The sequence below is a fragment of the Acartia tonsa genome, chromosome 4, assembly GCF_053477335.1.
Source record: "Acartia tonsa isolate MP-2025a chromosome 4, ASM5347733v1, whole genome shotgun sequence".
Lineage (NCBI taxonomy): Eukaryota > Metazoa > Arthropoda > Copepoda > Calanoida > Acartiidae > Acartia > Acartia tonsa.
Genome location: NC_137263.1, coordinates 5,076,276 through 5,323,812, shown reverse-complemented (window position 1 = coordinate 5,323,812; position 247,537 = coordinate 5,076,276). Strand labels below are relative to the sequence as shown.

Here is a 247,537-nt window from a genome sequence, read left to right as displayed (position 1 = left end):
AGCGCAAAGAATGCCGCTAAAACAATTATTCCAAAGCAGATGACTCTTACTGAACTAACCAATACAAATAATAGCAGACAATTTGAAGGGAAAAAAAATTCAAAACAAGTTTATTTGGATTTTAAACAAAATAGCTTTTTCTTCTGAGAATGGGTCAGATAAACCAGAAATTCTACTGTGATACTTCTGTAACTATCCATTCTAATCAACCCCTTGTCAAATATGAGAACAACCCTAGGGAGGAAGGGAGGGGACAATGGGCAATTAATTCAATTTTAGAGTTTTAACTCAATCTCTTTAAAATCAGATGTATCATTGGGGGTTGGATCTAAAATTCATATTTCTGACAGTCTTGTATAAAGGTTAACTGTCAACCTTTTTTGAGATTGTAACAGGCGTCAGACAAGGATACCTTCTCTCTCCCTTCCTTTTCCTCCTTGCCATTGACTGGATTATGAAGAACTGTGAAAGCAATGATGGCATTCGCTGGCAGTTATTTGGCAATCTCAAATATTTGGGAGATCTGGACTTTACTGATGATTTTGCTTTGTTAACAAGCAATAGAAGTCAAATGTAAAGAAGGACTAACAGGATAGCTGAAACTTCCAGGAAAGTTGGGCGTAAAAAAAATGTTCCAAAAACTAAAATACTATCTATAATACAAAGAATTACTGTCCGTCTGTCTGTCCGTCTGAAGCTTAAGATCTCAGTAACCACTGAACCGATTGGGCTCTACTCTTCAGGGAATATACCTACTGGTCCTGTGATGGTTTTAAGCTATTTTCTTTGGGGGTAGGACACCCCCAACCCCCCAAAAAAATGACAATACCCCCCCCCCAAAAAAAAATTTTATTTACTTTTTCTTTTTAAATCTAAAATACGAAAAATTAAGTTGATGAAACCTCTTGGGGCAAAGCCCCTAGAGGCTAGGGGCGAAGCCGCTAGTTATACTATAAAATATTAAATTCAAACTCCCAAGAACCAATAACTATTGGAAACCAAATTCTTGAGGATGTTAACTGCTTTGAGTATCTTGAAAGTAAAATTGATGAAGCTGGGCACTTTGACAGATGTTAAAGCTAGAATTAACAAATCTAGAACAGTTTTTGCCAGCTTGAACAAGATTTGAAATTCCAACAACATCTCCAGAAAGACCAAGTTAAGACTTTTCAAGTCAAATGTTCTCTCTGTTTTGCTGTATGGGGCCAAAACTTGGTTCCTAAATACAGCAGTGGTCTTTAAGCTACAGACATATGTCAACAAATGTCTTAGAAGAATCCACAAGATCTTTAGGCCAAACAGCTGAGCTTTTAGAGCGCAGTGATACGTCAGACATCAAACAGACAATAAAACAGAGAAACTGGAGATGGTTGGGGCACACTCTAAGGAAAGGGCATTATGATTTAACCAATCAAGCATTCACGGGTAAGAGGAAACCAGGTTGACCAAAAACAACCCGAAGGAGGGAATTCCTGGATGAACTGAGAGATGAGAATCTATCATCTTTCAGTGATGCCTCTACTGAGGCCCAATTCAAAGATAAATGGAGAACCATTGTGCGTGGCCTATGCTCTGGAAAGAAGAGATAAATGGCGATGATGATGATGAAGCAGCATTGAGCATATCTATTCTAACGGCAAATCTAGCAAGTTTTCGAAAATCGGTAAAAAATAGCCCAAACTCACGTCATACAGATAGACTATCATTTAAATTAATCCAGCAATGCGAATTAATGCCGAGTGTGGAAGCTACAAAAAACAAGATTAGTTATCTTGAAAACTAAATGAAAAAAAAAAATTTGTTCAAAGTTTATTTTGTACCTAACAAACCATTCTATTAATATGGTCCCACAATAGATTCAAGACGATGACTTTATGTAACAATGATTTTATTAAAGGGGGAGGCGGAAGTGCCATTATTTAAATTTAAGAATTACAGACCTATGATTAGGATGTTGCTGCTTTAATGTGGAGCTATTGAGAAATAACTACCACAAATTTTTTTCGCCTTTTTTTAAATTTGCCACATACATATACTTGCTTAATTCTTTTCTTGAGTTGTGATATGTATGAATAACAGGTGTCAATTGCAAATAAGAAGGTAATAGGTATAAATTTTAATGAGTTAGTCATAAGCATAATGGATTTCAAATGGTTTAATTCAGCAAATGGAAATTAAAGGCGTTTATCAGCGGTCGCGTTGGTTTAACCGCCGCTTATTTACGGTTCCACGTTAATAGTACTGCCATTTTAAATGTAGGCACCGTCACACTTATCTAATTTTGCGAGTTCATTTGTGTTAGAGGGTATTTATTAAAAGTGGCACTTCCAACTCTATTAAAACTTGATGCAGGGTTATATGATGTGTGAAGTTTATTGTAATAAAGACAATTCCACATTTTAAAAAAAATTTAAACAAAGGGGGGGGGGGGGGGGGAAATGTGGTGACTCGTGCTTCGACATACCGGGACCGCCATTTTCCGTCGCCGCCAAAAAAAAATTAGTGCATTTCTCGCTGAATTAGGCAATTTGAAATCATTTGAGACCATGTTATTTTTTTCAAAAAATTTTCCCCTTGCAAGCAATCCTGCGGGGGAAAAGCGGTCAACGGTGGTACCCCCGCCGTTTTTTAATTAAATATTTTTTAATAACCAACCTAAAAAGATTTTATTTCAATATCTTTAAAAGCACAGGCGATGTACTGAATTTAAGATATACCTTGATAAATATCTTGCTTGTAAGGGGAAAAATTTTCGAAAACAAATAACATGGTCTCAAATGATTCCAAATTGCCTAATTCGGCGAGAAAGGCAATTTTTTTGAGGGGGCGGGAGTGGCGGTACAGCTGCCGTTTTTTATTCAAATTTTTTTACTGACATACCTAAAAAGATTTTGTTTCAATATCTTTAAAGGCACACGAGAAGCACTTCATAAACGAGAATTTAAGAAGAAAAAAAGTCCCCCGGCAGGGTTGCTTGTAAGGCGAAAAAATTTGAAAAATTAACATGGTCTCAAATGATTCCACAATGCCTAATTCGGCGAAAATGCAATAAAAAAATTATTTTTGGGCGACCGCCGTTTTTTTTTATTGAAAGATACCAAAACTTTGGGTAATTAGTGACACAGCCAAAAGATTTCACTCAATTATCTCTAAAAACTAAGCGAGTAGCGCCCAAAATAAAATTGCTGGTATGTTGTGGCACGAGTCACCACATTTTACCCCCCCTCCCCTTTACCTCCGATATTTGATTTAGTAAAATTTATTATTAATATGACACATGTGTAAATTATTGTACAGTAAAAATGTTTAACATGCTGAAATATTTTTTTGTTGACTCAAATGGCGAATCTTCCTTCCATTAGCCAATCTATTGTTATTTGCTGATCATCCATAACTTTATTTTATAATACATTAAGTGATTAAAGGGGGGGTTTTTAATGCAACCATCTCGTAATCAATGATTAAATGGCACTTAGAATTCGAATTTCGATCAGAAATTTTGCATGAATAATCCTTGGTAGGTCTATTTTCCCTAAATCGAACAAAAAGTTGGAAAAGTAACGGCTAACGGCTCAGCTGTTTTGCCATTTTATTACTATCTTAAGAGCAAAAAAGTCACGAAACCTATTTTCACATAATACTTTTTCTCACTCAAAAACCTTATCAAACGGTTCTAGCCGGTATCTGTTGGTACTAGAAATTTAAAAATTGGTTATTGCTATCATTTAACATGAATTAAACCAAAAATATGTTTTAAAAAGTTGATTCCTACGTAATTAATGATAAATTTGCCCTGAAAATAGGCAAAAAACAGCTAAACGGCTAAGCCGCCAGCCGTTACTTTTCCAACTTTTTGTTCGATTTAGGGAAAATAGACCTACCAAGGATTATTCATGCAAAATTTCTGATCGAAATTCGAATTCTAAGTGCCATTTAATCACTGATTACGAGATGGTTGCATTAACCCCCCCCCCCCCCTTAGTAAACTTAGATTTAACGTCCAAATATGAATCATTTGAGACAAATTAAACTTGAGACTTGGCATTTTATAAAAGGAAAATTTCTATTTTAAAACAAATTTTTGGAAATCATATGTGAATTGGTTCAGAAGCGTTTAACAGAGCAAACAAATGACATAGGAACCAGGTATAGGTATAACCAAAAACTGAATTAATTCGCGAAAAAAAATATGTCGTAATTTTAGCTGTTTATTTTTTTTGGAGGGGGGGGGGCTACTATAGCATTTACTACGTCATGTCTCTCAAAATCAGCTGAAATTAGAAAATATTCTTTCGAATTAATTCAGTTGTTGGGTATAGCAGCTAGCTGCAAAGGAACAGGTTTATGAAGGCTGCATGGCAGGTGTTATAACTAGATTTATTACTAGCGGCTACGCCCCTAGATGCCTCTAGGGGCACTTGAGGAGGAGATAGTCGAATTTAATAATTCAATTTCTTATTTTAGATTTTAAAAGAAAAAGAAAAAAAAATTTTGGGGAGGCGAAATTTTTTTTTTTTTTTGGGGTGGGGGGTGCCCCCCCCCTTATTTTAAATTTTAGTTTAAAAAATAAAAAAAAAATTTTGGGTGGGGGGGGATTTTTCCTTTTTTGGGGGGGTTAGGGGTGTCCCACCCCCCAAGAAAATAGTTATAAACCTTCCCGGGACATATGAGAAGCTACCCTGTTAAGGAGAATCCGATCGGTTCAGCGGTTAGCGAGATCCTTCGGTACAAACATACAAACATACAAACATACAAACACACAAACACACAGACAAACATCCTGTTACTTTATTATAATTATTAAATTACAATATTAAATATCTTCTAGATGACTAGCATTGCTACTTAGTAGCAGATTTTCTAAACAGTTGATTGGATAAACTTGTTCCCCGTAATAATCCTGAAAAAAAAAACACAGAGCATCAGACAAGCATTTTATTACAACAGCACAAAGTCTTCTCCCATTTGCTAACTCTTTTCATTAAACACTGCCTCTTATTTCCTATTGTGTCTAATACTAAACTTGTTGTTGCGCCCAGAGCCTATGCATGAGGGGCAGGAAGGTAATGAAAATAGCTTAAAACCATCCCAGGATGTATATGAGACTTCTCTGAAAAGAACAACCTTAACCGACCAAAATTTTCTGAGATCTTCAGCGTCATACAAAAAAAAAACTTTGTTTATAATAATAGGATAGGGATATGAAACAGTATGCGGAAGTGAACGCATGCATGCACAACATACCTTGATATATAGCCTTGGATTCCATTCTAATAAGTCGAGTATCTGATGAACATCTATATTTGGAACTTGTTCTAAATTTAATGATTGTAGGCCGATCATCTTACTTGGTATATCCTCCAGAAAATCGCCAGTAAGTCTAAATTAATTCATATAAAAATGTTAAATATCATTTTAGTAATTTGACATTTTTACCTTACCCATTAACAAATAAAACACGTGTACATTGCAAATTGCATATTCGTAAGGGGCATTTGTACGTAGTGATACTGAAAGGGGTAGTGTCAGTGTACTAAAAGGCGTCTGATCACTACTTTAAATAGGATTGCTAAAAGACTAAAATTCAATTCAACCTGGTATAATAAAGTCATCATATTGTCTATTTCATGTGTATGAAAGTCCAGAGAGAGGCTCGATTTAATACCTTATATTTTTTCAAGCTAACATTGGCAGAATTCCACAAATCAAAATTGTAGCAAATACTATTTTTTCGTACGCAGTCCTATTACTGCTAAAAGCCCAAGAAAGAGAACTAATTTGTAACCTGACAACTCCACATAGGTTGACCTCCATGAGAAGTCGACAATTTTCGACAACACAGCATAAACTACGGTCAGTTAATTCCCAGCACCAACACAATATCAGGTGACCTAGCCTGAAATTTTGGTAGTAGTTATTTAGAATTAAGGGGGGGGGGGGGGAGTTCTGACACTTTTGCGTAAACAGTGATTATAGGCTTTGTCTTTGGACTGAGAGGATAGGTTATTAGGGATAAAATCATTCTTATATGATGAATTTCCCCCAGATTTAAGATTTTTTGGATAGGCCTCCAGGTTCCGGAGCTCCAGGCCTCCAGGTGGTCTCTGTACAGGTAAAAAGTAAAAATAAGATTTTTTTTTGAAGAGTTAGAAGTTAACTTATAAAACAATATATACTTCTTTTTGATTGTTATTCACATATTTGAAGAAAAAAACATACATATTTTGTCTCATAAGCTGACATCTAACTCTTAAAATTTTTTTTTTTTCATTTTTACCTGTAGAGAGACTACCTGGAGGCCTGGAGCTCCGGAACCTGGAGGCCTATCCAAAAATCTTAAATCTGGGGGAAATTCATCATATAAGAATGATTTTATCCCTAATAACCTATCCTCTCAGTCCAAAGACAAAGCCTATAATCACTGTTTACGCAAAAGTGTCAGAACTCCCCCCCCCCCTTAGAACAAGTGAAAAGTCGAAATATGTGCATTATTTTATATCGTTTTTATGCTCTATAATTCATTTCGTTTGTCCGACCATCCATTGAATAGAATATATTGTAATTCTACTGACTGCTCTTTAAGATTGGACTCTTTTAAATCTTGATACTATTCCTCTGATAAATGAGCATTTTTTCTAGAACTTACAATGTACGTTCAATTGGGATTTTTATGACTTTCTGAATTTTCTTGTGACGATTTCCCTAACCATGAGCTAATAACTAAGCTTTTCAAATTAAGGATATTTGTTATCCTTGTTAATAAAAGCATCACTTTATAATATTTCTACCTTTTTACATACCAAAACAACTTTTTGTATAGGTAAATAAGGTTCCACGCTAAGGATTCCCAAACGCAGGAGTGGAAAAACATCGGAGTGGACAAACACAGGAGTCCCAATTTTTTTTTCAATTTTGAATTTTTTTTTCAATTTTTCTTAGTTAGGTTAGGTTAGGTTATAGGCCAGGGGGCCGAGCGCTGCGGCTAGGCAGGTTAGGGTGCAGGGCGATGCGGCCATAGTCATTATTTTGTAGACAGGGGTATAAAAAATTTCAAAATTGTCATTTTATTAAAATAGCGGAAACTCCTGAGTTTTACTTAAGCAATGTCCACTCCGGTGTTTGTCCACTCCGACGTTTGTCCCACTCCGACGTTTTGACTCCTGCGTTTGTCCACTCCGACGTTTAGGACTCCTACGTTTGGGGTAGGACCGTAAATAAAATATCAACATCTTACCTCGGGCAGTTTTTAGAAATAGATATGAGACCATCATCGGATAAAGTGGCACATTCTGATAAATCAAGATGAAGTAAATTTTTCAACTTATGATCAGAGAAAGCCAGGGTAAAGTCCTATTTTGGGAATACACACAGTCAATAAACTATTAACTCATGGTCAAATATTTTAATAATAGTGTAGGTAACTATAAAACTATGTGTGACTTTCCTTTAAAAAAAAATATGGACCATTTGATCCATTTTGAGGAAGAAATGAAGCCTTAAAGTTACTGGATTACAAGTTGTGCTTTTAAGGAAAGCTTAGTATAGGCCTTGGGGGTGGTAATAGGTTAATGAAAAAGCACCCATTGAACCACCAAAAAAACTGCTAGGGGCACAGCTGCTAGCATGCAATAATATTTGTGTGCATTCCTGTGGTAATAGATTTCCAGCTCGTCGAAGCTTCAGCCATTCAAGATTTGATAACTCCGAAATGGCTAGAAATCCTTTTGATTCCATATTATCACAGAAGGATATTCGTAAATCTATAAGTGCTTTAAGATCTCCAAAGCTGACGAAGCTTTCATCAGTCAGTGTTTCACCGTCAATCACAAAATGTTTCAGTGTGTTCTTGAGTCGGCTGATAAAGTACTTGACACTTTCATCCGACAAATATTGAACTTCATCAATGTTTATGTATGTCAACTTTGGACAAAATTCGGCTATCTGCTCTAGTCCTCTGTTGTTTAGATTCCTGAAAATAGAAGTCTATTACTTGACGAAAAGCTTTAACTTATTTAGGGTATGACTAATGCAATGATCATCTGTATCAGATAATAATATAATAGACGTAAAGATTTATTACATTTTAACAACAGTTAACAGATTTTGTAAACAGTGACTTTAATAAGTATTTTTGTTCTTATAAATATTGATCTGTAATCAATCTATAATTTTGTATCTAATCAATTTATAAAAGTTGTGTAATGTATTCAAAATATAAACGCTTTCCTAAAATGGAGAACTCAATCAGTTTAGTGGTAAGTGAGATCATAACAGACAAACAAAAATATGCTATTACTTTATATACTAGAATGTACTTAACGTAAAACAAATTACCTACAGTGAAATAAATCAAGGAAAGACAATTTATTGAAATTTGCTAATAGATTTGTAAATGATCCAGAAGGTGGACAGGTGCAGGGTGTGCACCCCTCCATCCAATGAGCATCTGCGTTCAAATTCAGGCAACCTAATATAAAAAATATATTAAAACATTATTTCAGTAGACCAGTTCATATCACCCTTTCTCCACATAATTCTTAAGACATATTTTTCTAATGTGGGTACAATGTAGTTTAACATTTTTGGCTTTATTAAAAGAAAGGTAAGCGCAATGTTCTAAATCATTCTTATCAGAGCTGAGCTTGACAATTAGATTGGTTAGGTAGGTATTATACAAACCTGTCGAGTCTAAATTCAAGCATTCAATTTCCGTACAATTGGTTGAGAGTAGCTCCAGGTCAGTGTAATTCAAAGGAGGACATCTCTGAACTCGAAGAATCTTCAATTTTTTACAACTTTGGGCCACTAAATCAAAGAAGTCTGTTAAAATAGCGAAATATAAATTAACTGTAAAAACTTATACATAAAAAAACATAGGTAGGTATTCATCTCAAGTGAACATTTTATCACTTAGAAGTAGCATGAACTGCTTTTACTAAAAAAAATAATAGAAATTTAAATAGGACTATACAAGAACGAAAGGAAGTGATTTTTAGTTGTAATTTTTTGTTAATTTACTAAGTAGGTTTTTGTTAAATATAGATGAATTAACCTCAGTTTTCAGGGGTGTATATTCTGCATGGGATCAGGGGGGGGGGGGAAATAAAAAATAAGTGGTTGGAGGGGAAAAAAATGTAAAAATTAAGAAAACTGAAAACATTTTTTCCATTTCGCCCCCCTCCTTGGTTAACAAAAAAAACTAAAAAAATGTGTGGTAGGAGGGATAAAATAAATAAAATATAGAGTTCTTTAAATATTTTTCTATTTTCCCCCCTACTTTTTAAGAAAAATCTAGGGGGGGGAAAAAAAAAAAATTTTGTAGCAGGGGAAAAAAATAAATCTTGTGCAGAATATACACCCCTGTCAGTTTTTCAAATCACAATTATAGACTTAGTTTTGTTGAAAAATCACTAATGTAAGGTGCTATGTTCACTAGCTCTCGTTTGTGGATAGCCCCCCCATTCATAAATAAAGAGTTGGTTTTCTTTCCGAGAAAGAAAATAAATCAACATTGAAGATATATCTACATCGTACTATACTATACTTGACATATTATAAATAAACCTGTGTGAAGTAGTTGAATAACATCATCTCTGCACACAATTGACAGCTCGGATAACAAGGAACATCGTTCCAGCAGACTTATCATACAAAAAAAGATTTTAGGATTTTTGATAGAACGAGTTTTAGCTGTTTAGGAAAAATCAAATTGTTCAAACACTGTATTTTAAGAGTGCTTTGAGTACTAAATTACACCCATTGTGCAATTTTGGCATTAAAACTCTAAAATCTTAAGCCTTGCCTTACAACGGTCTCAGTTTCACTGATAGCATCTCCGAGTAATTTTATAGTTTGCCACAGAATTGGATCTCTAGATATTCTCAAAAATCTTCTACTGACCAAGGATAAACTACAGACAAAGTAAGGTAATGTGGTTTCATTATTTATTATCACATATCTTTCAACTAATATCTTTTGACATTTTTTTTGGACCCCCCACCCGCATAAATAGAGTCTGTACCCCTCGCCGCTAGCGGAGGGACGGTAGTAAATAAATTAACCTAAGCCGACATGACTTAAATTCAATTATAAGATAGCCTGTAAAGATTCACTAAACTGGAGAACTTAATAGTACAGTGACTATTAAAACAAATCGGATCATGGAAAGAAAACGAAGCAGCGGGTATCGTCGTATTTCAACAATAAATCTTCTCCTATTTCTAGCTCCTGCAGGGCCAATTTCCTAACACTGCGGGGCCATAATTAACATTTACCTAACCTAATCTAATATAACCTATCAAAAGCTACTGTGTGAAGCTACTGTGTGAAATCGACGAAACCCGTATACTTTAAATTTTCTTTCCATGATTTAAAAATCTTATGAATTTATGCACCGAACTTCGAAAAGTATTAATTTTCTTTTGTGAAGATCTTGATAATGAAACAACTTGTAACTTTCCTGCAAAGTTCTTGTTGACTTAAATGTGAAGCAATTTTTATCCAAATTTCTTCGGGTATAAAAACAGTGTAATCCATTTTAGATGGTAAATTTGCCTTTAAAGAATAAGTTCTATTCATAGTTATAGGTTATCGAAAGTTCTTTAATTCAATTATCACTAATGATTTGAACTAATAACATTTTGTTATAAATCTGAAAAAGAATCCTAGTTTTTCAAACAAAAATAAATACAGTTTTTAAACAAAATAAATACTGTAGAACAAAAAAAACAAAGATTGGGGGCTAATTACCTAGTAAAAGATCAAATCTTGCATAAAACAGATTACAAACATTTAGAAATTCAACTTTTTATTTATAATTTAAGTCATATTCTATTTTACTAAGGCTGGGAGAAAAGAACAATTACAATTTACAATAATAAACAAGGGTGAACGCAAACTTATTTTTAAATAATAATTTTTTTCCATAAACCAATTTAAAACAAAATCCTAATGGTTAAAATAATATTGATCTAGCTTTATTAAGAAAGTTTAGAACAAGTGTATTTTCATGTTATATTGTAAATAATCTCAAAAATTGAAAAGAAAAAACTGATATAAAATGTTGTTAGCCCTGTTGCGCTGTTGCCGCGTATTTACAATTTTTGTAAACAAACAATTATTTCAATTTAAAATTTATTTTTCATTTGTCGGTTTTCTAGGATTGCTCAAAGATGGTTATTCAATCTTGTTGTTTTATTAATATAATTAGGGTTTCGTCCCTATCCTTTGATGACAATTTGAAGTATCCTCCACACCACTTCTTTAATTCTAATTTGATTTAATCTTATTATAGTATTTTATATTGTTTGTTTCCGCGGTAATAAATATCTCGCTATATAACGTGTACCTATTAGGTTTTCCAAGTCCAAATGTGTTTTAAACAATTTTTAAAAATATATCACTTGGGCACGATTTGGCTATTTTTTTTTCAATTGATGCGTTTATGGATATGATCACTGCAGTTTTGTTGTTTGTAATATCTGCAAACTCCGACGTACCCGACAGAGAATTTTTTTTTTAAATAGAGCTCTTTGAATCTTATTTTTAAGCGATTTATTGAATAATTTTAGTACTTATTTGTGAAATAGATATTTAGAACTAATTGTCTTGAATAGTGTGACGAAAGGAAAATCTGATAATCACAGATGTGTAGTTTAATATGTATATACACAGTGGCCCTAGCGTATCTTTGGCTTAAAAATCTTTACCTTAACAGTTGAAACTGTCATAACTTTTTTATTTTTAGGAGTTATGACTTAATTTTTTCCTATTGCGAAATGGGATTGCATGTATTTTAATAGGAAAATTAAAAAATATAATTATTTATCAATTCTACTGTTGTTTTACCAAGATATGCAAATTTTTGATAAAAAAAATCGTTTTGTTTTACTCAACGCAGGGAGGGAGAAATTCAAACACATTGCTCAAAAATTTGAAGTGCAAGTAATACTTAAGTTACAAGAAATCTAAAATATGTTTTGGAAAGGTCTTAAAAATGTCTTAAACATTTGGTTTAAATTTTAAAAATATTGCCCACCCCCAAGCCGCCAGGGGGGGAAAACCGAAACGGTAAGAAAAAGTATGCCTCATACGGGGTGAGATGGGGTGAACTTCCCACGGATAAAATCTAATGAAATTTTGCACACTCATTATTAAGCATGTCTTGTTGCCGCGTTTTGCTGCGTGTAATGGTAGCACTATTTTTGGGCTAATAGTAACCGCTCAAAAATACCTTATATTTAAGGACTTCCAATTGCCCTAAAAAAAATTAAATATTAATTTTTTTTAATAAAAAACAATAAATGAGGCCATGATTAAATTATTTATGTAAAAAAATTATTAATTTATCTTAAATAAGACCAAAGATATGATGTTTTTAACACCTACTAAAAGGATAAATTTTGTCGGGATTTGGCCAAAATATCGCATTGACTAAAGTTGTTTACAAAAGATACACTACACTACGCTGCAGGGCCGCAGTGAAGATCTCAGTAACCACTGAACCGATCGGATTCTACTCTTCAGGGTATATACCTATTGGTCCTGCGGTGGTTTTAAGCTATTTTCTTGGGGGGTGAGATACCCCCAACCCCCCAAAAAACAAAAAAATCCCCCCCCCATTTTTTTTTTTTTTTTTTTACAAATTTTACGAATTTTGCGAATTTAATCGCAAAATGTTTTCCTGTTGGGTAGGTGCGAAAATTTGTGATTCGTTCTGCTGGGTAAGTAATAGAAGAGAAGATGTAATTATACCTCTTGGGGCAAAGCCCCTAGAGGCTAGGGGCGAAGCCACTAGTATGTATATAAAGGATAGAGATCATTAGACACTTATATAAGTTATTTTTTTTTACCTTTCAGAAGAAATGACTGAAACAAAACCTGAATTTAAATTGAAAAATCCTCCAGAGGATGGAATTTCTAGAGTCACTTTTGGTCCTCATTCCTCACAATTTCTTCTTGTATCATCATGGGATAAAAAGGTTTAAATTTTCTGTAATAATCATCTCCAAATTTACATATAATATTTAACAAAATAGTAAAAATAATATTAAGGGCAATTATGCCTATAAGTAGGTACGTAGCGTAGCTAAAACAAAATCTGAACAATCTAAAGAATTTGTACTTTTTGTAAGAGTAACTTACTAACATACCCTAATTTTGCGTAGCTGCTCTTCTAATATATTTATAATACAGACAATAATAGTATTTTTTTAGGTGAGATTATATGATATTGCGGCTAATACTGTTAGATGTACGTATGCTCACTCAGAACCAGTTCTCGATTGTGTTTTCCAGGATCCTATCCATGTTTGGTCAGGGGGCCTGGATCAAATACTCAAATGTTACGATATCAATTCAGGTTTGCTTTTATCTATCATTTAGAAGCAGAATTAAGGACGGAAGTTTAGGCGTTTTCCAAACGTCTTGTAGGTACAGAGATCAAGCCTCAGATATATTAATTATGCTACGAAATAATATTAAGATAGCGCTATGAGTTATAGTTCATCTCTTAGTTACATATACAATCGATCAAACAATTTTAAAGTACAAAAATCTTTCAAGTTTAAATTTTAGGAACTGAGACAGCGATCGGAAGCCATGAGAGTGCAATAAAATGTGTCTGCTATTCTAATGAACACAATATTATATGTACTGGAAGCTGGGATTCAACAGTCAAAATCTGGGATCCGAGAGTTAATAATTGTACAGGTACTTTTAATCCTGCTAGTACACCTTTAAGGGTAAACTGTAAGGGTCTACAATCATTTATCAAAAATAAAAAAATAAAGCCTGGAAGGAAAATTATTTCAATCCATTATAATATAGGTACTTACTTCATATATTCAACTATTATCTATTCCAATATTGAGATATTTTAGGATTTATATTTTCCAATGAAATTCAACTCGGGTGGAAAACATACAAAACTGAGATATTGATTTTAACAAAAATTTTATTATTAGGAAGCTACGCCCAACCTGATAAAGTATACACAATGTCCTTGGCTGGAGACAAGCTTGTGGTTGGTACGGCAGGAAGACATGTCTGGATTTGGGATATCAGGTAGATTCAAAATAAATAAACAATGTATTGACAGAGAGTTCTCGATTGATATGACTTTTTTCATGTCATGTGTAGGGAGTACCTTTTAATGTTCTTTACATTTAAACCTGGAGACAAGCAACCTGGTGATCTACGGTCTTTGTGTGGATTACTTAGAAAAAAAATTCTGCCTGACATAGTAGCTTTGGTCATATTTGTATCTTCTCTACCTAATAAGTTTAATATAATGTTGGTTTTGATTTTTAATCAATGTTATTTTTATATTATTTCACTAATTAAGAATGATGACAGTTGCTCCACAGAAGCGTGAATCAAGTCTAAAATACCAAACCCGGTGTATCTCATGCTTTCCAAACAAGAGTGGATATGTGCTAAGCTCCATAGAGGGAAGAGTGGCAGTTGAATACCTTGACTCAAGTCCAGAAGCACACAAGAAGAAATACGCCTTCAAATGTCACAGGATTAAGGAGGGCGGAGTAGAAAATATTTATCCTGTGAACGCCATATCATTCCATAAGAAATACAATACTTTTGCTACTGGTGGCTCCGATGGATTTGTTAATATTTGGGATGGTTACAATAAAAAGAGACTATGCCAATTTCACAGGTAATTAGTAGTTATTTTTATTACATGAAAATTTTTTATAATAAAATGTGTATCTCTATATTGAAAATTGAAAAGTTAGTGATCCTAATATTTTATTCTATTTGCTTTTAGAACTATGTTTTAATGATGTTTTTAAAATATAACGAATGGATAATGAAACTCTTGTGTCAAATAGAGAACTATTTTACTGGTGGTCTTTGAGTTTGCTTTATATGTCGGAAATAGTTAATTTTGGAAAAAGAAATAAGACAGAATTTTGTTTTACTCAAATATTTCTACTTTTTAAAGCCTTAATGTTTAAATCATAGTCCTCCTCATTACAAATGACTATCTTATTATTCGTAAACAATTTTGAATCCCTATTCTACCAGCTTAGTAACTAGTCCTTAAACATTTAAAACAGGGTCAAGTATCTTATTTTTATTTAGATATCCAACAAGTATTGCCAGCCTGTCCTTTGCTGCGGATGGAAGCGTCCTTGCCATTGCATCCAGCTACATGTATGAAGATGAAGAAATAACGCGAGACTTGCCAGAGGACGCTGTGTATATCAGACAAGTCTCAGATCAAGAAACAAAACCAAAATAAGTGACAAATTAAATCATTTATATAGTCATTTCTTAATCTTTGATCTCAGATTGAAGTATGGTTTTCAATTTTTAACAATTAAATTAGTTTCTTATTGTAAAACAAATATAGTTTTGTGTGTAAATACTAAATATTGACATTGAAAACTATAAAAAGATTTATAAGTTTATAAACTTTGCCTACAATTGACAAATATGTACTGAATGAATATAATTTTTCCATTTTTCAACATGTAAACAGTTTCAATATAAATTGAATAAACATTTAACATTTTCTTTGTTTTTTACTTAAAAGTATTTTATTTTAGTTTTATTTCTTTTCAGTAGGTATTGAATAAAAATGGATAAAAAATGTGTAGAATATAGCTCCTCACAACCAACAAAGCGGTTAAAAATAGAGAATGTTAAAGATCCGACTGACTTAAAATGGAAATATATCAAGCGTAATAACTTAGACTTAAGTCTTGTTATTTTATTTGATAAAGTTGCAAGTAGGTAGGTATATGGAATCATATAATGTTTTGTTACAATTAGAGGCATAAATGAAACAGTAAATTTAATGAGAGGATTTAAGTCGTGATGTTATTTTTTTTTATATTTTTTTTAAAAGCGAAGCTTTTCTATAATTAGAGTCGGTCCGTACGTCCGTCCGAGCTAGATAGCTTTTATTCGTTAATTTAGGCATGTTAGAATTGTCCTATCGATTTCAAACTTTGCATGATGATTCCTGTAGTGGTTAGGTACGATTTAGAAAGCGTAGCAACTCTATAATCATTCCCAGAATGTCAGTACGTCCATTTTAAACATGTTGATTTTTCTACTTTTTTAACAATAAATTTTTAGGTGATCTAATTATCCGTTTGATCTGATTTTTGGTATATTGATTCCTGGGACCACAATGAACAATATTTAAGCGAAGCAACTCTATAATCAAGTCCTAAAAATGTAAGTATGTCCATAAACATTATCCTGTATCAAGCAGTTTTCCAACTTCGACTCTTTCGATACTTTTATATTCTGATTATTCAGTTCAGACACTATACAAGCGTTAATGTCCGTTTGTCCTACCGTTTCAGTGCTTCGCTTTTATGGATGTTGTCATCCTTGTTTCATTTACAAATTTTGTTTGAGCCGTGTGATAGTGAGCGAGTGATATTATAGTCACATAGAAGCTGCTCTTCAATAGATATAGGTATTTGATTGGTGAAATCTCTCGTTAACACCCACCTGGTTTTTTTTAGGAATACTGTCGATTCCTTGTCAATCTTATTATATAAAGTAGAAACCTTTATATAAACTAGTGGAGGGATAAGACATAGCTTTTTAAAGAATAATACAGCTGAAGCTAATCCTGAAAAGGATAAAAAATACTATTATTTTATAACATGAAATGTAATTTCAGGGATATTTTTAGCAACCTTGAGAAAGAAATTGAATATTTAACCGGAGAGTTGGCTCAAGTTAAAGTTTTTGGCAAAGTTTATCCAATTCCACGTAAACAAGCAGGTTAGGAATAATGGTATATTATATCTGTTGAGGAATATAGAGTTATTTAGGGTAACTTAGAAGTTAGAATAATGCTCGTCGATTAATGCCATAGAAGGACATGATAGTTATACATAGGAGAGACATGTCAGGAAATAAATACAGATCTTTCAGGGCCATCTCTAATTGTAATGATTGTTCGCGTCTGAACTTACCTAGAATAACTCATACAAAATAGAGGTTATGGAGTTAATACATTCCATGATTTCCGTATGTTGTATCCAGCTGTAACCAAGAACTAAATTATATAAAAAAGTATTATATTATTTTCAATATGATTTATTTTGGTTGCTGGTCATTCCTTAATGCACATGAGTAGTCAACTCAACTGAAATCTGAGTTTTCATTAATACTTAAAACACACAGGATATATAAGAGTAAAGGGGAAAAGAAGAGGTACCCCAATCAAGCAAAGACTTATTGACAAAGAGCTATAGACTGACACAAATGTTACCTTCAGTAATAGTTATTTCTCGCAACGTATTAATAACAGCTTTCCGCGGATATAAAGTGTATACATAAAATATTAAAACCAGTTTTTAGCCTCGAAATGCACAGTCTAAAAGGACAGGTTTTAATTTTGTGATTGTACATTTTTATATTCGTAGAAAACTGGATATAATACGATGCTAGACATAATTTTTCAGTATGTCTGAGTACCGGTTCTAATCCCCGGATATTAATCGGTTTCGGGAAAATGTTCTACAAAGTTATCTTTTTTATTTTTCTGATTAAATTAAAACTTTGTTGCTATTAGATGTATACATAATCTTCTTTGTTTATTTAGCATATGGTGAGAAAGGATTGACATACAAGTATAGTGGAACAACTATAGTGGCTAAAGAATGGACACAAACCTTACAATACCTCGTGGACAGGGTGCATGCTGTCACAGGTTTCAGATACAACTTTGCTCTAATAAACAGGTTCCATTCTATAAGAACATAAATAAGGTAGGATGTATGAATGTCTGTTCACTAGTGATGGCAATCCGTCGAATTTTTGGGCCGGATTCGGATTCTTAAAGAATCCGTCAAAAAAGTGGCGGATTCCTTGCGGATTCGGATTCCGGATTCTAGCAATATTTTAAAAGGATTTTTTAAATTTTTTTAAAAATTAAGTGCTACATATGTCCTAGAAATCAATGTTCTTGGTGTTCTCTATATTTCACTTTCGAGAATCGAACCAGATTTTAAAAGATATTATATATAATGATGAAAATCTTTGCCTTCAAAGAGGAGGAGTTGAAAGAAAAAACTCAAGACGCTAATTTTAGCCTACCAAATAAGAATCCGGAATCCGCTATTAAAAAACGGATTCCGGATCCGGATTGCCAACCCTACTGTTCACTCTTCTTCCTAACCTTTAAACTGACCAGGAAAGGTTTTAATAGGTTCTAGGTTTGTTTATATATTTTGGGAAAGGTTAGATCGATAGTTATAAAAATGGTCCTGGTAAAATACCCCTTGTAAAACTCCTAGAACATACTCTAAATAAAATACCCCCTTAATTTTTATGAGATGCCTATTAGATGTTGATAGATTGTTTATTATTTGAAATTTACCTAAAGAGTTTTTTTCCTAACCAAAATAATTTTCCTAAATGACATTGTTCTTTTTGTAGTTCAATTTTTAATTTTACAAGAAATTCTGTGAAGAATAACAGTAAAACACTATGGAGAAAGGGTTAAATAACTGAATTTCCCTATCACAATGACCTTGTGCCGACTCTCAATTGGGTTGTTAAAAATCAACCAATGTTGTCGGGAATATTAACACAGCCAAGTAGCAGAAAACAATTTACTAGAAGACGAAAAAGGTCATTGAAAAAGGGGAGGAGGTAGTTATCTGTATATACATCTATACCATAGATTTGTTTGTGAAGATAACACTTAGAAAAATATTGAAATTGATTTTTCAAAAAGAATACATAACCATGACAAGTTTGTCTAGATATAAGGATGGTTCTGACAAAATGGGTTACCATAAAGATGATGAGAAAGAGTTGGACAAAGAAACGCCAATTGCAAGTCTTACATTCGGAGCAGAAAGAGATTTTATTTTCAGGCATCAGGTAAATTGAATACGGCTTTCTAATTATTCTAGATTGGTGGGTTGGTTAGCCTCGAGAGGACGGTCACATGTATCTGGTAACGCACATGTATTGCACAGTTCTAGATAAGTTTAATTGGTGTAGTATAAAAAACTTTTAATTTTGCGACTGAATCATTGTTTTGTATTTTATTTTCCAATTCTAATGATAATGGATATATTTTACTTTGTTTCCTTTTTATTCTTTCGGCTGTGCCACAATTCTTTATGTCCCTCATCTGGTCAAGGGGTGCATGGTCAATGTTGGTCATTAGCTTCCAACCACCCAAAGTTATAAAGTAAGCTTTCTGAAAAGAAAAAACTTACCCCCATAGTAATTTCAGAGATCATTTGCATCAATTTAATTTTAAGATTTTGAGTCTTGGGATGATTTTAAGCTATTTTTCTCCTTTCTCTGCCCCTTGGAATTTAGAGACCCTAGAGAGTGCAGTAGCTAGTTTGCTTATAAAGAAGATAAATTTAAAAATAAGGATGACAACATCCATAAGTAGCGAAGCTCAAAAATTATGAATGGATATCATGAAAAAATTACTATAAAGCAGTGTCATATGATAAACATTAATCTTGGTAAAATAGAGAAATCATCAAACCTTTAAAATCACGCAACCTTATAATCATGAAAACTTATAAATCTAGGAATCGATCTAGCACCGCAATAAATAGACAAATCTTAATGAAACTTAATGGAAATATGTAGAACATGAGCATATTCAATCCCTGATAATTTCAGCTGTCAATCCTGAATGAGAACCGAGTAAAACATGAAAACCTAAAAAATCTAGGAATTGATCTAGCTCCACAATAAAAAAATCTTAATGAAATTTGGGGATAATATGTAGAATATAAAATTATTTATACCGTGAAAATTTCAGCCCTGTATCTTGAAAAGGAGTTGAGAAAATCACGAAAACTTAAAAATTTAGGAATCGATCTATCACCCCAAATAACAAACAGATGGACCAAACAATGTTTATATTAGATGGGCATATGTCATGAGAATATTTACTAAAAATTCCAGCTGTCTATCTTGAATAGAAGCCGAGTAAATCACGTTTCAGACATACAGACAGACATACATACAGATGGACATTTCAAATTATAGAGTAGCTTCGCTACTAAAAATAGAGGGGACAATGAAGCTCAAATTTATCTATACCTATTTATTATTTTAGGATAAAAAGGCAGAGAAAATAGAAGATGAAAAGTTTGTGCTTACAGATGGTTTATTACTACTGATGAATCTTCCAACAAATAACTATTGGTATCACAGTTTACCTCCAAGAAAATCTTGTAAAGAAACAAGGTATAATTTTGACTATCTTTTCTAATGGGTTAGTTTAAGAAGTGTATAATTTTAAAGTTATAATATTCCTTTTAATAAATTCAGTTTTTTTTTTATCAAAAAGTGAAAGTTTATCCCATTTATAGAGATCATAATTTTATGATTACTTTAAAATTGTCTATAGTACGAAACAATACATGTTTTCTTTCATTATAGCTAAAATACGATTTTTATCTAGCCCATGTCTAGACCAAATGAATAATTACAGGATAAATTCCTGTCCGTCCTCGGTCGACCTTTAAAAAATAATGTTCTAAATTAAAGTTTTTATGTGTTTGAGTTTCAAGAACAGCTTTTCTTTAAGTAGTAAAGTTAGGAAATTTCATGTAATAATCGAAATTCTTTATCTACTTTATCTTCTAAATAGGTACATTTTCTATAAAAAAAGAGAACATTTTAATTACATTACTTACAGGGGCGTCCAAGCTTTTTATTTTGGGGGGGGTAATTCGTTTTTGGGCGGGGTAAAATAGCGCGCTAAGCGCGCCGCAAATTTTTTTTACCCCCCCCAAAATTTTTACCCCGGGGGTAAAATTTGCTTGGGGGGGTAATTACCCCCCCTGAAATCTGTTGGCAGGGGTAAATTTAGTTTACCCCCCCCAAAGCTTACCCCCGGGGTAAAATTTTTTGGGGGGGTAATTTAAATTTTATTAAATACATAGTATTAAAAATGCGCGCAAAGCGCGCAAAAATTTATTTTATTAGAGATTTTTATATTGGGGGGGGTATTTACCCCCGCAAAATTGTTTGGGGGGGTAAATACCCCCTCCTAAATGGTTGGGGGTGCCTACGGCACCCCAAGGGTAAAGGTAAATTTTAAATGGGGGGGTAAAATGAAAAAAAATTTGGGGGTGCCTACGGCACCCCCAAAGTCGTTTGGGAGGGGGTAATCGCCCCATTACCCCCCCCCTTGGACGCCTATGATTACTTATACTAGTTTTATTTTTTAGGATCAACATAACATTCAGAAAAGTCATAAGCAGATAGAAATAAGTGGAAAAATTTTATAAGTAACTATGATATATGTATATTTTATTAATTTTTTTATATTGCCAATTTTACTAAAAATGAAGCATTAAAACTGTTAATATTTTTTATGTGAAAATTTTTATGCTCTTTAGGAATTTTACCCTCATTATTGAGTGACTTATTTGATGAAAATTATTGCAGATAAAAAATGTTCTTATGTAAAAACTTTGAAAAGGAAACATGAATGTATTTGCAATAAAGATGCCTAATTATTAGGAAGCTATACATTTACCTAAGAATTGTGATAATATTGCATAATACAGTAACTGCGCTGCTTATTACAATGAATGAACAACCTGAAGAGAACATCCAAGAGGTTGGCCAGTTCAGTTTTGAGAAACTACCTGACCTGGCTCTACTCAAAATATTGGAATTTCTTCAAGTTAGTGATATGAAAATTTTGAGACTCGTAAACAGATGGTAAGATATTAAAGTATTGCAACGATGTCCGACATATGGGGACATAGGCTAGAGGTAGACCTAAGGAATTAGAGTAATTCTGTAAAGCTCATGTGCTATGTTTTAAAATTTTTACCTCTATTCAAACCACCTTTTAATTCTCTTCGTCTTCCCTCCCTTCCTCCCCAGATCGAATATTTTTGGGGAGATGGGGGAAAGTTTTAAATTTTTTTTAGTATAAGACTTGTATAAATTTAAAACAAACATTAATGATTCTTTTTTTGTAAGTATTGATAGACGGGTGACTGGTTGTGATAAGCGGCTGCGCCACTGGCACGTTCCTGTGTTTGAGTTCCTCAACAATTCAGCAAAGTATAAAAAGCTGTGCGAAGAAATTGAAAACGTCAAACGTTCATTTCCCTCCAGGTTTTGCATTTTTTTTCAAATTAAATGCACATAAAAGAAATAGGTATTAATTTTAAACAAGTTTTTAAAAAGAGTTAAAACACCTTCTAGGTATATTTTGATTTTAATAAAATTTTTCTTATTTTTTTAATGCTAATATTGTTTTCTTTTTATAGTTCTTAAATTGCCTTCATGTTTTCCATAAAAAAAAAATGTTTTAACTTTTAGATATGAGAACATTACCATAGGATTGGATCTTGATATGCGCGGTGAAGTTGGATATAAACACCTGGAGGGCACCGGACAAACTATTCTAATTTTGTGCGCTGATAAACTTACATTTCTCAAAGTTAGTATTTTTCATGTTGATCTTATTACCTATTTTAGTTAATTTTTAAAACCCTGCAGAACTTTGCTGGACTTTGCAGCATTATAAGGATTGGATGGGGGAGGGAGGGTCACGATTGTTCAAGTAGTAGAATACAAGGAGGCAGAGAACATTTGGCTGTTTATTTCTAACTGGTTGACTTAACAACCTTGAGGACTTTTATTGAATTTTGAGTAGTTGGTTCATATAGTTGAGTGTCCATACGTTTCATCCACTAATTGTAATCTACAGAATTTTGAATATCATCAGTGAGGATGTACAAAAATTTATCGACCATTGTCTTATTCTTTTAGATCCCTGAGTAGAATAAGCAATTTAGACAAAAAATCTAACATTATAGTATTAGAAAATAGTTGTTTATATTTTGGATAATATATTTTACCTTAATTTTTTAGATGTGTTCGTTTAGCTGCAAATTACTCTCGCAACCTGACCTTAAGGACATAAAGTTTCCTAACCTGGAAATCTTAAATCTGTATGAAATATATGACACAGACAAAGAAGAAATTGATCTGTTGTCACAAAAGGTTGTTGCCTTGACAGAGCTAAAACTAGAAGTGTGCAGTTTCTACGCAAATCCTCTTTTAGATTGTTGTAATAAATTAACAAAACTTTGTTTATTAGGAAAAGATATTTTAATTATTATGGAATGTTTGATAATTGAGATTTTATTTTTTAAGGCAGGGTGTCGGAGCCGTATAATTTTGATGCGGCTCCGGCTCCAGCTCCGGCTCCGGCTCCTACCTTAAAATTAATATATCAACTTTTGTTCATTATTGAAATTGATAAAATAAATAAATAATATAAAATATTTTGCTTTTATTTGATTAAAGCTATATAAAAGTAGAAGGATGTGTGTCTATTTGTTAAGTAACAATAGTTTTTCAGTTTATTATATGGAAATAGACCGTTGCCATATTATATTATTACTTTAAAAATCACTTTTGGCTAATCTGGAGCCGGAGCCGTTTTTAACGAAAAATACGGCTCCGGATCCGGCTCCACCAAAAATGTTGCTGCTCCCGGCTCCGGCTCCGGAACCCTGTTTTAAAGGATAATTGAATTGTGATTTTTAATCCTTTTATGGAATCTTCATAAAGGTCCTGGAATGGTTTTAGGTTATTATTTTATAATTAAAGTCTCCATATGGTTTTACGCTATTTTTCTGCCTTAGATGATGGGTGCACAGCCGCTAGTTAGAAATATCTTGAATTTACACATTAGATTAAGATCGCCATATGAATTATTTTGCAAAAATATATACATAGTTGGTTTTATAGACTTTGACGATCCAGTGGTCCCACCTACTATGGGTGGAGCCACTTGTTTTATCAAATAAATAAATATAAAGTAAACTAATACTTTATGCAAGAAAGACCATTGAAAATATCTTCTTTTCTTTCTGGTTAGACGTCGAGCAAAAAATGATTTCTCCTTTCGTGAGTAAGTGTGCCTCGTCGCTAGAAACATTGGAAGTAGTTTGTCAAGAGGAATGGATCGAACCAGAAATATTTAGCCAATGCAAATCATTGAAGGAAAGAACTTTGTTTAAAATTGTTATTATTATTATTTGATTCTTTATTTGTCTTAACTATATACATAAAAAGTTAACATATGAATTATAAGAGTTATTATAACAATATTAAATAAGGACTAATCCAAGATATTCTCTTATAAAAAGTGTAAGTTCATTGTAAAGCAGAAGTAAGCAATACAAAGAAAGAAATTTTGCCGTTTAACATAAAAAGTGTACATTTAAATTAGGTCAATACTAATTCAACATAATATCTTCTCAAAATATGTCCAATTTATACAAAAAAAAAATAAAACTTAAGTAAGTTCCAGAAAGAAAAATAATCGTCATCGAGAAGTAAAATATAATATTCATGATAAAAATATTAGGTCAATAGGTACTAATCCTTAATATAAAAATGTGTATAATGGATACACAGCTGAACTTAAAATTGTTAAGGAGGGATAAATAAGTGTGGCCTGTTAAATGAAAACTGCAGAATGCTTTAATGGGCAGATCACCAAAAGCTCCACCTCAAGATTATTGTTAAGGTTATATACTGACCCTCTATTGGATGAGGTAATTTTTCTTGAAGGTCTAAACGTCACCATATGAAAAACAGGCTTAAATTCATATGGTTAAAGTTAAGAATCACAAGAAATAATTATCCTCGGGATCATTCTTTTTTACTACACTTTATTTATCAATACCCACCTGTAGATTTTACAGGTGAGATGAAGTTGAGGTGAAATACTTAAGTGTGTCTAAAGATTTGGTGTGTTTGTTGTAAGTGTAGAGTATAGTATATATATATTACATACGAATTTAAATAAACAAACACTTTTTAAAAATGCCCTCATTTGCAGGTAGTTTTCTTTCTATACTCGAAACATGACATTTATCCCGGGTCAAATTGAAATGTTGTTAATTTTTCATATCCTAATTTATAATTTTTGTTTTTAAACAAAAATTTTCTTTGAAAGGAAATAAATTCAAGTAGATTTGAATTTAATGGAAGCTTTTTTTTCAGTCTTGACTGAAAGATAAAAAATAACACAGTGTAATTTCAATATTAACTACATTAATAATATTACTGGTGAGCGTTTTTGGGACGCCTACTAACAGCCAGCTTGAGTCGAAATTAAATTCCATGTTCTGTAGAAATTCTGTGAAGTAGTTTGTTGTAAAGTTTGTGGTGACGGGACAGTCCAGAAAAAAGTGTTGTGTTGTTTCTCTCGGTGCGGGTAGATTCCGGTCCAGCTTACAAAGTGTACATTCTGGAGATTCTAGCCTAAAATTTGAGATATTAGCGTTAAAATAGTTATAATTGTTTATGGACCTCAATGCGAATTCTCGTATATTTATTGGTAAGAAGGAAAAAGTCCATACTTTTTGCCATTTACAAAAAGTATTGTATTTTACATTGTAATTGAGAATTTAGTAGGGCAATCGTAAATTTTATTTGGATTCAGGATAAACTAATCTTTAAAGTATAGTTCAATCTATTTTAAAAATCTTAGATAAATATGTATCATAGTGTAAAAGTGTTTGTGGTTGCTTGTAATTAAGTTTGTACTGATAATTAGTTTTTAAAACTAGAATTAAAAGTGGAGGGTCGAATTACCCCTTCACTCAAGTGCCTCCAGGGTCGTAGCCACTAATAAATAAAAAATTATTAACATTGTTCTATGAAACAGAAGCTACAACTAGAGTTTGAATCTGAAATATCAACACAGAACATTGAGAAACTGTACACCATGTTAAATAAAATCTGCACAACTCTGGAAGACCTGGACCTTTCATGTGTTTCTGTTCACAATTTTAATTTAGATGGATTTTCAAAATTACGAACATTACGTCTCTATTGCAAAGCTGATGTTGATTTAAATTTGAATATTCCTACTCTTCAAGAATTCTCATACAGGTTTATTTTTATTTGGTATTATTCTCTTAGGATTTCCAAAATTGAACAAAAATTCCTAACGCCTTTTAATTCATTTTATTAATCTGCTAATAATAAACTCAAAAGTGTTTTTTTCTTAAGTTCAGAAAAATTAACTTTTCATAGCTAAGTTACTCCATAATTCACTTTTTCTGTTCGTCAGTCAGTTCGTAACGCTAGAGGAGAAATTTTCTCAGCTGCTATTCATGATAGCTGGGTGATTTTTTGACGATTTCCCCAGCACTCCACTAATCTTAAGTAACATCGAACAACTTAAGAATTTTTTTATTTAGAATGGGAGCTAGCGATGTGGTTCCATTTACCCTGAATCTAACTCACACAATTCTGCCAAAGTTAAAGAAACTCTCCATAGAAAATACAAACATCTCATGCAACAGGAATATTAGACTTTTCATGTGGGGGCTTGGTGGATACATATAAAAAATGTAAGTCACATCAGTAATTGCCCAAATTATGTAGTGTTTTTGAAAAGGTTAATTAAGATACCAACGATTCCAGAAGTTTTCTTAAATTAACTTTTAATTTGTTGAAATAAGAAAAAAAAAGATAGGCATTTTGTTTTGTCAACTTTCTTAAAAGAGGGGGGGAAGTTTTGACACATTTGCGTAAACAGTAAGTATAGGCTTTATCTTTGGACTAAAAGGATAAGTTATTAGGGATAAAATCATTCTTATATGATAAATTTTCCCACGTTTTAAATTTTTTTGGATAGGCCTCCAGGTTTAGGAGCTGCAGGCCTCCAGGTTTAGGAGCTGTAGGCCTCCAGTTGGTCTCTGGACAGGTAAAAAAAAATTATTTTTATTTTAAGAGATAGAGGTCAACTTATTAAACAAAATATGCATCTTTTTTTGTTCAAATATGTAAATAACATTTTAAAATATGCATATTTTGTTATATAAAATGACCTCTAACTTTTCAAAAAAAATTTGATTTTGGTTTTTTACCTGTCCAGAGACCACCTGGAGGCCTGCAACTCCTCAACCTGGAGGCCTATCCAAAAAATCTTAAAACTTGGGAAAATTTATCAAATAAGAATGGTTTTATCCCCAATAACCTATCCTCTCAGTCCAAAGTCACTGTTTACGCAAATGTTCCCCCCCTCTTGTTTAAAACGTTTAGAAATCTACTTTAAGAAGTAAAAGTCTTATTTCCTAACAGGAAGGCAAAGATTCTTGGTGCGGAACATTGTCTTAGAAATTGTAGAGAAACTTTGCAATCTTTAGGTAAATTAACTTTAGAATTTTATTCAAGAAGGGGGGGGGGGTAAGGCAACCATCTCGTAATCAATGTATAAATTGCACTTAGAATTCAAATTTCGATCTGAAATTTTGCATGAGTAATCCTTGGTAGGTCTATTTTCCCTAAATTGAACAAAAAGTTGGAAAAATAACGGATAACAGCTGGCGGCTCAGCAGTTTAGGCATTTTTTTTGGCTATTTTCAATGCAAATCATCACTAAACCTATCCACATAATACTATTTTCTGCTCCAAAATGTTTTCAAACGGTTCTAGCCGGTAGTTGCTGGTACTAGAAATTTGAAAATGTTGTTTTTGTATCATTTCACATGATTTAAAGCAAAAATATGTTTCAAAAAGTTGATTCCTACGTAATTTATGACAGATTTGCCCTAAAAATAGCCAAAAAACGGCTAAACGGCTGAGCCGTTAGCCGTTACTTTTTCAACTTTTTTGTTCGATTTAGGGAAAATAGGCCTACCAAGGATTACTCATGCAGAATTTTAGATCGAAATTCGAATTCTAAGTGCCATTTATACATTGATTACGTGATGGTTGCATTAACCCCCCCCCCTTAGATAAGAAAGTGGGACTGTAAATGAAGAATATTGCATCTTAATACATTGAATCTTAACCTATGGCAATTCTGGCTTTAAACACATTTCATAAGAATATTAACACAATAGACATACTATATCTAGATTACGCTTCTGACCCGATTTTTCGTCAAATCTTAAGCAGATGATAGTATTGTTTACTTTCGACTCAAGCTGAGGTGGATTCTTAAAAAAAAATAGACTCGTTACTCGATGGTGAGGCAAAATTATTTTTGTGAAAAATAATCCAAAAGCTTATTAAAAATCTACAAAAATTAAATAAAATCATATGTTAATAACCATTTTATGATTTTATTTAATTTTTGTAGATTTTTATGCGATTTTTGAGGATTTTTCACAAAAAAAATCTGGTCTGATCTGGTAATCTAGGTATAGTATGTCTATTGCTTTGTACTAAGAAATTATATTGTTTACAGCTGACTTTTATCTATGTATGAAATGAAAAAAAAACATGCGTTCGTAATGAAATGTGTACACAATTTCAACCAATGAGATTTAATGTAGGTTCCGATGCGATTCTCCTATTGGCTCAATCAGACATTACCTCTCTTGTCTTACTACCTTTATTATTAACACTTAAATGAAAGCATACAGAACTATCTTGTAGAAAAGTCTTCTGTTATGGTCAGCTAATTTGAACAAAAAAAGACATAAGTTTTGTAATTCGTCTTTGCTTCATTATTTTGAATTATAGAATTTGAATTGATATAGAATAAGATTATATTATACACGTATAATTTTGTTATTTAGACGCCATACGTATTTTCAGAATTGAAACGGTTGTATTTTGAGCTAAGTGATCCTATTGAAGAAATGATAAACATGACAAGACTGTCAATTAGAAATGTTACGATGACTGCTGAAGTTACAAAAAGTCTTTTTTGTTCACAATTGATAAAAGTGTTAAAGCTAACAGACGTAAACCCACCAGTGTCCAGTATTACATCAAATCTTCACCTTTTACAAGAGCTTAATCTTTCTCTAGAAAAGCAAGTCGACTTGGAGCAATTAAACCAGCTGCTACTCAAGTGTCAACAGAGTCAACAACTTAGAGTGGTCAAAATACGTTACCATGGATATGGATCACCACTTTGTATTGATGGTTTGTCTCATTTACTTTGGAGCCAGCATAAACATATCCAAGTTCTGAAATTGGATAAGATTAAATTTGATATTGACAAGCTTCCACATGCTTTTGATAATCTTACAGAACTTGAAATAGAAGATGTTGAACATTCTAATGAATCCCTGATAGAGTTACTAAAGAAATGTAATGAAACCTTGCAATATTTGCATCTGGATTTACGTGGTGTCAATATTTCATCTAACTTTGATTTGCTAATGCTTTCTCTGAAATATATTTATATTTCTGAAGCTTCTTTCAGCAAGGGAGGTCTTGTATCTCTTCTTAAATCTTGCTTTCAAACAGTAGAGGTCATTATTCTATTAAATGTTTACTTACAAAGTGACCTTGATCCTATTGATTGTTGTCCACCTCATCTAGAAATTATAGATTTGGATTCGAATGCCTGCAGAAGATTTAATCAAATTTGTGCCAATTCAAATCTAAAACAAATATTTCTTGACAACAATAGTAATAAATTTTAGCAGGTCTTAATATTTATTTATTCCCTCTGCATTGATTTCAGAAATCTTGATACACCATGTTAGCATCTAAGAAGAGATCACTCGAGCAGGTAATTGTTTATGAAATGGAATATATATATAAAAATAGATAGGTATAGAAGTTCTTTAGCTTTTTTATTGTTTCTTTGTTTAAATGAGTGAAATGTATCAACTGAACTAAAAAACTTTCAATCATTCAACACGAATCGAATGAATTCTTGTTTCTCATTAATTATTCTTTTTTACTAGCGGAATAGATTAAGCAAAAAAAATGTATAATGTGTCACATGAATCTGCGTATATATTCTGAGACATAATATAGAAATCTGAAAAAATTTAGGAATTCAGATTTCTACTTATTAAAATTTTGGGGTATAGTCCCTTTCGTTGCAACGCCTCTTAAAGGGAATTTCTTCGTATTTTCACAGTAGCTTTTCTCCTATTTCTAGCCCCTCTAACCCTGCGGCGCAATCACCTAACTTAAAAAATCTACTGTGAAAATCAGTGTTGTGGATCCGGATCCGCAAGGATCCGCATATTTTTGAGTCCAAGGATCCGATTCCTGGGGTATAAAGGGAGAGGTCATTTTCTAGTAAATCCCGTAAAGGTGTGTGTTATAAGGCCTAAAAATAGTAGTAGAACGATAAGGTGCTCTAGATATATGTATTCCCTATTGAATAGAACAATAGGGAAATTTTTTTTTTTTTTTTGATAACCGTACCTGGATTATCTAAAAAAAATACGAAATTTCTATCAAACGCTTTGTTTGGCTCAAACTGACAAAAATTAAAAAAAAATATAATTATAATAATAATGTTTTCTATAGGTACAAGGTAAAAGTTAAGAACAATCTATACCATTAAACAAAGGAAGAAGTCATTCTTTACAGGTTGATTTATTATAATTATATTTTTTTTATTTGTGTCAGTTTGAGCCAAACAAAGCGTTTGATAGAAATTTCAGATATTCCAGGTACGGTTATCAAAAAAAAAAAAAAAAAATTTCTTCCCTATTGTTCTATTCAATAGGAAATACAAATATATAGAGCACCTTATCGTTCTACTACTATTTTTAGGCCTTATAACACACACCTTTACGGGATTTACTAGAAAATGACCTCTCCCTTTATGGAAAAATCTTCCTAAAGGGAGGGGGCGAAAGTGACACTTTTTGAAACCAAAACTAAAAGTCAAAGGAACTCAACTAAAAAAAGAGTTACAGGTCTGACATTTTGCATGGCAGTTGCTTTTTAGGGGTACAATATGGAACTGTGAAGAAACGGCGTCGCAACCGCCGAAAACCGCCGAGAAAAGGCAAAAAAAAATTCGGCGGGAAACGGCGGTTTTTGGCGGTTGCGCCGCCGTTTCTTCGCAGTTCCATATTTTACCCCTATAAAGCAACTGCCATGCAAAATCTCAGACCTGTAACTCTTTTTTTAGTTGAGTTCCTTTGTTTACTTTTAGTTTTGGTTTCAAAAAGTGACACTTTCGCCTCCCCCCTTTATATAAAATAGTCACTTACAAATTTTAAAAATCAGACATTCTCGTGATGGGAGCCAATCTTTAAGGTTTAGGTTTAGACTTGAAAATTAAAAGTATTTTTGACTTCGAGATTAAAGAATAAATATTTTTTGAAAAATTTGGTGATTTTATTTTTATTGTCAAGGATCCGGATCCGCATACAATCAATGCGGATCCGCAACACTGGTGAAAATACAACGAAACGCCCCTTAAGAGGCGTTGCCACGAAAGGAGCTATACTCGAATTTTGTTTTATCTTTTTCCAAACCATGAACATAGGTGTCAGAGAGGTCGCATTTTTAGAGAATTTATATTATATATTTAACGTACGTTTTTAAAACATGTAAAAGCTTTTTAAAAAGATATCAATGGTGATACTTTTTAGGATAGCGATGGAAACGAGGAAATTATGTCAAAATATTTTAGATCTAAAAGATTAAGGTTAGATTATCTTTAATATAAAGTAGTAAGATTTGTTAAGTTAAAATTCTCTGAAATTGTTGGTCTTAATTTGTTGTTAAGGAAGTTTTATATAAATGTCCTGGGTTGTTTTTGGGCTATTTTCTAGACCTCCCACTAGAGGCTAATGGAGAAGCAACTTTTTTCATATACTACAAAAGAAGCTGCGCCACTAGATATTTCTAGTGTCATCTTAATAATGCGAAAAGGGTGATCCTATCAGACTTATTTTTTGCTTCAAATAAAATAGAAAATGAGGGGAAAATTTATAGAGACCACTTTCAGGGGAATTTCTTATAAAAAGTTTTTAAAGGGTGGAGGCGGATGTGCCGTTTTTTGAAACCAAAAGTAAAACGTGCATGATCTCAGCCCATAAAAGAGTTACAGCTCTAAAATTCTGCACAGCAGTTGCTTTTGTGGTGAACAATATGGAACTGAGAAGAAACGGCGGCGGAACCGCCGCTCCCACCGAAAACCGCCGTTTCCCGCCGAATTTTTTTGCCTTTTCTCGCCATAATAGACAATTTTCACCCATCTAATATAAACTTTTTTTTTCATAAAAATTTCGCCTATATTTTCACTTGACACTTGTAAGATTTTACACTTGCAATTTTTTTAAATATTGACATGTTTGAAAAGTATCACGTGAAAATATAAGGTAAATTTTTTTGAGAAAAAAAGTTTATCTCAGATGATTGAGAACTGTCTAATTTGGCGAAAAAAGGCAAAACAAATTCGGCGGGAGCGGCAGTTCAGCCGCCGTTTCTTGTTCTATATTGTTCTCCACAAAAGCAACTGTTGTGCAGAATTTTAGAGTTATAACTCTTTTATGGGCTGAGATCATGCAAGTTTTACTTTTGGTTTCAAAAAGTGGCACATCCGCCTACCCCCTATTTTTATTATTTTGAAATGAACATGTATAATTATATGTTTAGGAAATCTTTTTATGAGAAAGACTGTATTGATTTAGCCAAGTCGTTGCTTGGAAAGACTTTGTGTAGATGTGTTGGTAATAATATCCTGCAAGGTAACGAAACATATTTTTGAAATGCACAATCAGTGCAAGATTGCAAAACATTCAAAACTTGAATCAATCTAATCTTCAATGGAGTCCTTGATCTCACTAAATCTTTCTAATGTCAATCTGTCCACTTCTGTAATAAAACATTGATAAAGTTTGCCATTGGGTTTGGCATTATCAATAAATAATGATAGGAGTGGAAGGATTATCGGGTGATTTCACATTTAGCGTTTGTTGAGCACTGATAAATCCTCTTTATTGAATTTAATCTGCAAAAAAACTTCTAATTTCATTAATCAATGTTTTTTTTAAAAACTAGTTGGTATACAGGCAGAAAAAAGGTATTGGATTTCTACTGCTACAAAGTGCAATAATCATCATCTCTCGTCAGTCCACATTTCCAGGGATCAAAAGGGATAAGTCAATGGCCGATGAATTGATGTACATCTCCAATGATACACAAAATTACCCCTTTTGTAGATTACAATTACTAATTGAATCGTTTGGACATTCTATATAATGAACCAACCAATTAAAATACACTACCTAAAAGTCCCCAAAGTTGGTTAGCCGTTAGCCAACAAACAAGAAAAGGTTATTCCAAAACTTTGGGGGACCAGTATAATAAGCAGTCCAATGTCCCCTCCCTCCCTAGCTTACTTCCCTATACTGACTCATCATATGATTGATACAGGTATGATTGTTGAAACAGAAAGTTATTTGGGAGAGGATCAGGATGGAGCCAGTCATTCTTTTCAGGGCAAAAGGTAACATTTTATACTGGATATGTGTGGCTTGGTGCGTACAGTACGAACTCAGAAACTGCAGGACCTATAGTTACATCGTGTTAAATTTTATATTGAGGATGGGCAGGTTTTAGAATGATGGGTATGTCATCCCTCGTCTCTAAAAACAACTGCAAAGATTGCTCCCAATCTCAGTCAAGAAGCAAGAATAATTTTCTATTGAGACCAAAATATATTTTGCTTTTAATAAATGAATAATCTCAAGAAAATATCAAAAACGATTAATATACATTGGATTATCATCGATTCTCAGCCATACTCAAAAATCAAGTATAGCATCGTATTCAGATAATTTTCCACCAATTTAAAAATAATAATCATAAAAGTAGCACCAGTTTTGTTAGACCCGGCCTTCGGCCCCTCGGGGCTATCAAAACTGTTTTAATAATACAATATTTCATTTTAATATCCGTAAATTTAGCGATGCGACGATTAAATTTTTTTCTTTTAGAACAGATCGTAATGCTGCAATGTATGAGAATGCTGGTACTTGTTATGTTTACAAAATTTATGGAAACTATCATTGCTTCAACATCACTAGTAAAGGTATTAATTATTATTCAGTTGAAGAGTTAAGTGAAGAAGGTGTAGAAATATGATTACAATGCTTCTTAATTCTTTTTCTTATCTACATACATACAACCTTTCAATTTACTAATGAAAGCACATTTCAAGGTCTGATTTTGTTCAGTAAATAATCTGTACGTATCAGTTTTTCTCGAGTAAGTTTTTTTTACTAAAATGTACAAAGAAGTTTAACAACTATTTATTACTTCAACTTTTAGAACAGTACTTGAGTGGTTATCTGTACTTTTATTCTTGTTGAGTTCATTCTTGGACTACTGGGTGTCTGTCATCCAATGACTTTCATATTAAGTCATTAATAGTTTACATTTAACTTTCATTTATTTTATATTAAGGTGAGGGATCTGCGGTTCTCATAAGGAATACTTGATTTTTGATATGTTTTAAAGAGAAGGATTTTTATTTTTGTATTTTTAAATAATGTAAAACTCACCTTTCGTCCATTTCGCTTATATATAAAAAAAAGTTTTTCTTTCTCTTTGAAAGATATAGTTGAGCATCATCTCCCATACAACTAACTTTGTCCGCGAATAAAACAATAAGAATTAAAAAATTTCTTTTCGCTAGGTACCCTTTCAAGAGACATGGCTCCTAATTTTGTTTCGTGAATATTCCCATGGCATTTAAGCTTCCATGCTATTCATATCTTTCAGTATTTTTGTTTCATCGATTAAAAATCATATTAACTCTTTGACTTACTCAATTATAGGACGGAGAGTGTGAATTACCAATAACAGATTTGTTTTGTAATTGATAAAATTTGAAACTTGTTTAATAATTAAACCTAATGAGGCAATTGGGAATTCCAATCTTTAGGTATAGAATATTTAAGAGATTACTTTTCCACCGATTGTACTAAAATTTGAAGAAAAACAAGGATGACAACATCCATAAAAGCGAAGCACTGAAACGGTAGGACAAACGGACACTAACACTTGTATAGTGTCAGAACTGAATAATCAGAAGATATGTATAAATGTCGAAGCAAAATTGTAAGTAAAATTGTTGAAAAACTGCTTGATACAGAATAATGTTTATGGACATACTTACATTTTTAGGACTTGATTATAGAATTGCTTCGCTTATAATATTGTACTTTGTTGTCCCAGGAATCAGTATTCCAAAAATCAGATCAATCGGATTATTAGATCACATAAAAATTTGTTGTTAAAAAAGTAAAAAAATTAACATGTTTAAAATGAACGTACGGACATTCTGGTAATGATTATAGAGTTGCTACGCTTTCTTAATCGTACCTAACTACTACATGAATCACCATGCAAAGTTTGAAATCAATAGGACAATTTTAACATGCCTAAATTAGCGAAAAAAGCTATCCGTTACGGACGGACGGACGTACGGACCGACCCTAATTATAGAAAAGCTTCGCATTTAAAAATTATATTTAAAATATACATGTAAAATACTTAGAATTTGCAAAGGCATTTTGTACTAAAAAACTGCGATGAATATGTTAAAAATATTTTAAATGTTTAATCGTAATTTGATCATGAATTTGACTTAGGCTCCTTAATGCCTTAGACATTAGAGTAAAACACTAGAGGGAGAAAGGGTTAAATAACTGTATCTCCCCATCGCAATCACCTTGTGCAACCTTTCTATTGGGTCATTGAAAATCAACCAATAGTGTCTCTTATATTAACACAGCCGAGTAGCAGAAAATAATTTAGAAGCAGACGAAAAGGGTCGTTGAAATAGGAAGGGAGGTAGTTGTCTGTATATACATCTATACTATAAATCTGTTCCTTAGACTGATGAAAATTAAGTATTAAAACTAGAGCTATTGATGCTTTGGTCGGTCACCAGACAATGATGGAAAATCGTTCAAAACGCCGCAAAGATGGCGGAAATAAATTGAAGATGAAGGTAAATTCATTTTAAGTGTATGTAATTACATGAGCATGATCTAAATATGGTAACTCTTATTTATATTTATTAAATTTTTCCTTTTTTTATATTTAAAAGTTAAACTTCTAATCTGCTTATTTTTTCTATATTTTAGTAATATATTAATTTGAATATTTTTAAGGATTTAAGCAATGGACCTTCGAAGCTTTGTGATGCTTTTAATATAACCAAAGAAGAAATTAATTTTGCCAGTTTGATAGAAAGTAATGTTATTTGGCTGGAAGGTGACATTTTCAATCAAATTTTGCATATCTTTTTGAAGTTCTTACCTTTTTCACCAATAAAAGAAATAATGATTTCCCGTCTTTTGTAAGGACCAAGGGCCTCTAAAACAATGTTCCCAAAAAGGATTTCTATATATCTGTATGGTTACACCTTTTTTTAATTTCGCGTATTCGGACAATTTTTCCTAGATTTTTGCTTTTTAGAATAACTTTTTCATCATCTCGACTATTAAAAGAATGTAAAAGACCAGAGGATTTTTTGCCTCTAAAAGATAGAAAATAAGACAATTTATAGAACTTGATAAGCGTGCACTGTTTGTCTACCTAAATTAAAAATCTATTACGCCATTCATTTTTAAAATTTAATAACTTAACAATAGCTTTTAATGACATTTCATAAAGTATTAATTAATTAATCATATTTGTTAATAGAAAATGAAAATTCAGATGAAATTGAAATAGTTACAACAACAAGAATAGGTATAGAAGGTGCAGGAGAGCCATGGTCACGGCTACCACTCAGGTGAGTTGATACATTTGTAGTGCTTGTCTTCTTTTCAGCGTTGCGGAGCCGTTTGATTTTGGTGCGGCTCCGGTTCCGGCTCCGCGGAGCTGTCTGAAGATGTCGGCTCTGGATTTGGCTCCGGCTCCGACCTAAAATCAAGAACAACTCGACATATTTTTTTTCCCAAGTCTATTTTTGACTTTTTAAGGTTTTAAGTTCAATTTTTGATAAAAATGTACTTGAAAAACTTGAAAATCACACAAAAAAAAACATGACTAACCGAGGTCAGGGGTGTGGTTTTTGTATGTCTACGAATTGATGATCCTTTTTGATGAAGCTCTATGTTGGTCTCGGGAATATTTTTTTTTTTTAATTTATTCAATTTAGGTTTTATGTCCACGGAAACAAGTCTGTAAGTGTTAGGGATAAAAAAGCAGAGGCAGATTTAAACAAGAACAAGGACTTGCACAGCTGATATCAACATGAGCATCCGCAAGAAATTTCGTACATTAACCAGCTGAATTTGAAGGATTTTTCAGAACCGTAGAAAGATGAAGCATATAAAAAGAAGAATCATATTTACAGCAAACAATACAGAATGTATGTATCAGTTTGAAATTATTAAGTTTTATATTGTAAAATATTATTAAATAGATATTTTTGTGATCAATTTTTTTGCAAAACAATTGTAACCTTTATTAGTGATGTGAATACATGGCTTATCAATAACAACTGCATTCAAAAGTTATTTATTTTTTATTTTATCTAAATGTTTAAAACTTGTTACCTACCTGTTTTATTACTTTAAAAATGTTCTGACTAATATATTGATCAAATGAGTAATTTACCAATCTTGTTCAATCCTAGATTTATATTTTACTTAATTAATCATAAATTTAACCTGATTTGGTTTAGTAACGAGACATCGTCCTGCATAACAGCAAGAATTGTTTTCTTTTAATTTATTCGTTCTTTAAGTGTTCCATAAAAATGAGTCAACTTAAAGTGATATGGATGCATATATATTTAATTAATTTAAAAAACTTTATTTTAAAATGTAATAAAAAGCGAAAAGTATGAAATCACATGTTAATAATATAGCAATGAAAAGTACATAAATATATAAATTATTAAAAGTATATAAAATTTGGTTAATTAAAATATTTGTTTAAAATAATGATTAAAATAACGGTGTAGTTTTAGAAGGTAGGCTCTTGAAGGGCGATTTTGAGGCCTTCAATGTCCTCCTCTTCCATGGCTGTTGATGCAATGCTGTTAATGCCCTGCTCGACTAGATAGTCGCTGAACAGCAGGTTTGTCAGCTTCGGAGGAGTGGAGTTCCTCCTGGAGTCAAGAAGAGACAATAAAAATTCTGCCAGAATAGTGTTGGCAGCGCTGTTAAGGTGGACTCCATCCGTTAGGTAGCTGGCAGGAAAGTTACCTTTGAACATTTCCTGGAAGTGAACCAGGAAAACACGGCTCTGGACAACGCCAGGACTTGCCTGTATGTAGTGTGAGAAAGCCTTAGTGTAGGCAACCATATCCACAGGAGAGCCATCAGGACTGTTGATTGCATGTTCAGGTTCACTGCAGCAAGGTGTAACATGTCTTGGGGTAGGCCCCAACAGAAAGATTCTACCAGGGAAGCAGTCAAGAAGAGATCTGATGACTCGTCCTAGATCAAGGATGAGTAGGCCCATATCCTCATCAGACGGTAGAGTAGGACTGTCAAGATGGACAACGCCGCCTGCAGCTTTGTGACTGGCCTTGTATAACATCAAGTTTCCCATGAAGCTAAGAATGCAAATATCATTCTTGTCGGCCGTCTTAAATAATGATTTATCCAATCTCCTTAGAAAATTGAGGAAGTCATTGCTCTTAAAAGCAGTAAACACTTCCACACCTTTGTTTTTGGTTAGGTTGATAAGCGGCGGGGCAACATCTCTGAGGATGGAAGATCCTGCCAGGAAGATTTTCTTCCCGTGGTGGGGGCTGCCCGACAGCCCTGCCAGGATATCATCTTTAGAAGGTGTAGAATGTCTGTCGATTAGATCCATGTTGACAAGTGTTTCTGTGAGGTTACAGAAGAATTTAGCTTGTATGTTCTTTTAGCTTGTATGTTATTATATATATTATGAGATTTTATTCGGATAACTGTGAATTAAGTGAATATCAAATATGAATAAAAGCCTAACTTATTATTAACAGCGTCTTGTGTACAAGGACGTCCAAGCTTTTTCATTTGGGGATGGGGGGGGGGGTAAAAATTCATAATTTTTAATTTTTTGGGGGAGTTCGGTTCCCACCCCCCAAGAAAATAGTTATAAACCTTTCCGGGACCTATGAGAAGCTACCCTGTAAAGGAGAACCCGATCGGTTCAGCGGTTAGCGAGATCCTTCGCTACAAACAAACAGACAGACATCGTTCTACTTTGTATTATAGATAGGCAAGGACGTCCAAGCTTTTTATTTTTTAGGGGGAGGGGGTAAAATTCAAACTTAAAATTTTTTTTTTGGGGGGGGGGCCTACGGCACCCCCAAATTCATTTGCGGGGGGGGGTGGGGGGTGGGTAAGCATTCCTTTACCACCCACCCCCCGATTTTACATCCTTGCTTGTGTACTTTTAAAAAGTTGTTTTGTGACGTTAAATTACGTTTATAAAATATCATTTAAGCCAAGCTTTTCTATTCTTATGGTAGTCCCGAACGTCCGTAATGGATAGCTCTTATCATTAACTTGCGCATTTTATTGTTAGAATTGTCCTATTTAAACTTACCATGATGATGATTCCTGGAGCAGGTAGGTATAATTAAGATAGCGTAACACCTATAATCTTTATCAGAAAGTTCGTAGATTCAAATCATCTGATTTTTTTATTGATTCTTAAAGCAACAAGGTACAATTTTTAAGTAAAGCATAAATTTTAATTAAGTCCTAAAATTTAATTATATGCAATTATCCAAAATTTTTACTTTCAATTAAGTTTAGACTAAGTCAATATTCTGCTTTTTTAGTACTGACACTCTACAAGTTTTAATGTTTGTTTTTCATACCGTCATTTGAAATCAGAGCTTCGCTTTTATGGATATTATCATCTTTGTTTTTATTATATGTATCTAAATACTTTTATTGGTTACGAAATGAAAAGTGAAACAGCAATAATGTTCTAAAGATAAACATAATGTCTGTAAAAAAAAAAACAGGATCTAATACCAGATAAGTCAAGAAACTATATTTTTTATATCCGACTCTCTAAGACACATAACCTTGCAGGGCTTTGTATACCACCCTTAACCTAACCTGCCATATCGAAAAGAAAATGAACAAAAATCGTTTTCTTGTTTGTACAATATTGAAACTAAGCTATTAAAGAATAAATCGAGACAGCACAAGTCTTACAAAATACTCCAAAACGAAGCTAAATAAATTGACAAAATCGTAGTTTTTTCTTTTTCAACAATTACAATTTCTTTAGGTCATGCCATCCGGAACGGATGGCTTTTATGATTGTTTTAGATATGTTAGAATTGTCTTATCGATTTCCAACTTCTTGATAATTAATTTAAGGAGATATAAATGCGTTGTTACCCTATATTTGTTTATATTCAGTTATCTAACTATTTGATTTGTATATAGCGTTCTCTTTTATTATTATTGTCATCCTTTGTAAGTTTGAAAAAAAACATACAAGATATGTAAACATTGCTTTTTAGCTTAGGTTGAGTTAATTTCAGTAGGGTTCAACCTCTCCTGAAGATATAATAGAAATTAGTTTATGATTAAAGTTTAAAATTTATGCAAGAAGATGGGGGGGGGGGGTGTTATAGTTGTCTTTTAACCCTTAACGGTCGGGGGGGGGGGGGGGGGGGGGTGTTGAACGCCCCCCCATCCGGTTTTTTCTATCTCATTTTCTGTGTGTGAAAGATGAAGAGCCCAAACTGCGTGACTTTTTAAGTTTGGGTATGACACATAACCGAGAGTTGGAATTTTTTGAATATCTCCATCCTGGCGGGCACTGGATGCCAGCAAACCTGGCAGGGTCATCAAGGTAAAGAGCAAAAATATTTTTTTGACTTAAAAAAAAGCATTTTATCTTACCAAAATACTAAAATATCCTCTAGTAGTACATCCTCATATTAAATACAGGTGTTCAAGTCAATTTCAGGTTCCAGGTATGATCCTCCAGGTCTCCAGAAATCTTTAAATGGCTCCTGTGGCCGCAATTTTTGACTTAGAGACTTCAAATTTTAAACTTAAGCTTTTCTTACATGTCTACACAACGTATTAAAATTTTATAAAGATCCGCCGCCGTTTTCCCGCCGACTGCGGCGGCTGGCAGCTGCCAAGTACAGCTGCGGCCGCTGAAATTCATATTTTGATATTTGAAAAAGAAAATGTACATAAAGATTAACATTTTCTGCAAAATAAATTTTATTCTAGCTTCAAAAAAAAAAATTACAGCCGTTTGAAATTTTTAAGTAAAAAAGGACCTAAAAACAAAGGTTGTTAAATAAAAGGGTGAAGGAAGCGAAAATTGACCTTGACTTACTTAAGGTCGGAAATTCATCATAACGCAGGGGACTTACACAAAAAATTTTAGCCCTCTAGCTCTAATAGGAACTGAGATAACATGGGGGGGCGTTGAACGCCCCCCCGCCCCCGACTGATTAAGGTGCGGCAAGGGGCCCGACTGTAAGGGGTTAAGTAGAATGTACCGAAAAAATGTTTGTTACAAGAAGATAACTCTATACTTGTTTAGTGTTTAAGGCACATTCAACATATTAAAAAGTTACTATGTAGACAGATAATGACGACATGTATCATCATCAGAAATGATCAACAGTAAGTCAAATGTTTTTGTCATTCCAAGTTATTTTGGAAAGCGTAAAAGTTGAAGGCACAAAAGTTTTTCTTCATGTAACAATCGTTCTGTATGCACTTTACGCAGATTGCTAATTTTAAGATAAAAATCGCAAAAAAAACCTCTAATGATCATCCATTTAGCTGAACCTTAAATATTGGCCTCAGGCTATAGTGTTATATTTTTATTTATGGCATTATGGCTTTTTAGATGTTTTCTATTACGGGTTATACAATATACAAGTTATGAAGACAAATACTTGTACAACTTTACACACTATGAAACTTAAATTTTATATAACATTTTTTAGCTTTATATTTGAATAGTGGCTTCGCCCCATGAGGAGAGATAAACCGCTATTTTACTTCAAATTTGTATCAAGTGGTTGGGTACTTGTTTGAGGGTGACATATTCCAGAGAAAACATTCTAAACCCTATAAAGCACATCTAAATCTAAGTCGTGTCAGAGAATCTTTGATTAAGGTGCATCTTACTTTTATGTAATACAAGTAAATATATGCGACTTTAACGAAAGGTTTATCCTTGCGTATAAAATTTTAAAGACATATTGCCATTTAGGAAAATTAATGAGTTATTGTGTTATTTGACTTTAGATTAAAACCAGTTTCTATAGTATAGTCTTTTTATAAGACTTCAAAGGGAAATATTTTCTCGACATTCTAGAATTCGACCCAATTTTCACCGAGAGAGTAATTTCTCGCCAGTTCTTTTTGTGCGTCTCGTTTGCACAGTTCTTTAGGCGCACGTGCTCCTCATATTTTTTTATGGTTACTTTTAAATAATTAAGCCTCTACTAAATTGGTGCTACTCTTATATAATATATCTAAAAAAAAATCCATCAAAATTCCCTTTTCAACAATTTATAATCTAGAAAGCGTTGTAACTGTTATTCCAATTATTTTTATAGAAAACATTTAAAATTTTATAAATACTTTTTACCTATTTAATTTGAGGGGGAAAATATCATTAATCTCTTTAAAATTTCCATGATGATCATCAAACTTTTTATTTTAAGCCAATTTTAATTTGTTTTAAATGCTGATTTCTGTATATCTTTCTTAATGAATTAAAAGGTTTTTTTTTAGATGGAGGGGCGGTAGGACTTTTTTCTGTTCATTAATCAATCAGCCCAGAACCAGAGGATAAGATAAAGGACTTCATATAATTGATCTTCCCAAAACTTTTAATCTAAAATTTTGAGGGGGAAATGGTTGAAAATTACTAAAGCGAGACAATGAATGCCATGAGTTTGTTCGTGATCTTTAAGCCAGGAGTTTGTGGATGATGTCGTCCTAGTTTTCAAGTTATAGTAATTAAGTATCTAATTTTATTACAATCTGACTTTATGATCAAATAAAGGGGGGGGGGGGGGAAATGTGGTGACTCGTCACACGACATACCAGCAATTTTATTTTGGATGCTACTCCCTTAGTTTTAGAGATAATTGGATGAAATCTTATGGGCTGGGCCACTAATTACCCCAACTAGTGGTATCTTTAAAAAAAACGGCGGCGGGACCGCCGCTCCCGCCGTCCGCCGCCGTTTTCCGCCGCCACCAAAAAATTTTTTTTTATTGCATTTCTCGCCGAATTAGGCAATTTGGAATCATTTGAGACCATGTTATTTTTTTCAAAAAATTTTCCCCTTACAAGCAACCCTGTGATTTTGAAGATATTGAAACAAAATCTTTTTAGGTTGGTAAGTTTAAAATATTTGAATTAAGAAAACGGCGGCGGGACCGCCGCTTCCGCCGTCCGCCGCCGTTTTCCTGCGCCACCGCCGTTTTCCGCCGCCACCAAAAAATTTTTTTTAATGCATTTCTCGCCGAATTAGGCAATTTGAAATCATTTGGGACCATGTTATTTTTTTCAAAAATTTTTCCCCCTACAAGCAACCCTGCGGGGGGACTTCGTCATTTTTTTCAAGGTATATCTTAAATACAGTGCTACTTCTGTGCTTTTAAAGATATTGAAACAAAGTCTTTTTAGGTAGGTCAGTAAAAATATTTAAATAAAAAAAGGCAGAGGTACCACCGCGGAAAATGGCGGCGGGACCGCCGCTTCCGCCGTTTTCCGCCGCTACCAAAAAAAAAAATTTTTAATGCATTTCTCGCCGAATTAGGCAATTTAAAATCATTTGGGACCATGTTATTTTTTTCAAAAATTTTTCTCCTTACAAGCAACCCTGCGGGGGGACTTTTTTCCAAGGTATATCTTAAAATCAGTGGTACTCCTGTGCTTTAAAAGATATTTAAAAAAAATATTTTTAGGTAGGTTAGTAACAAATGGCAGAGGTACGGCCGCGGAAAACGGCGGCGGGACCGCCGCTCCCGCCGTTCGCCGCCGTTTTCCGCCGCCACCCAAATTTTTTTTATTGTATTTCTCGCCGAATTAGGCGATTTAGAATCATTTGAGACCATGTTTTTTTTCAAAATTTTTATGTTTATATTTTTCTATTGATCCATAAAAAAATTTTCTTCCAATATCTTTAAAAGCAAAGGAGAAGCCTTGAATTTAAGATATTTATAATATGATAAAGAATTTGAAAAAAAATGACTTGTAGGGGGAAAAATTTTTGAAAAAAATAACATGGTCTCAAATGATTCCAAATTGCCTAATTCGGCGAGAAATGGAAAAAAAAATTGGCGGCGGAAAACGGCGGGAGCGGTGGTACCGCCGCCGTTTTTTATTCAAATATTTATTACTGACCCATCAAAAAAGATTTTGTTCCAATATCTTCAAAAGCACAGGAGAAGTACTGAATTTAAGATATACTTTGATATACGAGAATTTGAAAAAAATATTTTGTTTAAATATCTTTTAAAGCACAGGAGTACCACTGATTTTAAGATATACCTTGAAAAAATGACTAAGTACCCCCGTAGGGCTGCTTGTGGGGGGAAAATTTTTTGAAAAAATAACATGGTCTCAAATGATTCTAAATTGCCTAATTCGGCGAGAAATGCAAAAAAAAAAAATTTTTGTTGGCGGCGGAAATCGGCGGCGGACAGCGGGAGCGGCGGTTCCGCCGGTCCCGCCGCCGTTTTCCTTATTCAAATATTTTTTACTTACCAACCTAAAAAGATTTTGTTTCAATATCTCCAAATCACAGGAGAATTACTGTATTTAAGATCTTGATAAACGATAATTTGAAAAAAATGATAAAGTCCCCCCGCAGGGTTGCTTGTAAGGGGAAAAATTTTTGAAAAAAAATAATTCGGCGAGAAATGCAATAAAAAAATTTTTTTTGGTGGCGGCGGAAAACGAATTTGAAAAAAATATTTTGTTTAAATATCTTTTAAAGCACAGGAGTACCACTGATTTTAAGATATACCTTGAAAAAATGACTAAGTCCCCCCGCAGGGTTGCTTGTAAGGGGAAAAATTTTTGAAAAAAATAACATGGTCTCAAATGATTCTAAATTGCCTAATTCGGCGAGAAATGCAATAAAAAAAATTTTTTTAGTGGCGGCGGAAAACGGTGGCGGACGGCGGGAGCGGCGGTCCCGCCGCCGTTTTCTTAATTCAAATATTTTAAACTTACCAACCTAAAAAGATTTTGTTTCAATATCTTCAAAATCACAAAAAAATGATTCCAAAGGGGAAAAATTTTTGAAAAAAATAACATGGTCTCAAATGATTCCAAATTGCCTAATTCGGCGAGAAATGCAATAAAAAAATTTTTTTTGGTGGCGGCGGAAAACGACGGCGGGAGCGGCGGTCCCGCCGCCGTTTTTTTTTTAAAGATACCACTAGTTGGGGTAATTAGTGACCCAGCCCAAAAGATTTCATCCAATTATCTCTAAAACTAAGGGAGTAGCATCCAAAATAAAATTGCTGGTATGTCGTGTGACGAGTCACCACATTTCCCCCCCCCCCCCTTTACTAATACGAACAAATGAAGTAATTAACGTTTTTTTAGAGCTTTATTTCAATGCTTTCAAACCCAAAGTAATTTAATAATATATCCATCTCTGCCTCTCCTTATAATTATGTTTCTGTACTGTAGAGTAATTGGTTTGTAGATGGTTGAACTCCATCACTTTAAAAAGCAATTTAAAAAGTATTTGAAATTAAAGGTTTTTTATAAGGGTTGATTATAGTGAGAAAAGCTTTTTTGGGGCAATAGGGGGAGAATTTACTAGTTGCGAGTTTCTTCTCCCCCTCCCCCCCTTAATTTTCTGCCCTAGAAATAAGGTAAATAGTTCCAAAGATCTTTTTTCTAATCGTAACATTGTTTTCCTCTTCCGTATTAAGCGTTTGAAAACTTAAAGTTAGAAAATTATATTATTTCAGAAGCATAGTGAAATTTTTACACTTCTGTGCTATGGTGCAATGATGATCTGAAGTTGCTCCGTATCTAAAGTACGTTTTCAACATTTAATTATAAAGATGTGAAGAATAAATGTAACAAAGTGAATACTAATTTTTTGTTTATATAAAAGACTATGAGTTACAGCGACTAGAAAGACTGAAAAACCATAAAGTATGTCCGTGAATGGAACGTCATCTGACGTTGCGGCTAAAAAAGAAGTTTGCGCCGAGTGTTCAGTTGATCACATAAAACCCTGTCGCCACAAATCGGACCCCAAAACTCCGAATCAATTCTTTAACAAGGTGAGATGAAGCAGTTTGGTGGACCTTTCAAAGATCAGTTAGGTACACTTTTGGATTACACTGTTTTGGAATTATGTTTATGGGCACACTTTAAGGTTTATTACTGAAATTAAAATTTTCTATTGAATTAATAAATTTCCCATCACAAATGTTGTTTTATATTAGTAAAAAGCATTAATCTTTATTAAAAATCGTAGCAATGTGTTTCATATAGCTACCAATACACTGTGAATCAATGGTGTACCTAACTGATAACTTGTCTAACAACTTTCCAAGTTTAACAATGACAACAATGGTACTAAAAAATCACTGGAATGGTCAGGGCTTTGGTTGCATGAATTTAAGGGAATCATTAATTGTTGCAAGAATATTTTCATATACTGTACAAAATAATTAGAGAATCACGTAATGCATGATCAGATGTTCTACAATTTAGAAAAAGAAGATTTTCTATAGTTGGTCTGTCTGTCCGTAACGGCTAGTTTTTTAAGTGGAACGGTTAGCTCATTTCGTTAATTTTGTTATGTTAGAGTTTACCTATCGATTTAAAACTTTGCATGGGGATTCCTTTAGTAATTAGGTACGATTTAGAAAGCGTAGCAACTCTATAATCGTTACCAGAATGTAGATACGCCAATTTAAACTGATTTTTGTAATATTGATTCCTAGGACAACAAAGTACAATGTTATAGCGAAGCATCCCTATGATAAAGTCCTATAAATGTAAGTAGGTATGTCCTTAACATTATCCTGTATTAAAGCAGTTTTTCAACACTTACTTACAATTTTGTTTCGACTTTTATACATAATAATTTGGATTATTCAGTTCTGACACTCCACAAGTGTTAATATTCGTTTGTCCTACAGTTTTAGAGCTTCGCTTTTTTGGATGTTGTCGTCCTTATTTAATTTGCTTTACTTTGGTAGATTTTATTTTCATAATATAAAGAGAAAATTAATCAATAGATGAGAATATTTTTTTTATATTATTTCCATGTTGTAATCTGTAATTCAATTTCTTCATGGCTCAGAATTTATAGAATTGTCTGCAGAAACGTAGGTATATTTTTTAACATTTACTTATTAAAGAAACAGAACAGAAGAAAGAATCTGCATTTAATTTTAAAAAAAATAAGTTCAATGTCCTTTCCCTGACAGGGATGAATATTGCTTGCAACTTTTTCAAAGTCATTGCATTATTTAAAAACTTAGATACCATAAAAAAAAAACAATGAATATCTCTTCTGCTTCATATAAGAAGTAATATTATATTTACCTCTAAATGACACACTTTTTCTTAGAAATTTCATAGTAATTAAAATTGCAAAAAAAATTCCTAAAACTTTTCCAGAAGCCATAAGTCGACCTGTACCTAGCCTAATAATGGCACGGCTTCTCAACAAGTCACTCCTATCGGTTTGTCTGTAAACGCCTTAATTTTTGCTTAAGAAAGATCTTGAAGATGTAATATAAATCGAACGCAAAATGACCAAAATCAAAAAAAGATTTCAAGAAATATTGAAAAGCTAGGCTATATAGAACTTGAAGTAAAAAATTCCAATTTCTTTTAAATTTTCCACATTTACCCCTGAAAAATGTGCAAATGATTACATGTTCTTTAAAATTATTCATCCTCACAGTTTTTTTTTAAATTCAAAAGAACAAAACACAATCTAAGTTTTTTTTACATATGCCAGTCTAATGTTTGACTGCGTAGTGGTAAAAAGGTCCACCTTACATAACACAAGATGTGTTATATCATGAGGTCAATATACATATTAGAAAAAATGTTTGGTGGTGAAATTGAGTTTACATAATTAAATTTTTAGATAACCAAATTAAAGTCTATTTTAATGTAGTAAACTTGTATGAGGTTGGATGTTTCTTGGTCTGTCCATTTCCCTGGATGCTTTTTTTTAAGGAAGCCTATTATAGGTACTGGGCAGGTTTTTTGCCATTTTTAGGAAGGATAAGATAACAATTTGAAAATTTTATGTCTCTAAGGGAAAATGTCACCAGTTTGTATTTTAAGAGTCACTGGATAAAAATGATTCCAATTCATTTGAAATAATCTTTGTCTCTGTGCTTTTTACAAGAACATTTAAAAGTATAAATCAGTTTTTATTATACTAAACAAGAATTACAACATCTATAGAAGCGAAGTTTTAAAAAGTATATTTCAAAATTAGGAACGGATCATTATGTATCAACTAGTGTTTTAGTTTTTACCAAATTTCGATCATCGTTATACAAATTGATTTCATCAAGATTTCCAAAAAATCAAATATCAAAGCTTCTCTTTAATGTAACCTTAAGGGGCGATTCGTCGTATTTTTAAAATGGCTTTTTATAGGTTATTTTAGGTTAGGTAAGGTTATATTGGGTTAGATGATTGCCCCACAGGGTTAGGCAATTAACCCCGCAGGATTAAACCCCCCGCAGGGTCTAAAAATAGGAGAAAAGCTACTGTGAAAAAACGAAGAATCGCCCCTTAAGGTGCGTTGCCACGAAAGTGACTATACCCGAAAGTTGTATTTTATTGTCTTTAATATGTTTGGTCAAACAATTTGTTAACAAGGTAAGACATGCCCCTTTTAAAAAAAAGTATATTTTTGCTATGATTGAGACATAGTTTTACTATGGCGATGTAATAAAGAACTTAATGTAGAAAAGCTTCGATACGAAAGAAATAAATCTTTTCTATTTATAATCTGAAATGCATTCTATATCGATAAGAAAGACTCAACATGAAATCTTTACATAACCAAGATTTATAAAACATACATTACATATAACCAGAGAGAGAGGGGACAATGGGCTCTTTTATACACTAGTCCCCAAAGTTGTATAATAACGTTTTCTTATTGGTTGGCTCAACAACTTTGGAGACTTTCATCGAATTTTTATTGGTTGGTTCATAAAGTTGAGTGTTCAAAGATTTTAACCACAACTAATTTAAATCTACTGAAGGTGTAATTTTGTGTATTAGTTTATCGACCATTGTCTTATCCCTTTAGATCCCTGCATATAACATACTGGTTTTAAATCATCCACAACCATTTTAGACTTTAGTCTGGGTGTATGTTTAGTTATTTCTCGTATCGTATTATAAACGGCTTTCCGCGGATATAGAATGTACAATTATAAGATTAAAACTAGTTCTTTTAGCCCCGTGGTGCCGGAGGCACCGGCTAAAAAACTAGTTTTATTCTTATGATTGTATGTACATTTCTATATTCGTAGAAAACTGGATATAATACGATGCTAGACATAGTTTTTCGTATGGATGAGAACCGGTTCCTATCCACCGGATTCGAATGAATACGAGAAAATAGATTATTTTACAGCCCCCCACGATGCGCTGGAAATTTAGGGGTTGTCTCTGTACTTTCACATTTCTTTAAATACCAAACTTTTAGGCAACACGTCTCAATATTGAAAAGAAAGCATTTAATTTCTATATTTGTAACTAGCGGCTTCGCCCCTTAGTCTCTAAGGGCTTTGCCCCAAGAGGTTCAATTAACCTATTTTTGTGTTATAAGGAAAAAGAAAAAATAAAATTCTTTTTTTTTGGGGGGGGGGATGGGTGAATTTTTTTATATTTTTTTTTTTTTGGGGGGGGGGGTGGTAGTCGACCTCTCAAGGGGGTTTGGGGGTGTCCCACCCCCCAAGAAAATAGCTTAAAACCATCCCAGGACCAGTAGGTATATTCCCTGAAGAGTAGAGCCCAATTGGTTCAGTGGTTACTGAGATCTTAAGCTTCAGACAGACAGACATCGTACTACTTTGTATTATAGACTTGCGGCTTCGCCCCTAGCCTCTAGGGGCTTTGCCCCAAGAGGTTTGATCAACCTAATTTTTCGTATTTTAGATTTAAAAAGAAAAAGTAAAAAAAATTTTTTTTGGGGGGGGGGGTATTTTTCATTTTTTTGGGGGGTTGGGGGTGTCCCACCCCCCAAGAAAATAGCTTAAAACCATCACAGGACCAGTAGGTATATTCCCTGAAGAGTAGAGCCCAATCGGTTCAGTGGTTACTGAGATCTTAAGCTTCAGACGGACAGACAGACGGACAGACATCGTTCTACTTTGTATTATAGATGGATCGTAAAATTTACAAAAAGATTTCAGCAGAAATAAAAAAAATATTGAAGCGTAGCATTTTAAAAGGAAGTCTGTACTTTCACACTTTAAACTTGTTTTTATGCAAAAAATAATATACAAAGAAATTGTTTCATAAACTCAGAGATATGAAGGGATAAGACAATAACCGATAAATTTACATACATTCGTAATGAAGTTAAACAAAATTACCCCTTCTGTAGATTTAAATTAGTGGTTGAAACGATTATACATTCAACTTAATTATAACCAACCAATAAAATAAAGTCCTAAAGTTGTTAAGCCTAAAAATAAGAAAACGTTTTCATGAAACTTTTTTGACTACTAGTGTGATTAACAACCCATAGTCCCCTCTCTCTCTCTCTAAATAAACTTAACTTAAACTTAAAAATTTATAATATTAAAAGCGTAGACTCTCTATAATTGCGCCTTAAAATGTAAGTATGTATGATTGTTCTAAATTATGATTTTACAACTCCTGTTCATTAGGCAAATTTATTATTACTAGCGGCTAAGCCCCTAGAGGCCTCTACAAGCATATAAGGATTATTTCCACTATTTAAAAGAAGAAATATGTTTTTTGTACTTATGTATTATTTATACCTAAATTTTATGTGATTCCACTTATCATTAAGTTGTATTTAAAATGTGTTGGTTTAATGTATTAATAGTTTTTTCTCGCATCGTATTATAAACGGCTTTCCGCGGATATAGAATGTACAATTATAAGATTAAAACTAGTTTTTTTTAGCCTCGAGGTGCCGAAGGCACAGGCTAAAATAACTGGTTTTAATCTTATGATTGTAAATTTTTATATTCGTAGAAAGCTGGATATAATACGATGCTAGACATAGTTTTTTCGTATGGATTAGAACCGGTTCTTATCCACCGGATTTGAATGAATACGAGAATAGTTATTTCTCGTATCGTATTATAAACGGCTTTCCGCGGATATAGAATGTACAATTATAAGATTAAAACTAGTTTTTTTAGCCCCGAGGTGCCGGAGGCACCGGCTAAAAAAACTGGTTTTAATCTTATGATTGTACATTTCTATATTCGTAGAAAGCTGGATATAATACGATGCTAGACATAGTTTTTTCGTATGGATGAGAACCGGTTCCTATCCACCGGATTCGAATGAATACGAGAAAGTTTATTATAATAGTCCGGAGTCTTTAGGGACTTCCTCTCAAAACGTTGGGTAAATTTATTTTAAAGGAAAAAAAAATTTTTGTAGGGGAGAAGTTAAATTTTTGAAAAGACTAATTCCCCTTAGCTTATAAGAAAATTGGGAATCAAGCGTTTGTGAGATCTTACTGGACAACCTTATTTCTTTATAATATAGAAAATTAAGTGTTCTATAATAATAAGTTGTAAAAAAACCTCTGAAAGTATTTAGTGAAAGCTTGCGGAGAAAGTCATGTCAGCAAAACAGAGAGTTTAGTGTCTGCTCTTTTTTTACTCTCTCTACATAGCATTCAAAACTATTGCATAATATTGTCACAAATAATAACATTTCTTGTATAAGTAAGGTATAGCCATAGTTCTCATCAAATTATATAAGTACCACTGTGTTTTTTTAAGAACAAATCATAAAAAAAAAATTTTCTTCAATATTTTGTGATAATTTTAAAATTTTCAGTACCTGTATGATGTAAAAAATGATTTTATGTAATATTATATGAAAAAGATGAATACTGGTATCTGAAACAAAAACTTCACTATGAATAAGGTAACTTTTTAATTCTTAAGTAAGTTTATTCTTTTTTATCAGACGATATGATAAATTAAATAAATTGCCATACTTTTTAATGCAAACTTTGTACTTTTGCCGGTTGTGAAAATGTCAAGGTATAACACATAGTAATAGAATGTCTGTCCGTCTTTCTAAAGTGACGTTACGTGTTGAGCTATTTTTAACCTTTATTGGGTTTAATTTTTCTTTATTAGAATCCTAAAAATCAAAAAACTAATGAAATAATAAAAATCTTATCAACTTTACTTTGCATTTAATAAAAACATCTAAAGTAATTTTAATTTACAAGCCGTTGGACGGAGACTCTTTTTTTCATAATTAAATCTTTTGTTAAAGTCACAATAGAAACTGTTGCCAAACCACTTTAAAAACAATATATATAATAGGATTTATTAAGACAATTCTAACACTTTAAAAATAAAGAATTTAATAATCCAAATGTCGTTCATAATGTTATTAATGGAATAGTTTGAAGTAATGAATATTCCAATAATAATCTTATTAATAAAGATATTGCATGCATTCATTTTTTATAATAGACACAGATATAATAATATATGAAAACCTTTGATTAACATTGAGGTTGATAACAACGTAAAGCTATAAGATATTTGTGATAGGTTTAAAGTCACTAACTTCTCAACTAGGGTTGGGCCGGATATCCGGTGTGGTCGGATATCCGGGCGGATAGTTTCAATATCCGGTATCCGGATATCCTGTGTGGCCGGATATCCGGCCGGATAGTTTTAATATCCGGTATTTGGATATCCGGCCACACCGGATATCCGGCCCAACCCTATTCTCAACTCTTGCAGACAACCAGCCCTTTGTTTGTATGATCCTTTGGTGAAAGTTCTAACTGTGCATGCATGGTTTATGTCAGGCTTTCCCTCATATCTTATATTTAATATCGTACATCTGACATAGCAGCAGTAGGTTTAATGTTTATCGTCTTTAGTCATGTTTTGGCCGAGATTCGAACTCAAAGCTGATGCACTACAGACGTTACAGTTACGGGTTAATATATGAAATAGATACGCTACCAAAGGCATGAACAAGAGCTGTATTAGAAATTTATTAATGTATTTCATGTTTGTATTATATTTATTGATATAAAACAGAGATCAAGTTACAAATGTAAATCTTTTTTGAAGCGAGCCTTTTAATAAAAAAATGTATGTACGTCATATGATAGAAAATCTAGATCTATTTTATTCATGAAAGATTAATTTGATCATCATAAATATTGGTTATTTTGCTATAAACTTTTGTCAGTCTACGAAAGTTCAAACACTTTTTGTGCGTTTTAAGTTGGCTAAACGCGAATTTATAACCAATAAAAGATTATCATCACCAGAAATACTGACACATAGCAAAAAAAACAAAGCCAAAAGTTTTTAATTTATCCGCGAATGAAGTTACATACGCTTGAAATACCCCAGCTTATACCAATAACAAAATTATTTCGGGAAAAAATCTAGAAACCTGTACGTGTATTTTAGCTGTCGTTGGGGGGGGGGGGGGGGGGGGCACAATAGTATAATTGACGACCTTTCCATCTGCTTCCCAAATATTATTTAGATTTATTTCGCTTGTTGGCCATACCTTAATAATTTTTTTGGGAATCTAATTTCTTTAAATAATTCTAAAAACGTTTTGTTTAAAAATTTATCGACACATTATCAGTGAAATATGAGAATGCTTGTGATAAATTTTGCTGGTGATTTTATTATTTAAACTAGAGTTGGCTCGATATAATTATCTCCCTATTGGCTAGTTTTCTATATGCATATCTATTTCTCAATAAATCTATTTTCCTCACCCGGCATTACTATCTGAAAGAAAGTAAATATTTAATAATTTAAATGATTTTTAAAAGATTTTTTTAAATTATATTTTTTTCTTTACATTACCATCACCAAAGGGTTAATGATGATGATTACAATTTTAGTTTAATATTTGAACACACAAAATGTCGCCACAATCGAATTCTTTTAAAACATAGTTTTCTTAAATTTATCATATTATAAATTTAGATTTTCTTTTTTATGATTAGAAATTAAATACATCAATATAAGGTAAATAGCAACATGAAATGAAAAAAATGAATTTATTTTTAATAAAGTAAAATAATGGGTCTTATCGTTCTGGGCAATGAGAGTTTATTAGGGATTATTGGAGCACTATGAGTTTTAATCATATATTCCTTGGAAAACTTGAGCTCGTTTATAGACATTTATTTCCAATATAGATCTGACATGGATCTTGAAGCAATTAAGCAGGCCGTTTTGTACATGTTAAAAATTGGAAGATTTCATTAAATAAAAGTAATCGCAAATATACTTAGTAAATAAGTTAAGTACATGTTAAGTAAAACTAATGTACGGGCATGTCTCGCTCATTGTCTTGGATTTATTTAATATTATGTATACAATAACAGTTTGCATGTCTTTATTAAAGTACTTTAATGTACATTAATTTTTATACATATGTTAGAGGTTACCCTCATATAGGGAGGGGGGTCAGTATCACCTAAAGTTTTGGGCGTAAATGTAAAAATATTTTAAGAACTTCCATCTTTTAGTTTTTAAATCAAAGAAAAAATAATATAACTTTTTTGAGGGGGGTTATTTTTCTCTTAGGGTTATTCCTTTTGGAGGTGGTGGCACCCTCCCACAAAATAGTTTTAAACCTTTCCATTACATATGAAAAGTTATACCGTAACAGAGAATCATGTCGGTTCAGCGGTTAGCGAGATTCTTCGATACACACAGACATTTAGACACACAGACAGATATCCAGTTACTTTTATATAAGAATATTGATCAACCGTCTACGTAGAGAATAAATTTTCTAGGACCTACACGACAGATGGACATACTTACTTACTCAATTTTATCATAACATTTTTAATGGGATAAATTTTAAACTTTTTAAAAGCGTAACTTCTGTATAATTACTACCTACACCCTGATAAAAATAAATTTCATGATTAATTTTCAGGAAAGTTTTGTTGACCAGCCCCCAAATCCAAGAGAAAATGCAAATATCTTCTCAATTGCTTTCTTTTGGTAAGTTTTACTAATAAGTTTATCGCCTTAGATGGCCAAGCAGCGAAAATAATCAATCGACCATTAAAAGGAATTTATAGCGGACAAAGATGTTTTTCATATTTACATATAGCCACACATAATTCAATCGCATAATACGAAATTTTTTAAAGATGAAATTTGTCCATGTAAAGATTTATCATCAGAATTTAAACTTTTTATAGTTTATTTATTAATTGAATGGAATGAAAAACCTAGCCTCCTTTGTTTCCACACTGTGTCCTTATTGGTCCAATTAAGGCCTAGATCATCTTGACTTTCAATATTCGTTTTTTACTGGTGTTCAATCACTTATGCAAAAATTTTAGATATTTTCAACAGAACCAAGAGTGTTTTACTTTGATTCACTCCCTCATAAGATAACAACTTATCTTTATAATTCTATATAATTATTTTAATTATTAGGTGGTTTAATCCGTTGCTTGGTAAGGGTTACAACAAAGATCTTGAAATTGAAGATATTTATGAATCTTTAAAGTGTGATAAATCTAAATCTCTTGGAGAAGAACTAGAAAGGTAAATTATCAAAATAAAATAATTATAAACTTAGTTTCTTTGAAAACTTATTACAACATTATATTGTTAATTTTGTCTTAATAATCAAATATCATTTCAATATATTAACATTATTCTTTGTCTATGGTTTTAAAGTTATTAATATTACACATAAAAAATAAATTTGTTATCAGGGAATGGGTTAAGGAGCTGGAGAAGAGCAAGAAATGCAAGTCTTCTGGCAAAGAGTACACTCCTAGCTTGCTGAAAGCTCTCATCAGACAGTTTGGACCATATTTCTGCTTCCTTGGTATTTTCACTGTGCTGGAAGAATGTATACTCAGAATTTTTCAACCTCTTTTTATGGGTAAGCATTGTTTTGTATTTGAAAAAAGATTGAAAATGATGAGGGGGAGGGGGAGTTCTGACACATTTGCGTAAACCTGGTATATAGGCTTTATAGTTAGATGTCAGCTTATGAAACAAAATATGTATGTTTTTTTCTTCAAATATGTGAATAACATTCAAAAAGATGCATATTTTGTTTTATAAGTTGACCTCTAACTCTTCAAAAAAAAATTACAGAGAGCACCTGGAGGCCTGGAGTTCCGGAACCTGGAGGCCTATCCAAAAAATCTTAAAACTTGGGAAAATTCATCATATAAGAATGATTTTATCTTTAATAACCTATCCTCTCAGTCCAAAGATATAGCCTATATACCAGGTTTACGTAAATGTGTCACCCCCCCCCCCCCTTGTCTAACATCTAAAAGATTTGCTTGTTAGATTTAGTAAAATTTAATCGACTTCAAATATGACACTTGCATAGTTTTATTTTTATTTAATTTTTAGGTTGGATGATGCAATACTTCCAGGAGGACAGCCAGGTCACCAAGGAGGAAGCGTACCTGTACGGGCTGGGCATCGTACTCATGTCCGCCTTCTACACATTCACTCATCATCCATACTTCTTTGGTGTGATGCATACTGGCTCTAGAATTAGAATTGCCTGCTGTGCCTTGCTGTATAGAAAGGTTTGTGTATCAAGTTTATCTATTATAATGTTGAATTCTAAATCTATAATACCTAATAACACAAGGATGACAACATCCATAAAAGCGAAGCACTGAAACAGTAGGACAAACGGACATTAATACTTATATAGTGTCAGAACTGAATAATCAGAATATAAATGTATAAGAGTTGAAGCAAAGTTGTAAGTAAATTTGTTGAAAAATTGCTTTATACAGGATTATGTTTATGGACATACTTACATTTTAGGACTTGATTATAGAGTTGCTTCGCTAGTAATATTATACTTTGTTGTTCCAGGAATCAATATACCAAAACTCAGATCAATCGGATGATTAAATCACATAAAAATTTGTTGTTAAAAAAGTAAAAAAATCAACATGTTTCAAATGGACGTACGGACATTTTGGTAATAATTATAGAGTTGCTACGCTTTCTAAATCGTACCTAATTACTAAAGGAATCACAATGCAAAATTTGAAATCGATGGGACAATTCTAACATGCCTAAATTAACGAAAAAAGCTATCCGTGACGGACGGACGGACCGACCCTTATTATAGAAAAGCTTCGCTTTTAAAAATTAATGGACAAAAACAATATATATAATAATTTCTGCATTTTAATGAGACATTAAATGCCTTGAACCTTATAATCGCAGCAAATTATTCCACTTTTGAAATCATGTGTAAAAAGTAATTGTATAATATGTACCTTAGATGTTTATTATTTAGGCTTTGAAATTGTCGAACTCTGCGCTGGGTCAGACCACAATTGGGCAGATGGTAAATCTTCTATCCAATGACGTAAACAGGTTTGTTCAAATTTGAGTTTAATATTTAACGAACCAATTTTATCATTGATCAGCAAAAAGAATTAGCTGTCTATCTTTGATAACACCCGAGTAAATTATATTTTCGCACAAGGAAAAATATACAAAGAATTATAGAAAATCTTAAGTGCCTAAAATTTTTTAGTCAAAGATGTCATTGTGCTTGTTGTTTAGACTGGCCCAAAAAAAACATGAATTTTTAAATCTTTACCATATCAATTTGCGGATACCTTGAATGAAGTTGTTACCGGCTCAAATGTAGACTTTTAGTGAAAACTAGACCTCTCTACAATGAAAATTGATCTCGAAATTTAAATCTTAAGCTATTTATCAAAAACTTCATATTTACATGAAAATTAATAAATAAAGAAATAATTAAAGAACTGCCAACCTAAAATAATGTAACAAGAGTTCAAATATGAAGCAATTATAAAAAGTAGGCAGAACCGCCATTCCTGCCGAAAAATTCCGAAAAACGTCTAAAAACATTGTTTTATTTAAATTGATAATTTGTGTAAGAAATTGAACTAAAACAGTAACTATTAGTCTTATGAGAAGAGAAATGATGAAAAACTCTAAAAAATTAAAGGCATAAAATAGGAAAAAATGTTTTTAATAAATTTCATGGCTCAACAGACATTGTCGCCAATAAAGAGACAATTTATTTAAATAAAAAATTAAATAAATGTAAAAAAAACATGTAATATACGTATTCTCATATTCAACTTTTAAAAAAGCATACTAATAAAAAAATTAATATTGCAAAAAATAATTTGATTGTTTTTTATTAAACCAGGAATAAAGAGTAAGGCTTATCTTTAATTATTTTTCTTCAATGATTTTGCAGTATGAATTAGCTTTCCCAAATTATTGTAATTGTACATAAATAAATTTTTATACTTTCTTTCTTCATATGTTTATTCCTGGTGATTTTGATATTTTATTTCAATGTTTGTAAACAAACAGACAGAAAATTTGATGTTTTGATGTTTTGCTTTATATCTGGTGTAAGGCTTTCTTAATTTGGGGAAGAAAAGGTGAAAATAAATATGCATTTGACGAGATAGCGATTGATTTTTTCTTAAAATCAATTATAGGGCTAAAATCTACAAACAATACATAACCTATTTTTACATACCCCACATTGAAAAGCGATTTAGACCTTCATTTGGGCCACACTATTGTTGATTATATTGTTTTTAGATTAAATCTACCCGCAAAGGTTCTCTCTCTAGATCTTATATCTAAAACAAATCCTTTTAATATTGTGTCAACCGTTTGTCTTGTCCGTTTCAAGTTTTTTTGTAAACATAAAAATAAATATATTTGATGAAATTAATTACAGATATAGGTATTTTACAGTGAGATTTTTTTGTTATTTAGATTTGATCAGAGTATTTTGTTTATCCACTACCTCTGGGCTGGCCCTCTCCAGCTGTTAATTGTTACAGGTATATTATATCACTTTTTATCATAAATAATGACTTTGTTTGCTTTACTTTTATCTATAATACAAAGTAGCTTGATGTCTGTCCGTCTGACCGTCTGTCTGTCTGTCTGTCCGTCTGTCTGTCTGTCCCTTAAGATCTTGGTAACCACTGAACCGATCGGATTCTACTCTTCAGGGAATATACCTACTGGTCCTGTGGTGGTTTTAGGCTATTTTCTTGGGGGGTGGGACACCCCCAACCCACCAAAAAATAAAAAAAATACAACCCCCAAAATTTTTTTTTTACATTTTTTTTTGTAAAATCTCAGTAACTGCTGATCAAATTGGGCTCTACCCTTCTAGGAATATACCTACTGGTCCTCTGGTGGTTTTAAGCTATTTTCTTGGGGGGTGGGACACCCCCCCCCCAAAAAAAAAAACCACTTCCAATTTTTTTTTTATTTTTTTTTGAACAAAAACCAGTAATTGGGGTGGGGGAACCCCACTGCAACATGGGGCGAAGCCCCCATGAATACCCCCCCCCCAAAAAAAAATCAAAATATTTTTTTTTTAATTTTAATTTTTGTGTATGCGAACAACCTAGGGGTCTAATTTATACGAATTGAAATTTTTGACAAACGACAAACAACCTGGGTTTAATTTGTAAAAATTAAAATTTTGGTGCATAAAGCGCACAACCTGTGTTTAATTTTACCACAGAGTAATTAAACAAAGAATAACTTTTTGAATATTCTATTAAGGAGGGTTGACTTCACAAAACTATATAAGGCGAAGCCCCTAGAGGCTAGGGGCGAAGCCACTAGTATTATATAAAGTAGTAAGGTTTTTATTTGTCTGTAACCTAAGATGACTACTAAACTGATAAATATCTCCTTTTTGAGGAATCTTCACATTAGTTTTTAAAATTAAGCCTTGAAATTGTTTTAGGCTATTTTACTGTACCCTTTTTACTTACCCCTTTGATGCTAGTGGAGCGGCCACTAGTATCACATAATCTAGTCTTCCTCTTTCTCATGCCATCTCTAATTTCCATCCCTTTGTATGTGTTTGTTACCTTATTGTTACAGGAATCATCGTGCAGTGTTGGACTTTGATTGGACAATTCAACCGATCAGAGCTTTATGTTCCGAAGAAATAAAAATTTAAATAAAATTGTTTAGGGTTATTATGGAAAAATATTGGACCAAGTGCGCTGGTGGGAACTGCTCTACTGATTGCTTTTGTCCCAATTCAAAGTAAGAATTTTATTTTATTTATTTATTAAATAAAACTTATTCCTTTGTTGGCTTAATGAATATTAGTGGGAAGATATCAAATTTTTTAAAGCTTAATTTCAAGTAATAGCTCTTATATAAATAGTAGACAGACTTACTTATTTTACTGAGATATCAGGGCTCGGCAGCCGCTCCTCGTCCCCGCCTTAGCCTCAACACGCTAGTATAACAAAAAAAGATCCTTGACATGAATTGTCTGTTTAGTAACAGGTTTAGACATCCAGCTGACTTTCATATTGAAATATGACGATTTTACTGAGGACTACACGCGGCTGCCGAGCCCTGATAGATAGGCTCCCATATTAAAATAAAAATAAATAAATTTTGACCAATTTATACAAATATTGGCAATTGTTTTCGTATTTGCATCCTTACGAGAACGACCCTTATGTTTTAGCTTGGGTTGGCCGTAAATTTGGTGAGCTGCGTGTACAGACAGCCACACGGACAGACAAGAGGATCAGGCTGATGAATGAAATTGTCAACGGTATCAAGGTTATCAAGATGTATTGCTGGGAGAAATCTTTCACACAAATGGTCCAGGAAGCTAGAAAGTAAGTTAGAATACATTAGTATTAAGCAAGACTACAACCTTTCTTTTTAGATATGTTATAGTAATAGCGAGTGCGCCCCAAGTGGCCTCCAAGGGAGAATTCACCAATCACCTAAATTTTAAAAAATTTTAAATATGAAGCACCCTCATTGTTAATATAAAAAAAACCTTACTAGAGGTACCTCAAAATCTGTCCATGCCCGTAGCTTATTTTATTTCGCTATAGTTAGTGGCTTCGTTCATAAGCACATTTAGCAGCTCTAATATCGAAGGGGGAGGGAGTGGCAGAAAAAAAACTTAAAACCTATTCCTGCCTAAAACCACTCCAGAAGCTATTTGAAGCTTTTCCAGTATTTAGTGACAAGTCGATTGGTTTGGTGTTTGGTGGAAGTTATTTCCATTTTTTAAGTAAAATTTTTTTTTTATCAATGAAACTTTATATTTTAGGGATGAAATTGCCGTCGTTAGACATACATCGTACTACAGGTAATATTAGTAGCGTAGATTCTCTATAATTTAGTTGCAAGAAAAAGATCATTCCACAAGTGTTTGACAGGACATATACGCGCAGTTTTGGATGAGGGGGTAAAAAAACATTCCCTCCCCCCCCCACAATAAAAAAATACTCACCCCCCTGAAAAGTTTTTTTTTTTTTTGGGGGGGGGGGGCGGGGGGTAGGTGTGTAAATTAACTAGTTTCCCTTCACTGGTAATTTTCTGGTATGTGCAATCAATTAAAAAAGTTTTTTTTAGGTCGTTCAACTTCAGTTTTTTCTTTACCGCGTCCAGATTTATTTTGTTGTGCACCTTCCTTGTTTACGGATTTACTGGTCATTTTCTCACTCCAGATAAGGTTAATATACTTTTCTATTCAAGATCCACAATCTGAAGCTTTTATACAGTCATCAAACCGGTTCTAAATCGCTAAAATTGTTTAAAAACATTAACATTTGTATCCAACTAAGTACATATACCTAAATCCATAAAAAAAAGTATGTATGTCTATACTCATTATGTTGGACAATTCAAGTAGATAACCCATTTGTGATTCCACTGATTTTAAACAATCAATCTACTCAGGCATTTGTGACGTTATCATTGTACAACACAGTGAGGCTCAGCATGACCTTGTTCTTCCCATTTGCCATCAGTCAAACAGGAGAGGCTAAAGTCTCCATAGACAGGTCAGTAAATATATCAGACTGTGATTAAAATATTTAAATAGATTTTAGGGCCTGGGTAATCCTTTAGAAATTTCTGTAGGCTAGCCAAGGGAAATTTTATGTAGGATTTAGCTCATTAAGTTTTTTCTCATATAAATGTATCTTTAATAGGTATATTGTATACGTTTTACATAATTTATAAAAAGTATGATAAGAATTACACTTGGTTTTATAATTTGTTTTTTAATTGGCTGTTCCCTTGTTTATTTTACTATGTTTATAATTTAGAATTAAGAAGTTTTTGATGTTGGAAGAAAAGGACAACAATGTTTCTCCAAGAACTTTTTATCCTAAAGATGAAAAGGTAACAAAATTTTTTTTTTAAGTGCTCAGACTCCTTTAATTCATATTATTTTATTATGTTTATTTTTTGGACCTAAAGGAATAAGGCAATAGCTAATAAATTTGGGTACATCCCCAATAATAAGTTTATAAAATTACCCCTTCTGTAGATGACAATTAATGGTTGAAATATTTGGAAACAAAGTGTTTTTTTTTATATTTACTTGTGCTAAGTATGGATTGTCCCTCAGGGTAAAGGTCTTCTATGAATAAATAAATTGTTTGTTTAGGCATGTGTAGAAATGAAACATATCACAGGCAAATGGAACAAGGATGAAATTGAGAACACACTGGAAGATGTTGACTTTAAAATCAAGTACTTTCATTATGAGTTTTTAACTTATTATTTTTCTAAAAGTATAAAATGGATTTAAAAAATTTAAACTCAAAAATATTTTTTTTGGCATAAAGATCATTACTTGCTCAAATACAACAGCTTTCGTATGTCACTTTAAAGTGCAGGGATCGATGCAGCTGCTAGCTATGATATGAATATTATAAGTGAATATTTAAAGTAATATATGATTTATTTAAGCCCTGGAACGTTAGTAGCTGTGATAGGACCTGTTGGCTCTGGTAAGAGCTCCCTCCTTCAGTGTATTCTGGGAGAACTTCCAGTTTCCAGGTAAAAGTCTGATGTCATGATTTATCACGCAATGAAATTTTTTATTGTTAACATGCTATATTGTCTTGTAAGATTCAGACAAATTTTAATTTTATTTCAATCATTATTATTTAAATTACTGCCTAGGAAAGGGCTAGACTGAAAACTAATAGTTATTATTCACAATAAAATATGCTTACTAGAGTCAAGATGTCTTCCATGTAAGTCGTTAGCATTGTTAGATCTTTATTTTCATTTTATTTGATTTTAGAGGAAAAGTTGATATATTTGGAGATATTTCGTATGCCCCACAGGAGTCGTGGGTATTTTCAGGTAACACATTTTAAGAGTCTATACTAACTTCTATTTAACACAAAGTGCTTTCCCTACTGTTGTTAAAACTGTGCCTCTAATTTTTATTTATTAAAAACAGTATTTTTCCTTCAGCCCTATGTTTGACTTTTTAAACTTCTTTTTTTCAGGAAATGTAAGAGATAATATTTTGTTTGGACAGCCCTACAAGGTAAAACATTACACTACATTAGTCACCATTTTCAATGTAATTGCAAAAATTGGTTTTTAAAGGAATTTGAAACAAAGTTAGAATATTTTTAAGTTATCCATTTAAAGAAGCTTAAAGAGCTTAATAAAAAATTACGTCATACAATACAAATGACCAATGATAGGCCAGTATACAATGTACATTGTAATTGACCAATGCTAAAATGTATACTGGCCTATTTTGGTCATTTATATAGTATGACGTCATTTTTATTGGGCACTATAAGCTGCTTCTATCCATTTTGAAAAAAATGTATTGATATTTGGCAAAATACACAACTGACAAAACAAGTAAAATAACCCTAAATTTGTTCAGGAGAAATGGTACAGAAAAGTTGTAAGTGCGTGTGCTCTGGAACATGACTTCCAACAGTGGGAGTTTGGGGACAAAACTCTGGTCGGGGAGAAGGGGGTGGCTCTCTCTGGAGGTCAGAAGGCAAGAGTTACTCTGGCCAGATCTGTGTACAGGTATACCACCAGCATTTCTTTTTGACGATTCCCTTTTAAATTTCAAACTGAGCAAGGTGAAACATGGGTGGAGTTTAAAATAGAAATTAACTAAAAGTTTTTTGATTCATATGTTCAAAGATAAATATTTGGACAAAGTTCCTAAGGCACATCTCTGAACAAAAACGTACTAGGATTTTTTAGAAATTATGAAATAAAAAATCTTCTAAAATTTAAGGACAAAATCAACCAACAGTTGAACAAGTTAACAATCATAATTTGATAACTATTTGTTTTATGTTATATCAGAAGCGCAGAGTGTTACCTCCTAGATGATCCACTATCAGCTGTTGATGCCCATGTTGGTAAACATCTGTTCCAGTCTTGTATCAAGGAGCTGCTCTCCAATAAAGCTGTCATTCTTGTCACTCATCAGTTACAGTATTTAAAGTAAGCATTTCATTATTTGACTTTATTTTGTATTCAACAAATATCAGGCGAACATAAAAAAAAAAACTGAAGGGAGGGGTCAGACCTGAAATCCCTAAGCCATCAGTAAAATCTTAGATGTTTGTTCTGCATGTGATCCAATCATCCGATTGATCTGATTTTTGGTAAATTAATTCCTGGGATTCCTGGGACAACAAAGTATAATGTTATAAGCGAAGCAACTCTATAATCAAGTCCTAAAAATGTAAGTATGTCCATAAACATTATCCAGTATCAAGCAGTTTTTCAACAAATTTACTTACAATTTTGGTTCGACTCTTATACATTTATATTCTGATTATTCAGTTCCAACACTATACAAATGTTAATGTCCGTTTGTCCTACCGTTTCAGTGCTTCGCTTTTATGGATGTTGTCATCCTTATTTTAGATATAAAAAAAGGCTTAGGATAAATTGTATACTTAATTGCTGAGGTTATATCTTTTTAAGCTATACACATAATGATAAATATTAGTTTTGATAATTTTCTATCTTTTAAAAATTCTAAAATAAAAAAATTATACTTTTTTTTACAAAATTTTAGAGATGCTGACCATATAGTTGTAATGAAACAAGGACGTATCCAAGAACAGGGAACTTTTCAACATCTTGTCCAGAACGGCCTCGACTTCTCAGCTTTCCTGGCCTCTGAAAAGGAATCAACTGGAGGTAATTTGTCCAAAATTATGACCTAACTGCTGTGTTATGGCCGGCATTAGACTGTAGATCACTGGTTCCAGCAGTTTTTAAACAATATACGGATCATCTATAATCTATAATACAAAGTAGAACGATGTCTGTCTGTCCGTCTGTCCGTCTGTCCGTCTGTCTGTCCGTCTGAAGCTTAAGATCTCGGTAACCACTGAACCGAATGGGCTCTACTCTTCAGGGAATATACCTACTGGTCCTGTGGTGGTTTTAAGATATTTTATTGAGGGGTGGGACACCCCCAACCCCCCCAAAAACAAAAAAATCCCCCCCTTAGGGGAGACTTCAACGTCAAATAAGGTGGTATCGTACATAAAAAATTAAATTTAACAAACAAAAACATTTAAAGTGCCACTAGAGGCCTCTAGGGGCGTAGCCGCTAGTATAATACAAAGTAGCTTGATGTCTGTCTGTCTGAAGCTTAAGATCTCAGAAACCAATGAACCGATTGGGCTCTACTCTTCAGGGATTACACCTACTGCTCCTGTGATGGTTTTAAGCTATTTTTCTGAGGGGTGGGACACCCCCAACCCCCCCAAAAATAAAAAAATCCCCATTTCCAAATTCTTTATATTTTTTTGAACATTTTTTGTAAAATCTCAGTAACTGCTGAACAAATTGGGCTCTACTCTTCTGGGAATATACCTACTGGTCCTCTGGTGGTTTTAGGCTATTTTCTAGGAGGGTGGGACACCCCAACCCCCCTAAAAATAAAAAAATCCCCATTTCCAAATTCTTTATATTTTTTTTATTTTTGTAAACAAAAACCAGTAATTGGGTTGGGGGAACTCCACTGCACCATGGGGCGAAACCCCCATGAACCCTACCCCCCCAAAAAAAATAATTTCACCCAAAAAAATTTTTGGGCCTTTTGTAACTTTTAAAAATTGACATCTTTAAAAAGTTGTTGCAATTATAGGTATAAAATAAAATTTACAGAGGAGAATTTTCAATTTTTGTGTATATGTGGTCCAATCAGTGGGACTATCGGAGCTTGCGCCGCATACGGGGTACTCGCTTATGCTCACCCCGTACGAGATATACGGCGCACAACCTGGGTTTAATTTTACCAAAGAGTAATTCGGAAAAGAATAACTTTTTTGAAAATATAACTATAAAATTATTCTGGAGGGTTGACTTTCCATTACCTCATGGGGCGAAGCCCCTAGAGGCTAGGGGCGAAGCCACTAGTGATACAATAAAGTAGTAAGTTGGGGAATAGTGGGCGTTTCGTCGTTTTCACAGTAAATGTCTTCCTTGTTTCTAAAGAATTAGAAAAATCAATAAAAGTAATGTTTTTCCAAGATGAAAGTGATGAGGAAGATGATAAGGTTGATGAAGACTCCAATAAGATTACTGAAGAGGGTACCAACAAGATTGCTGAGGATGAACTTCAAAATAAACAGCTCCAGCACATCAAAAACCTCAGGAAAATTCATAATAAACACAACAAATGACTATTATTCTATCTTGATCAACCCTTCCAATCCAAAGACGCTTCCAAGCAAGACCCGTCTATGATAGCCTTCAGAGCCGTACATCGCCTTAAAATAATTTGATATTAGGGTGAATAAACTACAAATATATAGCATCATAAGACACACAGAAAACTGTCCCGGATTTGTATTAATTTTGAGGAACAAGACTCCAGTGACGTCATATTTTTCTTTCCCGAAAAAGGGAAGGGGGAAAGAAAAAAAAGGGAAGGGGTAAGAAAAAAGAAATGGGAGAAAAGGGGGTTTTCCCCATCTCTTTTGAAGAGATTTTCTTCCCCCCTTCCCTTTTTCGGGAAAGAAAAATATGACGTCACTGGAGTCTTGTTACTCAAAATTAATACAAATTCGGGACAGTTTTCTGTGTGTCGCATCATAAAAGTAACAAATCTTGAATAAAAGGTCCTTCCCTTTCCTTACATTTAGAAATATCTTGAACTTTCAACGTAAAACAAGTACACAAATTTAGTGATGAAATTGTTGCTTGATGTTTGAAATTGTTGTTGACTTTATCACAAAGTTACCTTTCAGTTAACTAAAGCAAGATATACTAAATTTTAGAAGAGCTTTATTTAAAAAAAAACAATATTATGAATGTAAATAGAAAGCGTTGTCGTACCCTGTCCAATCATTCGGTATCTTCTGTAGCTTCAAGTATTAAATCTAATGGTGTTTCAAAGGTAAGTTCTTTATGTATAACAGATAAACTAATCTTCAACTCTTTCTTTCTCCAAAAGTATGTACGCTACCAAAGTATTACTACCACTTTTATTAGCCCAGGACTTTGGCCCTTCGGGGCTAACAAAACTGGAATTAAAAATATTATCTTTCATTTTTATATCCGCGGAAAGCTGTCAATAATACGATGTGATAAAAAGCTTGCACACTAATTAAGGATGAGAAGAAACATGAAATGAATGGTAGCGCAGCTAATGGTAAAGCTGATGGTCCTGTCCAGGAGAAAGAACACAAGAGTGTTGGAAATATAAATGCCTCCGTCTATCTGGCTTATTTCAGGAATTCAAATAAAATTATTATGAAAAATATTAAAATTGTTACCTAGATGCTTTATAACAAAAAAAAATGTTTAAAAATTTATTGCATAAATTCAGCATTATATTGATTTCCATTTTTCAGTCCTAGGACAAACGCAGGAGTGGACACTTAACATAACCTTACCTATTTTAGACCATGTTATAGGTTTTTAAATGCCTAACCCCTGCGGGGGGCTTATTTCTACCCTCATATCTTAACCTAACCTAATCTGAATAGACATACTTAATTAAATTAATATTTTAACACTCCTGCGTTTGTCCACTCCAACGTTTTGGACTCCTGCCTTTGTCCTGGAATCCATTTTTCTATATTTACACTTGGGGCTACCCCCCCCCCCCCAAGAGGCCTCTAGCGGCACATTAAAATGATTTCTAGACCAGTGGAGGTTTTTAGTGGCACTTTAAAATATTTTTTTTTTGTATTTCTTTTCTAGGGGCGATTTCACATCGGAGGTTGGTGGTACCCTCTCGCAAAATAGTTATAAACCTTACCATGACCTATAAGAAGGCACATTTTAAAAGAAAACCATATCAGTCCAGCGGTTAGGGAGATCCTTCAGACAGACACACATACACAGATCATGTTACTTTTATATAAGGATACAGTAGGAATCATCAATTTACTACAAAAAAAATGAAAACTTTATAAATAAATTATATAGTTACAACAAATATTGAATTTTGAATATTTTGGAACAGGGTTGAACCGATAATTTTATTTTGAAATAAATGATTTAGGAGTGGTGGAAATATGTGTGCTGTCATTTTTATGTTTCTCATAAATATTGTTTGCCAGGTAAATTTTTAAGAATTAAGCTATTCTACAGTTCTTAAAGTAATTAAGTTTATTCTCTAAAAATTTGACATTTAACTATTTTTAACCCTCCACCATAGGCGTCCAAGGGGGGGGGTAATGGGGCGATTACCCCCCCCCATTTAAAATTTACCCCTACCCTAGGTGCCGTAGGCACCCCCAACCATTTAGGAGGGGGTATTTACCCCCCCCAAACAATTTTGGGGGGGTAAATACCCCCCCCCCAAAATAGAAAATCTCCAACAAAAAAAATTTTTGCGCGCTTCGTGCGCATTTTTAATACTAAATTTTTGATAGAATTTAACTTACCCCCCCAAAAATTTTACCCCGGGGGTAAATTTTGGGGGGGGTAAACAAATTTTACCCCTGCCAACAGATTTCAGGGGGGGTAATTACCCCCCCCAAGCAAATTTTACCCCCGGGGTAAAAATTTTGGGGGTGGTAAAAAAAATTTGCGGCGCGCTTCGCGCGCCATTTTACCCCCCCCCAAAACCGAATTCCCCCCCTCTTAAAAAAAATTTTAACCCCCCAAAATAAAAAGCTTGGACGCCCCTGCCCTCCACCTTTCCATTTTATCTTTTTTTCCTTTTCTACCTTGTCTTTTATCAACTATTAAATAATAGCCTGTCTACTTGCTGTTAAAAATGGTACTACGGCTGCAATGTCTGGCACGTGACACTAATAGTAAGAGTAGGGGTAAGGCCTTGGCCTGTAAACAAAGAACAACTCATTACAATGCACAGTTACGATTTCCAGACACAGGCCGTTTAATCCAAAGGGTTGGTTGTCTGTTACTTTGCCTAATATCTTACAGAGGGCTTTAGAGTATTGCATACCTATACTAGTGAACGGTGCTTTTTGGTTCTCTAGATGATCACTTGAAATTGTAGGAGACTCCCGACCTAATAAGGTATATATTATATAAAATATAAATATCTGTTGTGTAGGCACTTTATTCTGGATCTGATATTTGGATGAGTTATTGGACAACTCAGGAGGAGAGGAGAATACAACTTTTAATTCAAAATAAAAATCAAAGGTATTTATTGCTCAATGTAAGTCCTGTAATAGTTATTTCTCGTATCGTATTATAAACGGCTTTCCGCGGATATAGAATGTACAATTATAAGATTAAAACTAGTTTTTTAGCCCCGTGGTGCCGAAGGCACCGGCTAAAAAAAACTATTTTTAATCTTGTGATTGTACATTTCTATATTCGTAGAAAACTGGATATAATACGATGCTAGACATAGTTTTTTCGTATGGATGAGAACCGGTTCCTATCCACCGGATTCGAATGAATACGAGAAAATATGTATAAGTCTATTTAAATTATTTGTCAAGAGAGTGTTAACTTTAATTCAATGGCTCAGAATTTTACGTTTCCATGAAGTACTTTATTTAATGAACAAAAAGATTCTTCAAAAAGAAATTATTTAGAATGTATTGAAATAAGATGAACAAACAGTCATTTATATAATATTTTATTTTAGTATTGAAAATGATATACCATCTCCTATTGTTGACAGTTTCGGGTAAGCTTTTAATATTTTTTTGCAATTATTTCTTATGAAAAATACAGGTGTTCAAAAACCTCATGAGTGGGGGGGGGGGGGCGGGGCTACATTTGCCAACATTTTACTCTCTGAAGTTACTTAATTTTTTCCTAAATGATGTTCCAAATTATCACTCAAATTATCAAGGTACTATAAAATAATCAGGGATTAAAAGGAATAAGACAATGGCAGATAGATTGATGTACATCACAAATGATGATACATAAAAATAAAATTCCCTCTTTTGTAGATTACAATTATTGGTTGAAACATTTGGACACTTAACTCAATGAATCTACCAATCAAAATTCATTAAAAGTCCCAAAGGTTGTTAAGCCAACAAATAAGAAAACGTTATTAAAAACTTTGGGAACTAGTGTAATAAACAGCCCATTGTCCCCTTCCTTCCTGATAACAAATTATTTAAGGGCGCAAAATTATTAATAAATTTGACTAGAAATGACTAATATTTACCAATTTCAGTGAAATTGAAGATGTAGAAATCATCTCTCCAACCAACCAAACAATATTCCAGCTAGAGGAGATGGATCAGAAAACTCATTACTTCAACCTGGGCATCTACGCGGCCATTGTGTTGGCTCTGGTGGTGACATCTATGATCAGAACTGTGTACTTCTTTATAATGTGTATGCGTGCCTCGGTCAAACTTCACAATTCTATGTTTATGAGGGTTGTCAGAGCTCCATCAAGATTCTTTGATACGAATCCTGTCGGTCAGTTTATACACTGTTGTTAAAAGCAAAGATACTCTATATTCTATATACATGTCTAAAAGAATTTAATCACTTATCAGTGGGGAAGGGGACGGTGGACTGTAAATTATACAACAACCCAAAGTTCGGGAATAGTCCCTTTCGTGGCTTTTTAAAATGGCTTTTGATAGGTTATTTTAGGTTATATTGGGTTAGGTAATTGCCCTACAGGGTTAGAGCCCCCCGCAGTGGCTAGAAATAGGAGAAAAGCTACTGTGAAAACACGAAGAATCGCCCCTTAAGGAGCGTTGCCACGAAAGAGACTATATCCAGACTGGCCAGAGTGTACGTTTTTGTACGTTTTGTACGTTACGCATCGAATCTGTGTACGTTCTGGACGTTATTTTGATATGTGTACGTAACGTATTTTGAAATTTGTATTTTTGTACGTTTTACGTTTTTTTAAAAATAATAAGAATCAAATATTAGCAGAAAAGTAATTTGTATGTTTTGTACGAAAATTTTTGCAAAAACAATAGGTGTATTATTTAAATAAATTCAATAATATCTTCAATTTTCATAGAACAAAAATATGTATGTAAATTATGCATATATGTTATTAGAACTTACAGTTTAAATTTATGGATTTGAAATATATGTCCTATAGATATAGTTTAAACTATTGAACAGAAAGAGATATGCAGTTGACTAGATTCAAGTTTAAACGCATTTCATGCTACTTTAATAGATTTTACGATAATTTTTTTCAAATTCTTTATATACTTTGGTAAATTTTCAGAGATATCATATGGTGCACATTGTAGGATTAAGAAGTCTTATTTTTTGGTATCTTCAGTTTTTAAAGAATAAGAATCAAATATAAGTATAAAAGTATTTGTATATTTATTTGTATTTGTACAAAAAGTATTACAAAAATAGTATATTATCTATAATGCAAAGTAGAATGATGTCTGTCCGTCTGCTTGTCCGTCTGTATATCAGAAGCTTAATATCTCAGTAACCACTGAACCTATTGTGCTCTACTCTTCATGGAATATACCTAATAGTCCTGTGATGGTTTTTGCTATTTTCTTTGGGGGAGGGACACTTAAAGCTTTTTACTTTCTACTAGGATTAGAGGCTTCGTATCCCTCTTTTATAGAATCGTTTGTTGGAAATTTGTCACAAAAAAAATATAAAAAAAGATTGTGATTATTTTTTTCATTTAGGCTTCGCCCCAGGGTGCGGTGGGGGTTCCCCCACCCCGCTGATTTGCATTAGTTTACAAAAATAAATTGAGGGGTGGTTGATTTTTTTTTTTTGGGGGGGGGGGGGGGTTGGGTTTCCCACACTCTAAGAAAATAGCCTAAAACTACCACAGGACTAGTAGATATATTCCCTGAAGATTAGAACCCAATCTGTTCAGTGGTTACCAAGATCTTAAGCTTTAGACAGACAGGCATTGATTTACTTTGTATTAAAGACTAGTATTTTCTGAGATCTTTAGCAATAGACAAAATAACCCTATATCCTATTATATGTTTATCCTATATATCCTTTTTTTTCTGTAACAAAGAATCTCGTTAACTGCTGAACCGACATGATCTTTGTGAGGTTGTAGGCTATTTTCTCTGTCCTTCCATATCCCTTCAAGAACCTGTATTCAAAATGGTAGAAAAATAGCCTAAAACCATCTCGGTAACTGTGTGAAGTAGTTATGAAAATCTTAAGCATCAGACAAAAAACTTACTACTTTATTTAATAGAATATACTAAGTACGTAATAACAGGATGTATGTCTCTCTGTCAGTTTATTTGTACCGAAGGTTCTCGCTAACCGCTAAACCGATATGGTTCTCTTTTACAGGGTAGCTTCTCATAGGTCCTGGGAGAGGGTACAACCACCCTCCCAAGAGAAACTACTCTTAGAAAAAAATCACAACCCTTCCCCTATTTTTTCTTTCTTTTTAAAATTGAAATCAGAAATGGGGGTGGTCTACTCCCCCTTCCCTCACTAAAAAAATTATTAGCGAAGCTACTCTATAATCACTTTGTCAGTCCGTTATGCTATCGGAGAAACGTGATTTTCTCGGCTCCTGTTTTTTGATTGAATAAGTTCACATTCTACATATTTTCATTGAGATTTGCCTTTTGGTTGGGTGCTAGATCTATTCCTAGATTTTATTTTTTTCATGGTTTTCTCGACTACTATTCAAGATAGACGGCTGAAATTTTCAGGGAATAAATAAATTCACATTCTAAATATTTTCAAAAAGTTTCTTTAAGGTTTGTCTATTTGTTGCAGTGCTAGATCGATTCCTAGATGTATAGGTTTTTGTGATTTTCACAACTCATATTCCTGATAGACGGTTGTAATTTTCAGGGATTGTATTAGTTTTCATTCTTAATACTTCCACTAAATTTCATTGAGATTTGCTTATTGGTTGGGGGGCTGAATTTATTCCTAGATTTTCACGTTATTATATATTTTTAAAAGGTTTTGTGATTTATTTAAATAAGTTAAATGCTTATTTTTTACGACACTACTCTATAGCTTATATAGTTCCCAGATTTCCATCCATAACTTTTGAGCTTCGCTACTTAAGGATGTTGTCATCCTTGTTTTTTACTTTTTATTTTTAAATAAAAAAAATGGGTTTTTGAATTCAACTCCCCCCCCCCTAATCAAGTTCCTCTAGAGGCCTCTAAGGGCGTAGTCGCTGGTCCTTATAATAGGATATACTTTGTACATAATAACAGAATGTCTGTTTGTTTGAACCAAAGAATCTCGTTAACCACGGAACCGATATGGTTCTCCTTAACAGGATAGCTTCTCATAGGTTTTTGGAAGTTTTATAACTATTTTGGGGAAGAGTATCACCATCCTCCCTCCCAAGAGAAATTGACTTTAGAAAAAAAACTACCTCCTCCCCCCAAAAATGAATTTTAATTGCGATTTTAAGTTAAATAAACTTTTGAGCTTCGCTACTTATGTATGTTGTCATCCATGTTTTTTTTTATTGAATTCAACTCTCCCCTCCTCAAGTGCCCCTAGAGGCCTTTAGGAGCGTAGACGCTAGTTCTTTTGAATAGAGTAATAGGATATCTTGTGTCTGTCAGTTCGCTATGGTTCTCCTTTACAGGTAGCTGCTAGTAGACTTAAATGTATTGATAATAGGTAACTAGGAAATTATTTAACTTATTTTTATTAGGAATGTACGTTTTTGTACGTTTTTTTACTTTTTTTATGTACGTAACGTATTTTTTTTGTGTACGTCATGTACGTTTTTTATTTTCAAAATTGGCTGGCCAGTCTGTATATCACAAAGTTCTGCCATTCGTGAGATTAAAAACTTCGAGGGGGTAATATTAAATCTTGATTAAATCTAGTTTTTTTAGCCCTTGGTGCCGAAGGCACCGGCTAAAAAAAACTGGTTTTAATCTTATGATTGTACATTTCTATATTCGTAGAAAACTGGATATAATACGATGCTAGACATAGTTTTTTCGTATGGATGAGAACCGGTTCCTATCCACCGGATTCGAATGAATAGCCCTTGGTGCCGAAGGCACCGGCTAAAAAAACTGGTTTTAATCTTATGATTGTACATTTCTATATTCGTAGAAAACTGGATATAATACGATGCTAGACATAGTTTTTTCGTATGGATGAGAACCGGTTCCTATCCACCGGATTCGAATGAATACGAGAAATTAGTTTATAATTATTATTTATTTTAGGTCGTATCTTGAATCGTTTTTCCAAAGATGTTGGCTCAATGGATGAACTTCTTCCACCCGCATTTTTTGATGCATTTACGGTAATTATTTTGATTTAGAAAGTAATAAATATAGGAGGTCTAAATGGACAATCCAAACACATTATTGGTCAGAAAGTGCAGTTTGTTCTCATTTAATCCATAAAATAAGTCAGCAATAAGCAGTTGAATATCTTAGGATAAAGCATTTTTTTTGCCTGGGAAAATTTCATTAGTTTCCAAATTTTGTCACTATTTTTGTATGATTGACTCATATGATTGTATATGAATTTCCCCAGATTTAAGATTTTTTGGATAGGTCTCCAGGTTCCGGAGCTCCAGGCCTCCAGGTGGTCTCTGTACAGGTAATTATGAAAAAAAAATTTATTTTAAAGAGTGAAATGTCAGCTTATGAGACAAAATATGTATGTTTTTTTCTTTAAATATCATATGTGAATAACAATCAAAAAGAAGCATATTTTGTTTTATAAGTTAATCTCTAACTCTTAAAAAAAATCTTATTTTTAATTTTTACCTGTACAGAGACCACCTGGAGGCCTGGAGCTCCGGAACCTGGAGGCCTATCCAAAAAATCTTAAATCTGGAGGAAATTCATCATATAAGAATGATTTTATCCCTAATAACCTATCTTCTCAGTCCAAAGATAAAGCCTATACTCACTGTTTACGCAGAACTTCCCCCCCCCCCTATATCTTCGTCTGCTAGAAGTTCCTTATTTAATATGGACGATTTTTTTCTTCGACATTATGTCCAACATCATGATTTCTAGAAGTTTAAAACCACAAAATGTAATTCAATAATAAAGATAAACCTTTAATAATATTTGTTTTCCATTTGTAAAGATTTTCCTGAATATTTGTGGAATTATGGCGGTGATATTTGCTGTGAGACCCTGGATAATGTTACCTACTCTTGTTCTAGCTGTTATTTTTGTATTACTTAGAAGATTTTATATGAGGTTAGTAATAATGTCTCCAGTATGGATTGAAACCGATTAATATCCACTGGATTAGAACCGGTTCTCAGCCATACTGAAAAATCAAATTGTAGACATTTTTCCATGAAACAAAAACACACAAAATTAATCCCTGATTTGTTAGCCTGGATTTATGGGCCACTCAGGCCCAACAAATATTCATCGATAATACCTTTTTTTGTATGGCTCATAAACCTGAATATTATATAATAACACCCATAGTGAAAAATAATACATTTATTCTTAATAGTGAAATTGAAGAAAAACAACATTTTATGTTTATTGGTCATTTTTACTGAGATTTTATAATTAAAGAAAGGCTCGTGGTTTTCATAAATAGAATTTTATATTTGTAAAGCAATACGAATTGTCATAAATTAATCCGATAATAAACAAAATTCAGGTCTGCTCGAGATATAAAAAGGATTGAAGGTGTTTCAAGATCTCCAGTATTCTCTCAGCTGTCTACAACCCTGCAAGGACTCACCACTATCCGTGCCTTCTCTGCACAAGAGATGCTCAGGTATAGTCAATCTTTTCAGTCCTTTCGAAGATACTTTGCTTCAGACAGTCACTAATCTTTTGTCAACCATGCAAGATTAGGCCTTTGGATTTAGAAGTTTTGGTCGTTTTCTCCTCACGGAGAGCTGGAATAGATCTATTATTACTTGGAACTTACACCAGATTATCTTGTACTCTAATAAAGTGAAATTCGTAGCTGGCTAAAATAACGAACTCCATCCACCCCCTCCCCTCCTAATGTATGAACGAACTGACTAATAAATGATGTCCATGTCAGCAACCTATGTTGAAAACAATTTTTCCCTGGTACATTATCCACGTTTATCTAAGAACTAGATAAGAACTGACAACAGTATTAGAAAACCAACTCTATGATTGCACGGCTCTTGTCTGAGATTCCGATTGTGGCTGGTAAACATAAAATAGCTAAGTACGTTTTGTGGTAGGTATTATTTGTGTCAGAATTTTAAATATAACTGCAATTTTCCATATTGTGCCAATGAAGTAGAAAAATACTTGGATAAAAAACATAACAGAGCGAGGGAACAAGAGACAAGAAATGCCTTTTTAAGCTCAAAATAATAGCAAGTTACTATAGATCATTGTTAAATTTTATTTTAAAATTTAGACAAGAGTTTGACCGCGTGCAGGATGTCCACACCTCCACCTGGTATGCCTTCATTTCTGGCACCAGGTGGTTTGGAGTCTGGCTGGACTGGATTGTTGTTGTATACCTGGCTATCACTGTCTTCAGCTTTCTTATACTTGGAGGAAGTAAGTATTTTTTTATCAGTGGCGCTTCAACTGTTTAATTTGACTAAGGTCGCCTCTGGTTTATCTGCCATTTCCTTTGTTAATAAAAATTAAATGGAATGGCTTTCAAAAATGTTTTCATGTACTTATGGGTTGGTACAAACCCACCCTGTTCCGTACCTTACCCACAAAGAGTTGTTTGGAGATCATAAAATAATTAGAAACCATCCTATAAAAAGCGTAAAAAGCGTCACTGTAAAGGAGACACAACGGTTTAACGGTTAGATAGAACTTTCGCTGTAATTTTAAAAAAAGCTTACTACTTTATAAGGATTACTAGCGGCAGCGCCCCTAGTATCTAGAAGAAATAAAGCAGGAAAGAAAAATAGCTTAAAACCATACCCAGACTTATTTATAACAATAAAATAGCCTAAAACCATCTCAGAGCCTATACAAAGCTTCCCTCTAAAGGAGAACCATATAGGTTCAGTGGTTAGCGAGATCTTTCGCTATAAACAAAAAACCTTAGTACTTTATATAATAGGATAGGATATACAATTTTTAGAAGTTAATTTGTCGCTATATTTTGGTTGGCTTTTAAACTATAAATTTGTAGGTATAGACGGAGGTGACGTTGGCCTGGCCATTTCAAACTGTATCATGTTGACTGGTATGCTGCAATGGGGGGTCAGACAATCTGCAGAGGTAATACCTACAGAAATTTAGATCCAGCAAATACATATGTATATTTTGGCTACTAACATACTCAAAATTCACCTACCTCCAACACACAACCTAGAACATTTTAAAAGCGACGTAAATAAGGGTATGCCGTCCGTACATCTGTCCGTAACGGATAGCTCCTATTGTTAATTTAGGCAAGTAAAAATCGTTTTATCAATTTCAAGTTTTGCTTTATGATTCCCGTAACAGTTACGTACAATTTAGAAAGTGTAGCAATTATACAATAATTGTTACCAAGAGTAAAAGGTCGTAACTTTTTATATATAGGTTGAGAATCTGATGACCAGTGTTGAAAGAGTACGTGAGTACAGTGAGCTGGAGCAGGAGTCACCAGCACAGATACCAGAAACAGAACCTCCTCCACATGTCTGGCCAAGCGAGGGAGTCATTGAATTTAAGGTAATTCTTATCATGACTTGGAGGGTCTAGTACATGTCAGTTTCAAAGAGAGAGGGGACAGTAGGCTATTTATTTAACTAGTCCCCAAAGTTTAAACTTTATAATAACGTTTTCGTATTCATTGACTCAACAACTTTGTGGACTTTAATAAATTTTGATTGGTTGATTCATTTCAACTATTAATTTTAATCTACACAAGGGGTAATTTTGTGTATCGTCATTGGGGAATTATATCAATTTATCTAGCTAGCCTACAGGTAACAAACACTTAATCAACATAATATTAATACATTCCTGCGTTTAAAGTTCCTATTGTAATTGGCTGACGCTGACATAAAATTTGATAACACAATTGGTCACTTTTGGGTCCTGACTGATTGGTGTACATTTAGTTGCAAATACAATTCAAATATTTAGGATGTAGAATTAAGGTATGCAGAAACAGAACCATTGGTACTGAAAGGCCTCAATCTGAAGACCAAACCATGCGAGAAGATTGGAATAGTTGGTCGGACAGGAGCTGGCAAGTCCAGCATGATCACAGCTCTGTTTCGCCTGGCAGAGCCCACAGGCAGTATTGTCATTGACGGAGTAGATGTTCTCAAAATAGGGCTTGATAATCTACGCTCAGCTATTTCTATTATTCCTCAGGTATTACCATTTTTTTGGATAATGGAAAGAAGACTTATTTTCACAGTAGTTTTTCTCCTATTTCTATCCCCTGCGGGAGGCTTTATCCCAACGGGGCAATAATTAACTTTTACCTAACTCATCAAAAGCTACTGTGAAAATACGACGAAACCCGCTACTTCGTTTTCTTTCTATGATCATACTTATAATAAAGTAACAAGATGTCTGTCTGTTTGTCTGTACCGAAGGATCTCACTATTCGCTGAACCGATCGGGTTCTCCTTAACAGGATAGCTCCTCATAGGTCCTGGGAAGGTTTCTAACTGTTTTAGGGGAGGGTACCACCACCCTCCTAAGAGAAATCACAAAAAACGCAACATAGAAATCGCACTTAGAAAAAATTACCCCCTCCCAATTTTTTTAACGTTTTCTTTTTAAAACTTATTTTAAAAAAATGGCTGTTGGAATTCAACTCCCCTCTTCTCAAGTGCCCTAGAGGACTATAGGGTCGTAGCCGCTAGTTTTTAAAAAAGTAATATCAAAACACAAACACTAAAATAAAACCTTTTAATTGTTTGTCATATTTTTTTATTAAACCATCAACGCATGCTTGCTTTGGCTAAGCTATTCAAGCCAGTTATATGATTTGAGGACGAATGAGGATATATTTCTTGGCAATTACAGATATTTATAGGCCAAAAAAACTTTGCACTGTTAGGGAAAGCCCCAGAAACTTAACAGAAGAATATTGTGAATCTATTTTTTAAGGACCCGCTGCTGTTTACCGGATCCCTCCGACGAAATCTGGACCCGTTCGACGAGTTTTCCGACGACGTGGTGTGGAATGTTCTCCGTGAGGTGCATCTAGCCGAGGCTGTGTCTGATCTGAAGGATGGTCTGGAAACGGAGATGAGTGAGGGAGGCCTCAACTTCTCTGTTGGTCAGCGTCAGCTTGTCTGTCTTGCCAGAGCTGTTCTCAGGAAAATTACTTCAATGTCTCAAAATTTTGACAAATGAAAATTAATTGTAAAGCGCAATAATGTAAGAAGGTTAAAATTGTCGATAAATAGTGCAATAAATACAGATTAAGAATTTTCGTTAAGTTTTATATCAGATAACCCTAAGAATCATTGTAAAACAAACTAATGTTGATACTTTTATGCACAAAGTATTAGTCAAGAAGGAGTCATATCAATAATACAAAGTAGCTTGATGTCTGTCTGTCCGTCCGTCCGTCTGAAGCTTAAGATCTCGGTAACCACTGAACCGATTGGATTCTACTCTTCAGGGTATATACCTACTGGTCCTGTGGTGGTTTTAGGCTATTTTCTTGGGGTTGGGACATCCCCAACCCCACCAAAAACTTTCCTTCGTCCTTTTTTTAAAATTTTTTTTTGCAAAAGATTTCCTTGGTCCTTTTTTTGCAGAAGATTTCCTTTGTCCTATTTTTTTTACTCTAGATTTCCCTGGTCCTTTTACAAATTTCACCTTAATTTTTTTTATCACCTATTTGGGCAAAGCCCCTAGAGGCTAGGGGCAAAGCCGCTGGTATAATATATATTAACATTTACCTAACCTAAAAACCCTATCAAAAGCTACGGTGAACATATGACGAAACCCGATACTTCGTTTTCTTTCCATGATCCAAAAAACCAAATGAAATATTGATGAAATTGTGCAGGGAAAACAAGATCCTAGTCCTAGATGAAGCCACAGCAAATGTTGATCCTAGGACAGATCAACTTATTCAAGAACAAATTAGAACCAGGTGAATTTTATATCATTTGTAACAGACTAATCATAAGTTGAGAAGAGTACTAGACAGACCAGAATATTTCGTTGAATATGCTGTAAGCAGCCTGAAAGGACTATTGAAACAAGTTTTGAAAATAGAAGGGATTATGATTCAGAATAGTTTTAGTACTAAAAAGATTTTACCTGAAAGCGGGTAATGTCTCATGATACATTTAGAAAAATTCTAGAAGATTAAAATACATAAATGACTTTTTTAAATCAGGTAATATTGTTCAATTAAAAAAATAAATAAAATATTGTAATTGATTGGTGTCTTATTTATTAACATCAAACATAGTGAAAATATCAAAAATTACAAATAATTGACAAAAAAACTTAGAAAAAAGTTTTAAACTGTTGTTAGGTTAGAAATTTATATATTTAGATTCCGTAATTGTACAGTGTTAGATATTGTCAATATTTATTTAGATTCCGTAACTGTACAGTGTTAACCATTGTCTATATATATTTAGATTCCGTAATTGTACAGTGTTAACCATTGTCCATATATATTTAGATTCCGTAATTGTACAGTGTTAACCATTGCCCATCGTCTTCACACCATCATGGATTCAGACAGAATAATTGTTCTATCTGATGGAAAGGTAAACTGATATTCTGTATATTATACTTATTCTTTTATAGCGACTGGAAAGCTTTATACTAGTTATTGATAGTTTTAAAGCAATTTTTACAGGAGAGGTCAGCTTCATTGTACACACAATTTTCCACGAATAACAAAACAAAAATAGCATGGGGGGGGGGGGGAAATGTGGGGACAATTTTATTTTGGGTGCTTCTCCCTTAGTTTTAGAAATAATTGAGTAAAATCTTTTTGTTTGTGTCAATAATTACCCCAAGTTTTGGTATCTTAAAAAAAAACGGCGGTGGGACCGCCGCTTCCGCCGTTTACCGCCATTTTCCGCCGCCAAAAATAATTTTGGTATGTTGTGTTACGAGTCACCACATCCCACCCCCCTTTAATACAAGTTTTGTTGGCATGGGCCAATTAATCTAATAATTTTTCATTTTACCATCCACGGAAAGTTGTCTTTTTATACTATGCAGTAAATATCTACTATAGCATCGTATTACAGAAAATGATTATATCCTGCACCAAGAGATTTACCAAAACCAACTATAAAAAAAATCCCGAACCTTTTAATTTGTCAAAAGGTTATTTTTTTGGGGGAGATATACTATATATACCACTGCACTGTAATGTCGATTATTTATTGTTCTGAAATAGTTTTGAACTAAAAATTGTATATTATTATAGGTTATTGAATTTGACGAGCCCTACGAGCTACTACTGAACCCTGATGGGGTCCTAACCGAGCTGGTTGCTCAGACAGGAGAAGAGAGCAAGAACAAGTTGACCGACATGGCGAAACTAGCGCAGCAAATAAGAAAACAAGAAAATGAAAACCTAGTATAGATTGAGGCTTCATCATCATTAATAGATGTTGAAAATTAGATCGAAATATCTAAATATGATGATTAACCTCCTTGTTATTTTCAGCCATATGTAATTTAAGGACTGATTTGCAGAAAAGCACTTGGAAAGTTTTTACATGAAAATTAGAATAGTCAAATTTATGTATTTATAGTACTTAAGCAATTCCTGAAAAGAAAGCAATTTGGGTTAATGATAGGGCACTTGCAGATTAAGGGTTTTTTTTTAATGCAACCATCTCGTAATCAGTGATTAAATGGCACTTAGAATTCGAGTTTGCATCTGAAATTTTGCATGAATAATCCTTGGTAGGTCTATTTTCCCTGAATCGAACAAAAAGTTGGAAAAATAACGGTTAACGGCTGGCGGCTCAGCCGTTTTGCCAAATTTAAGAGCATATTAGTCACGAAACCTATCTCCACATAACACTTTTTGTCGCTCAAAAACCTTATCAAACGGTTCTAGCCGGTAGCTGTTGGTACTAGAAACTTTAAAAATGGTTATTGCTATCATTTAACATGAATTAAACCAAAAATATGTTTTTAAAAGTTGATTCCTACGTAATTAATGATGAATTTGCCCTGAAAATAGGCAAAAGACGGCTAAACGGCTGAGCCGCCTGCAGTTACTTTTCCAACTTTTTGTTCGATTTAGGGAAAATAGACCTACCAAGGATTACTCATGAAAAATTACAGATCGAAATTCGAATTCCAAGTGCCATTTAATCATTGATTACGAGATGGTTGCATTAAACCCCCCCCCCTTATGTAGAAGAATTTTTTTCAAAATTACGGGAAAGTTATCCTCAGCAGGTGCAATATCCTTCCAACTTTAAGAAGGTCTTCCATACCGGAACTTTGTTCTTTCAACAAACCTTTATAAGGCTTCTTTAGGACAAGATTGTATTTTTATTAGAAAATAAGTAAATAGGAATGATAGACCTCGTATAATTTTGATCATGATTTGAAAGAAAGTATAATATTAAAAAAATTAAATCATAGAAGAAATATCATCCCGGTTCATACGTGATATCATTCTGTGATGTGTTGGTTTTAGTAATCATAATGTCTCAATCTTTTATTTAAAAATATCCTATGATTATAAAAACGGAATTTATTGGGACATAAAATAAGCAAAAAGGGCAATTATTTTATATATGTTATTAAAACTTTTGAGAATAGTCCCTTTCGTGGCAACGCCTCTTAAGGAGCGATTTTTAAAATGTTTTTTTTATAGGTTATATTGGGTAAGGTGATTGTCACACAAGGTTAGGTAATTGGCCCCGCAGGGTTAGAGGGGCTAGAAATAGGAGAAAACCTACTGTGAAAAATACGAAGAATCGCCCCTTAAGGTGCGTTGCCACGAAAGGGACTATACTCTAACTTTTTTATCATGTTTAATTTTGTGAGTTTTTTTGTTAATTTATAATCAGTTCAATGTACAATTAGTAGATAAAACCATAAAAGTATCTTATTTTTTCCACAAGAAAAGGAAAATTAAAGAATTTTAGCAAAATAGAGATACTGAAAATCCATTTAAATAAGAAAGTTTTAAGCAATAATGTTTCAATAATAAAAAAATAATTGTCTCATGTGAAGGAAACGAAGTTGCGGGTTTCGTTATATTTTCACAGTAGCTTTTCTCCTATTTCTTGCCACTGTAGGGGGCTCTAGCCCTGCGAGGCCAATTGCCTAACCCTGTGGGGCAATCACCTAACCTAACTTAACCTTTCAAAAGCTACTGTGAAAATAATATGAAACCCGCAACTTCGTTGCTTTCACATGACCCAGGTAATCTTACTTTAAATTTTCTTTCAAACAGAGTTTTAAATTATAATTTTTTGTACATTTGACTTTAGATAAGTGTTCGATAGTAGTAAACTTTTTTATTTCGTGTTATTCAACTATGAAAAATATACCTATCCAACGTGAGTAGAAAAAAAGCAATAGAGGTAAATTAAGTCAAGCCACAAATAACATTATTTGAAGTATTTGAATTTAAGAAAAATTAATGGAATTTCATTGTGAATATGTATGTGTATTTAAGATTTTTTTCAAATGTTGATTACCTAGTTAGGATAAGCAGTCAATTTTTAAGTAACTTTTTCGTGGATTTCTTTTATTTGATAGATATTTTCATTTTTTAACCACGAAAATCAGTAGGGAAATAATCTAATAATTAGTAAGGATTCGCAGTAGTTGAAAAAGTGTAAGTTTGTACAGTACCATACTTAAATTTGTTTTCTTCTTAGAAAGTTGATATTTTTGTAATGTTTAGTGTAATTTTTTTAGAATCAAAAGTTTCAAAAAGCGTCAAATTTGTGTTTTTATTCGTATAATACATATAAGAAGTATTGCATAAAGCACAAATTATTCACGGGATGACTCACGTACAAAGTGAATTATAGATTAGATTTTCTTTTTTATAAAAATAACTAGGGGCTACGCCCCTAGAAGCCTCTAGGGGCACTAGTAGGAGGGGAGAAAGTCTATCTCATCCCATTTTAAATTTGAGTTTCAAAGAGAGTAAAAAAAAATATTTTTAAGGGGGACGGGGGTGAAGACACACTCCCAAAAAATAGTTTAAAACCTTGCCAGGACCTATAAGAAGCTTTACAGTAAAGGAGAACTATAACGGTTCACCGGTTAGCGAGATCCTTCATAACAGACAAAAAACGCTTACTACTTTATATAATAGGATAGAAAATGGACGAAGCTTTGTTTTTAAACATAATTTTGTGTTCTTTGGAGCATAACGGCAGTCCAAGTTATATAATGAATCCTCATTGACACTGGAAACCCTCACGAAAAAATCATCCGAGAAATTCGTGTCCAAGTTAAAAAACCAAAGATAAACAAAGATGACAACAGTTATAAAAGCTAACCTCATAATATTAGACAAGGACAGATAAATGTTAATAAAGACTAGCATGCATCAGTAATGATATGAACAAGAACACAACATCCTTGCAAATTACATAGTTTTGGTTTACGTTTCCGTGGTCACTTGTAATGTATAACACTAAAAGTGTGACTACTTCATCATGCGAAAATATTAGGACATGTTCAGTAAATGTAATATTTTATAGACTACTAGTGAAAAGTTATCAACTAGCCAGTACGCAAAGTCGGCACTGAACAGGCTCAATTTTGGTTCTTTAAAGAAAAGGTAAAACATTTTGTTTTACTGTTGCGATTTCTCTTTAAGGGGGAGATGAATATGGAAATAGTTGTTATTAACCTTCACAGCACCTATACAGGGAATCAATATAGAGGTTTTGTATATTTGAGCGGTTTGTAGATCCTTCGCTGAACAAACAGTCACACAGACAGGTGGACATCCTGTTACTTTTATATAAGAATACTCTTTGGCGTTAATGCAAGAATAACATTATTTAAGGGATTGAGTATTATTAAGCGACAATGACTGTAGACCAAATAAAATTTATTTAGAACAATCTTACATACATACCCTAGTTGTAAGAATACCTTTGCTGCGATGTGCCTAAAATATTTTTAAAAACTCGTTTTTAGAACTAGAATTTACTTTATTTTAAGAGAATTTACACGGTACAAAATATAACAATAATAATTATCAAAAATACATGAGAAAAACTCCTCCAGATCTACATTGCATGGACAGGTTATAATTAGTTTAAGCAATGTTGTGACATATATTAATATCAGAGCTCGACAGCCGCAGACCTTAACTGCATTTTAGTATCACTTTATAAACAAGCAGCAGCCGAGCCTTATCTTATGTACGAGAAATAAACAAAAATATAAAAAAAATCTTCTAAAGGATTTTCTGCAAGAACATTAATCACAAACAACTGGAGAACGACTAATAAATAATACAAAAAAGAATCAAGACTGCCAAAAACTTTACATTTTCAATTTAAAGAAACATAAACTCTTTTTTAAACAGCTTGTATGATTTATGATAACGTAAATGCTAGAAAAAAAAACATGGTTTACATTTAAAAATATTAAATTCTTTAATGCACATAGAATTGAAAGAAATATAAAATATTTTTGTATAGCTGTGTTGTTTTTGATAATACGATGACTTAAATGCGAGGGTAAAAAACATTTTTTACATACATAAATAAAGGGAAAATGACACTTAAAACAAGGGCTTTTATTAATATTAACTAAAAAAGCCTTTTATAGGTACAGAAGTATCTAAAAACTAAACTTAAACTCTTTTAAATATAAGTTTACTACTTTAATTTTGTGCTTTAAACATTAATGAAACAAATTGTTTTTCGATCAAAATAATTTTAATTCATTGATATTTCAACACTAAAAAATGAAAAGCTCCCAAAAAACTTTTCCGTATAATATGAAAGAATACGACTATTACTGGTAGATTAAGTTTTCATTGAAATCTAAATAATTGTAAAATATGAATTGCACAAAAGATCAGAGATCAAAAATATAAGGGCAACAAAACTGAGATTGTGCTACATACAAAAAGAACTTCCCAATAATTATAAGACAAGAATCTCATAATTTTAAGAAATCAAAAAAGCATATGGAATACATAAAAGTTATGATTATTATTTGAAAGTTTGTAAAATATTTCGTGTCTAAAAACACTTAAGAACATTTAGGTGAACTTTTAAATCCAAATGAATATTACTTTTCAAGATAGAGCCTACAATAATTCTTTTTTATTCATTATTTTTACAACGTTGACATTTAAAAAGTTGAAGAGAACATCAATAATTAAATGTTTCTAGATAGCTAAAAAAATTCATACATATCTCCCTATTAACAATTAAGAAATCCAATTAAAAGAATATCTTATTTTTGGCTATTTAAAAACAGAAATCGACAGTGATTTGTTAAGTTTTTATCAATTTACTTGCATCAAACGCTTTTCAAATAAAAATAAGACACTTTAACACAGGGAAATATCAAGGAAAAATGGTTTGTTATAAAAATTTTAAGCTTTCTAAGATTTTTATAATAGTACTTACTTTGTTTTTCGTAATCTATGTATAAATAGTTTTCTTTTCCTTTAATGATGGGTAAAAAATGCCTTTTCTTAAAGTAGTACGCGGTCATACGCAATATTTGAAAAGCAGCGTTAATTTTAGATCTCAGATTTTGCGGGTTGAGAAAAATGCATCTTTATAATCGTTGCGAATTAAAAAATCTTGCAAGAATCGCTTTTAATGAGATAAATAATATTTTGCCGCGAAAATTTATATATGAAATTGCGCCACCCTTCAAAAATCACGTATATTACCGGGTACTACTTAGAAAAACGGCACTGATCAACCATTTGAACAATGGAAAATTTAAAGACATAGCAGATTAATTTTAATAACAGAAGAATATAAATGTGTGACTACCATTGATAAATGAAAAGAAATTGTATCGAAAGAACATTCAACAAATACTACAAACCATAAATTATTAAAGATGTCATTGTACAATTACATCCTTTTTACATTGATTTGTCAAGGTTATTTCAAAAGGATACAATTTTAATTAACTTTACTTAATGCATTGGTACTGTTTCCAAAAGAAGGTTTCTCTATGCAAGATAACACAAAAATAAGAATTGGACCCTATGGCACTAGGTAAGTAGGGTACAAGATTATTCAAATTAAGCTCTATATGGTAAGTTAACATATATTGAGATCTTTTATATTTAACATAATCATTCTTTGAGCTTGGAACAAGACATACTATATATAAATGTGATACATAAAGTACAAAAATGATACGGATACTGACTTTGAGTAAAGCATTGTTATTTATTTGAATGTTTAGTATTGGTCCCAGTAATCCTGAGCCCTATGGCATTGTCTTCGGTATGAGTAGGAGTAGCCGCGCGAGTCAGAATTGTGCCTCTTCTCATAGGACCTAAAATAATTTCAGTTGTTATATACTATAAAATAAAGTAGTAAGTTTTTTTTCGTCGAAATCTAAACATCTCAAAAAATGCTGGTCAGAATGCAATGTACCTTTCATAGAGGCTTTATACATGTCTTATGGTGGTTTTAGGTTATTGTCCTGACAACTTCTTTCCTCTAGAGACTAGGGCCGGGGCGTAGCCGCTAGTACTATAAACAAAAGTAACTGGATGTGTTAGTGTCCGGCAAGATAATGTGAATGTCTTACAATTTTATTGGAACTTTTTTTTGATTCTCAGGAGATTCTAGGGTATTTTTGAAAAGTAAAACAAAAAGAATCCTCTCATGAAAACGCCATCTATCTTTTCCCAATTTGATGATCAAAAGATGATTTTATATTGATGACGAATATTAATGGAAGTTAATAAAGAAGAATAATAAGAAGGAAGCCTGCTATGAAGTCAAATTTCTATAATGTTTTCGTACTTGTCTTTACCAAGGTGCAACTCAAAAGACTACTAAGTAGTTGATCATGTATGTAATGTCCCAAGGAAGGTGATCACTTTTTTTTATGAATATGCATACATACCAATAAATTCAACAAAATTCAATTTAAAATCTTAATAGATTTTTTTGTTTATAAGTTTTTAAAAAATGTGATGGGCCGACTACCTCCCCTCCCCCGGTTCCTTAAAGTTCCCCCTGAGGACTCTAGGGGCGTAGCCGCAAAATTTTAATAAGCTAGAACGCTAACAAAATGCAGTAAGATAATTTTAAACAAGGATGACAACATCCATAAAAGTTACGTTCTAAAACGTTAGCTCAAACGAACATTAACACTTGTAAAGTGTCAGAACTGAATATGCAGAATATAGATGAACAAAATCTAAACAAAATTGTAATTAAATTTGTATATAAAATATGTTTAAGGACATTATTAGGTTTTTTGGACTTGATTTACGAGATGCCTTGCTTATATCCTGAGCTACTGTAATAGGAATCAGTATTCAAAAAAGGTAAAAAATCAGCATGTTCAAATGGACGTACGAACACTATGGTAACGAGTATAGAGTTGCTACGCTTTCTTAATCTTACCTAACTATTATAGAAATAATCAAGCAAAGTTTAAAAACGATAGAACAATTCTAACATGTCTTAATTAACGAAAAGAGCTAAGCGTTACGGACGGATGAACCGACCCTAATTATAGAAAAGCTTCGCGTTTAAAAACTGCAATTCCAAATGATGTTGCAAATTATGAGATCTGGCATATATACCTTTGCTTGTTACTGCCGGAGGTGAAAGGATTCCAGTGATGAGATTTAATTCTTTTAGTCTAAATAATAATTAAATTTCAGAAAATTAATAATAACTCTTAAAAGTTCAACTGCATATCTAAATCTAAATCAATTAAGAGTAGGAACAAAATAAAAAACACTTTTTATACAGGAGGAATATTTAACATGTAATTTTCAATGAACACTAAACAACAACCCTACTATCCGTCAGATTAAGGTTCCTTTCAGAGTTGTCCCTTTTGGGCAGATTTGAGCACCATCCGTTTTAGGGGGGGGGGGGGGTTGAAAAATGGGAGGGGGTAAAAGAGGGGGAGGGGGGGGGCGAGCAATTTTTTTTGGTGCCCAAAACCCTTTTGGGTAATTGGGCGGCCCGTTATCGAAAAAAATGCACACAGTACAACCCTGGTTCCTTTTGATGTTTTACAAAAGTAGACCAACAAGCCCAATTTTCATCTCTAATTATTTTGAAGGACGACGTAGGAAGATTGGAAAGAAGAATCCACGTTAAAATGACAAAGAAAGAAATGAAAACTTCTTTTTCTACCTGGTGATAGTCATTGTGCTTTCGTTTCATGGTCTTCCTCTCTCCTTGGTGGTTCTCCTTGATCATGTTTTCCTTGCCCTCCTCTTCATCATCCTCTATGGTAATAACCTCGATAGGCTCATCTTTAACTTCTGGTCCGTATGTGATGTCACCTAAACAACAAATAAGGCTTGAAGTAAAGTTTAATCTATTTTTTAAAGATTTTGTCTGTCAAATTAGATCTCATAAATAAATGATACTCCTGGTAAATAATTTCCAGGAAAACTTGATTAAGTTCTTATACATTAGTCCCAGTTTCGTTGGCCCGTGACCTCGGCCCCTCGGGACCGACAAAATTATCTCACCATCCACGGAAAGCTGTCTAAAGTACGATGCGAAAAATAGCTATTACATATAGCAATTTTTTTATACTTAAGAATACTTGAATCAAGTTATTCTATACCTATACTTATTACATTTAGTAATTTTTGGTAACATTTAACTTTAACGGGAGCAAGAAATATATGACGCCACTATTAGTACCAGCAAAACCTTTCAAACAAAGTCAGGATTAGCCAAATAATTTGAAATATGTGCATCGTGGGGGGGGGGGGGGGGGGGAGTTCTGACACATTTGCGTAAACGGTGAGTATAGGCTTTATCTTTGGACTGAGAGGATAGGTTATTAGGGATAAAATCATTCTTATATGATAAATTTCCCCCAGATTTAGAATTTTTTGGATAGGCCTCCAGGTAGTCTCTGTACAGGTAAAATTGGAAAAAAAAATTTTTTTTTTAAAGTTACAGGCCATCTTTTTTATGCATCTTTTTTATATTATACACATATTTGAAGAAAAAATATGCATATTTTGTTTTAGGTATAAGTTGATTTTTAACTTTAAAATTTTTTTATTTTTTTTTATTTTTACCTGTACAGAGACCACCTGGAGGCCTGGAGCTCCGGAACCTGGAGGCCTATCCAAAAAATCTTAAAACTGGGGGAAATTTATAATATAAGAATGATTTTATCCCTAATAACCTATCCTCTCAGTCCACAGATAAAGCCTATACTCACCGTTTACGCAAATGTGTCAGAACCCCCCCCCCCCCTTATTAAGTCTCGTTCTGCTGATTCTAAAGTTGTACAAATTCAGGTCTTGTGGTTAGCTGTTTCGAGCCAGCAAACATAACAAATAGATAACTTACTTCGTATTTTGATCCAAATTTTATTTACCATCCCCCTAACAATTAAGGAAGAACCCCCTTGTATTGTAGAGTAGTGGTTTTATCTTTTTATCCGAGACCAATGATTTGTTGTAATGCTTACCCTTTATATCAAGATATACCAGGGTTGAGGGCGACTCATCCAGTAATTTTTTCGTAAAATTATCTTGTACAATTAATCCAGATTTTTTACATACCGGGCACTAAAATAAAAAAAATAAATACATAAACTATATCATACCTTGTATAATCTGGAATTGAAATTATATTTAGTAGTGAGCTTTTTTTTGTGTGAAGCCAAGGATCTCACTAACCGCTTAAACGATATGATTCTCCTTTACATTGAAGCTATTTATAGGTCCTAAATGGTTTTATGCTGTTTTATTTTGTTAAAGTCTTGGTATGGTTTTAGGCTATTTTTCTGTCCTTTCATATCCTCGAATATAGAGCGCCTAGATGCTAGGGGCGCAGCCGCTAGTCTGTAAATAAAGCATTTAGAACATCTGAATACCTATTGGTATTTTCAAAAACAAAAGCATATTTTTATCTTATTGTAACAATTTTTTTTTGCTAAGTTCCAAAACTTCGACGAATAGCAAAATTTTCGCTTCCATTAAATTAAAACATAAATTTGACTTAATCTTCAATAAAAATATGAATACCTGGATGGCGCTACAGTGGTTGGAGGTCAAATTGAAAATGGTTTCCGTGCTGGCAACTCGGACAAGGGTCTCCAGCCCAAATGACTGCACGTGCTCGCAGTTGCGAGTTCTTATTGGTATTTCCTGAAAATAAGTTGAAATAGCAATATGTTTTGTCTTCAAAAAACAATACTGATAAAGAAATGAAATTACAAATTATCCGGTCTAGACAATATGTGTTGGCATTGTCTTGTCCGTTTTGGGAAGGATAGACAGAATTTTCACTTTAGTTTAAGAATTTCATTTGCCATAAATATTACCCCCAATTATCAGATAGTGACGCAAAAATAACAGTTTAACCGTTTGCTTGAATGCAAATGATCCCATGATTAGTGGGCATCTACTTTTTTACTACCTGTCAATTTTTTTTTACTTTGTCAAATTGTTTATAAATATAAGAGCTTTTTAATAAAGGCTGTTGTCATCCTTGCTTTTATTAATATCTATAAAATTATTCCTACAATACTTACTCATGCTCATAGGCTCAGTAATTGCTAAAAGGCATAAAATGAGAATTTAACTTAGATCTTATCTGGATTTATCTTTGGTTTACAGCTTAGATGGACATGTTTTAATTTAATTTTTTGATTGAAAGTGTAATTTTAACATCCTAAAGCTTTTAACCTTCCACTTCCTTAATCTCACAAAAAAAATTCTAAGAACTCAAAATATAAAGAGTTCGACAATTATCAGATAACCCTAAATAAAAGTAATAGGATGTCTATCTGTAGTGGATTCTACTTTACAGAGAAGATTTTTGTATGCCCTGGACAGGTTACAATCCATACTCCTAAGAAAAATCGCACATGCAAAAAAAAACACCCTCTTTGTTTTAGTTTTTGAGGCCTCTAGAGGCGTGCCCATTGCAGGTTTAAGCATAAAGACAAAAGTAAAAATTACCATTTTTCTTGCGGAAATCGGACATTTAAGATTGACAACCACATGATCACAGATAACTTCATCGTTCTTCTCCCTCTTGAAATGTTCCTTTAAGAAATACTTCTTGGAACGTGGGTCGGCTCTAACAATTTCCTTAAAAATCGAGGTAGGTTAAGTTTATTGTTACAAATCTAATCTAGCTTTAATTGTATTTAGTTTACCATTAAAGTAAAACACTAGAGGGGGAAGGGGTTAAATAATCCCAAGGACCTTGTGCCGACTCTCAATTGAGTCTTTGAGAATAAACCATTAGTTTCGGAAATATCAACACAGCCAAGAAACAGAAAACAATTTACTAGCAGACGAAAAAGGTCCTTGGAAAAGAGGAGGGGGGGGGAAGTAGTTTTCTGTACATCTATAATGTAGATCTGTTAGTCTACCTTTCTAAACTGCGAACTTAGAAAATAGGCAAATCTGAATTTGCAGATTAGCAGCTTTAATATTCATTTAAAGATTGATTCTGATAAATTAACAATTTTTTAAGGGATTTATGCATTTGTAAATATGAAATGTAGTATAAAGTAGAAAATAATGATTTTTTAAAATAAGAAATATTAGAAAAAAAGAAATTCGACCCCTATCACTTTAGAGGACAGTTGCTGACCTCCAGTCTTATGGATGAAGCTAAATACATATTAAAAATAATATTCACTTCCAAAAGTATACAAAAATGATTTTTAATGTGTTCAAAAAATCCATTTTAAAATCTTGATTTTGAGGATGATTGCCTTTAAGATGCTCCTATGGGGAGTAATGGTAAGCCAAATGTTATCAAAGTGCATGACCATGATGACAACTTATATATTGAAAAAGCATTTTTGTATACTTTTCAGGGTAATTTTTATCTTTAACATGTATTAGGCTAATTCCATTAAACTGGAGGTCAGCAGCTGACCTCTAAAGTGATAGGGGTTTAAATACTTTTTTTCTAATATTTCTTATTTTAAAAATTCATTAATTTCTACCTTATACTACATTTCATAATAATTAAAGCATAAACCCCTTAAAAAATAGTTAATTTATCAGAATCAATCTTTAAAACAAAAGAAAAGTGCAAAAAAATAGTTTTTCTATTGATTTGTTTTAAATTTGCATATCTTTTTGGTTCACCAGTTATCCTACCCAAAATGCTGTTTTTGAGATATTGTGCTTCATTGGTGCTGATTAATAAAAAATCAACGGTGGAAACTTGTAACAAAAAGATGCATCTACATATTATATTTACAGTAAATTCGTTCCAAATGAATAATGAAGCTGCCATTCTGAAAATTCGGATTTGCCTATTTTTTTGGTTCGCAGTTTATCTAAAGAATACGATTTTCAAGTCTTGATATTTTAATAACTACAATGTAGAAAATTGAAATTCTTTCAAATATATGTTCTATAAATGTTGTTTAAACTACTTAACAGGAAAAAATATAGGTACAATTTAATAAATCCTTGTTTAAATGCATTCGATCTACTGCAGTTCACGGTAAAATATTGCTGGTAACGAATATTGCTAATAATCTATGAATTTAAAAGACTGCTAGCTGCTAATCGGCTGAACGTACAGATCATGCCCGTACACTGTTTTAAGCGGAATAAGAAGGCCTACAAATAATATGGAATAGCCATAAATTAATAATGCATAATTATCTCGCAGTGCAGAGAAATGCACGAAAAAGTCCTATTTTACGCGTTTTTTTCTTCAGTGAAGCTTTCCTGTGCATCATTGGATCTTGGCTATTCCAGATTAATTGTAGGCCTTCTTATACCGCTTAAAATGGTGTGCGGGAATGATCTGTACGTTCAGCCGTTTGGCCGCTAGCAGCCTTTAAAATTCATAGATTTTCAGCAATATTTGTTACCAGCAATATTTTACCGTGAACTGCAGTAGATCCAATGCAATACGTGCAACTACCCCTTTAACTTATTCTCCTAAAATATTTTTTTTACCTTCAGTTTCGTTTTCAGTTTATATCTCAAGCACATTTTTTTCTCGATTTCTTTGATCTGCAAATAAATTATAAGATAAACAACAAGTTTTGTTGACCCCAAAGGTCCTGTTTAACAAAACTGGAAAATTGTCCGTAATGATATGCTATACTTTATTTTCCAGTGTGGCTGAGAACCGGTTCAAGTCCAGCGGATATCATTCAGTTTCGGAGCCAAATTATTTCCTTTTCGTTGTCCATGACAAGTTTCTTTATAAACTTCGTCGCGTCGTAACAACAGAAAATACGCTGATTTTTTATTATTAAATATAACTTTTAGTATTTTAACTAACTTTACCTTTCTTTCAGTGTAAAAAATAGATCATAACTTAACTTAACAATATTCATTGCCATGATGTACCGAAAGAATAAAATAAGCCCAATAATTTGGTCCTTCAAACTTTCCTTTGGTCCTTTCTTATGATAAAGCTGAAGGAACCTTAATTTACCCAACATTCTTCGATAATGGCCGATACAAATTTTTTTATTCCATACAAAAAATTATAACGTGCAATCGGAGAAATGAACACTGACAAATCAAGAGTGACCGTGCTTTCAAGAATCAGAATATTAATTAAAAAACGGTTGTAGGCCGATTCATAAGCTACCATAAGAACTAACAATAATCAACGCAAGGATAAACCTAACTGTATAATAGCAGTGCTTTTTAAAATATAAAATAAATACTGCTTTGCCCTTAGTGACTAGAGGCTCTGTATTAAAAAAGGAAGGAAAGTTTAAATATAAATCCTAGATTCTAATTTTTATAATTAAACAGCCTTAAACCATTACGCGACATACTTAAAATGGAGAAATATTAACTTTAATATCAATTAAAACTTTCAACCTACTACATTATATAATAAAATTATTTTATTATGGATATTTTAATGTCAACCAAGGGTTGGGTGGAGGTCAAATTTTAATGTGAAAAGTTTTACTAAGCTCCGAAAACAAACCCCCACATTACGACACTTTGACTAATATCCTTATAAGTTCTCCCATAGTAATGTGAGACCCCTATGCAAAGAGAAAAATAATTAATTAATCCTTCCCCTTCTTTATTTCACTTTTGAAATACAAGAAGGTTTAACAGTAAATATATCTCCATTATGAGTTTTAAAAACTAAAGTTATAACTTCCATATAACTTTAATAGATTGGGGGTGGTTTCTCAACAACGTTATTCCTTCAATTATAATAAGAAAAAAAACTTTTCGGATGTGAATGATATTATCTAGTGAAGTTGGTGTCGCATTAGCCTAAAACCCTCTCTGGGCAAATCATATCCAACCCCCTAAATTTGTGAAACGATCGATCAGGCGTTTACGAGATCTTAGCAGACATGAATAAGTAACATACAGACAGACTTCCTGTTACTTCAGTATATGAAACTAAGACAAGGAAAAAATATTTAACTTTTCTGCTACAGCGTATTACTTCGCGACACTTCTTAGGAATATCAGAACTTATATTCACTCCGATTAGTTGGTATTACGAACAATAATTCGAATTTAATTAACAACAACAAACACATAACATCGAATCGACAACTTTTCTTTACTAAGTTAGTAGAATGACTGAGTCTGACTGACAGTGACAGTCTGACTTACATGTGATAACTATGTTACTAAGCAATAAAATAACAAGAACGACAACGTCCAAAAAAAGCTAAGCTCTAAAATCCGACAGTAGGATGAAAGAACATTAACAATTGTAGTGTTAGATCTTAGTAAGCACAATATAAATTTGTATTGTATAAATATTTGTTGTCAAAACAATTAAATAATCAAAATGCTCTAAATGGACCTACGGACTGGTATCTATTGAAGAGCTGCTAAGTTTTCATACCTGACTATTACAGTAATCACCATGTCAAGTTTAGCAATGGAATAATTCAAACATGACTAAATTAGCTGCAAGAGCCATCCGTAACGAACGTTAGTGCCATGATTACAGAAAAGCTTTGCTTTTATAATTTGTCTCAAGATGTAATATGAAACCTTTTCAAGACCCCCTAGAACTATGACCCCCTATGTTTTAGGGGAAACATTAGAACTCTATAATTTGATAGACAGAAACCCCCTAATTTTATACTCCACTTACATCTTTGTTAAAGGATTTAAGCTTTAAAGGAAAATGAACAATTAAAATATTAATTTTTTTGCAAGTAATAATTTTTATGTGTTTATTTTGATAAGTTCTTTTAGGAAACCTTGCAAGTAAAACTAAATGTATATGAATACAGAATCTCTTTTGAAAAACGAATGTTTGTGAAAATATAATAAACTATTTGAAAAAAAAAAGATTTGACAACATATCTCATTTATCTTTACCTATGTATTTTATAAGGAGAATATTTATGCGTAGTAAGGGGGACTTACTTTTAGTCCAAAATTGAGTAAAACAATCGAATGTTTGAACAAATTCAAGCCCAAGAAATTTCGAATTCGGATTAATTCATTATCTGTTTAAAGAACGTATATTTTATATTCGGATTTGGACTCTATTAAAGAGGGAATGGATCCCTATACCACCCAACCCCCCAAAAATAATACAGCGCTATAGCTTTGTATTGTCATAGATTCCCTTATTCTTATTATTATCGTCATTTGCCTGACATAGCAGCTACAGGATTCATTTCTGCGTCTGAATGTGTACTTTAGAGCTCAGTTTTGACCGAGACTCGAATTATTAATCCCTACTAGCTGACAAATAGAAGACTTTAGTACAAAGTTACGGATTCCCTAGCCCCCAATGACTCTTAAATTAGACCTTCAATCCAAATTAATCGCATTTTACTAATAATCTTCAAAAGATAGGCTAAGATGCAGTGTTGTGGAGCCGGGGCCGGAGCCACCATATTTTGCTAGAGCCGTAATTTTCGTTAAGAAACGGCTCCGAATCCGGGTTAGCTAAAACAAGAGATTTTTTAATAATTATAATATAGTAACTCTGTTGGGTCGTATGCAAATGCCCCTTTTAAGCTTTTCAAGTCCATTTTTATCAAAAATTTAACTTTTAAACTAAAATCAAACGGCTCCGCAACGCTGCTAAGATGAGTATAATGTTTTACATCAGTTGACAATTAAAAGAATACAAATAATAAATAAATAAAATAATATATCCAAAGAAACATATATGATCAAAATACTATACATTACAAAATAGAAAAATGAACACTTAGGGATTTATTATTCATCAAATATTTTACATAGCACATCACAGGTTTATTAAGCGTAATTTGTTTAAGTTCAGATAGAGTGAAAAGTTCACAATTTTCAGTCTTTTTCAATTCTTCAAAGGGGACTATGCACGAAAAGTGATTTTAAGCACCTTCCAGCAGTGAATCCGAGTAAATTTTTGGTGAATATAATAGGTTCAAGGATAATATCCTTATAATAAAGTAACAGGATGTTTGTGTGTTTGTATGTTTGTACCGAAGGATCTCGCTAACCGCTGAACCGATCGGGTTCTCCTTAACAGGGTAGCTTCTCATAGGTCCCGGGAAGGTTTATAACTATTTTCTTGGGGGGTGGGACACCCCCAACCCCCAAAAAAATGAAAAATCCCCCCCACCCAAAAAAGGAAAATTAACTAAAATTAAAAATGAAGGGGGGGCAGGCCCCCCCCCCAAAAAAAAAATTTTTTTTTTGCCCCCCCCCAAAATTTTTTTTTACTTTTTCTTTGAAAATCTAATATAAGAAATTGAATTATTAAATTCGACTCTCTCCTCCTCAAGTGCCCCCTAGAGGCCTCTAGGGGCGTAGCCGCTAGTAGTTATATAAACTAAAAAAATTAAGTTTCGCCATGGTTTTATATGAAAAACCCTTCACAATTCTAAGCATTATTTGATTAAATTTCATCAAATGTTTTGTTCAGTTTAAACTGTTCTTTCAATAGCTTTGATACAAAAGTATGTTTCGATGAAAATATTTATTAAGAAAAAGGGGTGGTGACTTGTTATATTGTAAACAATTTAATTAATGTACTTTTGCAATTTACATTTGATGATCTTTTGGCCGTCTTATTTTATTATGTCCTTGAAACTTAGCAAAACATTTGACGATATCGCGCCAAAAAGTGCTTAACATGTCAAAGTTTTTTTTATCAAAACTGTGGCGAAACGTATTTTTTTCAGTCAATATAACTATATTTAGGGATGGCAATCCGTCTAATTTTTGGACCGGGTTTGGATTCTTACAAGAATCCGTCAAAAAAAAGGATTCTCCGTGGATTTCGGATTCTTATTTTTGACGGATTCCGGATCCGGATTCTAGCAATATTTAAAAGGCTTTTTAAAAATAATAAGGGATTCAATTTTACCGGGTACAGGGCAGAATCTAAAGCTGCGTTTTTTCATATTTTCACAGTAGCTTTTCTTCTATTTCCAGACCCTACAGCGGCCATTAAATCCGCTATTAAAAAATGGATTCCGGATTCGGATTGCCAATTAAACATAAACCTAGTATAATCACTAAAAAAATACTAAGGTTTAATACTGGAAGGTGCTTAAAATTACTTGGTCTCCTTCGTTTATAGTCCCCTTTATGTTTTTTTCTTGCTATTATGAAGCAGACATGACTAGTTTGATATCATAACCCAAGAAAGTTTTAATTTAGCTTATTTTGGTTTACGGTAATCTAAACAGTCATGTCCTCTTTAAAAAAAATTTGTTGATTTTATATATTTTTTACATACATAGGAAAATATGAAATACACTTTGAGCTATTTAAAATTTACAATATCAAATCATTTTAATCCAAAAAGTCAGTCAACATAGGCACAAAGAAGCCTCTATATGGCAAAGGTTGTCTTGAAGAAAACTGAAGTCCATTTACCAGAGTTCTTGTTTTTCTATGTTTCAATATAATCCAGATCTTCAGGAATCTCAAACTGTTTGTTAAAAGTCTCCTAAAGTAAAAAAGGCATTATTGATGAAAACGTTAGACAAAAAATATTGGACGATATTCAATTTAAAGCATAATTGTAGTGCAACGAACAATAATACAAAATAATCCCTCTTAAACTGAACAATCCAAATTGTAATGGATTAAACAGCATATAAACTCATTATCGCCATAGTGATAAATGCTGAGTACTTGTATAACAAATAATATTTTTTATTTCATCGTATAATAAACAGTCTTCGGCGGATAGAAAAATTAATAAGAATCATTATTTTTTTACTATTCGTAGAAAAGTGTCTATGATGCGATACATGATTTTTGGGCTTAAAACCAGTTCAATCCAACAGACATTAATCGGTTTCAAAGGCACACTGGAAAACTTATTGAATGTTTACCAAAGCTACAATAAATGTTATGAAGACTTACCAGTCCAATCGAGGGAAACTTCTTTTTGATCCACTCCTGAAGATTGAAGATATTATCCGTCCACCTGTTTGCTGACTCCAGAGCCTTCTTTGCTTCCAGTGCCTGATATAAAGCAAAGCATCAATATCATAAGGCAGGAATGTCGCTTTCCTAAATAGTGACTGTCGAGAACTGAATCCATTCCACTTTCAATTCTCGACAAGATTTTTTTATTGAAAATTGAGAAGATGGAAATGGATTGATTTTTTTAGCGGGGGCCCCCTTCGGGGCTACCCAGTACCCAATATAACCTAACCACTCCTCTTTACTTCCTTATTTTTCCATATTTTAATTCTTTTCAAAAATAAAGGAAGGGGGGGGGGAAGGAGTTGTGAGAATTCTGCGCTTAACAAGGCAATTTAAAAAACGCCTAAAATTCTGAATATGTTTAAATCTAACAACAAGGTACCGCTTCTTTGAAATCTAGTTACATACAGTTCAATGTATTTTACCACTAGCTTGCGGTCTAATATAATACTTATATAATAGAATGTATAAAATGACTAGAATGATAGATTGATCTAAAATCGGCTTTACTTATTTTTCCATTATTTCAGTTAAGATCAATATCTAAATATAAAAAATGTAGGTAGATAAAAACCAAAATCAAGTTGAGGGGAACTCAAGTTTTTATTTAAAAGGCTAGAATTTCTCTTTAAATATTTTAACACTATCTTAAAATACCCGAAAATCTGTAGATAAAAACTTCAATCAGTTTCAGGATGAGAAAACACACAAATGACGCATAAAAATTTTTAAAAACTTTACCTTTGCCTTTAATACAGTTGGATCATTATCTGCGTACTGTTGTAATGCCTTCTTCAATTCTTCATGCTTCTGTTCAGCCTCTGCCAACCTACAATAAAAAGTTTTCTCTTCAGTGATTATTTCATTTTGTACCAGCAGGTTTTCCAAAGAATTAAGTCCAAGAGCAGAGAGAAGGTACCATAGGACTGTAATGAAATTTTGCATGAGTAATTCTTGGTAGATCTATTTTCCCTAAATCGAACATAAAGTTGGAAAAGTAACGGCTTACTGCTGGCAGCCCAGCCGTTTAGCCATTTTTGGCTTTTTTCTATGGAAATAAATCACGAAACCTATCTCCACATAATACTTTTTGCTGCTCCAAAACGTTTTCAAACGATTCTAGCCGGTAGTTGCTGGTACAAGAAATCTAAAAAAAATATTTTTTGTATCATTTCACATGATTTAAAGCAAAAATATGTTTTAAAATGTTGATTTCTACGTAATTTATGACAGATTTGCCCTAAAAATAGCCAAAAAAAAAAAACGGCTAAACGGCTGAGCCGTTAGCCGTTACTTTTTCAACTTTTTGTTCGATTTAGGGAAAATAGACCTACCAAGGATTACTCATGTAAAATTTTAGATCGAAATTCGAATTCTAGGTGCCATTTACACATGGATTGCGAGATGGTTGCATTAACCCCCCCCCCCCCTTATATGTACAGTCTACAGATACCCAGAGTTTTCAATCTCATCCGCGGTTGGATTATATACTTTCAGAAATTTCCTTAAATCTTGATTGATTGGTTCAAATTAGTAGTGATCAAACTTTTCAATCAATATTTTTAATCTGCTCTTTATGTTTTTACCCAAATTCTCCAAAAACAAAAACAAAAACAAAAGGAGGGGGGTTTTTAATGCAACCATCTCGTAATCAATGATTAAATAGCACTTATATGTTAAAAAAGTTTATTCCTACGTAATTAATGATGAATTTTCCCTGAAAATAGGCAACAAACGGCGATTTAATCATTGATTACGAGATGGTTGCATTACCCCCCCCCCCCCTCCCCCCATTATCAGTCACTTACCTTTGAAGGAGAGTTTCTCTTTCATCCGACTCTTCTCGACCTTCAGAAGCTGTTTTCATAGCTTCTATAGTACTTTTCAGCTTCTTTTCCACCTTAAACGCGAAGATATATAAAACACGTATATTGTAAATAAACAATACACAAAGATGTTTTTTAACTCATGGATAAATTTGCGTAATTCGTTTGCTGTTTATTATTTAAGCTCAGGTTAGGTTATATGTTTCCTACCCCTTTCGTAAACAATATATCGATATGAAACATTATAGAATTAAAAGATAAAAAGACCTTAACGATTCATAGACGACTATCACAAAATTATAGTAAAAACTTGAATAAATAATTGAATGAAATATTATTAATTCCATCCCAATGACAGTATTTTACGTAATCAGAAATTATATCCCTATCTTCAAAGCAGGGTCATGATTTTTTTTTCATAGAGATGGAAAGTAAAATATCCCCGATTGAAGTTAAAAATTAGGTTTTAATTTCCCTTTCAGTTAAATCCCGACAATTTTATAGGGTTTGAGTGTATTAAGGTTTATGAGAGAAAAGAGTAATAAAAATATCTTTATATGAAGATAAGATCATAGGACTTCTTTTCACTAATATAGACATTGAAATTATATTTCTTTCCTCGAACTCAAACTTAAATTATGCTCCAACCTAAAAACGACCAAAACAAATAATTTCTAGAAAGCGAATCGCCTGGTTAAAATACTTACACACTACACACACAATTGTACCATGACACACATACACTAATTTTTGGTGCAGACAGACGGAAAGACCCCAGTTATAGAGTAGCGGACCTACTTAAAATTTAATTAGATAAACCTTTACTTTTAGGAAAATGGATTACCAAAAATAATGCAAATAATCGATTATGCTGCTGAAGATTTTTAAAAAAATAAAATAAAAACTTACATTTGCTATATTATCATTAAGCGAGTCCTGTTTTCTTTTCCTGTTGGCCGCTGCTTTACTTGGGAATGCCCAGAAGTATACACTTGTTCCAATCTGGTTGTTACAACAAAATTATCATCACATTTATAAAAAGCGAAGTGTTTTTAAATCTAGAATCGATCCGTCCATGTCATTTTGATTAAATAAAACTATGGTTCCATAAAATTATACATGTTCTATTTAATGAAATATAACTAGCTGCTTCGCCCCTAGCTTCTAGGGGCTTTGCCCCAAGAGGTAATTAAAAAAATGTAGTACATGTGGTGTGGTATCATCTGCCATCATCAAAAAAAAATGGGGAATTTTTTTTATTTTTTGTGGGGGTTGGGTTGTCCTACCCCCGAAGAAAATAGCCTAAAACCACCACAGGACCATTAGGTATATTCCCTGAAGAGTAGAATCCAATCGGTTCAGTGGTTACCGTGATCTTAAGGGACGGACAGACATCCTTCTACTTTGTATTATAGATTACATTGAAAAATTACAAAATAAGCTGCCAAATAAAACACTACGTTTGGTCTTTCTAATGATTACTGTTTAGTGTTTACCTATTACGTTTTTATGAGGAAAATAGTTTTACTAAAGATTATATTTAAACATTATTTAAACTATTTGCAAGGATGGGATGGTAAAACAAAAATGCTATATTTTGTTACATTTTCAAAAACGTGTTCCTAGAAATTTGCTTGTTACCATTCATTTTTGTAATTTTTGCCTACCAAAATGGCAAATTATATTTTGTTCTAGTGTCTGAAAAAAAGTGTCGGTCAAAGAAAATAGAAACTGCAGATGTGATTAATAATGTTCCTTATCAGTGTCGACCATACCATCATCTACAAGACTGGTGACCACCTCCTTCACACTCATGCTTGTTATACCCTTCAACTTAGGGGCCAAACGCTCCAAATCTATTGAACATTGAGTCAACATTAAAGTATTAATAGATATTCGCAGCTATGACCAGCTGATTTTGGCGGGGTGTATTAATAAATACTAAAGTTGTCCCCAAAAACATGAAATCTCGAAAAAAATTTCGAATGATTCAGTTGTTTGTTACCATCGCTCTGGATTGAAGAAGTGACTGTTTTGATAGAGCAACATCAACATGTAGACATGCAATGATACATCAATTTGGCGGAACGTTTTTTTAAAAGAAAATGGAACATCGTTTAGGGCTCAATATGTATTCAATAAATATTTTCTACAAGAACAAGGATTTGAAGTTGATTAATAATGAAAATAGCATGAAATATTACCTTTTAAAAGATAGATATCCTTGGATTCAAAAAATAGCTCCATCATTTTCTTTCTCTTATCCTCAAAACTCAATCCTTTCTTTTTAGACATGGTTTTGACTATAATTGATAGTTTTAAATCTGAAAATATTCTCCTTTTTAAATTGAGTTATCTTTCTACTCAATCAGTAGTTAAGTTATAATTTAAGCAATATGTGCTTTTCATTCCTCTTGTTAAATTCCGCATTTTATCGTCAAACCAAATAAGAAATAACAAACAAATTTGATCTTTAATCATTATATTTTCAGAATCAAATTTTCTTTAATTGTATTACAAAATATATATTATCTAATATAATAAGTACAGTTGATTATAACTGCCTTGTTTATGAACCAATACAGGATGTACACACAACCTCATAAGGCTGGCATATTAACTTGTAACATTATCTGAACTGGTCCAAAAGAAAAGATAGAAGCAGAAGTTTATATTCTGCACGAGCTTTATTTTCTCGGCTGCAAAATGTTTTATTTATTCACTCCCCCCCCCCCCTCCAGTTTCTACCCTTAAAAGGGGCAATAGGTGAAAAATAAGTACGCTTTTATTGTTATTTTTTTACCTCTCCCACATATTTTACGAGTTTTTCACATAAGGGAGGGATGGAAATGTTTAGGACTCATTTTCCCCCCTCCAACATATTTTTTATTCCACCCACCCCTATAGCCGGGGATCCCAGGCAGAATATACACCCCTGGATAGAAAACATACACATATACCTGTAAGAATCACAACTGATAATAATATAAAAATACTAGTCTAAGGAGAACAAGGTATAGTTGATGACCAGTCTCAAACTTTGTTGGAAACAATGTGTGCGCACAGTTTTTCTTTACAATTGTATTTTTAAATTAAAGAAGCCGTTTTTATTTTATACAAAACGAGTACTTACAATTATGTTAAACAAAAATTTAATACAACATAACAAAAACTAGGTTTAGGATTACTTATCACATTAAAGAGTTAATATAAAATAATAAAATATTGGATGATTTTTTTTACAATAAACTGGCCATCAACTAAGTAATACAAGAGGGGGAATATGTTAAGACTGACTGGGGTTACATAATTTTAATTAGCATATTCTAACTGTATGCTCAATGCTCAAAGCACTTAACAAGCTAATCTCTGGGAGCATGATCTTTATATTGAATATTTTATCACAATTCTATGCATTCATGAAATTAACAAGTCAAAACATTACAACAACTTACTCAAAACAGCTTTAGAGAAACATTAATCCAAGTTGCATAAAACACTTTTAATTATTAAAAGAAATATGCAATATTTAAAAAAAATATTAACATACCTAATAAGAACATGATCGATAATTGGAAATGTAATGATAAAAGTAAAATTTAGATTAACATTAAATTAATAAGGTTTTTTTTAATTAAAGAAATAGGACATATAGTAACCGATTACTTATTTATGTACCTAGATAATTTAATAATTATTGCTGTTAATTAATAAAAATGAAATAAAAATACATATTATAAATAAAAATTAGTTTGTTTTACGTAAATGTTTTACCACTCTTAGTATATGTTTGAAATATTTTAGGAAAGCCTCAAAATTTTGAAGGAAAATATAATTTTTTTAAGCTCAACATTTTATCCAATCCATGAATAAAGAATAAAATTAATTTGGTTTGTTAATAATTACCTCTCGTTATTTCTAATGTTATTAAGTAAACAAAAATTAACTAATAAAATGAACGTTTCACAAACTAAAGCAAGCATTATGAATTAGTATGTTAGCAAAAACATTTTAAATAATACATATAATTTTACATAGCAATATTTAATAAATAAATATGTATAAAATAATCCTCTATTTGGCCTTTTAGTAGAAATAATAAAATCAAATAATTTTGAAGCATAAAAAAATACACCTAATCAATAAAATTTTTTATGTATATAAAAAAGCATTTTTGGGGAAATTCAGGAGAGTCTTAGTTAGATGATTTTCAAAATTAAACCTTAAAAATAATACTTATGATCATCATACACTGTAAATTCATGATATTCCATTTCACACACACACTTCTTAAAACAAAGTCATACTTGATAAGTAAAGGAATTCCCTAAAACTTTATTTTAGTCGAGAAAATACTAATTTGAACTTTTAAAATAATATTTTAAGATAAAAATTTTCTATAGTTATATTCGTAATACCTATATAATAGGAGATTAGAGAACACGTATTAAATAAAAGAATGTAATTTCTAAATATAAAGAATGGATAATTTTCTGATTATTTGAATAAACTATAATATTCCAGTTGTTGTTGTAACAGACATTTGTCTTGCTGAAGGGAGCGGAGGCCGGTCAAACATTGATGACTTTCCCCCGACACCACCTGGAGGATAGGGGGCGTGGCTGACAGGGGGCGGAGGAATACCACCAGGAGGAGGGGGTGGGGCAGGAGTGCGCTTTATTTGGCTCCCCTGGCGAACAGGAACTGAAATATTGAATCAGATTGTTGATACGTTTGCAAAAACGACTTTAAAACTAAAATCTATTTCAAAATAGAAGAAATTTCGAATTTGGACTGCGTCAAAATGAAAAGAAATAGTTATGTTTTTAAAATATAATAATAAATAGACAAATTCATTTTTTCAAATAGGCGCATTAAAATTCGATTTGATTATATTAAAAAAGTACATGCAAAGATGACAAAGTATTAGGTGGGCAAAAACAGATATCGTAATCAGAAGTTTAAAACATTACAGAAAGCTTACTTCTTCCGCAAATGTTTTTTGTTTGTTTATGTTTTAATTAGATATGTTTTTTTTTATTTATACCTACAAGTGACACAAAAGAACAGGTTACGATATCTTGATTTTAACACCACCACCCTTTTTAAATAAAACGTGCATTGAATTGATAACAGGTTTACAAATGGATGAGGCAATATCTATCCCCCCCCCCCCCCAAAGTTTACTAGTCAACAAAGAAAGATTTTAACGCATGGTTTTTGGGGGATAGGTGTCTCATCTTTTATAATCAATAGTTATCGATTACATTAGGGAAAATGCAAAGAGCGAAAAAAAGAATACAAGCAAAAGGTAGATATGAAAAAAATAATACAAAATAAAAAAAAAGTTATTAGGGTGAAATAAAAAGTTATCATAAATATCATGTTACCGTGGAGTTAAGAACTTGTCAAAACTAAAGATAACATATATAGCATGGACAAGGATATGGCAATGGATGAGAAATTGTTGCGAATAAAAAAATGTTGGATCATCGAGACAAGCTGGGGGATTTTTATTGATGGCATGATGTAAAGGAGGAAGGCGGATCATGACACTTTTTGTAACCAAACTTAAAACGCATTGGCGAGAAAAGTGAAAATATTAGCAGGAAACAGCGGTTTCGCCGCCTTTACTTCACAGTTTCACATTGTAGTACAGTAAAATAACTTTCATGCCAAATGTCAGTGCTGTATCTCTTTTATTTGGTCGAGTTCCTTAGCGATTTGGGTTTGGTTACAAAAAGAGTCTTAACCGCCGCCATCCCCTTTTAATTTGTTTTTAATGGTGAAAATTGTTGTTTTCAAGTACCATTTCCATGTCACAGAGGAGTACAAGCATTACTTCTGTGAATTCTAGCATTCAACACGATATTTCTTGCAAAACAATGATGGCAGATTTCTGATAAAAGGTAGACAGGATTAATGTAAAGATAGTGTAATCCAAGTATATAGTACAATTAGGAAAGCTAATGATTCATGTTTCACTTCCTAAAACAGGTACAAGCAAGTTCAATATTCGATAACGAATCAATTAATAAAACGCCGTACTTTACAAAGTTAAAATATTAATTTTGGTCATTAATTTAAATGAGTTTCCTAATAAAGGATGACATATTTGAATTATAGTTGTCTAGGATATATTAAAAAGTATTAGGTATTAACTTTGGATTACGGTATCTGCACATTATTCCTCTCCCAATACAAAAAAACGTTCTAAAAAAATCAAGAAACCAAACATGCTTTTGATACCTAAAAACTAAATACAGTAATGAAAAATTGAAAAAATCAAAGCCTAATTCATATTACTTCTCATTAAACCTTTCCAATGTTAGCAACCCTATTGTACCAATGTACAACCTCAAAACTTGTTGAAATTAAATATTTTTTTTCTAATTCTTTGATTTTTTTCTCTCGAAGATTTTAATAATTTTGAAGAATGACACCAGGACAATGTTGAAGGTTTAAAAAAGGAATAGTCTTATCGTTGAAAAATGTCAAACTTTGATATTTTCAATATTAAAGGTCATGGTGATAAAATATGGCAATAAAGCATTATTCAAGCTTTAAATTTTGCAAGTAAAAAATTACAATATGCCCGTTATACCATCAATTATTATAAAGGGAAAGGTAGGTTGCGGGTAAAATCCGTAAAGGTTGTGTGTTTTAAGTTTAAAACAGTAGTAGAACGATAAAAAATCATGTAAAATTTTAAAAAAAAAATTGTGTATAGTTCTCTTAATAAGAAATACCTACACATATTTAGTAAATATTATCGTTCTACTACTATTTTTAAGCCTTAAAACACACACCTTTACGGATTTTACCCGCAACCTACTTTTCCCTTTATGCAACTATCCATTGCAAAATAAGCAGGTTTGTGTTAAGAAAACAAAATACAAAAGAGGTTAATTCAGTTTTCAAGAAAACTTTAGTATTACAATATCCAAAAATAAAATATTTATTGCCAATCTTACCAAAATAAATGAAAGATGACATGCTTAAGAGGAAAACACACACCAAGTCTTGTACAATTACGTGTAAGTGTGTGAAGTTTACAGTGTGTTTGGGTGTGTGTGTGTATGTTTCTAAACATTTAGGATCACTAATCATTACGTGTCTGTTTGCTGGGATAGGTCTTCTGACAGCCGCTGAACGGCTCTGGCGGCGGCAGGAACTGCAGCGTCTTGAATCTCGATGCAAATTTGAACTCAAAGCTTTCAGCGCTGAAGCCAGCTCCGTTGGCTGCTGTGGCATTGTTGTTTGTCTGGCCAGTCCTGTATATACTCTCTCGTCTTGTTGGTGGAGTAGGTGGATCACCACCAACCTTAATATAAATGGTATTTTGAAAAGCTTTATTTGGGACTACGATTTATTGGCCTTCCATAAAAACAATGTTGTTGGTAATCTTGTTTAGGGCCAAAGTAGCGTTAAGTAATTAAACATTTTATACTTGCAATTTCATTTAAATAGATATTTTAATAAAAAAATTCATTTTAACGAAAACAACATGTATGAACGTAGTTAAGTGAAAAAAAATTATTACAAATAAGTTATTGTTCATATTACCTGCAATACACTAGGGGGAGGGGGAGGAAGCGCCTTTGTGGGAGGTTGCATTGGGGCCTGACTGTTTGCCTGACCAGGGGGAGGGGGAGGTGGCTGACTTGGGCGTTTGTGCGATGGCGGGGGAGGGGGTGGAGCCCGTGTTGGCACCCGGCTTGAATTTGTTATTTGATTTTGACTGACAGTGCGCACAGGAGGTGGAGGTGGGGGGCCATTGGCACCACCCACATGACCGTTTCCTATACTCGAGTCATCCTAAATAAAATGTTCTTAGTATAATGGTTTGATCTTTATTGTTCAGGAAATTCTGTTCACAATTTACCTAACATGTTGTTGCAGAAGAAAATTTCATAAATTGAAATCAAACATAAAACTTACCCGACTTCTTCTCTTTTCATAATTTGGAATTTGAGGCCTTCCTTGGGGCCCATGGCCGATCGTTTGATTTCTACCTAAATTTGTTTTTATGCCTCCCCCTATGGGTGGAGGTGGGGGCTTGTTAGGAGGATGTACAGGACCCCCGTTCTGGGGGCGCGTGTAGTTAGGTTTGGTTGATGGGGGTGGGGGCTTGGTTGGAATGGCATTGGTTAGGTTTGACGAGGCAAGCCCGATTGCAGGGGATTGTGGAATACCTGAAAATAAGGAAAAATTCTTAATTCGTAAAATTTTGTATCTTTTTCTTATGATCTTTATCTAATATTTATTCGTTTAAAGTTAACAATCCGTGATAATAAAAGAAAACCCGCCATAACAGAGTTTACGGTGTATCTGTATATTTGTCTGCTCAAATCAAAGGTATGAAGCCTGATTTGTTCATTATAAGGGCTCTGAAGCATGGGGCAATTAAGCCTCAAAATATTTAGATAAGCCACAAGCACCCCTAAACAGGGCCGGGGTTAATATTTTGTAAAGAGAGGACGTGGGCTGGTTAAAAAGTTTGGTGATGTTCGAGTCTCTGCTTTCAGTTCTTGCGAATACCATATCATAAATATTTACTCAACCTATTTTTGATAGGTTACTATTATCAAAATTACCTCTTTGAACATCGGGTTTCGAATGAACTGGAGTAGAAGAGCTGACCGGGCTAGGACTAGGCGATAAACTTGGAGAAGAATTCTAAATACAAAAAGAAATTTTGTGATATAAGTTACATATTGTAAAGTAATTGTTAAAAATATGTATTAATTTCAATGAAATTGTGTTGCTTAATATAATTGTTAGTTTGTTAGCTTGACTATTTATCTAACTTGTAAATAAGAAAGCTACACTACAGAATAGTTTATTATGTTAGGTTGTGCAAATATATTAATATTTAATCAACAAATAGCTGGGATTGGGATCTTACAACTGAAGATAAGTTATTTATCGCATGAACAGTTTTCCGTGGATATAAAAATCATAATGTACAATTATTAAATTAAAACCAGTTTTTAAGTCCCAATATGCCGAAATGTCTTTGTTTTAAGGTTAAAAAACACCGAAAACGTCATCAAAAATTTTAAATACATTTTTTCTTCAGTTGAATTATTCCTTATTTACCATTATGTTTTTATAATCGAAACGCTAAATCTTGTTTTGAATAAAAATTGAATATAAAATAGGTATAAATATTACGCTAATGGTTTTTAAACCTTTAAAGAAACCAATGAAACGTTTTTAAAATTTTTATACTTTTTAAGCCTTAATTATTGTAAAAAATATTTGATTTTGGATTAGAAAACGCTTATAAATGGCGAAGCAAAAAAATTGTGGATGGATGGAAATACGGACAAAGTTATTTAAAGAGCACATGGTCAAATTAAAAATAAGTTTATAGAAAATAAAAAGCCATGAAACCTTTCACATGATGTTTCATGGAGGGGGCGGAAGTGACACTTTTTGAAACCAAAACTAAAAGTCAAAGGAAGTTAGGAACTCAATTAAATAAAGAGTTACAGCTCTGAGATTTGACATGGCAGTTGCTTTAGAGAGGCACACTATGGAACTGTGAAGAAACTGCGGCGTAAAATTGGACAGTTCTTAATCATCTGAGATAAACTTTTATTTTCATAAAAATTTCACTTATATTTTCACGTGACTCTTACAAATATTTCAAAAATGTCAATATTTAAAAAAATGGAAAATCTTACAAGTGCAAGTGAAAATATAAGGGAAATTTTTACGAGAAAAAAAAGTTTATCTCAGATGATTGAAAATTGTCTAGTATGGCGAGAAAAGGCAAAAAAAATTCGGCGAGAAACGGCGGTTTTCGGCGGTTCCGCAGCCAGTTCTTCACAGTTCCATATTACACCTCTTTAAAGCAACTGCCATGCCAATTCTCAGAACTTTACCTCATTATTTAGTTGACTTTTAGTTTTGGTTTCAAAAGTGTCACTTCCGCCCCCTCCCTTTGAAGTATAACTGACAGACCAACGGAACAAGTAAATTTATATACTAGATATCTGCAAACGAAGCCAACAACTGACAGACATTTTAAATTATAAACTGGCTTCGCCACTAGAGAAAACGATGATAAAAAATAAAATCTTCAACAAAATACACATTAAGTTGAATTTAAACCATGCGTTAGAACTATATATAAAAAAAGTTGAATTAAAAAAATAGAATTTAATGGAAAAAAGTATTTGTTTCATTAACTAAAAAGAGTAAGTGATGTAAAATACTAAAAAAATGTACTACAATTATATTAAAATATAGAAATGAAAAACCCGAAACCTTCAATTAAACAAATTATAAACAAATATGTAAATACATGCATAAATTGAACACTTAAACATAAGAAAAATGTTTAGGTAGAGTACACTTATTGAGAGGCTTCTGTCGCCGAATCTTCTAGTTCTAACAGTGAATGAGTTGAAAGAGGGTTTGCCAAAGGTTGTACAGTTATAGCTAAATCGTTTTATGTATCCATTCCTTTAGACAGAAATTATTCTTAAACTTTACAAATCAAATGTTTACAGATTTATTAATGACAACACAAAATTAAAATAACGAAAGGGTGAGGGAGGGAGACAAGTCCTACAATTTTAAACCAATTACTCATGGGTGGGTACTTTTTGGTATACTAACATGCTAATGATAAGCAACTAAAACAAAGAAATCCGCGAGAAATCTGCATTTGATTTGCCGTATTAGGTTGATTTTTATGCAATTCTTTGCTACTATATGCGAAAAAGGGAGACTTTATTTTCATTTTGTAGTGACATGACAACACAAGCTCATGTATCAAAGGATTTTTTTTCAACCTCAAATCTAGGAGTCATATAAGAACATTCCAATAAAAATTTAACCCCCCCCCGCACCCTCCATAAAAAAAGTTGATGAATGTTTAAAGAAGAATTCCTAGCAATAATTTCCGCGCTTCTGGGATCGTAATGTGCATTTGCCGTTATTTTACACTTTAATACATCATTGTCAAGCATTTTAAGGAAATGTCTTTTAATGTAATTAAATGCAATATATATGTACATATATTAAACAATCAGTCCTTAAATTCACATTTCTACTGGCATTGACATTTCTACTATTAAACTGAAGAGCAAGCAAGCAAGGCTGAGTTGAAGGCAGATGGTTCTAAGTGGGAAAGGAAAAAGGGAGAGAGGGACGTTTGGAGATCAATAGTTGGGAGAAAGAACTAATAAATAATTCAGGTTGCGTGATGGATATACTAAGATGCATTACACAAATTCAATACTTAAAATATAAACAGTGTTATGTTATTTTATTGTATGATAAAATGTGTTACAAGTTTTTATTTATGTTTTTAGTTAGCTTTTTTCTTTTATAATTTGTATGTTCAATGTTCAATTAGGGTTAGTTTTTGTTAGTATTTAGACCAGTTCTTCAGTAACAAATCTAATTTTCTAAATTACAGAGCAAGCTGACCCAACCAGAAGTATGTTGCATTGTTCAGGAGAAATTGTTAGCTGGATATTAATGTCATCAAGCAGAGGGATTGTTCACACAAACACCGATAACTTAATAATAAATAAAAATGACACGTACAGTCTTTTGAAGTGATGGCTTTGACATGAGCGGTGGAGGCGTTGGACATTGTGACCTCAGCTCCTCGGCTCTGCGCAGGATCCGCTCTGTTGGTAAACAGCTGGGCATTGCAGGGCGGTCACTAGGGGGAAGGCCTTCTCCATAATAATACGTTTGCTTTGGTCCATTCATAGTCGGAGATGAGGAACTACTTTCAAAATCTTCATTAAGATTAGTTCGACTTCTACGCAAAGTTAGGGTGACTTTACTTTTGTAAAACATACTTTCTGTTTGTTGGTCAGGGGATATGAAGGTTGAGGATTTTGTTTTCTGTAACCTTCCAGGAGTTCTGGGTAGCGTTCCACCTGAATATGGACTAGGCTTCTCAATAATGGAATCATCTGACTTAGTTTTCATCAGCTCATAATTACGTCCCGATGTCATTGAAGTTCTGGCTGGTTTTGATATAGGCTTAATATGATTGTTATTGTTATTACTAATATTATTTTGAATCTGGTTGTCTGACTTGAGATTACTACTGTTGTTGACGCTATTGCTATGACTACTAGTGCTACTACTGTGTCTCGAGTTAGTTCTGCTGATCGTGTGACTTTTGTGCTTGACAGGCTTGGCATAAGTATTGTTGGAGGAGTGATAATCATGTTGACCGTCTGAATATGGTGCGCCAGCATGCAAAGCAGGTGCCACATCTCCATTTTCTCCAAAGTAATAGGAGTGAAGGAAACTGTTATTATTGTTGTTTGTACTACTATTACTCTTTCGAACCTGGACAAGTTTTTTATAAAAAGTGATTGATTTAAATAATGTGAAACTATGGAGTTCTAAAAAAAACCATGCATTAACATAAAACACAAATTACCCTCATGAAGTGGAGGTAACTAGCGCCCCCTTTTCTATATCTATCCGTAAGCTTTAACAAAAAAAGAAGCTTTTCAGTATAATTCAGATATAGATCACAATTATAAATACTTAATAAAAAACATTAAAATTTCCGAAATCATGTACCAACTAGTTATCTTAATAATATTTTTTGGATTAATTGTTATTTAATCATATTTTAAATTCATTTGCTATTTTGATAATAAAGCACCTCAAAATTATGTAATGAACAAATCGATGTCCTACTTACTAGGTAAATATTTCATATCAATATTCAATATATTTACTTGGTGTTATTTCAAAACAAACTTATCTTCTTACAATTTGTATTAACAATATGTTGGTACACGATAATCAAATTGTGCCGCATAAAATTATATATGTAGATATGTAACTCATAATATTAAAACTGTATAAAATCAAATCACGAAAGGGAAGCTAAAAAGTTTGAATCATTATATGTAATCTTTTTGATTTCCTTACAATCTTTTAAAATTGAATGTTATTTATACTATAATAACCCAAAGTTAAGAATTTAAAGAGTGATAGCTAAGAATAACTAAATATTGGTGTCTCTCTCATATATAAGATACAAAAAGTGAAACAATAGTTGGGTAAATATCTAAATCAAACAAAAAACTTACCAGACTAGAAGTAGAACTGTTCAAAAACTTATTATTTATATTGTTACTACTACTTGAGCCATTTGCTGCAGATTTGTGTGGACTTTCCGGATCTGAAATAATTTGATGTTATATTTGGATTAAAGAATGAGGGGATAAAAAAAAAACTTTACTAGCCATAGAAACAAACGTTTAAAATTTAAGTTGAATTGATATTTAAAAAATGGGCTTGGTCACTGCATATATCATCATTTTGATTGTTAATAGAAGAATGAATGAGCCTTAAACACTACTATTGTACATTCATACATAAATATTCTAGAACATATCATTTTAAAATATCGTACAAAGTATCAGCATGTCTGTCTGTTTACTAAGATCTCTGTGGTGGCTGGACAAATAAGGCTAGGAGAGGCTAGATTTAATAGTTCACAGGTTTTGTGCTAATTTATTCTAATTGATTCTCAATTACTCAAAAAAATATTTTAAAGATATTTTTTGTTATAAAGAGAGGTGGAAGGAGGGGTGCTTTTGTGACACTTTTTGAAACTCAAGTTAAAGGAACTTAACTAAAAAAAGAGTTCTAGAACTAAAATTTGACAGTGAAGAAACGGTGGAGGAACCGCAACTCTCGCAGAAAACTGTCGTTACCCGCTATTTTTTTTTCTCGCCATTTTGCAATCATCTAAGAAAAACCTTTTTTAAAAAGTTTCCTTATAGGTTATACAAATACAAGGAAAATTTTACCTTGTTAACGCAACTGCCATGCCCAATTACAGTGCTAGAACACTTTTGATTTTTCACTTTCTTTGGCTTTTAGTTATGTTTATTAGACCCCCCCCCCCTTCTTGCATACATTTAAGTAAGTACGGTTTTTATCAATATAATGAGTCGGGTGTAGACAATTTAAATTTCTTTTAAAAGATTCCTTTGTCCAAAATTTCGTTGCTCGTATTTTGGGACGAAATAATATGTTACTAAAAAAATATATATCTATTAGACATGCCTTTTTAAAATAGACGTCCTATTGTCCATCCGTAAGACTTTATGATTAATTATAATGTTTTACCACAAGGCACTAACCTGGGGCTCTGCCTGTATTTATTCCTCCTTTAGTTTTCTTTAAGGTTGGCATTCCACCAGCAAACAGACCCCCAATACCGGGCAGTGGGCCCGTAAATTGACTAGATTGAGCATCCGTGCGGCTATCGCCATTTCCGCTGCCACCGCCAGACCTGTCATTTGATGGCGGTCCAGAGGCGGTGCTGGCAGATTTCCCACTCCCAACTATTGGCGCACTTCGATCATTTGTCTTGGTTGGCTTTAATCTTGCTCCGGATCGAATATCCTAAAATTTAAAAAAAAGTTTATCAATACGTAGGTAATTTTTTTAGATCATTAGTGGTGGTTCAATGTGTAATAAAAAATAATTAGAAATCCAATTAACGTGTCGGGTGATTGATTGATAGCATTTTCTCAGTAAATTAGTTATTTATTACGATTGCTGAGCTAAAACTTTTAAAGTAAAATTACCTTCAATAGGTCTTTTCTTTCAACTCCCCCGGCAGCACCTCCCAATTTTGGAAGCGCAGGTGGTGCTGGTGGAGGAGGCGCCCCTGGGGGCGGTGGTGGTGGAGGGGGCATGTGCAACTTTCAGTGTTAATTGAGCAGCAGCATATATATTGTTTATTTTCTTAATATATTTTTATTTTTGTCATTTAGTAAAATGGATTTTCTCACCCCATTAGATATTATCTGAAACATGTAAAGATATGTATTAGGTACAGCTAATAGTAAGTAAATAAGTTAACCAACAATTAAGAAAACTTCAGATTGAAACGCGCATTAATTCGATGATTAGGTATTTATGATAATTTTGACCCTGTGAAAAAAAAATATTTTTTTAAACTTAAAATAAATCATTAGCATGTACATACAATTGAAACTTAAGAAATTGCATTGATACCTTATATCCTAAATTTTTTATATCTATTTTATTATAAACAAATATATATACATATAAATTGGTATATATTCTTTATCATATGACTAATAAGATCTAATTAGTAAACTCATATACCCCCCCCCCCCCTCCCCTCGAGAAAATCACCTACTTATTCCAATAAGATAATGGCAAGGCCTACCATCCCAAAACAAGATACAAAATTTTGACAGTTGCAAATGTTTAACATTCGCACTCGACTCTCTTCAAATTTTTGCCTTTTTCCCTAAGTAACATAGCAATACAGGAAATGTTAATAATTTAAACGTAAGAATAATAATATATTATTTTCAAATAGAAGTGTCATTAATCTTTATTTGACTTAAACTAATTAGAATCATAATAATTGTTTTACATGTGTGTTTTTATCACTTCTGCTATCATCCTAGGATTTTTGAGGCAGCCATTAGACACATCATAGACAATTTATTTTCAAGAAAATTATTTTAATCAAATTTTTTTTTACATCCAAAATACCTTTTTTAGAGAATAGAAAATCTATTTTTAAAATTCCTAATTTTTAAAATTATGTTTCTAAAATTAGTTGTCTAATTTGTCTATGATAAATGTCCCTTTAGCCCTGACAGGTACAGACATGACGTCATAGAATATTTTTATCCTTGAGGTTCTAATTAGTTTTAGGAATAATCAAATGGTTACCTTTTTTAATGTTTTGAATCATTTTTATTCACATGAAACTATTGAAATTATTTCATTTCTTTAACGATTAACATAGAACTTTAAGATTACGGGGAAAAAATAAAAAAATATTGTTTTTAAAGCCCAAAATTTTGATATATTAATTGATTTTCATTAAAATTTTATAGATATAAAATTTGAGCGATGAATTTTAATTATCCGATGAATAATTAAAATTAGATTTTAAAGTCATCATAGTTTATTTTTATGATTGATTTGAATCCTAACTAAAATTTCAGTTTTGGTGCAAGTGTAAAATGTCTGTTCCTTTCTACTCGCCCGAAAGAAATATCAGGTTGCCAAAACAAGTTTTTTTTTAAAGTTATGCAATTTTAAAAATTTAAAAACCATAATAATCCTAAATATGAATTATAAAAATTTTATACGGATCTTTGATTTACAAGCTTTTAATAAACAATTTTTTCTAATAAATATTGAACCTTCATTTGTAAAAAAAAATTAACTCATTGTTGGTTGTAAAAGAAAATATAATAAATATAAAAATCTTTATGATTCCATCAAATATCTTATCTAACTTTGTCCCTTAAATTCCAATAGGTAGGCAAGTAATTAAATTAAAATTACAACTTTATATGATAAATAAATAAATATTACTTATTTTTGTTGTGTGGCAACTGTTGTGAATGCGAGAATCTGGTGTTGCGGCAACTCTGGATGAGACGCCATTATGTTTACACACACTCTACCCTGACACAACATACAAATGCTAATTACACACCACCTTACAGTAAATAATCAATACGATCTGCCTGCAAGGCGGCGATTTCAATAATCTCGGCGGCGGACGTCAAAACGAACCGGTGATAACGGTCGTTACAGAGGCGGTGGCCACACACGAAAGGCGATAATAACTTTATATACACCGTACGTTAAGCAAATGAATAAACGCCTGATGCAGATGGGTAAAGGTTTTTCGTCTAGATGTTGTGGTAAGCAATGCGTGAGATGGTAGGCGGGTGCTGTGTATGTTCTGATGAGCAGGGTTGGAATGAGAATCCTCTGGTGTATTGTGATGGGCATGGTTGTACGGTTGCCGTCCATCAAGGTTTGTTGTCATTTTTTCTGTCCTAATTATCTCAAATATTAACTTGTTATAACAAATCGATATATCAGAATGTGATAAAAACATAAACCTGTTCGATATGTTCATTATTAAAGTAATAATAACTTAATTTATATATTTAACACACAACGGATAAGAAAAGGTTTATATATTAAATCCGAAACCTAAGTTTAATCGATTATGTTCATATTAATTGACAATGAAATCATTTCATATCATAAATTGCTAATATTTAGTGATCTCCATGCTTCCCTTATTAAAATAAAATTCATTTCACTCTTTTGTTTAGGTTTACAACTTTTGCATGTAAATTAAATGACCTATTTGATATAATTTCAACTTAAATTTTAATGATACTAAAGTTTTGGCATTGAGTATCAAGTCCTCCCTATGTTCATTGATTCAATTTGTATATTAAATTTATTGTTTTTATTCAGCATGCTACGGGATCGTGACTGTTCCAACCGGGCCCTGGTTCTGTAGAAAATGTGAATCCCAGGAGCGGGCTGCCCGGGTCCGCTGCGAGCTGTGCCCCAGCAAGGATGGGGCACTTAAGCGCACCGACAACAATGGCTGGGCGCATGTGGTGTGTGCGCTCTACATTCCCGAGGTCAGGTTCGGGAATGTGGCCACCATGGAGCCTATTATTTTATCGCTCATTCCTCATGAGCGTTACAACAAGGTATGGTATTTTGACATAAAACAGTTAGGTAATTATCTTCGGACTTTTTTATTAATATGAATCAGGAGAGTATATTTTCTAATTTTTCCCAAATCCCAGGTGTATTTTCATCATCTAAACTATGAAAAGAAATAGCGAGATGTGGGGGGAAAGAAATTTATGAAGATATTTATGATTTTCCTTTTTTAATTAATCTTTGAATTTAAGACTATAGAAATGAACATTAAACTTTATATAATATTATTTCTATATCTTTAGACTTGTTACCTGTGTGAAATGAATGGAAAGGAATCTAAAGCCACAACTGGAGCATGTATGCAGTGCAATAAAACTGGATGTAAAGAAGCGTTCCATGTGACATGTGCGCAGGCGCATGGATTATTATGTGAAGAGGTATTTTTTATCATTTTGGGGCTAAAAATCATTTAGATATTTAAATTGCTGATTTCCTAATTTTGAACTTTTTTTAGGGCCATACACTAGCTAAATCTAACGTCACTTTTTAATATATAATAAAAAATGTTCAATAATATTCCATAAAACATTAATTTTAATAACAAACAGTTCATTTTAAAATTTCATTTTTTTGTTCCGAGTTTTAAAAGTTAATTTAATCCTTGATAAATTCCATCATGTTAATATTTATTTTTTAGGCCGGTAATTCCGGAGACAATGTAAAATACTGTGGCTATTGTCAGTATCACTATCAGCGCATAAACAAGAAAGTTGTGAAAACTATACCTGCTTTTCGGCCAATGCCAAGTGAAGACTTATCACCAAACCCTAGCCCTGAGAAAAGCAATCATGTTGATGGGAAAGAATCTTCCAAGCACATCCAATCAAGTTCCCTGTCTTCCTCTTCTTCGTCATGTAAAAATAAAGGTACCTATTATTTTTTGTGTGGATAAAATCAGAACACAAAGTAATTCTATTTCATTTTACTATTTATGACTGTAGCAGCTAAATGTCCGATATTTTATGCTTCCTGTGAAGTATTTTGCCAATTATTTTTTTTTACTTGCATCATTTTATGAGAAATACCTACTTAACATATATATATTAAAATTCCTAAAATTAATTTTGATTTCAGGAAAACGGGGCCGTAAACCTGTATCACTTGTCTACGATGCCAAACTGGAGCCTCCCAAGTTTAACCCCGACTTGGCGAGTTTGAACTCTAGCAACAACTGTGTGGCCTCCACGGGTAGTGGTACCTCATCAGTTACTCTTACTCCAGTATCTACCTTTTCTTCGTCTAGCTCTTCGACTGAGAAATCGAGCAGTTTTTCAAACAACGATCATAGCTCCAAAACGGACAGATTTTTTTCAAGTGAAAATAAGTCAAAGGATGATAAGAAAACTCCAAATGTAGTTGTTAAAATAGGAAAGCATGGGGAGACTTACCATGCCAAGAAGGACGAAAGTGACAAAGAAAAGGATAAGGAGAAGGATAAAGAAAAAGAAAAAGATTCTGGCAAAGATAGCAATTTTAAAGAAAAATCAACTCCGTCAAGTGAAGAAGTACCTAACAATACCAATAGTAAACCTGACAAGATGGAGAGTGAAAAGAAAAAAGCCGCAGTTGAGATTAAAGAAGAAGCCGTGGACAAAAAAGGCTTCACCAATGCCAACTTTACTGAATCTTATGTCACACAGAGTGTCAGTGTATCTGCTGCACTTATAAAGTCCGAGGCATCGTCGCCAACCAGACGATCAACTTCGGGCAGTAACACAAATGCCAACAGCATAGGGTTGGCAGGATCTGGCACAACCGTAACGACGGCGTCGGATAAAACTTCGTCAACAAACAGCTTGACCAAGATTAAAGTTGAGAAAGTGGATGTTGATATTCCTTCACCAGTGGTCACAACTCAGAGTAACTCAACCAATATAAGTAGTAGTAGTAGTAGTATCAGTAATAGTAGTAATAACAGTAGTAACACAAACAACAATGGCTCTGTCAGTACTGCGTCCCTCAGTAAAACAAGACTTGTGCATGACTCATCATTTAGCAGCACCAAGTCGGTAACGAGTACAAGTAACTCCATCAGTGATCAATTACCTCACTCGAAATCGTCAGCAACGATTTCGACTAGTGGGGGCTCCTCAGCAAGAGACAGTCATCTTTCTTCCACAGGAATGTTTATATTTAAAAAAAAACTTGAAATGAGATTGGCCAATTAGGACTCTACTATTTAAAACTCTTACTGTTTTTAATAATACTAGCGGCTACGCCCCTAGAGGCCTCTAGGGGCACTTGAGGAGGAGAGAGTCGAATTTAATAATTCAATTTCTTATTTTAGATTTTAAAAGAAAAAGTAAAAAAATTTACGTTTGATGTTTGTTTTTCGTTGAACTCTCTTTCTAAAATTGAGAAATATAAAAAAAATTTAATTTCTCTAGGGAGGGTGGTGGTACCCTCCCCCAAAATAGTTATAAACCTTCCCGGGACATATGAGAATCTACCCTGTTAAGGAGAACCCGATCGGTTCAGCGGTTAGCGAGATCCTTCGGTACAAACACACAGACACACAAACACACAGACACACAAACATCCTGTTACTTTATTATAAGGATAATCGGGTGTAGTGTAGCTTTTAAACTTTATTTTGTACAAATATTAATTAAAGTCTCTAAAATTAGATTATCTTACTTTTACGATTTTAATTATTTTAATTTAAATCTTCAAAATTAGATTATCTCACTTTTATGATTTTAATTGAAAGTTGAGAACCTTTTTTACGTATAATTTTGGTTACCAATATCCAGCTACAAAGTACCTACCTCAGTTTTTAAATCTGTTTTTTTTTTCAATTTATCGAAATAAAAACATTGAAATCTTTAGTAAAATCAGAGAGTTCACTTTCTGGATCACGCTCAGGCATTGGCAGTTCCTCAGTTCCTGTTTACTCCAGAGGAAATCTGAGTAGCAGTGTCAGCCTTTTCCCCACCAACAGTACAACTAGTGCTAATTTTAAACCAATTTCCGATCCCCCATCGCACAATAGTGTATCCATAATTCCCACTTCATCGGTGTCTACGCCGTCGTCGCTGGTCGTAACATCGAAGAGCGCGACATCTGTCGCATCCTCGACGTTAAACACAAGTAGCCCAACCAAAACCAGTATTACACCCGTTACTAAACCTGTTACAATATCTCCTGTGGTAACGGCAAATAATAACAGCAACAGTAATGGAGGTAGTGGAGTTAGTGGTAGTGGGGGGACGTCGACATCATCGTTGAGCGTAACACCCACTAGTGGGCCCAGCAGTGGAGCTGTGTCTCAAGAATCTCCCAACCAAAACAAACCTGCTGGTAGCCTGAGCCCCAGATCCATGGGGAGCAATGGAGCTGCAAAACGACTGGGAAGACCACCAAAGAAAGGAACGCATATTGCCATGAACTCCATTGGGTCTGCGTTTAGTGGAGGAGGTGCAGCCACTCCTGGCGATAGTGAGGATGGAGCAAGTGAGGCGAAACGGCTGAAGACTGAAGATAATACGGACAAACCGGATGCTGATAACGCTTTGCCTTCTGGCGGCGAGAAAAAAGACGGACAAGATTTACATAGACTGATGATGTTCGGAGCTACATTAAATCCCTCTTCAGGGATGGCCAAAGAAATGACCTCAGTGCTTCAGGTAATGTTTATCATTTCACGCATATTCAAATATTTCAATTATTCATTCATAGCTTTGTAACAAAGTATTAAAGTTGATTTATTTTCCAGAAATTATGCAATTTTAAAATAATAAAATAACAAAATTTCTCTTTTGCAGAATGAAGTAGCAGCACATTCCGCTTATAATTCTCAAAACGTTCAACAGCTTGCCGGGGTTCCCTTACCTGGAAGACGAAGGCCTAGTTTGTCACGATCGACACCTCACAACGCTGCAGGAATGTTGGACCCAACACGACAACCTCAGACAATGGAGGAATTGCTAGAACGTCAATGGGAGCATAGTAGTAGGTTTTTAATGGAGCAGTCAAGCTATTTTGACATTGCTTCCCTGTTATCTTCTCTACATCAATTCAAGGAAGAGAACCAAACCTTAGAAGATGTTGTAGATAGGCTTCTTTCAAAACGCGACCGCCTGCTTGCTGTCAATGCCCGTCTTCTTGCCCTTGATACACCCCACCTGACAGCCGCTACCACACAACAGGCACAGGAGAGGCAGGAGGCCAGCAGTGGGAGACGGACAGATCCTCCACCTCCGACACAGAATGGTCCTAGCTCTGCTGTAGATAAGAGACTAGTGTCTCCTAGTAGTAACAGCAGCAGCAGAGCTCACATATCTCCTGGGCCAGCTCCTCCACCGCATGACAAACCATTACCATCACCCAGGGATCGGCCTCTTCCATCTCCAAGAGACAGAATGGTGCAACCCTCGTCCTCATCGTCAAGCCGGGACAGAGATAGATCTCCTCGGCTACCTCCCCACCACGGAATGGAAAACGGACTTGATTCAATGTATGGCAGAGGTCAGCCACAATTATTGACCGTTGCCCACTCAAATAGTTCTTCCCAGCACCACAGACAGCATTCCCCCTCAGGACCACCTCCTCCCAAACCTGCTCACTATCCACACAATGCTAGTCTTCCCCCTCAAGCACATTCCCGGCATCCTGAGCTGCGGGGTGGCCATTATCCGCCATCCTCGTATCAGATGGTGTCGCCTCCGGCTCCAAAGGGCATGGCTGGTGGACCACCGTTACCACCGCATCAGACAGGCCCGTTGCCAGCCCACTCGGTCCACACGTCACACCGTTCCACACCCCCTTCGCGGCATCATCCTCCCCCACACGGGCATGGACCACCTCCCCCTCCACCAGCTGGGCATCACAACACGCCATCATCTTTGCCTCCCTCCCATCTACATTCAAACATACAACAGTTGATGCGTGTTTCTCCACAATCCCAGCTTCATCACAAGAAATAAAAGAAAACTGAAAACGTTCTGAACGCTGACACTTGCGTCAAAAATAGTTCATGTTGAATAAATTACAAATATCTAATATTATTTATGAAATAATTTAGTTTTCAACTGTGTATTTTATACCTTGATCACTCCTTCATTCACTGTCCTTATTGTCAATACTACTAATGTATATGTTTGCAAAAGTAAACTTACAACTAGGAATGCCAGAAAGTATAAATAGCATGTGCCTTTATTTAAGCAAAACAACAATATTACTATATTATTCATGAAAAATTCCCCTTATAACTTTGGACTTATCTGTGTAATTTTTTATAATATACACATAAATAAATTTTTAAGGATTTTTTAATATATCTCATCTATAGAATAGATAAATGCTAACTTAAGATTTTTATAGTTGTTTAAATTTGGCACAATTTTCTAACATTATCTCTATATTTTTTTGTTTTAAATACTCATGAATTGAAAGTCTATTATATTCATTTTGACTAATGCAAAAGATCAATTATCTGGTTTAACATTATCTGGATGGTTAATAACATTTATTTTGAAAACTTTTGTGTAGCAATCTTTAATTTTGAGATAAAATGTTTTTTTTTAATATTTTCTTAATTTAGGCATTCATTATTTTATTAGAGTGGGTAATTTGGAAGGTAGTAGGGTTGTTGTAAAGGGAATGAAAACAGTCTTTCTTTGTGCTATTTATTAACTAAAAAACAATTTGATTCTTCCTTGCAATTAATTTGGCCAATTTTTATCTTGCATTTATGGATAGTGGATACTATGGAGGGAAGACATTGTATGCACACACACACACCACACAATTATTTTTACAAAGCCAGTTTTTACATTTTGTTTTTTATCCCTCTTTTTTTCAATTTTTGAAGCAAATGGTTTAAAGGAATGATTTGGGGTTATTATTTGGTAACAAGAGGCATTTTCAAAATTTATTTTGAGTGAAAAATTGGTATTTTAATTCATACCCTTTAAATGTTTGTTTCTTATTTTGAATATTTAATTTGTCAGTTTATCGGATGTTAGATCCTTGGAACAAAGCACAACTTTTTATTTTATACCTAAATTGTATACTTGAATGTTATAAAAAAAATCATTTAAATCGAGTCGTTTGGTTTGTTTAATGTAATTCCCAAAATTATTTCTCTTTTTTTTTGTTATTGCTTCGATGTTGGATAGTTATATTATGAAATTGTTTAAAATTAAAACTTGTATGTTGCATCAAGCTTTTTATTATTTCTGACTTGAATACACTAATCAAACTAATGATGACTATAGTTAGATAGAGAGTAGATAAACTTTAGGTTCCGTCGAAAGCCCAATTTGTTTTAAGAAAAAAATAATTGTATTAAAATTGGTACGAGGCGCTATGTTAGGTTTAAAAAATTTTACATTTTGCTGGGGGAAATTTTTAAAACTAAAATACTCTTTAAAGTTTTTAATTTGATACTGAAAAAAATTATTGGTAGGTAGTAAAATGGCGATTTCAAAATTAGATTTTAGTAGTTATCATAATTTTGTTACAATTTTAAAAGTTTACTTTTAATCATACAATAGCTATCAATAAATAATCCCAGCCCATCAAAAATATCCCTCTTGAATATTAATAAATTCCCAGATAAAACGACTTTGAAAAGGCCAACATTTCATTGATAAAATTGAATTTGTGCTTTTTAAAATCTATCACAACGAATTGCCATTAAGATTAAGTTTTAAACGCAAACTTAATATATATGGTCAAGTCACATTTATGAATCAAAATGTAAGCATTAAAAGAATTAAGAAAAATTCAATTCCTTTGATTTTATTTAATGCGTTGTTGGCCTTTATTGAATATTTTATTACATGGTTTTATGAGGAAGGATTAAAAATAGAATTTAAGATTAATTATAATTTATTTCTCAATTAACGCTAATGAATCCATCTTGATGGGTGTAACTGTATTAGCTTACAAGTCATAAAAATAAAAATTCTGTCTAAACTAAACCCAGCTCATGTGCCAAGTCTTGGTTGTAAAACAGTGAAGAGAGCGAGTATCAATATCTTAAAATTAAAACAAAATTAATTTATGTACAATACATGTTCAGTGCGATATTGTTTTTATTAAAGTGATAATAGGAGAATTATTAATTAATATTAAAAAATCTTGTGTAGGATTATTTATCCCTAAACCTTTTGTTTTATAATTGTTGACTCTTAACTTTTCTGATCTCGATATTTTATTCATGTTTAGCATCAAAATTAAACCTTAAACTGTTTGTATGAAGTACTCATAATTAATGTACAAAATTTGATGCAAAACATTGCTAAAATACCGGCTTCATATTAAGCTGCCTGACGTTTATAAAGTTACCATTTGATTTGTGACAAAAAAAAGAGGCCAAATTTGTTTCATAATATTTTTAATTATTGTTTGCATGATATAAACATTGAAGTTTTAAATTAATAAAAAATAAACATTTGATTGCTAATCAACTGCAAGACTGATATTTTCTTAATAATTCTATAAGTTACCTACTAACATCGTAAAAATTTTGTTAAAATTTTAAAGTCTATTAACTATTTTGTAAGGTACGTGCATTCGAAAGAATAATTTCATTTCATGTCAGTCTTGCGTAATTTTTACTTAATTATATTTGGGCGGCACAAATAAAAAATTTTCATATGAAATTCTGTACTTAAATTTGAATCTCTGCAGATTCCTTGTGTTTTAGCAAGAAAATGTTTTAGGCATTTTTGTTACATTTTTTGCTAGTTATGTATAACTATTTTTTTTCCTAAAGAAACTATAAATATGTAAATGATTGTTTAATTATATTGAACATAATTCTGATGAAAAAATTCTTTATGTAACACTGCACTATTTGTGTCCTATTCCTATTGTCAAATAATTGCTAAGATTTTAAATTCACTTCATTAAAGATAACATTTGATTCTATTACAAGTTGAAAGTAATTATGTAGTTGCAACCCTTGCTCTCTACTGATATCTCTAACCAGGCCGTATTTATGTAAGTTAACCTTGTTATTGTAGGAGAATCCGGTATTATTTTTTTTTCTCATTTGGTCGGAATTTTTAAGTTATAAAGGCTGTGTGTTGCAATGTATTATATAAACCTAAAGTTCTCCTACAACTGTAAACATAGTTATTATTACCTTTAAATATTGTTGTTATTATTCATTAAGGATTCTCCAGAGCTCCTATTTGAGACTGTAAAAAATAATAATAATAATAAAATGATAATAATATATTATTGATCCGTAGTGTTAATATATTAATTCTTAATTGAATGCTTACATATAACTTTACATAGGGTGGTGTTTCAGATGCTAGTTTAATATTAATATTGAGAAAGATGGGTTCGAAGATGAAGTTGTGCGAGGTGACGTATTTCAACGCTGAACACCCCAAGCACAAGGTGGTCCTGTTTATTTAATTCTTTTTATACTATTTTATCCTATGTTAATGTTTTTTTTTGTCTTAAGCCTAAGATTTCTGGAACTACTGAACTGATTGAGCTCTTCCTTTCAGGGAAGGTTCATGTAGATCCCGAGTTATATATTATTTATAGATATAGTTCTTTTCTATCCTTACCTACCTCCTCAAATACAGAGTGCTTTGAGCTACATTTTCTTAAGAAAAAATCATTACATACCTAAGTCACTTACCAAGATATATTCCAACGCTGTACACTCCAAGCACAAGGTGCACGTGGTCTTGTTTAATTTAGTTCTTTCTAACCTATATTATTATAAAGTATAAAGGTTTGTTTGTGTAATTGTATGTAACATAAGATTTCTAGAACTACTGAACCGATTGAGCTCTTCATTTCAGGGAAGGTTCACGTAGATCCCGAGTTGAGTTATATATTATTTATAGATCTTTTTTTTTATCCTTACCTACCTCTTCAAATACAGAGCCCCTAGACGCTAGGGGTGCAGCCAACAATTTTCTGCGGAAAAATCCTAATATACCTACCTAATTATCAAGATATTTTTTGTGTTTTAACTTTACTGCCGTTTGCAAATTTTGTAAACTTTTTTATGTATGATATTTTTATAAAACTATAGTTTACAAATAGTTTGCCATGTCGTCATTAGATCTTGATGTAAAGGCTGATTTGGTATGAAATTAAATCAGTAACTAACGTGTTCGTCTGTGTTGATTTTTTGAAACTTCTACAAAGAAGTGTGTTCTTATTGTGTAGTACAGCTCTAGCCGCGCGTTTTTTGAGACTTAAATCTATTTAGTTATCAAACCTATTGTCTGGAAATGGAAAATGGACCTCGCCAAATAGATTTAAGGTGTTATATTTATATTAACATTGAAAACTCATATTGTATTATGGATAAGTGGTTACTACAGATCTGCTTGAAAATGTTATGGTATTTTCTTTGCGAATACAGGTCTCGTATGTTACGCTGAATTGTTTTTTACATTAAAACTGTGTGTGTATAACACATTTCAACGTACTGATTTTAAGAAGTGAAGTGCTGTTGTGTCAATATTTAAGACTAAAAAGATGACACACACCCCCTCAAAATAAACAAGGAAGATGAATTGGTACGGCCCATATTTTATATTATGTTTATCTCTCCATCCGTGGTCTGCAATATAGAAGCTTATTAATATTAGGGTTGGCAATCCGTCTAATTCTGGGACAGGATTCGGATTCTTACAAGAATCCGTTCAAAAATAAAACGGATTCTCCGCTGATTCCGGATTCTTATTATTTTTGACTGGTTCCGGATTCTGGCAATATTCTAAACGACTTAAAAAATTAAGGGATTAAATTATACCGGGAAGAATCTAAAGCTGCGTTTTTTCATATTTCTGATCCCTCCACTTGATGGTGTAAGTGGGGAGAGATTGAGAAGGGTTGTGATCTTTGCCTTCAAAGAGGGGGGGGGGGATGAAAAGAAGAAACTCAAGACGTTAATTTTAGCCTAACAAATAAGAATCCGAATCCGCTAAAAAAAACGGATTCGGATTCGGATTGCCAACCCTTATTGATATACCCTTGACCTTAACAATGGCGATAAATAAATTGGTATTTCGCATTATTATCACGTATAAAATTCTGCATTTAATTAAAGCTTGTAGAAATCTGGTAAAGGAAAAGCTATTTGTATTTGTTACGGTAAAGACTAGTATCGGACCGGACCATCCTTATGAAACATACACTATAAACTTAATTTCTTTTAAAGTCGAAGCTGAAATTAAAGTTAAGAATTCATTATTTTATTTACTTCTAACAACAGATTTGTCGATGATATTTTGTCTCTAAATATTTAGACGTTTCAATAATATTAATATTTATTTATCAGGAAGACTTAATATGTGAATTTTCGTTGCAAGGCCTAGCACGCATAACCAGAATAGATATAGGTAAGTGTCCTTTTAATTTTTTTTATGGACTCCTAGAACCTATTCTACCATTTACCTATGCGATTTTAACTACAAGTCACTTACTTTATACATAACTTATTTGCGGATACGCCCCTAGAGTCCTCTAGGACATGTAAAATTTTTTCTTTAAGTCTATGCTAAAATCAGCTGTTTACCAAAAATAAACACTGTGCGGTGCCTTTATATTTAGGAAATTTCTCTTGTGAGAGTTGTAGTACCCTCCCCTAAAATAGCTATAAACCTCCCCAGGACATATAAGAAGCTACATTGTAAATAAGAATCATATAGGTTCAGCAGTCAGCGAGATCTTTCGGTACACACAGCCATCCTTATAAATACCACCCTTTTTATAGTAGACATTCCCGATATTAAAATGTCTTTTGTCTGTATTTTTGTCTAACAGTTGACTGATTTTCAATGCTTCTCTTATTTTAAACATACATTACACAATATACATATATTATTATATATCAACTCTTTTATCTACAATTTTAACTTATTGTTAATTAAAGGAAATTTTTGGAGTGCTTCAGTGGAAGTTTCTTTAGGACTCAGTACATGGCCAAGTTCTAAGGTATCATGATTGACAATGTTTTTTTTTGTTTTGTTTGTAAGCTAATATAACGCTGAATTGGTTGAATTTCTTCTTTTAGGGAATCTTCACGTATGCCTTGAGATGATTTTAAGCAGGAATAGGAATAACCAACAAGCGAAAAAAATCTATATTAATATTTGGGGGGCAAATGGAGAGGTCGTCAATATTACGATGTGTTGCCCCCCAACGACAGCTGAAAAACACGTATATGTTACGTGATTTTTTTCAGAATTAATTTCTTTATTGGTATAAGCTGGATTTTAAGATATTCTATTTATGAATTTAAGTTTTTGGGTGGTTTTAGGCTATTATTTCTGCCTCCACCATAATATGTAAATAACGATTTCAGAACCTAAATATTTTTTAGCGTGAATTGCTGGCCAGTCATAATTTTATGAATAGGATTACAAGTATATCAGGTAATAAGTTATTATTATTTTTTTCTATAGTACAACATTCCTCTACATTTTTAACTTTTAAGGATTTGTTTATCATTTTCTGAATTATGTTTGCTTTATCAAGCTTTTGAAGATTTATCCAAAGATTTTAAACTGGAAATATTCTTGAAACTTCTTGTGTTTTAAGTTTTTAATTCAGAGGGGAAACGATAATGTCAAGTAAGGGATGGGGAGGGGGGGTTAATTACTAGACCCCAATATTATTTCTCTTGCCAATCTTACATAGCGGATTGCGCCCTCAAAGGTAAAATGTTTCGTTATAAAAATTGCGCGGGCGATTAAATAAGCATGCATTGCCATACTCATATAATCCGGAATTCTTTATGTTCAAACTTGTTATGGTTTTAAGGTGATAACAAAGAACAGATGATAACTTTCACTGGTGCTCATTTCAAAGAGGTAAAATAACCAAAAAACGAGTAAGATTTGATTTTTTATATCTGTATCCCTTGCATTATGATTGTTACTGTTGTATTCGATGACTATTAAGGCATTTATAAGGCGATCTTTGCATCTTAAGCGACTTGAAATAATTTTTTTAGAGAATTGATGGAGGATTACTTAGTTTATTAGTAACATGATCCATTTAAAGATATAGCTGAGTGGTTCCAATCAGGACCCAACATAGCATGATAGTAAACAGAATACTAAATAAATCTAATTTAAAACATGTTAACCTTATCCATAACTCTCCTCCCTCCATGCTCCGGGGGCGGGGGGCATAATAAAAAATTTAAACTAAGGAAATATTCCGTATTTTTACAGGGAAAAGAAATTCACTATGTTGTTGCTGTAAAGTTAAAGCAAACTTGAATGTATCTAATATTTTTTTTAAAGTGTTAAAGGCTAGAATCATAAAAATTCAGAGTTAAAAATAATTTAATACTTTGATGCCTTATGAACCCATGGATTTAAAAATTACGTTAAGCTATTAAAGAAATACCATAAAATCACCTAATAATGATAAGGTTTTTACTTATTAAGGTTAGTGAAATGTATTGGGATAGAATTAGAATAACTTGCAAGCAGCCGTACAGGTTTGCATCTATTTCATTTATTTTAAGTCATCACTGCATGCACTAGTTTAACTACTAAACAGTTAAAGTGTCCATCCATAAAGGTAATTAACTCGTTGTACTTGAATAATCTTCGTTATCTTCTTTGGTTGTACTACGGAGTGTACACTTTATTGGACACGCATAATAAATCTCCATGCATAATATTTGTGTACTTTAAAATTTTCATCTTTATCCTAGAGAGTAGGTAGTTGCTGTTTAATTGCTACGAAAATCAGGCAGGTACCTCCAAGATCCAGAGAGTGTCAGCAATAAACTGTATCACCTAAAGTATAAGAAGGTTTTCCTTTTTCCGGTATGGGATGAGCCCTAATATTAAAATCTGAGGATTTCTTACTTCTACGGAACAACAAAGTTTTATTTAATTAAGTAATCATAGAACTACTAAGAATATCAAACCGTAGATGTTAAGAAATCCTAATTTATTACATAAGTCGGAGGGAGTGGAGGGGGGGAGACATTTTGTCAATTGACACAATTTAATATCTGAAAATAATAGAATTAGATGTTTATTGCTTGACACTCTAGTAAGATATGAAGATACCCGCTGATTTTCCTTGGACTTAAACGAGCCCACGCCCATTGAACTCGTGCAGAAAATCAGGCAGGTACCTCCAAGATCCAGAGAGTGTCAGCAATAAACTGTATCACCTAAAGTATAAGAAGGTTTTCCTTTTTCCGGTATGGGATGAGCCCTAATATTAAAATCTGAGGATTTCTTACTTCTACGGAACAACAAAGTTTTATTTAATTAAGTAATCATAGAACTACTAAGAATATCAAACCGTAGATGTTAAGAAATCCTAATTTATTACATAAGCCGGCCAAAAAGGGAAAAAAAGACTCATCCATGCCAAAAAGGGAAAAACCTAACCTTGTAGAATGTAGAACAGCCTTGAAATCATCGACCAAGGAAACACCCAAGTTCCAATCTAAAGTTGGATTATACATCCAATTAAGGAGAGAGGGTGGCCAACCGGACATGATAGGTATCTTCTTACGACGAACAAAATCCATACCGCGTTCATTTGTTCGGGTCAAAAGATCAGCCATAACAGCAGCCTCGCAAGAAAGGCGAGGACAATGGGTAACATATAGCTTACATGAAAAATAAACAGCTATATGATTTAGAGCAGTCATTATCACACTGGTATAAGGATCTTCTTTTGATCTACCTTTTTCATAAGCCCATACCGTTCCAAGATTGTCAACTTTTAAGACAATATGTGTTCCCATAATGGAAGGAATATTGTGATACAAAGGTAGAATAAGACCGATGGCTTCAAGTAAGGTAGTTTTTCTACCAAAAAACTTGCTAATAACATCTTTGGTAGGAAGAAAAGAAGGAGGCCACAAAGCTTGTCCCAGATAAATTATTTTAGGACAAGGATCAATATATCCAGCAGTACCAACTCCAACCTTGTAATCCAAGGGAATATCAGGATCAGGGTGACCAGCTGCGTCGGTCACAAATGTTTGGACAATTGCAGGAGGAAACTTTGAAATTTTAGGTATTGGGAAACCATGTTGGAGGGACTCAAAAATGTGTAACCATAAATGGAGAAAGTTGATAGCGTCTAAATTAAGGTGAATAGGAGAAACAGAATAGGCATCAGTTAGGATCTTAACAAAATGCGCTCTTAAAAATCGTAATAGAGGGCACAATAACATTAGAGTGTTGACAACACCCATGACTTTCTGAAGGAGATCCAAAGACACCATAGGGGCAGTCAAAGCTGATTGGAGTATCGCCATATGACGTAATCGTTTATCGTTATTATAGGTCCATGACATCTTTTTTGTATCAAAAAAGATACCCAAAACTGTGCCCGAAGTTCTATAAAGGAAGGCTTTATCTTGTCCAGTCGTATCAGCAAGAGGTAAATTTATGTAATTTGCTAAATCAAGATAAGTATTGATAAATGCTTTGTTTAGTTCTAAGTTTGGAGTGACAATGACTTGATCATCCAGGGTGCAATGTAAAAATTGACGGTCAGTACCAGATTTAATTTTAACAATATCACTAACTGTTTGATGTAAATCATCATAATTAGGTACAGAAGACCGTGCACCAAAAATAAGTCTCACTTCAACAAAATATTTTCCCAACCATTTAAAACCCTGCAAGTAAAATTGCTCAGGTTTAACTGGGACTAACTTATATGCTGATACATGATCCAGCTTAGACATAATAGAATTTTGACCAGTATTTCGAAGATTAGCTGCAAATTGACGAGCTGTAGACATATTAACTTTACGCATTTTTGACGGAATAATAGCTTCGTTAAAATTGTTTCCATCAGGTTTAGACAAATTCAATATCGGACAATATTTATCACTCTGATTTACAGCGAAAAGACTATTTGTTCTAAAATTCGGGAAAGGTGGGGAATCAAAGGGCCCAGCAACAAATTTCTTTTTGATCATGGTTGCTAACTGGTCTGTATAGTGGCGGGCTACTTCGGGTTGTAAAACACTTTTACTGTTTTCATCAGTCATGGGGGTAATAAGGGAAGGATCAATGAGAGCATCAGCGCCGTGTCTCATATTGTTTATCGTTCGTTGCATTTTAAATTTTTGGACATCAGTTAGTTTTGAATGAATTGATCGCATTTCAGATTCTAATAAATCTACATTGATAGGCGTGTTAGGGTCACCCGTACCAGGTAAAGAAAAAGAGGGAAAAATCTTCCAAAAAGAGTCTGAAGGACAAGAACCATAATCCTAGAAAAAAATATGTAACAATATAATTTAAAAAACGAAGTTATAAATAATAGATCAAAAGCGAAAAATCTGCAAAATTTGTCACCGTTATAGTAAAAAAAGAAATAATTTAGTGCAATGCCGCTGAAAATTTAAAAAAACAAATGTCGTCTTTGGTTAAAAAGAAAAATAAATAATTGTTACATTCCTTTAAAATAGGTATTTCAGGGTTTTTTAATTGTTTAGGTTTAGCGGGAGGAACATTGATTGTTGTTGAAAACTCTTTAGATTCGAACCAATCATCAATACTAGAAGTCCGCGGGAGACCCAGTACATCAGCTGTAACCCCTAAAAAAAATTTTAGGGTTGAAACCAAAAATGTAGGAAAGATTTAAACTTATGGTCAATCTCGTAAAGCGGACATAAATACCAATAATCGGAAAATTATTCAATTTATTTATTATATAACCTCGAAAATAACCTCGCAAAATGTTCATAAAAATAACCTCGTAGAATCACGCAACCTTAAATTAAATTTAACCTACAAACGAATATTTAAAGCCTCGTAAAAATTCGCGCAACCTCGATAAAAAATAAACATACAAGCAGTCATTTATTCCTGGGGGAATGCCTAAGCATTAAAAAAGCGATAAAACGTATTCATAGAGTAGAAAGCAAATATACAAATAAAATTAGAAATAAACAAAGAATTTTGATAAAAAATTATATTGAAAAAGAAAAAAAAAATGACATACACTAATATAAATCAATAAAATATCCAAGATATATATTTTAATAATAAATATATCAAAAGTATATTTAATAAATATGACAAAACAAAATGCGAAAAACATAAATGCATTAATTGTTTTAATAAAACAAAGGTTTTAAAAAATGAAAAAGTTGTAATCCAAAGGAAATATATCAAAAATCTGATAAAAGTTTAACAAAAACCAAGATAAAAAATAAATTATTTTTTTAAGGAAAAAGAAAACATGATCCGGAAAATTAATTAGAGGATCCAAATCCTTTGGCACCTCAGACATTTTACTGTATGAAAAAGAAAGATAGAATTTGAATCAAAAAGTTTACAAAGAACTTTAGAATGAAATCATACATCTAATAAATTTTCTGACAATATTTAAATTTCACACATAATATTAAAATTTAAAGGTATGAAATAGAAAGAAATGACTTAAATCAAATAAAGCAAAAAACTAAGTTTACAAAATAAAACTTAGGATGAAAAAATAAATTTAAGTAGGATGTTCAAATTTGGGATGGTATTTCACACAAAGTTCACCATTGGCAAGTTGAAAATCACAAATGTGTTTGAAAACAAAACCGGATTTATCTCTGCAACTATTGCCATCTTTCAATTTTGCACGAAAACAAGTTTTATCTTTAAGATTAAAGAAATTACAAATTGATTTCTTATTAGGTAAAGAACGAGATTGAGCTTTACGAGAAGGAGACTGTGGTGCAATAGAACGATCACAATGATTCTTAAAACGCTGGTCACCTCTGCAAAATTGCACATAAATGGAATGTAATTCTGTTGTAGTGGCGAAAGGCATTTTTTTTTGCATAACGACTATTGTTCATTTGAATGATATAATCAGCAAATAACGCGCAAAACGTCCCCTGGTTCATGGGCCCTCTCCCTAGACCGTCTGCATTAAAAGGACATTCAAAAAAATCGTTGTCCAAAAAAAACAGATACAGACTATCAAAACTTTTGTCTAGGGGGAAGGCACATGACCGGAGGACGCGCGCCCAAAAAAATGAACACAAAAACTCATGAAAACTTTTCACATTTAACAAGGATGCGCCCGTTTGTAACTCTGCTTGCGCGTCTTGACGATCAATAATTTTGAATTGTTGAAATCCAGAGTTAGCTTTTAAAAAATTGGATTCAGTAAAAAGTTTGAGGGTCAATTTCTGTGACGTCAAATTATGTGACTCGACATATGCTGTCGGAGTCACCTGGTGGACATTTTTTAAATGACTAAAATCATAACTAGTAATAGGAGGAGGATTTACGTTGAGATTTGCTGCCATAGTAAATAACTGAGTGGGAGGAGTAATGGGAAATCTGGCATATCTAACTGGGTGCAAATTGAATTGCAAGTCATCGATAGCAGTGGGGTATTCTGTGGGGATAATGATGCTTTCATTATTAGCTTGCAGTTTATCAAGCACTGTTTTGGGGGCGGTGTAAAGTCTATTACTGCACTCAATTTCTTGCTTAGCTAAGGTCTCCATTTTTAAATATACAAAAGCAGGATTTTTGTTAAAATAACTTTGGCTGTACAAAACTGGAAATTTTGTATGGAGATCAGAATCAGTCAAATTTAATTGACCTGCGCTAAGCTGTCCTTCATCAATTCCCGAAGAAAAAGAATAAGAAGGAGGGGGGGGATTATAGCTGTTAAACGCCGTAGAATGATTTAATCCAGTAGTAGCTGTGGGGGTGGAGTTACATCCAGTAAGACCCACATAAGGAGGGGGAGTATAATTAGTTTGAGCTGTAGAAAATTGAGAATTGTAGCCAGATGGAGGAGGGGGAGGATGTGAGGCACTCGACACAGGGGGTGGAAGGGGAGGATGGATATCAACATTTAAATTATGCTCATGACGCATTTTAGCATCCGCCAGAGATTCATGAGCATCAATTTTTTGAGTTTTGGATTATGCCCAATCTCATTAGAGGCGTCAGTAATGGCAGCAGCAAGGACGGCGTCAATATCAGACACAACAGGAATGTCTAAAATTAAATTATAATGTCATATGTAATGAATAATGAAAAAGAACCCCAAAAAAAAATTACCAAATTTTATGCAAAATTATTGCAGAGATAAATATAATCCGTTAACAAAAGAAAATCCTATCATATTATCACATAGAACTTATTAGGAATATAAACTTGACATCAGAAAAAACTTATATTATCACAAGTAATGATTCATTAGTATGAACTTATCTTACTATTACTGTCTTAAGAAGCCCTGGAATTTTTTTATCACACGACCTTGGGCAATACCATGCTGTCTAGTATATCGGCGGACAGTTTTTGACTGCCATCCGCCAGATATACGACAATCCTGTTCTGTAAATAATTCAGGATTTGTAGCCATCATGCTGGGAAGACCAGCTCGAAATGAATGGCAAGTAAATTTAACAGCAGGATTATTAAACTTTGGAGTTAATAAGGAAGCTAAATAGTTGTTGATGGCTGCCAAAGTAACAGGGGCGCCACTAGTCCATTGAAAAATAATGTCATCATTTTTTCCTTTTTCCTTTTCCCAGCATAAATCATGGAGACGGTTTAGGTAAAAAATTGGACAGTATCGGTTATCATCAGGGTATGCCCATAAATCCAGGACCTGACCAACAGGGGAAGCTTTGTCAGTTACTTTAGGGCGTATAATTAAAACTGTATAATGTGAAGGGTCTCTTATTTTAACTTTAGACCAAGTCAGGGCACGGATCAAATCTACTGTAGAGCCTTGCACTGAAACAAGTTCGCCCATCCTTCGGGCCAACCAGAATGCTAATAAATAAAACTGTCTTATCCATTTCATTTAAATTTGAAGTAAAAATCTGGTGGCCCCAAAGTTGAAGGATGGGAAAAGTTATAACATTTCTACGAAAAGGATTGTTATCAGTTAAAGCTTCATAGTTTTCAATACCCGTCAAATAACATGCTAACAAAGGATCTTCAAAACAACGAGTACTACGATAGTTCAATTCATGAAGCTTTTTCAAACCAGACAGATAAGATTGAATTGTAGATGACTTAAGATTTCGCCAAACATACAGGTAATGTGCAAAACTTTGTAACAATTGAGAAGATGCTGGTAGGCACACTTTTAAGCCACGGTGTTTTATAAAATCAAAAAAGGCGCACCATGCTGTTTTATAGCTATTCCAAGTAGAGGTTGTCAAATGTAGACTTACAAAAGTTAATAAATAAGGCGGCAAAACAGGTATATACTGTTTAATATCGAATTTAGCACCATATTTTGAAATAATACCTTTTTGTATCGGAATAGCACTATCTTGGAATGCTTTGGACATCTTGGGATAACGAAGGCTATTGCCAGATAAAGCTTTCGTATCCTTCACATAAACTGCCGCAGCTCTGATAGGAAGGTTAGCGTGTATCCTAAACTTCAGCATCACGGCTGGAAAAATGCCCCGGGTAATCTGATAGTACTGGGCATCAGTTAGTAGAGAGTCGCTGCATAGAATGGGGCACGTGGGATACAAGGGTTTTAAATCAGAACAATCATTATCCTATAAAAAGGGATGTATAATATGCACGGAAAAAAAATGTAATTTAAAGGGGAAAAATATATTTAAAAAATTTAAAATATTAGGTACCTAAGAATAAAGAAATTTGTTTTAAAATAATTTCCATTTTAATTTTGAAGAAAGAAAATGAAAGGAGAGAAAAAAATGTGAAAAACAAATAAAAAGGGAGGGAAATAAAACTGTTACTAAAGACAGAAAAAAAAGAAATTGAATAACAAATGTGCAAAAATACATCCATCCCTTAAATAAAACTGGGGTAACATCAATTGTGTGAACAATAGTCCCTCCAACATCACTCCCACTGAGGCGACAATCATCATTTAGCTTGGCCGGACTAGCAGGCAACATTTTAACGATTAAGTCAAAGCCAAGACTTTTGGCGGAATTGACAGATAATTCAAGTCTATAACAGACATCCTCCAAAGGATCAAGAATCTCTACTAGGCGATCATAGGCAAGCGCCAAGTCAATTGCCTCATGCTGAACGGCCATCATACGACCAGAGGCAAGCTGCTTTAAAGACGTCCATTTACTGTATAAAACATTATCCTGAGAAAAAATTGATAGTTTATAAATGGACAAGAAAGAAAAATACTGTTTTTGAAGAAAGAAAAGTATAAGTTTAATAAAGAAAGGAATAAAAGAAAATTTAAGAAAAAATGAAAGAAAAATGAAAAAAATATTTGAGTAGGAATTTAAGAAGAAAACAGAAATGAAAATAATTAATTGAAAGAAAAATAAAAAGATAAAAAAAATCCTGAAGGAAATTTAAAGTATAGTCCAATTATAAACTTTCCTCGAAAACCAGCTCATCGGGTTTAAGGATAACATTAGCATGGAAGCCTCTTAAATCTTCAGCTTGAAACAACTCCATTAAATTTACAGGAAATCTGATATCAGCCTGGGAGTTGAATGAAACTCTAAATTCGCCGTTAGCAGAACCATTAAAAACACGCAGACAAATGGCTGCGTATAACTTGGAGGCAACTGGGCAATCAGGACGAAAGACGCCATACTCTGCCAAGGGTCTTCTCTTGTAATCAACCCTGAAATTAAAAATTTCATTAACTGGGGTTGTAAAATAAACTGCATAAACAAATTAGAACGAATTCTAATGCTGTAAATAACATTCTTATTAAGAATGATAGATATAATATCCTTTCAAAACTGTGAGCAAAAATAAAAACCGGGATTATATTTAAATTACTAGGTATTTAAAGATTATAATAAAATTCATAATTCCGGCTTTTATGCTCAATATATTAAAGGATAAAAATAGAACCACTAAAAGTGGCAAAAGAAAATATTTCGAAAATCAAAAATTTCTCTAGAAATATTGAAAAATAAATATTAAATATTGAACCTCTATTGGATAATGTGAAAATAGTACCCATTTACAATATATCTAGAGAATAACAAAATGCTAAACATCGAAATCAAAGAAACAATCGGATAAATAGTTGAATAAAATTAAGGTTAATTATTCTGACATAAATTTTCAGTACCCCCTTTATCAGTTCTCATTAAAATCAAAGAAAGACGTTTTTATTATCTTTAATTTGGGATAGGGTTAGGGAGGGGAGAAAAAAAGAAATTATTATTAATCAGAACAAATACCCAATTAGATATTCTCCATAGGGAGAACTATAAATTCAACTAATCCCTCATAAAGTTAAATTTTATCTTTTTTTAAAATTCTAATAATTAAATAATTATATTACCTGGCCGCATCACCATTTCCTCCCCCACCAGATTGAGACATTTTGTCAATCGACACAATTTAATATCTGAAAATAATAGAATTAGATGTTTATTGCTTGACACTCTAGTAAGATATGAAGATACCCGCTGATTTTCCTTGGACTTAAACGAGCCCACGCCCATTGAACTTGTGCACCTACATGCGTACATTTGATTTTATTTGCATTTTTGACAAGTTCGAAACTTATTTAAAGATTAATATTTACAATTCATGTTTAAGGTTTGATAATGACTGTTTTGGCCTGTCAATTGTTGATGTTACTGGCATTCTTAAATCAAACAGTATAAATCAGGTAATTTTTTCGTTATAAAAAAATTGTCCATTTATTGCACTAGTCTCTAACCTCTGCTGAGAGACCAATATTTTTAGACCTAATTGTCTAAATGAAAAAACTAGGCATCAAGAGGGGGGAAGTTTGTAATGTACAGTTATAGGAAATAAAAATTCAGTATCAAATTTTGGCCTGGCCGTTTGGGCTTGTTTTAATAGTTATCAACCTAATTCTTTTCTTTCTTTAACTCTCTTATATGATTGGATCTACCTGTAAAACTATGAAAATTGAATTTTGGGACTTTCCTTCTAGGGGCTAGTGGGGAAAAAGACCCCCCCAAACACTAAAATTTTAAGTTATGAGCTTATTTTTAAAGATATCGAGCTGATTTTTTAAATGGAAGCTTTTATTGCATAAATGAGTTGATTAGCCATTTCATATTTCATTTTTGCACTTTACCTCTAGGGGCTTTTAAGCTCAAAGCTTATAAATTTTGTATTTGGGGGGTTGTTTTACCCCAAAAGCCCCTTGAAGTAAAGTGCAAAAATGAAATATGAGGAGGCTAATCAACTCATCTATGTAATAAAAGCTTCCATTTAAAAAATCAGCTCGATATCTTTAAAAATAAGCTCATAACTTAAAATTTTAGTGTTTGGGGGGGTCTTTTGCCCCACTAGCCCCTAGAGGAAAAGTCCCAAAATTCAATTTAAAAAAATTTAACAGGTAGATCCAATCATATAAGAGAGTTTACAAAAAGAATTAGGTTGATAACTATAAAAACAAGCCCATACGGCCAGGGCAAAACTTGGTACTGAATTTTTATTTCCTATAACTGTACAAACTCCCCCCCCCCCTTATCTTAAAAGTAACATTTCTCATTAAATAATATTTTTTTAGACATCAGACGCGGTCGCATCCAGTAAGGTTGAGGAAAGTGAACTCAACACATTTATTCAACAAAAGTTCAATGTAAGCTTAATTTTTAGCGTGAATCTACCGAAATTTTCATCTAAAATCATGTCTTAGTAGCTGGTAAGCCATAGCGGGAGGGATGAAAGTTTTAGATTCATTAAATCATTAGTGACCCCTCCTACTTTAAAAAAAGGCCGTGGAATAAGATATGCATTAAGTTGATTCCCAAATAAATACAAGCGGATGCGCCCAAGGACGTCCAATGTGTGTGGGGGGGGGGAAGTAGAGGGATGTAAAGATTACCCCCCCCCCCCCCAAATAAAAAAGCTTGGATGCCCTTGGACGCGCCCCTAACCGATATGGTTTCAATACGGGATTGTCTAAAGGGGTAGTTTCACGAAATGCATTTGAACTTAATTTAGTGAACCGCATACCTATTTTTGGCAAGTTAATGGGTTATACTATATTTATTTTCAATTATAAATTCTTTCAAATATTTGCCATATAAATGCAGTTTAACCTATTAACCAGGAAAAAATATGCGGTTCACTAAATTAAGTTCAATTGCATTTCGTGAAACTACCCCTTTGATAATAATGGAAGATTTAAAAAAAAAAATAAATTCCAAATGAAAATTAAAATTAGAGATGAAAACTGAAGACTGTGTGCTGGTTATATATGAAAATTTATACCCATTTATTTTGCATAGATGATGAAACCTACAACAAACCAAAGTCCATTCAGACCATTTTCTAGTATTTTCTCAGCAAGAAAATCTTCAGAAAAGAGAAGCCCTTTGTCAACGCAAAAAACAAGTCAATCTGATACAGTATCTCCGTCAGAAACTAGCACAATTAAAGTACAAAAGGATAATACACCCAATAGTAATTCTCACGAAAATGCAGAGGTGGATGAAAGTAATGATTTAGAACTCAGAAGTGCACAGTTTTTTGAAAAATGTTTGAAGTTTCTTGAAACAACGTTGAAGGATTATGGTAAGATACTTTTTAGTATTTACCAACTAACAACAACACTTTGTCTTGGTATTTATCATAAACAACGTACTAATAAGTCAAGATTGATGCCTTGAAATGTGTTATCTTAAGTTAAACTTGAGCAATTGAGGGAGGTGGAATGGGGTAAATCGATCTTTTAAAATTAAAAGAAAAAATATTTATTTCTTTGTGTGGCATTTTTTCTAGGAGTGATTTCTCTTGGGAGAAAAATATCCTGTAACTTTTTTATAAGTATAAAAGGTTGGGTTAAGATTTTGTATGAAAATCTTTAATTATGTATAATCAAACAATATATCTTTGTAATGTTATAAGACCTGAAAGAGCTTGAAGTTGTAAGTTACAATATGGTGAAGCGATTGTGGATACAAAAATTTGGACAGGATGTTACCAAACAGGAAAAAAGAATTCTGAAACTTGCTTCTGAACAATATCTTGTGTATGTATCTACATTGATTTTGGAATAAAAATGGCAAACTTAATGAAGTTGATAGACCTCCGCTCCCCTAACTGCATTCAGTTAATTCAAGTTTTCTTATTTATTTGATTAAATACATCTTACATATGGATCCGCTCCTGTTTTCAGTACTTTTTTTTTCAAAAAGTCTTTTAGTTTTCGGTTCTTCCACCAATTTTAAAAAAATTAATGGGTTTAGTTTGATAGTTAGGACCTCAGTACTGAAGCCTTTTAGGGCCAGAATTATATTCCCTTGTCTTCTTTGAATAATTGAAAAGAAACAGTCAAATTTAATGATTTATTTACAATGCTGCTGAGCTACTAATAGACATTTGTTTCACCAACTAATTTTTTTTTAAAATCATGATAATTTTCTCTTTACAAAGCTTCAATATATGTTTGATATTCATCCTTGTTAATGTTGAATAATGCATATTTTATTTCAGAGAAAGAGTGGAGATTCTAGAAAATAAGGTAAAATAAATGATGTAGCTTTTTTGACATACTATAACATCCTTAATGAAGTGTCGTTTAAAATTTTATTATTAATAGTTGCATTTTGATGACTTACTGAATTCCCAGATAATTTTTTCTCCTAGTAAAGAGCTTATTCATTGTGATTATTCTATTTATAAATGTTATAAGGCGCCCATTTTTGGTTTGCCTGCATCGATTTTAATTCTTTATGCCCTATTTATATAAAATATACAGAAACCAGGGTTTGAATAAACGCTTTCATGGGCCAAATGATAAATAGTTTTTTTTTAACATTTACTATTTCAGCCTTCCTCTGACAGCACTAAAAAGAGAAAAATTTCCTCGGTAACAAGTGATCAAGGTGAAGAAAAAGAAAATAAGAGAATAAACAGGTGTGTAGATTAAGTTATAATATCATAAATCTTATTCTTCCCAGTATACAGGAACAGTTAACCAGCTAATAGTTTAGTTTATTTTAAATTTTTAATTTTACTACATGCCGACTTCCCGTTATATTGCTTTAACCTTTTAATTTTAGAATATCAAGGTTTTTTGTCTGTTGCTTAAGATTTTAGGGAGGATTCATATAGGTCATAGGATGGTTTTAAACAACTTTAATTTTAGCTTTATATCATAGTTTTAGCCCTTTTCTATCCTTTCCTGCCTCTTAGAATAGAGAACACCTAGATGCTAGAAGTACAGCCTCTAGTTGGTGAATAAAACACTTAAGTATTTCAATTTAATTGAGTGCTCCACCCGCAAAGGCTTGTTCTTCAAATCAGTTTTCTTGCACGTTACAACCTTCTCCACTGATTGTCTTTAGAAATGGGGAAAATTTTTGTTAAAACCTTCCACTATTGAAACTGAAATACATCCTTAAAAAATCACGTAACATTTTAAGTTGGTTAAATATTTTTGTTATATTTAGGAATGCGGTTATAGATTTGTCTGAAGAAGAAGACAATATTGAAATAAAAGAAGATAGCCCATCTAGTTCTAGTCATAATATTACTAATAAAACCCCTAGTCGCCTAACCAAACGTAAGAGTAGTTCCTCAGAGAAGAAGCAGCCAGCCAAACGGCAGCGAGTAAAATCTGGAAGTAGAACAAAGATAAAACCTGACATGAAAGCAGTTCCAGTAAGAACTTTTCATATTTCTTGTATTTAATTCTTAAATTCATGATAGCGTTATACAATTTATGTAAAGTACAATTTGAATAGGTTAAAACTACTCTTGTAAATAAATACTAGGGATGGCAATCCGCCGATTTTTTGGGTCGGATTCGGATTCTTACAAAAATCCGGACAAATCCGCGGATTGCGGATTCTTGTTTTTTTTTCTGGAGGATTCTAAGAATATTTTTAACAGTCTTTTTATAAGTAAAAAAAATCTAGCCTAAAATGAGCATGAAAAGTATTACAAAAGTAATAAAATTAACAAAATTTACTATAATTTAGGGCAAAATTGGGCGGATTTGGATTGCCAGTCCTAATAAATACTATCTTGATTCTAAAGATAAAGTGTCCCCCTCTCTTTTACAAAAAATACATAGAAAATTATTTTGTTTAGAATGCGGATGGTTGGTATTCTCCAATAAATGCCAGAAATGCCATGGAAGCGGAAAAAACATTACCTTTAAAGTTCACAAAAGCTGTCCTGGTATTTTTTGTTTATAATAATGCTACGGAGAAAGGGCTTGAAATAGATTAAATTGAGACATTCAAAATTGCTTTGTTTTTATAGAGAATAATATTGTTCTTTTATAATTTTTAACTAATGATCGTAATTTTTTATATCTGTATAATATTTTATTTACCTGTCGTCATTATTTACTCTAAGAATATATCCCTGCCACTCTTTACCTTAAATATTGTAGGGATACAATCCAGCGCATCTGCTGAAAATACCTCTGGAAGAACTGGAACAAGCTGGAGTACTTTTTCAACGTTATAATTATAAGACTGATAGGGTAAGAAGTTTTTACCTACTGCAGATCGTACTATTTTAATGAATGATATTAAGATTCTTTATGCATTGCTCTAAGAGCGAATATCTAGCTACGAATAGATTAATGTCAGAAAAACTATTTAATTGAAACGCAGGGGTGTATATTCTGCACAAGATTTATTTTTTTTCCCCTGCTACAAAATTTTTTATTTTTTTTCCCCCCTAGATTTTTCTTAAAAAGTAGGGGGGGGGGGGGGAAATAGAAAAATATTTAAAGAACTCTATATTTTATTTATTTTATCCCTCCCACCACACATTTTTTTAGTTTTGTTAACCAAGGAGGGGGGCGAAATGGAAAAAATGTTTTCAGTTTTCTTAATTTTTACATTTTTTTCTCCCTCCAACTACTTATTTTTAATTCCCCCCCCCCCCCCCCCCCCTGAGCCGGGGATCCCATGCAGAATATACACCCCTGTTGAAACGTTAAAAAAATTGAACAAGTTAATATTTCTTTGTTTAAGATTTTTTTTGTGAAAAAAAACAATCTCAAGTATTCTACTTGTATTTTTTAATGCCCTAATCTAGGTGGGAGGGGGGGGGGGGGGGGGCACTGCCTCAAACCCTGAAATAAATACTTCATAAGGGCTGTGACAATTTTTTTTCTTTAAGATTGCTTTGTGAGTGAGTTAGTAGTTGAAAACTTTTTCGGGACCTATAAATGAAAGCTTTTTCTGTCCAGCAATAAGCTAGATTTTTAGAGACTTCTAGCTTTCTTATTCAAGGATTGCTCATCAATATGCCCCTCAGATATCAGGGATGGAACTGTTAGTCTTAACTTTTAGTTCTTCTTGGAATTTAATGTTACTGGTTACTTTTCAGTGCTTACCGCTGAGAGATTCAGACAAACCTTTGAATGTGGAAAGTTATGAAACAGTGAGATTTTTCAAATGTGGACCAGATATTTTCCTTGTTCATAGAAACAAATTCTATGATCCTCTGGTTAAAGTAAGTTTTTTTGTCGATGTAATTAAAGTGAGAAATCTATTTTATGATTATGGGAATTCTGTGTTATCTCTCTTCATACTGTGATCACATTGTACAACACACTCAACCTCACAAAAACACCCAAAAATACGTATTTTTGCTTTTCTTTTGATTTTTGTTATTCTTGTACCTAAATGTATTGTTTTTTTTATCTAACTATCTTAAGTGTTTGTTAGCTTGTTGTCACTAACAAATTTGTTCTTGTTTATCAAGTAGAAAGCTAATTAATCCTTGTAGAAGAATGTAAAATTTACAACATTTTATTAATTTTATAGGATGAACATTTGGAAAGATTATTTAAGAATCATTCTCCAACCAAAGTAAGAAATAACAAACCATTGATAAAAGAGATTAAGGAGTTTATAAACAATTACGGGAAGACTGAGGATTCCTCAGTTGATGAAGTAGTATTAGTTGACGAGGATGTTATTGAAAGTGTAGATCAAAATGTTGATACAATCCAAGTTGTTGATGAAGATGAAAGAGGAGAGAAACAGAAAAGGTTTGTGTACGAAAATCTACATAATATAGGTATCTTAAATAGGAGACAAGACAATTAAATTTAATTTTCCGATTAGAAATGATCATATTAAAAAAATCTTAAAGTTTTAGCCGTCCATCCGATAGCATAAAAAAATACAAAGGAATACATAATTTTTAAGGTGAAAGTTTTCGAAAGTTTCCAAATGTTTGTACAAAATTGACGTTTCAATTTTTTTTAATTACCTAGGCTTTTTTGGGTTTTAACAAGAATATTTCACTTTTTTTTTAGGAAAGATTCAATGGTTGAATGTCCAATGTGTTCAAAGCTTTTTTCTCCATCATTGATTCAGGTGGTTATATATTTGATCAAATTGTTGACATTTTTCTTTCTTATTTTAATCAAAGTAAAGAAACAAGGATGACAACATCCATAAAAGAGAAGCTCTGAAACGATATGACAAACGAAAACAATCACTTTTAGAGTGTCAGAACTGAATAATTAGAATACAAAATGTATAAAAGTCGAAACAAAATTGTTAGTAGTTGAAAACTTCTTAAATAAATACTCAAAGACAAAATATGCACTTTATAGATTAGGAGATAAATGGAACCCCTACAATTTTAATACCTTTATTCAATTTTGAAATACCTAATTGTATTCCTCATAAATTGTCTTGACAGGAGCATGCTGCTGACTGCACAGGCTTAGAAAACAACTTGGATACAAGTGAAGCTCCCCTAAATTGTTGTCCTCTGTGTAACAAAGAAATGGAGTTGGATGTGTTGGAGGAACATGCCGCTACATGCACTGGGTAAGGAACATTAAGATCAAGGTTAAAGGGATAGGACAAAGGAATTATAATAAACAAAATTACTCATTAAATGATGAGTGGAAAAGTTTTGAAACTGTTACTTTGATCAAACTATGGTTCGTTCTTACCGCCTAAAGAATTTACCCTAATACTCTTTTATCCATTCTTGATAGAAGAATTGATATATAATTGTGTTTATAAATATAATTGAATTAGTGACTCGGAAGAGAAAACTCAACTGTCGGTATCATCATGCACTCCCAAGTCTTTCAGATTTTCAACCCCCAAATCTTCCATGAAACCTGGAGAAAACAAATCTTCAGTAATAAGGTATTTTAACATTTTTATACTCATACCTATTGAATTGTCTGAATGTTGTAGAGATAAAGTGTTCTATTCTTTCTTGGATAATTTGACTATAAAAAAAGAATTTTAAAAAAAAACTTGTATTTAAAAAAAAAAAATTTTAAGTGGAAATAACATTTAACCAGAAACAGAAACTAAACATAAATATGTAGTTACCTCCGTGGAACAAAAATATGCTCGCCTATTTTAATGACAAGTTCATTTTTATAATACCCTGGAAAAGGGTATGTGATACTGACACAAAATTCTAAGTGAAAATTTCCCCCACAACGCTCTTCCCTTTTTTCTCCCCCTCCATACCCACTCCCCTTCAGTTACACAAAGAAACAAGTTAATAGCCAACTTTACCCCAACAAAATATTGAATTTTGCTGCAATTGCAAATGGAATTAATTAGCTGAATAGCAGCCCCTGATAATATCATAAAATATAAATATTTCTTTATTATAGTGTTGACGACAGTCCCCGAATAATTGACGTGGGTAAAATCCCCAAATTTGGAGACTGTCCTGTTTGCCAGCGAAGGATGAAAATGGAAGAATTGGAAGAGCATGCCATGGGTTGTCAGGTACGAGAATTTCATAAATCCACTTTTTGGTGTTATGATGTAGGTCTCTTATTTATATTCAAATTTATGAGTAATAGTTATTGTGTTAACTATAGTGTTGTAAAGTTTAGGGTTGAGGTACAACCATACGATGGGGAGGAATTTTTTGTATTAGGTTCACGCGACAAAAACCAGACCCGCTTTCCTAAATTGAGCTTATTTGTATTATTTACATAACTTTAGCCTTTACCTAAATCCATCCATAAATATTTGTTATGCTGTGGTCACGTGATTTGTCTTTTCCAAGACTAACATAGCGTGCGCGTCTCTTAACTACGTATCCGTTAAACTGCCTATTACGTGTGTAAGAAAAAATAATATGTTTTCTTATTGTTCAGGGATTGGAGATGAATGGGGGAAACGGACTCCATGTAAATATATATGATAGGTTTGTATTTCAATTCTTGTTATTGTGCGTTTTTTATACATCATCCAAAAAAATGCCCTGCATTTTTTGTGCCTTCCGCTATTTTTTTCATATTCTTATATTTTAAAAGGTCTAACTATAGTATAACTAAATATTAATGTAATTTATAGGGAAGCTTATTAATGTTTAGATTTTATAAAAAAAGATTACCTCAGGAAAGGAAGATGTGATTTTTGTAACCAGTTAATCCCAGAGATAATCATGGATGAACATGTAGATGATTGTCCAGCCAGGTAATTTTTTTTATAGTTTTTGATTCCTCTCACTACGCCTCCCTGACTGACAAACCTTATGTAGTAGGGGGTAATTGAAAGATTTGAATGTTGCATCTTTATATTCCTCTTTCTAAAATATCATTGATATTCTATGTTACATAATACCTCTGACGCTTTTTCAATGGATATGTAATTACTTTGACCATATACTAGATTTTTATTTTCTCTAATACAGTGAAACTTGCTGCGGGCTAAAACAACAATTTTCCCCTTCTACCCCCTTTACCCAATCCCCTCCTACTGGATAAACGAAATGACAAATAGACAAGTTAAAGCAAGCTAAATTGATTTTCCTCTGTCATAATATCTAGGTATATATTCTACATTCTTTTTCTATTTCTATTTTCATTGTCTTCTTTCCAAGTTGAAATTATCTTTCTGATTAATGTTTCCGTGTATGGGCGGTTACTATTCCTTATTTCTAAAATTGAACTCAAAAGTAGTATCTATTAACTAATCTTTTTTCTTCAGGGGAATCAGAACACGAGTCATACCTCCAGCGGAGAAAATAAGAATGAAAAAAATCAGAAATAATTGGAGATAGTAGATAGATATTTCATTTCAAAATAGGCATATTATTACATACATTATAATGTTTTTTAAAGAAAAAAATAGGTATTATGTATGTAATTGTATTGTATACATGCATTAATTTAATTAGTACCTACCTATGTACCTAATATTTTTTAGAGAAAGGGATAGGGGTGTATATTCTGCACAAGATTTATTTTTTTTTCCCCGGCTCCAACCACTTATTTTTTATTTCCCCCCCCCCCCCCCCCCTGAGCCGGGGATCCCATGTAGAATATACACCCCTGGAAAGGGATCAATTATCTGTAAATTTTACTTGTACTCAAAGTTTTATATGCAAGATTTTTATTCGTTCGCTTAATTGGTACTCAATCTTCTCAAACTTTTCAAACAATAATTTTAATTGGTAATATTCTCTTTTGAAAATTTGAGCACCCCCCTCCCCCGATAGAGCTATGAACTCTGGCCACAGCGCTTGGCTCACTAGCCTGCCTAGCCGCAGCGCTCGGTCCCCTTGCCTATAACCTAACCTATTACTCAAATTATCAAAATTGATAACGCCTTTTAATCTAATGAAGGTATCATTTTCTAATATATCTAAGAAGATGTACATCACTTTATCGTCCATAGTCTTATCCCTAATAGTTGAATAGAATTAAAAAATTTTAAAAATCCGTAAAGCATTTAATATTATTAAATTCAAAATTGCATTTATTTTTAACTAAAAACTTTTTTATTAATATGCATACGGAAGAATATCATAAGTTTATGATATAATACAGTATATAGTACAAAATATTGTAATTTTACGAAGATTTATGTATAATAAGTATTTGAATAATATTATGTAATTATGATATAATCTTACAAAACATTTGATTTCAATTATTTCCTGTTACACAAATAAAAATAATAATATAAATATAATTGCTTCAATATTAAAAAAATTGCTTCATTGTATAAAAAAACTTACATTAATAAATACATGTTAACAAAATAATTAAGCTAAAAAGTTCATTTTGGCTAACTTGATTACAATTTAATGAAAATAACACAAGAACTTTATTTTAAATTAACATAATGAACATAAATCTTAAAATACGATGAAGCAGTCTTAATTAAAGAGAGAATACAATCATATTTTGAATTGAAATAAAGGATGAAGAAGGATTTTACTGAAAGGTTTAGATTAGGATGTTGGACAATCTTTTTTTTTGGGTGGTGTACAATTTTGTGTTCTTTGATTTTTTCTTGTATTATACGACCAGTAAATAAACAGTTGCTATGTCACCACATCGTAGGAGCTTTGCCTCTTAAACAAACCTAAGAATAAGATAAAACTTCCAAGAAATTATGAAAGTATGTAAAACAAGAAATATATATAGTATTTTACATTATATTTTTAATAACATCAAACAGAGAAAGCTTTTACATCATACATGCCTTTAAGAAAAGTTTTTTCGGATATATTATTTTATCCAACATAAGTCTTAAGTATTTTGTTAGTAATGATCTTTTAATGGTTGCTAAAAATACGACTTAATAAAATAAATTTTGTTAAGTAATAATCTTTAAAAATGGTTGCTAAAAATACGACCTAACCAAATGAATTTTGTTAATTTAAACAAAGAAAACTTATTTGTTCATGCTAAAAATACATAAAAAGTATAAATAAAGCATTTTATAAAACTAGCAAGAAATACTTATACCCCATGTATACTGTATAGAATATATGTTATTGATTGATTGGTGCAAAGACGATTTTATTTGTACTAACTCACTCACTCACAGGAGTGCAGAGTAAAGTGTGCTGCCGCACACACACACACACACACGTAAATTCTCTCTCCACAGTTTTCTTCTCTTAAAATATCAAATACATTTTCTTGATATTAGGTGTTTTCATTGTTTTTTTGGTATATTTAAACAAATATAAAAAAATATGGCACTTAAATGCATTTATTTTAAATTTACAGCTTAAAATTATACCAAAATAAACATTTTGTACTTTTCGAAAACATGTTCATAATACATCAGTCTTGAAAATATTGGATTTTTTAAAAAGTGAAATTATATCCTTTAATTGCTTCAAACAAATTTAACTTAACAAAATTTGTTATTATTTTACCTAAAGAATGATAAAAATGCATTTTGAAAAGAAATTGTTGTATTTAGATAATGTTTATATATCGTATATATGGCGTTGCACGTTCTCATTTAATCTTATTTACTTTAAATATTAGTCAATTCAAATAGATTCATTACACAAATATGTCCTATTTTAAGAAAAGAAATTTTATGTGATTTTATTATGTAAATTATTCATTAATACGTTGTTGTATGTAAAGCAATCTTCCTTAATTTTCAAATATTTAAAGTTTTTTTTATCTTTTTAGAGTAAAGAAGCATTATAAAAATTTGTCTTTGAATATTTTAATAAGTATGTAAAAAATTTGTATTTGTACAATGTACCTATTAAATTGTGATTTCTTTATTTTCTAAGTAAAATCTAAATACCTAATAGAAATAGTTTTTTTTTCAGACTTGGTCGGGTCTTGAATGACCGATAGTTTGTGAGAATGCCTTTAGCTAGCAGAGCAAGGGTCTACGCCAATGTTAACTCTCACAGGTAAGATACCCACAGGGGTTAGGCTAACAGAAACTTGAAAGATTAATTAAAAATTATATTTAATAGCCTTTGTTTTTCTGTGTATAAATATGCATTTTATTTTGATATGGTTTCATAACGGAGGGCAACTTTTATCACAATTTCTCCCTCATTCTCTGTTTAATGTTACATTCATACACGAAATAATAAGATTATCAACCCATAAATCAGTTAATTTTTTCTGTTACGCACGCTGCTTTGACCTTAAATAATATTTTTCTATTCAACATTAAGTTATGGATTACTTCATTTGTTACCCTTACCATGAGGTGCACGCACGTAGGTTATGGTTTTTATTTTCTTTGTTTATACTACTGAATTTATAATCGTTTTCTGTTTATTTTGGTACATATCTTCCCTTCATTTAAATATATAAAATATAGCAGGAGTGTATATTCTGCACAAGATTTATTTTTTCCCCGGCTACAAAATTTTTAATTTCCCCCCCCCCCTAGTTTTTTCTTACCAAGTAGGGGGGAAAATGAAAAAATATTTAAAAGAATTCTATATTTTATTTATTTTATACCTCCTACCACACATTTTTTTAGTTTTTTTTTACCAAGGAGGGGGGGAAATGGAAAAAATGTTTTTAGTTTTCTTAATTTTTACATTTTTTTCCCTCCAACCACTTATTTTTTATTCCCCCCCCCCCCCCCTGAGCCGGGGATCCCATGTAGAATATACACCCCTGAAACATAGATAGATTCATTTATATACACATACACAGAAATGAGCTTAAATCTCAGAGTTAGTGACATGCTCAGCGATTCACTTTGGGACGGGTAAATCATTAGGGGAGTTAAAAAAGGGGAAGGTAGTGTTTTTAATATTTTGTTAAAGAGGGGTGTTGTGACCCCGCCCCCCTGCGCACGCCACTTGATATAATAGTGACTATTTTTATCAGTTATCATAGAGCAAGACTCTAACTATACGTCTTTATATGACTTTCTTAACTATATGAACCTTTATTTTCAGGCCACGGGAATATTGGGACTATGAATCACATGTCGTGGAGTGGGGAAATCAGGTAATTCTTATTTCTAGCCGTGATGGTATTCCAAGGTAGTTATCCCAAGCAATATATTACGGATGAATCCTAGATTCTCATTTTTGGAGAAAAAAGAATAAAAAATACATTTACTTCAATTGATCTTCCAAGTATCTGTTTAAGGGAAGATATTTATGATTTTTTTTAGCTGTTTAAGATGATTCTAAGTTTACTAATCAAATATTTAAATTACGAGATCTCCTAATGCAGTTTTAATATTATTTAATTTAATTTTAGGATGATTATCAGCTGGTCCGAAAACTTGGACGCGGCAAATATTCAGAAGTTTTTGAGTCAATCAACATAACTACTAACGAAAAATGTGTCGTCAAAACCTTGAAACCAGTTAAAAAGAAGAAAATCAAACGCGAAATAAAAATTCTTGAAAATCTTCGCGGCGGCACGAACGTGATCACGCTGCACGGCGTGGTCAAGGATCCTGTGTCCCGGACGCCGGCTCTTATCTTCGAGCACGTCAACAACACCGACTTCAAGCAGCTGTATCAGACGTTAACCGACTATGATATACGCGGCTACTTGTACGAATTGTTGCGGGCCTTGGATTATTGTCACAGCATGGGTATCATGCACAGAGATGTAAAGCCGCACAACGTGATGATTGATCACGAGAATCGGCGTTTGCGACTGATTGACTGGGGACTTGCAGAATTTTACCATCCAGGACAGGTACAACAATTATCTTCTACCAAACAGCTTTTATTTTATTAGATCATGTCAAAGTTTTACATTTAGCAATCTAAAACTTTACTAGGTAGCTTTTTAATTTATACTAATGAAAAAAACACCTAATAGTGATACGAATGGATATAATATGGACATATTATTTAGGAATACAACGTCCGCGTGGCATCTAGATATTTCAAAGGTCCGGAACTGTTGGTAGACTACCAGATGTATGACTACAGCTTGGATATGTGGTCATTGGGCTGTATGCTAGCCTCTATGATATTCAGGTAAGTAGATATTAATTCTCGGTTAAGAGATAGATCTAGGGATCTTAAGGAATCAGACATTTTAATAATACCCAACCCAATGATGAGTAACAAAATTATCCCTCCTATTTATAAAATTATAAGTTGAAAAAAATGGGACACTACAAGTTTGCAACCAAATAAAATACAATCACAGTACTCAAAGTTTTTAAGCTAACGAATAACATAGTGTGATTATAAAACCTTTTGCACCTAGATATTTTAACGTCCAATGTCCCCTCCATCCCTTGGTAGATAGTTTAATTCCAGCAGGCTGAATAGTCATTTTTAAACCATAAATATTGTGCGTGTAAGAATAATTGTGCACAATATGAAGCAGAATTGTTATACCTACAAAAGACTTAATATTATACAAAAACTTTAAAAAAAAGGTTATAGTTTTTCATTGACAGCATTGCCTATATTGAAAGAAAAAACAATTGAAATTAATTGTTATATTTGTGTGGAAAGGCAATAGGCTTAAAGGTAGGTTTATATGTATGCCTTAGTTGCATAATCTAATAATTCTTAATTTCTTTATGGAATAATACACGGCAGCGATGTTGAAAAGAGACTATCCAAGGAAAAACACACAGCTCAATTTGTAGGAATATATTTCGATTAAATCACATCTAATCCTTGTCAACCTTCACAAAATTAACCATATTTCATATATTTATAGTAAAATCAGATACATATTTTGAAAAAAAATTAGGTTATTTTAAAGTAATTTCATTATTTTGTATTTGTTTTTAGAAAAGAGCCTTTTTTCCATGGGCATGACAACTACGACCAGCTGGTGAGAATAGCCAAGGTGCTGGGCACAGAGGAGTTGTACGAGTATCTTGACAAATACCAGATAGAGCTGGACCCCAGGTTCTCAGACATTCTGGGAAGACACTCCAGGAAGAGGTGGGAGAGGTTTGTGCACAGTGAGAACCAGCATCTTGTGTCTCCTGAAACTCTCGACTTTCTTGACAAATTATTAAGGTAAAAAATATATAATACTTATATAGTTTGTTTAATAAAATAAGAATGCGTTTCTATAGATTTTAGACGTTTTTTAGGCTGTGAACTTGGCATCACAATTTTTTCATCTGTTCAGAATTACAGTTTCAAACCCTTGCCATAAAAAAAAACTTTTCTTGCAGGTATGATCATCAGGAACGTTTGACAGCCATGGAGGCCATGGAACACGCTTACTTCTACCCTGTAGTCCAGGATCATGGAAGGATCTCCAACATTTCAAACTCGCCGACCGGCGGCGGGTCCGGCATCCAGCAGCCAGTTCCTTCCTCACCCATTCTTTCCCCCAACAACACTTTGACCCCGGCTAACCCCGACGGAAGCCAGCCAAATCCTCAGTAACCTTCTCCCTAACTTTGTCTCCATCCCATCACGTTGTCCGCCGCCCCTCCGCCACAGTTGGTGCTGTTATTATTACAGTATCTCCGTAGTTATGTAGATGATTGACCGACCACCGCAACACGTCACATAATCCTACAGCAACAACACAAAACTCACACATAAGACTTATCTCCCAGCTGTAAATAGTGTCTCATACTGAATTAACATCACCATTTTCCTATCCCATGCTTTATGGTAAATTAATACAATAATTTACCAGGGCTTGAACATGGTCTTGTTGTGATGTGACTTCAGTTTGAAAGCCATTATGTTCATTTATTTTTTACTTGTGTACACTCACCTCAACATATTAGGTGTATTGTAACGTTACAGCTGTAGCGCGTCATGTATTTCTTTTTTTGGATATTAAAAATACAAGTCATTTCAATTGGGTATTCAGTGATATCATTAAGCTAAAGAATCATTTAAATAGCCGACAATTTACGGGACTTGTTACTTAAGTTATTCTTGTCAAGACTGAATTTAGATATATTAATAGTTCTTAAATATTTCATTCTTAAAAATAAAGTATCTGCTTTTCTTTATAGAGTTGTTTGCTATTTGACTGTTTTTTTGCTGCTTAATATTAGCTAAGAAGGTTATTTATCATTTCGTGTTAAAAACTATTAAATCTTGCAAGGTCTGATATTGTTTCATTATTAAGGTTTTTTAAACATTAGCTACCAAAAATTATCTTCATAAAATGCTAAATAATTTTCTAGGCTTATTTATCGCTATTATTTGTACATTAAAAATGCTCGTATGGTAATCATTTTACATAATGACACACGCGCTCCTACTGTTCTTTAGCTGAATTTTTAATCAATAATCATTCTTATTCAGCTAAACAAAACTTAAAAGTTAGTAAACATAATGTAAACCTATTATTATAAATATATAAAGTGTAGTCAGTATTCCACTTGTTAAAACGGACAAGAAATTAAACATTTTAGAGTAGTGACATCAGCTCAGAATGCTTCTTTATACTTGATTAAGTTAATAATACTTTACTAGGGTTAGGAATACATGATGTTATAATTATTATTAAATGTATTCACTAGGAAAACTAAATTCACGTGTATTTTTATTAAATATTATTTTTTAATTAACCTTTTTGCATATGTTTTAAGAACTAAAAAAATGCTTTTTGTTAATTATCCTAAAGGAATAAGTTAAAATTTGCTTAAAACAATAACTATAGTTAAATTACATTGCTACTAAAAATAAAACTGCATTGCCTAATCTTTGTGCTAAGTAACAATAAATAATAAAGATACATTGAAATTCACGATAGTAATTATTTATGAGAAAAAAAGCGATCATTTTAATAACATCTTATGATCATAAATGTTTCTTCTAAATTGTTCTGTTTTGCGTCGCATTTGTATCTTGAAAAACCTAACAACTTGCCTGCCATACAGCTAGGTAGCAAGGACTCTTTTACTTGTTAATGTTAACAGAATGACCTCTTATTATTGTACATGTGCATCTACATATGTGCGTGTACACATTTGACCTCTCGCATTTCACAGGGTCAACTTGTTAGAGGTGTGTGGTGCATGGATGTGTGTTGATATTTGTTTCATATGACAGTAGATAGATAAATACAAGGATACGAGAGAGAGAGAGAAAAAGTTGAGAGAGTGAACGTGAAAGAATGAATATGGAATGTTAAGAATGGTTTGACGATGTTAGTGGTGGTAAAGAAAGTTATTTTCATCTGGTTTATTCATTCATTTGGACTGCTTAGCATGATAGTTAAGATAAAATCACCATCATTTTGTCATTCTAAGATAAGTTTTACGTTTCAAATCTATCTAAGAATATAAACATAAAATCTTTATAAAAGTCAGCTAACCTTACATTGCACTTAATGATAAAAGAAATATTGAAATTGTTGTTCATCTTTGGAAATGTTTTTGTAAAATAATTAAAAATAAAATTGATATCCTAAGTGGACATAAAAACTTATTTATAACTAATCTAAAATAAATGATAATTTACCAGCCAGTCTGTAAATTTGGATATTAAATAAAACTTTTTTTTCCCTTTTTCTTACACTTTTGTAGCTTTTCTCTCGAAAACTCTTCAAAATTTTCAATTAGTTACATTTTCACCGTTACTATTTTACAATTCTTGAATAATAAGTGTTTTGAAAATTTATAGTATTATTTCTTTAAGGTGTGTGAAAAAGGCAAAAAACGACATATTATTTAGTTTATACTAATGCAATTTAATACATCTTAAATGGAATTAATTTCATATACTTCATTAGATTTATTATTGTGTTTCTACTACTTTTTTTTATTTGCCTTTATAGGAATCCTAGCATCTTTATATTATCATATATTATATCTTAGATCTTTTGTGATTTTATTAGTTTTTGCACTAAAAAAATGTTTAAAACTTGTTTTGATTCCCATAGAATTAAGAGAATTTATCTCTTCCCAGATGCTTGTGTTTCATTAATGTTTTTATTTCAGAAAGTAAACAACAAACAAAGAAAAATATATTTATATAATGACAGAAACAACAGGACAAGATCCTTCACCCAAGAATGACACCGCCTTACAGATTCCAACCATAGCGGGGAAACTGGATGAAACCTCCAGCAATAAAACAAATGGAAAGAAAAAAGTTCCACGGAAAATTTTACACTTTTCTGACGGAGTCCTAGAAGAATACAGCACAGATGAAGAAGAAGAGGTAATTTTTTAAGGGGAGGAACCAGGGTTCCGGAGCCGGGAGCAGCAACATTTTTGGTGGAGCCGGATCCGGAGCCGTATTTTTCGTTAAAAACGGCTCCGGCTCCAGATTAGCCAAAAGTGATTTTTTTAAAGTAATAATATAATTTGGCAACGGTCTATTTCCATATAATAAACTGAAAAACTATTGTTACTTAACAAATACACACACATCCTTCTACTTTTATAAAGCTTTAATCAAATAAAAGCAAAATATTTTATATTATTTATTTTATTTTATCAATTTCAATAATGAACAAAAGTTAATATATTAATTTTAAGGTAGGAGCCGGAGCCGGAGCTGCATCAAAATTAAACGGCTCCGACACCCTGGGAGGAACAGTTATTTATCGCATCGTATTATAAAAAGCTTTCCGCGGATATAAAAATGTACAACTCTAAGATTAAAACTAGTCTTTTTTTAGCCCTCTCTCTCTGTAGCCCTGATATGACTAAGACACGGGCTAAAAATACTGGTTTTAATCTTATGATTTTTATTTTATTATTAATAGAAAACTGGATATAATACGATACATGATATTTCAGTATAGCTTAGAACCGGTTCTAATCCAGCGGATATTATTCGGTTTCGAAGCCATATAGGAAAACACTGGATTAAAATTATATCGATTAATAGTTTATTAACGATTATTGTTTAAGTTCGTCTGTCTGAAGCAGGGTGCCGGAGCCGTATAATTTTGATGCGGCTCCGGCTCCGGCTCCGCGGAGCCGTATTTGGAAATACGGCTCCCGGCTCCGGCTCCAGCTCCGGCTCCGGCTCCTACCTTAAAATTAATATATCAATTTTTTTTCATTATTGAATTTGATAAAATAAAATAAATAATATAAAATATTTTGCTTTTATTTGATTAAAGCTATATAAAAGTAGAAGGATGTGTGTCTATTTGTTAAGTAACAATAGTTTTTCAGTTTATTATATGGAAATAGACCGTTGCCAAATTATAATATTACTTTAAAAAATCATTTTTAGCTAGTCCGGAGCCGGAGCCGTTTTTAACGAAAAATACGGCTCCGGATCCGGCTCCGGCTCCACCAAAAATGTTGCTGCTCCCGGCTCCCGGCTCCGGCTCCGGCTCCAGAACACTGGTCTGAAGAAAGCTATTTATGCTGTTTCAACTGCCCATGATGTTTCTAGATATAATAAACACTTGGTCTTACTGGATCGTGTTCCTCATCATAACTTTTTTTTAAACGTTTCCAAGAGCACTTATTAACTAGATTGCATTCAAAATATCCCCCTCCTTCTGTCTTGGCTGAATGAATGTTTTCCTTTGAAGGCTAGGTTAGTAGGTATGCTATGGGAAAAGTAAAAGATTTTTTACACATCGGTCTCTTTTGTTATTTTTAAAAAAATTAAGAGGGGGGGAAGTTTTGACACATTTGCGTAAGTATAGGCTTTACCTTTGGACTGAGAGGATAGGTTATAAAAGAAAAAATCATTCTTTTATGATGAATTTTCCCAAGTTTTAAGATTTTGTGGATAGGCCTCCGGTTAAGGAGCTGCAGGCCTCCAGGTTCAGGAGCTTGAGGCCTCCAGCTGGTCCCTGTACAGTTAAAAATATAAATTAATTTTTTTAAGAGATAGAGGTCAACTTATTAAACAAAATATGCATCTTTTTTTCAAATATTTAAATAACATTTAGAAATATGCATATTTTGTCATATAAAATAACCTCTAACTCTTAAAAAAAAAAAAACATTTTGATTTTGATTTTTACCTGTCGTGTCCACAGGCCACATTGAGGCCTGCAGCTCCTGAACCTGGAAGCCTATCTTAAAATCTTAAAACTTGAGAAAATTTATCACATAAGAATGATTTTATCCCTAATAACCTATCCTCTCAGTCCAAAGATAAAGCCTATACTCACTGTTTACGCAAATGTGTCAAAACTTCCCCCCCTCTTAATTTCTAATTGAAGGTTGAAGAAAGTAGTGGGAAAGAGGTAGTTGACCCCCGATCCCTGACCTGGGCTCCCTGGCTGTACTGGAGAGCTTGGTCTGCAGGTATATTTTGTGGGCTGTCTTTTCACTTTTATTTTAGTGGTAATTTAAAGTTTTTACAGGAGTGTATATTCTGGACAAGATTCATTTTTGCTAAAAAATAATTCATGTTTTCCCCCACTAGTTTATTCTATGTTTCAATACTGGAGTTATAATTTATTTTATGCTATCCGACCAAATTCTTAGTAAGTGGATATCTAAAATAACCAAACAATGGATTACTATGGCAGGTGTCTTACGTTTATAATCCGACCTTTTTTACATGTCGTGGTTTGTTATTTATTAATCACTTTAATGATTGCTTGTCTCATAAGATAGTTCTATAATGTTAATCTTTTTACAAATACTAATCAGCCTACAGAAAAAAAGGGGGGGCGAAAGTGACACTTTTTGAAACCAAAACTAAAAGTCAAAGGAACTCAACTAAAAAAAGAGTTACAGGTCTGACATTTTGCATGGCAGTTGCTTTATAGGGGTAAAATATGGAACTGTGAAGAAACGGCGGCGCAACCGCCGAAAATCGCCGAGAAAAGGCAACAAAAATTACGGCGGGAAACGGCGGTTTTCGGCGGTTGCGCCGCCGTTTCTTCACAGTTCCATATTGTACCCCTATAAAGCAACTGCCATGCAAAATCTCAGACCTGTAACCCTTTTTTTAGTTGAGTTCCTTTGTTGACTCTTAGTTTTGGTTTCAAAAAGTGTCACTTTCGCCCCCCCCCTTTCAATAATATCTTTTGTCTATTTTAATTTTAATTGCCAATAAAAATATTTAATTGGATTTTTTTTATAGTAACTACATATCAAATCTAAATAACTATCATATTTTTATATATAAGAATCAAAAAGACATTATTTTTTCACAACAATATAATCATAAAAACAAGAATGAGAACATCCATAAAAGCAAAACTCTGAAAGCAAATGGTAGGACAAAAGAATATTAACATTAATAGAATGTTAAAACCTAAGCAGATTATAAAAAGTAGCAAAATTGCGTAAACAAAGGATTCTGTACATTACAATGTAGGACCTTCTAGTAACGATTATAGAGTTGCTGCGCTTTCAAAATAGTACTTAACTTTTACAGGAATCATCATGCCAAGTTTAAAATCGTTGGGACAATTCTAATATGCTAAAATTAACGATAAGAGCTATCCTTTCGGACGGAAATACCCTAATCAGCGTTGCGGAGCCGTTTGATTTTGGTGCGGCTCAGGCTCCGCGGAGCCGCCTTTGAAAATGACGGATCCGGATTTGGCTCCGGCTCCGATCTAAAGTCGAGAAAAACTCAACATATTTTTTTTGGCAAGTCTATTTTTGACTTTTGAAGGTTTTAAAAGTTCAATTTTTGATAAAAGGGGCATTTGCACACGAAAAAAGAGAGTTACATTTTTTAACGAAAATAACGGCTCCAGCAAAATATTGCGGCTCCTGGCTCAGGCTCCACAAAGCTGACCCTAATTATCGAATAGCTACGCTTTAGAGTAACAATATCCCTGTTTATTTAGGTGGAAACGTCGTGTCTGTTCTAGATACAGTTGGAGAAAAATTAGCTTGGTGGATGGGAATAACGAGTCCTAAATATTATTATGAAATACAGGTTTGGTCCTTTTTTTAGGATTTTCTTGTAGCGTGGCTACTCAATAATTGTACTTTTTCGATATTTCTATCCGTAACGTGGGAAATGGGATTTTTTGGATACTATTAAAGATAGATTGCTGAATTTTTGGAGATGAATTGTTGTATCAAACTATTAAGCATTATTCTTTTATAGTATAAGAAGTTCTTATGTGCAAACAACGAAAGATATTTACCAATGTGTAGTTTTTAATTAGTTTAAAATTTAGACACCCAACCCAATTTCACGGTTATAAAAATTAATATGCTATGTACTATGTTACCCGCCTATTTATATGGATTTACTTCTTTGATTTTATATTTCATTGTGTCCAAAATAATCCTTTAATAGGAGGCAATTAGAATGAAAGAGGAAGAGGAAAAACGCAGAAAAGAGGAGGATGCAGAAATGTCTGGCTGGCAGGAACAGCCAGGTTCCAGTCCTGTCCAGCCCAGATCAGACCAGCCATCTCCAGAGGAAACGGCTAGTACACAGCCATTAGCTGACAAATTAGCACATACTAAATATGAGTCTATTAATGATTCAGTTTAAAATTAATTTACGTATGCTCTCATTAATTTTTGTATTAAAATATGCACAATTTATTCTTATAAATGGTGTAATCACTTATTTTTTATTTTGGGCCCCCCAAAAAACTAATTTTTAATCTGTTTTTAAGAACTTACCTTTATTGTTCTGTGCATTTATAAATTTACACAACAAAATTTACATGACACATCGAATACCTAGTAAGAGGAAGGGGAAGTTTTGACACATTTGCGGAAACAGTGAGTATAGGCTTTATCTTTGGACTGAGAGGATAGGTTATTAGGGATAAAATCATTCTTATATGATAAATTTTGCCAAGTTTTAAGCTTTTTTGGTTAGGCCTCCAGGTTCAGGAGCTGCAGTATTCCAGGTTCAGGGGCTGCAGGCCTCCAGGTGGTCTCCAGACAGGCAAAAATGAAAAAAAAAATTTAAAGAGTTAGAGGTCAACCTATAAAACAAAATATGCATTTTTTTTAATGATATTTACATATTTAAAGATAAAAGATGCATATTTTCTTTTATAAGTTGACCTCATACATTTCAACAAAAATTTAATTTTTATTTTTACCTGTCCAGATACCACCTGGAGGCCTGCAGCTCCTGAACTTGGAGGCTAATGCAAAAAATCTTAAAGCTTGGGAAAATTTATCATATAAGAATGATTTTATCCCCAATAACCTATCCTCTCAGACCAAAGATAAAGCCTATACTCATTGTTTCCGCAAATGTGTCAAAACTTCCCCCCCTCTTAAACACATGTCGCATATGAACATAAGAAAAAAACTTCTTGAAAAACTAATTTTTGACGCTTATTTTCGGTTAGGTTAGCCCCGTAGGAAAGCTAGATACGTTTTTTTCTTCAAAAAAAAATTTAACAAGGAAGGGGGATTTCGTTGATCCACCTTTGGGTATGTGTGGAAATTACCTAAATTATTTGTATGATAAAACCATATAATTGACAAAACCCATATTTTTTATTGTTTCCTTATTTTAATAGTATCTAGTGTTAAATATAAATCCACCGTGCCTTTATTCGTGATTCCTTAAGACGTTCTGACTCAGTTTGATATCATCTACACAAAAATTAGGACTATCATGGTTTCAAACTGATAGAACGTTTCTAGTCAATCTTGCATATTATTATTAAAATTGTGATACTGTATAAAGTAATAAAAATCAGGACCAGATAACTAGAGTTTATTTTAAACACGTCAGTATTATATTACTAAAAACATATATGTATATTTATATATAAATGGTTAACTCACAAACAAAAGACAGGGGTGTATATTCTGCATAAGATTTATTTTTTTTCCCCGGCTACAAATTTTTTTATTTCCCCCCCCCCCCCCCCCCCTAGTTTTTTCTCTCCAAGTAGGGGGGAAAATGAAAAAATATTTAAAGAACTCTATATTTTATTTATTTTATCCCTCATACCACACATTTTTTTAGTTTTTTTTCTCCAAGGAGGGGGGGAAATGGAAAAAATGTTTTCAGTTTTCTTAATTTTTACATTTTTTTTCCCTCCAACCACTTATTTTTTATTTCCCCCCCCCCCTTAGCCGGGGATCCCATGCAGAATATACACCCCTGACAAAAGATGAATTTGCCATTTTTTGATTTTGTCACAATGTTCTATAAAGATTTATTTTTTATCTTTTCAATAATGATTAGGTTGTAAAATGTTTAATTCGGCATTTCTTAAAGTACATAAACCAAATACTTTTTCTTTTAGTGTGATATTTGAGCTTTAAACATATTGTATATTATATTCAAAATTTAATCAGCTTTTATTATAATTTGTTATTTATTACCATATTTGATCAAATTTAACATACAATTTTCAGAGAAGCAATATGGGTGATGTAGCAGCGGCAGTTCTCGCGGCTGAGGCCGAAAAGGAAAGAAATTTGCCCTCCATCGTGGTCGAAAAACCCTTAGGTATTCTTTTAAAAACCAAGAATCTTAGTTTTATTAACAATACTTTAATTATTTTTTTTTATGAGAAAAGCAAAAGAATAACTGCTAAATTCAATAGTTTTATGCTATTTCATACTTAAATAAATTGAGTAGTTGCAATTAAAGTAAGTTTGGTTGATATAATAACAACATTTATATTTAGATTTGGAGTTGGATCTGGGTAACATGCTAGCTATTGATAACAACCAGATAGAAACATCTAAACTAGAAGATATGTAAGTTCACTTTTTATATTATAATAAAAAATATAATTTAGGCTTATTCTTATTTTAGTGGTGCATGTTTTTGTTCGAGATTTTAGAGTTTTACATATAATAGTTTTTCTGTATAAGAAGTATTCCTATCGCATAGAATTTTATTGAATCATTAATCAATATTTTACCAGAGAAACTAGAGATGCGTACCTGACGGAGCTGGCCCGCGACAACACACAGATCCTGATCAACGCCATCTGGCAGCTCCCCACCCACAGGGTGGAGGAGGTTGTGGTTGCAACCTTTCCACCACCAACTTACAAGCTTCCCAGAGAGAAACCTCTACCTGAACCCAAAGCAGAGACTAAATGGGAGAAATATGCTAAAGAAAAAGGTATAAATCAAGAATATGAAAATAGTTCAAGTAAAGGGCTCTGTAATCTGTAGTATTTTATTCTCTCAAATAGTTTAAAAGTGTACGTTTATTGTTGAATTGTTAAAAAAGACAATCATTTTAAGTAAAAATATGTTATAGTAGTTTTAGAGTAAAAAGATTTTTTTTTAAAGGTCGTTCATTTAATTTTCTTGCACTTGATAAGAGGCAGATAAAAATTATTTAGATTACATAACATACTTTTTAGTAAAAAAACACAACAAATTAAAGCCTTATAAATTACTAAAATTTACGCAGTCACAATAATTTTTTTTTATCTTGCAATATAAGAAGAACTTTAAATTAACAATTAACATGGTAAAATCATATGAAGATACTTAGTTATAATTTTTAACGTACTTTTTACAAAAATACTGGTATGACGCACAAGTTTTATTCAATGATCGATATATTTTTGTATTGTTTTGTGTATTAATGGCACTAAAAATAATCTTGGCATTTCATGTAACTTCACTTTGGGGTTGAAATCAGAAAATACTGGTTATAACAAGTTACAGCTATTACACTATCCTTTTATATAAGTAAGAGTATGTATGTGAGTCTATATGTACCGAAGGGTCTCCGGTATGCACCGATATGGTTCTCCTTTACAGTAAAGTTTCTCATATAACCTGGGAATGTCTAAAACTATTTGGGGGAGGGTACCTCCACTTTTTCATGAGTAATCGACCCTGGAAGGAAATACCGTTGTGGACAAAATTATGTTTATTTCAGGTATTGTTAAAAAGAAGAAGAAGGACCGAGTTGTTTGGGACGAAGTTGTCAAACAATGGGTTCCTCAGTACGGTTTTAAGAAGAAAGTTGTTGAGGATCAGAAGAATTGGTGCATACCTATTAAGGTTAATTAGTTCTTTATAGAAACCATGACTAATCAACAACGTAGGGCCTGGACGTTTTGGCACATAATATATAAGAGTTTCTAATTGGCATCTGAAGGAAGTACATATCTGTGCATGATACAATTTGTAATTCAAAATTAAATATAAATTTAAATTCATAAGTTATTTAATTCAAAATGTGTATATTTCTATATTAAAGCAACTTCATGTACTTAAAATCAGTTTTTATTTAAATACATATTATTTCTTGAAACTAAACCTAAATCAGTTTTCACTAACAAGTTGTATCATTAAATAAATACCTTTAATTCAACAGTATTTTGCTCTTAAGATTAAATATTATATAGTTAAGTATATTACACAGTAACTAATATCTGTTTAGGAAACTGCAAATCCTATCCTGAACCCCCATGAGGCATTGGAGAAGGAGAAAAGTGAGCGCAAAGCCAAGAATGAGTTGCAGAGGTTGAGAAATCTTGCCAGAGCAAAGAACATTAATGTTCCGACAGTTGGTGTGGTCACACCTTCTGATGCAACAGCTATTAAAACCTCATATAACCCTGCTGACGACTTGCAACAGAACGCTGAAATTGCACGCATCTCCACGGCCAGCCTTGGAAAATTTCAGCCGCGGCTTGGCAAAAAGTTGGAGAGTACTGCGAAACCTAAGGCGAAAAAGCGCAAGTTTGAATCAAACACATGGGACAGTAAGGAAGAAAAAGAACGCAATATGGGCATTTTACAAAGTCTCACCAACAAAAAGTCTCAAATCGATCTTAACATGGCTACCTCGGTTGCCAAGAAAATTCGGAAAGATGAACGAGATGGCGACGGAGAAACGGATAAGCAACAGCCAAGAAAAGGCAAGAAAGGAAAGGGTAAAAGAAGTAAACCAGAGTACCGTAAAGGTGGCAGCAAAGCAATTGGCAAGAAGAAGGTCGGTGGAAAATCATCCTTTGGTGGCAAATCTAAAGGGAAAAAACGATAAAAAGAATGTTTGAGAAATTTGTTATTTTTTTTCAGAGAAAAATGCGATGTCATAGAGTCCAGTGCGTGTATGGCACTGTTACGGGTAAATCTCAGTCAATAGCTGAGCAAATTTATAACGAGCTAGTCAGCAAAAAAGTTGAGGTTGGTACTTGATATATTTCTTGAACATGTTTTTATTTGTTAATTTACTCATTTTTAAAAGCGAAGCTTTTCTATAATTAGGGTCCGTCCGTCCGCAACGGATAGCTTTTTTCGTTAATTTAGGCATGTTAGAATTGTCCTATCGATTTCAAATTTTGCATGGTGGTTCCTTTAGCAGTTAGGTACGATTTAGAAAGCGTAGCAACTCTATAATCATTACCAAAATGTCCGTACGTCCATTTTAAACATGTTGATTTTTTTACTTTTTTAACATCAAATTTTTATGTGATCTAATCATCGGATTGATCTGATTTTTGTTATATTGATTCCTGGGACAACAAAGTATAATGTAATAAACAAAGCAACTCTATAATTAAGTCCTAAAAATGTAAGTATGTCCATAAACATTATCCTGTATCAAGCAGTTTTTTAACAAATTAACTTACAATTTTGCTTTGACTCTTATACATATATATTAGGATTATTCAGTTCTGAAACTATACAAGTGTTAATGTCCGTTTGTCCTACCGTTTCAGTGCTTCGCTTTTATGGATGTTGTCATCCTTGTTTATTTACATTTAATTAAAAGTAGCATATTTTATAGCTGTTTTTTTCTCTAAAGTATGATTTAAACTGGAATATAAACTAAACTTTGATATTCCACTGAAGGTTGATTTGTATTCATTTGAAGAATTTGGCAAAAGTTGGAGCTTAGACGACTTGGACACTTTGATTATTGTCAGTTCTACAACCGGGGACGGCGAACAACCCGAGGTATTTTTTTTTGCTGGTGATCTATGATTACTAATTTTCTAAATGATTCTCATGTATTAATAAGATACAGCAAGGTGATCTGAAGGATTATTTTTGGTATGAGCTTCGCACTTTCAGCGGATTATTTCGACCTTAAAGTTATCCCCGCAATCCTAAACAGAGCTTACTTATAATACCTAACTTTGATTGGAGTTTTACAGGTGTCCCATTTTATTCCACCCTAATGATATACCCAAAAAAAGTGAGATGTTAAGGAAATTCTATTCAGAGATTCATTAGGTAGATGATGAGTGTATGTAGTATTGAATGTATCTTTTATATTTCAGGCGCTAACTAAATTTTGGAGAAAATTGAGGCCAAAAACTTTATCGAAAGATTTTCTGTCTCACATTAACTTCACTATTCTTGGGCTTGGAGATACAAATTATAATCAATTCTGTAATGCACCCAAGAAACTCAGAAATAGATTAAAGGAACTAGGTAATATTTTTATATTTAGATTCATGAATTGATGAATGGGATATACGTGGATTATATTGACAGGGGTTAATTTGTCGTTTCTTTAGCTTGCTAATATGGACCTTATTTATTGGTCAGTTTGTTAAGAAGGAGGGGAGGAGATGGGGAAAGGAGGTGTTTGCTGCATCTTGATAATAATATTGTCTAATAAATGATTTAAATCTCTCTACAGGTTGTTCAGAATTTTATCCCCCTGGATGGGCAGACGACGGAACTGGATTAGGAATATTCATATAAAACAATTTTAATATTTCGGACAATTTTGTAACAGGAATGTTAAAATCCGTTAAAACCAACTACAAAATTACCCTTATTCATTAATAAATGTTTTTTTTAAATACTTAAATAGTTATTTCTCGCATCGTATTATAAGCAGCTTTAGGTAGATATAAAATGTACAATGTACAAGGTTAAAACCAGTTTTTTAGCCCCGAAATGCCGAAGGTACGGGCCAAAAACTGGTTTTAATCTTACGATTGTACATTTTATCAGGGAGTAAGGGAGGGGACAATGGATCGAATATTCAATTTTTAGGAGTCTCAGACTTTGGGGACTGGCTTAAAGGGAATGTGCAAGAATTTAGCAGTTTCTGACTGAGTTTGGGGACTTGCGCATAGAATGCCGCTACTCGTTATGTATGTTTTGAATATTGCAGACGGGGAGAAGGGATAAGGGAAGTGGGGGGAAGGGAAATAAATACTCGTTGTGTTAGTTTGGAATGTAGCAGACGGGGAGAAGGGAGAAGGGAGGTGGGGGAAAGGGGCAAGGGAAATAAACAGAATAAAAAGGGGCAGTCATATTCTTGCTAGCAGCTGGCCGGGTCCAATAATCTTTTAATATAAAAATCACGACAAAAAACCTCAATATATTTCATCAAAAACAAGTTGTGATTTCACTTTACATGACGCTATGGAAATCTATTATTCAATTAACAATCCCTTTATAATTTCCTACAAATTTATTGGATTTAACTGGATTTCATGCCCTTTCTTTGATAACTCTTATATTGAATTAATTGCCCATTGTCCCCTCCCTTACTCCCTGACATTTTATATTTATAGAAACCTGGATATAATACGATGCAGACATAATTTTTTTTTCTCGTATTGATGAGAACCGGTTCTAATCCAACGAATATTAATAATCGGTTTCAAAGTAATGTAGAATATCTTTAGATATTCAACAAAATGTTTGAATGGAAATTCTCCGAATTGATAGTAAATATTACTGAAAGTTAGTTAGGCTAGTTAAAAAAATCTGAATAGAATTAACTATATATACAGTCTGATATAACAAGGATGGTATAAGTTATTCAGTGTATATGAACTGTGATAAGGAAATATAACTTGTTTGGTATAAAGTTTATATTCTTATCTCCTTCTCTTTCTGTTAAATACTGATACCAGCCTGTCTAGTTTGAATGGAAATTCTACGGATTGATAGTAAATATTACTGAAAGTTAGTTAGGAGAGTTAAAACTTAAAGCCGAGAATTTTTACCATTATGAACGAAATATTAAAATGAATGTTTGACAGAAATTGTTGTTGAGCCTTGGATGAACGGACTTTATCCTTCCCTTAATGCACATCTTCAGGAAATTATCAATTTAAGGAAATATAGGGACATTTGTCACCAGCTAAGTATTATCTAGTAAGAATGAAGAAAAGGAAAACAAGAAAAAGTTATTTATCGCATCGTATTATAAACAGCTTTCCTCGGATATAATAATGTACAATTATAAGATTAAAATTGGTTTTGTTAGCCCCGAGTCTGAAGGCACGGTCTAACAAAACTGGTTTTAATATTGTGATTGTACATTTTTAAATTCTACGAAAACTGGATATAATACGATAAGATACATTTTTTTCAGTATGGTTTTAAAAAGTTTGACTGGTTAACCCTTAGTTTGCATAACTTTCGGAGAGGACACTTTTGTTGAAAAATATTCTACATCCTACTTTTCTGCTAGTTATGCTTATTTAAAAAAAAAACTATATAGTAATAGTAGTCTTATGGTGTATTATTATTTTTTTTGTTTTGTTTAATTATTTGTTTGATGAAAATAATTCCCATATAAACTTAAAAAGACCTTAATTTGATAATGTAAAATAACTTAGGGAGTAACTGTAACTATTGTAGAAGATCTTGATAACAGTAATCAGACAATTGAATCTCAAATATCAGGTCCGCCTTGTGTCACAATGGATTCTACCAGCACAATAACTCCCCAGCTGGATAATATTAGCCTCCAGGAAGATACAATTGTTAGTCTAAATTTCTCTAGCAAACTTGCCAAGTTAGATCTTGATCTTCCTAGTCTTCCTGCCAGATATATTGAGATTGATTATAGTGATGATAATCATACACAACAACAAACTGCATTTCAAAACAACTCTAAACTTCCATTTGCTGTCGGTGACTTGACAAATGCTCGTGTTATTAGCAACGTGAAATTAACAAGTACAGATGCTGTGAAAGCTTATATGGAAATGATCCTGGAGATTGATGATACCTGGGACTACATGCCTGGTGGCTCATTTGGTGTCTGTTGCCATAATGACGATCAAGATGTTTCTTTCCTTATTAGGTACTAGCGGCTTCGCCCCTAGCTTCTAGGGGCTTTGCCCCAAGAGGTTTGATCAAACCAATTTTTCGTATTTTAGATTTAAAAGAAAAGTTGGTACCTATTATCCTCTTAGAAAATTTTTTATTCAATTTTGAAAATTTTAGTAAACCCCCCCAACCCCGACAGCGAACTATGAACTCTGGCCGCAGCGCTCGGCTCTCTAGCCTGCCTAGCCGCAGCGCTCGGCCCCCTTGCCTGCCTAGCCTAAAACCTAACATAAAATAGTTGTTCGACGTTGTTCGGGGGGGGGGGGGGGAGTTGGGTACTCAAATTTCCAAAATTGAAAAAAAAAGAGGATAACGCCGAAAAATTTGTCCTTACATATATAATGCTCATTTTCTTTCTTATTTTTAGTCGACTGAAACTAGAAAATGTGATCGACAAATCCTGCACCGTCCGAATCCTAGCAGATACCAAGAAGGCAAAGGCTAAAATACCCGACTACTTGCCCTGCCAAGGAGCTTCTGTTCGTAACATACTTAAGACTTGTCTTGATATTCGAGGTGTTCCAAAGAAGTTATTTCTTCGCTCCTTGGTGGATTATACTACGGACCCGAAAGAAAAGCGTCGTTTAGAGGAGCTTTGCAGCAAGCAGGTTAGAGCTTAATTTTTTATTTAAATGACAATTGGTAATGGATTATTTTATAAAATTTGATGGTAACTTTTAGAATCAGCATTCGTATTAAATTTGTTTTCTTTAAAGAAAAAAAGAAACTCTAACAACAGCATTAAAGAAAAAAAACTGATAAAAAATATTTGTAAAGACATTGCTTACATACCACTTTCCTAAACTTGAATGAATTCTAGGGAGCAATAGAATACATGAGCTTAGTACGTGAACAGAATCTCTCATTTCTCGACGTTCTCTCAGCCTTCCCCTCTTGTTTGCCTCCAGTTTCTCTTTTGGCTGAACACTTGACCCGCCTGCTGCCACGACCCTACTCAATGTCTACCTCCCCCCTATCTACGGCAAACCAGTTTGGCTTTGTGTACACAGTTGTGGAAAGACCTAAGCCAGGGCTGTGCACTACTTGGCTTTCAAACCTGCAGCCAGCTGTAGCTGATGGTTCAGGAAATGATTTTGGCCGGGTTCTTGTGTATCTACGGGCACCAACAGATTTCCGCGTACCGGATGCGCCAGATGCTAGGTATATCATGGTTTGTGCTGGCAGTGGAATTGGTCCGTTTCTAGCATTCTTGGAGCATAGAAAACAGTTGGATATAAAGACTGGATATACCTGGCTTGTCTTTGGATGCAGGCACAAGGGTAGAGATGATCTCCATATTGATAAACTGAATTCTTTTCTTAAGGAATAGTTATGGACTAAGTAAAAAATATCAAGTTTCAAAACATTACCTTTTTAATTATTATTTTCCCTAAAGTGTGGGCTAAATCACGTTATCAAGCCACTTAAAATTAACCAATTAAACGTAGAGAATTTTTATTGTTTATAAGTTTTAGCACTAGCTTAATCAAAAGTTTAAGTAGAATTTTAACATTTGCTATAGTAAAGCTCATAACTATTGACCGCTAGGATGGATACCTGAACGAACTATCCATAGCATATTCAAGAGAAGAAACTGTCAATACACGTGCTAAATACGTCCAAGATGTTCTTCTAGAAAGTTCAGATAGAGTTGTAAAACTACTAACAGAGGAGAACGCTAGTGTGTTTGTGTGTGGTGATGCCAAGAATATGGGTAAAGGAGTTTATGATGCATTTGTTACAATCATGTCGAAGGATGAAAATAATGGCTCGGAAATTATGAAGAACTTGGTTATGGATAAAAGATATAAACAAGACTTGTGGAACTAATAATTATAGTTTTACATGTAGTGTCATACTATTTTTTCACGTTTTCTATGACTTGATATAAAAATTTAGTCCCAATTAGCTTAATATTGTATTACATACTAGCGGCTTCGCCCCTAGCCCCTAGGGGCTTTGCCCTAAGAGGTTTTATCAAACTAATTTTTCGTGTTTTAGATTTTAAAGAAATTTTTTTTTAGATTTTTTTTTTGGGGGGGGTTATTTTTAACTTTTTGGGGGGTTAGGGGTGTCCCATCCCCCAAGAAAATAGTTATAAACCTTTCCGGGACCTATGAGAAGCTACTCTGTAAAGGAGAACCCGATCGGTTCAGCAGTTAGCGAGATCCTTCGCTACAAACAAACAAACAGACAGACATAGTTCTACTTTGTATTATAGATAAATTTTTTATATATTTTGTTATATTTCTATGATTCAATTGTTATTTTCAGACCTAAAATGGGTAAATAGTTAAAAAGGAGTGATTGTTGAACAAAATGTCTCCCTACCCCTTAGAAACAATAACCCCTGGTAAGTAGGATAAATATTATCAAAATCGAGTGTTGATATAGTGTAACTCTTTAAAGAAGTAAAATTGATAAAATATGTTTTTTTAGTACCTAATTGATATTATAATTTGATTTAAAGGAGGGGGGGCATAATGACATTTAAACTCAAAAGTTAAACCGTAAGCAAAATTGTGCTAAATATTAAGCTAGACACTTGAAACTTAGTACATAAGCCTAGTCCTATAGACGCTGCATCTAAATAATAAAAATTCAAAATTTTTTATATTAAGGTTATTTAAGAAAACTCTGCGGAATTGGGATTTTTAAACCTTTTTTGACCTGTTTTGGTGTAATTTGATGTAAAAACGCACTTTTAATTGTTCTTTCTTAAGTTTTTTCCTTAAATACTGCATGTCTATTCATACGAACATTATTTAAGATGATTCAGCAAGATTGGGACCAAAACTCAAAAAAAAGTGTCTAGTGCAATTTTTAGACCATTTTGCTCACGGTTTAAGTTTAAATGTCACTACGCCCCCCCCCCCCCCCCCCTCCTATATTTTTATTAATCTTAATAGCTTTCGAAACTAGGAATCATTATAATTATCTGTCTGTTAGTAATTCTACTTTATACACCATTAAGTACTTTTTGTAATTAAGCCTTATAGAAATAAAAAGGCCGTTCAAAAGCATAATTTATATTTTAAATGTTTTTAATAAATATTTTGTATAATTGTTACAATAGTTAAAAGAGGTACAAACTGTGATAGTTTGGTTTAAAATTCTACTTGCTATTTGTGTGATTTCTAGTTATTTGTTCATATGTATTGTTCTTGTTATGGTGGCACTATTTGTATACTTATATGATTTTTTCTTATCGATGTTTGAAATTGTAGTAGATGTAAGTATTTTCTTTATCATATATGTCCAGAAACTGGATTTGGGAAAGAATGCGAAGTAGTTTTCTTAAACCATTTAAAAGATCTTATCTGTCTTTTTTCCTAGTTCAGACTTTCTCTTTTTTAAATCTCCCCCCAGACCCATCAAATCCTATTTCTGGACACACCACCTTACACAGCACCTCTATTATTATATTTCTGTAATTACATGAAGATTGGCTCGAAAAATGTCAAGTGAAAAAGATGTTACTATTGAATCCGAAAATAAAGATTCAAGCAATTCGGAGAAAAGTGTAAACAATGACAAAGATAACAAGGATTTAACTGAGGGTAAAGATATACTAAATTCAAATTCAATCATGGATAAGGATAAATCCGAGAAGCTCGAAGATAATGAAGAAATTAAAACTTCTGATAATAATAAAGATACGAATGAAGAAGTAGCTATACATGAAACAGTTGCTGATATTGTATCTAATCAGAGTACATTAGATAAATCACAAATGACAACTGATGCTGTTAACTCTGAAATTGAAACAAATCCTCTGCCGATAATGTTAAATAATGAGAAAAATGGTAATAATGTTTCAACCACCATTGCACCCATTGTTGTAAATATTAAAAATCAAGAAAGCGTCACTGAGAACGCCAAAGATAGTGTTAATGATGTCAATGCTTTGAATGAAACATCCAACATTATTGTAAACAATTCCGAAAACAAGGAAGATTCTGCTTTCAAAGACATATCTAACACCATTGTAAACAATGCCGAAAATATGGAAGTTTCTGCTTCTAAAGACACATCCAACACCACTGTAAACAATGCCGTAAACATGGAAGTTTCTAAAACTGAAAAATCATCCAATTTGATTATACCAGAAGAATCATCTGAAAAAGTAGCTGTAACTAATAAAGCTAAAGAATCAAAATCAAATACAAAACCTGCAAAGGCTGATGAACATACCACAAAAGTTGACGGAGTAAAAGGTGGAAACATTGTTGAAACTCTAATATATGCCATCTCTAGAACTGATGAAAGTATCAACCACGAAAAGGCAAATGTTTTATTATTATTATTTCTAATCCTATCACAGAAAGTAGTAGGTATAGATTTTTTGTTGTTGTAAGTTTAAGATCTCCATAACTTATGTCATATTGTTACTTTATTTTAGTTAAGCTTTGATGGTTTTAGGCCATACTATTTTCAGATTTGAGTCTGTGGATGGTTTTAAGCTATTTATATAGCCCCCATCGAATACAGAGCCCTAGGAGCTAGGAGCGTAGCCGCTAGTATATTCAAAAGCGACAAGTAAAATTTTTTCCCCTTCTAAAATAAAAAAAGGTATTGGTTCGTTTTGAAATATTGTTCTATGTGCCATGGGTTGAATTTATAGCAATTTTTTTTCTTTGTGAAGAATTGACTGAAGCAGCCCAAATAACATATTGCGCTTTTACATAGACATATAGGAGGAGTGAGTCAAGGCCAATTGCCAAGAACTCTAGAAAATCCCTAGCAATGGGCTCAACAAAAACAGAAGGAGCGTGCCATAGGTTTATTCTAAAATATAAGATATATTGACAGTAATATTGAAAAAGTTTTTTGATACTTAGTAGTTTACTTTCGATAGTATATACATACATACATAATATTGTTTAAAATAATGATTAAGGCAAATTAATAGAAATAATTTGGACCAGATTCTTAAGAATGAATAAAACTGATGTCCGCTGTTTTTAGTAGGATTGTGGGTAGAATTTCCATCTTTAATATCTAGATTTTAATATTATTTTTAAAAGCGAAGCTTTTCTATAATTAGGTTCGGTACGTCCGTACGTCCGTAACGTATAGCTTTTTCCGTTAATTTAGGCATGTTAGAATTGTCCTATCGATTTCAAATTTTGCATGGTGATTCCATTAGTAGTTAGGTACGATTTAGAAAGCGTAGCAACTCTATAATCATTACCAAAATGTCCGTACGTCCATTTTAAACATGTTGATTTTTTTACTTTTTTAACAACAAATTTTTATGTGATCAAATCATCGGATTGATCTGATTTTTTGTATATTGATTCCTGGGACAACAAAGTATAATGTAATAAGCGAAGCAACTCTATAATCAAGCCCTAAAAATGTAAGTATGTCCATAAAAATTATCCTGTATCAAGCAGTTTTACAACAAATTTACTTACAATCAGGGTGTCGGAGCCGTATGATTTTGATGCGGCTCCGGCTCTGGCTCCGCGGAGCCGTATTTGGAAATACGGCTCCGGCTCCAGCTCCGGCTCCGGCTCCTACCTTAAAATTAATATATCAATTTTTTTCATTATTGAATTTGATAAAATAAAATAAATAATATAAAATATTTTGCTTTTATTTGATTAAAGCTATATAAAAGTAGAAGGATGTGTGTCTATTTGTTAAGTAACAATAGTTTTTCAGTTTATTATATGGAAATAGACCGTTGCCAAATTATAATATTACTTTAAAAAATCATTTTTAGCTAGTCCGGAGCCGGAGCCGTTTTTAACGAAAAATACGGCTCCGGATCCGGCTCCACCAAAAATGTTGCTGCTCCCGGCTCCCGGCTCCGGAACCCTGCTTACAATTTTGCTTGGACTCTTATAAATTTATATTATAATAATTAAGTTCTAACACTATTCAAGTGTTAATGTCCGTTTGTCCTACCGTTTCAGTGCTTCGCTTTTATGGATGTTGTCATCCTTGTTATTTAATAAAAGTCCCCCAAAACAGCTCAAAGTAACCCCTTTTTTTTGTTATTTAACCCTCAAATTATTTTCTGAATAAATTTACTTGTTGCCTTAAGCCGGATAAATAAAAGAAAACCTGGCACAACTGTTGATTATCAGATGTCTTTGTTGGAGAATGGAAAAATCTGCACAGTAAATGCAACACTAAGATGGTCTGCAAAAATAATTTTCAACAGTTTCAACAAGTCAAAGGAATCAGCATTGCTTATTAATATAAGAATTGAATAATACATTAATGAAATGTCATAGAAGCCTTTGCTTTCATTTCTTAAGGTTAATTTTATTATAGGATTTGATATTGAATTTGTTTACGTTATTAGGGGGTGGTGGAAAGGACAGATTTACAACATCAAAGAAAGGAACTTTGTAAAAAAAAAGTTACATCACTAGGACTTGGCATGTCAGTGAAGAAACTGTGCAGCGGTAGAACAATTGCATTGTAGACACTGAAATAATTCATTTTTTTATATTTTGTCAAATTTATCTAATCGAAATCATCTGAACAAACTTAATTTAAATAATATTCTATTATTTGCACTTGGCACTTGATATTATTTGGTATAATTTAATTAGAGATTGCTGCAATGCCCCCCCCCCCCTCCATTCTTAACAAAGCATGTTTATAAAAACAGATAAGATGGAGTTAACCTTGATGGAAAAGGCAGTGAAATCATTGAAGCATATTCAAATAGAAAATGAAAAAAGAAAGAAAGAGGGAGAAATTCAGGAGAAAAATAAGGCAAACAAGAACAACAATCAAGCTAAGGAAGATGGACAAAAGTCTGGCGGCTCTGCTAACAAAGCTAAATTAATGGTGGACAACAAAGAAGATGAGAAAATGGAGATTAAAGTTGGTGAAAGTGATCAGGTTTAGAGAAGGGTTATAATGAATTTTCATTAAGAAAAAACTGTTTTAAACTAAAATCACTTTTATTGGTTGAAAACATAGACGCAAGGTTTTTCATCCTGAAAAGGAAAGATAAGTTAGATAAAACGTAAAAAAGATCGCCAATATTTTATGTTAAACTAGCGGCTACGCCCCTAGAGGCCTCTAGGGGTACTTAAGAAGAGGAGAGTGGAATTTGATAATCCAATTTCTTATTTTTTGGGGGGGCGGAAAATTTTTTCTTTTTGGGGGGGTGCCCCCCCCCCTTAATTTTTTATTTTAGTTAAAAAATGTAAAAAAAAAAAAATTTCTTTTGGGGGGGGGATTTTTTTATTTTTGGGGGGGTTGGGGGGTGTCCCACCCCCCAAGAAAATAGTTATAAACCTTCCTGGGACCTATGAGAAGCTACCCTGTTAAGGAGAACCCGATCGGTTCAGTGGTTAGCGAGATCCTTCGGTACAAACACACAGACACACAGACACACAAACATCCTGTTACTTTATTATAAGGATTAAGCTTTCTTTATTTAATATTTTAGAACCATTTACATACATATTTAATTAAATAAGACCTTTCTCTTTTGTCATTAAGAATAAAAGTTCACAAGAAATTGTTGTAAAGGAGAAAGAAAGCACAACATCTGGAGATGATAATAAAAAAGATGAAAAGAATTTGTCAGAAATTGAGAAATTGGAAGCCAAACTAGAAAGTCAAAAATCAAAATTCAGGTGACATATTATTAATGAAGAGTGGTAATATATTGGAAGGTAAAAAGTTAAACTACTAAAATTTTTTGCATTACTTAGCTGATTTTCAGTCATAAAACAAACATTCATAACTACTGCTTTTGATTTATTCACTTATTTACCTATAACGCATCTTAATCAAGCATTTATTTTTTTTTGTTTCATTAGTAAATATTGGACATCGCACCAGAAAGACGTACACAAAATATTCTCAATGATCAACGTGATTACTGTGTATGACAAGCAAGCCAGAAGTCTTAGCGAAGACTTGATGAAGCTAGAGAAGCGAGCAAGCACTGCTGTCAAAAAGATCCACGAAAACGAGAAACTGTTGCAGGATTTAAAGAATGAACGCAGTCAGAAAGCCAACAAAACACAAGGAATTTTTAACAATATTATTCTTGTTTATCTTAGGAAAATTAGAACTATCTATTTAAAGCATAATCAATAAAATGGAGATCTTGAAAAACAAAGTGTTTAGTACTTGTAGAAACATCTTAAACAACTAGATATCATTTATATTTCCTATAAACATATGATATATTAAGAAAGGGGGTAATGAACACTTCCAAGATCGCATTATGAACGTGACTATAATAATATAAGAAAATATTTACCTTAGTGAAACATTTTTCCCAACGGAAAACAAGCCCATCCTATAATACAAAGTATTAATGTTTAAGATTTAAATTATTATGAAACTGATTAAGTGCTTCTTTATAGTCCAGTTTGGTTTTCGGCTAGTTTCTGCCCCCTTCTTACTAATTTTAATATAGTTCCCCTAGATGCTAGGTTTCATTATAAAGTAGATACGCTTCTTAAAATACAGATTAACTCAGGAGAATTTAATAAAAACAACAAAGTTACTTTTTGCATTACATTATAAAAACAGAATAACCTCTTCAATAAAGTATAAGTAAGTTGTATGTAATGGGGCGAAGCCATAGAAGGCACGGGCAATTCACAGCAAAAAAGGAGGTTTTCAAAAACATTTTTAAAGAGTTTTTTACGAAACACTGGCGGATTCAAAGATACAAGTTTAAATTTTGTTTCTTAAAGAAGAAAGGCATGAGATTGATCAAGAGCATAGTGATTTGAAGATGAACTTCCTTTTGGATTCTTATGATCTTGCACTGGAAAGTGCTCGCAAGGAATGTTGTCATGTTTTAATGTTATATGCTGTATATATTTGTAGTAGAGCTGCTTGCAATTAAAAAATTTTAATTGACCCCAGGAGCCAAAGACCCGTGCTAACAAAACTGGTATAAATTTTATTATTTTTATTTTTTTGTTTATGGAAAATTGTCTGTAATACAATGCTATAAGTGATTTTTCAGCAAGGCTGAGAATCGGTTCTAATCCAGCAGATTTTAATCAGTTTCGAAGCCATACTGGAAAAATACTTGCTCTTTTCTAATAAGGATGTTAAAAACTTGTTTCGAGTCCTAGAGAAAAATATAAACTTGCAACTTAAAATCTTAAGGACCTGTTTACTTTGGCCAGCTGTCTGACAGGAAAAAAAGAAAATGGACTGGACCAGGAGGAAGGTTTTATGTAAATTATAAAGGGGACTTTGCATGCATGCACACCCCTCCCAAGTTCATTTTTACAAAAAAAAATTTATAGGGGTAGGTAATTTTTTCTATGGGCGATTTCTCTATGGATGGTGTTGTTACACCCTGCCCCAAAATAGTTATAAACCTTCCCGGGACCTATGAGAAGCTACTCTGTTAAGGAGAACCTGATCGGTTCAGCGGTTAGCGAGTTCCTTCGATACAAACAGACAAACAAACATCCTTTTACTTTATTATAAGGTTATAAGAATTAATATAACAGGAATATTTATTTAATAAAGCCTCCTGTTTGTGGAAAAGAGTTTTGATGATTTACTGGCAAAGCTTGAGAAAACTAAAATAAGGGTGCGACAGGAGAAAGCTGATTTCATCACCAACTTGGAGCTGCAAAGGGAAAACTATAATGAAGAAAGACGACTTCTTATCAACAAGATCAATGAACTCCGTAGAAAGAAAATGAAAGTAAGGTCGGAAACAAAAGAATCTTCCGATCAAAATTCAACTGAAGTTGCCGATGATAAAATTGATAAAAAATAATCCTTAAAAATGTGAAAAAGTGATTATATTTACCTATCTAATATTGTAATTCGGTAATAGATAAAATTAACTTATATTGTGTGTTATCAAATATTGAATTGTAATTTTTGTGTAACAAAAAATTCATGTGAACTATCTATTATGTTTTGTAATTTTGAACTTTCTAAATTTATTGTATCAAAAGTATTGTATTTTGGTAAACTTTTTAAATCTGTCATTAAACAGACGTCCTCACCGCGCATTTTGTGTATTCACTAACTTAATCATTAACCGAAAACTCCATGTCAATTTGTATAGTATTTAAATATGATTATCAAAAATTCAGTGATTACTCAAAGAAGACGTTTAATGCATGTTTTTTTAATTTTAAGTGAAAATTAAAATTTGTACTTTTTCAGGTGGGGGGATGATGTTGGAGCAGCAACAGCAGCAGTTGTCCCAACACCACCAACAGCCGGGCCACATCTCTCTGTCTGTCCTCATTGACATGATTGTTCAGAGGACATATCATGAGCTGACTATACTTGCAGGAATAATATTTTTTTAGGAGTATAAAATATTTCTGAAAAACAGAGGATTTTTCAATAAACTTTGACTAATCGCGATTTAAAAAATCACTTAAAAATTAGGGTTGGGCCGGATATCCGGTATAGCCGGATATCCGGCCATTTTCAATATCCGGCCGGATACCGGATATTGAAACTATCCGGCCGGATATCCGGCTCTATAATTTTATATACTTTACACCAAAAAGCTCTGCTTTTTAAAATCTTAAATGGCTATAATTTTCTTATTATTGAAGCTAGAAGAACATTTTTTCTGAATAAGTTTAACTTTATGTAAATTTATATAAGATTTCTGAAGAAATTTTTTTTTACTACTTTAATATCTGGTAATTTAGCCGGTTATCCGGCCGGATATCCGGTAATTTGGCCGGATAACCGGATATTTGCCGGATATCCGGCGTTGGCCGGATATCCGGCCGGTTACCGGATATCCGGCATTTAAAATCAGCCGGATATCCGGTATCCGGCCAAAAAAGTATCCGGCCCAACCCTATTAATAAAAATATAATTTACATTCAAAAGGAAGGGACGCACTAAATAGACCTGCGGAACTTTTAAAAATCTTTTTGTATCCCATCTCCTAAAAATAGTATTTGAAAATCAGAACTGTTACCACGTAAGACAGATATGGAGCGCAAAGTTGAAATTTTTAATTTCTCAAGCAGGACAAGAATGCTTTTCATCAGGCTATTGGCTCTTGTTAAATGGGCCTCTAGTGCCTCCAAGGTAATTTTTTAATAATAAAATATAGGTTAGGGCGAGTTGAGAAATAGAAAAATATTCCTTTTCTATTTGGCTCTCTGAAGTATTTTTTTAGCATGCTTAATGTTTATCATGTTTTTATTTGCTTGTTTGATTTCTGGGATGTTTCTAAGTGTCTTTGGTTATGTAATTTTACATTTTAGAACACACTCATAGATTGTTTTAGGATTTTAAATGGGACATTGAAATTGTAAAAAGGGGAAATTTTAAGAATTTAATTTTTGTCTAAATTTCGACAAAAAATACGAAATTGTATATTTTCACATTCAAATTGATACACATACAAAAATAAATAAATGTTATTAATATTTAGGTTGATAAATGTAACAACATCATGATGTTCCTGGAGAAGCAGTCCAACCTGTTCCTGGACACTGCGGACAACCTGGCAAGGATGGCCAGAGAGACTCTGGTCAGGGCCACACTTCCTAATTTCCACCTTCCTGCTGCGGCTGAAATATTAACCACAGGTGTCACATTTTTATTCTTTTTTTTTAGATTTTTCAGGAAAGGTTGGAAGGGTTGATTTTATCATACACATACAGTTTACAATTTAATATTTTATATTTAAACATTTAATTAACCCAATAAGATAAGTGTATAATTTGTAAAATTCAAAGAACATGAAGCCTGGTATTAGATGTACAGCATGACCCTCAAAAAAGTATTTTTAAGCATCTGCAGCCCTTATTTCTCAATGAATTATAAAAAAATGCTTATGTCCTTGTTCTCCATAGTATTCCACATAAGTAGATATAAAAATATTTTTTTTACCTCCATTAACACCGGAGATTTTTAGAGCTAAAGTTTTGAAAAAGTGACTGAGAAAAAGAATTTTTTTTTGTTTCTCTTATTTTTTGGATGGTTATATTATGTTTTTCTGGCAACTGAATAATGATACACAAAGAAAAACAAGTTAACTAATTATTTCTTTTTTATTCCACCAAAAAATATAAATTTTTAATGGCAAAAAATACTACTGAATGAATTGATTATTTGCAAATTTTAGGTTATTTATTAACCCTTATTTGAGAAAAGGATTAATTATGACAGTTGCTCCGCCTACTTTTCTGACATCTCAATAATTTAATAGGGGGTTAATTAAGCTTTTTAGACAAAAAAATCATTATGTTTTAATTTTATTTTCTTTATAACTTTTTTGTTATTAAAGTTAGGATTGTGAAACAAAAACAATTTTCCTGCTATATTCATAAAGATTTATTTGTTTTTTTAATCTTAAACAATTTTGCCTAATAAGTAAGTTTTTCAAAATATCACTAAAAAGACTCAAAAAATATGTGTAAAAAAATGCTTTTTACTCAAAAACTAAATTTTTTATTTCATTTTTGTATAAAGTTTCTGCTAGTAACAAAAATAAAAGGATTTCTACCTTAATTTTGCTAAAAAAAGTCGTTTCATGTTAAAAGTTACTTTTTCCTCAGTCACTTTTTCAAAACTTTAGCTCTAAAAATCTCCGGTGTTAATGGAGGTAAAAAAAAAAATTTTTATATCTACTTATGTGGAATACTATGGAGAACAAGGACATATGCATTTTTTATAATTCATTGAGAAATAAGGGCTGCAGATGCTTAAAAATACTTTTTTGAGGGTCATGCTGTAGATTATATAACAGATCATTTATTTATTGTTATATTTTAGTTTATATATATTTTCTAATAAGACTAAATAATGTTTAGATGAATTAGGTATTCGTTACAATATCCAAGCAACTAAATTATTATTTATTCTAAGGTGGTTACACACGTCTGCCCAGATGTATAAAGGAGCGGATAATCCCACCTCCGCCAATATCCTTGCAGGAGAAGAAGATGACCCTGCTAAAGTTGAACCAGGTCATTGAGCAGAGGCTGGTCAGCTCAGCAATTCCTCTCAGGATGCGAAATCTCAAGGTATTTGATTGGGTTTATCACAACAAAACGGAAACCCCGTTTTAACAGAGGGAAGGGTTAAATTTTGTAAAATGTTTTCTCGTATTCATTCGAATCCGGTGGATAGGAACCGGTTCTCAGCAATACGAAAAAATTATATCTAGCATCGAATTATATCCAGTTTTCTATGAAGATAGAAATGTACAATCATAAGATTAAAACCAGTTTTTTTAGCCGGTGCCTCCGGCACCTCGGGGCTAAAAAAACTAGTTTTAATCTTATAATTGTACATTCTATATCCGCGGAAAGCCGTTTATTATACGATGCGAGAAATAACTATTAATGCACTCTGGGCCCTAGACAGGGTTAAAAAAGCCCGTTATTAAATAGCGAAGCTTTTGAATAACCCAATTAAGTGGAGTTTTTTAATTTCAACCCCCCCCCCCCCCCCCACCTACCCTGAGACGCTTTATGAAATAAACAAACGTTTTCTTTTAATGATAAAATTATTTCTTCAATTAACAAAACAATTTCTTACTTTTGTAGGTAGCCGACGGGACAGTAACTTTTACAGTAAAGAACGAGTTCGAAGCCCAACTGACTTTGCTCGGTGACTCTGCGGCTGAACCATGGAGGCTTCTCTCCCTAGAGATGCTGGTAGAGGACAGAGAAACTGGACAGGGGAAGAGTCTCATTCATTCTCTACAGGTACATTTTTGTTCAAAGTATTGTTAGATGTTTTTGTTTTCTTAATTTTTTAACGTAAAAAAATTAAGATTTTTAAAATTCTTATTTAAAAACGTTCCCATCCAATTATCAATTTAAGATAAAATCAATCCTTTTTTGTGGTATGTAGTGAGTCTAGACTATTGTCCGCTAAATTAAAAATTTCTGTAAACAATTTTGACACTTTTAAACTTTATGTAAATAAAATCATTTTTTTGAAGGTCAACTATGTTCAAAACCTTGTCCAATCTCGACTGGTAGCTAAAGACACGGCAAAACCATTGTACGATCTGTACAATGTACTTCACGGTATGGCTCAGCTGCTACAACTTGAAGTGCTGTACAACCAAACAGCACGACTGTGTACAGAACGCCTGGGTGATTACATCCGTGTTGAGGAATATGTTCTGGGCCGGGCTCTAACTATCTCATACTGGCGGGAGCTATCAAACAGAGATCCAAACTCTGACCAAGGCTACAGATTATCGGTCCAGGTGGACCCTCAGGACACAGCCAAACCTTTAATAGTCCTGCACACTCCATCATTAACCAGCAATGAAGCGGAAACGGCAGAGAAAAGTATTAGAACAGAACACCTATCTGTGGAATCTTTATTGGTTCATACTATTTATGTAAGAACTCGGAAAAGACTTGCTGAGCTTAAGATTGAACTACAGAAACGTCTTGGGCTGGGAGATGTTGAGCCCATGCTTCACGGGTCTCCAGCAGTCCTGGCCATTCCCATCCTCCAGCCATGTCTAAAGGCTGAACAACTTCTCATTTCTGTCGATACACACACAGGTATTATTAATTTTTTCAATTTTAATATTTTTAAGGTTTCAGTTGCAAGAAGTGCATTTAAACAGTTTGATTGCAAGCATAAGTTACAAGAATACCATCTAACATATACAATTTTGTATTCCAATAAATAGCAATCATTTAGGCACCACCAAAATAGTCATCATGCTGTTATTATAAAAACAGGACAGCCATATAAGTTGAAAATATCCCAAAAAAAAAACGTGATTTTCAAGATTTTCAAACCCTAATTATAGAAAAGCTTTGCTCATTTATTATGACAACTAATTAGTACCTAGGTAGAAAATTTAAATTCTTTCTAATATATGTCGTATAGATTTAGTTTTAACTATTGAACATAAAAAAATATGCAGTTTACTAAATTCAAGTTTAAATGCACTTCGTGCAACTACCCCTTTTGGCACAGACCAAAAAATATTGCGGAGTTTTAGCATTTCAGTGCGACACGTCATGCCAAATTAGCCTGCATGCCAAGGATAATTATTAATTAAATTTTTAAAAATGATCATAAATAATATGTTCAGGAATATTCCTTGCTCATGTGCCACAATACCTGAATAACCCGTACTCTCCTCTCATACAGAACTCACTGAATGGTGATAAAATACAACTGGAAACTCAAGTTTCAGAATTAAGGTACATTTTGTTTGTTATGCTTTCCTACTTTTAAAAACATTTAATTTGTAGGTTATTAGAGCAAAAACAGAATTAATATATATAAAAGTATAATTCCTTCTTTTGAAAGATCTTTTTATGTTTTAGATATTGGATAACCGCCCGAAGAATAGAGAAAACTATCCAGCAGCTACCTGCCACACCATACGAACAACTTCCTCTCATGTACGACCTACGGAACCACCCACTCTCCAAGATGGACAAGCACAAGATGTTCATTCGGTTGCACAAACAACCGTCCTCCATAATTGTTGTTGACTACAAATACAAGCCAGGTCGTGAGTGTGAGATCCAGTACAGGTATTATTACCTGCTCACTAAGCCATGCAGCATCGAGGACGAACCCGAGGACGAGACCATTGTGAAGGAGATACCACGTGTCTACATGAAAGCTTTGAACATGATTGAGTTCGACTCGTTTCTGATCACTCATGGCACAACGACTAAAGTGGATAATCAGGAGCTCAGCGAGAAAATTATTGGGAAAAGAAAGGTGGGTGGCAAGGTTGAGGTGCCCATCAAGCGGACTAAATTCCCTGCCTACTTTTTATCCGATCTCGCTCATGTTGTATCGTATGCCGACGAAAGAATACCTTTCATTGCGCTTGAGGCACAGCTAACAGCTAAGGACATTATGCATTCTGGTGTTTGTGTCGAATCTACTGCTGTTGGACTCTACCTCACCATAGTTAAATTTCCTTCTCTGCCTGAGATCAAGGATTTTGAGTTTTTAGAGTTTTCAAAGTTGTTATTATCGGCAACCATCCGTCGCAAGGGGTCTTCATGGGCTCTAGAATGGGTTTTTCTTGGCTCACCATTGAACATTGCCTCACAAAAGGGCAGAAATCCGATATACTCGTACTACGAACTTGAAACTGTGGCAGAGTGTGAAAAGACTGTAAAAAGTATTCTAGATGATTGGTCTTCCATGGTGCGTCTGCACATTTTGGTAAAGAAATTCCAGAGATATCTAGAAAGTGGAGTCACTCTGTTGGGCAGTAGAATTCTCATCAAACAATACAATTACAAATCTTTGGCTCTGGAATACGGGCCTAATTCAATGTATTCTGTAACAGTATCTTGGAAGAAAACTGAGGAAAAGTTTGGTTTAGTTTTTGGTACCTCTGGCCAAGGTGGAAGTACTAATCCCCATGTGTTATTTATTAACCAGCACGAGATTGAGCTCAATAAGCACAATAATCTGGCACTGACATGTCAGGTATTGCTGGAAACCTTAGCGCCATGCAAATCAATAGCCAGGTTGCCAACGACAATATTCCGAGGCATGAGTTCAACAAATAAAAATGCAATTCACCAAACTTTCACAATATTGCCCCAGTCAACTACGCATGTCAAGATATTCTTCTATGGTAAATACTGTATGGATATTCATATGCGTGCCGAAGGTATTGTCTCAATACGTGACGGAGCATACTCAAAGTTTGACCAGGTCAAAGTTCTTGAGGAGCTGCAGCCAATTCCTGGATTCAAAGCTTTCCTATCCAAATATGCTGACGAGGCAGCCATGAGCCGGCGAGCATCACAGACCGAAGATGATAATCCACCATCTCCATTCACTATAGAAGATCCAATGAAACCCGACTCAAAATTTACAGCACCAGGGTCTACAAGCTCATTAAATCCAGTGTCTCCACATTCCGGCTTTTTGCAATCGCCACCAAGCCTGCGACAGCCAAGTCCTGCAGTCCCATCACCTGCAAATCCAGCAGGCTCACCTTTCTCTAGTGTTGCCTCTCCACTGGGCGGCTCACCTCGGTCTAAACCATCGCCCCGCTACGCCGGCACATCGCCAAAACCGGTCGGCGCATCTAGTTCTTCCTATTTGGCCGCACAAAGTAGAACACTGCCGCCGCGGTTATGGGCTGGAGCTATACCAACCGTACTACCAGCAAAGGCATTTGATGATATATGCAAGTCAACCAGTGTTGCTAGTTTGGCGGGCGGCAGCAACGCCGTCATTTGCCCTCTGCACAGATTTTTAGGCTGCGTGTTTATGCGTAGACAGTTACAACATATCATTAAGAGCGAAGAATTTCTCACACAAATCTCTACAAATGAGCAGGGCGTTATAGCTTTCAGGGTTGAATCATCTTTGATGTGCAAAGTTTCTATCAATGCAGACAATTGTTTCCAGTCTCTGCATCTCAAGATTATGCCGGATGATCAGAATTATTGGCAGGCGGAAAACACGCTGGTTCTCCAGAAGTTTTTCGATGAAAAGGTAAGCTTACAATTTACATGAGTCAAAAAGGTTATAGGTATTTAGGTTATTGATGAGAAAAAATGAGTTTTGCCCTATTTGGTGGGTTTCCAAATCTTATAAAAATGTACATTCATCCAAAATAGGAACAGAAATCACTAAACATACCCTACCTCCCCCTTTTCTTGAATTCTTTACTTTTTTAGGTTGTAGCACCGCCTTACCGGCCAAACGCTTTGCTTGGATTCTGTCGCCTCTTAAACTCCCCAACGGAGGCACTGAAAAATCTGATCCAGCTGATGAGATTCGAGGTCCATCCAGAGCAGATAGCCCAAAACAATCTAAAATGGAGCATCTCCTTGTGCCTGACAATACCTCCGGTGGCACCGAATGTATTCCCAGTTGGCCAGGCAGGATTTATATCCAACAAGGAGAAGTTCTTGATATTCATGCATTTAACACGTGTTAACACACCTCCTGGCCAGGTCAGAACATTTTTATTCTTAGATGTAGTTATAAATATTCTTGTATTTATTCGAATCCGGTGGATAGGAACCGGTTCTCATCCATACGAAAAAACTATGTCTAGCATCGTATTATATCCAGCTTTCTGTGAATATAAAAATGTACAATCATAAGATTAAAACCAGTTATTTTATCCCGCGCCTTCGGAACCTCGGGGCTAAAAAACTGGTTTTATACTTATAATTTTACATTCTATATCCGCGGAAAGCTGTTTATAATACGATGCGAGAAATAACTATTAATTATTAAAAAGTAAACAGGAGGGGGGGGGGGGGGGAGAGCTAGTTTGTACGCATGTGGGAAATAAATTTTTGCACTGGACATACAGGCTTGTATTTGAGTAATCTCTTATTGAATAGTAAAGCATTAAAAATGTTTGTTTTGCACTTTCCTTTTAAGGGCTACTGGGATAAAACATCCCCGAAAGCAAGAAAATCGTACTGTATATTCAAACCCCAAAGTAACTCATCCAAATAAACCATTTTTAGGATCCTATAAGTGTAGTTGCTCCGATAGTGTACAACACCGCTGCAAATAACACTAGCCTTGCTTCCCTACAAAGGGAGTTGAATGGACCAGCTCTTAATGCTGTTCAACAGCATCTCATCAGATGGAACAATAGCAATATGAATCCTGGTAAACAATTTATTAAGTACCTAACTTCAATAGAAGTTAGTTTTTCACTTATAAGGAAAAACAAATTTAAAAGTTGCTCTGGATGCCTATGTAGAATTAGAAATGTAATATTGAAATTCAAATAGAGACGATACTTTAGCCTTCTTTATAATTTGATTCACATTATTTAGGACGTTGTTCGATCCTGCCTGCCATTCACGACCTCCTGATGAACCTCTCCCTGCCAAACGAGTCTGGCTTCACCATGGGTCAAGGACCTCCCCCACCTGGCATGGTGCCTTCTGCCATGGGTCAACCACCTTCCGGCATGGGTCAGCCACCATCTGGCCTAGGCCAACCACCGACTGGCATGGGCCAGGCAACTAGCGGCCCAGGCATGGGTCAACCTCCGTCAAGTATGGGCCAGCCACCGGTCAGCATGGGGCAAACTTCAAGTGGGATGGGATACAGCCAAAGAGAACCATAGTTAAAAGCAACCATTCGATTATCTAGACCAAGTTAATAAAAATTTCAGATGCTAACCTTTTTTTAATGCACAGATCATTTAAATACAATTAAAATGCACAATTTATAAAGATGTTTATTAGTTTAACCTGTGCACATTTTACACTTTCTTCATATTTTCAACCAGTACACAGAATATAAAAATATCATGCAACTACCTATTAAAAATATATATTTTTTTTTAGATTTTGAATGGAATTTGCTGTTGTAATAGTTTTTATCGTTCACAAATATAAATTAATAAACATATTAAAGTTTTTCACGTTGTAAAATTAAAAATATCATCTTTGCATATATGTGATTATTCTAAATTCTTTGTTATAGTATCAAGTATTTTTAACTTAATACTGTAGCTCATATTTCTTTTTATTGTATATGTTTTTTTTTAACTAATATTATTTATATTTTTATGTGATTTCTGATGTAATTTCGGCATTAGATAAAAAATAATTGTATGTAAAAAAATAAAATTAAAACTAGATTCTTTTTATAGTTAAATTATTGAATCGCAGTTAGGTTACAGTAACATTTTCTAATAGTTTTCTTTTGGTGTTAAATTTATCTTTAACTATCGTCGCTATCCCTGCTTTTAGACTTGGTAAACTTATAATAGCAATTAAATGTTCAATTGCTGAATTTTAGTGCAGTTTTATCGATTTTTTGGTCTGCCTGATCAAAAGTTAATATTACATATTACAACATCCAACTAAGCTACGTTGTCCGTACTTGAATCCACAACAGAAATATTATCTGGCTTAGGCGAAGGCTGTTTACTTTTATTGCACATGTTAAAAGGCTCGCTTCAGAAGTAAAACTTGCATAAATTGCCAGAATCAAATATTTTTTATAAAACTTAAAAGCTTCATAAGAAGAGCTGACCAACAAATAATCTGAAACCACAAAGATTTTGGATCTACTGCAGTTCACGGTAAAATATTGCTGGTAAGCAATATTTCCAAAAAAAAAATTAATTTTAAAGGCTGCTAGCTGCCAAACGGCTGAACGTACAGATCCTACCCGCACACCATTTTAAGCGGCATAAAAAAGCCTACAAATAATCTAGAATAGCCAAGATCTAATTATGCACACGGGAAAGCTTTACTGAAGAAAAAACGCGTAAAATAGATCTTTTTCGCGCATTTCTCTGCACTGCGAGATAATTCTGCATTATTGATTTATGGCTATCACAGATTATTTGTAGGCCTTCTTATGCCGCTTAAAACAGTGTGCGGGCAAGATCTGTACGTTCAGCCGTTTGGCAGATAGTAGCCTTTAAAATTCATAGATTTTTGTAAATATTGCTTACCAGCAATATTTTACCGTGAACTGCAGTAGATCCAAGATTTTTAAATGCACACGGTTCGCAATTATGTACTCTGAACGCGAGATATCTGTGTAATGGCTATTTTAGTTTGTCGCAATGATGTTCATTATAACATAATTTTATTACGTTAAGCCGTTGAAGTTTTTGATGTTGGAAATTAATCGATCTTAGCAATATTTTTAATTTTATCTACCAGAGAACCCAGACTTTTTATACTGAATTCTAAAGAATAAAATACAAAAATGGGCTGCTTTTTTTCCAAGCACCAACTTGATGAAGATCTACGCGAATATCAGGCAAGCTTTTTATTATACAATGACTGCAGTTAAATTTGACAGTTTTAGGCATAGGAAAAGAAATTGAAAATAAGGAAAAAGATTTTAAGAGAATCCAGAAACCTTATTAAGGCAAACTAGAAAAAGCCGGCCTACTAAAATAAATGTCAAAATTGAATACTCCATCTAAAAAATACAATCTGAAATATTTTTTTATTAAAAGTTTTGCTGAGTAAACAAGAATATAAATTTAAATAGGTAGTATGTTGCCGAAAGTTCAATTGACTCATTTACAAGATAAATTCCCCCTTTGTTAAAAATAAAACTATTTTACAAAACTGTCACATGCAGTTATAAAGTCAAACTGTCGATAAATTATATTGTGCGTTAGGAAAAAATATACTTAATTAGGAATATTTTTCACAAGTTAAAAGAAATAATTCATTCGAATCCGGTGGACAGGAACCGGTTCTCATCCATACAAAAAAACTATGTCTAGCATCGTATTATATCCAGCTTTCTACGAATATAAAAATGTACAATCTCATAATTGTACATTCTATATCCGCGGAAAGCCGTTTATAATACGGTGCTAGATATAACTATTATTTTATTTGTTTAGATATCCTAATAATTTTGATTAATTGGCCAATACAAGTATATTTTTATTTTAGCCATAAAGTCAACCTAAACAAATTATTTCAAAAAGCATGTCCAGTCCATATCATGTGTCAGTCATGACCTCTTTTTTTATGAAAGGTAAAGAGTCGACGTGAATCCTTTTGAGAGGGAACTACGTGAAAAGAAAAAAAAAATAGGATCATGTAAGAAAACAAAGTAGCGTCTTTCGTCGTATTTTGACAGTAGTTTTTGATGGGTTATTTTAGATTAGGTAAATGTTAATGATTGCCCAGCAGGGTTATGAAATAGTCCTCGCAGGTTGAGAGCCATCCGCAGGGACTAGAAAAAGGAGAATAGCTACCGAAAAAACGATAAGACCCGTTACTTCGTTTTCTTTCCATGATCACAAAATTGTGTGAATTTTGATTTCAACTGTAGATAGAAGAAACCTGCGGGAGTTCTGTCGGTGTCCAACATCCTGATCTAAAAGAAAAAGAACAGGAAGGATATTTTAAAATTATTTTATGTCTTGTATTGCAAGATGGGATAATTAGATTAAATGTTAATAAAAAGACTGAGTTTGGATTCATTATATAATTAAAAAAGTAAGAAGATGTTTAAGTGTGTTTGTGTTTGTAAAGCGAAGGATCTCGCTAACTGCTGAACAGTTATGCTTCTCCTTTACATTGAAGATTCTCATAGGTCCAGGGAAAAAGATTTTTTTGTGGAGGACACCACAATCTAAAAAATTACCCTTGAAAAAAAGACTCGCAAAAAATATTTGTTTTTACTTTTAAAAAATTCAGGTATAGTCCCTTTCGTCACATCGCACCCTAAGGGGCGATTCTTCGTATTTTTCACAGTAGATTTTCTCCTATTTCTAGCCCCTGCGGGGGGCTCTAACCCTGTGGGGCCAATTACCTAACCCTGTGGTGCAATCACCTAACCCAATATAACCTAACCTAACCTAAAATAACCTATAAAAAGCCCTTTTAAAAATACGACAAATCGCCCCTTAAGGTGCGATGTCACGAAAGGGACTATTCCCGTTTTTTTTGTCTGAAGTTTAAGTTTCAAGAACTACAGAACCGATTTAAGGGAAGCTCGATATAGGTTCAGGGTTGATATTGGATATCTTTATTAAAAAAGAAGATTAATTTGGCCCAACGGGTGTTAAGGTATGGGTCATATTAAAAAAAACCTCTCATATCTCAGAAAACGCCTATTATGAGAGAAATGTCAACAGATTTATAAAATTCAATTATAAGATTAAATTATCCATCTATACTACTAATAGAAGTACCTGTCTGATGATGGAATTAATGCAATTACTAACTCTAGTGCTAGCAAGGACGGTGATGTTATCCATGGTGATGGCTGTAGAGTCATACCGCAACGAAGATCCCCTACACCACCTCAACTAGTAAGACAAATGAGGTTTAGGGCCCCAACCCTACCACCAGCGAGACCAATATGGTTCAGGTCTCTGCCTCCACCACCAACAGAGATGAGGTGCAGGGCCCCAACTCCACCTAGGGAACACGATAACATCTGGATTCCAGGGAATTGGCTGTTAATACTGCTTTTTACAGATACCAAATATTAGAGGAATTACGATCACACATTGTTGATTTTAGTTTTAAAAGAGGCGATTTCCCTTAGAGGCTGGTTGTACTCTCCCCCAAAATATTTTAACATTCCCTGATTCTATGAGAAGCCTCACTATTAGGGAGAACCATATCAATTCACCGGTTAGCGAGATCCCTTGCTACACAATACAGATAGACATCCTGTTACTTTTTAGAGTTGGTAAAAAGAATTAAACAAGATTTACTAGATAAATATTATCCATTGCTTGCCTAGCCGTAAAGGCTATAGCACTTACACATCCAGCAAATTTACAGTTGATGTATTTTTGGCAAAATATTTTCTTCCTTTTTCTCATGCCAAAAATACATCTGACACTGGCATTTACACATCCATACTTTTTCAATTATATGTCATAAATACATCCAACACTGGCACATACACATCTAGATTAATTTTTATAAATATATACTCACAATTAATTAGATTTTGTACAGTATGTATAGGTTTAAATTTTTGCCCTATTTTAGTTACTCTCCCCCTATTTACTTCCTTTCCTTTTTCTCAAGTTGCGCCCTACAAAACAACAATAGCATTGAGCAAGTGGTCAAATTATTTCTATATAAAATGATAATTTAGATATTTATTATTAGTTTATAGTACTACAGTAATGCGTATCTTAAGAGACACATGGCAATTTGTCCATTGGCACCAGTCAAATGTAGATGCTCCATTACTCGATACTGAAATTTCATGTTTTAATTTAAATAAAAATCCAGATGTAGAAATAACTTATTCCCAAATACAAGATAATGATTTTTTCTTGAAAGAAGTATTATGGATACCCAGTACAGGGATTCAAGGGACAGGACCTCAAAGACCCCACAATTAATATGAAAGTGGGGATATGTCCGACTTATTGAGTGGTGATTTTGGTCGACCTATATATAGAATTGTGACAAGATCAAGATCATCACAACAATCCATCACATAATGCTTTTTAACCTGACAAATATATTATATCTCCAATAATATACAAGTGAGTTGTTTTCTAATCATTTTACATTAAATTTCTATGGATGTATAAATGCCTGTGTCGGATGTATTTATGACATATAATTGAAAAAGTATGGATGTGTAAATGCCAGTGTTGGATGTATTTATGGCAAGAGAATCGATTTTACTGTCATTTATACAGAAAAAATCAGTTTGTCATAAATACATCCATTGCACTGGCAAAAACACATCCACTGTAAATTTGCTGGATGTGTAAATTGCAGTACCCCTAGCCGTAGCGCTCGGCTCCCTAGCCTAAAACCTAACCTAAAATAGTTGTTCTGTCTGGGGGGGGGGAAATCACGTTTTTTCAGTTTTTCCCCTTAAAGGAGGGGAAGGAGTCGTTTTAGAGACTTTAAGCATCTCTTTGATGTTGAACAACTTTTTGAGGCGGACATTTCTTTACTTATGTTTGATTCGCCTCCGACTGACCGTTTAGCCGTTATTCGACGCCGAAGGCGTGATTTTTGGCGATTTTTGCCGTTTCCGAGATTTTAATGGACATTTAGGAGGGGAAAGAGTTGTCCAATCAAGTTGATGATGAAGTACATTTTTGTAGGCAATTACATTGGCTAAATTTCATGTGAAGTAATTTTTTTTGTATCTTTAACCGGTTTTGCTCCAGCTGAATCGAATAACAGATACCCTCTAAAAACCGGTTTTTTTTTTATAAAAATCACGGCCGGTTTTAGCCGAATCCGGCTCAAATTTTGCATGGAGTCATCCTTTGATATTCCCCACAGTTGATACTTGATCTGACAAGATCCCAGAAAAGTGTGGTATATCTAGGGGGGGGGGGGGGTATAAAAATTTTCAAAAGAGGATAACGCCAAACAATCAAAACTAGTAGCTGGAATGAAAATTAGGTAGGCTTATAGATTTATTGTCAATTTTCTGGAAAACTAGAACCTTTAGAAGAAAGAAACACGGCCTTCCAGATTTTTGATGAGGATTTTGTCACGTCCATCGAGCAGGACCTGTTTTCTTTCGAGGGATACCAAGATGCTCCATCTATGGATTCTGTCGATATGCCTGAACTTGTCAGCGGGCCATCTGACTCATCAGGTCTCTTTACATAGGAAAATTAGAAGAAAAAAAATATTTAAATTACAATAGTCCTTTAGAAATAACTTTTTTTTCTACTGTTATTGCACAATTTAAACCCCATTTGTTTTGCGCTGATTAATTGATAATTTAATTTTAATGTTTCATCCCTATCACACGATAAATTATTTTCTCGTATTCATTCGAATCCGGTGGATAGGAACCGGTTCTCATCCATACGAAAAAACTATGTCTAGCATCGTATTATATCCAGTTTTCTACGAATATAGAAATGTACAATCATAAGATTAAAACTAGTTTTATTAGCCGGTGCCTTCGGCACCACGGGGCTAAAAAAACTAGTTTTAATCTTATAATTGTACATTCTATATCCGCGGAAAGCCGTTTATAATACGATACGAGAAATAACTATTCTGCAGCTCTAAAGTATACTTCATCTCGCAATTGCAATTGGTACTTAAAATCCGAATTTCGTTATGAAACTTGGCATGAGTAATCCTTGGTAGTTCTATTTTCCCCCAAAATTGAACAAAAAGTTGGAAAAATAGCTGCTGGTAGCTCATCCGTTTTGCCCTTTTTAGGCTATTTTCATTGCAAATCCGTCACAAGACCTATCTATACATCATACTCTTAGCCACTCCCAGCCGTTTCTAGCCGGTAAGGGGCTGGTACTATGAATTACAAACAAAAATTGGTATCATTTAACATGATTTAAAGCAAAAATATGTTTCAAAATACGCAATTACTGATAGATTAACCCTGAAAACTGCCATCCAAAAAAAACGGCTAAACGGATGACAAAATTCAGTTTCAAGTACCATTTGCACACTGATTACGAGATGGGTGCATAAAAACTCCCCTTCCTCTATTAATTAAACATGTATTATATTTTAGACGAAGAGGACTTTATGAAAAATCGTTACAAGAGAGGTGTTTATTCTTTACATGATAAAGTAAAAGGATGTTTGTGTGTCTGTTTGTTTGTACCGAAGGATCTCGCTAACCGCTGAACCGATCGGTTTCTCCTTCTCAGAGGTCCCTGGAAGGTTCACAACTATTTTAGGGGAGGGTACCACCAACCTCCCACGAGAAATTTTTTACTTATAAAAAAATGTCTATACTAAAAAATCTAAATGAAAAAAATAGGGTTTGGAATTCAACTCCCCCCTCCTCAAGTGCCCCTAGAGGCATCTGGGGAGTAGCGCTAGTTCATTATAAAGCAACAAATAAATTGTTATTAAACAAACAATGATGACAATATCCATAAGAAATTAAGCTCAAATAGAAATTAATATCGGAAAATAATGAAAAATTAAGTTCATTAGAACAATTTCATAGATTTGTTGCAAAGAAATTAAGAGCAATCTTATAGAGAAATTAATAGAGTTAATGCTCATTTGTTAAGAAAATCTTCATGAGAATTTCAGCTTTTTTATCATTAAAATAACACTTGTGAAATAATTTTGCATTAAAAAATTCAGATCATGGAAAGAAAACAAAGTCATTCCTAATTAGGACAGAAGTCACTGGAAATTGATCTAAGGAAGGCTACTTATGTCCTTCATCTAACAAAATCTAACTTAAGGGAGGTGACTCATGTCCTTTGTCTGACAAATTCTTACATTAGGAAGGCTGCTTATGTCCTTCATCTTGCAAAACATAGCAAATTCTTGCAAAACCTAGCAAAGGGGGGGGGGGGGGGGCGTAATGACATTTATTCGTAATCCGTGAGCAAAATGGTCTAAATATTTAGCTAGACCCTTCAAATTTGGTATTTAAGCCTAGTCCTATAGGTATTACATCTAAATGGCAAAAAAATCCAAAAATTTTTATTTTAAGGTTAGGTTAGGTAAGAAAAACCCTGCGGAAATGGGGTTTTTAGGCTTTTTTGGTCTATTTAATGTGGAAACTTACCTTAAATTGTTTTTTTCTTAGGGTTTTAACTTAAATAAACTGTATCCATTCATATGGACATTATTTAAGATGATTCAGCAAGTCGGGGACCGACCCCAGGGGGCTAGGTGGGTGGCCCACAGGGGTAAAGTGCATTTTTCCCAATACATATGTTGTGATACATCTAATTATAGGTTTTTTAGGTCAAGGAACTCAAATTCAGAGCAAATATAAGCATTAGACTAATCTGAAGCTAGCCCCATCGGGCTAGGTTGGTGGCCCGCAGGGGTTAAGTTCATTTTTTCCAATATATATCTTGTTATATATCAAAATATAGGTTTTTTAGGTCAAGAAACTCAAATTCTGAGCGAAAATTAACATTAGACTAACCTGAAGCTAACCCTCCTGGGCTAGGTTGGTTTTCTGCAGGGCTTAAGAGCATTTACCTAACCTAACCTAGAAACTTACTTATATTTTTACATGTTTTTTCTTGAATAAACTTTGTCTATTAATGAGGACTTTATTTAAGATAATCCAGCAAGTCAGGAACCGACCCCAGCGGGCTAGGTTGGTGGCCCGCAGGGGTTAAGTGCATTTTTCCCAATACATATGCTGTGATACATCTAATTATAAGTTTTTTAGGTCAGTTAACTCAAATTCAGAGCTAGAATTAGCATAAGACCAATCTGAAGCTAGGCTAGGGCGGTGGCCCGTAGGGGTTAAATGCATTATTTTCCAATATACATCTTGTTATATATCAAAATATAGGTTTTTAAGGTCAAGAAACTCAAATTCAGAGCTAAAATTAGCATAAGACTTACCTGAAGCTAACCCCTGTGGGCTAGGTAGATCTTCTGCAGGGCTTAAGTACATTTTACCTAACCTAACCTAGAAACTTACTTATTTTTTGTTTTTTTCTTTAAATGAACTGTGTCTATGAATGAGGACATTATTTTAGATGATCTAGCAAGTTGGGGACCTCCTTGGGTCAGCCTCCTGTATGAAGAATCTTTTAAATGATGGCTTTAGGACTGAACACTGTGTATCTATGTAAAACCTAGCCCGCCTGGGTCAGTCCCCGACTTGCTGGATCCTCTTAAATAATGTTCTATGAACAGTTTATTCAATAAAAAACCTTCAAAAAAAAAGTAAGATTCTAGGTTAGGTTTGGTAAAATGCATTTAAGCCTTGCTGGCAACCCACCTATCCCGCAGGGGCTAGCCTCAGATTAGTCTGATTCTATTATTAGCTCTAAATTTGAATTTCTGGACCTAAAAAACTTATGATTTTATGTATGACAGCACATACTTTTTGAAAATGCACTTAACCCTGGCGGGCCACCCACCTAGCCTGCTGGGGGCCGGTCGCTGACTTGATCATCTTAAATAATAAATAGACACAGTTTATTCCAGAAAAAAAAACCCTAAAAAAACAAGTAAGGTTTCCAGGTTAAGTTAGGTAAAATGCACTTAAGACTTTAGTCTGATACTTTTATTAGCTGTAAATATGAGTTTCTTGACCTAAAAAACCTATAATTTGATGTATGATAACACATACTTTTTCTAAAAAATGTATTTAACCCCTGCGGGCCACCCGCCTAGCCCGCTGGGGTTGGTCTTCGACTTGCTGGATCATCTGAAATAAGATCCTCATGAATGGACAGTTTATTTGAGAAACAAAACCTAAAAAAATAATATTAAATGTAAGTTTCTAGGTTAGGTTAGGTAAAATGTACTTATGCCCTGTGGGCAACCCAACTGGCTCGCTAAGGTTAGCTTCAGATTATTCTAATGCTTATTTTAGCTCTGAATTTGAGTTCTTGACCTTAAAAACCTATATTTTGATATATCACAAGATGTATTTTGGAAAATAATGCACTTAACCCCTGCAGGCCACCCACCTAGCCCGCTGGGGCTAGCTTCAGATTAGTCAGGCCCCAACTTTCTGGATCATTTTAAATAAAGTCCTCATTTATAGACCAAGTTTATACAAGAAAAAAACCTGTAAAAATTTAGCCCGCTGGGGTTGGTCTTCGACTTGCTGGATCATCTGAAATAAGATCCTCATGAATGGACAGTTTATTTGAGAAACAAAACCTAAAAAAAATAATATTAAATGTAAGTTTCTAGGTTAGGTTAGGTAAATGCTCTTAAGCCCTGCAGAAAACCAACCTAGCCCGGGGGGGTTAGCTTCAGGTTAGTCTAATGCTAATTTTCGCTCAGAATTTGAGTTTCTTGGCCTGAAAAACCTATATTTTGATATATTACAAGATATATATTGGAAAAAATGCACTTAACCCCTGCGGGCCACCAACCTAGCCCGCTGGGGTCGGTTCCCGACTTGCTGGATTATCTTAAATAAAATCATCATTAATAGACAAAGTTTATTAAAAAAAAACAAGTAAAATTATAAGTAAGTTTCTAGGTTAGGTTAGGTAAATGCTCTTAAGCCCTGCAGAAAACCAACCTAGCCCGGGGGGGGGGTTAGCTTCAGGTTAGTCTAATGTTAATTTTCGCTCAGAATAAGCATTAGAATAATCTGAAGCTAACCTTAGCGAGCCAGTTGGGTTGCCCACAGGGCATAAGTACATTTTACCTAACCTAACCTAGAAACTTACATTTAATATTATTTTTTTTAGGTTTTGTTTCTCAAATAAACTGTCCATTCATGAGGATCTTATTTCAGATGATCCAGCAAGTCGAAGACCAACCCCAGCGGGCTAGGCGGGTGGCCCGCAGGGGTTAAATACATTTTTTAGAAAAAGTATGTGTTATCATACATCAAATTATAGGTTTTTTAGGTCAAGAAACTCATATTTACAGCTAATAAAAGTATCAGACTAAAGTCTTAAGTGCATTTTACCTAACTTAACCTGGAACCTTACTTGTTTTTTTAGGGTTTTTTTTTCTGGAATAAACTGTGTCTATTTATTATTTAAGATGATCAAGTCAGCGACCGGCCCCCAGCAGGCTAGGTGGGTGGCCCGCCAGGGTTAAGTGCATTTTCAAAAAGTATGTGCTGTCATACATAAAATCATAAGTTTTTTAGGTCCAGAAATTCAAATTTAGAGCTAATAATAGAATCAGACTAATCTGAGGCTAGCCCCTGCGGGATAGGTGGGTTGCCAGCAAGGCTTAAATGCATTTTACCAAACCTAACCTAGAATCTTACTTTTTTTTTGAAGGTTTTTTATTGAATAAACTGTTCATAGAACATTATTTAAGAGGATCCAGCAAGTCGGGGACTGACCCAGGCGGGCTAGGTTTTACATAGATACACAGTGTTCAGTCCTAAAGCCATCATTTAAAAGATTCTTCATACAGGAGGCTGACCCAAGGAGGTCCCCAACTTGCTAGATCATCTAAAATAATGTCCTCATTCATAGACACAGTTCATTTAAAGAAAAAAACAAAAAATAAGTAAGTTTCTAGGTTAGGTTAGGTAAAATGTACTTAAGCCCTGCAGAAGATCTACCTAGCCCACAGGGGTTAGCTTCAGGTAAGTCTTATGCTAATTTTAGCTCTGAATTTGAGTTTCTTGACCTTAAAAACCTATATTTTGATATATAACAAGATGTATATTGGAAAATAATGCATTTAACCCCTACGGGCCACCGCCCTAGCCTAGCTTCAGATTGGTCTTATGCTAATTCTAGCTCTGAATTTGAGTTAACTGACCTAAAAAACTTATAATTAGATGTATCACAGCATATGTATTGGGAAAAATGCACTTAACCCCTGCGGGCCACCAACCTAGCCCGCTGGGGTCGGTTCCTGACTTGCTGGATTATCTTAAATAAAGTCCTCATTAATAGACAAAGTTTATTCAAGAAAAAACATGTAAAAATATAAGTAAGTTTCTAGGTTAGGTTAGGTAAATGCTCTTAAGCCCTGCAGAAAACCAACCTAGCCCAGGGGGGTTAGCTTCAGGTTAGTCTAATGTTAATTTTCGCTCAGAATTTGAGTTTCTTGACCTAAAAAACCTATATTTTGATATATAACAAGATATATATTGGAAAAAATGCACTTAACCCCTGCGGGCCACCAACCTAGCCCGATGGGGCTAGCTTTAGATTAGTCTAATGCTTATATTTGCTCTGAATTTGAGTTCCTTGACCTAAAAAACCTATAATTAGATGTATCACAACATATGTATTGGGAAAAAGGCACTTAACCCCTGCGGGCCACCCACCTAGCCCCCTGGGGTCGGTCCCCGACTTGCTGATTCATCTTAAATAATGTCCATATGTATAGATACAGTGTATTAAAGTTAAAACCCTAAGAAAAAACAATTTAAGTTAAGTTTCCACATCAAAATAGACCAAAAAAAGACTAAAAACTCCATTTCCGCAGGGTTTTTCTTACCTAACCTAACCTTAAAATAAAAATTTTGGATTTTTTTGCCATTTAGATGTAATACCTATAGGACTAGGCTTATATACCAAGTTTGAAGGGTCTAGCTAAATTTTTAGACCATTTTGCTCACGGATTACGAATAAATGTCATTACGCCCCCCCCCCCCTTATTGGAAAACTTAGCTTTTTTGTCCTTCACATAGCAAATTCTTACAAAACATAGCAAATACTTGCAAAACCTAGCAAATTCTAACAAAACCTAGCAAATTTTTGCAAAACATAGCAAATTCTTGCAAAACATAGCAAATTCTTAAAAAACTTAGCTTTTCTGTCCTTCACATAGCTAATTCTTGCAAAACATAGCAAATTCTTACAAAACATAGCAAATTCTTGCAAAACATACCAAATTCTTACAAAACATAGCAATTTCTTGCAAAACATAGCAAATTCTTGCAAAACATACCAAATTCTTGGAAAACTTAGCTTTTCTGTCCTTCACATAGCAAATTCATGCAAAACATAGCAAATTCTTACAAAACATAGCAAATTCTTGCAAAACATAGCAAATTCTTGCAAAACATAGCAAATTCTTGCAAAACAAGGCAAATTCTTGGAAAACTTAGCTTTTCTGTCCTTCACATAGCTAATTCTTGCAAAACATAGCAAATTCTTACAAAACATAGCAAATTCTTGCAAAACATAGCAAATTCTTGCAAAACATAGCAAATTCTTGCAAAACATAGCAAATTCTTGGAAAACTTAGCTTTTCTGTCCTTCACATAGCTCATTCTTGCAAAACATAGCAAATTCTTACAAAACATAGCAAATTCTTGCAAAACATAGCAAATTCTTACAAAACATAGCAAATTCTTGCAAAACATAGCAAATTCTTGCAAAACATAGCAAATTCTTGGAAAACTTAGCTTTTCTGTCCTTCACATAGCTAATTCTTGCAAAATATAGCAAATTCTTGCAAAACATAGCAAATTCTTGCAAAACTTAGCTTTTCTGTCCTTCACATAGCAAATTCTTGCAAAACATAGCAAATTATTGCAAAACTTAGTAAATTCTTGCAAAACATAGCAAATTCTTGCAAAACATAGCAAATTCTTGGAAAACTTAGCTTTTCTGTCCTTCACAAGCTAATTCTTGCAAAACATAGCAAATTCTTACAAAACATAGCAAATTTTAGCAAAACATAGCAAATTCTTACAAAACTTAGCAAATTCTTGCAAAACATAGCAAATTCTTGCAATAGGGGTCCCAAACTCAAAAACAAAGTTTAAGCGCAATCTGACCACCGGTTCTCAAGATACGGTGACCTGGTGTCCTTGGTAACGACAGTAAGATTTGGGAAATGGTTCGAATCCTTAGTAAATTTGGCTAAAATATTTTAACACTTAGTCAAATTATTAAAGAAAAAATACTCAGGTGACACCAAGCGTACCTACTGAGAGGACATCAGGTCAAAAATATTTTAAGTGTCAAAAAATTTTTGGACTTTGCCAAATTTACTAAGGATTCAAACCATTTCCCAAATCTTACCGTTGGTACCAAGGACACCAGGTCACCGTATCTCAAGAACCAGTGGTCAGATCGCGCTGGAACTTCGTTTTTAAGTTTCGGACCCCTATTACAAGAATTTGCTATGTTTTGCAAGAATTTGCTATGTTTTGTAAGAATTTGCTATGTTTTGTAAGAATTTGCTATGTTATGCAAGAATTAGCTATGTGAAGGACAGTAAAGCTAAGTTTTCCAAGAATTTGCTATGTTTTGCAAGAATTAGCTTGTGAAGGACAGAAAAGCTAAGTTTTCCATGAATTTGCTATGTTTTGCAAGAATTTGCTATGTGAAGGACAGAAAAGCTTAGTTTTCCAAGAATTTGCTATGTTTTGCAAGAATTTGCTATGTTTTGCAAGAATTTGCTATGTTTTGTAAGAATTTGCTATGTTTTGCAAGAATTAGCTATGTGAAGGACAGAAAAGCTAGGTTTTGCAAGAATTTGCTATGTTTTGCAAGAATTTGCTATTTTTTGCAAGAATTTGCTATGTTTTGCAAGAATTTGCTATGTTTTGTAAGAATTTGGTATGTTTTGCAAGAATTTGCTATGTTTTGTAAGAATTTGCTATGTTTTGCAAGAATTAGCTATGTGAAGGACAGAAAAGCTAAGTTTTCCAAGAATTTGCTATGTTTTGCAAGAATTTGCTATGTTTTGCAAGAATTTGCTATGTTTTGTAAGAATTTGCTATGTTTTGTAAGAATTTGCTATGTTTTCTAAGAATTTGCTATGTTTTGCAAGAATTAGCTATGTGAAGGACACAAAAGCTAAGTTTTCCAATATTTTGCTATGTGATGGACCAAAAACCAATTTTATGCAAGCTATGTGAAGGATCAAAAAGCTAGGTTTTGTGAGGTAAAGGGAGGCTACTTATGTACTTAATCTTGCAAAATCTTTGTAAAGGGAGGCAAGTTATGCCCTTCATCTAACAAATTCTCACTTAAGGAAGGCTACTTATGTCCTTCCTAGGAAGGTGACTTCTGTCCTAATTTAGGAATGACTTTGTTTTCTTTCCATGATCCAAAAATTCTAGTTGTAGCAACGCCACCATACCGAATATTAGTAAGAATTTTCAAGATTTAATTAAATCACTTTTCCCTTTGAGAAATTCCTTATATCTTTAATACAGACTGATGAACTAACCATTTAAAATTTATTCTGAATGCCCACAAGAATCTTCACAAATTAAAAAAATTTAAATGAAGCCGAGTAATCCCAATTTCCCATAAAGAATGAAGGACAAAAAATGAGTTATTGAGTTGCTTGGAGGAAACATATATGCAGCTTATACCGCTGTCGTTGGGGGGCAACACATCGTAGAATTGACGACCTTTTTTATCTGCCCCCCCCCCCTCAATATCATTTTAGATTTATTTCGCTTTTTGGCTATACCTTATTCCTGATATGTATGGTTTGCACTGTTTCAGATTAATTGGAGTTTGTTACTGGTTCTTCTGTAATTAATCCAAGACGAAACCAACCAAGGCATTTACTAGTAGTAATTTATTTGAAAGAAAAACTCTTGTGTAACTTTGTTAAATAAATGCTGTAAGACTAAGCAATGTTCATTATTATAATTATGCCGTTTTTGAAAAAAGGTCACATTTTTACTTTTTCTATCAATTCAAAATTTTAAATGTTTTTCGTCATTTGTTTTGTCCTAATTACCTCTAAAAAATGGTCTCAAAAATTGTTTTCTACAGACACATTTTGTAATGGGTATGTTCATCGGATCATTTTTTAAAAACTTATAGAATCGTTAAAGGGGGTGGGGCGTAATGACATCTAAACTTTAACACTGAGCAAAATGATCTAAATATTGAACTTGGTAGGGTACAGCGGGGCGAACTCTGTGCTTTTTTCGGTTTTCTGTAAAAAATATATGGTAAAAATTATTATTTTTAAATGGGACCAAGACCATTAGAGAGATCTCGGAAAAGTCGATCAAGCCCTTAAAGGACGTAAACCAAGGACTTTGGGAAGTTTGTCAAAAATGATCTCAAAAACGGCACAGACTTCGTCCCGCCTCAAGGCGAAGTCGGTATGGCAGTTTCAAGCTTCAAAAAATCGCTGACGTATTGATCTTATTACAGCATGCCCTAAAGATAAAAGTTGCTAAATGTAATAAAGAGCATGAACAGAATTTTGTTGAAAAATAATTTTTCCGAAGTACGCGAAATTTGACTTTTTTCTCTCAAAAATTTAACTTTTTAGTAGTGAAGCTACTCTATAATTTGAAATGTCCGTCTTAGTTTTCTCGGCTCCTATAAAAGATAAAAGGCTGAAATTTTTTGACAACATTCCCATTATTAAGGAGAACAATTAACTATACACATCAATGGCGGTAAAACCGCTTTTTAGCAGGTTTTAGGCTATTTTTGTATTTCTTTTTACATTTTTCTCCATATCTTTGGTGGGATCATATGAAGGAAATGAAGTCATTCCTAAAAAGGACAGAAATTCCCTTCCAAAAAGGACAGAAATCATCTTCCTTTTTCTCAGATATCTCAAATATGGACAAAAATCACTCTCCTTTTTCTTACATATCTGAAAAAGAGTATAAAAATCACCTTCCTAAATCTCACTTATTCTTCCTAATTCTAAGAAAATTAACCCAATAAATCCATGTTCTTCCTTATTCTCAGATAATCTACCTTATTCTAAGAAATTCTTCCTTATTCTAAGAAAATCTACCTTATTCTAAGACATTCTTCCTTATCCTAAGAAATTCTTCCTTGTCCTTACAAATTCTCCCTTATTCTCAGATAACCTACCTTATTCTAAGAAATTCTTCCTTATTCTAAGAAAATCTACCTTATTCTAAGACATTCTTCCTTATTCTAAGAAAATCTACCTTATTCTAAGACATTCTTCCTTATATTAAGAAATTCTTAGTTATTCTGATAAGATCTACCTTATTCTAAGAAATACTTTCTAATTCTATAAAAATCTACCTTATTATAAGACATTCTTCCTTATTCTAAGAAAATCTACCTTATTCTAAGACATTCTTCCTTATTCTAAGAAATTCTTAGTTATTCTAATAAGATCTACCTTATTCTAAGAAATACTTCCTTATTCTATGAAAACCTACCTTATTATAAGACATTCTTCCTTATTCTAATAAGATCTACCTTATTCTAAGAAATACTTCCTAATTCTATGAAAATCTACCTTATTATAAGACATTCTTCCTTATTCTAAGAAAATCTACCTTATTCCAAAAAATTCTTCCTTATTCTAAGAAATACTTCCTATTTCTAAGAAAATCTACCTTATTCTAAGACATTCTTCCTTATTCTAAGAAAATCTACCTTATTCTAAGACATTCTTCCTTTTCCTTACTAATTCTCTCTTATTTTCAGATAACCTAGCTTATTCTATGAAGTTCTTCCTTAATTCCCCTAATTCTTCCTTTTTCTCAGATAATTTTTCTAATTTATATTGGGATATCATAACTGAAATAGAGGTATAGAGAATATATAAATTCTGCCTTTTCACCTTCCTTATTCTCTCAAAATCTTGGTTTTTCTCACATATATTTCCTTATGTTTATTGGGATATCAGAACAAAATGTGTAGGATAAGTTTGGGTTGTATCTTTTGACCTGAAATATTTGTTTGTACTTTAGAGGAGGAACCCCAGTCTGTAAAACACACTAGCTGTATCAATAATCTGTTCTACTTGCCAACTGATACAAATATTAGACCAAAATGGAAAATCATCTCCCCCCCCCAAAAAAAAAAAAATAAAAACCCAGGCAGAGAGTCAGATATTTGTATATAATGAAAAGTACAACCCCCCCCCCCCCTCAAATGGTTGGCAACTTAATTTTCAGTCTGTCTATAAATCAGCTGATAATTATGTAATGGATGCAAGGGCGTACTATGAATTTGTACTATTTGGGGTATAAAGAAAGTTTTTGTTGTTCTCTCCAGAAATATTTAAATTAAACTTTTTGAACAGTGATCATCATTTATCTTTATATAACACGATAGCAATGTGTAAAATTATGCAGAATAGCAATTATTTATCGATAACGAACTAAGATTGCACATAAAAACATTAAAATATACAAGACTGGAGTTACGTAAGATTAGAATTATGTAAATTACAAATCATGTAAACTGTACAAAAATTAGCATAGTATTTAGCTATCTATCTACCCTCCCCCACCCCACCCAATCGCTAATGTTAAATTGTATATTTTCTTTTAAAAATGTGAATGTTTTCTTTAACCTTAAAGTCTGTACGATACATAATTTAAATACTGACTTAACTTATAGTTGAAAAATTGAACACATAATCTTATCCCTTTAGATCCCTGAGACTTCAAAGTGGTCGAAGCAAAGGTTTTCTATAATTAGGGTTGGTCCGTCTGTATGTAACAGTTAGCTTTTTTCGTTAATTTAAACAGTTAAAATTGTTTTATCAATTTTAAACTTGGCATGATGATTCCTATAACAATGAGGTCCTTCTGATTTCAGAGCTTCATTTTTATGGATATTGTCATTCTTTTTAAAAAGCAAAGCTTTTCTATAATTAGAGTTGGTCCATCCGTCCGTCCGTCCGTCCGTCAGTCCGTACGTCTGAGAGAGATAGCTTTTTTCATTAATTTAGGCATGTTAGAATTATCCTGTCGATTTCATGGTGATTCCTTTAGTATTTAGGTATGATTAAGAAAGCGTAGCAACTCTATAATCATTACCAGAATGTCCGTACGTCCATTTTAAACATGTTGGTTCTTTACTTTTTTAACAACAAATTTTTATGTGATCTAATAATCCGATTGTTATAATTTGTTGGTATAGTGATTCCTGGGACAACAAAGTACAATATTATAAGCAAAGCTACTCTATAATCAAGTCCAAAAAATTAAATATGTCCATAAACATTATCCTCTATCAAGAAGTTTTTCCAACAAATTTACTCACAATTTTGCTTTGACTCCTTTTTTTATATTCTGATTATTCAGTTCTGACACTATACATGTGTTAGTGTCCGTAAGTCCTACCGTTTTAGAGCTTCGCTTTTATGGATGCTGTCATCCATGTTTAATTTTGTTTATACTTTTATTATTTCAGGGAAAGAGGGGACAATGGTCTGTTTATTACACTAGTCCCCAAAGTTTTATTATAATGTTTTATTATTTGTAAGTTTATACAACTTTACGCACTTGAGTGAATTTTCATTGGTTGGTTAATTAAGTGTTCAGACGTTTCAACCACTAATTTTAATCTATAGAAGGGATAATTTTGTGCATCATCATTGGGGATGTACGCGCTACCGTGGTTCAAAAAGTATTACATAAACAGAGATATTGGTGTTTGCAGAGAGAGAGAGAGAAAGGGGACATTGGGCTGTTAATTACACAAGTCCAAAAATATTTACAATAACATTTTCTTATCAGTTGGCTTAACAACTGTGAGGACTTTTAATAAATTTTAATTGGTTGGTGTATTAAGTTTAGTGTCCAAATGTTTGTAATTGTAATCTACAGAAGGGGTAATTTTGTGTTTTAACATTGAGATTTACATAATTTTATTAGCCATTATCTTATCCCATTAGATCCCTGGGTATTATCAATTAACTCAAACGCCAGGTCCAACAAACCAAAATAACTGCCCAAACACCCGAGGTATTAGGTTAAGTAACACTAACACCCATCACACAACCACCATTTTGATTGCAAAACCTTTGTCGGAGAAGTCCTAAATGGGATTGGTAATGAGTTGTGACTGTTTGGGGCCAAGGCATTCTACATACTTTAACTATTAATGCCTTTAATTTTTATGCTGGTTAATTTGATTTTAAATTTGTTTCTTCTCTGATTTTTCCAGGGATGTAAAGGGATAATACAATGGCCGTTAAATTGATGTACAACCCAATGATGATACACAAAATTACTCCTTAAAAATTTGTGGTTGAAATGTTTGAACACAAAAAATCAAAGAATCAAAATTCACTATATTCCACAAGGTAATAAGCCAACAAATAAGAATCATTATAATAAAACTTTGGGGACTATTATTAAACAGCCCATTGTACCCTCTTTCTCTAAGTAATTTCTCTTGGGAGAGTGGGGGTACCTTCCCCAATTTATGCAAAGGAGAACCAGAAATTGGTCTAGCAGTTAGCGAGAGCTTTCGATATACATATATAATCACAGGTATTGACAGATATACACAAACACACAATGTTAATTTTGAATATTGACTAGTAGTTGCGCTCCTCAAGGCCTTTAAGGGCACCTAAGGTGAGGGGAGGTCAACCCACAACCCTTATTTTAGTTTTGAAAAGGATGACAACATCCATAAAACTGAAGCTCTAAAACGGCGGGAAAGAAGAACATTAAAACTTTAGAGTGTCAGAACTAAATAATCCGACTATAAATGTGTTACTGTAAAAATGTTTAAACTGTTAAATACAGGATACTGTTTATATATATGTACTTTTTTATTAGGATTTGATTAGAGAGATGCCTTGCATATGATATTGTACCTTGTTGTCCTAGGAATCATTATTCCCAAAGTATGATGAATAGGATAATTATCCTATTATATAAAGATGTAACTCTTTTTATACATTTTAATTGGAACCGATGATCTGTTTAAGAGTGAAACAATTGTCTTCCATTAATAAAATGTTAAAAAATAACCCATGTTACATATATAAATAAATCCTTATAATAAAGTAACAGGATGTCTCTGTGTTTGTAAGTTTGTACCGAAGGATCTTGCTAACCGCTGAACCGATCGGGTTCTCCTTAACAGGGTAGCTTCTCATATGTCCCGGGAAAAAAACATAACTAACACAATCTATCAGCGAAAAAATATTTTTGGTAAATAGCTGATTTTAAAATAGATTGATAAGAGAAAAAAAATTACGTGTCCCTAGAGGCCTCTAGGGGCGTAGCCGCTAGTCCTATTATATAAAGTAGTAAGCGTTTGTTGTCTGTCCCAAAGGATCTCGCTAACCGCTGAACCGATATTGTTCTCCTTTACAGTGAAGCTTTTTATAGGTCCTGGGAAGGTTTTAAACTATTTTTCGAGAGGGTGTCCTAACCTCCCTCTCCCCCCAAAAAATTATTTTTATAACTCTTTGGAAAATCAAATTTAAAATAGGATGAGGTCGACTTTTCCTTCTCCTACCAGTGCAGTGCCCCTAGAGGCTTCTAGGGGCGTAGCCGCTAGTATTATATAAAGTAGTAAGCTTTTTTTGGTCTGTAACAAAGGATCTTGCTAACCGCTGAACCGATTAGGTTCTCCATTGTAGAGAAACTTCCCATAGGTCCCGGGATGGTTTTAGGCTATTTTATATTTAAGCCTTGGGATCGTTTTAGGCTATTTTTCTTCCACCTCCTTGCCCCTCAACAGAAAGAGTCTACTAGATGCCAGGGGCGCAGCCGCTATTCCAATTATATAAAGTAAAGAAGGATATCGCTAACCGCTGAACCGATTAGGTTCTCCATTGTAGAGAACCTTTACATAGGTACAGGATGGTTTTAGGCAACTTTTTATTTTAATTTAAGTCTAGGGATGGTTTTAGTCTATTCTGCTCTTTTCTACCCATTGAAATACAAAGCCACCAAAGGCTAGGGACGCAGCCGCTAGTTTCATACAAAAAGTTGTAAAAAATCCGCATGTTTTGAATGTCTAAATAAACGAAAAAAGCTAACACATGGACGGAACGACCCTAATTATAGAAAACCTTTGCTTCCGTATGCAGTTTATGGGGTGGATAATATTTGAAAACCAGTCTTCAAGATCTAAGGGATAAGGTAATGGCCGGTAACATGATTTTAATTTCCAAGTTTAATTAATCAATTACAACTTTCTATTTATTTTTTTGCTATTGTCTATTTATTAAACTTTTCCCCCCCTTTTGGTTAAATAGTAAAACTTCAATGTACGCCCTTGAATTGATTTCATAATTATCAGCTGTTTTAGTTCAATCACTTCCGGCGAAAAAAATAAGTTGCCAACCTTCTATAGAGTTTGTACCACATAAATAGGAATGTGAAGAAAAAAAAACATTACATTGGTTGAGACTAGCAGTTACGCCACTAGAGGCTTCCATGGACACTTAGGGTAATTAATCAAATAAAAATGTCTGACTCTAAGCCTGGTATTTTATTTTTGACAAGGAAATTAATTTTTTTCTGATGGGTAGGGTAGGAACTTTTTCTTTAAGCAATTTCTCTTGGGAGCCCAGACAAACATCCTGTTACTTTTATAAAAGGATTGATAATTACATATAGTTATTGAAGAAAATATCAGTAAAATATACAATATATTTAAATTTGTTTTGAAATTATTACTTTTTTGGTCTTGGTCTAATATTTGTATGTGTTGGCTAGTGAAGGATTATAAAGACTCCTGTTCTTATTTTCGGCTATCCTGGTATTATAAGGTTTATTTCTCAGTAAAATTATGTTAATATTATCAATAATTTTATGAATAAAAACATAAACACTAAATGTCAAAAGATACAACCAAAAAATACTGAATGTACTATTATTTCTTAAGATAATTTCATATTTGTTTTACAGACTGGGGTTCCTAATATTAAAATGTACTTTATGAACATTCCACCTCAAGTACAAACAAATATTTCAGGTCAAAAGATACAACCCAAACTTATCCTACACATTTTGTTCTGATATCCCAATAAACATAAGGAAATATATGTGAGAAAAACCAAGATTTTGAGAGAATAAGGAAGGTGAAAAGGCAGAATTTATATATTCTCTATACCTCTATTTCAGTTATGATATCCCAATATAAATTAGGAAAATTATCTGAGAAAAAGGAAGAATTAGGGGAATTAAGGAAGAACTTCATAGAATAAGCTAGGTTATCTGAAAATAAGAGAGAATTAGTAATGAAAAGGAAGAATTACTTAGAATAAGCTAGATTTTCTTAGAATAAGGAAGAATGTCTTAGAATAAGGTAGATTTTCTTAGAATAAGGAAGAATGTCTTAGAATAAGGTAGATTTTCATTGAATTAGGAAGTATTTCTTAGAATAAGGTAGATCTTATTAGAATAAGGAAGAATTTCTTAGAATAAGGAAGAATGTCTTAGAATAAGGTAGATTTTCTTAGAATAAGGAAGAATGTCTTAGAATAAGGTAGATTTTCTTAGAATAAGGAAGAATGTATTATAATAAGGTAGATCTTATTAGAATAAGGTAGATTTTCTCAGAATAAGGAAGAATGTCTTATAATAAGGTAGATTTTCATAGAATTAGGAAGTATTTCTTAGAATAAGGTAGATCTTATTAGAATAAGGAAGAATTTCTTAGAATAAGGAAGAATGTCTTAGAATAAGGTAGATTTTTTTAGAATTAGGAAGAATGTCTTAGAATAAGGTAGATTTTCTTAGAATAAGGAAGAATGTCTTATAATAAGGTAGACCTTATTAGAATAAGGTAGATTTTCTTAGAATAAGGAAGAATGTCTTATAATAAGGTAGATTTTCATAGAATTAGGAAGTATTTCTTAGAATAAGGTAGATCTTATTAGAATAAGGAAGAATTTCTTAGAATAAGGAAGAATGTCTTAGAATAAGGTAGATTTTCTTAGAATAAGGAAGAATGTCTTATAATAAGGTAGATTTTCATAGAATTAGGAAGTATTTCTTAGAATAAGGAAGAATTTGAGGGAATAAGGTAGATTTTCTTAGAATAAGGAAGAATTTGCTAGAATAAGGTAGGTCTTCTTAGAATAAGGGAGATTTTGTGTAATTAAGGTAGAATTTCTGAGAATAAGTGAGAATTTGGGTAAATAAGGTAGATTTATTAAGCATAGTTGTAATAGTGAGGAAAAGGAAGAATTTCTAAGAATTAGGAAGAATTTGTAAGATGGTGGACAGAGGTCACCTTCCTTTAGTGAGAATTTGTAAGATAGTGGACAGAAATCACCTTCCTTACTGAGAATTTGTAAGAAAAAGGAAAGTAAATAGCCTTCCTATACCCAAGGAAGGGAATTTCTGTCCTTTTGAGGAATGACTTCATTTTCTTCATATGATCCCTTTGGTGTTTATGATCCGATTTACAAAATTTTTACAGTTATAGTATCAAAATTAAATTTTCTGTCGTTTTAAGAAAACAACTATGACAGTCAGACTGCCTATAAGCAGGTTTTAGGCTATTTTTGTATTTTTCTCCATTCCTTTGGTGTTTATGGCACGATTTCCAAAGTTTTTCAGTTATAGATATCAAAATTAAATTTCCTGTCGTTTCAAGAAGAAAACATCAATGGCGTTCAGACTGCCTTTTTGCAGGTTTTTAACTATTTTTATATTTTTCACATTTTTCCTCTATTGGTCCTGTGGTGGTTTTAAGCTATTGTCTTGGGGGGGGGGGGGGACACCCCCAACCCCTTCAAAAATGAATTCCCCCCCCCCCCCTCAAAAAAAAATTGGGAGGGAAAGTATGGTTTAGAGCACCAGAAATTTTTTTATTTTTTATTTTTTTAAAAACTATCTCATGGGGCAAAGCCCCTAGAGGCTAGGGGCGAAGCCGCTAGTATTATATAAAGTAGTAAGCGTTTTTTGTCTGTCCCGAAGGATCTCCATAACCGATGAACCGATATTGTTCAGGTTCTCCTTTACAGTAAAGCTTCTTATAAGTCCTGGGAAGGTTTTTATTTTTGAGAGGGTGTCTTTAAACCCCTCCTCTCCAAAAAATATTTTTAAAACTCTAATTTAATATGGGATGAGGTCGACTTTTCCCATCCTACCTTGAGTGCTCCTAGAGGCTTCTAGGGGGGGCATAGCCGCTAGTTAGATATAAAGTAGTGTGTATTTTTTTGTCTGAAGCTTAAGGTTTTTTTTTTCACTTAGGTCTCATGATGTATTTAGGAAATTTCGTTTTTAAGTTGAAACCTGGGTATAGTTTTAAGCTATTTCTATGCCCCCTTCTTACCTATCCCTTTTAATACAGAGCTCTTAGATGCCAAGGGCGCAGCTGCTAATCCTAATATACTAGAGTTGGGCTCGATATAATTATCTCGCTATTGGCTAGGTTTATTCAATGTTTTATTTACTTTCTTTTGGTTATCTGAATTCTGACTATTAACCCTATTCTTCCATTATCTTCTCCCTGACGATTTCTTTCTTTAAACTATTTTAGGATCTTAATATTTTTTATTTCAAATTATCGTCCTGACAGGGTTAAAATGTTTAGTTAACTGTTAAATTTTAGTTCAATATCTGACCACATTACGCACGTATCGCTAGTTTAAAATTATTTTAAAACTAAGTTTTCTTTTATTTACTATATTATAAATTTAAATTTTCTGTTTTATGGATAGAAATTTAATACTTCAATATAATTTAAATAGCAACATGAAATAAAAAAAATTAATTTATTCTTCATACAGTAAAATAATGGGTCTTATCGTTCTAGTCAATGGGAGTTTATTATGGATTATTAGAGCACTATGAGTTTTAAACATTTATTGCTTGGAAAACTTGAGCTCATATATAGACATTTATTTCCTATATAGATCTGTCATGGATCTTGATGCAATAAAGCAGGCTGTTTTGTAAATGTTAAAAATTGGAAGAATCTATTAAATAAAAGTTATCGCTAATATACTTAGTAAATAAAGTTTTTTGTTTGTTTTCTAACTACTGAACCGATTGAGTTCTTTACTTCAGGAAATCTTCGCTTAGGTCACGAAACGGTTTTAAGCTATTTTATACCCTCCACCTCCTACATACTATGCCGCGAGTTTTCCACAAATAACCTTTTTGCTATTCTGATAATTATTGAACTGATACATGTTTTATAATATATTAGCAGCTTCGCCCCTAGCCTATAGGGGCTTTGCCCCTAGTAGTTTGATCAACCTATTTTTGTGTTATTTAGATTTAAAAAGAAAATAAATAAAAAATTAGGGGGGGGGATTTTTTTTGTGGGAGTGTAAGTCGTCCCTCCTTTTTAATTTTAGTTTTAAAAAGAATTTTTTTCGGGAGGGGGCCCGGGGGGTATATTTCCTTTTTGGGGGTGGGTGTGGGTGTCCTACCTGAAGAGTAGAGCCCAATCGGTTCAATGGTTACTGAGATCTTAAGCCTCAGACAGACTTACATCGTACTACTTTGTATTATAGATTATGGATCTTTATCAAAACGTAGATTTCTCTACCTTATTGTATATACCATATCAAATAGCAAGAAACGATAATCTAATATGAACATGAAAAACTGCATTTTAAATTTACATGCTAGTAAAATGTTGATTTCTCTCTTGTATCTTACACAGGGTGACCAACAATATTAATTTTGTCATGTATATATCTTATTAGAGTCCCTTAAATTCGAAGTACATAGTCACTGTGAGCTACAATTGAATCAAGACAAAAGTAAGTGCCGAGCCCTGGGACCTATGTAGGGTGAAAATACACATAAATCCTTGATGATTCCAGGTGGAGACAAAATATTTCAGCGGGGTCTTTTGGATTTTTTTCAATTTTAAGTTCTGAAAAAAAATTGAAAAAAATGTGAAAATCTTTAATAAAAAACAAACAAAAAATAATTTTTAATATTTTTTTTTATTAAAAGATACAAACAACTTATATACATACTATAAGCGTTAAAAAAATCACAATTTTTAAATTTAGACTTTCAATATAAAGATTTTTAGAAAAAACCTAACAACAAATTCTAACATATTTCTGATCAACATAGCAATAAAATGTCTTTTGCAAAATCTTTATCATCAAAAATAGATAGCACTTACTAAAGGTTTTTTTTCATTTAAACTTATACTTATCACATTAATTAACTTTAAAGATTGATTTTTTTTAAAAGAAAGATTGCGTGATTTTTTTCTTCATAATTAATTGCCTAATTTTAAGATTCAGACAAAAAACCTTACTACTTTATATTAAGGGATAATCTACTAGCAGCGGCTACGCCTCTAGAGGCGTATGAGGCCCTTGGGTTGGGGGGGAAGTCGACCCCCCCCCCCTTACAGTTAAAGTTTTTTTAATGAAAAAGTTAAAAACATTTATTTTGGAGAGTTAATTCTCTTGGGATAGTGGTGGTACCCTTCCCAAAAAAGTTATAAACCTTACCAGGACATATGAGAAGCTACCATGTAAAGGAGAACCATATCGTTTCAGTGGTTAGTGAGATCCCTTGTTGCACAAAGACTCACATAGAACCTGTTACTTTATTATAAAGATACATATATACACAGAAACTCTACAATCAGAGTATGTCTGTTTGTTCATCCGTCTGTATAAAAACAATACAGAATATATTTATTTGGTACTAGCAGCTACGCCCATAGAGGCCTTTAGGGGCACTTAAGAGGGGAAGAAGTGGTTGAATTCAACAACTATATTTTTATTTTAGGCTTAAAAAGAAAAAGTTTTTTTTTATGTGTTGTGGGGTCCTTTTTTAAGGGGCGATTTCTCTTAGGGAGGTAGAGGTACCATCCTTAAAGAAGTTATAAACCTTCCAAGGACCAATGAGAAGCTACATAGTAAAGTAAAAAAAGAACCATATCAGTTCTTAAGCGTCAGAAAGATGGACAAACAGACATCAATATATTTTGTATCATAAATAGTGCTTTAAAGCAGGGAAAGAAAAAATTTTTTTTGCTATTGTTTAAAAGTTATATCCCTGTATAAAAAAGATAGGATGTCCATGTGTTTTTTTCTGTCTGTGCCTAAAGTTCTTGCTAACCGCTGGACCAATTTGGCTCTCCTTTATTGACCTATCTTTTAGACTGATAATAGGATCAACATATAAAGGAGTAGTTTAGTGTCTATTAATCCTTATATAAAAATAACAGTTTCTGTGTCTGTCTGTTTGAGTGTATATGTGTGTGGGTGTCTGTCGGTACCGAAGATTCTTTATAACCGCTTAACTTTTGGTTCCAGCTTTTCATGGTCCTGAGAAGTTTTGAGTTTAAAAAAAAAATAAGTTCCTACCTAACATTTAAAAAAAACTTTTTCTTTTACATACTACAACTGAAAGTAGGGGAGGGGTCAACTTCCCCCCACTTATCAAGGGCCCCTAGATGCCTCTTAGGGGCAAAACCGCTAGTGATAAAATAATTCTTATCTTGAATTATGATTAAAGTGTTCTTTTTCCATTTTATAAAACATAATTGTAATTATCAACCTCAAAAGAATACAAATAAAGAAAATAGCAAGTGTAACGTACAGATGCAAAGATATATTAATCAGAGCAAGATGGGACAATGGGCTGTTTATTAGACTAGTTCCCATAGTTTAATATAGCAATTTGTTATTCGTTGGCTTAACTACTTAGGGGACTTGTTGCGATTTTTGTTTGGTTGGTTCATTAAATTAAGTGCCCAACATTTCAACCATTAACTGAAACATAAAGAAGGGTTATCCATGTATCATATTTAGGAATGTAAATCAATTTAGCGGTCATTGTCTTATCCCTTTAGATCCCTGAATAGTATGTAACAATGATCAATGGTTCTTTTTTTCTATGTAGCTTCTCATTGGTCCTTGGAAGGTTTATAACTTTTTTAGGAGGATACCTCCACCATCCTAGGAGAAATCACCCCCTAAAAAAGGCCCCCATTACACACACAAAAATAACTTTTTCTTTTTAAGCCCAAAATAAAAATCTAATTGTAGAATTCAACCACTTCTTCCCCTCTCAAGTGCCCCTAAAGGCCTCTAGGGGCGTAGCCACTAGTACCAAATAAATATATTCTGTATTGTTTTATACAGACTGATGTACAAACAGACATACTCTGATTGTAGAGCTTCTGTGTATATATGTATCTTTATAATAAAGTAACATGTTCTATGTGAGTCTTTGTGCACTAAGGGATCTCACTAACCACTGAAACGATATGGTTCTCCTTTACATGGTAGCTTCTCATATGTCCTGGTAAGGTTTATAACTATTTTAGGGAAGGTTACCATCACCATCCCAAGAGAATTAACTCTCCAAAATAAATATTTTTAACTTTTTGCTTCAAAAAAACTGTAATTGTAAGGGGGGTTCGACTTCCCCCCCAACCCAAGGGCCCCTATATGCCTCTAGAGGCATAGCCGCTGCTAGTAGAGTATCACCTGATATAAAGCAGTAAGGTTTTTTGTCTGAATCTCAAAATTGGGCAATGAATTATGAATAAAAAATCACGCAACCTTTCTTTTAAAAAAAATCAATCTTTATAGTTGATTAATGCATAAAGTATAAGTTTAAATAAAAAAAGTCTTTAGTAAGTGCTATTTATTTTTGATGGTAAAAATTTTGCAAAAGACGTTTTATTGCTATGTTGATCAGAAATATGTTAGAATTTGTTGTTAGGTTTTTTCTTAAAATCTTTATATAAAAGGTCTAAATTTGAAAATTATGAATTTTTTAAGGCTTATAGTATGTATATAAGTTGTTTGTATCTTTTAATAAAAAAAAATATTAAAAATTATTTTTTATTTGTTTTTTATTAAAGATTTTCATATTTTTTTCAATTTTTTTTCAGAACTTAAAATTGAAAAAAACCCAAAAGACCCCGCTGAAATATTTTGTCTCCACCTGGAATCATCAAGGATTTATGTCTATTTTCACCCTACATAGGTCCCAGGGCTCGGCACTTACTTTTGTCTTGATTCAATTGTAGCTCACAGTGTAGTATTATAAAACATTGGGGACTAGAGTAATAAACAGCCCTATGTCCCCTTCCTCCCAGTGTCATATCGCTGTTTATAGTAAAATGTTCAATATGAGAAATTTATCTTCATGTGAATGATATTTAAAAGTCAAACATTTTATTCTGCTAGGAAATTATTTTGTATGCCACCCTGTTGCAGAAAATGTGCAAATACATACTTGTCAGAAGTGCAGAGGTATGATTCAACGATGCAGTTAATTTAGCCCCATTGGTATTTGGAAACTTTTTTCCAGTATGGCTTCGATACCGATTAATATCTGGTGGATAAGAACGGTTCTCAGCAATACTTAAAAATAATGTCAAGCCTCGTATTGTATCCAGTTTTCTCAAATATAAAAATGTACAAATACAAGATTAAAACCAGTTTTATGATGACAAGTCTGGATTTAATCTATTTTTTTTTTCATTTTAGTATCCGCGAAGAGCTGTCTATGATGCGATAAATTACATTAACTTTTAAAAATCAACTTTTTCTTTCATTTAGTAGATTGAATAAAATATGCTCTTCAGGGAAGCATCAAATAGAATTTATATATATGTGTCTGAGCCTTATATAGTTTTAGCTGATACCCAATTCTTTTAGTTAATACTAGCGGCTACGCCCCTAGAGACCTCTAGGGGCACTTGATGAGGGGATAGTCGAATTTGATAACCCAATTTATTATTTTAGATTTGAAAAGAAAAAGTAAAAAAAATTTTTTTGGGGGGGAGGAAATTTATTGGTTAAACAAATTTTACAAAAATATTTTTTTTTTGAGAGGGGATTTTTTCTAGGGGCGATTTCTCTTGGGAGGGTGGAGGTACCCTCCTCCAAAATAATTATAAACCTTCCCGGAACGTATGAGAAGCTACCCTGTTAAGGAGAACCCGATCGGTTCAGCGGTTAGCGAGATCCTTCGGTACAAACACACAAACAGATAGACATCCTGTTACTTTAGTATAAGGATACATTATACATATGTATATATTAAACATGGTCAAAGATGACCTTTGAGGGGCTCAGTAACGTTTCGGGTACAAGTCCACTCCACCTTGAATATTCTTTGAATTGTACTGTAACGCGCTCAATCACCCAGGGTATTAAGTAAAGTAACACCAATTAAACAATCAACTCTTTGATTGCACAACTTTTGTCTAGAAGTCCTAACTGTGAATGGTAATGAGCTGCCCTACTCTAACTATATGTGACGAGCACCTGACATAGCAGCAGTAGGAACTATTTGTAACGTCATTAGTTATGACGCAGTGTCGGGCCGAGATTCGAACCTAACACCTTCCCGACAACGAGCGGATGTGCTAAGTGTTACGCCACAGTCGCGCATTATGGTCAAAGATACCAGAGGTGGATTCTTTAAAAACTTTTTGGCTCACGGTCTAACTAAAATTAGTGAGATTCGCTAAAATGTTTTTGTGAAAAATCCTCCAAAATCGCATTAAAAATCTACATAAATTAAATAAAATCATAGGTACTTGCTTACATGTGGTAGACTGGAGCACCGAAAACCCCCCCCCCCGCTTAGTTTTGACAAAAATCAAAAATAAGGGGGGGGTAGTTTTTTAATGTCTGGAAAACGGCAAGGAGGCAAAAAGCACCGCAAGGCAAAGAATTAACCCCCCCCCTTAATTTTGAAGAAAATCAAAAATAAGGGGGGGGTAGTTTTTTCACTGTACAACACGCCAGAAAGTTGAGTGAGGTAAATCAAGTAAATCCAGTATACCAGAGGGGAAACCTTATTACGAGATATTCATGTTTTGGGGCGTAATTTCCTTATTTATTGACTTTGGCCAGTAAAAGGTTTTAATTTTGCGCAAAATTAAAACCTTTTACTGGCCAAAGTCAATAAATAAGGAAATTATGCCCCAAAACATGAATATCCCTGTAATAAGGTTTCCCCTCTGGTATACTGGATTTTCTTGATTTACCTCACTCAACTTTCTGGCGTGAAAAAACTACCCCCCCCTTATTTTTGATTTTCTTCAAAATTAAGGGGGGGGTTAATTCTTTGCCTTGCGGTGCTTTTTTCCTCCTTGCCGTTTTCCAGACATTAAAAAACTACCCCCCCCTTATTTTTGATTTTTGTCAAAACTAAGCGGGGGGGGGGGGTTTTCGGTGCTCCGGTCTTCACATGTAAGCAAGCACCAAATCATAATAGGGTTATTAACATAATACTTTGTTAATTTTTTGTACATTTTTAATGCGATTTTGGAGGATTTTTCACAATTTTAAGAATCCACCTCAGGACGGTTTCAACCCCAATCCAACTGGAGTCATAAATTTGTTGAGAATAGTTGCAAGAGTGCACCAAACACTGGAATATAGAGACACTGTAAGGATCTTGTTTTATGTTCGTTTTATATGAAGAGCAATAGAAATAAAAAATAGCATAAAACCATCCAAAGAAATAAATCTAATGAACTGTAAAAAAAAACAAGCACCTAGTTAAATTTAGTAGAAATGTTTGCTAATAAAGAAAAAAAAGCGTTTTGGTTTTTATATTTTTGTTCAACCTCTAAAATTATTCTTATTTAAGCGAATCACAGCGCGGCATTTCATAAAATGCTGTGCTCTCATTGGTGGAAAGTTGGCTCACCCCGATCTGGCTCACCACTAAAATGATTTAAAGTTCCAGCTCTGATTTGTTTAAACAGACATTCCTGATTCCTTTCAATGCATTACACAATGTTTCAAATAGCTGCTAGTATTTAAATTTAAACCTTATATAAAAGTAACAGGATCTTCGTCTGTACCTTGTTAACCACTGGTCCTTTGTTGGAATGGAACTTTTCTCTCTTTTTGAGCTGTTGAAATTTGTCAACCATTTTATAGAACAACTTCGAGTCAAAGGCCATGCAATCAAAGGCTTGGTTGTGTGTCTCCGATACCTAATGAGGCAATACAAGTGAGGGAGGGTACAATGGGCGGTTAATTACGCTAGTCTCCAAAGTTTTATAGAAACGTTTTCTTATTAGTTTGCTCAATAACTTTGAAGACTATTATTGAATGGTTGGTTGGTTTATTAAGTTGAGTGTCTAAACGTTTCAACCTCTATTTGTAATCTACAGAAGGGAACATTTTGTGTATCATTGGGGATGTTTATCAATTTATCGCCTATCGTATTATCCCTAGATACCTGGGTAATGCACGCAGGAATAAGGTATAGGCAACAAGCAAAATAATTCTAAAATAATATTTTATGATCAGATAAAAAGGTCGTCATTATTTTAAAATCATGAAAGGGTTTTGCGATTTTTTTCCGAATTAATTCATCTGTAATGCAAAGACTACATGAGGTAATGCACGTATTTGAGATGGTTTTGAGTTTAAAGCCTGCATTGCGCCAATAATAAATGTCTTCATATATAAGAATATGAACACTGTAGTACAGGGTTGTCGAAAACTTTCAATTTTCAGAAAATAATTTACGAGACAAGAAAAAACTATTGTTGAAACCAAAAGTATGCAGCATTGATTTCCTCATAATACTGAAAAACAAAAAGCTCGAAGGCCGCAAGTTAGCCTCTAGGGACATTCTATAGTTTTAAAAAAGGATAAGGAGAGAAAATGTTGTTGTTTTTTTTGGGGGGGGGGGAGTCACTTTTTCCTAGGGGAGATTTCTCTTGGGAGATTGGACATATCCTTCCCTGAAATAGTTATAAACCTTTACTGGACCTATCAAAAGCTTTAATTTAAAGGAGAACCATATCGGTGTAACAGTTAACAAAATCCTTCGCCACAGACAAAAAACTTACTGATTTTTATACTAGGATAATTTTTTTTACAAAAGTATAAAGTACAATTTATCGGAAGCACCCTGTATATGAAAATAATAATGCACTTGGACTTTTACATCTTGCTTCTATCTTGGTCTTATTCACAAATGTAATCATTAATATAAAGTTACAGGATAACCAACTTTTTTTTATTTCTTTTTAAATATAAAACAAAAATTGGGTTATAGAATTCAACTCCCGCCTCCTCAAGTGCCCCTAGAGGCCTCTAAGAGCGTAGCCGATAGTCTACAAACTAACAAAAAAGGTTAAGACTTGAAAATCGTATTTTTGTGATATATGCAATTTGTATTGTTTGATACTTTCATAAAAACAGAATGACAACTAATTTAGTGATGTCTAATTGTTTGTTATTTATTGAAATACAAAATTATATATGTAGGTATGTTTTATGGTATGCTTGTAAATTATGCTTTAAATATAATTTTTCTGAAATGCACTTCATGCAACTATCTCTTTTAATATATTTCTAGGTCGTCAATGATCAATTCTCCCTTTAACACTCTCTTCAAAGCCAGGAAAATATTAAAAATCTTCCATTAAGCTATCCCTATAAGCCTAATATGACCGCATCGACTTAAACTTACAGTTTAATTTAATAGGGATTTTATTTCTATTAAAATACACAACTTAATGTAGTTGAACAGTAAAACAATGGATTTATTATTACATGGATATTACACCAGATTTACATGTTCTCTAATAAAATGACTGTGTAGCTGGCTAAAATAACGATCTCCCCCATCCCCCCCTTTACTCCATCCATTCCCCTCCTGTATAAACGGCCCAACCAATAAATAACAGGGGAAATATCTTGCCAGCATTGACGACAATTTTTCATAATATCCACCTTTATTATATGTCCATGAAGCTCTTTATAGTGCCTATGAAAAATGACGCCATGCAATTTAAATGACCAATGATAGGCCAATGCACAGACTAGATTACCAATGACAGGCCAGTAAACATTTTAATTGACCAATGGTAGGCCTGTATGACATCGTTCTTTTTATAGGCACTATAAAAAGCTTCTCTACGTATGCGAAATTTGTAATGGCTAATGCAGGCCAACAAAAAAGGCAGACAAAAAAAGGAATTTTCATTGAGATATGCCTTGACCCAAATTGTTGCACATATGTTTGTGTGTGTGTGTGTGTGTCTGTCTGTGTATATGTATGTGTGGGCACCCTGAAAATGATATGCTAGCATTCCTGAGAGTGGGCAGTCATAGCAATTGCAACTACCATCCGCCAGGCAAAATTAGTGCCCAGGTTTTTGCTGCTACTCTATAATTATAGTTGTATCTTTTTTTTAAACCTCAGTCTTTAATTTCTTAGTATTTCATTACTAGTGGTCCCAAGAAGGGGGTGAGGTGTTCAGTCACCCCCTGTCTCTCCTAATGATTTTTTATCCAAAAGAATTTTATTTGTTATAATTATCCTATTCATCTAGTTTTAAAAAATGATTCCTATTACATCAAAGTGTAATGTTAATAAGTTAAGCATGTCTATAACCTAAAAATGTAAGTATGTCTTAAAACAATATCCTGTAATTAAGCATTCATCATATTCTGCTAATTAAGTTCTAATTAATTTCAGTGTTAATTTTCGTTTGTCCTACTGTTCCCGAGCTTCGCTTTTATGGATTTTGTCATTCTAGTTATAGCAAAAAGTAAGAGGCATTGCGTTTCCTTTCGATAAATTATCCCTCGGTGCATATGTTTCAAAGATATTTAAAGCCATTTACAAGTTGCGTCGTTCATGGACGTTACCTTCCTGTTTTTATATGTGCAAAGCATTTTTTTCAATAAAGACAATAGTCTTGCTAAGCATGATATATGTGCCTAGACCTTACTATAACAGAATGCATTATGCACTCTATTAAAAGTGTTCCATCATGCCCGCGAAAGTTTTTTTTATCCCGTTAGATTCGCAACTATCCAATTTGTGTATTAATGGAAAACCGCAAAAAGCACATATGAATATTTCTTGTTGAACTATTCAGTTTTATTTCAAATTAAAATTAGATTATTTTATCCTAATGAAGCTCTTTATAGTGCCTATAAAAATGACGTCATATAATACAAATAACCAATAATAAGCCAATACACAGAATAAATTACCAATGGCAGGCCAGTATACATTTTAATTGACCAATTGTAGGCCAGTTGGACGTCATTTTTATAGGCACTATAAAAAGCTTAAAGTCTTATGTGCTGGAATGGTTACTTTGCGGAGGGGATAGAACACTCTGCAAAAATTATTGCTTGCAACAAATAAATAACTAGAGAGAGATAAAAAGGGAGAGAGAATAGGAAATCAGGGAGGGAGGGGACATTGTGCTATTTATTACACTAGTCCCCAACGTTTTTTATTTGTTGGCTGAACAACTTTGAGGACTTTTATTGAATTTTGAAAGGTTGGTTAATTAAGTTGAATATCCAAACGTATCAACCACATATTATAATCTATAGAAGGGGTACTTTTGTGTATGATCATTGGGGATGTACATTAATTTATCGGCCATTGTCTTATCCCTTTAGATCCCTGATGAGAAATAGAGATTGGCGAGATTATTGCACAGAGGAGAGGTGAGAGGGTGGGGGGAGGGGGTTAGCCGGGTGATGACAGGGGTGTAGATAGGGATAATAGGCATTATAGTAAAAAAAAATAGAGAAGGAAGGGGTTAAAAATAACTGTATGTCCCCACTCCGAGGACCCTGTGCCGACTTTCAAAATCAACTAATAGCATCAGGAATATCAACAATGCCAAGCCGCTACAAATTAGCAGAAAGCTATAATTGCTAGTAGACGAAAAAGTTCCCCAACAGGGGGATCCAGGTAGTTGTCTGGTTATACATCTATATTTATACATTTATTTTCAGACAATATTTCTTTAGTCGAGGAAGAATCTTCACGCAAAAAGTTCACCTATTTATTTTGTACAGCCCAGTAAAAAACGATTCCGATTGAAAGAGTAGTTGTTTTTAACTCTGCTGTTATTTAAGATAGACAGCTGATTTTTTTTGTGATGATTTGCCCCACCAATGTGAATCCAGTATATGACTTATCTGATACGTTATTCTGTCGGTCATACTATAAAAGATCTATATACTAACAGCATATTTTATTTTAAGGGATTTTATTTTTCTTTGTCATTTTGTTAACAGATCTATAGTATAGATGTATATGCAGATAACTACCTCCCTCCCCTTTTTCAATTACCTTTTTCGTCTGCTACTGAATTGTTTTCTGATGCTTGGCTGTGTTAATATAACCGACACAACTGGTTGATTTTCAATGACCAAATTGAGAGTTGGAACAAGGACACTGCGATGGAGAGATACAGTTATTTAACCCCTTCTCCCTCTAGTGTTTTAATCTAATATTTTGTTATCTCCTTTTCTTTTTCTCCATCTTTCTTTCATGACTTTATATATATCCATCTATATTTCTTTTTACTTAGCTACTTTGAATGGATGTTGTCATTCTTGTTTCATTATCAATAAAATAAAATAAATAATAAAGTAATCCGAAGCCATAGGGACAGCGTAAAGTGTCAAGTGTGACGTCATAAAAATACGTCTATTATCCATATCTTTTTTAGGGATTTCCTTTCCCGATTCTCCTTTCATCCTTCCTTTTTAAACGTATTTTTATGACATCACACATGACACATTCCGCTGTCCCAAAGTCAGATATAGTCATTTTTTTTGATTATTCCTATATCCTAAGAAATAGAACAGAGGAGAAATGTAGAAAACAAATAAATTAATTATACACAAAAAGTGCATTGAAAATGATTATGCTTTTAAAATCATTCTTGAAATAGTATCTTTTATTCTAAATCAATACAAGTACCTATACATATAAAAAAACATTTACGCAATGAACCAGGACTATGTTAAAGGACTTTGAAATGGTCAGTTCGTTCATTCATTAAGATGGGTGGGGTAAAGCGTGTGGATGGGTAGATCGTTAATTTAGCCAACCGCTACTCAGTATTGCTACTCAGAGTACATGCAAATCTGGTGCAACATCCAAGTAATTATATATCGATTTGAAATATAGTCAGTGGGCAGTTCGACCATCAAATTATTTTATTATTAAATACTTTTCATGATAAGGGAAATCTTCTAAAAAAATACTGACATAACCTACCAGCTGTATATTTCCCTTTTTAACTAAAACAGCTGTGGTACCAAAAAAAGGTATAAATTTTGGTTTTTGACAAATAATATAAGATTCATTTAATACTTATATTTGCGTGAACTTTTATTTAATGAAATCTTTCAATTTTTAACATTTACAAAACAGCCTGCCTTATTGCTTCAAGATCCATGACAGATCTATATAGGAAATAAATGTCTATAAATGAGCTCAAGTTTTCCAAATAATAAATATATAAAACTCATAGTGCTCCAATAATCCATATTAAACTCTCATTGACTAGAACTATAAGACCCATCATTTTACTCTATGAAGAATAAATTCATTTTTTAAATTTCATGTTGCTATTTGAATTATATTTTTCAGGACGAGAATTTGAAATAAAAAATATGAGGATCATAAAATATCGGAAACCAAAAGAGAAAGTCAAATAGTATCTACGTAATAATATGCGGTTATTATAATATAAAAAACAATTTAAGAAAAGATTTTATAGTAATATAGCGTGTATTTTATATTGTAAAACCAAAAGAAAGTAAATAAAACATTTAATAAACCTAGCCAATAGCGAGATAATTATATCGGGCTAACTCTAGTATAAACATATTTGCAACAGATTATGAAGAGCAAGAAAGAACCAATCTTAATTGTAAAAAAGCTTCCCTCTTAAAAGTGTCTCCTAAAAAGGGAAAATATGTTACAATATTTGGCCAACTATTATTCTGATTGACTTCATATTAGAAGGAAATATGACGTCACTCGGGATTATTTCGCCAAAAGTTTGAATATGTCCCCTTTTATAGAAGACACTTTTATATCTATAATACAAAGTAGCTTGATGTCTGTCCGTCTGTCTGTCTGTCTGTCCCTTAAAATCTCGGTAACTACTGAACCGATTGGATTCTACTCTTCAGGGTATATACCTATTGGTCCTGCGGTGGTTTTAAGCTATTTTCTTGGGGGGTGGGACACCCCCAACCCCCCCAAAAACAAAAAAATCCCCCCCCCCATTTTTTTTTTTTTTTTTTTTTTTTTACAAATTTTACGAATTTTATGAATTTTGCGAATTTAATCGCAAAATGTTTTCCTGCTGGGTAGGTGCAAAAATTTGTGATCCGTTCTGCTGGGTAAGTAATAGAAGATGAAATTATACCTCTTGGGGCAAAGCCCCTAGAGGCTAGGGGCGAAGCCACTAGTGCTTTAAAAAGTAGCAGCTGGACATCAAAAATTTTTTGTCTGAAGCTTAAGATATTAACAACTACTGCACCGATTGAGTTCTCTAATTCAAGTAAGCTTTATATAGCTCCTGGTTCTAGGCTACTTTTATTTTCAGATTCCGGTAAAGCAACAAAAAAAAAACATATCAGGTAGGTTGGTAAGGAATAAAAAATCCATTTACCATTCTTTGAAAAGTTACTCTATTTAAACTATGCAGTTTATTCGATGCTTCATGCTTAAATGTCGTGTAAAAAGCAAAATGATAATTACTAATCTATTATTTCATGGCAGAAATGCAACCAATAGAGGTTAGGAATAATTAGAGATAAAAACTAACTTTAAACCTCAGGTTTTTGGTTCGAATCTTAGCAGTAAGTTTTAAAAATTATATTTTGCTCGGTTACCTTTACTGGTAACCCGCGACCGTGGCTCAACACGTAGCGCATCCGCTCATCGTCGGGAAGGTGTTAGGTTCGAATCTCGGTCCGACACCGCGTCATAACTAAAGACGTTAAAGATGGTTCCAACTGCTACTATGTCAGATGCGCGATGTAAATAGTTAGAGTGGGGGGAATGCCTTGGCCCAAAACAGGCGCAACTCGTTACCATGCACAGTTAGGACTTCTCAGACAAAGGTCGTGCATCACAGAGAGTTGGTTGTCTGTAATGTACTGTACCACGGGTATGAGGTGAAGGACCAAGAGTCTGGCCTTGAGTTGACAAGTTGACTGTTCAGTCCAGGTGCAACTCACCCATACGACATTAGCACATACCTTTACTGGTAGGCACTCATTATTTTATTAATGTCATTTATAAAACTAAAAATGACGCCATAAAATACAAATGACCAATGATGGGCCAATAAACATACCTACTAAATTACAAATGGCAGGTCAGTATACATTTTAATTGAACAATGGTAGGCCAGTATGACGTCATTTTTTTAAAGCACTATAAATAGCTTCCTAAAATTAGATTTTTTGAAAAAAATAGTAATTTAAACTTGTAACAATGTAACGTCAGATCCAACAATCAAGGATAGCTAATGGGAACAATACACAAGCACCTGGGTTGATATGTAATGTAACTTCTTATAAACAACCAATCCTTTGATTGCAAAACTTTTGGCTGAAATTTTAATGAGTTGCGCCTTTTAAAGAACTAAGATATTCTCCATACTCTTACTATTAATGTCACTGGCCTTAAATAGCAGCATAAGGTATAATTTTTAACATATCTAGAGGACTAGTTTCTACGAATATAAGATTAAAGATAGTTTTTTTATCTTATAATTATACATTTTATATCCGCGGAAAGCCGTTTATAATACGATGCGAGAAATAATTATTCTTTCATTTGCTTACTTATCGATTAATAAACGAATGCAAATTTTAAAAAAATATCATATTAAATCTTTAAAAAAAGAAAAGCTTAAGATTTCTAAAAATGGAGTTTATATATATGTATATATGGGATGAATGTAGAAAAATGCATCTTTACTGCCATCTATGTTTTTATAGCCAATGATTATGAAAATAGGATAATTTGAAAAGTGGCTTTGCAGACGGCCTGGCATGGCATGGAATGCAGGTAGGGAGGGAGGGGATATTGGGCTGTTTATTACTCTAGTCCCCAAAATTTTAAAATAAATAACAACTTTTGGGACTTTTAATGCATTTTGATTGCTTGATTCTTTGAGTTAAGTGTCAAAACGTTTCAAGCACTAATTGTAATCTACAGAGAGGGTAATTTTGTGTGTTATTAATGGGGATGTACATTGTACATCAATTTATCGGCCATTGTCTTATCCCTTGCGATCCCTGCATGGCCTGGCATGTATAGTAGGAAAAGTAATAATGAGGTATGCAGATTAAGATATATAAGTTTTCCGGAATTTTAAAGTTAGGGGGAGATTTGAAATCTGCATCAAATTTTGAGGATTTTTTTATAAAATTCGTTTTTTCTATAATACTTTATCTAAAAGCGGAAATGCAATTTAAGTTAATTAATTTTGGCAACTGTGATTGGTGGATTTTTAAAATCTGCGCTCTGATTGGATGGCGTACATCATTCAACCAATTAGAGCGCGGGTAGTTTAAAATCCACCTATCCTATTGGTCAAAATTAATTAACTTAAAATGCATTTCCGCTTTTAGATAAAGAATTATACAAAAAACGAATTTTATAAAAAATCCTCAAAATTTGATGCAGATTTCAAATCTCCCCCTAACTTTAAAATTCCGGAAAACTTATATATCTTAATGCAGATTCTATATTTATGAAGATAACAAAATATGTTTACAATCTCTATTGTTCTCCAGTGCGGGGTCGGACGACGCAGGGAGGGAGGGGACAATGGGCTGTTTATTATACTAGTCCTCAAGTTTTATAATAATGTTTTCTTAATTATTGGTTCTACAACTTTGGGAACTTTTATTGAATTTTGATTGGTTGGTTCATTTGGTTCAGAGTTCAGACCTTTCAACCACTTATTGTAATCTACAGAGGGAGTAATTTTGTGTATCATAATTAGGGATGTACATCAATTTATCGGCCATTGTCTTATCCCTTTAAATCCCGGGTTCTTCTAGTATATTGAGTGAGAGCGGGGACGGACGGACGGCCATTTCACGGAACCCAAGGTATTTTACGGCCAAAATTTGTAAATTCAGCATTGCCTATTCTCTCTATTCACTCTAAACCAAACTCTTCTCATAAATTCTGTCTAAATTTTTCTTTGAAAAAAATTAACAAAAGCAAAATTTATTGGGATTTAAAGGGATAAGACAATGGCCAATAAATTGATGTACATTCCCCAATGTAAATACACAAAATTGCCCTTCAATATATTAAAATTAGTGAATAGAAATTATTTAATTAGTGGTTAAAACGTTTGGAAGCTCAACTTAATGAATCAACCAATCAAAATTCAACAAGTCCCCAAAGTTGAAAAGCCAAAGAATAAGAAAACATTATTATAAAACTTTGGGGACTAGTTTAATAAACAGCACAGTGTCCCCTCTCCCTCTGAGAATTTATTTAAGGGGTTGAAAATGGGAAGGTTTACAAAGAACTTAATGCATTCTATATGCCTATAAAATCAGGGATTTAAAGGGATAAGAAAATGTCAGACAAATTGATGTACATCCCCTATGATTAAGTATTGTATGTATGTTTTAAGGTGCGTGGAGAGAGTTCTAGTACCCGAAGCCGACACCTAGCCCCCTGGAGTCCTAACATCCCCTATGATGAGACACAAAATTACCCCTTCTAAAATTAGTAGTTGAAACTTTGAACATTAAAATTAATGAACCAACTAATCAAAGTTTAATGAAAGTCCCCAAAGTTATGAAGCTAGCGAATAAGAAAACTTTATTACAAAACTTTGGGGACTAGTGTAATAAACAGCCCAATGGCCCCTCCCTCCCTGAGCTGTGCAACCCCTTTCTTACAATTTACCATCACATAACCAGCCCAAGATCTCCTACCCTTGTTTTTACAAGATTGAGTACATTGTATGTGTAGAGTGTATAGCGCGGTGAAAACCTTGCAATTTTTTGCACATTCACGTTCCACCCCTGGCCTATGCATTCTGCATTCTGAAAGGTTGAAGTAACCGCCAACCAGCCGCTAAAAAAAACACTCCTTTAATCATTTAATGCCATTTGCTGTTTTCTTGGTCGCTAAATATATTGAAATTTAACAAATTACTTATAAATAAACCGTAGATTTCATTGTAAAAGCTTTTTATAGTGCCTATAAAAAATGACGTCATACTGGCCTACCATTGGTCAATTAAAATGTACACTCTGGTTTGTTATTGGTAATTTAGTCTGTGTATTGGCCTATCATTGGTAATTTGTATTGAATTGCGTCATTTTATAGGCACTTTAAACAGCTTATTTGTGGTGGAATAACTGTGACTAACTTGCGGCTGCCCAGCCCTGAATTTTGCATTTAATACCCTATCTCTCTCTCTTTCTTCTCATAGCCCTTTGTTTTCATCCACACCAGGGATACAGAGTAGGGTGGGTTCATATCGGAATTAGACAAAGCGGGGATATGCAACAGATAAAATTAACCTTAAAAACATTTCTGACCGAAAAAGAATTTTTAAAAATTGAGCTTTAGAACACGACCACTTAAAAATATAATTCATTACTTATTAGTATGCAAAGACGACATTAAAAATTTTTTTTTGAATCAGAACTATGGCTTCATGGTGCTCTCTGGAAAGGCCTTGAGGAGCTGAATCAGGAACTTTTGTCCGTTTCAAAATATCTCGTTCCTAGCCTTAGAAATCACTAAAAAAACAAAATTTGTTAAGGTTTATTGAGAATTGTCCAATTTGTAGAGGTTTTTTAGATTTTCTCAGGCTAGGAACGAGATTTTTTGAAACGGACAAAAGTTCCTGACTCAGCTCCTCAAGGCATTTCCAGGGAGCACCATGAAGCCATAGTTCTGATTCAATAAATTTTTGACTCCCATTTACAAATAGCTATACAATTGAATGTCTGGTCGTCAGCGGTTTTAAGACTTAGGATAAATTTTAAATCATCCAGAGGTGTATTATATCTATATAAATTGAGTGCAGATCCCCGCTTTGGCCTCAGAAAAAAAATGTCCAAAATCGACCCACCCTAATACAGAGATAGGATAACCAATTCTAGGGGGTAATTCAACTTTGGAGGGGGTAGTTTTTGAAGCTTTCTGATATTTTTACTCCAATCCTAAAAATTTCCCCTGAAATTATTGAGAGCATTATCCTATTTCTATAATACAAAGTAGAACGATATCTGTCTGTCCGTCTGAAGCTTAAGATCTCAGTAACCGCTGAACCGATTGGGCTCTACTTTTCAGGGATTATACCTACTGGTCCTGTGATGGTTTTAAGCTATTTTCCTGGGGGATGGGACACCCCCAACCCCCTCAAAAATGAAAAATACCCCCCCCCCAAAAAAAAAATAGAGGCTAGGGGCGAAGCCGCTAGTATTACATAAAGTAGTAAGACATAGGTAACGGGTTGGTTTTATTCTATTATATTTTTAGGTCCACGCAGTGGGAAAGTATTGGGACTATTTTCCCCTTTAAATACAAAACCCTAGATTCTAGGGGCGCATACGCTAGTCATTTCTTTTATATAAAGTAGTAAGCTTTTTTTGTTGTCCGTAATAACCATTGAACCGATATGGTTTTCCTTTACAGTTAAGCTTCTTATAGGTCCAGGGAAGGTTTTGAAGATTTTAAAGGAGGTTATCTATAACATCTCAATAAAAGATGACACCCCCCTCAATTAAAAAATTCAATTCAATTCAAACTCAAATTAGAAATAGGGGAGGAGGGGTGTTTTAAATTAATAAAATAATAGTTATTTATCGCATCTTCTTTTAGAGAGCTTTCTGTGGATATTATAAAGAAAAATTATATGATCAAAATCAGTTTTTTTCCTTGATATTCGTGAAAAATTGTCTGTAATTCTATGCTATACATGATTTCTCAGTAAGGCTGAGACCCGATTTTGATACACTGGATATTAATCGATTATTTCGAAGCCATACTGGAATAATAATTTCTAAGATGCTAAACCTTAGTGCCACATTTGTATCCCAAAGTTCCTGTATCTACCCTTTTCACAGTGCACCCTTGCTTTGTCTTTTTACGGCGGCATTTTCCCTCAAAATGCCCTGTTGAGCACAGAATCCCCTCTCCCCCTCTCGAATAAGAAATAAATTGAAAATACTTCTGAGCTGGATCTTTAAATCATTTTAGTGGCGAGCCAGATCGGGGTGAGCCAACTTTCCACCAATGAGAGCACAGCATTTTATGAAATGCTGCGCTGTGATTGGCTGAAATTCGGCGCATCCCGATCTGGCTTACCACTACAATGATTTAAAGATCCAGCTCAGGTAAGTCATGTAAGGCTAGATGGGTAGCTCCGCTGAGGCATAGGAAAAAAACTAACTAAACCTTATTTCCAATTTATTAAAATCAAGGGGGGGGGGGGAGTTGTGGTTTCATTGTTCAACGGGCTCTTTGAAGGGAAATCACCCGTTACATTGCAGTACAGGGTCTTAAATTTTATGATCATATTAAAAATATATTTTTAATAATCACGATAAGGTAGAGAAAAGCGAATTTCCATATACTGCTTCAAAATAGCTAATGAGTATATAAACTACAATATGCATAACGATTCACTTTATAAATATACTATCGGCTGCACCCCTAGGGCTTCTCTATTTAAAAGGGTAAGTTAGAAGCTAATTTAAATCTTTTTTAAAAATTGAATAGATGGGATTGAAAGTATTTTTGTTTGTTTTTATATTACAGCTGGTTAGATTATATAAATGGTACTGGGTAGTCCCGCATGGTTAAAGCATCGTTTGTATTGTATGACGTCATTTTTTATAGGTACTACAATCAGCTTCAGTCGTGTGCAAAAAAATCAATTTTACTACAAAATGTTTGTATGTGCCCGTCTGTTCTATACAAAAATTTGAAAAATACTTTGGGGTAAATTGATACTGCAGATTTCCGCAGATATCATTTAAACAAACTGCATCTGCCAGCAGTTAATTGCGACTATATACAAAAAGTTACTAACAAAACTTATTTATAATGAAAGGACTTCGTTACAGCTGTTTTTTTTCCTTTTTTGGTCGCAAGGAAGTTTATAATAAGAAGTTGTTCCGCCATTTGTTTTCCATTCAGCAGCCGTATTAGATTACCTAAGCTGGGAATATAAATATTTTATTATTATATTATTTTAGATAAATTAATAATAAGGGCTTGTGGTAGCTTTACATTTTTTTGTATTTTTTTTAGGTCAGGCTGGTTCATGTTATATTAGGTTAAAATGAGAAAGACTAAACTACATAACTTTTGTGTCACTTTTGAGGAAGACGATTGCCTTTTCTCCCAACTCTTTTGAAAAGATTTTCTTTCCCCCTTCAATTCTTTTCCGAAATGTATATGACCTCACAGGAATCGTCTTCCTCAAAAGTGACACAAAAGTTATGTAGTTTAGTCTTTCTCGGTTAAAATGGTTACTAGGTAGCCATGCTTGCTAGGTTAGGACCTCCCCGCAGGGAGTAGGCAAAGGAAAAACCTCTTATGTTCAATTTAATTCCAAAATTAAGGACGGGGGTGGGTTGGGTTATTGCTCGATTGGTATTTTGAGGGAAAGCACCGCAGATAGACAACACCCCCATTAAACAAAAAATTCGGGAGGAATAATTTTAAGTTTGTTTTATTTATACAGCTATTCAAGAAGGTAAACCCGTACCTGTCTCTAGCTATTTTAAGTTCGGTATCCCATCCTATTTTTACTAGCGACTGATCTTTTTATATTTGAAGTAAATTGGAAATCAGATAAAATAAAATCTGATAATGAAATAGCCTTCAACCATCCCGTGACGTTTGTTTGTGAAACTTTCCTAAATTGGAGAACTTAATCGGTTCAGTAATCATCGAAATCTTAAGCTACAGACAAAAAACTATACTACTCTACATAGTATGATCATGATTCCAGCTGAAGTAATCATATAAAAAATAATAACATAAAAGAATATGAATTGGTTTTGCATACCACACCTAACCAACAAATGAAACAACTCTAAAGGTTTCCCCTTTAGTTTTCAATTTGCATTTATTCCCAGGAATCTAAAGAGATAAGACAATGACCAATAAATTGATGTACATTCTCAACTAAATTACCCCTTCAGTAGATAAAAATTATTTTGAAACATTTTACACTCAAGTTAATGAACCAACCATTAAAAGTCCCCAAAGTTGTTAAGCAAATGAATAAGAAAATGTTATTATAAAACTTTGGGGACTAGTGTAATAAACAGCCCAATGTCCACCCCCCCCTCCCTGATTTTTCTATCTGTAAGTCTCAGTGAGGGAGGGGACCATGCTGATTAAAATGAAGTTACAACCCCTCCATCTTTCCAACATTTGACAGCTACAAAAGGTTGAATTTAAAAGTAAGACTCTAAGGGAAGCAGCTTATAGTGCCTATAAAAATGACTTCATACTGGCCTATCATTGGTAAATTAAAATGTATACTCTGTCCTGACATTTGTAATTTAGTCTTTGTATTGGCCTATCATTGGTCATTTGTATTGCATTATGTAATTTTTTTGTGAGCACTATAAGTTGCTTCCTTTAAGGGGGAAAGATTATTTATCATCAATTATCCTATCCCTGTATCCCTGAAAAGTCTAGTTTATTGAATTGTTTGAAACATAGAATAAGTGAGCAATAGAGAAAGATTGAGGTTTTTTATTTCCTATAATCTAAATACCATAGAACAATTTTTTCGAACCAGTTTTAAAAATTAGGCAAAACTATAAAGCAAACCTTAAAAATCAAATGATTGCCATTTAGCAAGGGTATCCATAATTTAAAGAATTTAGGAATAAAATGTATTTTATTTTGTAAAAGAAAAAACATGCCAAAAAACATATTTTAGTCTCCTAGCTGAAAATGGCAATTTTGCGCATGCAGCTAAAATATGAGTTAGGGGTTAGGGTATGTCATTTCATTAATCATTAACACCCAGACAAAACTATTTCATAATTAGATAATTGGACCTACAGACTGTGCATTGCTGGATATATGTGTGCACTTTAAGCATTAGTTTAGACAAATGAACCCGCAGTTAGTTTTTTTTTTCAACTAATGTTTTTTTTTGCATTGCTGCACAGTGCATTTTTGTGTCTCACAAATTTATTTGCACACACACACGCACGCACAGAATTACTCCCACTTTTAATCTTTACACACACAAAATACTTACTCACACACACAGACACATATTTCAACACAGACTCAGCAGTGAGAGAGGGGACAATGGGATGTTTATTACACTAGTCTCCAAAGTTTTACAATAACGTTTTCCGATTCGATTAACAACCTTTCACTGAAATTTAATGGTTTGGTTTATAAAGTTGAGTGTTCAAACGTTTTGACCACTAATTTTGATCAACAGCTGGGGAGGGGTTATTTTGTGTGTCATCATTGGGGATGTACATTAATTTATCGGCCATTGTCTTATTCTTTTAGTTCCCTGCAGACACAGACACTCCATGCAAAGTATATTATTGCAGGTTGCTGTCAACATTTTTTTATGTTTAGAATTTCCTTGTAAGTGCAACAAATTAATTACCCTAGTCGACGGGGCGGGGGTGGGTCAATTGGAACACGACAACAACGCGTCGGTTCTATAAGTCTTAGATTCCTCCATTCAGTCTGATTCAGCTTGTAAAACATTTTCTCGTATTCATTCGAATCCGGTGGATAGGAACCGGTTCTCATCCATACGAAAAAACTATGTCTAGCATCGTATTATATCCAGCTTTCTACGAATATAAAAATGTACAATCCGCGGAAAGCCGTTTATAATACGATGCGAGAAATAACTATTAACGATTTTGAGATAGAATGTTGACTCGATTTTTCAGAGATCTTAAGGGATAAGACAATGGACAATAAATTGATGCACTTTTCAAATAATGTTGCACCAGATTTTTATGAACTTTGATAAATTGATGCTCGCAGCTGGATAAAATAATGATATCCCCTATCCACCACATTAAGTCTCCCCTCCTACTGGATGAACGAACTAACCAATAAATAAGTCTATATTAGCAAACTAGATTGATGACAAATTTTCCCTGTCAATATATCCATGTATATTCTGTATCTATTGTACACAGCTAGTTTGAACCCAACCAATCAAGATTTCATAGAAGTACCCAAACAGTCTAAAAAAATAAATGAAGAACGGTGATTATAAACTTTGGGTACTAGTATAAATTATGATTAAATATCTCTTCCCTCTCTGAGATTAGTAATGTATTGTTCTGTTATCTATTTTTTACACTTTTATCCATCCTCCTATTTAGTTTTTCAACCATTTACACCTTATATTTTTATCTTTTTTTCATAATGCTATAACCAATAAAGGTACTATTTCTATTCTATAACCCCAGTTAATTTTTTAGACTAAATCATCCTTGTTTCCTCCTTGTTTGATGTAACAGCCAACCATAAAAATATCTGTAATTTAAACTAAATCAACACTATTTTTATTGTATTTTTATTTATATTGCTTCTTGTATTATACCTTATTACTAAAGAATTCCTAATGAAAGGTATGGGTCGATTTGAAATAACTAGAGTTACATTGAAGGCATTCCTTGAAGGACTTTCAAATATCACAAAATTTCTATTTCAACAAATTATTATTACTCTTTACATTCATTCACGATAAAAATATAAACTTCTCACCCTTCTCACTCATTGACGACCATTTTTTTTTGATTAATACAACCGGGAGGGGGAATGGAAAGTAGCTAAAAACCCTATTATGGCCAGTAGCGAACAATCATTCCTCTGGTTAGTGAATAGATTTATAGTATAGATGTATATGAAGATAATTACCTGCTATCTTTCCCGGGGACCTAAAAGTTTGCAGACAGTTGTTTACTATAACTGCTAGAAAGCTCATAAGCTGTCATTGGTATATATAAGGTTGTGAGAAACTTAACTAATAAATTAAAATCACTAAACTTTTGGTATCGGTATATTGGGAAACTAAATTATCAATCAAAGTCACATGATCACTTGTATAAGTGGTACGGTACAAGGATTACAGCACCCATAGATAGCGAAGACCAAATTTATAAGGGATTTGCTTTATTTTAAAATAAAAATTTGGTGGGATTTCAAAAACAAAAAAAGTAGTTTTTGGCAGCTTATACCAACAATGAAAAAATCACGAAACCTATACGAGTTTTTCAGCTGTCGTTGGGGGGCAACACATCGTAAAATTGACGACATCTCCACTTGCCCCCCAAATACTATTTTAGATTTTTTTAGCTTGTTGGTTATACCTATTCCTGAGTTTAGGACATAAACGAAGCTTCCATAAAATAAGAACAGTGATTTATTTTTATCTTAAGTCTAATATAAAATATTACTAGTCTTTGTTAAGAAAAAAGAACGTCACTTTCATTTTTTTTATCTAGGCTATATGAAAGAATTTTGGTAAAAGGCGGGTTTTGAGAAGTTTTTTTGAAGTATGATTCCATATTCAGCTCACCTGAGTTAACCTGTATGTTTCACTGTTACTACAGCTAACAGCAGGACTTTGGACAGGATGTAAGGATGCATTTCTGAAAACTGACATGTTATTTACTTAAGAAAGATTCTAACAGAAAGAGAGAGATAGAGAAAGAAAGAGAGAGAGAGAGAGAGAGAGAGAGAGAGAGAGAGAGAGAGAGAGAGAGATAGAGAGAGAGTGAGAGAGAGAGAGAGAGAGAGAGAGAGAGAGAAAGAGAGAGAAAGAGAGAGAGAGAGAGAGAGAGAGAGAGAGAGAGAGAGAGAAAGAGAGAGAGAGAGAGGGAGAGAGAGAACCAGGAAAGAAAGAGCAAGTATGATTTGAAAGGGGTAAAATGCAAAATAAAGAACAAATCGATCGAGGGATAGGGTTGATAAATGAAAGAATTTACAAAAAAAAACATAAAATATAGGTAAAGAAAATTGGAGTTATAAGGCAATCAAGCACTTTAAAGTGGAAAAAGTTCTGAAAAAATGAAAGCTGATGAAAGGGGGTTGAAATAAAATAATGTGAACCAAATCAAGATGTATTAGAGATTGATAGAGAGATAATATGTAAAAGAAAGAAAGAAGGGGGGAGAGAAAGAAAGAGGCTAGAAAGAAAAAAAAAATATTAGAGAGACTGAAAAAAAAAAAAAGAAAGAAAGGTATTGAGAGAGAGAGAGGGAAAAAGTGAGATAGAAAGAAAGAAAGATAGATGGAGGTAGATTGTATAAATGCATAAGTTGAAATAAGGGAACAAAGGGGTTGCATTTGGAGCACACAATATTTATAAATTAGTATATTCTGTTAATTTTAAACTAACAATGGATGATATAGAATATACGAGGGTATAATGACAGGGAAAAATTTGTCGTCAATTTGGCTTGCTAAAATGGACCTCATATATTGGTCAGTTTGTTTATCCAGTAGAAGGGAAAGGGATGAGGTAAAAGGATCATGGAAAGAAAACAAAGTCATTCCTAATTAGGACAGAAGTCACTGAAAATTGGTCTAAGGAAGGCTACTTATGTCCTTCATCTAACAAAATCTAACTTAAGGGAGGTGACTTATGTCCTTTGTCTGACAAATTCTTACATTAGGAAGGCTGCTTATGTCCTTCAAGTTGCAAAACTTAGCTTTTCTGTCCTTCACATAGCAAAACCTCACAAAACATAGCATTTCTGTCATTCACATAGCAAATTCTTGCAAAACATAGCATTTATGTCCTTCACATAGCAAATTCTTGCAAAACATAGCAAATTCTTGCAAAACATAGCATTTATGTCCTTCACATAGCAAATTCTTGCAAAAAATAGCAAATTCTTGCAAAACATAGCAAATTCTTGCAAAACATAGCATTTATGTCCTTCACATGGCAAATTCTTGCAAAACATAGCAAATTCTTGCAAAACATAGCAAATTCTTGCAAAACATAGCAAATTCTTGCAAAACATAGCATTTATGTCCTTCACATGGCAAATTCTTGCAAAACATAGCAAATTCTTGGAAAACTTAGCATTTATGTCCTTAACATAGCATTTTGGTCCTTCACATAGCAAAATCTCACAAAACATAGGTTTTTCTGACCTTTTTCTACCAGGAGATCAGAACTAAATCAGAACACACATAACAAGAGTTTTACATAATTTAACTCTGCATAAATTATGATAATTCATTATTATTACCCCTCCCCCTATTTAAAATTTACCCCTGCATAAATTATGATAATTCTTTATTATTACCCCTCCCCCCCCCCCCTATTTAAAATTTACCCCTGCATAAATTATGATAATTTATGCTGAGTTAAATGTACTGTTTGAACTTCTATCTAACAGGATATGAGAACTTAATCAGAACACACATAACAAGAGTGTTTACATAGTACATTCAGATTAACAATTATTCAATTGGCCCCTTTCCAGTCCATCATATGACATGGGAAGGAGGTTGAGGAGCATTTTATGCAGCCTAAATTCCACTATGCTATGCCACTTTTCTTAAAAGGCGTCACAGCTGGCCTCTTTTGTGTCCATCATATGACATGGGAGGTGGTGCCATGTAGGAAAAGTGGCATTGCATTCTTGGGAATTTAGACTGCATAAAATGCTCCTCAACCTCCTTCCCATGTCATATGATGGACTGAAAAGGGGCCAGCTATGACGCCTTTTAGGCCCTAGAATGCAATGCCACTTTTCCTACATGGCACCATAGCTGGCCTCTTTTGTGTCACAACCTCCCAGTTCTCATATCCTGTTAGATAGAAGTTCAAACAGTACATTTAACTCAGCATAAATTATCATAATTTATGCAGGGGTAAATTTTAAATAGGGGGGGGGGGAGGGGTAATAATAAAGAATTATCATAATTTATGCAGGGGTAAATTTTAAATAGGGGGGGGGAGGGGTAATAATAATGAATTATCATAATTTATGCAGAGTTAAATTATGTAAAACTCTTGTTATGTGTGTTCTGATTTAGTTCTGATCTCCTGGTAGAAAAAGGTCAGAAAAACCTATGTTTTGTGAGATTTTGCTATGTGAAGGACCAAAATGCTATGTTAAGGACATAAATGCTAAGTTTTGCAAGAATTTGCTATGTTTTGCAAGAATTTGCTATGTTTTGCAAGAATTTGCTATGTGAAGGACATAAATGCTATGTTTTGCAAGAATTTGCTATGTTTTGCAAGAATTTGCTATGTGAAGGACATAAATGCTATGTTTTGCAATAATTTGCTATGATTTGCAAGAATTTGCTATGTTTTGCAAGAATTTGCTATGTGAAGGACATAAATGCTATGTTTTGCAAGAATTTGCTATGTGAAGGACAGATAAACTATTTTATGCAAGATTTTGCTATGTGAAGGACCAAAAAGCTAGGTTTTGTGTGGTGAAGGGAGGCTACTTATGTCCTTCATCTTGCAAAATCTTTGTTAAGGGAGACAAGTTATGCCCTTCATCTAACAAATTCTCACATAAGGGAAGCTACTTATGTCCTTCCTAGGAAGGTGACTTCTGTCCTAATTAAGGAATGACTTTGTTTTCTTTCCATGATCCAAGGGGGTTAATGGAGAGAATCGTTATTTTAGCCAGCTGCGAGTATGACTTTATCAGAGTACATGGACATATGTTGCAACATCCAAGTAATAATATATAGATTAAACTATATAGTTGGGGCGTTGCGTTGTCACTCTTATACTAATAGGTCTATTCTTTACTATAAAAGATTTTCATGTAAGTTTGTTTTTGTCGTAGATAAGTATTGAATTTAAGGAAGCAGCTTACAGTGCCTTTAAAAAATTAGTCATTTGTATTATATGGCATTTCATTGGTCATTTGTATTATATGGCATTTTATTGGTAATTTGTATTGTATGGCATTTCATTGGTCATTTGTATTGTATTGCATTTCATCGGTCATTTGTATCGTTTGACATTTTGTATTGTATGATATTATAGGCACTATAAGTTGCTTCGCTTTTGAGTGGTAAGGCATCCTTTAAAAAACCGCCTTCTCCCTCCACCCTATTTTTGGAAAATAGCCCGTGAGGCTAAAGGCAAGCAACTTGTGATAAATCTTAAAAATGGGCTTTTTCTTAGCTTTCTATTTGTTTTTGGCAGATTTTTATTCAAGAGTTTTCGTGTTTACTTCTGTAAGAATACTTTTGCAGATTTTCAAGTAAAAATTATATTTATGAATTTTATGACATAGGATTCTATTTTGAAATGTTGTTCTCTCCTACCTTGAGTCACTGAAAAAAATCAGTTGCATTTTTTTGTTTAAAGATTATTGTTATTACATGAAACCCCCCAGCCTTCCACCTTCTATTTATCCTTCCACCCCCACTTGGCATTGAAAAATTCAAAATTAATGCATGCAAGTCTATTTTCCCTATCTGAAAAACTTTTTATTATAAAGGTGGAGCTAATTTTAAACGACCCACCTTCATCCAATCTCAACTTTAAGAAAGTCACAGATACTATCGAAAAGATGTTCTGACAAAGCCCAAATTGTCTCAAAAATAATCCATGTGACGTCATAAAAATGAGGGATTATTCATCTCCTTTTTTAGGGGTTTTCTTTCCCACTTCTCCTCTCATCTCCCTCATTTTTATGACGTCACATGGATCATTTTTGACAAAATTTTGACAAAATTTGAGCTTTGTCATTGTTCTTAATCAAAAGTAATTAAAAGATATAAACCCTAAGATTTTAAATTACATCTCTTAATTGTCAATTGATAAAAGATAATGAAAGGATATAAACTTACCCTTTTCTAATTTCTGTGTTAACTTTAACTTCATTTTTAAGGTGAAGTGGTAAAAATATATTTTTTAAGGACAGTATTCCAACCAACAGCCCTACTCCCATCAACAAGTAAAAGTGTATTAACTGTGTCAAGCCTTGTTTTTGTTCTTCAAACCAAATTTAGGTTGAAATTTAGATACTGTAGAGTAATAACTCACATCAATTTTTACTAAAATTTTTAATTTTAATTAATTTATTGGGTCCATTTTGCTAAATGTTTATGTGTCTTTCAATGTTGGGTAAAATTATCAGCTTTCAGAGTGTTTTGCTTCATAAATATTGTACTCTAGTATAGAATGAAATAAGGTCTTTTGATTTTATCTATCAAAAATGCTTCAAAAACAATTTAAGACATAGATAGACTTTTATGAATTGATTTTGTGTGTGTAATAGGACAACAACTGAGCCGCGGAGTGTGTAGGACGAACATTTTTTTCATCCCCTATCTTTTACAAAAAAAGGTTTCAGAATTGCCTTGCACCTGGATACCGTTTTTCAGTATGGCTTCGAAACTGATTAATATCCGCTGGATTAGAACCGGTCCTCAGTAATTCTAAAAAAATCTTGTATAGCATTGTATTAGAAACAATTTTCTACGAATATTAAAATATATATCATAAAATTAAAACCAGTTTGTTATCCCAGGCCTTCGGCCCCTCGTGCTAACAAAAATGGTTTAAATCTTTAACTTTAAATTTTAATATCCGCGGATAACTGCCTATAGTACGATGCGGTAATAACTATTATTTTGTTTGGTTTAGTTACCAGCCAAGGTTTGTATGCATTTATGCTATATAGTTTTGGGAGTAAAATAAGGCTCTACATTTACTTTTTATAGTTGGATTAATATAGGGTAAAAATATGTTTCTTTTTTATGATATCTCTGTTAAAGCAATTTATGTTTTTGTAGGTTTAACGGTTTAAACGGTGTAACTTTAGGTTAAAATAAATATCTTAAGTTCTTATTAAATTAATTTGTAGGTGATCTTTTAATATCCCTAATGTGTTCATTGAAATACTAAAAAAAAGTACATAAAGGTTAGTTTATTTGTTGTGGAGGTTTCGTGATTCTAATACAATTATTGGATGACAATATTATCAACGAAAAGCTTTTCTATAATTATCGCTCTCTCTTATCAATACCAGACACTACGTATGTCCTTACAAATATGATGATTCTTTCACATGATAAAGTTATTTTTTTAATTTGATTTTAGAATGGTGATCACATATAACAAAAGTCATATGAAGCCTATAGATACGCAAATTAGTGACAAAATTTTTGTTCGGACATCTTGTAAATACTCCATTTATCCAAATTTAAAAGCGGCGTCTTTACATGTTTGTTAATGTACGTTTGATATGTTGAATGGGCTCTGAATTGGCCTTCATAATATACTTGGTATTTACATTTAGTTAAATGCCAAAAATAGCTTAATTTAGCATAAAAGTCCCTTTAAAGGTAATATTTTGACCTTAAATTGACGTTTAATAATTCTATAATTAAACTTTTTTTAGTAAAAATCTAATGTCAAAATTTAGCTATTTTATATATATACTAGCGGCTACGCCCCTAGAAGCCTCTAAGGGCACTTGAGGTAGGAGGGGGAAAGTTGACCTCATCCCATTTTAAATTTGAGTTCCAAAACAGTAAAAAAATATTTTATTGGGGTTGGGGGGTGAAGACACCCTTCCAAAAAATAGTTTAAAACCTTCCCAGGACCTATAAGAAGCTTCACTGTAAAGGAGAACAATATCGGTTCAGCGGTTAGCAAGATCCTTCGGGACAGACAAAAAACTCTTACTACTTTATATAATAGGATTGATTTATGACATGAACTATAAAATTCATAATTTTATTCTATAACACTATATCTTTTTAAATAATATCTGTCATTTTACCACCGCCAAATTTTTGAAATAATTGTAGTTTTTTCAGTTTTCTTGGAGTTTGTTACAGAGTCATTCTTACATAAAAGAGCCAGGATGTCTGTCTGTTTGTTTGTGCGAAAGGAACAAGCTAACCTTTAAAGTGAAGCTTCTTATAGGTTTTAATATATTTTAGAAAAGTACATACATCTATCCTCACAAAAGTAATGGGCCATTGAAAAAAATTCCATCTCCCCAGCAGCCAGCTTTTTTTAACTTTCCCATTTAAAAGTTAAAGGTTATGGTTGAATCCCCATCATCAAGTATAAATTTGAGGGTGGTAAGTTTGATACAGTTAGCTATTCGCTTAATTCAATATAACCCAGGGAAGAAGGGGACATTGGGCTGTTTATTACACTAGTCCCCAAAAAATTATAAGAACGTTCTCTTATTCGTTGACTTAACAACTTTGGTGAATTTTGATTGGTTGGTTTAATAAGTTGTATGTTAAACGTTTCAACCACTAATTGTAATCTGCAGAAGGAATAATCTTGAGTATGAATGGGGATGAATATCAATTTTTCGGCCATTGTCTTATCCCTTTAGATTCCTGATATTAACCAGATGTTATAAGGAGGTGTATATATTTCAGATCAAGTGTTTTAAATTTAAATAGTGCAAAAAATGCATTGCACATGTTCGTTTTACTGCAAATTTTTTTCATGGAAATCTAACAACTCTGAAACTATTTATTTCTTTGTATCAAAAAATATTGGCAACTAGCGGCTACGCCTCTTAAAGCTTCTAGGGGGAAGTAATTGATTTATTTTCTATCTATGTTACGAACGACTGTCTAACAAAAATATTTTATGAATATTAGGCGATTTCTCTTGGGAGGGTTATATTACCCTCCCCCTTATAGCTATAAACATTCCCAGGGCCTATAAGAGATTATATTTATTACACTGTAAAGGAGAACCATATCGATTAGAGGTTAGCGAGATCCTTCAGTACAGACAGACAGATGAACAAAGATCCTTTTACTTTATTATAAGGATTATCATACGGATAAACTTTATGTCACATGACTCCAAATTCACAAAAGTAATCACACTTATACCTAACCTAAACAAAAGTGGTGTAACAGAGTAGCTTCAATTTAAAACTCATATAGTAAGGTTGGTCATTAAAGTTTAATTGAAAA

At 33.2% G+C, this 247,537-nt stretch overlaps 18 protein-coding genes and 2 long non-coding RNA genes across 55 annotated transcripts; 13 read left to right on the top strand and 7 right to left on the bottom strand.

Moving 5' to 3' along the window:
- Nucleotides 1-4,044: 4,044 nt before the first annotated feature.
- Nucleotides 4,045-10,654, bottom strand: LOC145315775 (F-box and leucine-rich repeat protein 13-like). 5 transcript variants are annotated; one of them, XM_080155855.1, is made up of 11 exons: nt 10,462-10,654; nt 9,803-9,912; nt 9,565-9,641; nt 8,680-8,805; nt 8,335-8,467; nt 7,650-7,969; nt 7,235-7,352; nt 5,786-5,896; nt 5,245-5,380; nt 4,788-4,900; nt 4,045-4,351 (listed from the first exon to the last, which is right to left on the bottom strand). In XM_080155855.1, exons 1-10 carry the CDS (start codon nt 10,576-10,578, stop codon nt 4,814-4,816), a joined length of 1,335 nt encoding a protein of 444 aa, XP_080011981.1. In that variant the 5' UTR covers nt 10,579-10,654; the 3' UTR covers nt 4,045-4,351; nt 4,788-4,813. The 5 variants fall into 5 exon arrangements, with proteins under 5 accessions (XP_080011981.1, XP_080011983.1, XP_080011986.1 ...); XM_080155857.1 differs by having other exon boundaries at nt 4,045-4,417; nt 4,810-4,900; XM_080155860.1 differs by having other exon boundaries at nt 4,045-4,408; nt 4,810-4,900.
- A 2,194-nt stretch (nt 10,655-12,848) lies between these two features.
- On the top strand, nt 12,849-15,582 carry Bub3 (mitotic checkpoint protein Bub3). The gene is made up of 6 exons (XM_080155853.1): nt 12,849-12,980; nt 13,216-13,360; nt 13,576-13,710; nt 13,965-14,064; nt 14,345-14,671; nt 15,100-15,582. Exons 1-6 carry the CDS (start codon nt 12,864-12,866, stop codon nt 15,257-15,259), a joined length of 984 nt encoding a protein of 327 aa, XP_080011979.1. The 5' UTR covers nt 12,849-12,863; the 3' UTR covers nt 15,260-15,582.
- A 4-nt stretch (nt 15,583-15,586) lies between these two features.
- LOC145315773 (DNA oxidative demethylase ALKBH2-like) lies at nt 15,587-21,423 on the top strand. The gene is made up of 6 exons (XM_080155854.1): nt 15,587-15,753; nt 16,661-16,764; nt 17,591-17,729; nt 18,756-18,876; nt 20,087-20,217; nt 21,207-21,423. The coding sequence occupies exons 1-6, from the start codon at nt 15,599-15,601 to the stop codon at nt 21,241-21,243; spliced, it is 687 nt and encodes a 228-aa protein (XP_080011980.1). The 5' UTR covers nt 15,587-15,598; the 3' UTR covers nt 21,244-21,423.
- Nucleotides 21,424-29,332: 7,909 nt separating this feature from the next.
- Nucleotides 29,333-37,453, top strand: LOC145315771 (uncharacterized). Its single transcript, XM_080155852.1, has 10 exons — nt 29,333-29,503; nt 31,338-31,393; nt 32,347-32,438; nt 33,127-33,199; nt 33,690-33,784; nt 34,159-34,183; nt 35,623-35,710; nt 35,874-35,976; nt 36,409-36,499; nt 36,869-37,453. Exons 1-10 carry the CDS (start codon nt 29,471-29,473, stop codon nt 36,954-36,956), a joined length of 744 nt encoding a protein of 247 aa, XP_080011978.1. The 5' UTR covers nt 29,333-29,470; the 3' UTR covers nt 36,957-37,453.
- Nucleotides 37,454-45,662: 8,209 nt separating this feature from the next.
- On the top strand, nt 45,663-81,646 carry LOC145315755 (ATP-binding cassette sub-family C member 4-like). 2 transcript variants are annotated; one of them, XM_080155806.1, is made up of 38 exons: nt 45,663-45,979; nt 54,861-54,928; nt 55,373-55,483; nt 55,657-55,829; nt 56,315-56,496; nt 57,228-57,307; nt 58,709-58,776; nt 59,936-60,010; nt 60,447-60,603; nt 61,050-61,088; nt 61,355-61,454; nt 61,682-61,785; nt 62,053-62,128; nt 62,397-62,482; nt 62,702-62,791; nt 63,042-63,103; nt 63,253-63,293; nt 63,648-63,799; nt 64,088-64,228; nt 64,812-64,936; nt 66,281-66,404; nt 67,073-67,148; nt 67,364-67,487; nt 68,264-68,319; nt 69,285-69,376; nt 69,831-69,872; nt 70,377-70,627; nt 74,347-74,426; nt 75,227-75,342; nt 75,764-75,883; nt 76,511-76,656; nt 77,252-77,340; nt 77,647-77,778; nt 78,196-78,429; nt 79,177-79,389; nt 80,091-80,176; nt 80,720-80,807; nt 81,482-81,646. In XM_080155806.1, exons 1-38 carry the CDS (start codon nt 45,851-45,853, stop codon nt 81,638-81,640), a joined length of 4,287 nt encoding a protein of 1,428 aa, XP_080011932.1. In that variant the 5' UTR covers nt 45,663-45,850; the 3' UTR covers nt 81,641-81,646. The 2 variants fall into 2 exon arrangements, with proteins under 2 accessions (XP_080011932.1, XP_080011933.1); XM_080155807.1 differs by lacking the exon at nt 45,663-45,979 and adding an exon at nt 51,732-51,833.
- Nucleotides 81,647-86,946: 5,300 nt separating this feature from the next.
- Nucleotides 86,947-94,212, bottom strand: LOC145315770 (uncharacterized). The gene is made up of 7 exons (XM_080155851.1): nt 94,151-94,212; nt 92,174-92,305; nt 91,235-91,357; nt 90,676-90,775; nt 89,370-89,521; nt 88,805-88,863; nt 86,947-87,537 (listed from the first exon to the last, which is right to left on the bottom strand). Exons 1-7 carry the CDS (start codon nt 94,184-94,186, stop codon nt 87,441-87,443), a joined length of 699 nt encoding a protein of 232 aa, XP_080011977.1. The 5' UTR covers nt 94,187-94,212; the 3' UTR covers nt 86,947-87,440.
- A 3,151-nt stretch (nt 94,213-97,363) lies between these two features.
- Nucleotides 97,364-103,776, bottom strand: LOC145315769 (meiotic nuclear division protein 1 homolog). The gene is made up of 8 exons (XM_080155850.1): nt 103,620-103,776; nt 103,173-103,271; nt 102,325-102,419; nt 101,398-101,489; nt 100,331-100,418; nt 99,524-99,625; nt 98,710-99,101; nt 97,364-97,496 (listed from the first exon to the last, which is right to left on the bottom strand). Exons 1-7 carry the CDS (start codon nt 103,708-103,710, stop codon nt 99,045-99,047), a joined length of 624 nt encoding a protein of 207 aa, XP_080011976.1. The 5' UTR covers nt 103,711-103,776; the 3' UTR covers nt 97,364-97,496; nt 98,710-99,044.
- Nucleotides 103,777-103,880: 104 nt separating this feature from the next.
- LOC145315768 (uncharacterized) lies at nt 103,881-116,257 on the bottom strand. 6 transcript variants are annotated; one of them, XM_080155845.1, is made up of 11 exons: nt 116,019-116,257; nt 115,569-115,833; nt 114,507-114,598; nt 113,843-113,893; nt 110,013-110,094; nt 109,357-109,610; nt 108,982-109,233; nt 108,529-108,739; nt 105,322-106,119; nt 104,376-104,914; nt 103,881-104,053 (listed from the first exon to the last, which is right to left on the bottom strand). In XM_080155845.1, exons 1-9 carry the CDS (start codon nt 116,127-116,129, stop codon nt 105,926-105,928), a joined length of 1,512 nt encoding a protein of 503 aa, XP_080011971.1. In that variant the 5' UTR covers nt 116,130-116,257; the 3' UTR covers nt 103,881-104,053; nt 104,376-104,914; nt 105,322-105,925. The 6 variants fall into 6 exon arrangements, with proteins under 6 accessions (XP_080011971.1, XP_080011969.1, XP_080011974.1 ...); XM_080155843.1 differs by lacking the exon at nt 113,843-113,893 and adding an exon at nt 112,984-113,748; XM_080155848.1 differs by lacking the exon at nt 113,843-113,893 and having other exon boundaries at nt 104,368-104,415; nt 104,687-104,914.
- A 1,547-nt stretch (nt 116,258-117,804) lies between these two features.
- Nucleotides 117,805-127,161, top strand: LOC145318158 (uncharacterized). The gene is made up of 7 exons (XM_080159504.1): nt 117,805-118,252; nt 118,708-118,952; nt 119,211-119,345; nt 119,606-119,834; nt 120,043-121,127; nt 121,761-122,594; nt 122,733-127,161. Exons 1-7 carry the CDS (start codon nt 118,144-118,146, stop codon nt 123,891-123,893), a joined length of 3,798 nt encoding a protein of 1,265 aa, XP_080015630.1. The 5' UTR covers nt 117,805-118,143; the 3' UTR covers nt 123,894-127,161.
- A 40-nt stretch (nt 127,162-127,201) lies between these two features.
- On the top strand, nt 127,202-149,890 carry LOC145315758 (uncharacterized). Its single transcript, XM_080155811.1, has 25 exons — nt 127,202-127,326; nt 128,159-128,212; nt 129,236-129,296; nt 129,830-129,891; nt 130,280-130,331; nt 130,720-130,769; nt 131,355-131,407; nt 140,448-140,520; nt 141,397-141,468; nt 142,121-142,406; nt 142,740-142,863; nt 143,328-143,355; nt 143,665-143,750; nt 144,287-144,497; nt 144,930-145,019; nt 145,237-145,329; nt 146,187-146,312; nt 146,627-146,853; nt 147,124-147,184; nt 147,516-147,646; nt 147,863-147,976; nt 148,462-148,579; nt 148,957-149,006; nt 149,201-149,278; nt 149,792-149,890. The coding sequence occupies exons 1-25, from the start codon at nt 127,264-127,266 to the stop codon at nt 149,862-149,864; spliced, it is 2,436 nt and encodes an 811-aa protein (XP_080011937.1). The 5' UTR covers nt 127,202-127,263; the 3' UTR covers nt 149,865-149,890.
- On the bottom strand, nt 131,933-134,232 carry LOC145315759 (uncharacterized). Its single transcript, XM_080155812.1, has 2 exons — nt 132,321-134,232; nt 131,933-132,097 (listed from the first exon to the last, which is right to left on the bottom strand). Exons 1-2 carry the CDS (start codon nt 134,057-134,059, stop codon nt 132,094-132,096), a joined length of 1,743 nt encoding a protein of 580 aa, XP_080011938.1. The 5' UTR covers nt 134,060-134,232; the 3' UTR covers nt 131,933-132,093.
- LOC145315767 (uncharacterized) lies at nt 134,860-138,387 on the bottom strand. Its single transcript, XR_013878129.1, has 2 exons — nt 138,187-138,387; nt 134,860-136,916 (listed from the first exon to the last, which is right to left on the bottom strand). It is a non-coding gene; the product is annotated as an uncharacterized LOC145315767 (long non-coding RNA).
- On the bottom strand, nt 138,383-140,333 carry LOC145315764 (uncharacterized). 2 transcript variants are annotated; one of them, XM_080155840.1, is made up of 3 exons: nt 140,188-140,333; nt 139,265-139,512; nt 138,383-139,017 (listed from the first exon to the last, which is right to left on the bottom strand). In XM_080155840.1, the coding sequence occupies exons 1-3, from the start codon at nt 140,226-140,228 to the stop codon at nt 138,557-138,559; spliced, it is 750 nt and encodes a 249-aa protein (XP_080011966.1). In that variant the 5' UTR covers nt 140,229-140,333; the 3' UTR covers nt 138,383-138,556. The 2 variants fall into 2 exon arrangements, with proteins under 2 accessions (XP_080011966.1, XP_080011967.1); XM_080155841.1 differs by lacking the exon at nt 138,383-139,017 and having other exon boundaries at nt 139,228-139,512.
- Nucleotides 149,891-152,349: 2,459 nt separating the features above from the next.
- CkIIalpha (casein kinase II subunit alpha) lies at nt 152,350-158,474 on the top strand. Of its 24 annotated transcripts, none has more exons than XM_080155835.1 (8): nt 152,350-152,480; nt 153,495-153,546; nt 153,805-154,254; nt 154,417-154,541; nt 155,316-155,549; nt 155,711-156,280; nt 157,922-157,980; nt 158,184-158,474. In XM_080155835.1, exons 1-6 carry the CDS (start codon nt 152,431-152,433, stop codon nt 155,925-155,927), a joined length of 1,128 nt encoding a protein of 375 aa, XP_080011961.1. In that variant the 5' UTR covers nt 152,350-152,430; the 3' UTR covers nt 155,928-156,280; nt 157,922-157,980; nt 158,184-158,474. The 24 variants fall into 24 exon arrangements, with proteins under 24 accessions (XP_080011961.1, XP_080011962.1, XP_080011958.1 ...); XM_080155836.1 differs by having other exon boundaries at nt 157,922-158,031; nt 158,148-158,474; XM_080155832.1 differs by having other exon boundaries at nt 157,850-157,976.
- Nucleotides 158,421-162,967, top strand: LOC145315765 (uncharacterized). Its single transcript, XM_080155842.1, has 4 exons — nt 158,421-158,672; nt 160,651-160,735; nt 162,241-162,332; nt 162,702-162,967. Exons 1-4 carry the CDS (start codon nt 158,487-158,489, stop codon nt 162,900-162,902), a joined length of 564 nt encoding a protein of 187 aa, XP_080011968.1. The 5' UTR covers nt 158,421-158,486; the 3' UTR covers nt 162,903-162,967.
- A 1,756-nt stretch (nt 162,968-164,723) lies between these two features.
- LOC145315763 (uncharacterized) lies at nt 164,724-167,385 on the top strand. The gene is made up of 5 exons (XM_080155839.1): nt 164,724-164,840; nt 165,022-165,094; nt 165,265-165,467; nt 166,242-166,366; nt 166,749-167,385. Exons 1-5 carry the CDS (start codon nt 164,756-164,758, stop codon nt 167,352-167,354), a joined length of 1,092 nt encoding a protein of 363 aa, XP_080011965.1. The 5' UTR covers nt 164,724-164,755; the 3' UTR covers nt 167,355-167,385.
- Nucleotides 167,368-173,338, top strand: LOC145318157 (methionine synthase reductase). The gene is made up of 9 exons (XM_080159503.1): nt 167,368-167,497; nt 168,167-168,271; nt 168,598-168,751; nt 168,963-169,013; nt 170,326-170,385; nt 170,909-171,377; nt 171,771-172,011; nt 172,224-172,730; nt 172,952-173,338. Exons 1-9 carry the CDS (start codon nt 167,396-167,398, stop codon nt 173,231-173,233), a joined length of 1,971 nt encoding a protein of 656 aa, XP_080015629.1. The 5' UTR covers nt 167,368-167,395; the 3' UTR covers nt 173,234-173,338.
- A 336-nt stretch (nt 173,339-173,674) lies between these two features.
- MED14 (mediator complex subunit 14) lies at nt 173,675-190,949 on the top strand. Its single transcript, XM_080155808.1, has 12 exons — nt 173,675-173,756; nt 181,544-181,675; nt 182,316-182,437; nt 182,787-182,943; nt 184,226-184,383; nt 184,909-185,070; nt 185,310-185,889; nt 186,432-186,543; nt 186,670-188,824; nt 189,010-189,288; nt 189,817-189,964; nt 190,135-190,949. Exons 1-12 carry the CDS (start codon nt 173,723-173,725, stop codon nt 190,428-190,430), a joined length of 4,335 nt encoding a protein of 1,444 aa, XP_080011934.1. The 5' UTR covers nt 173,675-173,722; the 3' UTR covers nt 190,431-190,949.
- Nucleotides 178,004-181,543, top strand: LOC145315757 (uncharacterized). 2 transcript variants are annotated; one of them, XM_080155810.1, is made up of 3 exons: nt 178,004-178,270; nt 178,910-179,016; nt 179,203-181,543. In XM_080155810.1, the coding sequence occupies exons 1-3, from the start codon at nt 178,019-178,021 to the stop codon at nt 179,483-179,485; spliced, it is 642 nt and encodes a 213-aa protein (XP_080011936.1). In that variant the 5' UTR covers nt 178,004-178,018; the 3' UTR covers nt 179,486-181,543. The 2 variants fall into 2 exon arrangements, with proteins under 2 accessions (XP_080011936.1, XP_080011935.1); XM_080155809.1 differs by having other exon boundaries at nt 178,880-179,016.
- Nucleotides 190,950-196,256: 5,307 nt separating the features above from the next.
- On the top strand, nt 196,257-205,759 carry LOC145318195 (uncharacterized). Its single transcript, XR_013879249.1, has 3 exons — nt 196,257-196,396; nt 197,291-197,326; nt 205,629-205,759. It is a non-coding gene; the product is annotated as an uncharacterized LOC145318195 (long non-coding RNA).
- The last annotated feature ends 41,778 nt before the right edge of the window (nt 205,760-247,537 follow it).

What these genes read in the sequence shown, in the direction of transcription:
- LOC145315775 (XM_080155855.1), bottom strand. Translation starts at nt 10,578, where the DNA reads ATGAATAGAACTTATTCTTTAAAGGCAAATTTACCATCTAAAATGGAT. An exon ending in CTTGAATTTAGACTCGACAG is followed by an intron (nt 8,468 to 8,679) that starts GTTTGTATAATA and finishes TTTTTATATTAG; the next exon opens with GTTGCCTGAATTTGAACGCA. An exon ending in ATTTCTAAAAACTGCCCGAG is followed by an intron (nt 5,897 to 7,234) that starts GTAAGATGTTGA and finishes CCAAAATTTCAG; the next exon opens with GCTAGGTCACCTGATATTGT.
- Bub3 (XM_080155853.1), top strand. Translation starts at nt 12,864, where the DNA reads ATGACTGAAACAAAACCTGAATTTAAATTGAAAAATCCTCCAGAGGAT. An exon ending in TATCATCATGGGATAAAAAG is followed by an intron (nt 12,981 to 13,215) that starts GTTTAAATTTTC and finishes GTATTTTTTTAG; the next exon opens with GTGAGATTATATGATATTGC. An exon ending in AGACTATGCCAATTTCACAG is followed by an intron (nt 14,672 to 15,099) that starts GTAATTAGTAGT and finishes ATTTTTATTTAG; the next exon opens with ATATCCAACAAGTATTGCCA.
- LOC145315773 (XM_080155854.1), top strand. Translation starts at nt 15,599, where the DNA reads ATGGATAAAAAATGTGTAGAATATAGCTCCTCACAACCAACAAAGCGG. An exon ending in TTTGATAAAGTTGCAAGTAG is followed by an intron (nt 15,754 to 16,660) that starts GTAGGTATATGG and finishes ATGTAATTTCAG; the next exon opens with GGATATTTTTAGCAACCTTG. An exon ending in AATTCCACGTAAACAAGCAG is followed by an intron (nt 16,765 to 17,590) that starts GTTAGGAATAAT and finishes TTGTTTATTTAG; the next exon opens with CATATGGTGAGAAAGGATTG.
- LOC145315771 (XM_080155852.1), top strand. Translation starts at nt 29,471, where the DNA reads ATGTTAGCATCTAAGAAGAGATCACTCGAGCAG. An exon ending in AGAAGAGATCACTCGAGCAG is followed by an intron (nt 29,504 to 31,337) that starts GTAATTGTTTAT and finishes GATACTTTTTAG; the next exon opens with GATAGCGATGGAAACGAGGA. An exon ending in TGGTAATAATATCCTGCAAG is followed by an intron (nt 32,439 to 33,126) that starts GTAACGAAACAT and finishes TGATTGATACAG; the next exon opens with GTATGATTGTTGAAACAGAA.
- LOC145315755 (XM_080155806.1), top strand. Translation starts at nt 45,851, where the DNA reads ATGTCCGTGAATGGAACGTCATCTGACGTTGCGGCTAAAAAAGAAGTT. An exon ending in TTCTCAATTGCTTTCTTTTG is followed by an intron (nt 54,929 to 55,372) that starts GTAAGTTTTACT and finishes TTTAATTATTAG; the next exon opens with GTGGTTTAATCCGTTGCTTG. An exon ending in TGCTTTTGTCCCAATTCAAA is followed by an intron (nt 60,011 to 60,446) that starts GTAAGAATTTTA and finishes CTTATGTTTTAG; the next exon opens with CTTGGGTTGGCCGTAAATTT.
- LOC145315770 (XM_080155851.1), bottom strand. Translation starts at nt 94,186, where the DNA reads ATGTGCTTGAGATATAAACTGAAAACGAAACTGAAG. An exon ending in AACTGAAAACGAAACTGAAG is followed by an intron (nt 92,306 to 94,150) that starts GTAAAAAAAATA and finishes TCGATTTTTAAG; the next exon opens with GAAATTGTTAGAGCCGACCC. An exon ending in GGTATATCTTGATATAAAGG is followed by an intron (nt 89,522 to 90,675) that starts GTAAGCATTACA and finishes TTTGTTGTTTAG; the next exon opens with GTGACATCACATACGGACCA.
- LOC145315769 (XM_080155850.1), bottom strand. Translation starts at nt 103,710, where the DNA reads ATGTCTAAAAAGAAAGGATTGAGTTTTGAGGATAAGAGAAAGAAAATG. An exon ending in GGATATCTATCTTTTAAAAG is followed by an intron (nt 103,272 to 103,619) that starts GTAATATTTCAT and finishes AATGTTCAATAG; the next exon opens with ATTTGGAGCGTTTGGCCCCT. An exon ending in TGGTATGGTCGACACTGATA is followed by an intron (nt 102,420 to 103,172) that starts AGGAACATTATT and finishes GTTGTAACAACC; the next exon opens with AGATTGGAACAAGTGTATAC.
- LOC145315768 (XM_080155843.1), bottom strand. Translation starts at nt 116,129, where the DNA reads ATGCCCCCTCCACCACCACCGCCCCCAGGGGCGCCTCCTCCACCAGCA. An exon ending in AGCCATCACTTCAAAAGACT is followed by an intron (nt 110,095 to 112,983) that starts GTACGTGTCATT and finishes TTTTGTATTTAG; the next exon opens with AATTCTTCTCCAAGTTTATC. An exon ending in GAAACCCGATGTTCAAAGAG is followed by an intron (nt 109,611 to 110,012) that starts GTAATTTTGATA and finishes CCTTATTTTCAG; the next exon opens with GTATTCCACAATCCCCTGCA.
- LOC145318158 (XM_080159504.1), top strand. Translation starts at nt 118,144, where the DNA reads ATGCGTGAGATGGTAGGCGGGTGCTGTGTATGTTCTGATGAGCAGGGT. An exon ending in CTCATGAGCGTTACAACAAG is followed by an intron (nt 118,953 to 119,210) that starts GTATGGTATTTT and finishes CTATATCTTTAG; the next exon opens with ACTTGTTACCTGTGTGAAAT. An exon ending in AAAAACTTGAAATGAGATTG is followed by an intron (nt 121,128 to 121,760) that starts GCCAATTAGGAC and finishes ATCTGTTTTTTT; the next exon opens with TTTCAATTTATCGAAATAAA.
- LOC145315758 (XM_080155811.1), top strand. Translation starts at nt 127,264, where the DNA reads ATGGGTTCGAAGATGAAGTTGTGCGAGGTGACGTATTTCAACGCTGAA. An exon ending in TTTCTCCATCATTGATTCAG is followed by an intron (nt 147,185 to 147,515) that starts GTGGTTATATAT and finishes TTGTCTTGACAG; the next exon opens with GAGCATGCTGCTGACTGCAC. An exon ending in AACAAATCTTCAGTAATAAG is followed by an intron (nt 147,977 to 148,461) that starts GTATTTTAACAT and finishes TCTTTATTATAG; the next exon opens with TGTTGACGACAGTCCCCGAA.
- LOC145315759 (XM_080155812.1), bottom strand. Translation starts at nt 134,059, where the DNA reads ATGCGATCAATTCATTCAAAACTAACTGATGTCCAAAAATTTAAAATG.
- LOC145315764 (XM_080155840.1), bottom strand. Translation starts at nt 140,228, where the DNA reads ATGTCTCAATCTGGTGGGGGAGGAAATGGTGATGCGGCCAG. An exon ending in GGAAATGGTGATGCGGCCAG is followed by an intron (nt 139,513 to 140,187) that starts GTAATATAATTA and finishes TTTTAATTTCAG; the next exon opens with GGTTGATTACAAGAGAAGAC. An exon ending in ACCCGATGAGCTGGTTTTCG is followed by an intron (nt 139,018 to 139,264) that starts AGGAAAGTTTAT and finishes CAATTTTTTCTC; the next exon opens with AGGATAATGTTTTATACAGT.
- CkIIalpha (XM_080155837.1), top strand. Translation starts at nt 152,431, where the DNA reads ATGCCTTTAGCTAGCAGAGCAAGGGTCTACGCCAATGTTAACTCTCAC. An exon ending in GCCAATGTTAACTCTCACAG is followed by an intron (nt 152,481 to 153,494) that starts GTAAGATACCCA and finishes CTTTATTTTCAG; the next exon opens with GCCACGGGAATATTGGGACT. An exon ending in AATTTTACCATCCAGGACAG is followed by an intron (nt 154,255 to 154,416) that starts GTACAACAATTA and finishes CATATTATTTAG; the next exon opens with GAATACAACGTCCGCGTGGC.
- LOC145315765 (XM_080155842.1), top strand. Translation starts at nt 158,487, where the DNA reads ATGACAGAAACAACAGGACAAGATCCTTCACCCAAGAATGACACCGCC. An exon ending in GCACAGATGAAGAAGAAGAG is followed by an intron (nt 158,673 to 160,650) that starts GTAATTTTTTAA and finishes TTCTAATTGAAG; the next exon opens with GTTGAAGAAAGTAGTGGGAA. An exon ending in AATATTATTATGAAATACAG is followed by an intron (nt 162,333 to 162,701) that starts GTTTGGTCCTTT and finishes ATCCTTTAATAG; the next exon opens with GAGGCAATTAGAATGAAAGA.
- LOC145315763 (XM_080155839.1), top strand. Translation starts at nt 164,756, where the DNA reads ATGGGTGATGTAGCAGCGGCAGTTCTCGCGGCTGAGGCCGAAAAGGAA. An exon ending in ACATCTAAACTAGAAGATAT is followed by an intron (nt 165,095 to 165,264) that starts GTAAGTTCACTT and finishes ATATTTTACCAG; the next exon opens with AGAAACTAGAGATGCGTACC. An exon ending in ATTGGTGCATACCTATTAAG is followed by an intron (nt 166,367 to 166,748) that starts GTTAATTAGTTC and finishes ATATCTGTTTAG; the next exon opens with GAAACTGCAAATCCTATCCT.
- LOC145318157 (XM_080159503.1), top strand. Translation starts at nt 167,396, where the DNA reads ATGCGATGTCATAGAGTCCAGTGCGTGTATGGCACTGTTACGGGTAAA. An exon ending in GATGTTTCTTTCCTTATTAG is followed by an intron (nt 171,378 to 171,770) that starts GTACTAGCGGCT and finishes TCTTATTTTTAG; the next exon opens with TCGACTGAAACTAGAAAATG. An exon ending in AGGAGCTTTGCAGCAAGCAG is followed by an intron (nt 172,012 to 172,223) that starts GTTAGAGCTTAA and finishes AATGAATTCTAG; the next exon opens with GGAGCAATAGAATACATGAG.
- MED14 (XM_080155808.1), top strand. Translation starts at nt 173,723, where the DNA reads ATGTCTCCCTACCCCTTAGAAACAATAACCCCTG. An exon ending in TGAGCTGACTATACTTGCAG is followed by an intron (nt 181,676 to 182,315) that starts GAATAATATTTT and finishes TTTGAAAATCAG; the next exon opens with AACTGTTACCACGTAAGACA. An exon ending in TTAACACACCTCCTGGCCAG is followed by an intron (nt 189,289 to 189,816) that starts GTCAGAACATTT and finishes AACCATTTTTAG; the next exon opens with GATCCTATAAGTGTAGTTGC.
- LOC145315757 (XM_080155809.1), top strand. Translation starts at nt 178,019, where the DNA reads ATGTTTATAAAAACAGATAAGATGGAGTTAACCTTGATGGAAAAGGCA. An exon ending in AAGTTGGTGAAAGTGATCAG is followed by an intron (nt 178,271 to 178,879) that starts GTTTAGAGAAGG and finishes TTTGTCATTAAG; the next exon opens with AATAAAAGTTCACAAGAAAT. An exon ending in AGTCAAAAATCAAAATTCAG is followed by an intron (nt 179,017 to 179,202) that starts GTGACATATTAT and finishes TTGTTTCATTAG; the next exon opens with TAAATATTGGACATCGCACC.